At 47.0% G+C, this 281,849-nt stretch overlaps 6 protein-coding genes across 15 annotated transcripts; 4 read left to right on the forward strand and 2 right to left on the reverse strand.

The window, feature by feature from the left end:
* Positions 1-2,771: 2,771 nt before the first annotated feature.
* LOC148506438 (gastrula zinc finger protein XlCGF66.1-like) lies at positions 2,772-107,767 on the reverse strand. 2 transcript variants are annotated; one of them, XM_088446778.1, is made up of 7 exons: positions 107,680-107,767; positions 8,647-8,784; positions 7,689-7,880; positions 7,144-7,267; positions 6,951-7,048; positions 6,711-6,819; positions 2,772-4,124 (listed from the first exon to the last, which is right to left on the reverse strand). In XM_088446778.1, exons 2-7 carry the CDS (start codon positions 8,725-8,727, stop codon positions 3,370-3,372), a joined length of 1,359 nt encoding a protein of 452 aa, XP_088302904.1. In that variant the 5' UTR covers positions 8,728-8,784; positions 107,680-107,767; the 3' UTR covers positions 2,772-3,369. The 2 variants fall into 2 exon arrangements, with proteins under 2 accessions (XP_088302904.1, XP_088302903.1); XM_088446777.1 differs by lacking the exon at positions 107,680-107,767 and adding an exon at positions 10,850-10,948 and having other exon boundaries at positions 2,773-4,124.
* On the forward strand, positions 11,102-138,943 carry LOC148506439 (uncharacterized). Its single transcript, XM_088446744.1, is given in 18 exon segments — positions 11,102-11,344; positions 31,761-31,843; positions 31,960-32,057; positions 33,908-34,004; positions 38,146-39,184; positions 51,560-51,909; positions 54,752-54,904; positions 61,334-61,420; positions 61,537-61,604; positions 72,188-72,290; positions 73,316-73,399; positions 74,425-74,508; positions 101,061-102,077; positions 108,050-108,168; positions 128,085-128,163; positions 128,280-128,377; positions 130,349-130,451; positions 137,412-138,943. Coding segments are annotated over 17 exon segments (4,566 nt in total). The 5' UTR covers positions 11,102-11,344; positions 31,761-31,812; the 3' UTR covers positions 138,368-138,943.
* A 12,950-nt stretch (positions 138,944-151,893) lies between these two features.
* On the forward strand, positions 151,894-162,331 carry LOC148506440 (gastrula zinc finger protein XlCGF66.1-like). 2 transcript variants are annotated; one of them, XM_088446779.1, is made up of 7 exons: positions 151,894-151,946; positions 154,206-154,343; positions 155,784-155,942; positions 156,925-157,003; positions 157,120-157,217; positions 157,377-157,488; positions 161,186-162,331. In XM_088446779.1, the coding sequence occupies exons 2-7, from the start codon at positions 154,263-154,265 to the stop codon at positions 161,941-161,943; spliced, it is 1,287 nt and encodes a 428-aa protein (XP_088302905.1). In that variant the 5' UTR covers positions 151,894-151,946; positions 154,206-154,262; the 3' UTR covers positions 161,944-162,331. The 2 variants fall into 2 exon arrangements, with proteins under 2 accessions (XP_088302905.1, XP_088302907.1); XM_088446781.1 differs by having other exon boundaries at positions 161,189-162,331.
* Positions 162,332-203,580: 41,249 nt separating this feature from the next.
* On the forward strand, positions 203,581-227,608 carry LOC148506441 (uncharacterized). Of its 4 annotated transcripts, none has more exons than XM_088446765.1 (10): positions 203,581-203,616; positions 204,487-204,536; positions 209,387-209,885; positions 209,981-210,034; positions 214,616-214,681; positions 215,089-215,148; positions 215,402-215,440; positions 216,088-216,234; positions 224,713-224,793; positions 225,994-227,608. In XM_088446765.1, the coding sequence occupies exons 3-10, from the start codon at positions 209,390-209,392 to the stop codon at positions 226,668-226,670; spliced, it is 1,620 nt and encodes a 539-aa protein (XP_088302891.1). In that variant the 5' UTR covers positions 203,581-203,616; positions 204,487-204,536; positions 209,387-209,389; the 3' UTR covers positions 226,671-227,608. The 4 variants fall into 4 exon arrangements, with proteins under 4 accessions (XP_088302891.1, XP_088302890.1, XP_088302892.1 ...); XM_088446764.1 differs by lacking the exon at positions 203,581-203,616 and adding an exon at positions 203,841-203,981; XM_088446766.1 differs by lacking the exon at positions 203,581-203,616 and adding an exon at positions 203,841-203,942.
* Positions 227,609-242,323: 14,715 nt separating this feature from the next.
* Positions 242,324-253,925, reverse strand: LOC148506442 (gastrula zinc finger protein XlCGF66.1-like). Of its 3 annotated transcripts, none has more exons than XM_088446776.1 (8): positions 253,813-253,925; positions 253,460-253,503; positions 250,737-250,868; positions 249,106-249,294; positions 247,716-247,839; positions 247,545-247,600; positions 246,623-246,734; positions 242,324-243,276 (listed from the first exon to the last, which is right to left on the reverse strand). In XM_088446776.1, exons 3-8 carry the CDS (start codon positions 250,812-250,814, stop codon positions 242,444-242,446), a joined length of 1,392 nt encoding a protein of 463 aa, XP_088302902.1. In that variant the 5' UTR covers positions 250,815-250,868; positions 253,460-253,503; positions 253,813-253,925; the 3' UTR covers positions 242,324-242,443. The 3 variants fall into 3 exon arrangements, with proteins under 3 accessions (XP_088302902.1, XP_088302900.1, XP_088302901.1); XM_088446774.1 differs by having other exon boundaries at positions 253,784-253,836; XM_088446775.1 differs by lacking the exon at positions 253,813-253,925 and adding an exon at positions 253,646-253,750.
* LOC148506443 (uncharacterized) lies at positions 253,924-276,061 on the forward strand. Of its 3 annotated transcripts, none has more exons than XM_088446767.1 (5): positions 253,924-254,053; positions 255,105-255,242; positions 256,372-256,563; positions 259,282-259,390; positions 274,725-276,061. In XM_088446767.1, the coding sequence occupies exons 2-5, from the start codon at positions 255,162-255,164 to the stop codon at positions 275,867-275,869; spliced, it is 1,527 nt and encodes a 508-aa protein (XP_088302893.1). In that variant the 5' UTR covers positions 253,924-254,053; positions 255,105-255,161; the 3' UTR covers positions 275,870-276,061. The 3 variants fall into 3 exon arrangements, with proteins under 3 accessions (XP_088302893.1, XP_088302895.1, XP_088302894.1); XM_088446769.1 differs by having other exon boundaries at positions 274,728-276,061; XM_088446768.1 differs by lacking the exon at positions 253,924-254,053 and adding an exon at positions 254,383-254,561.
* The last annotated feature ends 5,788 nt before the right edge of the window (positions 276,062-281,849 follow it).

Genomic DNA, 281,849 nt, shown 5'->3' on the forward strand with positions numbered 1-281,849 from the left:
AACACCACCATCTTTCCAGTCCCTCAATTCTGCTGCTTGGGTATCATCCTTGACTCTTCCCTCTCTTTCGCCCACCACATTCTATATCTTGCCAAATCCTGTCACTTTCAGCTCCGCATCATTGCCCGTATAAAACCCTTCCTCTTTCAGGCCACCAAAACAATTGTCCACTCACTCATCATTTCTCGTCTTTACTGCAACCTTCTCCTTACAGGCCTCCCTCGCTCCAATCTATTCTTAATGCTGCAGCGAGACTTCTCTTCCTCTCTCGCCGCTCCACATCTGCCTCACCTCTCTGCCAAGCCTTACACTGGCTCCCCATCCCCTGCAGACTGCTCTTTAAAACTCCTCTCCCTCACGTATAAGGCCCTCTCCAACCTCATCTCCATACATACTCCCTCCCGATTTCTCCAGTCAAACAATGACCGTCGCCTTTCCTCCACTTTGATAACCACATCACACTCCAAAATCCAAGATGTTGCCCCACTTAACCATTTCACCCTGCATATACTGTACCTCGCCTTTCTTCATCCTCCATATCTCACATTCCTTTTTCCTGCCCTCAGATACCCTTATTCATGCTCACCTCCAAGTGTCAACCATCTGTCCGCGCCCTTCTCCTCTAGATTGTAAGCTTTAATGAGCAGGGCCCTCTTCCCTCCTGTTCTCATTACCTATAACTCTTGCACCTCCTCACTGGGCTCCCTGCCCCTTGACTCCACTCACTCTTTGGAACTCTTTCAGTGGCTCTAAACCTGTTCGTTGCACCCACGCTAATAGGCACAGGTCTCAGATTGCACTGAATACTTATCAGTTGCTGTGATGAAAGTATCGTTGTTATTTGTTTACTGTATTGTACTCTTTTACCATGTACTGTCTGGTTGTTTGCCCTATGTACAGCACTGTGGACCACACGTGGCACTATATAAATAAAGGTAAAGTATTAATAATAATAATACTTTTGGGCAACTTGTTCATGTCCTTTGCTGACCATGCAATCATAATACACAGAGAGGTAGTGCCATCTGTTGAACCCAAAGGTTTGGTGCCACTGTTGGCAGTGAAGAGGAGATGATGGTGTAAGCCAGGGAAGGAAAAGCACAGGAGTTCGGAGGGCCCTGCTCACTAGATCTTACGATCTTCTTCATAAGACAGTCATATTTAATGTTAAATTCTAACAAACTTGAAATTCACGTTGTTAATTATACTATCTTGTGGATTGTTATTTATGAATAAAAAATGGCGGCATGTGTGTATTTCTTAAAAAGTATTTTGAGTATTTGGGGTACATTTTAATGTCTCCACCCCTCCAACACATCAACATATTGGGTCACCCATCATTTAAACCCATTTCTCTTGTTTTTAGTTAGAGAAAATGATGTGAAAAATGGTCTTTATTGGCTATATTTCATTATTTAAACACCTTGGAATACATTAGGAAGGGTATACCAGAGGTACTGCACTATTTCCTGATAATACGCTAACGTAACACCATCTTATAATCGAATACCAAACGGTTGTACCAAGGGTTTTTTTGCCGCGGTAAAAAGTTGCGCAACGTAAATTTGCAGCTAATTGAATATGCCCCCCAAAAGACTGCCTTGTAGCATAGATGAGACGTGTATGGGGGCAGACAGCAGGGGGACAACGTGGGACGAATTAGTTTTTAAATACATTTTCCTTAATGACTAAAGGCCCCCTACATATGCGATGGATTAGGGCAATTCACCGATCGCCAGATGTCGGGGTTGGGGCATCTGTGAAATACAACATGTTGGATTTCCCCTATATACCAATCCCAACCAAAATATGATTGTGATCAATAAATCTGTGATTTTTAACAGGCATAATTTCACCGATTCCCCTACGGATCGGCGATCATCAATGGCCACCAATCTGCATTTCTGACTAGCGGTTCGGGGAATTGGCTGGCAGATGTATAGAGCCTTTAGGTGCGGATTCTGATGGAGTGAACCATGCTGCAATGCAAGGGGGGCAAATACATATATCTTTGCATGCAGGGTAAATACTGGCTGCTATTGCATGTAGCCCACAAATGCTGGACAGCTTTATTCTTACACTGCAACTTACTGTAGATCTCAGTTTGGACGGTATGCAGGCGGGAAGCCGGTGGACCTAATCCCGACAGCCGGCTTCCCGACTGCTTAACCCGGCGAGGGTTAAATGACAGGTGTCTAAATCTAGACGCCCGGCATCCCGATCGAAGGGACGCTGGGCGCGGATAGCCGCGTGGAGGGGTTCGATTTAGGGTTCCGGGGGGGGACCACTTAGGGTTAGGCACCCCCCGGGGAGGTTAGGGTTAGGCTAGGGAGAGGGAGAGTTAGGGTTAGGCACCCCCGGGGGGGGGACTTAGGGTTAGGCAGCCCCCCGGGGGACTTAAGTTTAGGTGGCGGGAAGGGGGGGTTAGGTTTAGGCACTTAGAGGGGGGAATTAAGGTTAGGCACTGGGGGGGGAAGGTTAGGGTTAGGCACCCCTAAGGGAGGGTTAAGGGGTAGAATTAGGTTAGACAATACTGACCTTCGGACGATCGGGATTTCCTCCTCTGCCGGGATGCTGCTATCGGGATTCCTACCGATTCCGTTTGGACAACCCCTCCCAAATCTTATTCTATCTGCACATTTTACACCTGCCCCACCTGCAGTGCAGCATGATTTTAACCAAGGTGCAAAGTTTCTTTCTTGCTTTGCTCCCAACTCAGAATCAGGCCCCAGGAAAATGTTTGTCTCCGTAGACGTATTCTCATCCAGCGGTCCCGAGACAACAATGACATCACATCCTGTTCTCGAGCCCCTACTCCTCCAGCCCCTTCAGTGACTGTGGTGATAAGATTTGGGACTAAACAAGACGCCATGATCCATCAGAGGTATGTAAAATCTTTATTCTTTAACGTTCTCGTCTTCAACCCTTTTTACCGGAAACTGAGGGAAAAGTTATTATCGTCAATTACTTAATGTAGGCCGAAAAGGTCATTTTGTGAGCTCATCTATATTTGGCTTTTAATAATGGATTCTCTCCTACTGTAATGTAACATTCAAAAGGCGGCCGTTGTTTCAGTAACACTTATGATAAGCTTAGCCTCAAGGAAGCTGGAGGAAACGTGGACGACCCAAGGAACACTTTCAACAATATAGTAATAACTCAGGGTATAAAGGGGGGTAATCAAGCTGGTGCCCTTTTCTGTAGCCAACTTGGAAAATCCTGAATAGTGGTTAGGACACGTTCCCAATTCCCACACGGAATTTGATGGTACCTCCAGAATATGCAAAGTGCACCTTTATTTAATGTCAGATTTTTGACAGCTTTTTACAGTATTTCAGTAAGTGCCGACGTAACCCGCTTTTGTATCTATCAGTTGATGGAAACTGACTTTTCTTTGACCGCGTGAACCTTTTGGTGCACGGCGAGGTTGGCTCGCTGCGTAAAACCCTTCCCGCACTCCATACAGGAATATGGCCTCTCACCCGTGTGGATTCTCCTGTGTTTATTCAGATCTGACTTGTGAGAAAAACATTTGTTACACTCGTTACACATAAACGGCTTCACGCCCGTGTGGATTCTTTGGTGATCTACCAGATAGGACTTATAGGCGAAAGACTTGCCGCAATCGGGGCACGAGAACGGCTTTTCGCCGGTGTGAACTCTCTGGTGATTAACAAGGATAGATTTGTGGCCGAAGCATTTCCCGCAGTCAAAACAGGGAAATGGCTTCTCTCCGGTGTGAGTTCTCCGATGATAAACAAGCGCTGATTTCTGGGTAAAGGATTTCCCGCACTCGGTGCACAAAAAAGGCTTCTCCCCGGTGTGAACTCTATGGTGCCTTATGAGATCGGCATTCTGGGTGAAATATTTACCACATTCGAAACACTGATATGTTTTATAGCCCCTACGAGCTGTATTGTGGGTAATAATATCCGATTTATCAGGAGGACACTCATCATGGTTATCGATTCCAGATGATGTATCTGCTGTGTGTAGCAATGAATGTCTATTTGGGGTATTGGCGTTTCCTCCTGCAGAATCTCGTGTGATGTCATTATCTTCTATTTTACACTCTGGAGATAAAACGTGATGTCCCTCCGAGATGTTCTTGTCATTGTGTCCATCTGCAGGGAATAATATAAATGTAAGGAAATATGGAAACATTACAAATGTTTTTCTCATAATAAGGAGCAAAGGGCTTTATTCAGAGTTGTATGCTAATGCCGGTCCTGCCGCCTCTGTGTGTGCAGCTAATGCCGGTGCTGCCGCCTCTGTGTGTGCAGCTAATGCCGGTGCTGCCGCCTCTGTGTGTGCAGCTAATGCCGGTGCTGCCGCCTCTGTGTGTGCAGCTAATGCCGGTGCTGCCGCCTCTGTGTGTGCAGCGAATGCCGGTGCTGCCGCCTCTGTGTGTGCAGCCAATGCCGGTGCTGCCGCCTCTGTGTGTGCAGCCAATGCCTGTGCTGCCGCCTCTGTGTATGCAGCCAATGCCGGTGCTGCCGCCTCTGTGTATGCAGCTAATGCCGGTGCTGCTGCCTCTGTGTATGCAGCTAATGCCGGTGCTGCTGCCTCTGTGTATGCAGTGAATGTGCGAATATATGCAAATGTCGCAGGCACCGGGAGATACACTGAGATACAGTATTGGTCGCAGATCCTTCGATCAACTTCACGAATATCGGCATTGCGTACAACCATGAATCAGGCCCAATGACCAAACATTCCCATAGTATGGGCGACTTCATGTTCCTATTCATAACGATTTTATTACAGTTATATTATCATTATTATATTTTATATGTGTGGCGCCACAAGCAATCTGCGGTGCTGTACAATGATTAAACAATACAATTATACGTTAGTACATAGGAAGGCATGAAATAACAATAAACATAAAGAAACAACTAATGGCAGGATGGAGTATGGAAGAAAGTGAAGGGTAGGGTAACTCAATACAGCTAGTAACAGCAAGCAGTAATAACCCACCAGGGGCAAAGGATAAGAAATAAATCAACATTCAGTAATCCTGGACCCAACAGGGAGGGGTATAACCAGGAAGGTAGGGATTAACAAACATCAATGGTCAACCGTCAATGTCCGATGGTTTTACCATCGACGATGGAGGTCAAATGGTTCTCCGCCATCAATGGCGGTTTTTTTTTTTTTTTTCTCCTGGGTGCCAGAACACAGAGCATAGGTTCAACCCACAACGTGACCTGTAAAGCTCCGCCCCCAACTCGGATTGGTCCGGTGAGTAGGGATGAGAGAGAGCAAGGATGAACAATCGATGGTTTCATACCATCATGGTTAATCACCAATGTTATAACCATTGGTGACCATTGATGGTTAACCCACCAATGGCCATCGCTGCAGTAGGGTGAACTGGGGAAGAAAGCATGTAGGTGGTCAGAAGGGCTGAGTCTGTGGCATATCTATCATGAATGGAAGGTCTTCAGTGTCCATGGGTCTAGAGTGGTCACGTGCACACACCCTCCTCCCCCCCGGGATCGATCACTATGGCTGTCCATGCACTGCTCCCCCTTAATGTACTCGTCCGGTGGCGCCCTATTTCAGGTGATATAGTTGCAAAGATGGTTCCACACAGGAGCTTGAAAAGATTCTGTCACTGAGCTTGGGTCCATGTAATCGCCATCGCTCCACATATATCACCAGACAGATGGCACTGCCAGGAGCAGGTACAGGAAGGCACCATGGGCTATTATGGAGAGATGATTCCTAAGGGCCCATTTCAAGGAGTGTGGTTGCTGACAGAGACTCTGAAAGGGCCAGGGAGTGAGTTCCAGACCAGTGGGGCAGCAGGGAAACCTTGAGGTGAGAGGAGGAGATCGAAGCTAAGTTGGATGAGAGGTGAGGGCAGGAGAGCGTGGACATAGATGAAGTTAGAGATGTAGGAGGGAGAGGAGTAATTGAGGGTTTCATATGTGAAGGTGAGAAGTCTAAACTGTATCCTGTGGTGGACGGGGAGCCAGTGAAGCAGTTTGCAGCGGTGTGACACAGCACAGAAGGTCAGGAGATGTAAATAAGTGATAGCATTAAGGATAGATTGTAGTGTTGAAGGTTAGAGGTACTGTAGGCCAGCTAGAAGGAGGCTGCAATAATCCAGGTGGGAAATAATAAGGACTTGGATGAAAGTTCAGGTTGCATCCATGACGAGAAAGGGTCTGATTCTAGAGATACAGCGAAGGTGGAAGTAGTAAGATTTTCTAATAGACTGGATGTGGGAAGTAAAGGAAAGGGAGAAGTAGATGATGGCGCCCAGGCAGGGGGACTTGGGCGACAGAGGAGATAATGGCATTGTCATTAGAGAGGGGGGGGGGGGGGAGAGGAGGGGAGGTGACGGGGGTCCTGGATGGGGGGAAACTATGAGTTCTGTTTTGGAGATATTGAGATTGAGAAGGCGCTGGAACATCCAGGAGACAGACACATGAGAGGACACGGGAAGAGAGTCCAGGGGAGCAGTGAAACATTTGAGTGTCATCAGCCTAGAGGTGGAATTGGAGGCCTTAGCTGGTGAGATCTCCAAGCAAGGAGCTGTAAAGGGAGAAGCGAAGGGGGCCTGTATAACAGAATATTACATGTAATTATGTAGGCAGTATCAGTGTAAGTACTATTTGTAGCTAGGTTTGTATTGACCAAGGAAGGTGTAGAGATCACGATCATCTAAATATTTACTGTACTTAGTGATTATTACTCACCTGTGATGATACCTGTAGGGATTTCCTCCTCCTTACACTGATGATCACCCATCACATACGTCTTCTGTTCCTCTATATCTTCTACTTTAATCTCTATGTGGACTTCACTCTGAATAACCAACAAAACAATACAAGATGTAATAATGCCTAATAGATTACATACTGTAGCTTCCCTACAGATCATATCGTTTATATTCACTTTGGTATTTTGATGTTGGGGTAACCCTCAATCCCATCTACCTGATAATCTTGTGGAATATTATAAATTTCCTCTGCGAAATCCTGGGAATAAAGAGGACGGGGACATCTCTCTGGGGTATTTCTCTTATTAGCTCCATCTGTAGGAGACACACACTGATTAATAGAGGACGAGAGCATTACGGTGTCTTTAGTACCACTCTTCCCATTACAATAAATGACAGTCTCCTCTTACCCAGTGATGTGAGGGGCCGGTGATTCTCCATCATCACGTCCTTGTACAGACCCCTGTGTCCTTCTATATACTCCCACTCCTCCATGGAGAAATAGACAGTGACGTCTTCACACCTTATAGGAACCTGACACACACAATGATACAGTCATCACCCAGACACATCCCCTGGTGTTACTGTATAATGTCCCATTCCCAGCAGTCACCTCTCCAGTCATCACCCAGACACATCCCCTGGTGTTACTGTATAATGTCCCATTCCCAGCAGTCACCTCTCCAGTCATCACCCAGACACATCCCCTGGTGTTACTGTATAATGTCCCATTCCCAGCAGTCACCTCTCCAGTCATCACCCAGACACACCCCCTGGTGTTACTGTATAATGTCCCATTCCCAGCAGTCACCTCTCCAGTCATCACCCAGACACATCCCCTGGTGTTACTGTATAATGTCCCATTCCCAGCAGTCACCTCTCCAGTCACCTCTCCAGTCATCACCCAGACACATCCCCCGATGTTACTGTATAATGTCCCATTCCCAGCAGTCACCTCTCCAGTCAGCAGCTGAATGATCTTGTTGGTGAGTTCTAGGATCTTCTGGTCATTGTCTCTCTCATGTATCAGTGAGTGAGGTGGAGGCACCGTGATGGGGCTCTGGGTCCTGCTCAGTCCTCCAGACACACGGACATGGCTGCTGGGTGTCTCACACTCACCGGATGTCTTCCTCACTACTCTGTAATCCTGTGTATTAGAACATATTTAGGGTCCAGCTGTCCCATCTTCTACACTTTGGCCCTGATTCAGAGCCGGACACTCTTTGTGAGCGCTTGCTCTGAATCTGGGCGGCCTGTTTTTTTTGGCCGGCCTCCAGGCCGCTCGCTAAGCTATGGGTGACCACCCACAGCTTTTGCGAGCGGCCAGGTGATCGGGCTTGCGACAAGACCCTTGTGGTAGAGTCTCGTTCCTGCAAGCCCCAGTGAGTTTTCAGCTATAATAGAGCAGAAAGCTCACTACTGACATCACGAGTGATGTCAGTAGGGCCTCCTTCAAACGGCAGGCGTTCCTTCGGGAACGCCTCCGTTTGGTCAGCCACCCCCCCTCCCCGCCTACAAAACGGGGCGAGCTGTCTATCAACATCGACAGCCGCCCCGTTTTGTTGTGAGTCCCGGAGCGAGTGATTTCTCGCTCGCTGCGGGGCTCGCGTGTGCACTGCCCGGCCATTGACCCGCTTGTGAGCGCATATCGCTTGCGAGCGGGTCTGAGTCAGGCCCTTTGTCCATTATCTGTATTTATGACTGTCACTGAATTGTACTAAATCTATGTGGGACAGTATATGTCACTAATTTTCACATCCCCAGAAACCTTCAATTGTCCAGTCAGGTCCCTTTGTTTTTAATAAAAATATAAATGATGACATGTGACACTCCCAGAATCCTTTGCTTCTCCATTTGCGGCTGCTGCATTACCAGAGATAAGATGTCACTGTAACATTCCCATAATTCCTTACCTCTAAAGTAAGAAGGTAGATGATCTCCAGGGTGAGATTTAATATCTTCTCAGTCACGTGACTCCCACTGTTGTCCATCATGAAGACTCCAGGGAAGATGTCCGGTCTTGGCGGAAACAATTATTCATGTAGTAACCTCTGCAGACAGAGATATAGCATATAAGAGACCCTTTAACAAAGTCATAACCTATTTAAGAATACATTGCTACAAGGCTTAAATAAGCATTAGTGCTCATTCTAGCACACGGTGCCTATCACAACCCGTGCAGTTCCTCTCTCCTGTCTTGGGTGTCGCTCTCTGCTCTGGTGCTTCTAGCACACCCAGCTGGTGCAACAAACGGCTGAGATACAGACCAGAGTGTGCTAGAAGCACCAGAGCAGAGAGTGACACCCCAGGCAGGAAAGAGGAACTGCACGGGCTGTGACATTTGCAGTATGCTAGAATGAAGACTATGACCATGGAGCCAGGATTCCGTGCCCAATGACACCCCGTCACAAAGAGAAGGGAGAATGATGTCCTGGTTTAGAGAAAAAACAAAAAACATTTTGTGAAGGAAGGTGGGAGCTGGGCATACACATTACAAAGTTCCCCAAACTTTGAGATCCTTCGCACTAGTGTAGCTCCAAGATTTCCACCTTCTAACACAGGTGTCCAATGGTTTAATTTAACCAGCAGGAGAACCAGACCTACGTTCCACAAAAAGACATTTTAACGCAAACAGTGGAATGTACATGGCAACTTCCAGCAGTATGACTCTAGTAGATGTTGGACTAAGGCTCAAGCACTTGGACATTCAAATAACGAAGGTCCAAACCTTTCTTTAGACCCTCCGGATGGAACGGGAAGTGGCAGGAGAGGTGACAGCTGTTAGAGGGACAGTCATGGTCCTGGCACCAAGACTTGTAGATCTTCCACACAATACAGTATGTCTCCAAAGAGATCAGCTTCCATTCTCACAGGCACTGATACTGTAAAGTCGATGACTTTACATAGCACACAGTGCTCAAGCCACCTTTCCTATATGGACGGAATCTATCTTTAAATATGGCCTGATGCAGCGACGGCCACACATTTGGTCAAACCTACACTGAAAAAAGCTGAATGTAGAAATAACGTATTGATGCCCACAGGCTGAGCACACATCATCTTCCACTGTATTTAGGAAGCATCTGAATGGAAATTATAGGGTCTTCAGAGGCTCAAACTCTTCCTCATGACAAAGTAGGTCCAGCCTCTCTCCGATGCCCACCAGTGGCATTTCTGGCTCTCATCCCCCAGTATTTTGTACACCGATATCAATGATCATTTCCAGGTAGACTTAGCTGCTGCACGCCCAGGTGAATCTTACCTATATATTCTGTACTCAATAAGCTGACCATCGTGGACTACAATCCTCATCATGCAATAATGAGAAAACCTGGCTATCAAGGACAGGTAACTATGGAAATTGTAACCCTATAACCTCCAGCCACATACACTGATAATGATAACAATGCATTCCCTACTGTACAGTATATGGATATTACAAGTCACGAAGGGAGTTCTATGACCATATAAAAGCACAGGTACCTTCATACAAGCCATATAGAGAGCCATAGTTTACAGCAGAGGGTAAGCTATTACTTTATCCCATAATGCACCAGTGATGACATCAAAAGGCGTCGCCAATGATAATCCATGACGCTAGAAGTCACCATTTACACCGATACTATTTATAGGAGTTTCTACACGCAATAACATCATTTGTGGATAATATTAACTAGTCTACAATGAGATACATGTGGTGAAGCCCGACATACGTGTTCCGGCCGCTAAGCCATGGGAAAGTGTGACAGGTGAGTTATCATAGGCCGATTACAGGTTAGGGGACACGTCTTACTGTATGAGAGAGGCAGTCCCGCAGGGTGAGGGTAGAATGCAGGTAATGATGGGGGCGAGGGGCGCAGAACTTACTAGTACTGGCGCAGAGAGTGGAGATATGGGGGGTGGGAGTTGCTGCAGTATTATTCCTTACTAATATATATATATATATATATACAAATATATGTGTGTGTGTAGACTATATAGATAGATATGTATAGATATATTCATAATAACAAAGGTAATGAAAAAATTATAAGTTATTACCTCTTCCATTGGACACTCAAGTCAGTGATAATATTAATAATAATAATAATAATAATAATACACCAGAGCTATTACCTCTGGCCTGCTCCATCTGTTCCTTCCGACACATAATATGTCATAAGAGAGGAGAGTATAGTGAGCAATAAGGAGGCAGTATGGAATTATGGGAGTTGTAGGCATGAAACACCCTCTAGACTTCGGATAGTTAGGAGGATAATTTCAATATTTACACTCTAAGGCTACGACAACATGGCCGCTACTCTCCCGACCGGCTAGCTATTGCTGAAGTCCCGTGAGTTCTGAACCACGGAAACATGGCGGCCGCCTCTGCACAACCCTTACAAGCTCGTGTGACCGAGACTTTACTGGTGACATCACACGTTCAGTGCCCCCCTCTGCCAAGGGGGCTGAGCACACTGACCAATCAGTGCTGTCTGCCCAGCAGTCAACTTGGAATGTTTCGACCAACACGTACGCTGAAGTGTCTACATTCCCGAAGTGACGTTTATTTCCCTGATGTCAGAGTACGAAAACTGAAGGGGATCTATTCACTACCGAGAGAGGCAGAGAGTGAGTGCGGCTCAGTGCTATGTACTAATGGCTGGTGCGAGAGAGAGAGGAGGGGGCTATCTGTCCCCCAATTATCCCTATATCTCTTATTACTCATCCCAATGTCCTCCACTTATCCCTATCTCTCCCTATTACTCATCCCAATGTCCTCCACTTATCCCTATCTCTTCCTAGTACTCATCCCAATGTCCTCCACTTATCCCTATCTCTTCCTAGTACTCATCCCAATGTCCTCCACTTATCCCTATATCTCCTATTTCTCTTCCCAATGTCCTCCACTTATCCCTATATCTCCTAGTACTCATCCCAATGTCCCACACTTATCCCTATATCTCCTATTACTCATCCCAATGTCCCCCACTTATCCCTATCTCTTCCTATTACTCATCCCAATGTCCTCCACTTATCTCTATCTCTTCCTATTACTCATCCCAATGTCCTCCACTTATCCCTATATCTCCTATTACTCTTCCCAATGTCCTCCACTTATCCCTATATCTCCTATTACTCATCCCAATGTCCTCCACTTATCCCTATATCTCCTATTACTCATCCCAATGTCCTCCACTTATCCCTATATCTCCTATTACTCTTCCCAATGTCCTCCACTTATCCCTATCTCTTCCTATTACTCATCCCAATGTCCCACACTTATCCCTATATCTCCTATTACTCATCCCAATGTCCTCCACTTATCCCTATCTCTTCCTATTACTCTTCCCAATGTCCTCCACTTATCCCTATCTCTCCCTATTACTCATCCCAATGTCCTCCACTTATCCCTATCTCTTCCTATTACTCATCCCAATGTCCTCCACTTATCCCTATATCTCCTATTTCTCTTCCCAATGTCCTCCACTTATCCCTATATCTCCTAGTACTCATCCCAATGTCCCACACTTATCCCTATATCTCCTATTACTTATCCCAATGTCCCACACTTATCCCTATCTCTTCTTATTACTCATCCCAATGTCCTCCACTTATCTCTATCTCTTCCTATTACTCATCCTAATGTCCTCCACTTATCCCTATATCTCCTATTACTCTTCCCAATGTCCTCCACTTATCCCTATCTCTTCCTACTACTCATCCCAATGTCCCACACTTATCCCTATATCTCCTATTACTCATCCCAATGTCCTCCACTTATCCCTATCTCTTCCTATTACTCATCCCAATGTCCTCCACTTATCCCTATATCTCCTATTACTCTTCCCAATGTCCTCCACTTATCCCTATCTCTTCCTATTACTCATCCCAATGTCCCACACTTATCCCTATATCTCCTATTACTCATCCCAATGTCCTCCACTTATCCCTATCTCTTCCTATTACTCATCCCAATGTCCTCCACTTATCCCTATATCTCCTATTATTCTTCCCAATGTCCTCCACTTATCCCTATCTCTTCCTATTACTCATCCCAATGTCCCCACTTATCCCCATCTCTTCCTATTACTCATCCCAATGTCCCCACTTATCTCTATCTCTTCCTATTACTCATCCCAATGTCCTCCACTTATCCCTATGTCTTCCTATTACTCATCCCAATGTCCCCACTTATCCCCATCTCTTCCTATTACTCATCCCAATGTCCTCCACTTATCCCTATCTCTTCCTATTACTCATCCCAATGTCCCCACTTATCCCTATCTCTTCCTATTACTCATCCCAATGTCCTCCACTTATCCCTATCTCTTCCTAGTACTCATCCCAATGTCCTCCACTTATCCCTATCTCTTCCTAGTACTCATCCCAATGTCCTCCACTTATCCCTATATCTCCTATTTCTCTTCCCAATGTCCTCCACTTATCCCTATATCTCCTAGTACTCATCCCAATGTCCCACACTTATCCCTATATCTCCTATTACTCATCCCAATGTCCCCCACTTATCCCTATCTCTTCCTATTACTCATCCCAATGTCCTCCACTTATCTCTATCTCTTCCTATTACTCATCCCAATGTCCTCCACTTATCCCTATATCTCCTATTACTCTTCCCAATGTCCTCCACTTATCCCTATATCTCCTATTACTCATCCCAATGTCCTCCACTTATCCCTATATCTCCTATTACTCATCCCAATGTCCTCCACTTATCCCTATATCTCCTATTACTCTTCCCAATGTCCTCCACTTATCCCTATCTCTTCCTATTACTCATCCCAATGTCCCACACTTATCCCTATATCTCCTATTACTCATCCCAATGTCCTCCACTTATCCCTATCTCTTCCTATTACTCTTCCCAATGTCCTCCACTTATCCCTATCTCTCCCTATTACTCATCCCAATGTCCTCCACTTATCCCTATCTCTTCCTATTACTCATCCCAATGTCCTCCACTTATCCCTATATCTCCTATTTCTCTTCCCAATGTCCTCCACTTATCCCTATATCTCCTAGTACTCATCCCAATGTCCCACACTTATCCCTATATCTCCTATTACTTATCCCAATGTCCCACACTTATCCCTATCTCTTCTTATTACTCATCCCAATGTCCTCCACTTATCTCTATCTCTTCCTATTACTCATCCTAATGTCCTCCACTTATCCCTATATCTCCTATTACTCTTCCCAATGTCCTCCACTTATCCCTATCTCTTCCTATTACTCATCCCAATGTCCCACACTTATCCCTATATCTCCTATTACTCATCCCAATGTCCTCCACTTATCCCTATCTCTTCCTATTACTCATCCCAATGTCCTCCACTTATCCCTATATCTCCTATTACTCTTCCCAATGTCCTCCACTTATCCCTATCTCTTCCTATTACTCATCCCAATGTCCCACACTTATCCCTATATCTCCTATTACTCATCCCAATGTCCTCCACTTATCCCTATCTCTTCCTATTACTCATCCCAATGTCCTCCACTTATCCCTATATCTCCTATTATTCTTCCCAATGTCCTCCACTTATCCCTATCTCTTCCTATTACTCATCCCAATGTCCCCACTTATCCCCATCTCTTCCTATTACTCATCCCAATGTCCCCACTTATCTCTATCTCTTCCTATTACTCATCCCAATGTCCTCCACTTATCCCTATGTCTTCCTATTACTCATCCCAATGTCCCCACTTATCCCCATCTCTTCCTATTACTCATCCCAATGTCCTCCACTTATCCCTATCTCTTCCTATTACTCATCCCAATGTCCCCACTTATCCCTATCTCTTCCTATTACTCATCCCAATGTCCTCCACTTATCCCTATCTCTTCCTAGTACTCATCCCAATGTCCTCCACTTATCCCTATCTCTTCCTATTACTCATCCCAATGTCCCCACTTATCCCCATCTCTTCCTATTACTCATCCCAATGTCCTCCACTTATCCCTATCTCTTCCTATTACTCATCCCAATGTCCCCACTTATCCCTATCTCTTCCTATTACTCATCCCAATGTCCCCACTTATCTCTATCTCTTACTAGTACTCATCCCAATGTCCTCCACTTATCCCTCTCTCTTCCTATTACTCATCCCAATGTCCCCACTTAACTCTATCTCTTCCTAGTACTCATCCCAATGTCCTCCACTTATCCCTCTCTCTTCCTATTACTCATCCCAATGTCCCCCACTTATCCCTATCTCTTCCTATTACTCATCACAATGTCCTCCACTTATCCCTATATCTCCTATTACTCATCCCAATGTCCTCCACTTATCCCTATCTCTTCCTATTACTCATCCCAATGTCCCCACTTATCCCCATCTCTTCCTATTACTCATCCCAATGTCCCCACTTATCCCTCTCTCTTCCTATTACTCATCCCAATGTCCCCACTTATCTCTATCTCTTACTAGTACTCATCCCAATGTCCTCCACTTATCCCTATCTCTTCCTAGTACTCATCCCAATGTCCCCACTTATCTCTATCTCTTCCTAGTACTCATCCCAATGTCCTCCACTTATCCCTCTCTCTTCCTATTACTCATCCCAATGTCCCCCACTTATCCCTATCTCTTCCTATTACTCATCACAATGTCCTCCACTTATCTCTATCTCTTCATATTACTCATCCCAATGTCCTCCACTTATCCCTATATCTCCTATTACTCATCCCAATGTCCTCCACTTATCCCTCACTCTTCCTATTACTCATCCCAATGTCCCCACTTATCCCTATATCTCCTATTACTCATCCCAATGTCCTCCACTTATCCCTATCTCTTCCTATTACTCATCCCAATGTCCTTCACTTATCCCTATCTCTTCCTATTACTCATCCCAATGTCCTCCACTTATCCCTATATCTCCCTATTACTCATCCCAATGTCCTCCACTTATCCCTATATCTCCTAGTACTCATCCCAATGTCCTCCACTTATCCCTATCTCTTCCTATTACTCATCCCAATGTCCTTCACTTATCCCTATCTCTTCCTATTACTCATCCCAATGTCCTCCACTTATCCCTGTATCTCCCTATTACTCATCCCAATGTCCTCCACTTATCCCTATATCTCCTATTACTCATCCCAATGTCCCCACTTATCCCTATATCTCCTATTACTCATCCCAATGTCCTCCACTTATCCCTATCTCTTCTTATTACTCATCCCAATGTCCCCACTTATCCCTATATCTCCTATTACTCATCCCAATGTCCCCACTTTGCCCTATATCTCCTATTACTCATCCCAATGTCCTCCACTTATCCCTATCTCTTCTTATTACTCATCCCAATGTCCCCACTTATCCCTATATCTCTTATTACTCATTCCAATGTCCCCACTTATCCCTATATCTCCTATTACTCATCCCAATGTCCTCCACTTATCCCTCTCTTCTTATTACTCATCCCAATGTCCCCACTTATCCCTATATCTCCTATTACTCATCCCAATGTCCTCCACTTATCCCTATCTCTTCCTATTACTCATCCCAATGTCCCCACTTATCCCTATATCTCCTATTACTCATCCCAATGTCCTCCACTTATCCCTATCTCTTCCTATTACTCATCCCAATGTCCCCCACTTATCCCTATATCTCCTATTACTCATCCCAATGTCCTCCACTTATCCCTATCTCTTCCTATTACTCATCCCAATGTCCTCCACTTATCCCTATCTCTTCCTATTACTCATCCCAATGTCCTCCACTTATCGCTATATCTCCTATTACTCTTCCCAATGTCCTCCACTTATCTCTATCTCTTCCTATTACTCATCCCAATGTCCTCCACTTATCCCTATATCTCCTATTACTCATCCCAATGTCCTCCACTTATCCCTATCTGTTCCTATTACTCATCCCAATGTCCTCCACTTATCCCTCTCTCTTCCTATTACTCATCCCAATGTCCCCACTTATCCCTATATCTCCTATTACTCATCCCAATGTCCTCCACTTATCCCTATCTCTTCCTATTACTCATCCCAATGTCCTTCACTTATCCCTATATCTCCTATTACTCATCCCAATGTCCCCACTTATCCCTATATCTCCTATTACTCATCCCAATGTCCCCCACTTATCCCTATCTCTTCCTATTACTCATCCCAATGTCCTCCACTTATCCCTATCTCTTCCTATTACTCATCCCAATGTCCCCCACTTATCCCTATCTCTTCCTATTACTCATCCCAATGTCCTCCACTTATCCCTATCTCTTCCTATTACTCATCCCAATGTCCCCCACTTATCCCTATCTCTTCCTATTACTCATCCCAATGTCCCCACTTATCCCTATATCTCCTATTACTCATCCCAATGTCCCACACTTATCCCTAGCTCTTCCTATTACTCATCCCAATGTCCTCCACTTATCCCTATCTCTTCCTATTACTCATCCCAATGTCCTCCACTTATCCCTATATCTCCTATTACTCTTCCCAATGTCCTCCAGTTATCCCTATCTCTTCCTATTACTCATCCCAATGTCCTCCACTTATCCCTATCTCTTCCTATTACTCATCCCAATGTCCTCCACTTATCGCTATATCTCCTATTACTCTTCCCAATGTCCTCCACTTATCTCTATCTCTTCCTATTACTCATCCCAATGTCCTCCACTTATCTCTATCTCTTCCTATTACTCATCCCAATGTCCCCCACTTATCCCTATCTCTTCCTATTACTCATCCCAATGTCCTCCACTTATCTCTATCTCTTCCTAGTACTCATCCCAATGTCCTCCACTTATCCCTATCTCTCCCTCTTACTCATCCCAATGTCCCCACGTATCCCTATCTCTTCCTATTACTCATCCCAATGTCCCCACTTATCCCTATATCTCCTATTACTCATCCCAATGTCCTCCATTTATCCCTATCTCTTCCTATTACTCATCCCAATGTCCTCCACTTAACTCTATCTCTTCCTAGTACTCATCCCAATGTCCTCCACTTATCCCTATATCTCCTATTACTTATCCCAATGTCCTCCACTTATCCCTATCTCTTCCTATTACTCATCCCAATGTCCTCCACTTATCCCTATCTATTCCTATTTCTCATCCCAATGTCCTCCACTTATCCCCATCTCTTCCTATTACTCATCCCAATGTCCCCCACTTATCCCTATATCTCCTATTACTCATCCCAATGTCCCCACTTATCCCTATATCTCCTATTACTCATCCCAATGTCCTCCACTTATCCCTATCTCTTCCTATTACTCATCCCAATGTCCTCCACTTATCTCTATCTCTTCCTAGTACTCATCCCAATGTCCCCCACTTATCCCTATATCTCCTATTACTCATCCCAATGTCCTCCACTTATCCCTATCTCTTCCTATTACTCATCCCAATGTCCCCCACTTATCCCTATATCTCCTATTACTCATCCCAATGTCCCCCACTTATATCTATCTCTTCCTAGTACTCATCCCAATGTCCTCCACTTATCCCTATCTCTTCCTATTACTCATCCCAATGTCCCCACTTATCCCTATCTCTTCCTATTACTCATCCCAATGTCCCCACTTATCCCTATATCTCCTATTACTCATCCCAATGTCCCACACTTATCCCTAGCTCTTCCTATTACTCATCCCAATGTCCTCCACTTATCCCTATCTCTTCCTATTACTCATCCCAATGTCCTCCACTTATCCCTATATCTCCTATTACTCTTCCCAATGTCCTCCAGTTATCCCTATCTCTTCCTATTACTCATCCCAATGTCCTCCACTTATCCCTATCTCTTCCTATTACTCATCCCAATGTCCTCCACTTATCGCTATATCTCCTATTACTCTTCCCAATGTCCTCCACTTATCTCTATCTCTTCCTATTACTCATCCCAATGTCCTCCACTTATCTCTATCTCTTCCTATTACTCATCCCAATGTCCCCCACTTATCCCTATCTCTTCCTATTACTCATCCCAATGTCCTCCACTTATCTCTATCTCTTCCTAGTACTCATCCCAATGTCCTCCACTTATCCCTATCTCTCCCTCTTACTCATCCCAATGTCCCCACGTATCCCTATCTCTTCCTATTACTCATCCCAATGTCCCCACTTATCCCTATATCTCCTATTACTCATCCCAATGTCCTCCATTTATCCCTATCTCTTCCTATTACTCATCCCAATGTCCTCCACTTAACTCTATCTCTTCCTAGTACTCATCCCAATGTCCTCCACTTATCCCTATATCTCCTATTACTTATCCCAATGTCCTCCACTTATCCCTATCTCTTCCTATTACTCATCCCAATGTCCTCCACTTATCCCTATCTATTCCTATTTCTCATCCCAATGTCCTCCACTTATCCCCATCTCTTCCTATTACTCATCCCAATGTCCCCCACTTATCCCTATATCTCCTATTACTCATCCCAATGTCCCCACTTATCCCTATATCTCCTATTACTCATCCCAATGTCCTCCACTTATCCCTATCTCTTCCTATTACTCATCCCAATGTCCTCCACTTATCTCTATCTCTTCCTAGTACTCATCCCAATGTCCCCCACTTATCCCTATATCTCCTATTACTCATCCCAATGTCCTCCACTTATCCCTATCTCTTCCTATTACTCATCCCAATGTCCCCCACTTATCCCTATATCTCCTATTACTCATCCCAATGTCCCCCACTTATATCTATCTCTTCCTAGTACTCATCCCAATGTCCTCCACTTATCCCTATCTCTTCCTATTACTCATCCCAATGTCCCCACTTATCCCTATCTCTTCCTATTACTCATCCCAATGTCCCCACTTATCCCTATATCTCCTATTACTCATCCCAATGTCCTCCACTTATCCCTATCTCTTCCTATTACTCATCCCAATGTCCCCCACTTATCCCTATATCTCCTATTACTCATCCCAATGTCCTCCACTTATCCCTATCTCTTCCTATTACTCATCCCAATGTCCTCCACTTATCCCTATCTCTTCCTATTACTCATCCCAATGTCCTCCACTTATCGCTATATCTCCTATCACTCTTCCCAATGTCCTCCACTTATCTCTATCTCTTCCTATTACTCATCCCAATGTCCTCCACTTATCCCTATATCTCCTATTACTCATCCCAATGTCCTCCACTTATCCCTATCTGTTCCTATTACTCATCCCAATGTCCTCCACTTATCCCTCTCTCTTCCTATTACTCATCCCAATGTCCCCACTTATCCCTATATCTCCTATTACTCATCCCAATGTCCTCCACTTATCCCTATCTCTTCCTATTACTCATCCCAATGTCCTTCACTTATCCCTATATCTCCTATTACTCATCCCAATGTCCCCACTTATCCCTATATCTCCTATTACTCATCCCAATGTCCCCCACTTATCCCTATCTCTCCCTATTACTCATCCCAATGTCCTCCACTTATCCCTATCTCTTCCTAGTACTCATCCCAATGTCCTCCACTTATCCCTATCTCTTCCTAGTACTCATCCCAATGTCCTCCACTTATCCCTATATCTCCTATTTCTCTTCCCAATGTCCTCCACTTATCCCTATATCTCCTAGTACTCATCCCAATGTCCCACACTTATCCCTATATCTCCTATTACTCATCCCAATGTCCCCCACTTATCCCTATCTCTTCCTATTACTCATCCCAATGTCCTCCACTTATCTCTATCTCTTCCTATTACTCATCCCAATGTCCTCCACTTATCCCTATATCTCCTATTACTCTTCCCAATGTCCTCCACTTATCCCTATATCTCCTATTACTCATCCCAATGTCCTCCACTTATCCCTATATCTCCTATTACTCATCCCAATGTCCTCCACTTATCCCTATATCTCCTATTACTCTTCCCAATGTCCTCCACTTATCCCTATCTCTTCCTATTACTCATCCCAATGTCCCACACTTATCCCTATATCTCCTATTACTCATCCCAATGTCCTCCACTTATCCCTATCTCTTCCTATTACTCTTCCCAATGTCCTCCACTTATCCCTATCTCTCCCTATTACTCATCCCAATGTCCTCCACTTATCCCTATCTCTTCCTATTACTCATCCCAATGTCCTCCACTTATCCCTATATCTCCTATTTCTCTTCCCAATGTCCTCCACTTATCCCTATATCTCCTAGTACTCATCCCAATGTCCCACACTTATCCCTATATCTCCTATTACTTATCCCAATGTCCCACACTTATCCCTATCTCTTCTTATTACTCATCCCAATGTCCTCCACTTATCTCTATCTCTTCCTATTACTCATCCTAATGTCCTCCACTTATCCCTATATCTCCTATTACTCTTCCCAATGTCCTCCACTTATCCCTATCTCTTCCTATTACTCATCCCAATGTCCCACACTTATCCCTATATCTCCTATTACTCATCCCAATGTCCTCCACTTATCCCTATCTCTTCCTATTACTCATCCCAATGTCCTCCACTTATCCCTATATCTCCTATTACTCTTCCCAATGTCCTCCACTTATCCCTATCTCTTCCTATTACTCATCCCAATGTCCCACACTTATCCCTATATCTCCTATTACTCATCCCAATGTCCTCCACTTATCCCTATCTCTTCCTATTACTCATCCCAATGTCCTCCACTTATCCCTATATCTCCTATTATTCTTCCCAATGTCCTCCACTTATCCCTATCTCTTCCTATTACTCATCCCAATGTCCCCACTTATCCCCATCTCTTCCTATTACTCATCCCAATGTCCCCACTTATCTCTATCTCTTCCTATTACTCATCCCAATGTCCTCCACTTATCCCTATGTCTTCCTATTACTCATCCCAATGTCCCCACTTATCCCCATCTCTTCCTATTACTCATCCCAATGTCCTCCACTTATCCCTATCTCTTCCTATTACTCATCCCAATGTCCCCACTTATCCCTATCTCTTCCTATTACTCATCCCAATGTCCTCCACTTATCCCTATATCTCCTATTACTCATCCCAATGTCCTCCACTTATCCCTATCTGTTCCTATTACTCATCCCAATGTCCTCCACTTATCCCTCTCTCTTCCTATTACTCATCCCAATGTCCCCACTTATCCCTATATCTCCTATTACTCATCCCAATGTCCTCCACTTATCCCTATCTCTTCCTATTACTCATCCCAATGTCCTTCACTTATCCCTATATCTCCTATTACTCATCCCAATGTCCCCACTTATCCCTATATCTCCTATTACTCATCCCAATGTCCCCCACTTATCCCTATCTCTTCCTATTACTCATCCCAATGTCCTCCACTTATCCCTATCTCTTCCTATTACTCATCCCAATGTCCCCCACTTATCCCTATCTCTTCCTATTACTCATCCCAATGTCCTCCACTTATCCCTATCTCTTCCTATTACTCATCCCAATGTCCCCCACTTATCCCTATCTCTTCCTATTACTCATCCCAATGTCCCCACTTATCCCTATATCTCCTATTACTCATCCCAATGTCCCACACTTATCCCTAGCTCTTCCTATTACTCATCCCAATGTCCTCCACTTATCCCTATCTCTTCCTATTACTCATCCCAATGTCCTCCACTTATCCCTATATCTCCTATTACTCTTCCCAATGTCCTCCAGTTATCCCTATCTCTTCCTATTACTCATCCCAATGTCCTCCACTTATCCCTATCTCTTCCTATTACTCATCCCAATGTCCTCCACTTATCGCTATATCTCCTATTACTCTTCCCAATGTCCTCCACTTATCTCTATCTCTTCCTATTACTCATCCCAATGTCCTCCACTTATCTCTATCTCTTCCTATTACTCATCCCAATGTCCCCCACTTATCCCTATCTCTTCCTATTACTCATCCCAATGTCCTCCACTTATCTCTATCTCTTCCTAGTACTCATCCCAATGTCCTCCACTTATCCCTATCTCTCCCTCTTACTCATCCCAATGTCCCCACGTATCCCTATCTCTTCCTATTACTCATCCCAATGTCCCCACTTATCCCTATATCTCCTATTACTCATCCCAATGTCCTCCATTTATCCCTATCTCTTCCTATTACTCATCCCAATGTCCTCCACTTAACTCTATCTCTTCCTAGTACTCATCCCAATGTCCTCCACTTATCCCTATATCTCCTATTACTTATCCCAATGTCCTCCACTTATCCCTATCTCTTCCTATTACTCATCCCAATGTCCTCCACTTATCCCTATCTATTCCTATTTCTCATCCCAATGTCCTCCACTTATCCCCATCTCTTCCTATTACTCATCCCAATGTCCCCCACTTATCCCTATATCTCCTATTACTCATCCCAATGTCCCCACTTATCCCTATATCTCCTATTACTCATCCCAATGTCCTCCACTTATCCCTATCTCTTCCTATTACTCATCCCAATGTCCTCCACTTATCTCTATCTCTTCCTAGTACTCATCCCAATGTCCCCCACTTATCCCTATATCTCCTATTACTCATCCCAATGTCCTCCACTTATCCCTATCTCTTCCTATTACTCATCCCAATGTCCCCCACTTATCCCTATATCTCCTATTACTCATCCCAATGTCCCCCACTTATATCTATCTCTTCCTAGTACTCATCCCAATGTCCTCCACTTATCCCTATCTCTTCCTATTACTCATCCCAATGTCCCCACTTATCCCTATCTCTTCCTATTACTCATCCCAATGTCCCCACTTATCCCTATATCTCCTATTACTCATCCCAATGTCCTCCACTTATCCCTATCTCTTCCTATTACTCATCCCAATGTCCCCCACTTATCCCTATATCTCCTATTACTCATCCCAATGTCCTCCACTTATCCCTATCTCTTCCTATTACTCATCCCAATGTCCTCCACTTATCCCTATCTCTTCCTATTACTCATCCCAATGTCCTCCACTTATCGCTATATCTCCTATTACTCTTCCCAATGTCCTCCACTTATCTCTATCTCTTCCTATTACTCATCCCAATGTCCTCCACTTATCCCTATATCTCCTATTACTCATCCCAATGTCCTCCACTTATCCCTATCTGTTCCTATTACTCATCCCAATGTCCTCCACTTATCCCTCTCTCTTCCTATTACTCATCCCAATGTCCCCACTTATCCCTATATCTCCTATTACTCATCCCAATGTCCTCCACTTATCCCTATCTCTTCCTATTACTCATCCCAATGTCCTTCACTTATCCCTATATCTCCTATTACTCATCCCAATGTCCCCACTTATCCCTATATCTCCTATTACTCATCCCAATGTCCCCCACTTATCCCTATCTCTCCCTATTACTCATCCCAATGTCCTCCACTTATCCCTATCTCTTCCTAGTACTCATCCCAATGTCCTCCACTTATCCCTATCTCTTCCTAGTACTCATCCCAATGTCCTCCACTTATCCCTATATCTCCTATTTCTCTTCCCAATGTCCTCCACTTATCCCTATATCTCCTAGTACTCATCCCAATGTCCCACACTTATCCCTATATCTCCTATTACTCATCCCAATGTCCCCCACTTATCCCTATCTCTTCCTATTACTCATCCCAATGTCCTCCACTTATCTCTATCTCTTCCTATTACTCATCCCAATGTCCTCCACTTATCCCTATATCTCCTATTACTCTTCCCAATGTCCTCCACTTATCCCTATATCTCCTATTACTCATCCCAATGTCCTCCACTTATCCCTATATCTCCTATTACTCATCCCAATGTCCTCCACTTATCCCTATATCTCCTATTACTCTTCCCAATGTCCTCCACTTATCCCTATCTCTTCCTATTACTCATCCCAATGTCCCACACTTATCCCTATATCTCCTATTACTCATCCCAATGTCCTCCACTTATCCCTATCTCTTCCTATTACTCTTCCCAATGTCCTCCACTTATCCCTATCTCTCCCTATTACTCATCCCAATGTCCTCCACTTATCCCTATCTCTTCCTATTACTCATCCCAATGTCCTCCACTTATCCCTATATCTCCTATTTCTCTTCCCAATGTCCTCCACTTATCCCTATATCTCCTAGTACTCATCCCAATGTCCCACACTTATCCCTATATCTCCTATTACTTATCCCAATGTCCCACACTTATCCCTATCTCTTCTTATTACTCATCCCAATGTCCTCCACTTATCTCTATCTCTTCCTATTACTCATCCTAATGTCCTCCACTTATCCCTATATCTCCTATTACTCTTCCCAATGTCCTCCACTTATCCCTATCTCTTCCTATTACTCATCCCAATGTCCCACACTTATCCCTATATCTCCTATTACTCATCCCAATGTCCTCCACTTATCCCTATCTCTTCCTATTACTCATCCCAATGTCCTCCACTTATCCCTATATCTCCTATTACTCTTCCCAATGTCCTCCACTTATCCCTATCTCTTCCTATTACTCATCCCAATGTCCCACACTTATCCCTATATCTCCTATTACTCATCCCAATGTCCTCCACTTATCCCTATCTCTTCCTATTACTCATCCCAATGTCCTCCACTTATCCCTATATCTCCTATTATTCTTCCCAATGTCCTCCACTTATCCCTATCTCTTCCTATTACTCATCCCAATGTCCCCACTTATCCCCATCTCTTCCTATTACTCATCCCAATGTCCCCACTTATCTCTATCTCTTCCTATTACTCATCCCAATGTCCTCCACTTATCCCTATGTCTTCCTATTACTCATCCCAATGTCCCCACTTATCCCCATCTCTTCCTATTACTCATCCCAATGTCCTCCACTTATCCCTATCTCTTCCTATTACTCATCCCAATGTCCCCACTTATCCCTATCTCTTCCTATTACTCATCCCAATGTCCTCCACTTATCCCTATCTCTTCCTAGTACTCATCCCAATGTCCTCCACTTATCCCTATCTCTTCCTATTACTCATCCCAATGTCCCCACTTATCCCCATCTCTTCCTATTACTCATTCCAATGTCCTCCACTTATCCCTATCTCTTCCTATTACTCATCCCAATGTCCCCACTTATCCCTATCTCTTCCTATTACTCATCCCAATGTCCCCACTTATCTCTATCTCTTACTAGTACTCATCCCAATGTCCTCCACTTATCCCTCTCTCTTCCTATTACTCATCCCAATGTCCCCACTTATCTCTATCTCTTCCTAGTACTCATCCCAATGTCCTCCACTTATCCCTCTCTCTTCCTATTACTCATCCCAATGTCCCCCACTTATCCCTATCTCTTCCTATTACTCATCACAATGTCCTCCACTTATCTCTATCTCTTCATATTACTCATCCCAATGTCCTCCACTTATCCCTATATCTCCTATTACTCATCCCAATGTCCTCCACTTATCCCTATCTCTTCCTATTACTCATCCCAATGTCCCCACTTATCCCCATCTCTTCCTATTACTCATCCCAATGTCCCCACTTATCCCTCTCTCTTCCTATTACTCATCCCAATGTCCCCACTTATCTCTATCTCTTACTAGTACTCATCCCAATGTCCTCCACTTATCCCTATCTCTTCCTAGTACTCATCCCAATGTCCCCACTTATCTCTATCTCTTCCTAGTACTCATCCCAATGTCCTCCACTTATCCCTCTCTCTTCCTATTACTCATCCCAATGTCCCCCACTTATCCCTATCTCTTCCTATTACTCATCACAATGTCCTCCACTTATCTCTATCTCTTCATATTACTCATCCCAATGTCCTCCACTTATCCCTATATCTCCTATTACTCATCCCAATGTCCTCCACTTATCCCTCACTCTTCCTATTACTCATCCCAATGTCCCCACTTATCCCTATATCTCCTATTACTCATCCCAATGTCCTCCACTTATCCCTATCTCTTCCTATTACTCATCCCAATGTCCTTCACTTATCCCTATCTCTTCCTATTACTCATCCCAATGTCCTCCACTTATCCCTATATCTCCCTATTACTCATCCCAATGTCCTCCACTTATCCCTATATCTCCTAGTACTCATCCCAATGTCCTCCACTTATCCCTATCTCTTCCTATTACTCATCCCAATGTCCTTCACTTATCCCTATCTCTTCCTATTACTCATCCCAATGTCCTCCACTTATCCCTGTATCTCCCTATTACTCATCCCAATGTCCTCCACTTATCCCTATATCTCCTATTACTCATCCCAATGTCCCCACTTATCCCTATATCTCCTATTACTCATCCCAATGTCCTCCACTTATCCCTATCTCTTCTTATTACTCATCCCAATGTCCCCACTTATCCCTATATCTCCTATTACTCATCCCAATGTCCCCACTTTGCCCTATATCTCCTATTACTCATCCCAATGTCCTCCACTTATCCCTATCTCTTCTTATTACTCATCCCAATGTCCCCACTTATCCCTATATCTCTTATTACTCATTCCAATGTCCCCACTTATCCCTATATCTCCTATTACTCATCCCAATGTCCTCCACTTATCCCTCTCTTCTTATTACTCATCCCAATGTCCCCACTTATCCCTATATCTCCTATTACTCATCCCAATGTCCTCCACTTATCCCTATCTCTTCCTATTACTCATCCCAATGTCCCCACTTATCCCTATATCTCCTATTACTCATCCCAATGTCCTCCACTTATCCCTATCTCTTCCTATTACTCATCCCAATGTCCCCCACTTATCCCTATATCTCCTATTACTCATCCCAATGTCCTCCACTTATCCCTATCTCTTCCTATTACTCATCCCAATGTCCTCCACTTATCCCTATCTCTTCCTATTACTCATCCCAATGTCCTCCACTTATCGCTATATCTCCTATTACTCTTCCCAATGTCCTCCACTTATCTCTATCTCTTCCTATTACTCATCCCAATGTCCTCCACTTATCCCTATATCTCCTATTACTCATCCCAATGTCCTCCACTTATCCCTATCTGTTCCTATTACTCATCCCAATGTCCTCCACTTATCCCTCTCTCTTCCTATTACTCATCCCAATGTCCCCACTTATCCCTATATCTCCTATTACTCATCCCAATGTCCTCCACTTATCCCTATCTCTTCCTATTACTCATCCCAATGTCCTTCACTTATCCCTATATCTCCTATTACTCATCCCAATGTCCCCACTTATCCCTATATCTCCTATTACTCATCCCAATGTCCCCCACTTATCCCTATCTCTTCCTATTACTCATCCCAATGTCCTCCACTTATCCCTATCTCTTCCTATTACTCATCCCAATGTCCCCCACTTATCCCTATCTCTTCCTATTACTCATCCCAATGTCCTCCACTTATCCCTATCTCTTCCTATTACTCATCCCAATGTCCCCCACTTATCCCTATCTCTTCCTATTACTCATCCCAATGTCCCCACTTATCCCTATATCTCCTATTACTCATCCCAATGTCCCACACTTATCCCTAGCTCTTCCTATTACTCATCCCAATGTCCTCCACTTATCCCTATCTCTTCCTATTACTCATCCCAATGTCCTCCACTTATCCCTATATCTCCTATTACTCTTCCCAATGTCCTCCAGTTATCCCTATCTCTTCCTATTACTCATCCCAATGTCCTCCACTTATCCCTATCTCTTCCTATTACTCATCCCAATGTCCTCCACTTATCGCTATATCTCCTATTACTCTTCCCAATGTCCTCCACTTATCTCTATCTCTTCCTATTACTCATCCCAATGTCCTCCACTTATCTCTATCTCTTCCTATTACTCATCCCAATGTCCCCCACTTATCCCTATCTCTTCCTATTACTCATCCCAATGTCCTCCACTTATCTCTATCTCTTCCTAGTACTCATCCCAATGTCCTCCACTTATCCCTATCTCTCCCTCTTACTCATCCCAATGTCCCCACGTATCCCTATCTCTTCCTATTACTCATCCCAATGTCCCCACTTATCCCTATATCTCCTATTACTCATCCCAATGTCCTCCATTTATCCCTATCTCTTCCTATTACTCATCCCAATGTCCTCCACTTAACTCTATCTCTTCCTAGTACTCATCCCAATGTCCTCCACTTATCCCTATATCTCCTATTACTTATCCCAATGTCCTCCACTTATCCCTATCTCTTCCTATTACTCATCCCAATGTCCTCCACTTATCCCTATCTATTCCTATTTCTCATCCCAATGTCCTCCACTTATCCCCATCTCTTCCTATTACTCATCCCAATGTCCCCCACTTATCCCTATATCTCCTATTACTCATCCCAATGTCCCCACTTATCCCTATATCTCCTATTACTCATCCCAATGTCCTCCACTTATCCCTATCTCTTCCTATTACTCATCCCAATGTCCTCCACTTATCTCTATCTCTTCCTAGTACTCATCCCAATGTCCCCCACTTATCCCTATATCTCCTATTACTCATCCCAATGTCCTCCACTTATCCCTATCTCTTCCTATTACTCATCCCAATGTCCCCCACTTATCCCTATATCTCCTATTACTCATCCCAATGTCCCCCACTTATATCTATCTCTTCCTAGTACTCATCCCAATGTCCTCCACTTATCCCTATCTCTTCCTATTACTCATCCCAATGTCCCCACTTATCCCTATCTCTTCCTATTACTCATCCCAATGTCCCCACTTATCCCTATATCTCCTATTACTCATCCCAATGTCCTCCACTTATCCCTATCTCTTCCTATTACTCATCCCAATGTCCCCCACTTATCCCTATATCTCCTATTACTCATCCCAATGTCCTCCACTTATCCCTATCTCTTCCTATTACTCATCCCAATGTCCTCCACTTATCCCTATCTCTTCCTATTACTCATCCCAATGTCCTCCACTTATCGCTATATCTCCTATTACTCTTCCCAATGTCCTCCACTTATCTCTATCTCTTCCTATTACTCATCCCAATGTCCTCCACTTATCCCTATATCTCCTATTACTCATCCCAATGTCCTCCACTTATCCCTATCTGTTCCTATTACTCATCCCAATGTCCTCCACTTATCCCTCTCTCTTCCTATTACTCATCCCAATGTCCCCACTTATCCCTATATCTCCTATTACTCATCCCAATGTCCTCCACTTATCCCTATCTCTTCCTATTACTCATCCCAATGTCCTTCACTTATCCCTATATCTCCTATTACTCATCCCAATGTCCCCACTTATCCCTATATCTCCTATTACTCATCCCAATGTCCCCCACTTATCCCTATCTCTTCCTATTACTCATCCCAATGTCCTCCACTTATCCCTATCTCTTCCTATTACTCATCCCAATGTCCCCCACTTATCCCTATCTCTTCCTATTACTCATCCCAATGTCCTCCACTTATCCCTATCTCTTCCTATTACTCATCCCAATGTCCCCCACTTATCCCTATCTCTTCCTATTACTCATCCCAATGTCCCCACTTATCCCTATATCTCCTATTACTCATCCCAATGTCCCACACTTATCCCTAGCTCTTCCTATTACTCATCCCAATGTCCTCCACTTATCCCTATCTCTTCCTATTACTCATCCCAATGTCCTCCACTTATCCCTATATCTCCTATTACTCTTCCCAATGTCCTCCAGTTATCCCTATCTCTTCCTATTACTCATCCCAATGTCCTCCACTTATCCCTATCTCTTCCTATTACTCATCCCAATGTCCTCCACTTATCGCTATATCTCCTATTACTCTTCCCAATGTCCTCCACTTATCTCTATCTCTTCCTATTACTCATCCCAATGTCCCCCACTTATCCCTATCTTTTCCTATTACTCATCCCAATGTCCTCCACTTATCTCTATCTCTTCCTAGTACTCATCCCAATGTCCTCCACTTATCTCTATCTCTCCCTCTTACTCATCCCAATGTCCCCACGTATCCCTATCTCTTCCTATTACTCATCCCAATGTCCCCACTTATCCCTATATCTCCTATTACTCATCCCAATGTCCTCCATTTATCCCTATCTCTTCCTATTACTCATCCCAATGTCCTCCACTTAACTCTATCTCTTCCTAGTACTCATCCCAATGTCCTCCACTTATCCCTATATCTCCTATTACTTATCCCAATGTCCTCCACTTATCCCTATCTCTTCCTATTACTCATCCCAATGTCCTCCACTTATCCCTATCTATTCCTATTTCTCATCCCAATGTCCTCCACTTATCCCCATCTCTTCCTATTACTCATCCCAATGTCCCCCACTTATCCCTATATCTCCTATTACTCATCCCAATGTCCCCACTTATCCCTATATCTCCTATTACTCTTCCCAATGTCCTCCACTTATCCCTATCTCTTCCTATTACTCATCCCAATGTCCTCCACTTATCTCTATCTCTTCCTAGTACTCATCCCAATGTCCCCCACTTATCCCTATATCTCCTATTACTCATCCCAATGTCCTCCACTTATCCCTATCTCTTCCTATTACTCATCCCAATGTCCCCCACTTATCCCTATATCTCCTATTACTCATCCCAATGTCCCCCACTTATATCTATCTCTTCCTAGTACTCATCCCAATGTCCTCCACTTATCCCTATCTCTTCCTATTACTCATCCCAATGTCCCCACTTATCCCTATCTCTTCCTATTACTCATCCCAATGTCCCCACTTATCCCTATATCTCCTATTACTTATCCCAATCTCTTCCTATTACTTATCCCCATCTCTTCCTATTACTCATCCCAATGTCCCCCACTTATCCCTATATCTCCTATTACTCATCCCAATGTCCTCCACTTATCTCTATCTTTTCCTATTACTCATCCCAATGTCCTCCACTTATCCCTATATCTCCTATTACTCATCCCAATGTCCTCCACTTATCCCTATATCTCCTATTACCCATCCCAATGTCCTCCATTTATCCCTATCTCTTCCTATTACTCATCCCAATGTCCTCCACTTATCCCTATCTCTTCCTATTACTCATCGTCCCAATATCCTCTTATTACTCATCGTCCCAATATCCTCCTAGTACTCATCGTCCCAATATCCTCTTATTACTAATCCCTACAGATAGGAGGACTGAGCAGGACAGTTGAAGGAGGGTCTTTACAAGGACGTGATTATGGAGAATCACCAGCCCCTCACATCACTGGGTAAGAGGAGACTGTCATGTATTGTAATGGAGAGAGCAGCTATGAGGCCAGCTATATACACATCATCTGATAATCACATATATACAGTGTAATCAGTCACCGTGTGTCTCCTACAGATGGGGCTACTAACAGGAATACCCCAGAGAGATGTCCCGGTCCTCTTTATTCCCAGGATGATACAGAGGAGGATGACAACATCCCGCATGATTATCAGGTAGGTGGAATTGGGGATCTCCTAAACCTGCCAACGTAATACTACATGTTTGTAGAAATTCTAAACAGAAGCTGCTATAACTGGTCTTTGAAATGGTGCTAAGTGAATTGCACATAATATGAAATAATACTACTGCAAATAGAAAAACAGCACTTCGAAAAATCAGAGATCTAAGGGCCTTATTCATAGAGGGACGCACTGCTGATGTTTACGCAGTCGAGCGATTATCGGTGATCTGCGCGTCCATTTCCATCACCGTCTCCACTCGTAGTGAGGATTTATTCGCAAAGCAATTGACAGGCAGGGACCTTTTGTGGGCGTCTACGGTGGAAGGGGCGTGGCAACAGAAACTTGGGCTTGTCATGACCGTTTTCGGGGCAGCAGTGCCCTCCTAGGTGAGTAGCGGTTTACTGCTGGCTATCCCCCCCATTCACAGTACACTTGTGGAGTCATGGACACTGACCTTAGCCAGTGCAAGAGAGGAGGCCTGCGTTCCCTATAGTGTTAGCCTGGGGTTAGTTGTGATCTCCTGGAATATTTGAGGCCTTGCCCCTGAAGGGATTTCTGTTGTAGTCACTTCAGGAAAGACTAGCAATGGTGTTTGTATTGTCTCCATGTCTGCCTAATATCGGATTGTGAAGGCCAAAACCTTTAGCACTTGTTACATAAACCTATCGAGCCTGATGAGCATCGAAAACTCTTCCCGGGTTCCTTCGAGACACCCTTTGATCTGTCATTGCAGGCAATGACCAAGTGTATACTCTGGTTTATGTTTCTTATATAGGCAGACCTTTACCTCCCAGCCCCTCTACACCTTCGGAACCTCCCTCAGTGGCACCCCCCCACCCAGCGGCTGCAGAGAAGAAGGACCACCGTTACATCCAGCAGTGCCAGCGGTGTATTCCATGGAGCAGCCATCGGGGAAATGTAAAGACCGCAGCGCCTCTGCCCCTCCCTGTCTCCTGATTATGCATATCGATTGTCTGATATATCTCAATAATAGAGATATTAGTGCAGAAGGTTAATTCGATATATCGTACGAGGCCCGATCAGCTGCCGTGCTATATAGTTCTCAGGCCGATTCTGATGTCATGACAGCAGCCCCCGTCCCCTTACCTCCTGTAGACTACAACTGTGTAGCTGTAAATATCGATATTAATAATTTGTATATGGCGAGCCCGTGTCGAGCAAAAATATCGATACTGTACCGCCGATTCAGGAATGACAATTTATATAAGTCCTAAATCATTTAAAAATGTTTAACATGCATTTGAGAACAAAATTCTAAATTTATCGTATAATTGTGTTTAAATTATATATTTATATTTAATATTATATATATATTTATATTTAAAAATATATATATTTTTTTTAGAATAAAATAGTGTTTAACTTAATTTAAACATTAAAAAAATATTTCTAGGCGGGTTTTGGAAAAATAGCCATTTATAAGTGGCAATGGTGATATAAATTACATAAAAAGAATATATTAAATAGATAATTTTTCTTGCCCCACTGTATGTATAGTAGACGTCATAGCGCAGTTTTAAGCCCGTGTAAAAGCACTGCGCGATAGACCGAATGCTTTCTTATCGGTCACAGAAATCCACAGTGGCTTCTGATATATTATTAATAATTTACAGTAGGTTTTGTATTATTCCATTATAATACACAACTTCTCATTGATTATTCACATTTACAGGAGATCATACATATATTATTGACATCACTTGTGTATTAAATAGATATTATTTACAGTAGAGTCACTCGGGTATATTGTAAAGTTTTGGGTTTTTTTTATTCATGAATTTTAGGTCTGTATTAAGCATAGTATTTTGTGGGTTATTTAGGTTGAAGATTTGATTGATATTAAAGTTATAGAGGAAGAAGAGGAGATAGGTGATCTGCAGTGTAAGGAGGAGGAAATCCCTACAGATATCAGCACAGGTGAGTAATAATCACTAAGTACAGAACAGTCTCATATTCTCCTTGTTCTGTCACTACAGCACTCTCTTATCCTACACCCTCCTCTGTCACTACAGCACTCTCTTATCCTACACCCTCCTCTGTCACTACAGCACTCTCTTATCCAACACCCACCTCTGTCACTACAGCACTCTCTTATCCTACACCCTCCTCTGTCACTACAGCACTCTCTTATCCTACACCCTCCTCTGTCACTACAGCCATCTCTTATCCTACACCCTCCTCTGTCACTACAGCACTCTCTTATCCTACACCCTCCTCTGTCACTACAGCCATCTCTTATCCTACACCCTCCTCTGTCACTACAGCCATCTCTTATCCTACACCCTCCTCTGTCACTACAGCACTCTCTTATCCTACACCCTCCTCTGTCACTACAGCAATCTCTTATCCTACACCCTCCTCTGTCACTACAGCAATCTCTTATCCTACACCCTCCTCTGTCACTACAGCAATCTCTTATCCTACACCCTCCTCTGTCACTACAGCACTCTCTTATCCTACACCCTCCTCTGTCACTACAGCACTCTCTTATCCTACACCCTCCTCTGTCACTACAGCAATCTCTTATCCTACACCCTCCTCTGTCACTACAGCACTCTCTTATCCTACACCCTCCTCTGTCACTACAGCCATCTCTTATCCTACACCCTCCTCTGTCACTACAGCAATCTCTTATCCTACACCCTCCTCTGTCACTACAGCCATCTCTTATCCTACACCCTCCTCTGTCACTACAGCACTCTCTTATCCTACACCCTCCTCTGTCACTACAGCAATCTCTTATCCTACACCCTCCTCTGTCACTACAGCAATCTCTTATCCTACACCCTCCTCTGTCACTACAGCCATCTCTTATCCTACACCCTCCTCTGTCACTACAGCCATCTCTTATCCTACACCCTCCTCTGTCACTACAGCACTCTCTTATCCTACACCCTCCTCTGTCACTACAGCAATCTCTTATCCTACACCCTCCTCTGTCACTACAGCAATCTCTTATCCTACACCCTCCTCTGTCACTACAGCAATCTCTTATCCTACACCCTCCTCTGTCACTACAGCACTCTCTTATCCTACACCCTCCTCTGTCACTACAGCCATCTCTTATCCTACACCCTCCTCTGTCACTACAGCACTCTCTTATCCTACACCCTCCTCTGTCACTACAGCAATCTCTTATCCTACACCCTCCTCTGTCACTACAGCACTCTCTTATCCTACACCCTCCTCTGTCACTACAGCCATCTCTTATCCTACACCCTCCTCTGTCACTACAGCAATCTCTTATCCTACACTCTCCTCTGTCACTACAGCCATCTCTTATCCTACACCCTCCTCTGTCACTACAGCAATCTCTTATCCTACACCCTCCTCTGTCACTACAGCCATCTCTTATCCTACACCCTCCTCTGTCACTACAGCACTCTCTTATCCTACACCCTCCTCTGTCACTACAGCAATCTCTTATCCTACACCCTCCTCTGTCACTACAGCAATCTCTTATCCTACACCCTCCTCTGTCACTACAGCCATCTCTTATCCTACACCCTCCTCTGTCACTACAGCCATCTCTTATCCTACACCCTCCTCTGTCACTACAGCACTCTCTTATCCTACACCCTCCTCTGTCACTACAGCATTCTCTTATCCTACACCCTCCTCTGTCACTACAGCCATCTCTTATCCTACACCCTCCTCTGTTACTACAACCATCTCTTATCCTACACCTTCCTCTATCACTACTACAGCCATCTCTTATCCTACACCCTCCTCTGTCACTACAGCCATCTCTTATCCTACACCCTCCTTTGTCACTACTACAGCAATCTCTTATCCTACACCCCCCTCTGTCACTACAGCACTCTCTTATCCTACATCCTCCTCTGTCACTACAGCAATCTCTTATCCTACACCTTCCTCTGTCACTACAACAATCTCTTATCCTACGCCCTCCTCTGTCACTACAGCACTCTCTTATCCTTCATCCTCCTCTGTCACTACAGCAATCTCTTATCCTACACCCTCCTCTGTCAATACAGACTAAGGAGGGAAAGTTTCTGCCCAGTGGGGGGAATCAGGAGCCATCAGCCCCTATTATACTCCTGATCTCCCCCTCACATCTTGTCACTGTGTGTTACCAGCCCAGAGATCTGACCAGTCTCCTTCCCACACTCTCTGGTGTATCTCATACATCAGGAGCCATCAGCCTTTATTATACTCCTGCTCTCCCCCTCATATCATGTCACTGTGTGTTACAGCCCAGAGATCTGACCAGTCTCCTCCCCACACTGTCTGGTGTATCTCATACATCAGGAACCATCAGCAACAGCCCGTATTATACTCCTGCTCTCCCCCTCACATCATGTCACTGTGTGTTACCAGCCCAGAGATCTGACCAGTCTCCTCCCCACACTCTCTGGTGTATCTCATACATTAGGAGCCATCAGCCCCTATTATACTCCTGCTCTCCCCCTCATATCATGTCACTGTGTGTTACCAGCCCAGAGATCTGACCAGTCTCCTCCCCACACTGTCTGGTGTATCTCATACATCAGGAACCATCAGCATCAGCCCGTATTATACTCCTGCTCTCCCCCTCACATCATGTCACTGTGTGTTACCAGCCCAGAGATCTGACAAGTCTTCTCCCCACACTCTCTGGTGTATCTCATACATCAGGAGCCATCAGCCCCTATTATACTCCTGCTCTCCCCCTCACATCATGTCACTGTGTGTTACCAGCCCAGAGATCTGACCAGTCTCCTCCCCACACTCTCTGGTGTATCTCATACATTAGGAGCCATCAGTCCCTATTATACTCCTGCTCTCCCCCTCATATCATGTCACTGTGTGTTACCAGCCCAGAGATCTGACCAGTCTCCTCCCCACACTGTCTGGTGTATCTCATACATCAGGAACCATCAGCCCGTATTATACTCCTGCTCTCCCCCTCACATCATGTCACTGTGTGTTACCAGCCCAGAGATCTGACCAGTCTTCTCCCCACACTCTCTGGTGTATTTCATACATCAGGAGCCATCAGCCCCTATTATACTCCTGCTCTCCCCCTCACATAATGTCACTGTGTGTTACCAGCCCAGAGATCTGACCAATCTTCTCCCCACACTCTCTGGTGTATCTCATACATCAGGAGCCATCAGCCCCTATTATACTCCTGCTCTCCCCCTCACATCATGTCACTGTGTGTTACCAGCCCAGAGATCTGACCAGTCTTCTCCCCACACTCTCTGGTGTATCTCATACATCAGGAGCCATCGGCCCCTATTATACTCCTGCTCTCCCCCTCACATCATGTCACTGTGAGTTACCAGCCCAGAGATCTGACCAGTCTCCTCCCCACACTGTCTGGTGTATCTCATACATCTGGAACCATCAGCATCAGCCCGTATTATACTCCTGCTCTCCCCCTCACATCATGTCACTGTGTGTTACCAGCCCAGAGATCTGACCAGTCTTCTCCCCACACTCTCTGGTGTATCTCATACATCAGGAGCCATCAGCCCCTATTATACTCCTGCTCTCCCCCTCACATCATGTCACTGTGTGTTACCATCCCAGAGATCTGACCAGTCTCCTCCCCACACTCTCTGGTGTATCTCATACATTAGGAGCCATCAGCCCCTATTATACTCCTGCTCTCCCCCTCACATCATGTCACTGTGTGTTACCAGCCCAGAGATCTGACCAGTCTCCTCCCCACACTCTCTCTAGTTATTTTGCATACATCTCAGCACTGGGGGCTTCAGCCGGATCTTTATTTACTGGGCCAGGAGACTTATTGGGATTCATTTTTTAATCCTGTGATCATCTGTGTGGTTGAGCACAAGTGACATTACCAGCGCTCCTACCTGACTAGTTTTAAATACATGTGATAAACAGTATTTTATATCTCTAGTCACCAAGATGTCTGCACAAATACATTTCCAGTATTCAGTTATCATTACAATGTTCCATGTAAAGATCATATACTGTATGTACATTTAGAATTAGAATAAAGTGATCACAAAATGTAGCACGAAGAATAGTGTGGCCATTACTTCTAATTGGAAAAGCTTCCATAAATCTACTTTATTCCCAGCAGATGGACCCAGCAGCAGGAACCCCTCGGAGGAACATCTCGTTGTATCGCCAGAATGTAAAGTAGAAGATAAGGACATCTCACGAGATTCTCCGGGAGATAATATTATTACCCTAACTATACAGCCGGAACTGCACAGCGCATTTATAATATCCGAGGAATGTTCTTCTGATAAATCAGATATTGCCCCACGTAGGGGTAGGATTTTTCCCTGTTCTGAATGTGGTAAATGTTTTGCCCGTAAGTCGTATCTCATTGCCCACCAGAGAATACACGCAGGTGAGAAGCCATTTCCGTGTTTGGATTGTGGGAAAGGCTTTAAGCAAAAATCCGATCTCGTGAGACATCAGCGCATTCACTCCAGGCAAAAGCCGTTCCCGTGTTCTCACTGCGAGAAGAGCTTCACCCAGAAATCAGATCTTCTAACACATCAGATAATTCATACCGGACAGAAGCCGTTCCCGTGTTCGCACTGCGGGAAGAGCTTCACCCAGCAATCAGATCTTATAACACATCAGATAATCCACACCAGACCGAAGCCGTTTCCATGTACTGAGTGCGGGAAAAGTTTCGCTAGCAAACCGGCACTGCTTAGCCATCAGAAAATTCACATGGTGGAGACGCCGTTCCAGTGCTCGCAATGCGGGAAATACTTTGTAAAGAAGTCCCATCTCGTTTATCACCTGAGGATTCACATGGGCGAAAAGCCATTTTCATGCTATGAGTGCGGGAAGTGTTTCACCCAGAAGTCCGATCTGGTTATACACCAGCGGATCCACACCGGCGAGAAGCCGTTCACCTGTTCCGATTGTGGGAAATGTTTTACACACAAAACAATGCTGATTAACCATCAGCGAATCCACACGGGGGAAAGGCCCTTTCTGTGCACCGAGTGCGACAAATGTTTCTTCCGGAAAGCAAATCTAGTTTATCATCAAAGAATCCACACCGGTGAGAAGCCTTTTCCGTGTTCGGATTGCAACAGATGTTTTAAGCAGAAATCGGACCTGATAAAACATCTGAGCGTTCACAAAGATTAGAGACCGTTTCCACGTTCTGAGTGCGGGAAACGTTTCACAAAGATTTTGAACCCTAATGAACGCTGAAAAATTCTCTAACTACAAAAAGCTAAAACAAATACAAAAGAAGGCTGAATAAAAAGTACCCTAAAACAAGTACATTTCAAAAGGCAAAAAAAAGGTACTGTATAGCTTTACAATGTATTCAAATAAGTGTACATGACATCACTACATAATAAATACATCATGCAGATTTATGGTATAGTGTTGGAGAAATGTTTATAATAACTATTATTTTGTAGCACATTTTAGTTACTTAGTTTGTATATGTGCTATAGATGGTTAGTCCCTTTAGAGGTTAGAAGAATGTACAGTGTGCTTTCTGCCATGTGATGGTCAGTTTGATACGAGAATGTTAGTTAAAAATACACACAGCAGCATTCAAAGGGTTAACACAGATTGCCCTTGACTGAAGTTATCACAGGATTAGTATGGCTAAGCAATAAAAAACATATGGATGTGTTAATGTAACAAGGACAAAATATATTCAATTTTAGATTGAATATCTTTGCTGCTGAGGGTTTTTCTTACCTCTGTACTTTGAACCTACTTTGGCCCTTGTCAGGCTGATCACATTTCATCAATATTGGTAATTTGTTACGGCTTAAGCCTCTGATGAAGCCGTGGGTGGAGCCACGGGGAAACGCGTCAGCCATTGTTACACTCTCACTCATTCTTCATGGAGCGATCCACGAACACGAATTTGGATAAATGGCACTATCACTAAGAGCTGCTATTTGTTGCGAGGTAACAGGACTCTACCTCCTATGCCCGCCTGTCACGCTGGTACATCTGCTCGGCTGCAGTCACGAGTCGGTACACCATACCGGGGCAGTACAGCTGCACGGAGGAAATTACCACTTCTCACTCACAGGCTTCCCTATTAGGGATTCCACTCAGCCTGCTATACACGTCTGCTCCCATAATACCAGATTTACAGCTGAAGCTACGAGCATATTACACTGGAGGTTTACAGTCGCACGGAGGAAATTACCATCCCTCACTTATAGGCTTCCCTGCACGGGATTTAATTCAGCCTGCCACGCACGTTACACCTGCTCCCACACTACCGGATTCACAGCCGATGGTGACCCTATAGCCTGTTATACAAACTTGACTGAATGAAATTCAGAGTTAGCATGACAGCACCTATTACTGTCTATCAGCCACAGGAACTTGGGATATTATTCCCTCATCTATTAAGCATAAATAGGAGACCTTCGTTCCCGGAGGGCACTACTCTGACTCCAGCTTATTAGTGTTTATATATCATATTTTCCTGTGGGCTTGAATATTGATTATTGCCTTGCGTATCATTCTGTGTTCATATTCAGTAAGATATTAACCTATTGCTTCCGCTTTTAAACATAAATGTTTTTATTAGATATTATTAAAATTACCTGACAGTGACTCTGGCGCGGCTGTTCTGTGTTCATGCTGGTCATTGTGAGAACCAACGTCAATACAAAAATAAAAACATGAACAAGTTGACTTCATCTCGGGAGGGCACAGTAAAATGCAGTCGTAGGTAAGAAAGGAAGAGCTAGGGTCAAGAGCTAACAATCGTATTCCTCTGTACCCTCACAGAACCAGAGATATATCCAAAAACATTGAGGGCGAATGGGACGCAGAATGTTTCCAAAATATTTTCTTCTTAATATACCATAACATTGTCCCTTAATTTACAAAAATAGATGAGCTGCAGACTGTCAGACACCTCGGCGCCAGCTGGTTCATTGGCTGGTGTAATAGTCTTTCAGGGGGCTGCAGGCTTTAGCTTTGCCGAATTTTCCGACCAATATTGACAGTGGATGGACTTTTTCAAGCAGACAAACGCCCAACTCTTCTTATTTTTTTTATTTTTTGGACTTTATTGAGTTTTTTGCAAGGTAGGGTGGGGGTATGAGAGGAAATAGGGGACAAGGAGACTAGTGGCCGATAGAACAATGACAAGGGGTACCTGGAACAGCTCCCTCTCCAGTAACAAAAAAATATAAGGGAGCCTCAAGTAGTCTGGTGGGGACAAGATACCATCTCTAGAAACTCTTTATTGGGTATTTAGTAACAAGAAAAGGACAAACGGCTAAGGCCTAGGTAGAGGACAAAGTAAAATTATCTCTGAAAGCCAAAGATTCCTTAAAGTACTGCCAACTAAACAAAGTGTCTCTAAAAAACTCATATTTACCACCCGCAGAGGTCAGTATATACTATCGTCCATGCCCATGACAAATATCTATTTTAGCCAAACCAGTCTGATACAGATAAAAGAAAGGAGGAACGCCAGCCAGCTTTAATGACTGCCTTGGCACAATAGGGATTTCTTATATTTCGAAAGAGACAGTGATGATAAGTGAAAGAGACAAGTTGTTGACTCTCGCAAACTGTAGTGCAGGTATTGGCGTGGCACATGACCTGTAGGGTAAAAGCATGGATATCCTTAAAACATGGACTGTAATGGGGGATTTTGGGAACCTCTGCTATAGTCTATAAACATTTACTAAGAGGGTGGTAAGGCATTACATTGCAACATGTGAAGCCATACTGTAACATCTAATCAGCTGAGTGTCATTATCTTCTATATTAAACTTTGGAGATAATGTGAGATGTTCATCCGTCATTGTCTCCATCTGCTGGGAAATATGGATGTTTCCATTACAAATGTTTTTCTGATGAAAATGAGAAAAGGTCTTGATTCAGAGATGTATGCAGCTAATGCCGGGTGCTGCAGCCTCTGTGTATGCAGCTAATGCCGGTGCAGCTAATGCCGGGTGCTGCTGCCTCTGTGTATGCAGCTATTGCCGGTGCCGCCTCTGTGTATGCAGCTAATGCCGGGTGCTGCCGCCTCTGTGTATGCAGCTAATGCCGGTGCTGCCGCCTCTGTGTATGCAGCTAATGCCGGTGCTGCCGCCTCTGTGTATGCAGCTAATGCCGGTGCTGCCGCCTCTCTGTATGCAGCTAATGCCGGTGCTGCCGCCTCTGTGTATGCAGCTAATGCCGGGTGCTGCCGCCTCTGTGTATGCAGCTAATGCCGGTGCAGCTAATGCCGGTGCTGCCGCCTCTGTGCATGCAGCTAATCCCGGTGCTGCCGCTGCCTCTGTGTATGCAGCCAATGCCGGTGCTGCCGCCTCTGCGTGTGCGGCTAATGCCGGTGCTGCCGCCTCTGCGTATGCGGCTAATGCCGGTGCTGCCGCCTCTGCGTATGCGGCTAATGCCGGTGCTGCTGCCTCTGTGTATGCAGCTAATCTGTGTATGCAGCTAATGCCGGTGCTGCCGCCTCCGTGTATGCAACTAATGCCGGTGCTGCCGCCTCCGTGTATGCGGCTAATGCCGGTGCTGCCGCCTCCGTGTATGCGGCTAATGCCGGTGCTGCCGCCTCCGTGTATGCGGCTAATGCCGGTGCTGCGGCCTCCGTGTATGCGGCTAATGCCGGTGCTGCGGCCTCTGTGTATGCGGCCAATGCCGGTGCAGCTAATCTGTGTATGCGGCCAATGCCGGTGCTGCCGCCTCCGTGTATGCGGCCAATGCCGGTGCTGCGGCCTCCGTGTATGCGGCCAATGCCGGTGCTGCGGCCTCTGTGTATGCGGCCAATGCCGGTGCAGCTAATCTGTGTATGCGGCCAATGCCGGTGCTGCCGCCTCTGTGTATGCGGCCAATGCCGGAGCTGCCGCCTCTGTGTATGCGGCCAATGCAGGTGCTGCCGCCTCTGTGTATGCGGCCAATGCCGGGTGCTGCCGCCTCTGTGTATGCGGCCAATGCCGGTGCTGCCGCCTCTGTGTGTGCGGCTAATGCCGGTGCTGCTACCTCTGTGTGTGCGGCTAATGCCGGTGCTGCCGCCTCTGTGTGTGCGGCTAATGCCGGTGCTGCCGCCTCTGCGTATGCGGCTAATGCCGGTGCTGCCGCCTCTGCGTATGCGGCTAATGCCGGTGCTGCCGCCTCTGCGTATGCGGCTAATACCGGTGCTGCTGCCTCTGTGTATGCAGCTAATCTGTGTATGCAGCTAATGCCGGTGCTGCCGCCTCCGTGTATGCAACTAATGCCGGTGCTGCCGCCTCCGTGTATGCGGCTAATGCCGGTGCTGCCGCCTCCGTGTATGCGGCTAATGCCGGTGCTGCCGCCTCCGTGTATGCGGCTAATGCCGGTGCTGCCGCCTCCGTGTATGCGGCCAATGCCGGTGCTGCGGCCTCCGTGTATGCGGCCAATGCCGGTGCTGCGGCCTCCGTGTATGCGGCCAATGCCGGTGCTGCGGCCTCTGTGTATGCGGCCAATGCCGGTGCAGCTAATCTGTGTATGCGGCCAATGCCGGAGCTGCCGCCTCTGTGTATGCGGCCAATGCCGGAGCTGCCGCCTCTGTGTATGCGGCCAATGCAGGTGCTGCCGCCTCTGTGTATGCGGCCAATGCCGGGTGCTGCCTCCTCTGTGTATGCGGCCAATGCCGGTGCTGCCGCCTCTGTGTGTGTGGCTAATGCCGGTGCTGCTACCTCTGTGTGTGCGGCTAATGCCGGTGCTGCTGCCTCTGTGTGTGCGGCTAATGCCGGTGCTGCTGCCTCTGTGTATGCAGCTAATCTGTGTATGCAGCCAATGCCGGTGCTGCTGCCTCTGTGTATGCAGCCAATGCCGATGCTGCTGCCTCTGTGTATGCAGCCAATGCCGGTGCTGCCGCCTCTGTGTATGCAGCCAATGCCGGTGCTGCCGCCTCTGTGTATGCAGCCAATGCCGGTGCTGCCGCCTCTGTGTATGCAGCCAATGCCGGTGCTGCCGCCTCTGTGTATGCGGCCAATGCCGGAGCTGCCGCCTCTGTGTATGCGGCCAATGCCGGGTGCTGCCGCCTCTGTGTATGCGGCCAATGCCGGGTGCTGCCGCCTCTGTGTATGCGGCCAATGCCGGTGCTGCCGCCTCTGTGTGTGCGGCTAATGCCGGTGCTGCTGCCTCTGTGTGTGCGGCTAATGCCGGTGCTGCTACCTCTGTGTGTGCGGCTAATGCCGGTGCTGCTGCCTCTGTGTGTGCGGCTAATGCCGGTGCTGCTGCCTCTGTGTATGCAGCTAATCTGTGTATGCAGCCAATGCCGGTTCTGCTGCCTCTGTGTATGCAGCCAATGCCGATGCTGCTGCCTCTGTGTATGCAGAAAATGCCGGTGCTGCCACCTTGCAGCCAATGCCGGTGCTGCCGCCTCCGTGAATGCAGCTAATGCCGGTGCTGCGGCCTCCGTGTATGCGGCTAATGCCGGTGCTGCTGCCTCTGTGTATGCGGCTAATGCCGGTGCTGCTGCCTCTGTGTATGCAGCTAATCTGTGTATGCAGCCAATGCCGGTCCTGCCGCCTTGCAGCTAATGCCGGTGCTGCGGCCTCTGTGTATGCAGCTAATGCCGGTGCTGCGGCGTCCGTGTATGCGGCTAATGCCGGTGCTGCGGCCTCCGTGTATGCGGCCAATGCCGGTGCTGCGGCCTCCGTGTATGCGGCCAATGCCGGTGCTGCGGCCTCCGTGTATGCGGCCAATGCCGGTGCTGCGGCCTCTGTGTATGCGGCCAATGCCGGTGAAGCCGCCTCTGTGTATGCGGCCAATGCCGGTGCTGCCGCCTCTGTGTATGCGGCCAATGCCGGAGCTGCCGCCTCTGTGTATGCGGCCAATGCCGGGTGCTGCCGCCTCTGTGTATGCGGCCAATGCCGGTGCTGCCGCCTCTGTGTGTGCGGCTAATGCCGGTGCTGCTGCCTCTGTGTGTGCGGCTAATGCCGGTGCTGCTGCCTCTGTGTGTGCGGCTAATGCCGGTGCTGCTGCCTCTGTGTGTGCGGCTAATGCCGGTGCTGCTGCCTCTGTGTATGCAGCTAATCTGTGTATGCAGCCAATGCCGGTGCTGCTGCCTCTGTGTATGCAGCCAATGCCGATGCTGCTGCCTCTGTGTATGCAGCCAATGCCGGTGCTGCTGCCTCTGTGTATGCAGCCAATGCCGGTGCTGCTGCCTCTGTGTATGCAGCCAATGCCGGTGCTGCTGCCTCTGTGTATGCAGCTAATGCCGGTGCTGCCTCCGTGTATGCAGCTAATGCCGGTGCTGCTGCCTCCGTGTATGCGGCTAATGCCGGTGCTGCTGCCTCCGTGTATGCGGCTAATGCCGGTGCTGCTGCCTCTGTGTATGCAGCTAATCTGTGTATGCAGCCAATGCCGGTGCTGCCGCCTCTGTGTATGCAGCCAATGCCGGTGCTGCCGCCTCAGTGTATGCAGCCAATGCAGGTGCTGCCGCCTCTGTGTATGCAGCCAATGCCGGGTGCTGCCGCCTCTGTGTATGCAGCCAATGCCGGTGCTGCCGCCTCTGTGTATGCAGCCAATGCCGGTGCTGCCGCCTCTGTGTATGGAGCCAATGCCGGGGCTGCCGCCTCTGTGTGTGGAGCCAATGCCGGTGCTGCCGCCTCTGTGTGTGCAGCTAATGCCGGTGCTGCCGCCTCTGTGTGTGCAGCTAATGCCGGGTGCTGCCGCCTCTGTGTGTGCAGCTAATGCCGGTGCTGCTGCATCTGTGTGTGCAGCTAATGCCGGTGCTGCTGCCTTTGTTTGTGCAGCTAATGCCGGTGCTGCTGCCTCTGTGTATGCGGCTAATGCCGGTGCTGCTGCCTCTGTGTATGCGGCTAATGCCGGTGCTGCTGCCTCTGTGTATGCAGCTAATCTGTGTATGCAGCCAATGCCGATGCTGCTGCCTCTGTGTATGCAGCCAATGCCGGTGCTGCTGCCTCTGTGTATGCAGCCAATGCCGGTGCTGCTGCCTCTGTGTATGCAGCCAATGCCGGTGCTGCTGCCTCTGTGTATGCAGCCAATGCCGGTGCTGCTGCCTCTGTGTATGCAGCCAATGCCGGTGCTGCTGTGTATGCAGCTAATTCCGGTGCTGCCGCCTCTCCGCGTCTGCGGCCAATGCCGGTGCTGCCGCCTCTGTGTATGCAGCCAATGCCGGTGCTGCTGCCTCTGTGTATGCAGCCAATGCCGGTGCTGCTGCCTCTGTGTATGCAGCCAATGCCGGTGCTGCTGCCTCTGTGTATGCAGCCAATGCCGGTGCTGCTGCCTCTGTGTATGCAGCCAATGCCGGTGCTGCTGTGTATGCAGCTAATTCCGGTGCTGCCGCCTCTCCGCGTCTGCGGCCAATGCCGGTGCTGCCGCCTCCGTGTATGCGGCCAATGCCGGTGCTGCCGCCTCCGTGTATGCGGCCAATGCCGGTGCTGCTGCCTCCGTGTATGCGGCCAATGCCGGTGCTGCCGCCGCTAATCTGTGTGTGCAGCCAATGCCGGTGCTGCCGCCTCCGCGTATGCGGCTAATGCCGGTGCTGCCGCCTCCGCGTATGCGGCTAATGCCGGTGCTGCCGCCTCCGTGTATGCGGCTAATGCCGGTGCTGCCGCCTCCGTGTATGCGGCTAATGCCGGTGCAGCCGCCTCCGTGTATGCGGCTAATGCCGGTGCTGCCGCCTCCGTGTATGCGGCTAATGCCGGTGCTGCCGCCTCCGTGTATGCGGCTAATGCCGGTGCTGCTGCCTCCGTGTATGCGGCTAATGCCGCTGCTGCTGCCTCTGTGTATGCAGCTAATCTGTGTATGCAGCCAATGCCGGTGCTGCCGCCTCTGTGTATGCAGCCAATGCCGGTGCTGCCGCCTTGCAGCCAATGCCAGTGCTGCCGCCTCTGTGTATGCAGCCAATGCCGGTGCTGCCGCCTTGCAGCCAATGCCGGTGCTGCCGCCTCTGTGTATGCAGCCAATGCCGGTGCTGCCGCCTCCGTGTATGTGGCTAATGCCGGTGCTGCTGCCTCCGTGTATGCGGCTAATGGCGGTGCTGCTGCCTCCGTGTATGCGGCTAATGCCGGTGCTGCTGCCTCTGTGTATGCGGCTAATGCCGGTGCTGCTGCCTCTGTGTATGCAGCTAATCTGTGTATGCAGCCAATGCCGGTCCTGCCGCCTCTGTGTATGCAGAAAATGCCGGTGCTGCCACCTTGCAGCCAATGCCGGTGCTGCCGCCTCCGTGAATGCAGCTAATGCCGGTGCTGCGGCCTCCGTGTATGCGGCTAATGCCGGTGCTGCTGCCTCTGTGTATGCGGCTAATGCCGGTGCTGCTGCCTCTGTGTATGCAGCTAATCTGTGTATGCAGCCAATGCCGGTCCTGCCGCCTTGCAGCTAATGCCGGTGCTGCGGCCTCTGTGTATGCAGCTAATGCCGGTGCTGCGGCGTCCGTGTATGCGGCTAATGCCGGTGCTGCGGCCTCCGTGTATGCGGCCAATGCCGGTGCTGCGGCCTCCGTGTATGCGGCCAATGCCGGTGCTGCGGCCTCCGTGTATGCGGCCAATGCCGGTGCTGCGGCCTCTGTGTATGCGGCCAATGCCGGTGAAGCCGCCTCTGTGTATGCGGCCAATGCCGGTGCTGCCGCCTCTGTGTATGCGGCCAATGCCGGAGCTGCCGCCTCTGTGTATGCGGCCAATGCCGGGTGCTGCCGCCTCTGTGTATGCGGCCAATGCCGGTGCTGCCGCCTCTGTGTGTGCGGCTAATGCCGGTGCTGCTGCCTCTGTGTGTGCGGCTAATGCCGGTGCTGCTGCCTCTGTGTGTGCGGCTAATGCCGGTGCTGCTGCCTCTGTGTGTGCGGCTAATGCCGGTGCTGCTGCCTCTGTGTATGCAGCTAATCTGTGTATGCAGCCAATGCCGGTGCTGCTGCCTCTGTGTATGCAGCCAATGCCGATGCTGCTGCCTCTGTGTATGCAGCCAATGCCGGTGCTGCTGCCTCTGTGTATGCAGCCAATGCCGGTGCTGCTGCCTCTGTGTATGCAGCCAATGCCGGTGCTGCTGCCTCTGTGTATGCAGCTAATGCCGGTGCTGCCTCCGTGTATGCAGCTAATGCCGGTGCTGCTGCCTCCGTGTATGCGGCTAATGCCGGTGCTGCTGCCTCCGTGTATGCGGCTAATGCCGGTGCTGCTGCCTCTGTGTATGCAGCTAATCTGTGTATGCAGCCAATGCCGGTGCTGCCGCCTCTGTGTATGCAGCCAATGCCGGTGCTGCCGCCTCTGTGTATGCAGCCAATGCAGGTGCTGCCGCCTCTGTGTATGCAGCCAATGCCGGGTGCTGCCGCCTCTGTGTATGCAGCCAATGCCGGTGCTGCCGCCTCTGTGTATGCAGCCAATGCCGGTGCTGCCGCCTCTGTGTATGGAGCCAATGCCGGGGCTGCCGCCTCTGTGTGTGGAGCCAATGCCGGTGCTGCCGCCTCTGTGTGTGCAGCTAATGCCGGTGCTGCCGCCTCTGTGTGTGCAGCTAATGCCGGGTGCTGCCGCCTCTGTGTGTGCAGCTAATGCCGGTGCTGCTGCATCTGTGTGTGCAGCTAATGCCGGTGCTGCTGCCTTTGTTTGTGCAGCTAATGCCGGTGCTGCTGCCTCTGTGTATGCGGCTAATGCCGGTGCTGCTGCCTCTGTGTATGCGGCTAATGCCGGTGCTGCTGCCTCTGTGTATGCAGCTAATCTGTGTATGCAGCCAATGCCGATGCTGCTGCCTCTGTGTATGCAGCCAATGCCGGTGCTGCTGCCTCTGTGTATGCAGCCAATGCCGGTGCTGCTGCCTCTGTGTATGCAGCCAATGCCGGTGCTGCTGCCTCTGTGTATGCAGCCAATGCCGGTGCTGCTGCCTCTGTGTATGCAGCCAATGCCGGTGCTGCTGTGTATGCAGCTAATTCCGGTGCTGCCGCCTCTCCGCGTCTGCGGCCAATGCCGGTGCTGCCGCCTCTCCGCGTCTGCGGCCAATGCTGGTGCTGCCGCCTCCGTGTATGCGGCCAATGCCGGTGCTGCTGCCTCCGTGTATGCGGCCAATGCCGGTGCTGCCGCCGCTAATCTGTGTGTGCAGCCAATGCCGGTGCTGCCGCCTCTGTGTATGCAGCCAATGCCGGTGCTACCGCTAATCTGTGTGTGCAGCCAATGCCGGTGCTGCCGCCTCTGTGCAGCTAATGCCGGTGCTCGCTCTTTGCGGTCTGTTGACGCTTCTATGTCTGAACGAGCAAACGAAACATGCGCTCGCTATTTTGTAAAGACGCCCCCTGGCCGTTCACATCATACGTCATCTCCGCTATTAGATTAATCGAGTACATCGAAAGGCGTCTGAACTGCTCGCACTGCTTGTGGTTGCATTTTCCTACCGCAATCATGTGAGCAGTTCTGGCTATAAGACAACCAAGTGACGTGGCCGATGACGCTGCTTTGTTAATTATGCACACCCATTAAACGCCCGTTTTGACCGTGTGGCACGCCTGCGTTCTGATCTCCACTCCCCGTTTTCAAGCACCTTCCCCTGTTACCACCCACAAACGCCTCATCCTGTCACTCAAATTAGCAGGCACTCGCTATTTTGCGAACACACGATTTCCGACCGCAATAACTGGTTGGCGCATGCGCATTACGACCCATACGCATGAGTAGATGTGCGAACATCGCTCGGAGCGAACGAGCGGCCGCTTACGAGCGGCTCTGAATCAGGCCCCTAGTTAAGAATACATTGCTACAAGGCGTGGGATGTCACTCTCTGAAATACAGACCACCGTGTGCTAGAAGCACCAGAGCAGAGTGCAACACCCCAGGCAGGAGAGAGGAACTGCACAGGTTGTGACAGGTGCAGGGTGCTAGAATGAACACTATGACCATGGTGCCAGGATTCCGTGCATCTGAAGGAAATTATAGTCTTCAGAGGCTCACGCTATTCCTCATGATAAGGTAGGTCCAGCCCCTCTCCGATGTCCGACAGCGGCATTTCTGGTTCTCATCCCCCAGTTTTTTGTACACCGATGTCATTAATTGCTGGTAGTGTACGATACATTCCCGGGAGACTTAGCTGCACGCTCAGGTGAATCTTACCTGTATATTCTGTACCCAATAAGCCGACCATCATGGACTACAATCCTCATCATTACACAATGATAAAACCTGGCTATCAAGGACAGGTAACTATGGAAATTGTAACCCTATAACCTCCAGCCACATACACTGATACTGATAACAATGCATTCCCTACTGTACAGTATAAGGATAATACAAGTTACAGAGGGAGTTCTGTGACCATACGGGCAGCACAGACGGTGTAATGGTTAGCATTACTGCCTCACAGAACTGAGGTCATGGGTTCGATCTCCACCACGGCCCTGTGTGGAGTTTGTATATTCTCCCTGTGCTTGAGTGGGTTTCCTCCGGGTACTCAGGTTTCCTCCCACACTCCAAAAATATACTGGTAGGTTAATTGGCTCCCAACAAAAAAAAAAAATAACTCTAGTGTGTATGTGTGTGTACATGTGGTAGGGAACATAGATTGTAAGCTCCAATGGGGCAGGGACTGATGTGAATGGCCAAATATTCTCTGTAAAGCGTTGCGGAATATGTGTGCGCTATATAAATAACTGGTAATAAATCTAAAAACACAGGTGCTTTCATACAAGCCATAGAGATGACTTCTCACAGCCACAGTTTACAGCAGAGGGTGTATATCCCATAGTACGCTTATGACTACATCCAAAAGCACCGCCAATGATAATCCATGGTAGAGCTTATTTCCTCCTTCGCGCTAGTGACATGAGTGATGGAAGTGCAGTTCTATGCCCATAAAAGCCACCTAAAGAAGAAACTTGTCCCCTCGCGGGCTCCAGGCTCTCGCTACCTTCGCCAAAAGATTATATTCCCCCTCTATGCCCATATGGATGGTAGGGAATGATGTTGGACAGTAGCTGATGACGTTAGGGAATTCATCTCCGCGAAGGGAAACTAGACACTACCGATAATCCATGATGCTAGACCCTCACCATTGAGACAGATACTATATATAGGAGTCTCTGTGCGCCATAACATCACTTGTACATAATATTAACAGTATTATTGGTAACATTTATTTATAGAGAGCCAGCGTACGCTTTACTCCTTTACACTGGGAACAAACACCATACTAATACATTGATTAATTATTAACCAGCAACAGGAGGGTAAGGGGGGCATGGCTCGCGTACCCGCAATCTACACGGAGATACATGGGGTGAAACGTGACATACGTGTCCAGCCAATACGCCATGGGAAAGTGTGACAGGGGAGTTACAATAGGCCGAGTACAGGTTAGGGGGCTAGGGGCACGTCCTACTGTATAAGAGAGGCAGTCCCGCAGGATGAGGGCTGAATGCGGGTAATGAGGGGGCGCAGAACTTACTAGTAGTGCAGCAGAGAGTGGAGATATAGGGGGGGGGGGGGGTTGGCAGTAACACACAAGCCCTGGCCTACTCTCATCTGTTCCGACCCATAATAGGTAGGAGAGGAGCCTAAGGAGACAGTAGGGGATTATAGGAGTTGTAGTCATGTAACACCCTCTACCTCTAGTCTTTGGATAGTTAGGAGGATAAGTACATTTACACTCAAGGGCTACGACAACATGGCCGCCACTCAACTACACTCCGCGGGTGACCGGTTAGATATCGTTGAAGTCCCAAAGGGGTCTGATCAACGGAAACATGGCCGCCGCCTCAGCCCCACCACTACTACAGTGTGTAGCTCGTGTGCCCGGTACTGCGCTGATGACATCACACGTTCAGTGTTCCGTCTGCCAATTAGCCGCAAAAGTGGTGAGCTCACTGACCAATCAGCGGTGGCTGCCCGGCAGTCAGCTTGGAATGTTCCGCTCAGCACGGAAGCGACACTGGCAGCAGCAGGTTTGGCAGAGAGGTCTCCAGGTGAGTGAGGCTCAGTGATGTGATGATAACCGTGTACTAATGGCTGGTGATAGAGAGGAGGGGGCTTTCTATCCTCCACTCATCCCTATATAACTATTACTCATCCCTATATCCTCCTATTACTCATCATCCCTATATCCTCCTATTACTCATCCCCATGTTCCTCCTTTTACTCATCCCAATGTCCTCCTATTACTCATCCCAATGCCCTCCTATTACTCATAATTCCTATATCCTCCTATTTCCCATCCATATATCTTATTACTCATCATCCCAAAATCCTCCTATTACTCATCATCCCAATATCCTATTACTCTTCATCTCAGTATCCTCCCTACCCATCATCCCAGTATCCTCTTATTACTCATCCCAAACTCCTCCTGTTACTCATCATCCCCTCCTATTACTCATCATCCCAATAGCCTCCGATTACTCATCATCCCAATGCCCTCCCATTAATCTTCATCCCAGTATCCTCCTTACCCATCATCCCAGTATCCTCTTATTACTCATCGCAATATCCTCCTATTACTCATCCCAAACTCCCCTTATTACTCATCATCCAAAACTACTATTACTCATTATCACAAACTCCTCCTATTACTCATCCCAATGCCCTCCTATTACTCATAATTCCTATATCCTCCTATTTCCCATCCATATATCTTATTACTCATCCTCCCAATATCCTATTACTCATCATCCCAGTATCCTCCCATTACTCTTCATCTCAGTATCCTCCCTACCCATCAGCCCAGTATCCTCTTATTACTCATCATCCCAAAATCCTATTACTCATCATCCCAATATCCTATTACTCATCATCCCAGTATCCTCCCATTACTCTTCATCCCAGTATCCTCCCTACCCATCATCCCATTATCCTCTTATTACTCATCCCAAACTCCTCCTGTTACTCATCATCCCAAATTCCTCCGATTACTCATCATCCCAATGTCCTCCCATTACTCTTCATCCCAGTATCCTCTTATTACTCATCGCAATATCCTCCTTTTACTCATCATCCGAAACTCCTCCTAATACTCATGCTTATATCCTCCTATTACTCATCCCAATATCCTCCTATTACTTATCCTTATATCCTCCTAATACTCATCCCTATGTTCCTCCTATTAGTCATCCCTATGTCCTCCTATAACTCATCCCTATGTCCTCCTACTACACAATACAATATCCTCCTATTACTCATCCCAATGTCTACCTATTACTCATCCCAATGTCTACCTATTACTCATCCCTATGTTCCTCCTATTACTCATCCCAATGTCCTCCTATTACTCATCCCAATGTCCTCCAATTACTCATCCCAATGTCCTCCAATTACTCATCCCTATATCCTCCTATTACTCATCCCAATATCCTCCTATTACTCATCCCTATACTCTCATATTACTCATCATCCTTATATCCTCCTACTAATCATCTTTATTTCTACTGCAGGTTCCATAGGGTATCCACAGGAAACCTTGGGGTATAGGTGGTGACGTCAGTCACAAGCACCACAGAGTTAAGTTTTTCAGCCTCCCAGGATGCACTCTGGTCCCCCTCCTATACCCCGCCCCCGAGCCAAGGCAAATCAGTTTCGTTGGTGCCTGGCTCTGAGTCGGAGCACCTGTTATAGAGGGGGGCTGTTATGGCCCCTGAAGTTTTTTTCTTCGTGCAGCTGTGGCTGCACAGCATGGACAGTCAGTACTGACGTCCATGCTGTCTCTCCTACACCCAGCCAGTACCAGAACGCCGGTACCGATCCAGGGTTGCTGTTGGGTATCTGGGGTCACAGCTAGCGGTGACCCCGGATACCTGAACTGTGGCCGGATCCAAGGGGGCCAGGTAAGCGGCGGGGTCCTGCGGAGGGTCCCCGCCGGTAACACAGTTCCAAGTCCCCAGGCAGGGGTCTCCCTGGGGACTGGCTGCAGCGTGGAGCCAGGTATTAACCTGCGCTTCCACTATGCCCCAGGGACAGTGGACCGAGATGTGCGGGAAACGCGGCGTCCCAGGGGTTAATTGCAAGCCGGGGGAGCGCGCCTTCCCTGTTCACAGCCGGCGCCTCCCCCACTGCGCCACGGCCTCTCCACAGCGGTCTGTGCCTGTGTGTGCAGCGCTCCTCCCCCGGGCCCGCCACCTCTCTGCTCCTCGGCGGCCATCTTTCAGGACTTGGCAAGCGCTGCTGGAAGCTGATCTCCGGTGGCTGTGTGATCCGGGTCCCCCGCATACCTCTCCTCCATTAGTAAGGTCAGTGTATGTAGCGCTGTTTTCCTACCAGACTCTGTCTGTGTAGTTGAGCTCAGCGCTGATAGTGCAGGGGTTGTTCTTCTGCATTGTATGTGACTTCTTGCTAGCACTGCTGCCGGTACTTTCACTTTCTACTGTCAGCCATTTCACTATCCCTGTCTTCCTCTGCTAAGAGCCCCTGCGGTGCGGTGTTGCAGGGTGCTTATTGCCTCACTGTACAAGTATTTACCTGTGAGGTGTGTCACATACAGCTCCGTTCCACTCATCATGTCTGAGAGTGAACGTGACTTTCCTCTCCAGCTTAAGTGTACTGCCTGTAATGTACCGTTAGCGGAGGGTGATGGTAACTCTGATGGGTTATGTAGGGCTTGTTATTTACTTTCACGCCCGATTTCGGTCACTGCGCCGTTGCAAGAGCCGCCATGGGCTTGTTTTGCTAAGGCGCTTACAACTCTAGTGGGTCAGCTAGCGACACCCCCTGCGTTTCCTCAAATGGGGTTTTCACAGCAGTCGTTGGTTTCGTCACCCATGCAGGGGTTCCCCAGACAGTTAGTGGTACCCCAGAGTCTCCCGTTGTTGCCCCCCCCAGGTCTCAAAAAAGCCTGCGGGGTTAATTCCTTGTCCACTTCGGTGCAACACCTGTCGGACGTTTTACAGGGGGAGTCTTCATTGCGGCCGCATAAGCGTCCATTACCGTCTCAGCCTGCTCAATATGATGAAGATGATGTGTCGTCTGATGACGGTGAGATATTTGACCTTTCTGACCAGGAGCCCATCTGTACTAAAGAAAAGGATTCTAAGTCTAAGGTCTATATACCGGGCCTAATACGTGCAGTCCGTACGACTGCGGCCTTAGTTATTGAGGATGACGATCCCCCCGTGGCGCCTTCTTTAAGGATATTTAGGAGTGATGCCACGGTTTTTCCTCTTTCTGGTCAACTAGTGGATCATTTAGAGGAGGCGTGGAAAAATCCGGGTAAACGGTACCAGCCTCAAAAACGTTTGGCTTTTGCATACCCATTTGCGGATAATTATTTCTCTAAGTGGGAATCTCCTCCGCAGGTGGATTCTCATGTGACACGCCTAGTACGAAGTGCTACATTGCCCATGTCCTCCTTAAAGGATGCTACGGATCGCAAGGTTGAAATATGCCTTAAGTCCATTTATTCCCTTGCTGGAGGGGCATCCAGACCGGCTATGGCTGTGTGTTGGGTGGCCAGAGCCATGGAGCGCTGGGCTGACAGTTTGGAGGCGTTTCTGGACTGTGACTCGTCTGCAGAGCAGGGTGAGTTAGTTGGTAATCTCAGGGACTCGGCTACTTACATTAATGAGGCGGCCTTAGATATCAGTCTTCTCACCTCCAGAATCTCCTCTGCAGCTGTGGACGCTCGTCGCACCCTATGGTTGTGTTCTTGGAAGGCAGACGCCGATTCCAAGAAGGGCTTGGAATGTTTGCTGTTTAATGGACAGGTCCTGTTTGGCCCTGATCTGGACAAGATTGTAGCTACTTTGGCCGCAGACAAGTCTGCGTGTCTCCCATCGGCTCCAGTCCAGTCAGGGTCGGGTACTTCGTCCTTTCGGCCCCAGGGTAGGTCCAAAGTACAGTCTTTTCCAAGACAGGCCAGGTCCAAGAAGTCTACCAAGCCCAAGAAACAAGCTTGGAGTACAAGGCGCCCTGCCACCAAGTCGGACGACAAGCCTTCGGCCTGATGGCCTGGGCCTCCCTTTGGGGGATCCCAAAGTGGGAGGCCACCTGCTTTGGTTTGCCCAGTGTTGGTATCTGACTACCAAGGACACTTGGGTACACGAGGTGGTCTCTCGGGGCTATGCCCTATCCTTCCGGTGCAGACCCCCCAGCAGGTTTTTCACAACAGGCCTTCCGTCGGATCAGAAATAGGCCCTGGAATTGCAGAAAGTATTGGTCTCTATGCTCCAGGCTGGAGTTATAGTGCCTGTTCCATTATCCCAGAGGGGCATGGGTTTCTATTCCAATCTCTTTCTGGTGCAGAAACCCAATGGGTCTTACCGTCCTATTTTCAACCTCAAATCCCTCAACAAGTCTTTGAGGGTGCCTCGGTTCAGGATGGAGACCCTGCGTTACATCATACTGGCGATGGAGCCTGGGGATATCATGGTGTCGTTTGACATCCAGGACGCTTACCTGCATGTCCCCAATGTCTTAATGCATCAACAATTCCTCAGGTTTGCAGTACGCGACAAACATTATCAATTTCAGGCTCTGCCTTTTGGTCTAGCAACAGCGCCTCTGGTTTTCACCAAGGTCATGGCAGTCATGGCGGCTCACCTGAGGATGCAGGGAGTCCGCTTATTACCTTATCTGGACGGCCTTCTGTTGTTAGCAATGTCTCCAGAGATCCTCCAGCTTCATCTGCAGCTGACGATCTCAGTATTGCAGAATCACGGCTGGTAGATAAACTGGAAGAAATCCACCCTGGTTCCCTCACAGAGGATTCTCCATCTGAAGGCCTTGTTGGTCTCGCAACAGCAGAGGATCTTTGTGACGGAGGAAAAGATCTCTGCATTGCAGACGAAGGTACGCAGTTGTCTTCAGTGCCGCCAAGTGTCTATTCACTCGGCGATGAGGTTATTGGGCTCCATGGTGTCACTCTTCGACATGGGGGAATATGCCCAGTTTCACTCCAGACCTCTGCAACCATTGATCCTGTCCAAATGGGACGGGTTGCCTCAGCAGATAAAGACGCAGACCATGGTGCTTTCTCCGGAGGTCCGTCTGCCTCTGGCCTGGTGGTTGCAAACAACTCATCTGAACAGAGGATGTCCCTTTTGGGTGGAGAACTGGGTCCTTTTGACACCGAACGCCAGCCTCAGAGGCTGGGGAGCGGTCACGGGTCCACACTTGTTCCAGGGCAGGTGGACTCCGGCAGAAGCGGAACTTCCAATAAACATCTTGGAACTTTGCGCAGTGTTCAATGCTCTCCATCACGCAAGACTGGTCCTACGAGGAAAACCCGTGCAGGTCCAATCGGACAACGCCACTACGGTGGCTTACATAAACCGCCAAGGAGGAACCAGAAGTCGTGCGGGCGGGGGTGTCCCGCATTCTAGTTTGCGCAGAGGGCAATCTCCCTGCCATCTCAGCGGTGTTCATCCCGGGAGTCCTCAACTGGGAAGCGGACTTTCTCAGCCGGCAGGATGTACATCCAGGAGAATTGTCTCTTCACCAGGAGGTATTTCAACTCCTGGTGGACAAGTGGGGCCTTCCGGAAATAGACCTCATGGCCTCCCGACACAACAACAAACTGCCTGTGTACGGGTCAAGAACAAGAGACACAGGGGCGTTTCTAGTAGACGCTCTGTCGGTCCAGTGGACCTTCCAGTTTGCGTATCTCTTCCCTCCATTCTCCCTTCTTCCTCGGGTGATCCGAAAATGCAAACAGGAGGGCAGCAAGCTCTTGTTGATAGCTCCAGAGTGGCCCAGACGTCACTGGTTCTCAGACCTTCGAAGTCTCTCCGTAGACTCTCCTCTGCGGTTGCCTCTACATCCGGACCTGTTGACACAGGGTCCTTGTCTTTACCCGGACCTCAGTCGGCTGTCTTTGACGGCGTGGCTGTTGAGACAGCCCTCTTATCATCCAGGGGTTTTTCCAGCTCTGTAGTTAAGACCATGCTAAGAGCTCGGAAGCCTACATCGGCTAGGATTTACCATCGAGTATGGCATACTTTTTTTGAGTGGTGCCGCCCTAGAGGCTATGATCCTCAGGTGTTCCGGATATTCCGAGTGTTGGCTTCCCTACAGGCAGGCTTGGATCACGGTCTTCGCCTTTCTTCTCTGAAAGTGCAGGTTTCTGCTCTTTCGGTGTGGTTTCAGCGAATGATTGCTAAACTTCCTGATGTCCGCACCTTTATGCAGGGTGTTCTTCGTATACAGCCTCCCTTTGTTCCACCTGTGGCTCCTTGGGATCTGGCTGTGGTCCTAAGGGCTCTCCAAGGACCTCCTTTTGAACCGCTGGGCTCAGTGGATTTAAAATGGCTTACGGCTAAGACTGTATTCCTGCTGGCCATTGCTTCAGTCAGAAGGGTCTCAGAATTAGGGGCTCTTTCATGTCGACCTCCCTTTCTCATTTTTCATAGGGACAGGGCGGTGCTTCGTACTCGCCCTGGTTTCCTCCCAAAGGTGGTATCTAGTTTCCATATCAACCAGGAAATTATTGTACCAGCCTTTAATTCACCGGACCTTTCGGTTGGTGAGGCCACCTTGGATGTGGTGCGGGCCTTAAAAATCTTTGTTGACCGTACCGCTTCTTTTCGGAAGTCGGACTCGTTGTTTGTCCTTTATGGCTTCCGGAAGAAGGGTTGGCCTGCCACTAAACAAACGTTGGCAGGATGGATTCGCCTGGCTATTTCTGAAGCTTATGGTCATGAAGGTCTTCCCGTTCCATCTTCGGTCAGGGCTCATTCCACTAGGTCTGTGGGTCCTTCGTGGGCAGCTCGACGTGGCGCCTCAGCAGTTCAGCTTTGCAAGGCAGCCACGTGGTCATCTGTCCATACGTTCATACGGTATTATGCTTTTGATACCTACGCCTCTCAGGATGCTTCCTTCGGGCGGCGGATTTCTCCTTACAGCACAGGAGCATCCCCACCCATAAAGGATACTGCTTTGGGACATCCCCAAGGTATCCTGTGGGATACCCTATGGAACCTGCAGTAGAAAATAAGAGATATGGTAAGAACCTACCTTTGTTATCTCTATTTCTACGAGGTCCATAGTGTTTCTCAGGTCTCCCGCCCTGTCGCACCTGTACTGCAGATGAGCTTTTATCTGGTTACCGTTTTTTTCCGTCTCCTTCTGGTGAGAATGTGTTTCTTGTGTGTTCCAGATCTTTCTTCTCTCTCTTTCCTCTCCTCCGACGACCTGGGGCTTATTACGTAACTGATTTGCCTTGGCTCGGGGGCGGGGTATAGGAGGGGGACCCCAGTGCATCCTGGGAGGCTGAAAAACTTAACTCTGTGGTACCTGTGACTGACGTCATCACCTATACCCCAAGGTATCCTGTGGAACCCTATGGACCTCATAGAAATAGAGATAACAAAGGTAAGTTCTTACCATATCTCTTATTATCCTCCTATTACTCATCCTTATATCCTCCTATTACTCATCATCCTTATATCCTCCTATTACTCATCATCCTTATATCCTCCTATTACTCATCATCCTTATATACTCCTATTACTCATCCTTCTATCCTCCTATTACTCATCTCTATATCCTCCTATTACTCATCCCTATATCCTCCTATTACTCATCCCTATATCCTCCTATTACTCATCCTTATATCCTCCTATTACTCATCATCCTTATATCCTCCTATTACTCATCATCCTTATATACTCCTATTACTCATCCTTCTATCCTCCTATTACTCATCTCTATATCCTCCTATTACTCATCCCTATATCCTCCTATTACTCATCCCTATATCCTCCTATTACTCATCATCCTTATATCCTCCTATTACTCATCATCCTTATATCCTCCTATTACTCATCATCCTTATATCCTCCTATTACTCATCATCCTTATATCCTCCTATTACTCATCCTTCTATCCTCCTATTACTCATCCTTCTATCCTCCTATTACTCATCCTTCTATCCTCCTATTACTCATCCCTATATCCTATTACTCATCCCTATATCCTCCTATTACTCATCATCCTTATATCCTCCTATTACTCATCATCCTTATATCCTCCTATTACTCATCCTTCTATCCTCCTACTACTCATCCTTCTATCCTCCTATTACTCATCATCCCTATATCCTCCTATTACTCATCATCCCTATATCCTCCTATTACTCATCATCCCAATATTCTTCTATTACGCCTCATCCCTATATCCTCCTATTACTCATCATCCTTATATCCTCCTATTACTCATCATCCTTATATCCTCCTATTACTCATCATCCCTATATCCTCCTATTACTCATCATCCCAATATTCTCTATTACGCCTCATCCCTATATCCTCCTATTACTCATCATCCCAATATTCTTCTATTACGCCTCATCCCTATACCATCCTATTAGTGTTCACTCTAGGTCCGGCAGCAGACACGGCGCCGGACCTAGAGATAGGGCCGAAAAGGGGGCGTGACCAAATAAAAGGGCGTGTCTTTATGACGCGTTCTCTTTTTGTCACTCCTGGGGGCGTACCCGGCACTTACGGACATGTCGGGCAGCCCCCAAATGCTGCGGTCACTGTGAATGGATGCCGGGTGATGCACCCTGCACCCATTCACTGGCGGTGACCGCTGCGCCGCCGTTTTGACCACCCGCGGGACACTGCTACCCGCGGGTGGAGACAGAACACGTAGGCTGTCTCAGCGGGTTGCCGCACTGGAGGACAGGGTGCTTTCTGCCCTTCAGAAATAGGACAGGGCAGGGCGCGGCGCCCCGCTGAAACAACCTAGCGGGAACGCTATCCTATTATTCATCATCCCAATATCATTCTATTACTCATCATTCCTATATCTTCCTTTTATCATCCCCAAATCCTCCTCTTACTCATCATCCCAGTATACTCCTATTACTCATCCCTATATCCTCCTATTACTCATCCCAAACTCCCCCTATTACTCATCATCACAAACTCCCCCTATTACTCATCATCACAAACTCCTCCTATTACTCTATTACTCATCCCAATGCCCTCCTATTACTCATCATCACATACTATTACTCATCATCCCAAACTCCCCCTATTACTCATCATCACAAACTCCTCCTATTACTCTATTACTCATCCCAATGCCCTCCTATTACTCATCATCACAAACTACTATTACTCATCATCACAAACTCCTCCTATTACTCATCATCACAAACTCCTCCTATTACTCTATTACTCATCCCAATGCCCTCCTATTACTCATAATTCCTATATCCTCCTATTTCCCATCCATATTTCTTATTACCCATCATCCCAGTATCCTATTATTACTCATCCCAAACTCCTCCTAATACTAATACTTATATCCTCCTAAAACTCATCCCTATATCCTTCTATTACTTATCCCTATATCCTCCTATTACTCATCCCTATATCCTCCTATTACTCATCCTTATATCCTTCTATTACTCATCCCTATATCCTCCTATTACTCATCCATGTAGACAGGAGAGCTGAGCTGGACCATTGGAGGAGTATATAGAAGGAGAGAGGGGTCTGTACAAGGACGTGATGATGGAGAATCACCGGCCCCTCACATCACTGGGTAAGAGGAGTCTGTCATTTATGGTAATGGGGAGAGCAGCTATGGGGCCACCTATATACACATCATCTGATAATCACATATATACAGTGTAATCAGTCACTGTGTGTCTCCTATAGATGGGGCCAGTAACAGGAATTCCCAGGATGATACAGAGGAGAATGATGACATCCCACAGGAGGATCAGGTAGGTGGAATTGGGGACCTCCTTAAACTACCAGCGTAATACTACATGATTGGGTGAATTCTAAACAGACGTTGCTGTAACTGGTCTTTGAAATGGTGCCAAGTGACATAATATAAAAACATATCACCGTAAATAAAATAAACAGCACTTTGAAAAATCAGAGATCTAAGGGCCTTATTCATAGATGGTTGATGTACCAATGTTAACGCAGTCGTTTGATTTATATTAGTGATCTACGCGTGCCTCTGATTCGCAATGCGCAAGTGTCAATTTCCATTACCGTCACCGCTCGCTGTGAGGGTTTATTCGCAAAGTGATTGACAGGCATGGACCCTTTTTGGGCAGAAACGGAGGGGGGAAGGTGGTGGCGGCGACAGAAACTCGGACACTGTCGTGACCGTATTCGGGGGAACAGCAGTGCCCTCCTAGGTGAGTAGCGACTTCCTGCTGGCTATCCCCCCATTCACCATACACTTGTGGAGTCATGGACACTGACATTGGCCAGTGCAAGAGAGGAGGCCTGCGTTCCCTATGACGTTAGCCTGGGGTTAGTTGTGATCTCCTGGAATATTGCAGGCCTTGCCCATCAAGGGATTTCTGCTGCAGTCACTTCAGGGGAGAGCAGTAATTGTCTCCATATTGTCTCCATGTCTGCCTAATAGTGGATTGTGAAGACCAAAGTCTTTAGGACTTGTTATGTAAACTTATCGGGCCTGATGATTATCGAAAAATCTTCTCGAGATCCTCAGAGACACCCTTTGATCTGTCATTGCATGCAATGACCAATCTGCGTCTTTGGTAGTGTATACTCTGGTTTATGTTTCTTATATAGGCAGGCCTTTATCTCCAGGCCCCTCTACACCTTCGGATTTTCCCCCAGTGGCACCCCCCCCACCCAGCAGCTGCAGAGAAGAGAAGCCACTGGTACGTCCAGCACTGCCAGTGGTGTATACCGTAGAACTGTAGAGGAGCAGCCATTTGGGAAACTTAAAGACAGCTTGCCCCGTCCCCCCACTGTGTCCAGATTATGCATACCGATTTTCTTGTATAGCAATATGCATATGTCAACAATAGTCATATTCGTGCAGAAGGTTAATTCGATATATTGTACAAGGCCCGATCTGCTGCTGCTCTATATCATTCTCTGCCCATACCTCCTGGAGTCTACAACTGTGTATCGGGAATATCGATATTGATCATTTTTATATGGTAAACCCTTGTCGATCAAAAAATCCTATATAGATTAACGTTCAAGTTCATCCATTTGAAAACAAAATGCCATATTTATTGTACAAACAAATGTATAATTTATTTATTTTTATTTTTATTTATTTATTTTTTTTAAATCATGTTAGATAATGATTTCTAAGTGAGTATTGGAAAACATATTAGCCAGTTAAGTGGTAAGGGTGATATAAATGCAAAAATACAAAATATATATATTAAATGACTCACCATTTTTCTTTCTCCTCCCGATGTGTAGTAGACGTCATAGCGCAGTTTTCCGCCCATGTACAAGCACAGCGCGGTAAACCAAATGCTTTCATATAGGTCACAGAGATCCAAAGTGACTTCAGATATCTTTAATAATTTACAGTAGGTTCTACATTATTCCAGTATAATAAGTTCTCATTGCAGACAATATTTGCAGGAGATTATACATACTGTACATGTTTGTGGAAATTCTAAACAGAAGTTGCTATAACTGGTCTTTGAAATGGTGCTAAGTGAATTGCACATAATATGAAATAATACCACTGCAAATGGAAAGACGGGACTTCGAAAAATCAGAGATCCAAGGGCCTTATTCAGAGAGGGACGCACTGCTGATGTTTACGCAGTCTAGCGATTATCGGTGATCTCCATTTGATTTGCAATGCAGATGCGTCCAATTCTATTAACCGTTTCCACTCGCAGTGAGGATTTATTTGCACAGTGATTGACAAGCAGGGACCTTTTGCGGGCGTCAACGGTGGAAGGGGCATGGCAACAGAAACTTGGGCTTGTCGTGACCGTTTTCGGGGCAGCACTGCACTCCTAGAAGAGTAGTGGCTTACTGCTGGCTATTCTCCCATTCACAGTACGCTTGTGGAGTCATGGACACTGACCTTAGCCAGTGCAAGAGAGGAGGCCTGCGTTCCCTATGACGTTAGCCTGGGGTTATTTGTGAGCTCCTGGAATATTGCAGGACTTGCCCCTGAAGGGATTTCTATTGCAGTCACTTCAGGAAAGACTAGCAATGGTGTTTGTCTTGTCTCCATGTCTGCCAAATATCGGATTGTGAAGGCCAAAGTCTTTGTAAACTTATTGAGCTGATGAGCATCGAAACTCTTCCAGGGGTCCTCCGAGACACCCTTTGATCTGTCATTGCATGCATTGACCAACTTGCATCTTTGGTAGTGTATACTCTGGTTTATGTTTCTTATATAGGAAGACCTTTACCTCCCAGCCGCTCTACACCTTCGGAACCTCCCTCAGTGGTACCCCTAACCCAGTGGCTGCAGAGAAGAAGGGCCACCGTTGCATCCAGCAGTGCCAGCGGTGTGTTCCATGGAGCAGCCATCGGGGAAATGTAAAGACCGCAGCGCCTCTGCCCCTCACTGTGTCCTGATTATGCATATCGATTGTCTGATATATCTCAATAATAGAGATAATAGTGCAGAAGGTTAATTTGATATATCGTACGAGGCCTGATCAGCTGCCGTGCTATATAGTTCTCAGGCCGATTCTGATGTCATGACAAGCAGTCCCCGTCCCCTTACCTCCTGTAGACTACAACTGTGTAGCTGTACATATCAATATTAATAATTTGTATATGGCGAGCCCGTGTCAAGCAAAAATATCGATACTGTACCGCTGATTCAGGAATGACAATTTATATAAGTACTAAATCATTTAAAAGTGTTTTACGTTCAACTTCATGCATTTGCTAAATTTATCGTATAATTGCGTTTAAAAAAAAAAAAAACTAATAATTTTTGCAGCAGGCTCCATAGGGTATCCACAGGGATACCTTGGGTTATAGTCATGGCTTGGCCATCGGGCACCACACAGTTAACTTTGTGCTCCCAGGATGCACTGGGCCCCCCTTCCTATAACCCCGCCCCCCAGGCCAAGGCACCTCAGTTTCAGTTGGTGCCCGGCCATAGTCGGATCACTGCATGGGGGCTGCTGGCAAAACAGCCCCGAAGTTAAGAAGACTGCAAGTGCGGCTAGTGGGGACAGTCCAGCGGAAACCCCCACTACCGCACCTACAACCCTGCCGACGCTGAACACCGGTACTGATCCGGGGAACTCAGCGGGCTTTTCTGGGGGTCCCAGCTAGCGGGGCCCCGGGAGCTCAGGACTGTGGTCGGGTGTACAGGGGGCAAGGTAAGCGCAGGGGGCGTCTGCGGACGGCGCCCACTGTGGCACAGTCCAGTGTCCTCAGGGCTGGGGGCTCCCTGAGGGCGGCAGTTAGTGGAGCCAGGTACTGATCCTGCGCTACCACTAGACCACCAGGGATATGGGGCTGGAGCGTTAAGGAAGCGCTCCAGCATCCCAGGGGTTAATGGCCTGCCAAGGAGGGTGCCTTTCCTGTTTTAGACTATGGGAAGGCCCCTCTCTCACTGCACCAGCCGCCTTTCTACTGAGGCTTGGCGCGCTGGTGCTTGGGATCCTCCTCCACGGCTCTGCCTCCATAACGCTCGGCGGCCATCTTGGAAGCGCAGCACCGCTGAGTAGGAGTGTGGAGCCTGGGTCCTCTCTCCTACAGCTAAAGGTTTGGTCAGGTAGCGCTATTCCCACTTCAGACTTAGCATCTGAGTGGTTGATGATAGCGCTGTAAGAACAGGCATTTATTCTGCATAGTATGTGACTTTCTGCTAGCGCTGTCTGTATATTTTCTTCTGTCAGCCATTTTTACTGTCCCTGTTTTTCTGCTCTGTTCTACCCTAATCGGTGCACAGTACTGTCAGGGTGGATATTAAACCTCACAGTGGGTAGTGTTTTACTTACTGTAAGGGGTCACATACTAACCTGTCTGGTAGTGAGGATTCCGCACTCAGTGCTACCCCCGGTTCACTGTTCCAAGTGTAACACGTGTGGGGGAGGGGGGGTTTCCGCAGGATGGGAAATGCAGCACTTGTTTGTCCCTGCCTGTCGCCCCTGTAGTGGCCAGCAGGTTCCAGGAGCCTCCTTGGGCGACGCTTACACTAGCTGTTAAGCCTTGGTAGGGAGATTGTCCGCTCCTCCTGCGTTCCCTCAATTGGGGTTCACGCATTAGGCGGTAGTCCCTTCCCCTGTACTTGGGGCACCGGGGCAGTTGACCTCCTCAGCGGGTATCCCAAAAGGAACCTGCCTGGGTGAGCACTCTGTCCGCTACAGTACAGAACTTAACGGACGTTTTGCAGGTGCCCGCTCCGCGGCCTACTGAGAGACAGTTAGTAGCGCCACTGTTACCACATTGATGATGATGATGTCAGATGAAGGGGAGATCCCGGAATCTGACTCGGAACGACCCACTTAAGAGGTTGAGTATAAGTCCAGGATTTATGTATCCGGCTAATTAAAGCTGTTCGCAGGGTTATGCTCATGGAGGATGACTGTCTCCCTGCGACTGCATCGTCTTACGCATACTTTAAGAACCTTAAAGGTAAGGCGTCAGCTTTTCCCTCTATCTGGTCAGCTGGTGGACCATATGGAAGAAGCATGGAAATTCCCAGGGAGAAGGTTTCAGCCCCAAGGGAGACTGACATGTTCTTATCCCTTTGCAGAGGATTACTTCACTAAGTGGGACACCCGTCCTAAGGTGGATTCCCATGTGACACGCCTGATTAACAGTGCAATCTTACCCATGCCGCCTATGTCCTCATTTAAGGACGTTACGGACCGAAAAGGTAGAGCTTTACTAAAAATCCATGGCTCGGGCCAGGGAAAAATGGGCTGACGCTCTGGAGTCGTCATTCTCCTCTGATGCTTCTGTGGAGCAGACGGTGCTGGCAGGTAATATCCGTGATTCTGCTACTTATATTAACAAAGTAGCGATGGATGTTAGCCTGCTTCCAGGATTTAAGCAGCAGCAGGTTTGGCTCGCCGATCATGGAGGTTACGTTCTTGGAATGCAGACGTGGAATCCAAGAAGGGCCTGGAAGGCTTGCCGTTTAATGGTCAGGTCCTCTTCGGTCCAGACCTGGATAAAAATTGTAAGTACGTTGGCAGCTGCAAAGTCTGCATGTCTGCCATCGCCTCCGGCTCCATCTGGGACTGCTACTTCGTCTTTTCGACCTATCGTCCTCAAGGTAGGCAATAGTGCAGTCTTTTCCCAGGCCATCAGGAGCCACCAGGAAGACACCCAAGTCCAAGAAGCGACCTTGGAGTGCTAGACGCCTTGTCACCAAGCCTGAAGACAAACCCTCAGCATGATGAGTCGGGCCTCCCCTTGGGGGACCCCAGGGTGGGAGGCCGACTTCTTCGGTTTGCCCAGCACTGTTCGATGATTGCCACAGACACCTGGGTCAGAGATGTGGTTTCTCACGGGTACGTCCTCTCCTTCAGCAGAAGGCCTCCCCATCAGTTTTGTTTCCTACACTCCGGAGGTAGGCCTTCATTCCACAAAGGCTCTGGAAATCCAGAAAGTGGTAAGTTCTATGCTCCAAGACGGGGGTCATAGTTCCTGTCCCCCCGTCCCTCAGGGGGACAGGTTCTTATTCGAAACTCTTTTTGGTACCAAAACCGAACGGTTCTTTCCGTCCTATTCTCTACCTCAAAGCTCTCAACAAGTTTCTGAGGGTCCATCGGTTCAAGATGGAGACTACGTTCCTTTATGTTAGCTTTGGAACCTGGGGATTTTATGGTGTCTCTGAATATTCAGGATGCCTACCTGCATATCCCCACTGCTACGGCTCATCAGAGGTTTCTCAGATTTGCTGTATTGGATCACCATTACCAGTTTCAAGCGCTGCCGTTTGGTCTTTCCACGGCTCCGCAGGTGTTCACCAAGGTAATGGCAGTCATGGCGACTCACCTGCGGTTATGGGGGGTTTGCCTGCTACCTTTCGTGGACGACCTGCTTCTCCTAGCAGGGTCTCCGGAGGTACTTCGCAATCATCTGCAACTGACAATATCGGTGTTGCAGACTCACAATTGGAAGTAGTCCTCACTGATGCCATCCCAGAGGATGATCCATCTGGGAGCACTGTTGGACTCTCCGCAGCAGAGAATCTTCTTTACAGAGGAGAAGACCTCAGCCCTACAGACCAGGGTACGTTCCTGTCTCCAGGGTCGCCAGGTGTCCATTCACTTGGCAATGAGATTACTGGGTTCCATGGTGTCGACATTCGGCATGGTGGAATATGTCCAGTTTCGTTCAAGACCTCTACAGAGGCTGATCCTCTTCAGATGGGATGGATCACATGGTCGGATAAAGACCGGCGGTGCGCTTTTCTCTGACTTGGTGGTTACAGATATCTCACCTGAACAAGGGGCGCCCATTTTGGATCCCGTATTGGGTTCTTCTCACGACGGACACCTGTCTCCGGGGCTGATCGCAGGGCGCAGTGGCAGGTCCACACGTTTTTAAGGACGGTGGACGTCAACAGAATCTGCCCTTCCGATTAATATATTGGAACTTCGTGCAGTGTTCAGAGCGCTGCTCCATGCTAGACTGGTTCTGCGAGGGAAACCCATACAAGTTCAGTCAGACAACGCCACCACGGTGGCTCACATAAGTCGTCCAGGTGGAACTCGAAGTCAGGCGGCTCTAAAAGAGTATCCCGCATTCTGACTTGGGTGGAAGACAATCTCCCAGCCATCTCGGTAGTGTTCATTCCAGGAGTACTCAACTGGGAAGCGGACTTCCTCAGTCGACATGATGTACATCCAGGGGAGTGGTCACTTCACCAGGAGGTCTTCCAACTCCTTGTGGACAAATGGGGTCTTCCAGAGATAGACCTCATGGCCTTCAGACACAACCACAAGCTAGGAGTGTACGGGTCCAGAACAAGAGATGCAGAGGTCTCCTGGTAGACGCTGTCGGTTCGGTGGACCTTCCAGTTTGCGTACCTGTTTCCTCCTTTATCCCTTCTTCCTCGGTATTGAGAAAGCAAGAGGGAGGCATGATCCTGCTGGTGGCTCCAGCGTGGCCCGGACGTCACTGGTACTCAGATCTTCGGAGTCTCTCCATAGATGCTCCGTTGCTGTTGCCTCAACGTCCGGACCTGTTGTCTCAGGGTCCTTGTGTTTACACGGATCTGGGTCGTCTGTCTTTTGACGGCGTGGCTATTGAGACATCCATGCTTCGGAAACCTGATTCTGCCAGGATTTACCACAGGGTGTGGCATACCTTCTTTGAATGGTGTCGCTCCAGGGGGTACGATCCCCAGGTATTTCGGATATCCAGGGTTCTGGCTTTTCTCCAGGCAGGCTGAGATAAGGGTCTTCTTCTAGCCTCATTGAAAGTACATGTTTCCGCACTCTGTGTGTTTTCAGTGGAGGATTGCTCCACTCTCGGATGTTCTCATCCTTTATGCAGGGTGCTCTTCACATACAGCCTCCCTTTGTGCTTCCTGTGGCTCCTTGGGAGTTGGCTGTGGTCCTTTGGGCTCTCCAAGGACCTCCATTTGAACCACTGGGCTCAGTGGATCTCAAATGGTTCACAGCTAAGACTGTGTTTCTCCTGGCTATTGCTTCCACCAGGAGGGTGTCAGATTTGGGGGCTCTTTCCTACTGACACCCCCCCTTTCTGTTTTTTCACAGGAACAGGGCAGTGCTTTGGACTTGCCCTGGGTTCCTGCCTAAGGTGGTCTCTAGTTTCCTCATTAGTGGGGAAATTGTACTGCCGTCCTTTAACTCACCAGACCTTTCAGCAAGTGAGGCTTCATTGGATGTGGTACGAGCTCTACGGTTTTACGTGGACCGTACCGGTTCCCTTAGGAAGTCGGACGCTTTGTTCGTCCTCTATGGTTTCCATAAGAAGGGTTGGCCGACCAACAAGCAAACGTTGGCCAGGTGGATTCACATGGCTACTTCTGAGGCTTACAGTCATGAGGGCATTCCTATTCCGCCCTCTGTTACTGCTCATTCTACGAGGTCTGTGGGTCCTTCATGGGCAGCTCGCTGTGGCGCCTCGGCTGTACAGCTTTGTAAGGCGGCCACGTGGTCCTCTGTCCATACCTTTTTGTAAGGTATTATGCATTTGATACCTTTGCCTCTCAGGATGCTTCCTTCGGGTGGCGGGTTCTCCTTTCTGCACAGGAGCGCCCCCACCCTTGAGGATACTGCTTTGGGAACTCCCAAGGTATCCCTGTGGATAGCTTATGGAGCCTGCTGCAGAAAATAAAGAGATATGGTAAAAACTTACCTTTGTTATCTCTATTTCTGCGAGGTCCATAGGGCAAAAGGCGTACTCCCTGCAGCCGCAGATGGGCCGCCATGACCTTGGTGAACACTCAAGGAGCAGTAGAAAGGCCAAACGGGAGAGCCTGGAATTGAAAATGTTGCTGTTTGATAGCAAACCCGAGGAAACGTTGGTGTGACGAAGCAATGGGAATATGCAGGTATGCTACTGAATATCCAGGGACACCATAAAGTCTCCAGGTTCCATAGCCAGGATGATGGACCGTAAAGTCTCCATCCAGAATTTTGGGATCCTGAGAAACTTGTTCAGGGATTTCAGGTTGAGGATGCACTTCATCCTCGCCGCCCAACATCCAGGCAGGCAGAAATGCTGTGCCTGTGAGCCAAAACAGCAGGGATAGCTTAAAACTGTGACAGAAAGAAAGTGAAAGTCATACAGCAGATGCTAGCAATAAGGTCACAGACAATGCAGAGTAAATTCCTGCACAAAGGCACTATAGCACTGTTACACAGACAGAGTCTGGTATTCTAACAGCTAGGTATACACTGACCCGAAGGCGAGGTATGCTGGGGACGGTTCTGCTGAGAAACGCTGCTTCCACTCTCCTAAAATGGCTGCCAAGCTTGTGGAGAGGTGGAGTCACTGCACTGCTCATGTAACTTCCTCAGAGGAAAAAGAGCGGGAGTGCAGAAGGGAGGGGCCAGCCTTAAAGGCTCAGGCCTCCGCCATAGCCAGCATTAACCCCCCCCCCCCCCCCAGTGCCAGCGGCTACCTGGTGGTCCAGTGGGCACAGGCTCAGTGAGTGCCCCACTGCGTTAACAGTGCTCCGGGGGTTCCCAGCCCCGGAGTGCAAGGACCATGGCACCGCTGGCACTGAAGAGCAGTGACCGCCGCGCTTTACTCACCTGCCCCCCCCCCCCCCGTGAGTCTGGCCACGGTCCGGGGGGGTCGCACGGGATCCGCTAGCCGGACCCTGTCGAGGACACCGGATCGGTATTTGGGAGTCAGCGGCGGCAGTGCGGACGTCCATGTGACTGTCCGCGCTGCACACACTGAACTGATACTTCAGGGGCTGTATTGGAGCACAGCCCCCCACTGCTCGTCAGTGCGACCACTCCGGCAGGACACCGAATTGAACTGAGGAGCCTCTGGCCCGGGGGTGGGCTTTAGGGGAGACCGTTGCATCCTGGGAGAAAAGTTTTTAGCTGCTCGGTGCCCGATCTCCTGACGTCACCTGAATCCCTAAGATATATCTGTGGATCCCTAAGGACCCTGAAGTAGCCATGTATTTATGGTATATTGTGTTTAAAAAAACAAAAAACACAGTTGGATAAGTTATAAATAGATGGGGTTTTTTTTTTTTGTAAACATCTGTTTATAGAAATTTTCAATAGTAAATAAACTGTAGAATACATTTCTCACATATTAACCTGAATAGCTAATTACAGAGCAGACCTCACAAAAAATAAATCATTAATACAGAATATTGCTGAAATAGACATCAATTGTAAAGACCATGCCAATCAATCAAGTACAATCGGCAAGCATTTAAGTGTTAATGCTCTAGCGTGATATATATTGTATTTTCTATACTTTCATGCACTGAGTCTATTATTCTCTTTTTCATATATTTATATAGTATGTTTATATTTGCTGTGATTTTTTTTTTATGCTCTGCAGTTTGTGAATGTGTTATTTATATTAGGTGTTCTATATATTTGTGGTGGATATTTTTTACGATTTTGATGTGTGATAATTATTGTGTTTTTTTTTATTTATTTATTGTTATATTGTATTGTTTAAATGGAAAAACATTTTCAATAAAAAATACTCAATTTAAAAAAAAAAGTACAATCGGCAATAAAGAAAGAATATAAACTATATATCAACATAAATATGGCAATTTGTTTTCACATGGATGAAGTTGAATGTTTTTTTAATTTCTGCATTTTATCACCCTTATCACTTAACTGGCTAAAATGTTTCCAATACTAGCTTAGAAACTGTTGTTTTTTTAATGATTAAATTAGGTCAAAAATGTCAACGTATATAATATATATTTAGTTCAATGATTGTACACATTATTTACAGGAGATCATACATATATTATTGACATCACTTGTGTATTATATAGATATTATTTAAAGTAGAGTCACTCGGGTGTACTGTAAAGTGATTTATTTATTTATTTTTACTTCCAGTCATGAAATCTCTCCGTATTAAGCATAGTATTTTGTGTGTTATTTAGGTTGAAGATTTGATTGATAGTAAAGTTGAAGTTAAAGAGAAAGAAGAGGAGATGGGTGATCTGCAATGTAAGGAGGAGGAAATCCCTACAGCTATCAGCACAGGTGAGTAATAATCACTAAGTACAGAACAGTCACATATTCTCCTTGTTCTGTCACTACAGCACTCTCTTATCCTACACCCTCCTCTGTCACTCCAGCACTCTCTTATCCTACACCCTCCTCTGTCACTACAGCCATCTCTTATCCTACACCCTCCTCTGTCACTACAGCACTCTCTTATCCTACACCCTCCTCTGTCACTACAGCAATCTCTTAACCTACACCCTCCACTGTCACTACAGCACTCTCTTATTATACACCCTCCTCTGTCACTACAGCACTCTCTTATCCTACACCCTCCTCTGTCACTACAGCCATCTCTTATCCTACACCCTCCTCTGTCACTACAGCAATCTCTTATCCTACACCCTCCTCTGTCACTACAGCACTCTTATCCTACACTCTCCTCTGTCACTACAGCAATCTCTTAACCTACACCCTCCTCTGTCACTACAGCACTCTTATCCTACACCCTCCTTTGTCACTACAGCCATCTCTTATCCTACACCCTCCTCTGTCACTACAGCACTCTCTTATCCTACACCCTCCTTTGTCACTACAGCAATCTCTTATCCTACACCCTCCTGTCATTACAGCCATCTCTTATCCTACACTCTCCTCTGTCACTACAACAATCACTTATCCTACACCCTCCTCTGTCACTACAGCACTCTCTTATCCTACACCTTCCTCTGTCACTACAGCACTCTCTTATCTTACACCCTCCTCTGTCACTACAACAATCACTTATCCTACACCCTCCTCTGTCACTACAGCACTCTCTTATCCTACACCTTCCTCTGTCACTACAGCCATCTCTTATCTTACACCCTCCTCTGTCACTACAGCAATCTCTTATCCTACACCCTCCTCTGTCACTACAGCAATCTCTTATCCTACACCCTCCTCTGTCACTACAGCACTCTCTTATCCTACACCCTCCTCTGTCACTACAGCACTCTCTTATCCTACACCCTCCTCTGTCACTACAGCACTCTCTTATCCTACACCCTCCTCTGTCACTACAGCAATCTCTTATCCTACACCCTCCTCCGAGAAGATAGGTGATCTGCAATGTAAGGAGGAGGAAATCCCTACAGCTATCAGCACAGGTGAGTAATAATCACTAAGTACAGAACAGTCACATATTCTCCTTGTTCTGTCACTACAGCACTCTCTTATCCTACACCCTCCTCTGTCACTCCAGCACTCTCTTATCCTACACCCTCCTCTGTCACTACAGCCATCTCTTATCCTACACCCTCCTCTGTCACTACAGCACTCTCTTATCCTACACCCTCCTCTGTCACTACAGCAATCTCTTAACCTACACCCTCCACTGTCACTACAGCACTCTATTATTATACACCCTCCTCTGTCACTACAGCACTCTCTTATCCTACACCCTCCTCTGTCACTACAGCCATCTCTTATCCTACACCCTCCTCTGTCACTACAGCAATCTCTTATCCTACACCCTCCTCTGTCACTACAGCACTCTTATCCTACACTCTCCTCTGTCACTACAGCAATCTCTTAACCTACACCCTCCTCTGTCACTACAGCACTCTTATCCTACACCCTCCTTTGTCACTACAGCCATCTCTTATCCTACACCCTCCTCTGTCACTACAGCACTCTCTTATCCTACACCCTCCTTTGTCACTACAGCAATCTCTTATCCTACACCCTCCTGTCATTACAGCCATCTCTTATCCTACACTCTCCTCTGTCACTACAACAATCACTTATCCTACACCCTCCTCTGTCACTACAGCACTCTCTTATCCTACACCTTCCTCTGTCACTACAGCACTCTCTTATCTTACACCCTCCTCTGTCACTACAACAATCACTTATCCTACACCCTCCTCTGTCACTACAGCACTCTCTTATCCTACACCTTCCTCTGTCACTACAGCCATCTCTTATCTTACACCCTCCTCTGTCACTACAGCAATCTCTTATCCTACACCCTCCTCTGTCACTACAGCAATCTCTTATCCTACACCCTCCTCTGTCACTACAGCACTCTCTTATCCTACACCCTCCTCTGTCACTACAGCACTCTCTTATCCTACACCCTCCTCTGTCACTACAGCACTCTCTTATCCTACACCCTCCTCTGTCACTACAGCAATCTCTTATCCTACACCCTCCTCCGAGAAGATAGGTGATCAGCAGTGTAAGGAGGAGGAAATCCCTACAGCTATCAGCACAGGTGAGTAACATTCACTAAGTACAGAACAGTCACATATTCTCCTTGTTCTGTCACTACAGCAATCTCTTATTCTTCACCCTTCTCTGTGACCACAGACTAATGAAGAGGGGAGTCAGCAGTCATCAGCCCCTATTATATACTTCTGCTCTCCCCCTCACATCATGTCACTGTGTGTTACCAGCCCAGAGATCTGACCAGTCTCCTCCCCACACTCTCTGGTGTATCTCCTACATCAGGAGCCATCAGCCCCTATTATACTTCTGCTCTCCCCCTCACATCATATCACTGTGTGTTACCAGTCCAGAGATCTGACCAGTCTCCTCCCCACACTCTCTGGTGTATCTCATACATCAGGAGCCATTTGCCCCTATTATACTCCTGCTCTCCCCCTCACATCATGTCACTGTGTGTTACCAGTCCAGAGATCTGACCAGTCTCCTCCCCACACTCTCTGGTGTATCTCATACATCAGGAGCCATCAGCCCCTATTATACTCCTGCTCTCCCCCTCACATCATGTCACTGTGTGTTACCAGCCCAGAGATCTGACCAGTCTCCTCCCCACACTCTCTGGTGTACCTCATACATCAGGAGCCATCAGCCCCTATTATACTCCTGCTCTCCCCCTCACATCATGTCACTGTGTGTTACCAGCCCAGAGATCTGACCAGTCTCCTCCCCACACTCTCTGGTGTACCTCATACATCAGGAGCCATTTTCCCCTATTATACTCCTGCTCTCCCCCACACATCATGTCACTGTGTGTTACCAGTCCAGAGATCTGACCAGTCTCCTCCCCACACTCTCTGGTGTACCTCATACATCAGGAGCCATCAGCCCCTATTATACTCCTGCTCTCCCCCTCACATCATGTCACTGTGTGTTACCAGCCCAGAGATCTGACCAGTCTCCTCCCCACACTCTCTGGTGTATCTCCTACATCAGGAGCCATCAGCCCCTATTATACTTCCGCTCTCCCCCTCACATCATATCACTGTGTGTTACCAGTCCAGAGATCTGACCAGTCTCCTCCCCACACTCTCTGGTGTATCTCATACATCAGGAGCCATTTGCCCTTATTATACTCCTGCTCTCCCCCTCACATCATGTCACTGTGTGTTACCAGTCCAGAGATCTGACCAGTCTCCTCCCCACACTCTCTGGTGTATCTCATACATCAGGAGCCATCAGCCCCTATTATACTCCTGCTCTCCCCCTCACATCATGTCACTGTGTGTTACCAGCCCAGAGATCTGACCAGTCTCCTCCCCACACTCTCTGGTGTATCTCATACATCAGGAGCCATCAGCCCCTATTATACTCCTGCTCTCCCCCTCACATCATGTCACTGTGTGTTACCAGCCCAGAGATCTGACCAGTCTCCTCCCCACACTCTCTGGTGTACCTCATACATCAGGAGCCATTTGCCCCTATTATACTCCTGCTCTCCCCCACACATCATGTCACTGTGTGTTACCAGTCCAGAGATCTGACCAGTCTCCTCCCCACACTCTCTGGTGTACCTCATACATCAGGAGCCATCAGCCCCTATTATACTCCTGCTCTCCCCCTCACATCATGTCACTGTGTGTTACCAGCCCAGATATCTGACCAGTCTCCTCCCCACACTCTCTGGTGTATCTCATACATCAGGAGCCATCAGCCCCTATTATACTCCTGCTCTCCCCCTCACATCATGTCACTGTGTGTTACCAGCCCAGAGATCTGACCAGTCTCCTCCCCACACTCTCTGGTGTACCTCATACATCAGGAGCCATTTGCCCCTATTATACTCCTGCTCTCCCCCACACATCATGTCACTGTGTGTTACCAGTCCAGAGATCTGACCAGTCTCCTCCCCACACTCTCTGGTGTACCTCATACATCAGGAGCCATCAGCCCCTATTATACTCCTGCTCTCCCCCTCACATCATGTCACTGTGTGTTACCAGCCCAGAGATCTGACCAGTCTCCTCCCCACACTCTCTGGTGTATCTCATACATCAGGAGCCATTTGCCCCTATTATACTCCTGCTCTCCCCCTCACATCATGTCACTGTGTGTTACCAGCCCAGAGATCTGACCAGTCTCCTCCCCACACTCTCTGGTGTATCTCATACATCAGGAGCCATCAGCCCCTATTATACTCCTGCTCTCCCCCTCACATCATGTCACTGTGTGTTACCAGCCCAGAGATCTGACCAGTCTCCTCCCCACACTCTCTGGTGTACCTCATACATCAGGAGCCATTTGCCCCTATTATACTCCTGCTTTCCCCCACACATCATGTCACTGTGTGTTACCAGTCCAGAGATCTGACCAGTCTCCTCCCCACACTCTCTGGTGTACCTCATACATCAGGAGCCATCAGCCCCTATTATACTCCTGCTCTCCCCCTCACATCATGTCACTGTGTGTTACCAGCCCAGAGATCTGACCAGTCTCCTCCCCACACTCTCTGGTGTATCTCATACATCAGGAGCCATCAGCCCCTATTATACTCCTGCTCTCCCCCTCACATCATGTCACTGTGTGTTACCAGCCCAGAGATCTGACCAGTCTCCTCCCCACACTCTCTGGTGTACCTCATACATCAGGAGCCATTTGCCCCTATTATACTCCTGCTCTCCCCCACACATCATGTCACTGTGTGTTACCAGTCCAGAGATCTGACCAGTCTCCTCCCCACACTCTCTGGTGTACCTCATACATCAGGAGCCATCAGCCCCTATTATACTCCTGCTCTCCCCCTCACATCATGTCACTGTGTGTTACCAGTTCAGATATCTGACCAGTCTCCTCACCACACTCTCTGGTGTATCTCATACATCAGGAGCCATCAGCCCCTATTATACTCCTGCTCTCCCCCTCACATCATGTCACTGTGTGTTACCAGCCCAGAGATCTGACCAGTCTCCTCCCCACACTCTCTGGTGTACCTCATACATCAGGAGCCATCAGCCCCTATTATACTCCTGCTCTCCCCCTCACATCATGTCACTGTGTGTTACCAGCCCAGAGATCTGACCAGTCTCCTCCCCACACTCTCTGGTGTATCTCCTACATCAGGAGCCATCAGCCCCTATTATACTTCTGCTCTCCCCCTCACATCATATCACTGTGTGTTACCAGTCCAGAGATCTGACCAGTCTCCTCCCCACACTCTCTGGTGTATCTCATACATCAGGAGCCATTTGCCCTTATTATACTCCTGCTCTCCCCCTCACATCATGTCACTGTGTGTTACCAGTCCAGAGATCTGACCAGTCTCCTCCCCACACTCTCTGGTGTATCTCATACATCAGGAGCCATCAGCCCCTATTATACTCCTGCTCTCCCCCTCACATCATGTCACTGTGTGTTACCAGTCCAGAGATCTGACCAGTCTCCTCCCCACACTCTCTGGTGTACCTCATACATCAGGAGCCATTTGCCCCTATTATACTCCTGCTCTCCCCCACACATCATGTCACTGTGTGTTACCAGTCCAGAGATCTGACCAGTCTCCTCCCCACACTCTCTGGTGTACCTCATACATCAGGAGCCATCAGCCCCTATTATACTCCTGCTCTCCCCCTCACATCATGTCACTGTGTGTTACCAGCCCAGAGATCTGACCAGTCTCCTCCCCACACTCTCTGGTGTATCTCATACATCAGGAGCCATCAGCCCCTATTATACTCCTGCTCTCCCCCTCACATCATGTCACTGTGTGTTACCAGCCCAGAGATCTGACCAGTCTCCTCCCCACACTCTCTGGTGTATCTCATACATCAGGAGCCATTTGCCCCTATTATACTCCTGCTCTCCCCCACACATCATGTCACTGTGTGTTACCAGCCCAGAGATCTGACCAGTCTCCTCCCCACACTCTCTGGTGTATCTCATACATCAGGAGCCATCAGCCCCTATTATACTCCTGCTCTCCCCCTCACATCATGTCACTGTGTGTTACCAGCCCAGAGATCTGACCAGTCTCCTCCCCACACTCTCTGGTGTATCTCATACATCAGGAGCCATCAGCCCCTATTATACTCCTGCTCTCCCCCACACATCATGTCACTGCGTGTTACCAGTCCAGAGATCTGACCAGTCTCCTCCCCACACTCTCTGGTGTATCTCATACATCAGGAGCCATCAGCCCCTATTATACTCCTGCTCTCCCCCACACATCATGTCACTGCGTGTTACCAGTCCAGAGATCTGACCAGTCTCCTCCCCACACTCTCTGGTGTATCTCATACATCTGGAGCCATCAGCCCCTATTATACTCCTGCTCTCCCCCTCACATCATGTCACTGTGTGTTACCAGCCCAGAGATCTGACCAGTCTCCTCCCCACACTCTCTGGTGTACCTCATACATCAGGTGCCATTTGCCCCTATTATACTCCTGCTCTCCCCCACACATCATGTCACTGCGTGTTACCAGTCCAGAGATCTGACCAGTCTCCTCCCCACACTCTCTGGTGTATCTCATACATCAGGAGCCATCAGCCCTTATTATACTCCTGCTCTCCCCCTCACATCATGTCACTGTGTGTTACCAGCCCAGAGATCTGTCCAGTCTCCTCCCCACACTCTCTGGTGTACCTCATACATCAGGAGCCATCTGCCCCTATTATACTCCTGCTCTCCCCCACACATCATGTCACTGTGTGTTACCAGTCCAGAGATCTGACCAGTCTCCTCCCCACACTCTCTGGTGTATCTCATACATCAGGAGCCATCAGCCCCTATTATACTCCTGCTCTCCCCCTCACATCATGTCACTGTGTGTTACCAGCCCAGAGATCTGACCAGTCTCCTCCCCACACTCTCTGGTGTATCTCATACATCAGGAGCCATCAGCCCCTATTATACTCCTGCTCTCCCCCTCACATCATGTCACTGTGTGTTACCAGCCCAGAGATCTGACCAGTCTCCTCCCCACACTCTCTGGTGTATCTCATACATCAGGAGCCATCAGCCCCTATTATACTCCTGCTCTCCCCCTCACATCATGTCACTGTGTGTTACCAGCCCAGAGATCTGACCAGTCTCCTCCCCACACTCTCTGGTGTATCTCATACATCAGGAGCCATCAGCCCCTATTATACTCCTGCTCTCCCCCTCACATCATGTCACTGTGTGTTACCAGCCCAGAGATCTGACCAGTCTCCTCCCCACACTCTCTGGTGTACCTCATACATCAGGAGCCATTTGCCCCTATTATACTCCTGCTCTCCCCCACACATCATGTCACTGCGTGTTACCAGTCCAGAGATCTGACCAGTCTCCTCCCCACACTCTCTGGTGTACCTCATACATCAGGAGCCATTTGCCCCTATTATACTCCTGCTCTCCCCCACACATCATGTCACTGCGTGTTACCAGTCCAGAGATCTGACCAGTCTCCTCCCCACACTCTCTGGTGTACCTCATACATCAGGAGCCATCAGCCCCTATTATACTCCTGCTCTCCCCCTCACATCATGTCACTGTGTGTTACCAGCCCAGAGATCTGACCAGTCTCCTCCCCACACTCTCTGGTGTATCTCCTACATCAGGAGCCATCAGCCCCTATTATACTTCCGCTCTCCCCCTCACATCATATCACTGTGTGTTACCAGTCCAGAGATCTGACCAGTCTCCTCCCCACACTCTCTGGTGTATCTCATACATCAGGAGCCATTTGCCCTTATTATACTCCTGCTCTCCCCCTCACATCATGTCACTGTGTGTTACCAGTCCAGAGATCTGACCAGTCTCCTCCCCACACTCTCTGGTGTATCTCATACATCAGGAGCCATCAGCCCCTATTATACTCCTGCTCTCCCCCTCACATCATGTCACTGTGTGTTACCAGCCCAGAGATCTGACCAGTCTCCTCCCCACACTCTCTGGTGTATCTCATACATCAGGAGCCATCAGCCCCTATTATACTCCTGCTCTCCCCCTCACATCATGTCACTGTGTGTTACCAGCCCAGAGATCTGACCAGTCTCCTCCCCACACTCTCTGGTGTACCTCATACATCAGGAGCCATTTGCCCCTATTATACTCCTGCTCTCCCCCACACATCATGTCACTGTGTGTTACCAGTCCAGAGATCTGACCAGTCTCCTCCCCACACTCTCTGGTGTACCTCATACATCAGGAGCCATCAGCCCCTATTATACTCCTGCTCTCCCCCTCACATCATGTCACTGTGTGTTACCAGCCCAGATATCTGACCAGTCTCCTCCCCACACTCTCTGGTGTATCTCATACATCAGGAGCCATCAGCCCCTATTATACTCCTGCTCTCCCCCTCACATCATGTCACTGTGTGTTACCAGCCCAGAGATCTGACCAGTCTCCTCCCCACACTCTCTGGTGTATCTCATACATCAGGAGCCATTTGCCCCTATTATACTCCTGCTCTCCCCCTCACATCATGTCACTGTGTGTTACCAGCCCAGAGATCTGACCAGTCTCCTCCCCACACTCTCTGGTGTATCTCATACATCAGGAGCCATCAGCCCCTATTATACTCCTGCTCTCCCCCTCACATCATGTCACTGTGTGTTACCAGCCCAGAGATCTGACCAGTCTCCTCCCCACACTCTCTGGTGTACCTCATACATCAGGAGCCATTTGCCCCTATTATACTCCTGCTTTCCCCCACACATCATGTCACTGTGTGTTACCAGTCCAGAGATCTGACCAGTCTCCTCCCCACACTCTCTGGTGTACCTCATACATCAGGAGCCATCAGCCCCTATTATACTCCTGCTCTCCCCCTCACATCATGTCACTGTGTGTTACCAGCCCAGAGATCTGACCAGTCTCCTCCCCACACTCTCTGGTGTATCTCATACATCAGGAGCCATCAGCCCCTATTATACTCCTGCTCTCCCCCTCACATCATGTCACTGTGTGTTACCAGCCCAGAGATCTGACCAGTCTCCTCCCCACACTCTCTGGTGTACCTCATACATCAGGAGCCATTTGCCCCTATTATACTCCTGCTCTCCCCCACACATCATGTCACTGTGTGTTACCAGTCCAGAGATCTGACCAGTCTCCTCCCCACACTCTCTGGTGTACCTCATACATCAGGAGCCATCAGCCCCTATTATACTCCTGCTCTCCCCCTCACATCATGTCACTGTGTGTTACCAGCCCAGATATCTGACCAGTCTCCTCACCACACTCTCTGGTGTATCTCATACATCAGGAGCCATCAGCCCCTATTATACTCCTGCTCTCCCCCTCACATCATGTCACTGTGTGTTACCAGCCCAGAGATCTGACCAGTCTCCTCCCCACACTCTCTGGTGTACCTCATACATCAGGAGCCATCAGCCCCTATTATACTCCTGCTCTCCCCCTCACATCATGTCACTGTGTGTTACCAGCCCAGAGATCTGACCAGTCTCCTCCCCACACTCTCTGGTGTATCTCCTACATCAGGAGCCATCAGCCCCTATTATACTTCTGCTCTCCCCCTCACATCATATCACTGTGTGTTACCAGTCCAGAGATCTGACCAGTCTCCTCCCCACACTCTCTGGTGTATCTCATACATCAGGAGCCATTTGCCCTTATTATACTCCTGCTCTCCCCCTCACATCATGTCACTGTGTGTTACCAGTCCAGAGATCTGACCCGTCTCCTCCCCACACTCTCTGGTGTATCTCATACATCAGGAGCCATCAGCCCCTATTATACTCCTGCTCTCCCCCTCACATCATGTCACTGTGTGTTACCAGTCCAGAGATCTGACCAGTCTCCTCCCCACACTCTCTGGTGTACCTCATACATCAGGAGCCATTTGCCCCTATTATACTCCTGCTCTCCCCCACACATCATGTCACTGTGTGTTACCAGTCCAGAGATCTGACCAGTCTCCTCCCCACACTCTCTGGTGTACCTCATACATCAGGAGCCATCAGCCCCTATTATACTCCTGCTCTCCCCCTCACATCATGTCACTGTGTGTTACCAGCCCAGAGATCTGACCAGTCTCCTCCCCACACTCTCTGGTGTATCTCATACATCAGGAGCCATCAGCCCCTATTATACTCCTGCTCTCCCCCTCACATCATGTCACTGTGTGTTACCAGCCCAGAGATCTGACCAGTCTCCTCCCCACACTCTCTGGTGTATCTCATACATCAGGAGCCATTTGCCCCTATTATACTCCTGCTCTCCCCCTCACATCATGTCACTGTGTGTTACCAGCCCAGAGATCTGACCAGTCTCCTCCCCACACTCTCTGGTGTATCTCATACATCAGGAGCCATCAGCCCCTATTATACTCCTGCTCTCCCCCTCACATCATGTCACTGTGTGTTACCAGCCCAGAGATCTGACCAGTCTCCTCCCCACACTCTCTGGTGTACCTCATACATCAGGAGCCATTTGCCCCTATTATACTCCTGCTCTCCCCCACACATCATGTCACTGTGTGTTACCAGCCCAGAGATCTGTCCAGTCTCCTCCCCACACTCTCTGGTGTACCTCATACATCAGGAGCCATCTGCCCCTATTATACTCCTGCTCTCCCCCACACATCATGTCACTGTGTGTTACCAGTCCAGAGATCTGACCAGTCTCCTCCCCACACTCTCTGGTGTATCTCATACATCAGGAGCCATCAGCCCCTATTATACTCCTGCTCTCCCCCTCACATCATGTCACTGTGTGTTACCAGTCCAGAGATCTGACCAGTCTCCTCCCCACACTCTCTGGTGTATCTCATACATCAGGAGCCATCAGCCCCTATTATACTCCTGCTCTCCCCCACACATCATGTCACTGCGTGTTGCCAGTCCAGAGATCTGACCAGTCTCCTCCCCACACTCTCTGGTGTATCTCATACATCAGGAGCCATCAGCCCCTATTATACTCCTGCTCTCCCCCACACATCATGTCACTGCGTGTTACCAGTCCAGAGATCTGACCAGTCTCCTCCCCACACTCTCTGGTGTATCTCATACATCTGGAGCCATCAGCCCCTATTATACTCCTGCTCTCCCCCTCACATCATGTCACTGTGTGTTACCAGCCCAGAGATCTGACCAGTCTCCTCCCCACACTCTCTGGTGTACCTCATACATCAGGTGCCATTTGCCCCTATTATACTCCTGCTCTCCCCCACACATCATGTCACTGCGTGTTACCAGTCCAGAGATCTGACCAGTCTCCTCCCCACACTCTCTGGTGTATCTCATACATCAGGAGCCATCAGCCCTTATTATACTCCTGCTCTCCCCCTCACATCATGTCACTGTGTGTTACCAGCCCAGAGATCTGTCCAGTCTCCTCCCCACAGTCTCTGGTGTACCTCATACATCAGGAGCCATCTGCCCCTATTATACTCCTGCTCTCCCCCACACATCATGTCACTGTGTGTTACCAGTCCAGAGATCTGACCAGTCTCCTCCCCACACTCTCTGGTGTATCTCATACATCAGGAGCCATCAGCCCCTATTATACTCCTGCTCTCCCCCTCACATCATGTCACTGTGTGTTACCAGCCCAGAGATCTGACCAGTCTCCTCCCCACACTCTCTGGTGTACCTCATACATCAGGAGCCATTTGCCCCTATTATACTCCTGCTCTCCCCCACACATCATGTCACTGTGTGTTACCAGTCCAGAGATCTGACCAGTCTCCTCCCCACACTCTCTGGTGTATCTCATACATCAGGAACCATCAGCCCCTATTATACTCCTGCTCTCCCCCTCACATCATGTCACTGTGTGTTACCAGCCCAGAGATCTGACCAGTCTCCTCCCCATACTCTCTGGTGTATCTCATACATCAGGAGCCATCAGCCCCTATTATACTCCTGCTCTCCCCCACACATCATGTCACTGCGTGTTACCAGTCCAGAGATCTGTCCAGTCTCCTCCCCACACTCTCTGGTGTACCTCATACATCAGGAGCCATCTGCCCCTATTATACTCCTGCTCTCCCCCACACATCATGTCACTGTGTGTTACCAGTCCAGAGATCTGACCAGTCTCCTCCCCACACTCTCTGGTGTATCTCATACATCAGGAGCCATCAGCCCCTATTATACTCCTGCTCTCCCCCTCACATCATGTCACTGTGTGTTACCAGCCCAGAGATCTGACCAGTCTCCTCCCCACACTCTCTGGTGTACCTCATACATCAGGAGCCATTTGCCCCTATTATACTCCTGCTCTCCCCCACACATCATGTCACTGTGTGTTACCAGTCCAGAGATCTGACCAGTCTCCTCCCCACACTCTCTGGTGTATCTCATACATCAGGAGCCATCAGCCCCTATTATACTCCTGCTCTCCCCCACACATCATGTCACTGTGTGTTACCAGTCCAGAGATCTGACCAGTCTCCTCCCCACACTCTCTGGTGTATCTCATACATCAGGAGCCATCAGCCCCTATTATACTCCTGCTCTCCCCCTCACATCATGTCACTGTGTGTTACCAGTCCAGAGATCTGACCAGTCTCCTCCCCACACTCTCTGGTGTATCTCATACATCAGGAGCCATCAGCCCCTATTATACTCCTGCTCTCCCCCACACATCATGTCACTGCGTGTTACCAGTCCAGAGATCTGACCAGTCTCCTCCCCACACTCTCTGGTGTATCTCATACATCAGGAGCCATCAGCCCCTATTATACTCCTGCTCTCCCCCACACATCATGTCACTGCGTGTTACCAGTCCAGAGATCTGACCAGTCTCCTCCCCACACTCTCTGGTGTATCTCATACATCTGGAGCCATCAGCCCCTATTATACTCCTGCTCTCCCCCTCACATCATGTCACTGTGTGTTACCAGCCCAGAGATCTGACCAGTCTCCTCCCCACACTCTCTGGTGTACCTCATACATCAGATGCCATTTGCCCCTATTATACTCCTGCTCTCCCCCACACATCATGTCACTGCGTGTTACCAGTCCAGAGATCTGACCAGTCTCCTCCCCACACTCTCTGGTGTATCTCATACATCAGGAGCCATCAGCCCTTATTATACTCCTGCTCTCCCCCTCACATCATGTCACTGTGTGTTACCAGCCCAGAGATCTGTCCAGTCTCCTCCCCACACTCTCTGGTGTACCTCATACATCAGGAGCCATCTGCCCCTATTATACTCCTGCTCTCCCCCACACATCATGTCACTGTGTGTTACCAGTCCAGAGATCTGACCAGTCTCCTCCCCACACTCTCTGGTGTATCTCATACATCAGGAGCCATCAGCCCCTATTATACTCCTGCTCTCCCCCTCACATCATGTCACTGTGTGTTACCAGCCCAGAGATCTGACCAGTCTCCTCCCCACACTCTCTGGTGTACCTCATACATCAGGAGCCATTTGCCCCTATTATACTCCTGCTCTCCCCCACACATCATGTCACTGTGTGTTACCAGTCCAGAGATCTGACCAGTCTCCTCCCCACACTCTCTGGTGTATCTCATACATCAGGAACCATCAGCCCCTATTATACTCCTGCTCTCCCCCTCACATCATGTCACTGTGTGTTACCAGCCCAGAGATCTGACCAGTCTCCTCCCCATACTCTCTGGTGTATCTCATACATCAGGAGCCATCAGCCCCTATTATACTCCTGCTCTCCCCCACACATCATGTCACTGCGTGTTACCAGTCCAGAGATCTGTCCAGTCTCCTCCCCACACTCTCTGGTGTACCTCATACATCAGGAGCCATCTGCCCCTATTATACTCCTGCTCTCCCCCACACATCATGTCACTGTGTGTTACCAGTCCAGAGATCTGACCAGTCTCCTCCCCACACTCTCTGGTGTATCTCATACATCAGGAGCCATCAGCCCCTATTATACTCCTGCTCTCCCCCTCACATCATGTCACTGTGTGTTACCAGCCCAGAGATCTGACCAGTCTCCTCCCCACACTCTCTGGTGTACCTCATACATCAGGAGCCATTTGCCCCTATTATACTCCTGCTCTCCCCCACACATCATGTCACTGTGTGTTACCAGTCCAGAGATCTGACCAGTCTCCTCCCCACACTCTCTGGTGTATCTCATACATCAGGAGCCATCAGCCCCTATTATACTCCTGCTCTCCCCCTCACATCATGTCACTGTGTGTTACCAGCCCAGAGATCTGACCAGTCTCCTCCCCATACTCTCTGGTGTATCTCATACATCAGGAGCCATTTGCCCCTATTATACTCCTGCTCTCCCCCACACATCATGTCACTGCGTGTTACCAGTCCAGAGATCTGACCAGTCTCCTCCCCACACTCTCTGGTGTACCTCATACATCAGGAGCCATCAGCCCCTATTATACTCCTGCTCTCCCCCTCACATCATGTCACTGTGTGTTACCAGCCCAGAGATCTGACCAGTCTCCTCCCCACACTCTCTGGTGTATCTCATACATCAGGAGCCATCAGCCCCTATTATACTCCTGCTCTCCCCCACACATCATGTCACTGTGTGTTACCAGCCCAGAGATCTGACCAGTCTCCTCCCCACACTCTCTGGTGTATCTCATACATCAGGAGCCATCAGCCCCTATTATACTCCTGCTCTCCCCCTCACATCATGTCACTGTGTGTTACCAGCCCAGAGATCTGACCAGTCTCCTCCCCACACTCTCTGGTGTATCTCATACATCAGGAGCCATCAGCCCCTATTATACTCCTGCTCTCCCCCTCACATCATGTCACTGTGTGTTACCAGCCCAGAGATCTGTCCAGTCTCCTCCCCACACTCTCTGGTGTACCTCATACATCAGGAGCCATCTGCCCCTATTATACTCCTGCTCTCCCCCACACATCATGTCACTGTGTGTTACCAGTCCAGAGATCTGACCAGTCTCCTCCCCACACTCTCTGGTGTATCTCATACATCAGGAGCCATCAGCCCCTATTATACTCCTGCTCTCCCCCTCACATCATGTCACTGTGTGTTACCAGCCCAGAGATCTGTCCAGTCTCCTCCCCACACTCTCTGGTGTACCTCATACATCAGGAGCCATCTGCCCCTATTATACTCCTGCTCTCCCCCACACATCATGTCACTGTGTGTTACCAGTCCAGAGATCTGACCAGTCTCCTCCCCACACTCTCTGGTGTATCTCATACATCAGGAGCCATCAGCCCCTATTATACTCCTGCTCTCCCCCTCACATCATGTCACTGTGTGTTACCAGCCCAGAGATCTGACCAGTCTCCTCCCCACACTCTCTGGTGTACCTCATACATCAGGAGCCATTTGCCCCTATTATACTCCTGCTCTCCCCCACACATCATGTCACTGTGTGTTACCAGTCCAGAGATCTGACCAGTCTCCTCCCCACACTCTCTGGTGTATCTCATACATCAGGAGCCATCAGCCCCTATTATACTCCTGCTCTCCCCCTCACATCATGTCACTGTGTGTTACCAGCCCAGAGATCTGACCAGTCTCCTCCCCATACTCTCTGGTGTATCTCATACATCAGGAGCCATTTGCCCCTATTATACTCCTGCTCTCCCCCACACATCATGTCACTGCGTGTTACCAGTCCAGAGATCTGACCAGTCTCCTCCCCACACTCTCTGGTGTACCTCATACATCAGGAGCCATCAGCCCCTATTATACTCCTGCTCTCCCCCTCACATCATGTCACTGTGTGTTACCAGCCCAGAGATCTGACCAGTCTCCTCCCCACACTCTCTGGTGTATCTCATACATCAGGAGCCATCAGCCCCTATTATACTCCTGCTCTCCCCCTCACATCATGTCACTGTGTGTTACCAGCCCAGAGATCTGACCAGTCTCCTCCCCACACTCTCTGGTGTACCTCATACATCAGGAGCCATTTGCCCCTATTATACTCCTGCTCTCCCCCTCACATCATGTCACTGTGTGTTACCAGCCCAGAGATCTGACCAGTCTCCTCCCCACACTCTCTGGTGTATCTCATACATCAGGAGCCATCAGCCCCTATTATACTCCTGCTCTCCCCCTCACATCATGTCACTGTGTGTTACCAGCCCAGAGATCTGACCAGTCTCCTCCCCACACTCTCTGGTGTACCTCATACATCAGGAGCCATTTGCCCCTATTATACTCCTGCTCTCCCCCACACATCATGTCACTGCGTGTTACCAGTCCAGAGATCTGACCAGTCTCCTCCCCACACTCTCTGGTGTACCTCATACATCAGGAGCCATCAGCCCCTATTATACTCCTGCTCTCCCCCTCACATCATGTCACTGTGTGTTACCAGCCCAGAGATCTGACCAGTCTCCTCCCCACACTCTCTGGTGTACCTCATACATCAGGAGCCATCAGCCCCTATTATACTCCTGCTCTCCCCCTCACATCATGTCACTGTGTGTTACCAGCCCAGAGATCTGACCAGTCTCCTCCCCACACTCTCTGGTGTATCTCATACATCAGGAGCCATCAGCCCCTATTATACTCCTGCTCTCCCCCTCACATCATGTCACTGTGTGTTACCAGCCCAGAGATCTGACCAGTCTCCTCCCCACACTCTCTGGTGTACCTCATACATCAGGTGCCATTTGCCCCTATTATACTCCTGCTCTCCCCCACACATCATGTCACTGCGTGTTACCAGTCCAGAGATCTGACCAGTCTCCTCCCCACACTCTCTGGTGTATCTCATACATCAGGAGCCATCAGCCCCTATTATACTCCTGCTCTCCCCCACACATCATGTCACTGTGTGTTACCAGCCCAGAGATCTGACCAGTCTCCTCCCCACACTCTCTGGTGTATCTCATACATCAGGAGCCATCAGCCCCTATTATACTCCTGCTCTCCCCCTCACATCATGTCACTGTGTGTTACCAGCCCAGAGATCTGACCAGTCTCCTCCCCATACTCTCTGGTGTATCTCATACATCAGGAGCCATTTGCCCCTATTATACTCCTGCTCTCCCCCACACATCATGTCACTGCGTGTTACCAGTCCAGAGATCTGACCAGTCTCCTCCCCACACTCTCTGGTGTACCTCATACATCAGGAGCCATCAGCCCCTATTATACTCCTGCTCTCCCCCTCACATCATGTCACTGTGTGTTACCAGCCCAGAGATCTGACCAGTCTCCTCCCCACACTCTCTGGTGTATCTCATACATCAGGAGCCATCAGCCCCTATTATACTCCTGCTCTCCCCCACACATCATGTCACTGTGTGTTACCAGCCCAGAGATCTGACCAGTCTCCTCCCCACACTCTCTGGTGTATCTCATACATCAGGAGCCATCAGCCCCTATTATACTCCTGCTCTCCCCCTCACATCATGTCACTGTGTGTTACCAGCCCAGAGATCTGACCAGTCTCCTCCCCACACTCTCTGGTGTATCTCATACATCAGGAGCCATCAGCCCCTATTATACTCCTGCTCTCCCCCTCACATCATGTCACTGTGTGTTACCAGCCCAGAGATCTGTCCAGTCTCCTCCCCACACTCTCTGGTGTACCTCATACATCAGGAGCCATCTGCCCCTATTATACTCCTGCTCTCCCCCACACATCATGTCACTGTGTGTTACCAGTCCAGAGATCTGACCAGTCTCCTCCCCACACTCTCTGGTGTATCTCATACATCAGGAGCCATCAGCCCCTATTATACTCCTGCTCTCCCCCTCACATCATGTCACTGTGTGTTACCAGCCCAGAGATCTGACCAGTCTCCTCCCCACACTCTCTGGTGTACCTCATACATCAGGAGCCATTTGCCCCTATTATACTCCTGCTCTCCCCCTCACATCATGTCACTGTGTGTTACCAGCCCAGAGATCTGACCAGTCTCCTCCCCATACTCTCTGGTGTACCTCATACATCAGGAGCCATCAGCCCCTATTATACTCCTGCTCTCCCCCTCACATCATGTCACTGTGTGTTACCAGCCCAGAGATCTGACCAGTCTCCTCCCCACACTCTCTGGTGTACCTCATACATCAGGAGCCATCAGCCCCTATTATACTCCTGCTCTCCCCCTCACATCATGTCACTGTGTGTTACCAGCCCAGAGATCTGACCAGTCTCCTCCCCACACTCTCTGGTGTATCTCATACATCAGGAGCCATCAGCCCCTATTATACTCCTGCTCTCCCCCTCACATCATGTCACTGTGTGTTACCAGCCCAGAGATCTGACCAGTCTCCTCCCCACACTCTCTGGTGTACCTCATACATCAGGAGCCATTTGCCCCTATTATACTCCTGCTCTCCCCCACACATCATGTCACTGTGTGTTACCAGTCCAGAGATCTGACCAGTCTCCTCCCCACACTCTCTGGTGTACCTCATACATCAGGAGCCATCAGCCCCTATTATACTCCTGCTCTCCCCCTCACATCATGTCACTGTGTGTTACCAGCCCAGAGATCTGTCCAGTCTCCTCCCCACACTCTCTGGTGTACCTCATACATCAGGAGCCATCTGCCCCTATTATACTCCTGCTCTCCCCCACACATCATGTCACTGTGTGTTACCAGTCCAGAGATCTGACCAGTCTCCTCCCCACACTCTCTGGTGTATCTCATACATCTGGAGCCATCAGCCCCTATTATACTCCTGCTCTCCCCCTCACATCATGTCACTGTGTGTTACCAGCCCAGAGATCTGACCAGTCTCCTCCCCACACTCTCTGGTGTACCTCATACATCAGGTGCCATTTGCCCCTATTATACTCCTGCTCTCCCCCACACATCATGTCACTGCGTGTTACCAGTCCAGAGATCTGACCAGTCTCCTCCCCACACTCTCTGGTGTATCTCATACATCAGGAGCCATCAGCCCCTATTATACTCCTGCTCTCCCCCACACATCATGTCACTGTGTGTTACCAGCCCAGAGATCTGACCAGTCTCCTCCCCACACTCTCTGGTGTATCTCATACATCAGGAGCCATCAGCCCCTATTATACTCCTGCTCTCCCCCTCACATCATGTCACTGTGTGTTACCAGCCCAGAGATCTGACCAGTCTCCTCCCCATACTCTCTGGTGTATCTCATACATCAGGAGCCATTTGCCCCTATTATACTCCTGCTCTCCCCCACACATCATGTCACTGCGTGTTACCAGTCCAGAGATCTGACCAGTCTCCTCCCCACACTCTCTGGTGTACCTCATACATCAGGAGCCATCAGCCCCTATTATACTCCTGCTCTCCCCCTCACATCATGTCACTGTGTGTTACCAGCCCAGAGATCTGACCAGTCTCCTCCCCACACTCTCTGGTGTATCTCATACATCAGGAGCCATCAGCCCCTATTATACTCCTGCTCTCCCCCACACATCATGTCACTGTGTGTTACCAGCCCAGAGATCTGACCAGTCTCCTCCCCACACTCTCTGGTGTATCTCATACATCAGGAGCCATCAGCCCCTATTATACTCCTGCTCTCCCCCACACATCATGTCACTGTGTGTTACCAGCCCAGAGATCTGACCAGTCTCCTCCCCACACTCTCTGGTGTATCTCATACATCAGGAGCCATCAGCCCCTATTATACTCCTGCTCTCCCCCTCACATCATGTCACTGTGTGTTACCAGCCCAGAGATCTGACCAGTCTCCTCCCCACACTCTCTGGTGTATCTCATACATCAGGAGCCATCAGCCCCTATTATACTCCTGCTCTCCCCCTCACATCATGTCACTGTGTGTTACCAGCCCAGAGATCTGTCCAGTCTCCTCCCCACACTCTCTGGTGTACCTCATACATCAGGAGCCATCTGCCCCTATTATACTCCTGCTCTCCCCCACACATCATGTCACTGTGTGTTACCAGTCCAGAGATCTGACCAGTCTCCTCCCCACACTCTCTGGTGTATCTCATACATCAGGAGCCATCAGCCCCTATTATACTCCTGCTCTCCCCCTCACATCATGTCACTGTGTGTTACCAGCCCAGAGATCTGACCAGTCTCCTCCCCACACTCTCTGGTGTACCTCATACATCAGGAGCCATTTGCCCCTATTATACTCCTGCTCTCCCCCACACATCATGTCACTGTGTGTTACCAGTCCAGAGATCTGACCAGTCTCCTCCCCACACTCTCTGGTGTATCTCATACATCAGGAGCCATCAGCCCCTATTATACTCCTGCTCTCCCCCTCACATCATGTCACTGTGTGTTACCAGCCCAGAGATCTGACCAGTCTCCTCCCCATACTCTCTGGTGTATCTCATACATCAGGAGCCATTTGCCCCTATTATACTCCTGCTCTCCCCCACACATCATGTCACTGCGTGTTACCAGTCCAGAGATCTGACCAGTCTCCTCCCCACACTCTCTGGTGTACCTCATACATCAGGAGCCATCAGCCCCTATTATACTCCTGCTCTCCCCCTCACATCATGTCACTGTGTGTTACCAGCCCAGAGATCTGACCAGTCTCCTCCCCACACTCTCTGGTGTATCTCATACATCAGGAGCCATCAGCCCCTATTATACTCCTGCTCTCCCCCTCACATCATGTCACTGTGTGTTACCAGCCCAGAGATCTGACCAGTCTCCTCCCCACACTCTCTGGTGTACCTCATACATCAGGAGCCATTTGCCCCTATTATACTCCTGCTCTCCCCCTCACATCATGTCACTGTGTGTTACCAGCCCAGAGATCTGACCAGTCTCCTCCCCACACTCTCTGGTGTATCTCATACATCAGGAGCCATCAGCCCCTATTATACTCCTGCTCTCCCCCTCACATCATGTCACTGTGTGTTACCAGCCCAGAGATCTGACCAGTCTCCTCCCCACACTCTCTGGTGTACCTCATACATCAGGAGCCATTTGCCCCTATTATACTCCTGCTCTCCCCCACACATCATGTCACTGCGTGTTACCAGTCCAGAGATCTGACCAGTCTCCTCCCCACACTCTCTGGTGTACCTCATACATCAGGAGCCATCAGCCCCTATTATACTCCTGCTCTCCCCCTCACATCATGTCACTGCGTGTTACCAGCCCAGAGATCTGACCAGTCTCCTCCCCACACTCTCTGGTGTACCTCATACATCAGGAGCCATCAGCCCCTATTATACTCCTGCTCTCCCCCTCACATCATGTCACTGTGTGTTACCAGCCCAGAGATCTGACCAGTCTCCTCCCCACACTCTCTGGTGTATCTCATACATCAGGAGCCATCAGCCCCTATTATACTCCTGCTCTCCCCCTCACATCATGTCACTGTGTGTTACCAGCCCAGAGATCTGACCAGTCTCCTCCCCACACTCTCTGGTGTACCTCATACATCAGGAGCCATTTGCCCCTATTATACTCCTGCTCTCCCCCACACATCATGTCACTGTGTGTTACCAGCCCAGAGATCTGACCAGTCTCCTCCCCACACTCTCTGGTGTATCTCATACATCAGGAGCCATTTGCCCCTATTATACTCCTGCTCTCCCCCTCACATCATGTCACTGTGTGTTACCAGCCCAGAGATCTGACCAGTCTCCTCCCCACACTCTCTGGTGTATCTCATACATCAGGAGCCATCAGCCCCTATTATACTCCTGCTCTCCCCCTCACATCATGTCACTGTGTGTTACCAGCCCAGAGATCTGACCAGTCTCCTCCCCACACTCTCTGGTGTACCTCATACATCAGGAGCCATTTGCCCCTATTATACTCCTGCTCTCCCCCACACATCATGTCACTGTGTGTTACCAGTCCAGAGATCTGACCAGTCTCCTCCCCACACTCTCTGGTGTACCTCATACATCAGGAGCCATCAGCCCCTATTATACTCCTGCTCTCCCCCTCACATCATGTCACTGTGTGTTACCAGCCCAGAGATCTGTCCAGTCTCCTCCCCACACTCTCTGGTGTACCTCATACATCAGGAGCCATCTGCCCCTATTATACTCCTGCTCTCCCCCACACATCATGTCACTGTGTGTTACCAGTCCAGAGATCTGACCAGTCTCCTCCCCACACTCTCTGGTGTATCTCATACATCAGGAGCCATCAGCCCCTATTATACTCCTGCTCTCCCCCTCACATCATGTCACTGTGTGTTACCAGCCCAGAGATCTGACCAGTCTCCTCCCCACACTCTCTGGTGTACCTCATACATCAGGTGCCATTTGCCCCTATTATACTCCTGCTCTCCCCCACACATCATGTCACTGTGTGTTACCAGTCCAGAGATCTGACCAGTCTCCTCCCCACACTCTCTGGTGTATCTCATACATCAGGAGCCATCAGCCCCTATTATACTCCTGCTCTCCCCCTCACATCATGTCACTGTGTGTTACCAGCCCAGAGATCTGACCAGTCTCCTCCCCACACTCTCTGGTGTACCTCATACATCAGGAGCCATCAGCCCCTATTATACTCCTGCTCTCCCCCTCACATCATGTCACTGTGTGTTACCAGCCCAGAGATCTGACCAGTCTCCTCCCCACACTCTCTGGTGTATCTCATACATCAGGAGCCATCAGCCCCTATTATACTCCTGCTCTCCCCCTCACATCATGTCACTGTGTGTTACCAGCCCAGAGATCTGACCAGTCTCCTCCCCATACTCTCTGGTGTATCTCATACATCAGGAGCCATCAGCCCCTATTATACTCCTGCTCTCCCCCACACATCATGTCACTGCGTGTTACCAGTCCAGAGATCTGACCAGTCTCCTCCCCACACTCTCTGGTGTACCTCATACATCAGGAGCCATCAGCCCCTATTATACTCCTGCTCTCCCCCTCACATCATGTCACTGTGTGTTACCAGCCCAGAGATCTGACCAGTCTCCTCCCCACACTCTCTGGTGTATCTCATACATCAGGAGCCATCAGCCCCTATTATACTCCTGCTCTCCCCCACACATCATGTCACTGTGTGTTACCAGCCCAGAGATCTGACCAGTCTCCTCCCCACACTCTCTGGTGTATCTCATACATCAGGAGCCATCAGCCCCTATTATACTCCTGCTCTCCCCCTCACATCATGTCACTGTGTGTTACCAGCCCAGAGATCTGACCAGTCTCCTCCCCACACTCTCTGGTGTATCTCATACATCAGGAGCCATCAGCCCCTATTATACTCCTGCTCTCCCCCTCACATCATGTCACTGTGTGTTACCAGCCCAGAGATCTGTCCAGTCTCCTCCCCACACTCTCTGGTGTACCTCATACATCAGGAGCCATCTGCCCCTATTATACTCCTGCTCTCCCCCACACATCATGTCACTGTGTGTTACCAGTCCAGAGATCTGACCAGTCTCCTCCCCACACTCTCTGGTGTATCTCATACATCAGGAGCCATCAGCCCCTATTATACTCCTGCTCTCCCCCTCACATCATGTCACTGTGTGTTACCAGCCCAGAGATCTGACCAGTCTCCTCCCCACACTCTCTGGTGTACCTCATACATCAGGAGCCATTTGCCCCTATTATACTCCTGCTCTCCCCCACACATCATGTCACTGTGTGTTACCAGTCCAGAGATCTGACCAGTCTCCTCCCCACACTCTCTGGTGTATCTCATACATCAGGAGCCATCAGCCCCTATTATACTCCTGCTCTCCCCCTCACATCATGTCACTGTGTGTTACCAGCCCAGAGATCTGACCAGTCTCCTCCCCATACTCTCTGGTGTATCTCATACATCAGGAGCCATTTGCCCCTATTATACTCCTGCTCTCCCCCACACATCATGTCACTGCGTGTTACCAGTCCAGAGATCTGACCAGTCTCCTCCCCACACTCTCTGGTGTACCTCATACATCAGGAGCCATCAGCCCCTATTATACTCCTGCTCTCCCCCTCACATCATGTCACTGTGTGTTACCAGCCCAGAGATCTGACCAGTCACCTCCCCACACTCTCTGGTGTATCTCATACATCAGGAGCCATCAGCCCCTATTATACTCCTGCTCTCCTCCTCACATCATGTCACTGTGTGTTACCAGCCCAGAGATCTGACCAGTCTCCTCCCCCCACTCTCTGGTGTACCTCATACATCAGGAGCCATCAGCCCCTATTATACTCCTGCTCTCCCCCTCACATCATGTCACTGTGTGTTACCAGCCCAGAGATCTGACCAGTCTCCTCCCCATACTCTCTGGTGTATCTCATACATCAGGAGCCATTTGCCCCTATTATACTCCTGCTCTCCCCCACACATCATGTCACTGCGTGTTACCAGTCCAGAGATCTGACCAGTCTCCTCCCCACACTCTCTGGTGTACCTCATACATCAGGAGCCATCAGCCCCTATTATACTCCTGCTCTCCCCCTCACATCATGTCACTGTTTGTTACCAGCCCAGAGATCTGACCAGTCTCCTCCCCACACTCTCTGGTGTATCTCATACATCAGGAGCCATCAGCCCCTATTATACTCCTGCTCTCCCCCACACATCATGTCACTGTGTGTTACCAGCCCAGAGATCTGACCAGTCTCCTCCCCACACTCTCTGGTGTATCTCATACATCAGGAGCCATCAGCCCCTATTATACTCCTGCTCTCCCCCTCACATCATGTCACTGTGTGTTACCAGCCCAGAGATCTGACCAGTCTCCTCCCCACACTCTCTGGTGTATCTCATACATCAGGAGCCATCAGCCCTTATTATACTCCTGCTCTCCCCCTCACATCATGTCACTGTGTGTTACCAGCCCAGAGATCTGTCCAGTCTCCTCCCCACACTCTCTGGTGTACCTCATACATCAGGAGCCATCTGCCCCTATTATACTCCTGCTCTCCCCCACACATCATGTCACTGTGTGTTACCAGTCCAGAGATCTGACCAGTCTCCTCCCCACACTCTCTGGTGTATCTCATACATCAGGAGCCATCAGCCCCTATTATACTCCTGCTCTCCCCCTCACATCATGTCACTGTGTGTTACCAGCCCAGAGATCTGACCAGTCTCCTCCCCACACTCTCTGGTGTACCTCATACATCAGGAGCCATTTGCCCCTATTATACTCCTGCTCTCCCCCACACATCATGTCACTGTGTGTTACCAGTCCAGAGATCTGACCAGTCTCCTCCCCACACTCTCTGGTGTATCTCATACATCAGGAGCCATCAGCCCCTATTATACTCCTGCTCTCCCCCTCACATCATGTCACTGTGTGTTACCAGCCCAGAGATCTGACCAGTCACCTCCCCACACTCTCTGGTGTATCTCATACATCAGGAGCCATCAGCCCCTATTATACTCCTGCTCTCCTCCTCACATCATGTCACTGTGTGTTACCAGCCCAGAGATCTGACCAGTCTCCTCCCCACACTCTCTGGTGTACCTCATACATCAGTAGCCATCAACCCCTATTATACTCCTGCTCTCCCCCTCACATCATGTCATTGTGTGTTACCAGCCCAGAGATCTGACCAGTCTCCTCCCCTCACTCTCTGGTGTATCTCATACATCAGGAGCCATCAGCCCCTATTATACTCCTGCTTTCCCCCTCACATCATGTCATTGTGTGTTACCAGCCCAGAGATCTGACCAGTCTCCTCCCCACACTCTCTAGTGTATCTCATACATCAGGAGCCATCAGCCCCTATTATACTCCTGCTCTCCCCCTCACATCATGTCACTGTGTGTTACCAGCCCAGAGATCTGACCAGTCTCCTCCCCACACTCTCTGGTGTATCTCATACATCAGGAGCCATCAGCCCCTATTATACTCCTGCTCTCCCCCTCACATCATGTCACTGTGTGTTACCAGCCCAGAGATCTGACCAGTCTCCTCCCCTCACTCTCTGGTGTATCTCATACATCAGGAGCCATCAGCCCTTATTATACTCCTGCTCTCCCCCTCACATCATGTCACTGTGTGTTACCAGCCCAGAGATCTGTCCAGTCTCCTCCCCACACTCTCTGGTGTACCTCATACATCAGGAGCCATCTGCCCCTATTATACTCCTGCTCTCCCCCACACATCATGTCACTGTGTGTTACCAGTCCAGAGATCTGACCAGTCTCCTCCCCACACTCTCTGGTGTATCTCATACATCAGGAGCCATCAGCCCCTATTATACTCCTGCTCTCCCCCTCACATCATGTCACTGTGTGTTACCAGCCCAGAGATCTGACCAGTCTCCTCCCCACACTCTCTGGTGTACCTCATACATCAGGAGCCATTTGCCCCTATTATACTCCTGCTCTCCCCCACACATCATGTCACTGTGTGTTACCAGTCCAGAGATCTGACCAGTCTCCTCCCCACACTCTCTGGTGTATCTCATACATCAGGAGCCATCAGCCCCTATTATACTCCTGCTCTCCCCCTCACATCATGTCACTGTGTGTTACCAGCCCAGAGATCTGACCAGTCTCCTCCCCATACTCTCTGGTGTATCTCATACATCAGGAGCCATTTGCCCCTATTATACTCCTGCTCTCCCCCACACATCATGTCACTGCGTGTTACCAGTCCAGAGATCTGACCAGTCTCCTCCCCACACTCTCTGGTGTACCTCATACATCAGGAGCCATCAGCCCCTATTATACTCCTGCTCTCCCCCTCACATCATGTCACTGTGTGTTACCAGCCCAGAGATCTGACCAGTCACCTCCCCACACTCTCTGGTGTATCTCATACATCAGGAGCCATCAGCCCCTATTATACTCCTGCTCTCCTCCTCACATCATGTCACTGTGTGTTACCAGCCCAGAGATCTGACCAGTCTCCTCCCCACACTCTCTGGTGTACCTCATACATCAGGAGCCATCAGCCCCTATTATACTCCTGCTCTCCCCCTCACATCATGTCATTGTGTGTTACCAGCCCAGAGATCTGACCAGTCTCCTCCCCTCACTCTCTGGTGTATCTCATACATCAGGAGCCATCAGCCCCTATTATACTCCTGCTTTCCCCCTCACATCATGTCATTGTGTGTTACCAGCCCAGAGAACTGACCAGTCTCCTCCCCACACTCTCTAGTGTATCTCATACATCAGGAGCCATCAGCCCCTATTATACTCCTGCTCTCCCCCTCACATCATGTCACTGTGTGTTACCAGCCCAGAGATCTGACCAGTCTCCTCCCCACACTCTCTGGTGTATCTCATACATCAGGAGCCATCAGCCCCTATTATACTCCTGCTCTCCCCCTCACATCATGTCACTGTGTGTTACCAGCCCAGAGATCTGACCAGTCTCCTCCCCACACTCTCTGGTGTATCTCATACATCAGGAGCCATCAGCCCCTATTATACTCCTGCTCTCCCCCTCACATCATGTCATTGTGTGTTACCAGCCGAGAGATCTGACCAGTCTCCTCCCCACACTCTCTAGTGTATCTCATACATCAGGAGCCATCAGCCCCTATTATACTCCTGCTCTCCCCCTCACATCATGTCACTGTGTGTTACCAGCCGGGAGATCTGACCAGTCTCCTCCCCACACTCTCTGGTGTATCTCATACATCAGGAGCCATCAGCCCCTATTATACTCCTGCTCTCCCCCTCACATCATGTCATTGTGTGTTACCAGCCCAGAGATCTGACCAGTCTCCTCCCCACACTCTCTGGTGTATCTCATACATCAGGAGCCATCAGCCCCTATTATACTCCTGCTCTCCCCCTCACATCATGTCACTGTGTGTTACCAGCCCAGAGATCTGACCAGTCTCCTCCCCACACTCTCTGGTGTATCTCATACATCAGGAGCCATCAGCCCCTATTATACTCCTGCTCTCCCCCTCACATCATGTCACTGTGTGTTACCAGCCCAGAGATCTGACCAGTCTCCTCCCCACACTCTCTGGTGTATCTCATACATCAGGAGCCATCAGCCCCTATTATACTCCTGCTCTCCCCCTCACATCATGTCACTGTGTGTTACCAGCCCAGAGATCTGACCAGTCTCCTCCCCACACTCTCTGGTGTATCTCATACATCAGGAGCCATCAGCCCCTATTATACTCCTGCTCTCCCCCTCACATCATGTCACTGTGTGTTACCAGCCCAGAGATCTGACCAGTCTCCTCCCCACACTCTCTGGTGTATCTCATACATCAGGAGCCATCAGCCCCTATTATACTCCTGCTCTCCCCCTCACATCATGTCACTGTGTGTTACCAGCCCAGAGATCTGACCAGTCTCCTCCCCACACTCTCTGGTGTATCTCATACATCAGGAGCCATCAGCCCCTATTATACTCCTGCTCTCCTCCTCACATCATGTCACTGTGTGTTACCAGTCCAGAGATCTGACCAGTCTCCTCCCCATACTCTCTGGTGTATCTCATACATCTCATTACTGGGTACTTCTGTCTGATCTTTATTTACTGGGCCAGGAGACACATCGGCATTAAATTTTTTAGTCCTGTGATCATTTGTGTGGACAAGCACAAGCGACATTACCAGCGCTCAATCTGACTAGTTATAAATACATTTACTAAGCAGCATATTTGTCTCTATTCACCAAGATTCATGCTATCCCTGCATCTGTCTGCACAACTTAATTTCCAGTATTCAGTTATCATTACAATGTTCCATGTAAAGATCATATATGTACATTTAGAATTAGAATAAAGTGATCAGAAAATGTAACATGAAGAATAGTTTGGCCGTTACTTCTAATTGGAAAAGCTTCCATACTTAATTCCCAGCAGATGGACCCAGCAGCAGGAACCCCTTGGAGGAACATCTGGTTGTATCGCCAGAATGTAAAGTAGAAGATAAGGACATCTCAAGAGATTCTCCGGGAGATAACATCATTACCCTAACTATACATCCGGTACTACATAGCGCATTTATAATATCCGAGGAATGTTCTTCTGATAAATCAGATATTGTCCCACGTAGGGGTAGGGTTTTTCCCTGTTCTGAATGTGGAAAATGTTTTGCCCATAAGTCCTATCTCATTACCCACCAGAGAATACACACAGGTGAGAAGCCATTTCCGTGTTTGGATTGTGGGAAAGGCTTTAAGCAGAAATCCGATCTCGTGAGACATCAGCGCATTCACTCCAGGCAAAAGCCGTTCCCGTGTTCTCACTGCGAGAAGAGCTTCACCCAGAAATCAGATCTTATAACACATCAGATAATACACACAGGACAGAAGCCGTTTCCGTGTACTGAGTGCAGGAAAAGTTTCACTCGCAAACCGGCGCTGCTTAGGCATCAGAGAATTCACATGGTGGAGACGCCGTTCCTGTGCTCTGAATGCGGGAAATACTTTGTACAGAAGTCCGATCTCGTTTATCACCAGAGGATTCACACGGGCGAAAAGCCATTTTTATGCTATGAGTGCGGGAAGTGTTTCACCCAGAAGTCCGATCTGGTTATACACCAGCGGATCCACACCGGCGAGAAGCCGTTCACCTGTTCCGATTGTGGGAAATGTTTTACACACAAAACAATGCTGATTAACCATCAGAGAATCCACACGGGGGAAAGGACATTTTTGTGCACAGAGTGCGACAAATGTTTCTTCCGGAAATCAAATCTAGTTTATCATCAAAGAATCCACACCGGTGAGAAGCCTTTTCCGTGTTCGGATTGCGGGAGATGTTTTAAGCAGAAATCCGACCTGGTAAGACATCTGAGAGTTCACAAAGATTAGAGACCGTTTCCACGTTCTGAGTGCGGGAAACGTTTCACAAAGATTTTGAACCCTAATGAACGCTGAAAAATTCTCTAACTACAAAAAGCTAAAACAAATACAAAAGAAGGCTGAATAAAACGTACCCTAAAACAAGTACATTTGTAAAGGGGAAAAAAAAAAGGTACTGTGTAGCTTTACAATGTATGCAAATAAGTGTACATGACATTACTCTACATAATAAATACATAATGCAGATTTATGGTATAGTGTTGGAGAAATGTTTATAATAACTATTATTTTGTAGCACATTTTAGTTACTTAGTTTGTATATGTGCTATAGATGGTTAGTCTCTTTATAGGTTAGTAGAATGTACAGTGTGCTTTCTGCCATGTGATGGTCAGTTTGATACGAGAATGTTAGTTAAAAATACACACAGCAGCATTCAAAGGGTTAACACAGACTACCGTTGCCCGATAAGAGCTAATACAGATAAGCTATCACAGGATTAGTATGGCTAAGCAATAAAAAACATATGGCTGTGTTAATGTAACAAGGACAAAACTTATTACATTTCAGATTGAACATCTTTGCTGCTGAGGGTTTTTCTTACCTCTGTACTTTGAACCTACTTTGGCCCTTGTCAGGCTGATCACATTCCATCAATATTAGTAATTGGTTTATGCAGTGACCACACGCTTTTTCTTTTCAAAATGCTTTGAACTTTCAGAAACAAAAAGTTATTAGTTTGCTTATTCCTCTAAGCCCTCCAGATTCATCTACAGAAATATGGGTAAAAATAAAAAAAAACTGTTTTGTTTTGTGTATTGAAATTGCAAGAATGTGAATTAAATGCAAATGTGTGGGGGGGGGTTTTTTGTTTTAAATTTCACATATCTCACCAAGAAATTCTGTTTATGTCTTTGGCATTAGTCCAATTTACCATGTCAGCAAAAAGCTGAGGACCTGATTCAGAGCTGCTCGTAAGCAGCCGCTCGTTCGCTCCGAGCGATGTTCGCACATCTGCGCATGCGTATGGGTTGTAATACGCATGCGCCAACCAGTCAGTGCGGTCGGAAATCGTGTGCTCGCAAAACAGCGAATGCCTGCTAATTTGAGTGACCGGATGAGGCGTTTGTGGGTGGCAACAGGGGAAGGTGCTTGAAAACGGGGAGTGGAGATCCGAACGCAGGCGTGCCAAACGGTCAAAGCGGGCGTTTTAAGGGTGTGCGTAATTAACAAAGCAGCGTCATCGACCACGTCACTTGGTTGTCTTTTAGTCTGAACTGCTCGCAGTGATAGCGGTAGGAAAATGCTACCACAAGCACTGCGAGCAGTTCATACGCCGTTCGATGTACTCGATTAATCTAATAAATAGCGGAGATGACTTATAATGCGAGTGGCCAGGGGGCGTTTTTTACAAAATAACGACCGCATGTTTTGTTCGCTCGTTCAGACATAGAGGCGTCAAACGACCGCAAAGAGCGAACGGTCAATTTAAATAGCCAGCCCCGTTTTCTGAACGAGCGAGCGCAAATAGCGTCCGGCTCTGAATCAGACCCACAGTCTCTGGTGGGCAGCGATCAATGACCTGGTCCTGGTGGGAAAGGTGGAGTCTCCGTCCCAGCGGCCATGTGACCAGCACTTCCGACGGTAAGGGAAGGATCAGGAAATCTCCCAGTATCTGGTGCCAAAAACATAATCTTTTTCCAGATGTTCACAGCCAATCAAAATGCATTTGACAGCAGCTGTATTTAAAGATCAAAAAAGGTGTCAACAGGGGTTATTTGGGGGAAGGACCATAAGTAGAGGTGAGTGGGAGGGGCTTAGTAGGCAGCATTGTCACTGCCGCCCTGGCACTGTTATTTGGAATGGTGCACTACAGCTCGGAATGCCGTCTCAGCCACCCGGGACATCGTCCGGACTCTCCAGTCACTCAACTTCTCCCTGGTCCTGGCAGACCCACCCCATCAATGTCATGATGTCACATGTGCTGGGCGCACAGGCCCAGATTAGGTGCAATGACCTACTTGACTGTGCGTACAGGCAAATCAGTCAGCACCCTGGATAAAGGCTCCGCTGAGTACAGTGACGCCAAGTGTAAAGAATCCCCCATATCAGCAGCAGATCGGAGCTCTGTATGTGCTGCTATAGATCCACCTAACACTCGCAGCAGAGCGCATACAGAGTGATAGAAGCACTGGAGTATAAGCAGGGAGAACTAAGGGGAATCAGAATGATAATTGATGTTCATAGATCAGAACAGAACAAATAGATCCATGTATGGTACAAGCAATAGAGCAGTAGGAAGCGGACCGGCTGCGTATCACTGGCCAGGGGCTATCCCATAAGAGGAAGCGGAGCGTTGATCAGTACAGCTGGCCGGGGTGCTGCAGCTCTGTCACTGACCCCCTGCTGGAGTGACAGGACACATGGACCAATCGCGACAAAAGAAAAGACTAACAAATATAGTACATAAGTAATTGCACTAAGGGCACCTGTATCACATGCAGTAATGATGACGTGATACACCCCTCAGTGGTGATGCAGGTAAATCGGTAATGAGTTCATAAACCTGCAAAGTACCTATATTTATGAAAACGTGAATGAATACATGTAAGATGAATGAAGCCTAGGGACTAGCAAATAAATGATAAATAACCATTACACCCCCCCTCCCCCTCTCCCCGCTACAAGCAGCAACACCTGCAGTGGAGTTAATGGAAGGCTAGTCCATACCACCATAGAGACATTCCCCTGGCAGTGAAGTCAATGCAACAGACTGAGAAATTTGTAGGGGAACTTCAAGTACCAGCAGGCACTGAAGGAGCCCCAGGACAGGATTGCAGACTTATCTACCTCACACTGTGGTAGCTGGGAGGTGTATCAGCCACTTACTTTCAAAGCCGGAGTCCTCCTCCTCCCCTTTGGACTCTGCATTTGCTCCCTGTAAAGTTGATCCCGCAGGTGTGAGTCCGAGGAGACGCGTCAGCCCCAGCACCACCCTGCACCTAGCCAAGTCCTTCAGGTCCTGAGGCCTCTGGCAGAAGACCTCTATCAAGTAGTCCTGTCAGGCCGGGCAGGCTCAGTAGCAGCCGACGGGCAGTGACAGCGCGGGGGCTTGGCCCGTGAGTCAGTCAGTCTGTCCGCGCCCCCCCCCCCCTTTACACGCTGTCGACTCTGCTGGGAGGTTGGGGCAGCTTCTCCTTTACTCCACACACTTGCAGGAGGGACCAGGTGGAGCCACGCTGATTGCACGTGGCGGGTACACACTCCTCATCCTGTGACATGCATGCCCGGTCTCCTCCTGCAAGCACCTTCGGAGGAGCGTTTTTTTTTTCTCTTACAGTTAGCTTTATTAGTTTATTTGTAGTGTTTATTTATAAAATCTAGGGGCCAGGACTTAAATCTTGGTCGCCATGGCGACCGGGATTTGTCGAGCCCTGGGGTAGAGGCAATACGGTAGGGGTAGACATAATACAACTGTCCTAAATCTGGTAAAAGCTAAAGATCAAATAGGATCAGAGGTCTATAAGAATAAAAATGGTTCTTATCTGCCACCATGTTCCATTGGTCTGGAAGGGGCGTACAAAGCTAAGTGCAGCATCCCCGCGCTGTCTTCCATATTTGTACCGTCAGTCGGGGCAGAACAAGGGAGCACACACCTGGTAATAAGATGAAGCATTCCCTGCTCATTCTATTCCTCCACAATCCAAAAATATTTTTTAGTTGTCTTGTATGTAGTAACTAAACATTACATACGGTGCCGCTCAGATGCAAGGACAGTGCTCTGGGGCTCTAACACACAACAATACACAGAGCCCTAGGGTGCTTAAGTATCGCCTGACATTTCTTGAGCAAGTCCCCATTTCTGATAGTGACTCTGTTCCGGCTGTTCTGTGTTCATGCTGGTTATTGTGAGAACCAACTTCAATACAAAAATAAAAACATGAACAAGTTGACTTCATCACGGGAGGGCACAGTAAAGTGCAGTCGTGGGTAAGAAAGGAAGAGCTAGGGCCAAGAGCTAACAATCAGCGCGCTGTATTCCTCTGTACCCTCACAGAACCAGAGATATATCCAAAAACATTGAGGGTGAATGGGACCCAGAATTTTTCAAAAATATTTTCTTCTTAATATACCATAACATTGTCCCTTAATTTACAAAAATAGATGAGCTGCAGACTGTCAGACACCTCGGCGCCAGCTGGTTCATTTGCTGGTGTAATAGTCGGTCAGGGGGCTGCAGGCTTTAGCTTTGCCGAATTCTGACCGACATTGACAGTGGATGGACTTTTTCAAGCAAACACCCAACTCTTCTTATTTTTTAGACTTTATTGAGTTTTTTGCAAGGTAGGGTGGGGGTATGAGAGGAAATAGAATACAAGGAGCCTTGGGGGTACCTGGAACAGCTCCCTCTCCAGTAACAATAAAAGACTAGGGGAGCCTCATGTAGTCTCGTGGGGACAAGACACCATCTTTAGATATTCTTTATTGGGTATTTAGTAATAAGAAAAGGATAAACGACTAAGGCCTAGGTAGAGGACAAAGTAAAAGTATCTCTGAAAGCCAAAGAGTCTTTAAAGTACTGCCAACTAAACAAAGTGTCTCTAAAAAAACTCAAATTTACCACCCGCAGAAGTCAGTATATACTATTGTCCATGCCCATGACAAATACAGTGCATCCGGAAAGTATTCACAGCGCTTCACTTTTTCCACATTTTGTTATGTTACAGCCTTATTCCAAAATGGAATAAATTCATTTTTGTCCTCAAAATTCTACACACAATATCCCATAATGACGTGTAAAAAGTTTTTTGAGTTTTTGCTAATTTAATTACAAAAACAAACTAAGAAATCACATGTACATAAGTATTCACAGCCTTTGCCACAAAGCTCAAAATTGAGTTCAGGTGCATCCTGTTTCCACTGATCATCCTTGAGATATTCCTACAGCTTAATTGGAGTCCACCTGTGGTAAATTCTGGGAATGATATTGGACAGTAGCTGATTACGTTAGGGTCGTCTCCGCAAAGGGAATCTAGACACTACCGATAATCCATGACGCTAGACCCTCACCATTGAGACAGATGCTATATACAGGAGTCTCTGTGCGCCATAACATCACTTGTACATAATATTAACAGTATTATTGGTAACATTTATTTATAGAGAGCCAGCGTACGCTTTACTCCTTTACACTGGGAACAAACACCGTACTCATACATTGATTCATTATTAACCAGCAACAGGAGGGTAAGGGGGGCATGGCTCACGTACCCGCAATCTACACGGAGATACATGGGGTGAAGCATGACATACGTGTCCAGCCGCTATGCCATGGGAAAGTGTGACAGGGGAGTTACAATAGGCCGATTACAGATTAGGAGGCATGGGGCACGTCCTACTGTATGAGAGAGGCAGTCCCGCAGGGTGAGGGCAGAATGCGAGTAATGAGGGGGGAGAGGGGCGCAGAACTTACTAGTAGTGGCACAGAGAGTAGAGATATGAGGGGAGGTTACTATATATATATATACACACACACATATATATGTTTATAAACATATATATATGTATATATATATATATACAAAAGTAAGGAATATTAATAACTTATTACCTCTTCCATTGGAGAGTCAAGTCAGTGATAATAATAATAATACTACAACATCATAGCTATTACCTGTTCCAAGAAACACATAGACCCTTGTCTGTTCTTGTCTGTTCCGACCCATAGTAGGTAATAAGAGAGAAGAGGAGCCTAAGGAGACAGTAGGGGATTATAGGAGTTGTAGTCATGTAACACCCTCTACCTCTAGTCTTTGGATAGTTAGGAGGATAAGTACAACATTTACACTCATGGGCTACGACAACATGGCCGCTACTCAACTACACTCCGCGGGTGACCGGTTAGATATCGTTGAAGTCCCAAAGGGGTCTGAACAACGGAAACATGGCCGCCGCCTCAGCCCCACCACTAGTACAGTATGTAGCTCGTGTGCCCGGTACTGCGCTGATGACATCACACGTTCAGTGTTCCGTCTGCCAATTAGCCGCAAAAGTGGTGAGCTCACTGACCAATCAGCGGTGGCTGCCCGGCAGTCAGCTTGGAATGTTCCGCTCAGCACGGAAGCGACACTGGCAGCAGCAGGTTTGGCAGAGAGGTCTCCAGGTGAGTGAGGCTCAGTGATGTGATGATAACCGTGTACTAATGGCTGGTGATAGAGAGGAGGGGGCTTTCTATCCTCCACTCATCCCTATATAACTATTACTCATCCCTATATCCTCCTATTACTCATCATCCCTATATCCTCCTATTACTCATCCCAATGTCCTCCTATTACTCATCATCCCTATATCCTCCTATTACTCATCCCAATGTCCACCTATTACTCATCCCTATGTTCCTCCTATTACTCATCCCAATCTCCTCCTATTACTCATCCCAATGTCCACCTATTACTCATCCCTATATCCTCCTATTACTCATCCCAATGTCCACCTATTACTCATCCCTATATCCTCCTATTACTCATCATCCCTATATCCTCCTATTACTCATCCCAATCTCCTCCTATTACTCATCCCAATGTCCTCCTATTACTCATCATCCCTATATCCTCCTATTACTCATCCCAATGTCCACCTATTACTCATCCCTATGTTCCTCCTATTACTCATCCCAATCTCCTCCTATTACTCATCCCAATGTCCTCCTATTACTCATCCCTATATCCTCCTATTACTCATCATCCCAATATCCTCCTATTACTCATCATCCCTATATCCTCCTATTACTCATCCCAATGTCCACCTATTACTCATCCCTATGTTCCTCCTATTACTCATCCCAATCTCCTCCTATTACTCATCCCAATCTCCTCCTATTACTCATCCCTATATCCTCCTATTACTCATCATCCCTATATCCTCCTATTACTCATCATCCCTATATCCTCCTATTACCCATCCCAATGTCCACCTATTACCCATCCCTATGTTCCTCCTATTACTCATCCCAATGTCCTCCTATTACTCATCCCTATATCCTCCTATTACACATCATCCCAATATCCTCCTATTACTCATCATCCCTATATCCTCCTATTACTCATCCCTATATCCTCCTATTACTCATCCCAATGTCCTCCTATTACTCATCATCCCAATATCCTCCTATTACTCATCATCCCAATATCCTCCTATTACTCATCATCCCTATATCCTCCTATTACTCATCCCTATATCCTCCTATTACTCATCCCTATATCCTCCTATTACTCATCATCCCAATGTCCTCCTATTACTCATCATCCCTATATCCTCCTATTACTCATCCCTATATCCTCCTATTACTCATCCCAATGTCCTCCTATTACTCATCATCCCTATATCCTCCTATTACTCATCCCTATATCCTCCTATTACTCATCCCTATATCCTCCTATTACTCATCCCAATATCCTCCTATTACTCATCATCCCAATGTCCTCCTATTACTCATCATCCCTATATCCTCCTATTACTCATCCCTATATCCTCCTATTACTCATCCCAATGTCCTCCTATTACTCATCATCCCTATATCCTCCTATTACTCATCCCTATATCCTCCTATTACTCATCCCAATGTCCTCCTATTACTCATCATCCCTATATCCTCCTATTACTCATCCCTATATCCTCCTATTACTCATCCCTATATCCTCCTATTACTCATCCCAATGTCCTCCTATTACTCATCATCCCAATGTCCTACTATTACTCATCCCTATATCCTCCTATTACTCATCATCCCAATATCCTCCTATTACTCATCATCCCTATATCCTCCTATTACTCATCATCCCTATATCCTCCTATTACTCATCATCCCAATATCCTCCTATTACTCATCATCCCTATATCCTCCTATTACTCATCATCCCTATGTCCTTCTATTACTCATCATCCCTATATCCTCCTATTACTCATCATCCCAATATCCTCCTATTACTCATCATCCCTATATCCTCCTATTACTCATCATCCCTATATCCTCCTATTACTCATCATCCCTATATCCTTCTATTACTCATCATCCCTATGTCCACCTATTACTCATCCCTATGTCCTCCTATTACTCATCATCCCTATGTCCTCCTATTACTCATCATCCCTATATCCTCCTATTACTCATCCCTATATCCTCCTATTACTCATCCCTATATCCTCCTATTACTCATCCCTATATCCTCCTATTACTCATCATCCCTATATCCTCCTATTACTCATCATCCCTATATCCTCCTATTACTCATCATCCCTATATCCTCCTATTACTCATCATCCCAATATCCTCCTATTACTCATCATCCCTATATCCTCCTATTACTCATCCCTATATCCTCCTATTACTCATCCCTATATCCTCCTATAACTCATCTCTATATCCTCCTATTACTCATCCCTATATCCTCCTATTACTCATCCCTATATCCTCCTATTACTCATCATCCCTATATCCTCCTATTACTCATCATCCCTATATCCTCCTATTACTCATCATCCCTATATCCTCCTATTACTCATCATCCCTATATCCTCCTATTACTCATCATCCCTATATCCTCCTATTACTCATCATCCCTATATCCTCCTATTACTCATCATCCCTATATCCTCCTATTACTCATCATCCCTATATCCTCCTATTACTCATCATCCCTATATCCTCCTATTACTCATCATCCCTATATCCTCCTATTACTCATCATCCCTATATCCTCCTATTACTCATCATCCCTATATCCTCCTATTACTCATCATCCCTATATCCTCCTATTACTCATCCCAATGTCCTACTATTACTCATCCCAATGTCCTCCTATTACTCATCCCTATATCCTCCTATTACTCATAATCCTCCTATTACTCATCCCTATTTCTACTTCAGGGTCCATAGGGGGTCCACAGGGTTGACCTTGGGGTATAGGTTGGGAACCAAATCCGGGCACCACGCAGTTAAAGCTTTTAGCTTCCAGGATGCACTTGGGTCCACTCTCCCTATAACCCCGCCCCCCAGCCAGAGGCACCTCAGTTTAAGTTGGTGCCCGGCCGGAGTCGGGTCACCGTTACTGCAGGGGGGCTGCTTAGCAGCCCCTAAGCTTAAAATTTATTTTAAAAGAGTTTTATTTTATTATTTTTTACTACTCTTCAGAGCGGCAGCATCAGACTGTCCAATGGACGTCTAAGCTGCCGCTCCTACACCCCGCCGGCGCTGCGACGCCAGTACAGATCTGGGGATCGCAGGGGGACCCCAGAGTCTGTACTAGCCGGGCTCTGGAGGAATCCCTGGGCTGCTGCCGAATCGACGGGGACAGGTAAGTCGCATGGTCACAGCAGCCTTATGCCTCCGGTCTCTGGGGACAGACCGGAGGCGCTAGTGGTGGCGGCGGGCTCCCCCTCCATGGAGGCATACCCCGCGTGTCCAAAGCCCACCAGGGATTATAGCGGCAGCGGGAGCCGGCATCCCGGGGGGTTAATTGCTAGCCAGGGGAGGAAGCCTTCCCTGTCTAGCGGCTCCTCCCCTCAGCTCAGCGCGCCTTTCATTACTATAGTCTGGCGTCGCTGAGCTGCTGCCTCCGCGGGCCACGCTTCTTCTGAGGTCTCCAGTGGCCATTTTCTCTCTGTGGTGCTGCAGAACTCCTAGGATGACAGTGAGCCCAGTCCCCCTGCGTACCTGGCCATTTTGGGTGAGTGTACACAGCGCTATAGCCTTCCCAGACACTGAATCTGGGCAGTTGAATGTAGCGACATTGTGCAGTATATTATATGTCATGCAAATGTATGTACAGTATATATGTCTGCATTGTATGTGACTTATGCTAGTGCTGACTGTCTGCTTTTTCTCTCACCTGTCAGTGTATATCTATCCCTTTTCTTTATCTGCCCTAATACAGGTGTACCTGGGGTGGTTCTGAGACCTCACATATATATACTTGTTAATATCTGTGAGGTTTGTCACATACTGTTGCGTGCTGCACGTTGCCATATTTTAGATGGAACTGTGAGTTGCATACGCTGATAATGGGTCCCTGCAGCTAATCTTAGCGTCAGTCAGGACCGGTATGGCGCTGCTTAATATTTCTGTCAAGATAGTCAGATATATCTGACCAGGAGATTGCACACGATACTGCACCCATTATTGCTATCCTGCAAGTCATAGCCTGCAGGTAGTAGTGCGGAGGATTTTAACTCAGAAAGGTTTATGTATGCGGCGCCATCTGGTGCCGGGCCCCTTGCACGACCCCCTTAAAGGGCGGTTTATTTCTCAGGATCTTCTCCTTTGAGGATCGCCAGGCGGGCCCCATTGTCGTCACTCGCTTGGAGTTACTTCACCATACTGCCCTTTTGAACTCAGGGTATCTCGCAATTTCTTGCAATTTACCCCTGTGCAACAGACTATCGCTCCCCGCCGGGGTTTTTCACAGTACATGAATTACCTCCGATACCACATCGGTCTGTCATTCCCCTTGCAGGGATTACCACAACGGCCACCCTGGTGGATGTCGTTTTATACGAAATACTAATTGGCGTGATATACGCCCTGTGGTTACTTCCCAGTGGCTCTGCCGTGAACTGGATGGTGTATTCGGCTCTTTCCCTCTCACATGGGGGGAGCCGATTTCAAGTATTATTATCCCTGCTTTGGGGCTGGTAGCCAGGTTCATTCTGGATATAGAGAATGTCGATCCTGCACCTGTATCATACATCTCCCGTTTTCTGCCCAGCGGGTGGATCTCATAGCGGGAGTCTGGCTGTCGCCAGATACGAGGAGTCACAAAGGCCTCCTGTTTCCCATTCCCTGAGGGTCCTCACAAGTAATGGAAATCCCCTTCTGGGATGGATTTGTATGTTAATCGTCGGGTTACAGGCATTAATACGCCTCCCATCCTGGCCTGGACGGATTTTACGGATCCGTAGGTGGTAACTTTGCCTGAAATCAATGTACTCGTTTTCAGGGCCTGTTGCCCGTCCTACCATGGCCATCGCATGGTGATGCTTTTGTGACGTTTTTCCCCTCCAACACGTCTGGGGTTCAAATATCTTTTGCCGCTCACATAAAATTTGCAGTGGTCATATGTGGGATTACCTACATTGGATGCCGGTCTTCTAACTTTCAGGGTTTCGGCTGCGACTGTATCCGCCGCAATACCCTATGGCTGCGTTATGGGAAAGCAGAGGTGCAGACTCCTTCCATGGGGAAGATCTTGTTTGGTCCTGACCTTGACAAGATCGTTGCATCATTGGCAGTATCACTAATGGGGAGATACCGTCTTTAGCTACTCCCACTACATTCGGACTAACTCTGTTAAGTCTTTTTGTCCTCAGGGTCAGCCTAAAGGCCTGTTTTTTCCTAGGCTGTCGGCCTCCATGGGGGCCACCATATCCAGTACCGAGCAGTCCTGGACTTCCGGACGACCCTGTTTCTACACCTGAGGATATACCCTCAGCCTGACGGGACAGGTCTACATCTGGGGAATTCCAGAGTGAGGTACTGATTCTCAACGGTCTCTTATTGCTCTTGCGGCCTCCTCACAGGCATTGTTACACGGGCCCTTCTTCAGACCTGATCAGGGCCTTACAATCCCAGAAAGCTATACAGTCTTTGTGGTAAGCAGAGCTATTTCGGCCAACCTCACTATCTCAGTGAGGGACTGGTTGTTCTACTTTCTTTCTGGGACAGTGACCGACTGGTCCTCATCTGCCTATACTCTGTCTCAAATCCCTGAATCAGATTCCAACGGTGCCTGGACTCAGGTGGAATCGTCCATGCTCCATCATCCGATGTTTGGAACCTGGGGATTTTATGGTATATCTGAGTATTCAGGATACGTACCTACGGGTACATACAGAGCCCTCTCATCAGCATGGGTTCAGGTTTGCTGTGCCACAGCAACACTTGTAAGTTTCGGGCTCTGCCTTTTGGGATTGTCCTCAACTCCACCGGGGTTTACCAGCCTTATGGATTTTCTGACAGTTCACCTGTTCAGTGTATCCGAATGCTCCTTTCTCTGGACGGTCTCCTGCTTTTAGCAGGATCACCAAGGTACTTTACCGCCAGGTCAGGATAACCGTGTCTTCTTCTCGGCACAGATAATTAGTCAACGGAGAAAAAGTCCTCCCTGCATCCCTCACAGGGTTTTCTTCATCTGGGAGCACTGCTGGATTCTCAGAATCTGAGAATTTCTACTTCAGGGTCCATAGGGGGTCCACAGGGTTGACCTTGGGGTATAAGCTGGATCTGGATCCATAGGCACCACGCAGTTAAAGCTTTAGCTGCTCCCAGGATGCACTTGGGTCCGTCCTCCTCTATACCCCGCCCCCGGCCACAGCACCTCAGTTTGAGTTGGTGCCCGGCCGGAGTCGGGTCACCTGCGCAGGGGGGCTGCAGGAGCAGCCCCCAAAAGCTTTCTATTTTTATTTAAAAAAAAAAAAAAAGAGCCTGTTAGATTTTTATTTTAAAACAGAGGCTCTAGTGTGGCAGCGACGGGCTGTCTATGCAGACGCCCACGCTGCCGCTCTCCTTCCCCGCTGGCGCCGCGACGCCAGTACTGCACTGGGGATCGCGGCGGGAGGCCAGAGTCCGTACTAGCCGGACTCTGGGTCCCTCCCTGGACTGCTGCCGGAGTCGCCGGGGACAAGGTAAGCCGCGAGTCGCCGATTAGCGGCGGCTCGCGGGTATTGCCTGCACATGCAGTCCTTTGCCCCCGATCCTGGGGGACAGACCGGGGGCCGCTAGCGGTGGCGGCGGGCTCCCCCTCTGAGGAGGAATAACCCGTGGGACCACTAGACCACCAGGGATATATGGCAAGCGGGATGCCGGCAAGCCCTGGGGTTAATATGCTAGCCAGGGGAGGAAGCCTTCCCTGTCAGCGGCTCCTCCCCTCAGCTCAGCGCGCCTTTCAGCGCGGAGTCTGGCGTCGCTGAGCTGCAGATACTCGGCCACTCCTCCTCTGAGGTCTCTGGGGGCCATTTTCTACAAGTGACTGCGCAGATCTTCAGGGAGCACGCGGACCGGTCCCCCTGTGTACCTCTCCCCCGATATAAGGACAGTGTAACAGCACTATAGCCCTCCCAGACACTGAATCTGGGAGGTTGATTGTAGTGGAAAGGTGCAGTGAGTATATCTTCCTGCATGGTATGTGACTTTTGCTAGTGCTACCTGTCTGTGCTTATTTTCCGCTTACTGTCAGCTTATACCTATCCCTTTACTTCTCCTACAAGCCCTACAGGTGTGTGGGGGAGGGGCGTTTCTGCAGACCTCACCTATATAAATCACGTATTTGTGAGGTCCGTCACATACAGTTGTGTGCTACACAGTGCCGTATTGTGGGCTGTTGTTTAGCACACCGGTGAGTGCGTTTTCTTCTGCCCTGTTGCCAGATATATTTTTTGACTATATAATATATTCTGTCATGTCAGACGAGGAGGTTGAGCGCTCAGTGGCTCCGGTGTTGGCCTCCTGCGGACGCTGTTCTGCAGGAGTAGATAGGGAGGATTTGTCACAGGATGGCCTGTGTAGTCGATGCCAGGTGGCTCCTGGCCCATCCAGACCTTCTCTGGCGCAGGAACCACCGTGGGCAATGTTTTCTCAAGTGCTGGTGTCTATTGCGGACCGTCTGTCGGTCCCGACTGCTCTCCCTACTAGGGCGTTGCCCCAGCCGACCATCCCCCATTCCCCGGGTGTCCCACAGTTATTGCGGAGTTCTCCTGGGTCTCAATCAGTAGATCCCTATGCGGGGTTGCCTATGTATATACAGGCTTCCCCTGTGCCGCAGCAGCCTGTGGTACCTTTTCAGGCCCCTATGGCGACTCCTCCACCATGGGTGGATGTGCTCTCCAACTCCGTGCAAAATTTGGCGGCCGCTTCCTCGGCTTTTCAGTCAATGTTGCAGACTGACATACCTTCTAGGATTTCAAAACGCCCACTCATGACACGGGCTGCTCAGGTATCGGACTCAGAGGGTTCCTCAGATGATGGGGAGGTCCCTGATGACACTGACTCGGACGCCTCGGTCCAGGAAATGGATACCAAGTCGTCCATTAATGTGCGAGCACTAGTTAGGGCGGTGCGAGCTATTCTTCTTATAGAGGATGAGGCACCGGTTCCTAAGTCGAAGTTTCCTAGTTTCAAAAAAACTAAGGTGGCTTCTGCGGTGTTTCCCCTGTCGGATCAGTTGACGGATCATATGGCGGTAGCTTGGCAGGCGCCCAGTAAGAGATTCCTTCCTCAGAAGCGGTTGGCTTCTAATTACCCCTTCCCTGAGGCACATTGTAAAAAATGGGAAACTCCACCGGCGGTGGATTCCCATGTCACCCGTTTAACTCGGGGCGCCACCTTAGCATTACCGTCGATATCCTCGCTGAAGGATCCCACGGACAGGAAAGTTGAGACTTGCTTAAAGTCTATTTACTCCCTCTCCGGGGCGGTGGCCTGACCGTCCATGGCCATCTCCTGGGTGGCCAAGGCCATTGAGGGGTGGGCCAGTGCATTGGAAGATACCTTCCCGGACGACGCTCCGGATGTCCAGCGGGCGTTGTTGGGACAAATGAGGGACGCTGCTTCTTACATTGGAGAAGCTTCTTTAGATGCTAGTCTGCTGACCTCGCGGGTATCGGCTGCAGCGGTGTCTGCCCGCCGATCCTTATGGTTGCGGTCCTGGAGAGCGGACTCTGATTCAAAGAAAGGTCTGGAGGCCTTACCTTTCAATGGGGAATTACTATTTGGTCCGGACTTGGACAAAATAGTGGACACCCTGGCTAAATCCAAGTCGGCCTTCCTCCCTTCGGCGGCACTGCATGCTAAGGTTCGGAGTTCGGCTTTTCGTTCCTTTCGGGTTCAGGGTAAGGCGAAAGGTCAGTCCTTCCCGAGACAGTCTGCGAGTAAGACTGCCTCTAAACCCAAGAAGCAAGCCTGGAGTGCTCGGCGCCCTTCTTCCAAGCAGGAAGATAAACCTGCGGCCTGATGGGACGGGCCTCCCTCTGGGGGACCTCAGAGTGGGAGGCCGACTTCTTCTATTTGCCCAGTGCTGGCACAATACCACCACGGATGCCTGGGTTCGAGAAGTGGTCTCCCAGGGGTACGCCCTGTCTTTTCGGCACAGACCACCCCACCAGTTTTTCTGCACAAGTCCTTCTCAGGACAAGACCAAGGCGTTACAGGTTCAGGAGGCTATAGAGTCCTTGCTGAAAGCAGGGGTCATTGTTCCCGTTCCTCTATCACAACGAGGGACGGGGTATTATTCGTCTCTGTTTCTGGTGCAGAAACCCAATGGTTCTCATCGCCCTATCCTCAACTTGAAGTCTCTGAACAAATTCCTCAGAGTTCCCAAGTTCAGGATGGAAACGTTATGTTCCATCATTCTGGCGATGGAACCGGGGGATTACATGGTGTCCCTGGACATCCTGGACGCCTACCTCCATGTTCCGATAGCATCTTCACACCAGCGGTATCTGAGGTTCGCTATCCTTCAACACCACTATCAGTTCCGGGCGCTACCCTTTGGTCTCTCCACGGCACCGAGGGTGTTCACGAAGATTATGGCGGTCATGGCCGCACATCTTCGGAACCAGAATGTACGGCTGCTGTCGTATCTGGACGACCTCCTGTTGCTAGCTAGCTCCCCGGAGGTACTGCTTCAACATCTCCACCTGACGATCGCTTGCCTGCAAGCACACGGGTGGTTGATAAATTGGAAAAAGTCCTCCCTGATTCCATCACAGCGGATGGTTCATTTGGGAGCCCTGCTGGATTCGCGTCAGCAAAGGATCTTCCTGACTCCGGAGAAGGTCGCCTCCCTACAGCTGCGGATACGCAGTTGCCTGAGCCGTTGCCGCCTGTCGGTCCATTCGGCTATGAGAGTTCTGGGGTCCATGGTGTCGACATTCAACATGGTGGAATTTGCCCAGTTCCATTCCCGGCCCCTGCAGGGGCTGATTCTATCAGAGTGGAACGGGTTACCTCACCGGATCCGCTATCAGGTGCTGGTGGTGTCTCCGGACGTTCGGCAATCTTTGGCTTGGTGGCTTCAGACAGCTCATCTGGTCGCGGGGCGCCCATTTTGGATCCCGGAATGGGTCCTGCTCACGACGGATGCCAGTCTCCGGGGTTGGGGGGCAGTGACCTGCTCTTTGTCGCTTCAGGGTCGTTGGTCAGCGGAAGAAGCACTTCTCCCCATCAACATCCTGGAACTGCGGGCAGTATACAGGGCCCTGCAGACTTCCGGCCCCGCTCTTCACGGAAGGGCGGTACAGGTGCAGTCCGACAACGCCACCACGGTGGCGTATATCAACCACCAAGGCGGAACTCGCAGTCAGGCAGCGATGTCGGAGGTGTCTCGTATCCTGACTTGGGCGGAGGGTCACATTCCAGCGATCTCGGCGGTCTTCATCCCCGGAGTCCTCAATTGGGAGGCGGACTTCCTCAGCCGTCACGACGTGCATCCCGGGGAATGGTCGCTTCACCCAGAGGTGTTTCAGCTACTCGTGGACAGGTGGGGACTGCCGGAGCTGGACTTGATGGCCTCCCGTCACAATCACAAGTTGCCCGTTTACGGGTCAAGGACAAGAGACGCAGGCGCAAGTCTGGTGGACGCGCTGTCGGTGAAATGGACGTTTCACCTGGCGTATCTGTTTCCTCCGATATCCCTGCTTCCTCGGGTTCTGCAGAAATTCAAGCAGGACGGCGGCATGCTCGTGCTGGTAGCTCCGGCGTGGCCCAGACGTCCTTGGTACTCCGATCTCAGGAGCCTCTCCATCGACGCTCCGTACCTTCTTCCTCAGCGTCGGGACCTGTTGTCTCAGGGGCCCTGCCTTTACCCGGATCTGGGTCGGCTGTCTTTGACGGCGTGGCTCTTGAGACAGCCGTCTTGAGGTCTCGGGGCTTCTCCAGTTCGGTTATTGGTACCATGCTCAGGGCACGCAAGCCTGCTTCAGCACGGATTTATCACAGAGTGTGGCACACTTACTTTCAGTGGTGTGAGTCCAGACATTATGATCCTCAGGTGTTCCGAGTTTCTAGGATCTTGGAATTTCTTCAGTCAGGATTGGATCTCGGCTTACGCCTTGCATCTCTGAAGGTTCATGTGTCCGCCTTGTCCGTGTGGTTTCAACGGCGGATTGCAATACTACCAGACGTTCACACCTTTTTCCAAGGTGTTCTCAGGATCCAGCCTCCCTTTGTGCCTCCTGTGGCTCCTTGGGACTTGATGGTGGTGCTACGGGTCCTGCAGGGTCCTCCGTTTGAGCCTCTTGAGGCGGTGGAGCTCAAGTGGCTGACATTTAAGACGGTTTTTCTCCTGGCAATTGCTTCGGCCAGGAGGGTGTCTGAATTGGGGGCGCTTTCCTGTCGCCCTCCTTTCCTGATTTTTCACCAGGACAGACCGGTGCTCCGCACTCGTCCTGAGTTTTTGCCCAAAGTGGTCTCGAAGTTCCACATTAATCAGGAACTTGTTGTGCCAGCTTTTCAATCCCCTGATCTTTCAGCTGGTGAGACTTCCTTAGATGTGGTCCGGGCGCTTAGAATTTATGTAGACCGGACGGCTTCGGTTAGGAAGTCTGATTCCTTGTTTATCCTCTTTGGTTTTCACAAGAGGGGTTGGCCTGCCAACAAACAAACGTTAGCCCATTGGCTTCGTTCCGTTATTTGTGAGGCTTATGCACAGGAGGGCTTACCTGTGCCAGCCTCTGTTAAGGCTCATTCCACTCGTTCTGTGGGTCCCTCTTGGGCTGCTAGACGTGGCGCTTCTGCTGTTCAGCTGTGTAAGGCGGCCACTTGGTCTTCAATTCAAACGTTTTTGAGGTTCTATGCGTTTGACACCTTCGCCTCTCAGGATGCATCCTTTGGGCGCCGGGTACTCCTTTCAGCACAGGAGCGTCCCCGCCCTTAGTTGTACTGCTTTGGGACATCCCCAAGGTCAACCCTGTGGACCCCCTATGGACCCTGAAGTAGAAAACAAGAGATATGGTAAGAACTTACCTTTGTTATCTCTGTTTCTACGAAGTCCATAGGGTCCACAGGGCGCCTGCCCTGACGCACCTGGCTTCAAATGGGCTGTGTGGCTGGTCACCGGTTTTCCGTCTCCCATTTCTGTGAGTATGGTTTCTTGTGTGTTCCAGTCTTCCTTCTCTCTGTTTAGTCTCCTCCTCCGGCCTTGGCTGCTTACCAACTGAGGTGCTGTGGCCGGGGGCGGGGTATAGAGGAGGACGGACCCAAGTGCATCCTGGGAGCAGCTAAAGCTTTAACTGCGTGGTGCCCATGGATCCAGATCCAGCTTATACCCCAAGGTCAACCCTGTGGACCCTATGGACTTCGTAGAAACAGAGATAACAAAGGTAAGTTCTTACCATATCTCTTGTTTTTTCTGGCGTAAGACAAGATCTCCACTCTTCAACTTGGAGTGTGCGGATATCTACGCAGTCGACATATGTCATTACTCTTTGTGATGCGCGGTCTACCAGAGTGTCTACCTTTTGGTAGGGTGGAATGTGCTCAGTTCCATTCCAGGCCTTGCCATAATTGACTCCCCTACAGATGGATCGAGTTTTTTCCATCGGATCGCTGTTCGAACGATGATACTTTCTCCGGAGGCGAGTTGGTCTCTGTCTGGGTGGCTATGGCCATCTCGTCCAGGGTGTTCTTTGCTACAGACAGTGTCTGGTCCGCATTCGTTTCGGGGCAGTTGGACGTCTGTCGCTTCTGCCCTGCCACTTAACTTGTTGATACTTTAGGCTGTCTTGGACCTTCACTCTGGCCTAACCCATATGTCACGGTAAACCTGAATAGGTTCAGTCCGACAGTGTCACAACAGTGGCTTCCATCAAGGCAACACTGGTAGTTGGGTGGCAATGTCAGGAATGTCATCCATTCTGACATAGTCCAAGGGTCTTCTCCTGGCCAACTCTGCAGTGTTTATTCCCGGAGCTCTCCATTGGGAAGCGGGCTTCCTCAGCCGTCACGACGTGCATCCCGGGGACTAGTCTCTTCTCCAAGAGAGGTTTCAACTCCTGGTGAGCAGAAGGGGCCTCCCTGAGGGGATTGATCCTCATGGCCTTCTGACTCGATCACACATTACCGGTGTTACAGTCCAGCTCTAGGAGTACTGAAGCTACCTTCAGTGACTCTTTGTCAGTGAAGTGGTCCTTCCACTTTGTGTACCTGTGTCCTCCGGTCTCCCTTCTTCCTCGAGGTCTTCGGAAGTTTAATTCGAGACGGAGGTGCTTTCCTTCTGGGGGCTCCAGTTCGTCCCAGACATCACTGGTACTAAGATTTTCGGAGTCTCCTCATCGATGCTCCATTCCTACTGCTTCACTATCTGGACCTGTTGTCTCAGGGTCCTTGTTTTTCCCTGGACCTGGATCGTTTGTCTTTGACTGCGCCCCTACTGTGGTCCTAGGGCTTCCCTGGCTCTGTCTTCATTGAGATGTTTAGAGCAGATAGGCCAGACTTTGCTGGGATCTGCCACGGACTGTGGCATACATAATTCTTATGGTATCGTACCTGTCGATACGATCCTCCGGTGTCCAGGATTTCCAGATATTCTGGCATTCCTTCCGGCTGGCTTGGGTTTCACCCTTGGCCTGGCCTTCCTGACAGTGTGGATCTCTACACTGTCGGTATGGTTAAGATATGGAATTGCTCCGCTCTGGTATCCAGTTCATCCTTTGGAGTGTTTTCTGGATTATGCCTCCACTTGTCCTCCCTAGGGACTCCTGGGGAGTTAGTAGTGGTTTTTTGTTCCCTCCGGGGACAGTCAATGGAACCGCTCGTTGTGATAGCCATTACATGGTCTATTGTTTAAGCTCTCTCTCTCTCTCAGGGTGTTTAAATCAACCAGGAGAGTGTCTGAATTGGGAGCGTTCTCATGTGGCTCCCTCTTCTGGAGGGCATCATGTCAGGGTGTGAGTTGCTCTCGCCCTGTGTTTCTTCTTAGAGTGGTTTTTAGGTTCCATATTATTCTGGAACTTATGGTACGGCCATTCAGTCCCCAGTCCTCTCGGCTGGTGTGGCCTCATTGACTGTGGTCCGGCCTCTTTGGCTTTATGTGATCCGTTCAAGTTCCTTATGGTAATCGGACTCCTTGTTGGTGGTCTGCGGTTTCTGGTTTTCACAGAAAACGATGGCCGGCCTATAATGAAATGTTGGCTGGATGGCCTCGTATGTCTTCCTCAGGGGCCTACCCATGGGTGGGCATTTCTGTCGTTGAGGCTTATTTTTTCTCGGGCCATGTAACCCTCGTGGGCTGCTCGTTGTGGCGCCTCGGCTCTTTTGCCTTACTAGGTGTCCTCGTGGTCTTTTGTCCATACCTTTTTAAGGTTCTAGGCATTGGTTTCCTTTGCCTCTCAGGATGCTTCCTTTTTGGCGACGGATTCTCCTCTCAGCACATGAGCGTCCCCACCCTTGGTTGAACTACTTTGGGACATCCCCAAGGTCAACCCTGTGGACCCCCTATGGACCCTGAAGTAGAAAACAAGAGATATGGTAAGAACTTACCTTTGTTATCTCTGTTTCTACGAAGTCCATAGGGTCCACAGGGCGCCCGCCCTGACGCACCTGGCTTCATATGGGCTGTGTTACTGGTCACCGGTTTCCCGTCTCCTTTTCTGTGAGTATGGTTCTAGAGTGTTCCAGTTTTCTCTCTTTTTCTCTCCTCCTCCGGCCTTTGGCTACTTACAAACTGAGGTGCCTCTGGCTGGGGGGCGGGGTTATATGGAGAGTGGACCCAAGTGCATCCTGGGAGCTAAAAGCTTTAACTGCGTGGTGCCCGGATTTGGTTCCCAACCTATACCCCAAGGTCAACCCTGTGGACCCTATGGACTTCGTAGAAACAGAGATAACAAAGGTAAGTTCTTACCATATCTCTTGTTATTCTCCTATTACTCATCCCTATATCCTCCTATTACTCATCCCAATGTCCACCTATTACTCATCATCCCAATATCCTCCTATTACTCATCCCAATGTAATGAGATCCCTACTCATCCCTATATCCTCCTATTACTCATCCGTATATCCTCCTATTACTCATCCGTATATCCTCCTGTTACTCATCCCTATATCCTCCTATTACTCATCCCTATATCCTCCTATTACTCATCATCCCAATGTCCACCTATTACTCATCCCTATATCCTCCTATTACTTATCCCTATATCCTCCTATTAGTCATCCCAATATCCTACTATTACTCATCCCTATATCTTACTATTACTCATCCCTATATCTTACTATTACTCATTCCTATGTCCTCCTATTACTTATCCCTATATCCTCCTATTACTTATCCCTATATCCTCCTATTACTTATCCCTATGTCCTCCTATTACTCATCCCTATGTCCTCCTATTACTCATCCCTATATCCTCCTATTACTCATCCCTATATTCTCCTATTACTCATCCCTATGTCCTCCTATTACTCATCCCAATGTCCACCTATTACTCATCCCAATGTCCTCCTATTACTCATCCCTATGTACTCATATTACGTATCCCTATGTCCTTCTATTACTCATTCCAATATCCTTCTGTTACTCATCCCTATATTCTCCTATTACTCACCCCTATATCCTCCTATTACTCACCCCTATATCCTCCTATTACTCATCCCTATATCCTCCTATTACTCATCATCCCAATGTCCACCTATTACTCATCCCTATATCCTCCTATTACTTATCCCTATATCCTACTATTACTCATCCCTATATCCTCCTATTACTCATCATCCCAATGTCCACCTATTACTCATCATCCCAATTGCCACCTATTACTCATCCCTATATCCTCCTATTACTCATCATCCCTATATCCTCCTATTACTCATCATCCCTATATCCTTCTATTACTCATCATCCCAATGTCCACCTATTACTCATCCCTATATCCTCCTATTACTCATCATCCCAATATCCTCCTATTACTCATCCCTATATCCTCCTATTACTCATCCCTATATCCTCCTATTACTCATCCCAATGTCCACCTATTACTCATCCCTATATCCTCCTATTACTCATCCGTATATCCTCCTGTTACTCATCCCTATATCCTCCTATTACTCATCCCAATATTCTCCTATTACTCAATACAATATCCTCCTATTAGTCATCCCAATATCCTCCTATTACTCATCCCAATATCCTCCTATTACTCATCCCTATATCTTACTATTACTCATCCCTATATCTTACTATTACTCATCCCTATGTCCTCCTATTACTCATCCCTATGTCCTCCTATTACTCATCCCTATGTCCTCCTATTACTCATCCCTATGTCCTCCTATTACTCATCCCTATGTCCTCCTATTACTCATCCCTATGTCCTCCTATTACTCATCCCTATGTCCTCCTATTACTCATCCCTATGTCCTCCTATTACTCATCCCTATGTCCTCCTATTACTCATCCCTATATCCTACTATTACTCATCCCTATATCCTCCTATTAGTCATAATCCCAATGTCCACCTATTACTCATCCCTATATTCTCCTATTACTCATCCCTATATCCTCCTATTACTCATCCCTATATCCTCCTATTACTCATCATCCCAATGTCCACCTGTTACTCATCCCTATATCCTCCTATTACTCATCATCCCTATATCCTCCTATTACTCATCCGTATATCCTCCTGTTACTAATCCCTATATCCTCCTATTAGTCATCCCAATATTCTCCTATTAGTCATCCCTATATCCTACTATTACTCATCCCTATATCTTACTATTACTCATCCCTATATCTTACTATTACTAATCCCTATATCTTACTATTACTAATCCCTATATCCTCCTATTACTCATCCCAATATTCTCCTATTACTCAATACAATATCCTCCTATTACTCATCCCTATATCTTACTATTACTCATTCCTATGTCCTCCTATTACTTATCCCTATGTCCTCCTATTACTTATCCCTATGTCCTCCTATTACTCATCCCTATGTCCTCCTATTACTCATCCCTATGTCCTCCTATTACTCATCCCTATGTCCTCCTATTACTCATCCCTATGTCCTCCTATTACTCATCCCTATGTCCTCCTATTACTCATCCCTATGTCCTCCTATTACTCATCCCTATGTCCTCCTATTACTCATCCCTATGTCCTCCTATTACTCATCCCAATGTCCACCTATTACTCATCCCAATGTCCACCTATTACTCATCCCAATGTCCACCTATTACTCATCCCAATGTCCACCTATTACTCATCCTAATGTCCACCTATTACTCATCCCAATGTCCACCTATTACTCATCCCTATGTCCTCCTATTACTCATCCCTATGTCCTCCTATTACTCATCCCTATGTACTCATATTACGTATCCCTATGTCCTTCTATTACTCGTTCCAATATCCTTCTGTTACTCATCCCTATATTCTCCTATTACTCACCCCTATATCCTCCTATTACTCATCCCTGATACCTTCAAAAGTGTTCACGAACCGCTGAGCGACAGTGGAGAAGATCACGCTCTCAGGCAGATTTTCTCCATTTAAAATGTATGCTGATCCTACAGTGCTGCTCTTTCCCTCTCTAAACAGTCATATTTCAAGAACCTCATCTCCTCTCAGTCCTCAAATCTACAGCGTCTCTTCTCCACCTTCAACTCCCTCCTCTGCCCACCCCCTCCCCGTCTCCCCTCCTCGCTCTCTGCCCTTGACTTTGCTACCTACTGCACATCTAAAATTTATTCCATACGTCACAACATCATATCCAACCAGTCCCCCAGCTCTCAACTTCCTCCTTTCCCGGATCACTCCTCCCCATCCATTTTACAGACTGTGACATCCTTCTCCCATTTATCTGGAGAGGAAGTCATGGCCCTCATCCGGACACTGTGGACCACCCTCTCCTGCTGCAAATCCTTCACTCCCTTGGTCTATGCGATACTGCCCTCCCCTGGCTATCCTCCTACCTCTCTGACCGATCCTTCTCTGTTTCCTCTCATGACTCCCCTCCCCCCCCCCCAACCTTTTTCAGTCGGTGTCCCCCAGGGTTCTGTCCTTCGACCTCCCCTATTCTCCCTCTATACGTCCTCTCTAGGTGAACTCATCAGCTCTTTTGACCTCCATTATCATCTCTATGCTGATGATACTCAGATCTACCTTTCCTCACCTGAACTCTCCCCTTCTCTTCTGACTCGTATCTCCAGCTGTCTCCCTGCCATCTCTTCCTGGATGTCCCAGCGATTTCTTAAATATGTCTAAGACAGAGCTGATCGTCTTCCCACCCTCCACCATAACCTCACTTCCCACTATTTCTTTATCTATTGATGGCACAACTATCTCATCTAGCCCCAAATTGCGCTGTCATGGAGTTATCCTGGACTCATCCCTCTCCTTCAAACCACATATGCAGAACCTCCTGTCGTTTTCATCTCAAAAATATTTCCAAGATCAGACCCTATCTCACCCAGGATGCTACTAAAACCCTCATATACTCACTGGTCATCTCAAGATTGGACTACTGTAACCTTCTCCTATCTGGCCTCCCAAAATCCCATCTCTCTCCTCTCCAGTCTGTACTCAATGCTCGGCTCATCTTCCTCTCCTAACGCTCAACATCTACCTCCCCTCTCCTACAAGCCCTCCACTGGCTCCCCTTAATTTTTCAGAACCCAGTTCAAAGTTCTCACCCTCACTTACAAAGCCCTATCCCAATCTTCTCCCACTTATATATCTGATCTAATCTCCCTTCACTCTCCTGTCCTCCCTCTTCGTTCCACTAATGCATGCCGCCTTTCATGCCAACTGGATACTTCCTCTCACTGTCGCCTCCAAGATTTTGCCCGTGCTGCTCCGCACCTTTGGAACTTTCTCCCTCTCCCCATCAGACTCTCCACCTCTCTACAATCATTCAAACGGGTTCTCAAGACTTCTTTAAAGCCTTCCAGCTCTCATCCTAACTTGCTGCTATATGTTCCTTCCTCCCCATCTACCCCATCTGTGTCTCACCTGTTTGTCTGCCCTTACCCTTTAGAATGTAAGCTCTTATGAGCAGGGCCCTCTATCCTCTTGTGCTTCTCCCTACTTTACTTTCATCTTCTTCTTACTCCCCACTAGGGCACCTGACACTTGGTTGCCTATGCTCTGCTGCTTATGTGGGTGTTATGGTTGCTAATGTAGCAATGTATATTATCCATGTCCTTGTCCTGCATTATATTGTATTGTACTGTAAGTCTTTGGTCACGTAATTGTTTATATATTTTGTAAGGCGCTGCGGAACAGTTGTGCCGCCATATAAATAAATAATGATGATAATTATAATCCCTATATCCTCCTATTACTCATCCTTATATTCTGTTATTACTCATCCCTATATCCTCCTATTACTCATCTCTATATCCTCCTATTACTCATCCTTATATTCTGTTATTACTCATCCCTATGTCCTCCTATTACTCATCCCTATATCCTCCACTTGTCCCTATATCCTCCTACTACTCATCATCCCAATATCCTCCCATTACTCATCATCCCAATATCCTCCCATTACTCATCATCCCAATATCCTCCTATTACTCATCATCCCTATATCCTCCCATTACTCATCATCCCAATATCCTCCTATTACTCATCATCCCAGGATCCTCTTATTACTCATCATCCCAATATCCTCCTATTACTCATCATCCCAGGATCCTCTTATTACTCATCCCAAACTCCTCCTGTTACTCATCATCCCAATATCCTCCCATTACTCATCATCCCAATATCCTCCCATTACTCATCATCCCAATATCCTCCCATTACTCATCATCCCAATATCCTCCTATTACTCATCATCCCAGGATCCTCTTATTACTCATCATCCCAATATCCTCCTATTACTCATCATCCCAGGATCCTCTTATTACTCATCCCAAACTCCTCCTGTTACTCATCATCCCAATATCCTCCTGTTACTCATCTATATATCCTATTACTCATTATACCAATACCCTCCTGATACTCATCCCAATATTACTCATCCTTATATCTTCCTAATACTCATCCATACAGACAGGAGAGCTGAGCTGGACCATTGGAGGAGTGGGAGTATATTGAGGAACACAGGGGTCTGTACAAGGACGTGATGATGGAGAATCACCGGCCCCTCACATCACTGGGTAAGAGGAGACTGTCATTTATTGTAATGGGGAGAGCAGCTATGGGGCCACCTATATACACATCATCTGATAATCACATATATACAGTGTAATCAGTCACTGTGTGTCTCCTACAGATGGGGCCAGTAACAGGAATACCCCAGAGAGATGTCCCCATCCTCTTTATTCCCAGGATGATACAGAGGAGGATGATGACATCCCACAGGATTATCAGGTAGGTGGAATTGGGGACCTCCTGCCACCGTAACGCTACATGATTGGGTAAATTCTAAACAGACGTTGCTGTAACCGGTCTTTGAAATGGTGCTTAGTGACATAATATAAAAAGATACCACAGCAAATAAAAAAAGAGCACTTCGAAAAATCAGGGATCTAAGGGCCTAAGTCATAGATGGACTATGTACCAATGTTAACGCAGTCGAGTGTTTATTGGTGATCTATGCGTGCCTCTGATTCTCAACGCGCAAGTGTCAATTTCCAATACTGTCGTCGCTCACAGTGAGGGTTTATTCGCAAAATGTTTGACAGGCATGGATCCTTTTTGGGCAGAAACGGAGGAGGGGGGGTGTCGACAGAATCTCAGACATTGTTGCGACCATTTTCGGGGGAACAGCAGTGCCCTCCTTGGTGAGTAGCGGCTTACTGCTGGCTATCCCTCCCCCCCCCATTCTCTGTACACTTGTGGAGTCATGGACACTGACCTTAGCCAGGGCAAGAGAGGAGGCCTGCGTTCCCTATGACGTTAGCCTGGGGTTATTTGTGATCTGGAATATTGCAGGCCTTGGCCATCAAGGGATTTCTGTGGCAGTCACTTCAGAGAAGAGTAGCAATGGTGTTTGTATTGTCTCCATGTCTGCCTAATAGTGGATTGTGAAGACCAATGTCTTTAGGACTTGTTATGTAAACTTATCGGGCCTGATGATTATCGAAAAATCTTCTCGAGATCCTCAGAGACACCCTTTGATCTGTCATTGCATGCAATGACCAACCTGCGTTTTTGGTAGTGTATACTTTGATTTATGTTTCTTATATAGGCAGGGCCTTTACCTCACAGCCCCTCTACACCTTCGGATCCTCCCCCAGTGGCACCCCCCCACCCAGCAGCTGCAGAGAAGAGAAGCCAATGGTACATCAAGCACTGCCAGTGGTGTATACCGTAGAACTGTAGAGGAGCAGCCATTTGGGAAACGTAAAGACAGCAGGGCCCCGTTCCCCCACTGTGTCCAGATTATGCATACTGATTTTCTGGTATAGCAATATGCATATGTCAATAATGGTCATATTCGTGCAGAAGGTTAATTCGATATATTGTACAAGGCCCAATCTGCTCTATTTCTTTCTCGGGCTGGCTCTCATGTCAGAGCAGCAGCCCCCATCCCCATACCTCCGGGAGTCTACAAGTGTGTAGCAGTAATATCGATGTTAATAATTTGTATATGATAAATCCTTGTCGATCAAAAAATCCTATATAGTTTAAAGTGTTTAACGTTCAACTTCATCCATTTGAAAACAAAATGCCATATTTATGGAAAAAAAAAAGTATATATATATATCATATATAAATAAAAATAAACAAATTAAATGATAATAATAAAAAAAAAATGTATATATACATTTTTTTTTATTATTATTATTTAATTTATTTATTTTTATTTTTATATATATATATATATATATATATATATAATTTTATTTTTTTTATAAAATTCATGTTGGATAAAGATTTTGCTCTACTTAAATCCTAATAAAAATAAATAAAAAAAACCTGACAATTTCTAAGTGAGTATTGGAAAAAATATTAGCCATTTAAGTGGTAAGGATGATATAAATGCAGAAATTAAAAAAATATATATATTAAATGACTCACAATTTTTCTTGCCCCACCTTGTATTGTAGACGTCATAGCGCAGTTTTACGCCCATGTAAAAAAACAGCGCGGGAAACCAAATGCTTTCATATAGGTCACAAAAATCCAAAGTGACTTCTGATATATTTAATAATTTACAGTAGGTTCTGCATTATTATAAGTTCTCATTGATTGCACACATGTTTTGCAGGAGATTATACATACATTATTGACATCACTATGTATTATATAGATATTATTTACAGCAGAGTCACAGAAAAAAAATGTAATTCATGAAAATGGGTCCGTATTAAGCATAGTATTTTGTGGGTTATTTAGGTTGAAGATTTGATTGATATTAAGGTTGAAGTTATAGAGGAAGAAGAGGAGATAGGTGATCTGCAGTGTAAGGAGGAGGAAATCCCTACAGATATCAGCACAGGTGAGTAATAATCACTAAGTACAGAACAGTCACATATTCTCCTTGTTCTGTCACTACAGCACTCTCTTATCCTACACCTTCCTCTGTCACTACAGCACTCTCTTATCCTACACCCTCCTCTGTCACTACAGCACTCTCTTATCCTACACCCTCCTCTGTCACTACAGCACTCTCTTATCCTACACCCTCCTCTGTCACTGCAGCCATCTCTTATCCTACACCCTCCTCTGTCACTACAGCCATCTCTTATCCTACACCCTCCTCTGTCACTACAGCAATCTCTTATCTTACACCCTCCTCTGTCACTACAGCCATCTCTTATCCTATACCCTCCTCTGTCACTACAGCACTCTCTTATCCTACACCCTCCTCTGTCACTACAGCACTCTCTTATCCTATACCCCCTTCTGTCACTACAGCCATCTCTTATCCTACACCCTCCTCTGTCACTACAGCCATCTCTTATCCTACACCTTCCTCTGTCACTACAGCCATCTCTTATCCTACACCCTCCTCTGTCACTACAGCAATCTCTTATCCTACACCCTCCTCTGTCACTACAGCACTCTCTTATCCTACACCCTCCTCTGTCACTACAGCCATCTCTTATCCTACACCCTCCTCTGTCACTACAGCCATCTCTTATCCTATACCCTCCTCTGTCACTACAGCACTCTCTTATCCTACACCCTCCTCTGTCACTACAGCACTCTCTTATCCTATACCCCCTTCTGTCACTACAGCCATCTCTTATCCTACACCCTCCTCTGTCACTACAGCCATCTCTTATCCTACACCTTCCTCTGTCACTACAGCCATCTCTTATCCTACACCCTCCTCTGTCACTACAGCCATCTCTTATCCTACACCCTCCTCTGTCACTACAGCCATCTCTTATCCTACACCCTCCTCTGTCACTACAGCACTCTCTTATCCTACACCCTCCTCTGTCACTACAGCAATCTCTTTTCTACTTCAGGGTCCATAGGGTATCCACAGGATACCTTGGGGTATAGGTGTGACGTCAGTCATCGGGCACCATAGAGTTAAGCTTTCAGCCTCCCAGGATGCACTAGGGTCCCCCTCCTATACCCCGCCCCCGAGCCAAGGCACCTCTGTTTAGTTTGGTGCCCGGCCAGAGTCGGGTGCACCTGTTGGAGTGGGGGCTAAGAAGAGCCCCTGAAGTTTTCCTGCATGCAGCTGTGGCTGCACATCTGGATGTACAGCATGGACAGTCAGTCCTGACGTCCATGCTGTCTTCCCTACACTCCCGCCGGTACCAGAACGCCGGTACCGATCCAGGGATACTGGTGAGCATCTGGGGTCACAGCTAGCGGTGACCCCAGATGTTCCGGACCATGGCGACAGCAAGGTAAGCAGCGGGGTCCCGCGGTGGGTCCCCGCTGTTACATGGTCCAAAGTCCCCAGGCAGGGGGCTCCCTGGGGACTGGCTGCAGCGTGGAGCCAGGTATATAACCTGCGCTTCCACTACCCCCCTGGGACAGCGGACCGCAGCAGAGCGGTAGCGATGCGGCGTCCCGGGGGTTAAATGCATGCCAGGGGAGCGCGCCTTCCCTGTCTCACAGCCGGCGCCTCCCCCGCTGCACACAGCCCTCTCTGCACTGTGCTGACTGGCCCTGTGTCAGCGCTCCTCCCCCAGGCCGGCCTTCTCTCTGCTCCTCGGCGGCCATCTTCCTGAACGCATGGTGAACGCTGCTGGAAGCCTGGACGGAGGCATCGTGGTCTGGGTCCCCCCGCATACCTCTCCTCCACTGTGGTCAGGTCTGTGTATGCAGCGCTGTGTCCTACCAGACTCTGTGTCTGCGTAGTTGATTGATCAGCGCTGGTTAGTGCAGGAATTGATTTTCTTTGCATTGTATGTGACTGTGCTAGCGCTGCTGCCTGTATCTTCTATTCTGACTGTCAGCTTTATTACTGTCCCTGTTCTTTCTGCTAAGCCCTTGCGGTGCGGTGCTGCAGGGTGGTCTCTCGCCTCTTTAAAAAACAATTGGTGAGAGGGGTCACATACTTTGTACCATCATGTCTGAAAGTGATTTTCCTCTCCGGCTACAGTGTACTACGTGTAAAGTACCTTTAGCGGAGGGGGAGGGTAGCGCGGAGGGCCTCTGCCGGCAGTGTTTGTCAATGGCGCTGCCTATTACGGTTACAGGAGCCGCCCTGGGCTTGTTTCGCTCAGGCGCTTACAACCTTAGTGGGCCAGTTAGCTCCGCAGCCCGCGTTTACGCAGATGGGTTTGTCCCAGCAGTCAGTGGTGTCGTCACCCATGCAGGGTTTCCCAAGACAATTGGTGGTACCCCGCAGTCTCCCTATTTCCCCTCTCCCGGTTTCTCAGGAGCGGGCGTGGGTTAACTCCCTGACGAGTTCTGTACAGCACTTGTCGGATGTGTTGCAGGGGGAGGCTGTGATGCGGCCACATAAACGGCCGTTGGCGTCTCTGTCGGCTCCTTATGAGGATGACAAAGGGACGTCTGATGATGGGGAGATTCTGGATCCTTACGATCAGGAACCTCTCCATACTAAGGACGCTGACGCTAGGTCCAAGGTGTATATTCCTGGACTTATTCGGGCAGTCCGCACAGCCTTGGTGATTGAGGACGAAGTTCCCCCAGCGGCTAAATCCAAGTATGCCTTTTTTAAGGATGTGAAGGGTGACGCCACAGTCTTTCCTCTTTCGGGTCAGTTGGTGGACCATTTAGAGGAGGCGTGGAAACAGCCTGGCAAGCGATACCAGCCGCAGAGGCGCCTGGCGGTGGCTTATCTGTTCGCCAATAATTATTTTGCTAAGTGGGAATCCCCTCCACAGGTGGATTCTCATGTGACACGTCTTGTCCGTAGTGCCACATTGCCGATGCCATCCATGTCCTCCCTTAAGGATGCTACGGACCGCAAGGTGGAGATCTGCCTGAAGTCCGCTTATTCCCTTGCGGGGGGGGCAGTGCGGCCGGCTATGGCCATTTGCTGGGTTGCCAGAGCGATGGAGCGCTAGGCGGATTCATTGGAGGCGTCCTTTGATTACGACTGTCCGGCCGATCAGGTGGAGTTGATTGGTAATCTCCGTGATTCGGCCACTTATATCAACGAGGCGGCCTTAGACATTAGTACCCTGGTGTCTCTAATTTCTTCAGCAGCGGTGGCTGCTCGTCGCACCTTGTGGTTGCGATCCTGGAAGGCGGACGCTGATTCCAAAAAGGGTTTGGAGGCGTTGCCCTTTAACGGAAAAGTTCTCTTCGGTCCAGATCTGGACAAGATTGTGGCCACGCTGGCGGCAGCCAAATCGGCATGTCTCCCGTCGGCCGCTGCTCCTTCTGGTTCAGGACCATCGTCCTTTCGGTCTTATAGGGCCCAGGGCAGGACCAAACCACAGTCTTTTCCCCGACAGGCTGGTCCCAAGAAATCGGCCAAGCCCCGGAAGCAGGCATGGAGTACCAGACGTCCAGCCCCCTAAGCCAGATGACAAGCCTGCGGCCTGACGGTCCGGGCCTCCCTTTGGGGGATCCCAAAGTGGGAGGCCGCCTGCTGCAGTTCGCCCAGTGTTGGTCGGTCACCACGACAGACACTTGGGTTCTTGAGGTGGTCTCCCACGGGTACGCCCTCTCTTTCCGGCACAGACCCCCGGCTCGCTTCTTCACCACGGGTCTCCCATCAGACCGGAACAAGGCCACGGAGCTGCGGAAGGTCTTGCACACTATGCTCCAGGCTGGAGTTATAGTGCCTGTTCCATTCTCCCAGAGGGGCCAGGGTTTCTATTCCAATCTCTTTTTGGTGCAGAAACCCAATGGGTCGTATCGTCCGATTCTCAACCTCAAAGCTCTCAACAAGTCTTTGCGGTTGCCGAAGTTTCGGATGGAGACCCTACGGTCCATCATTCTGGCGCTGGAACCTGGGGACTACATGGTGTCATTGGACATACAGGACGCTTACCTGCATGTCCCTATTCTTTTGCGCCATCAACAGTTCCTCAGGTTTGCAATCCGCAGCGACCACTTTGTTTCGGGCGTTACCTTTTGGCCTGGCGACATCATCGCGTGTGTACACCAAGGTGATGGCGGCTTCTCTGCGGCTGCAGGGAGTCCGCATGTTGCCGTACTTGGACGACCTTTTATTAGTGGCAGGATCTCTGGAGCTCCTTCTGCGCCACTTGGACCTGACCATTGTGCTACTGCAACGGCACGGCTGGTTAATAAACTGGCAGAAGTCCACTCTGATCCCGTCTCGGCGGATTCTGCACCTCGGAGCCTTATTGGACTCTGGACAGCAAAGGATCTTTGTGACGGGGGAAAAGATCTCTGCTTTACAGTCGAGGGTGCGCAGTTGTCTGCACAGCCGCCGGGTGTCTCTACACTCAGCGATGAGGTTACTGGGCTCCATGGTGTCGGTGTTCGACATGGTGGAATATGCCCAGTTTCACTCAAGACCTCTGCAGCACCTGATCCTGTCCAAGTGGAACGGGCTTCCTCAGTCTCTAAAGTCCCAGACGATGGTGCTCACCCCGGAGGTTCGCCTGTCCCTTGCCTGGTGGTTACAGACGACCCATCTCAGCAAGGGACGTCCGTTCTGGGTACCAAATTGGGTCCTGTTGACAACGGACGCCAGTCTTTGGGGCTGGGGAGCAGTTTCGGGTCCACACTTGTTCCAGGGCAGGTGGACTCCGACAGAAGCGGAGCTTCCAATAAATATCTTGGAACTCCGTGCGGTCTTCAATGCCCTCCAGCAGGCACATCGGGCTCTGCAGGGTCGCCCAGTACAGGTCCAGTCGAACAACGCTACCACCGTGGCCTACTTAAACCGGCAAGGAGGAACCCGAAGTCGGGCGGCTCTCGTAGAGGTGTCTCGGATCCTGGTATGGGCGGAGCGCAATCTTCCGGCCATATCAGCTGTCTTCATCCCGGGAGTGCTAAATTGGGAGGCGGACTTTCTAAGTCGCCAGGACGTTCATCCGGGGGAATGGTCCCTGCACCCGGACGTTTTCAACTACTGGTGGACAAGTGGGGTCTTCCAGAGATCGACCTCATGGCGTCCCGACACAACAACAAGTTGCCGGTGTACGGGTCTCGCACAAGAGACGAAGAGGCGTCTCTGATGGATGCTCTGTCCTTCCGGTGGACGTTCCGGTTCGCTTACCTGCTTCCTCCGGTTTCCCTTCTTCCGCGGGTAATCCGGAAATTCAAACAGGAAGGAGGGACGCTCCTGTTGATAGCTCCCGCGTGGCCCAGACGGCACTGGTTCTCAGACCTTCAGGGTCTGTCCGTGGACAGTCCTCTGCGGTTGCCGCTATGACCGGACCTTCTGTCGCAGGGTCCTTGTCTTCACCCGGACCTGACTCTGCTGTCTTTGACGGCGTGGCTGTTGAGACAGCCATGTTGAGGTCCAGGGGGTTTTCCAGCTCTGTAGTGCGTACCATGTTACGAGCTCGGAAACCGTCTTCCGCGAGAATATACCATCGCGTGTGGCATACGTTCTTCCAGTGGTGTCGACCGAGAGGTTATGCACCGCGGGAGTTTCGTCTGTCTCGGATACTCGCCTTCCTACAAGCGGGACTAGACCATGGGCTTCGCCTTGCTTCTTTGAAGGTACAGGTTTCGGCCCTGTCTGTCTGGTTTCACCGTAGGATTGCTGCAATCCCCGATGTGCGCACCTTTATGCAAGGTGTTCTACGCATTCAGCCGTCCTTTGTTCCACCTGTGGCGCCTTGGGATTTGGCTGTGGTCCTGAGGGCTCTCCAGGGACCGCCGTTTGAACCACTGGGCTCAGTGGATCTTAAATGGCTAACAGCTAAGACTGTTTTCCTTCTGGCCATCACTTCGGCCAGACGTGTTTCTGATTTAGGGGCTCTTTCTTGTAGACCCCCTTTCTTGATGTTTCCCAGTTTCATGTTAACGAGGAAATAGTTGTTCCGGCCTTTAACTCACCTGGCCTTTCAGTGAGTGAGGCCACTTTGGATGTTGTGCGGGCCTTAAGGACTTATGTTGACCGCACTTCTTCGTTTAGGAAGTCGGAAGCCTTGTTTGTCCCCTATGGCTTCCGTAAAAAAGGTTGGCCTGCTTCAAAGCAAACTTTGGCAGCCTGGATCCGTATGGCTATTTCTGAAGCTTATCTTCATGAAGGTCTGCCGGTTCCTCCTTCTTTGAAGGCTCATTCCACTAGGTCTGTGGGTCCTTCGTGGGCAGCTCGACGTGGTGCCTCTGCAGTCCAGATCTGCAAGGCTGCTACGTGGTCCTCTGTCCATACCTTCGTGAGGTATTACAGGTTTGACACCTTCGCCTCTCAGGATGCTTCCTTCGGGCGGCGGATTCTCCTTTCAGCACAGGAGCGTCCCCACCCTTAAAGGATACTGCTTTGGGACATCCCCAAGGTATCCTGTGGATACCCTATGGACCCTGAAGTAGGAAATATGAGATATGGTAAGAACTTACCTTTGTTATCTGTATTTCTACGAAGTCCATAGGGTTCCACAGGACTCCCGCCCTGTCGCACCTGTGCTGCAGATGGGCTTTGTCCTGGTCACCGTTTTTTCCGTCTCCCTCTGGTGAGAGTGTGATTCTTGTGTGTATCCAGATCTTCTTCTTTCTCTCTCTTCCTTCTCCTCCTCCGGCCTATGGCTTGGTAACTAACTGAGGTGCCTTGGCTCGGGGGCGGGGCATAGGAGAGGGACCCTAGTGCATCCTGGGAGGCTGAAAGCTTAACTCTATGGTGCCCGATGACTGACGTCACACCTATACCCCAAGGTATCCTGTGGAACCCTATGGACTTCGTAGAAATAGAGATAACAAAGGTAAGTTCTTACCATATCTCATATTATCCTACACCGTCCTCACTGCCCCTCACATCATGTCACTGTGTATTACCAGCCCAGAGATCTGACCAGTCTCCTCCCCACACTCTCTGGTGTATCTGGTGTATCAAGTGAAATAGATTACATAAATGTACTTTTATTCCCAGCAGATGGACCCAGCAGCAGGAACTCCTCAGAAGAACATCTCGTTGTTTCGCCAGAATGTAAAGTAGAAGATAAAGACATCTCACAAGATTCTCCAGGAGATAATATCATTACCCTAACTATACATCCAGTACTTCACAGCGCATTTATAATATCCGAGGAATGTTCTTCTGATAAATCAGATATTGCCCCACGTAGGGGTAAAGTTTTTCCCTGTTCTGAATGTGGTAAATGTTTTGCCCATAATTCGAATCTCGTTACTCACCAGAGAATACACACAGGTGAGAAGCCATTTCCATGTTCCGATTGTGGCAAAGGCTTTAAACAGAAATCTGATCTCGTGAGACATCAGCGCATTCACTCCGGCCAAAAGCCGTTCCCGTGTTCGCACTGCGGGAAGAGCTTCACCCAGAAATCAGATCTTATAAAACATCAGATAATCCACACCGGACAGAAGCCGTTTCCGTGTACTGAGTGCGGGAAAAGTTTCACTCGCAAATCGGTGCTGCTTAGGCATCAGAGAATTCACACGGTGGAGACGCCGTTCCTTTGCTCGGAATGCGGGAAATACTTTGTACAGAAGTCCGATCTAGTTTATCACCTGAGGATTCACATGGGTGAAAAGCCATTTTCATGCTATGAGTGTGGGAAGTGTTTCACCCAGAAGTCCGATCTGGTTATACACCAGCGGATCCACACCGGCGAGAAGCCGTTCACCTGTTCCGATTGTGGGAAATGTTTTACACACAAAACAATGCTGATTAACCATCAGAAAATCCACACGGGGGAAAGGCCCTTTCTGTGTACCGAATGCGACAAATGTTTTGTCCAAAAATCAAATCTAGTTTATCATCAAAGAATCCACACCGGTGAGAAGCCTTTTCCGTGTTCGGATTGCGGGAGATGTTTCACGCAGAAATCCGACCTGGTAAGACATCTGAGGGTTCACAAAGATTAGAGACCGTTTCCACGTTCTGATTTCGGGAAAGATTTCGAACTCTATTGAACACTGAAATATTCTCTCACTACAAAAAAACTATAATAAATACAAAAGAAGACTGTATAAAAATGTAACCTAAAACAAATACATTTGTAAAGGCAAAATAAAATATAAAAAAAACAGAAAGGTACTGTATATCTTTACAATGTATGCAAATAAGTGTACAATTACATCACTCTGCATAATAAATACATCATGCAGATTTATGGTAGTGTAGAAATATTTATAATAATAATTATTTTGTAGCACATTTTAGTTACTTAGTTTGTATATGTGCTATAGATGGTTAGTACCTTTAGAGGTTAGTAGAATGTACAGTGTGTTATTTTCCATGTTTGATCGATTTGTTCACACTTATGCGAGGATGTTAGTTAAAAATACAAACACCAGCATTCAAAGGGTTAACACATAGTGCCCTAGCCTGAAAAGGGCTAATACAGACCAGCTATGACAGGGTTAGTATGGTTAAGCAATAAAAAAAAATACGGATGTGTTAATGTAACGAGGACAAAATGTATTAAATTTTAGATTTAACCTCTTAGTTTGCTTATTCCTCTACAGAAGATTCATCTACAGAAACATGGGTAAAAAATTGTTGTTTTTTTGTGTATTGAAAGTGCAAAAATGTGAAGTAAATGCAAATGTGTGTTTTGTTTTTTTCACAAATCTCACCAAGAAATACTCTGGGGTCAATCCAATCAGGTGCGAATTGCAAGTAGCGAGTCTGTTTCTTGAAACTCGTGGACTTTGCATCAAAGTGCGCTCCTGAGAAGTGTATGAAAAAGTGGGAAGATCATCCTGGAACCCCCAAAATGGATAATTTTGTTAGCCGGACCCTACAGAAAGTTGTGGGCATTAGGAAGGTACTATAGATTTTTAAATGGTGTCAAATGGTTGATTGATTTTATTTTATTTTTTTATTTTTTTTTAGATGCAAGAAAATTCTAAAAAAAAAATTTAACTTTTTTCGTTTACTCAAACTAATTAAATGGAAAAAAAAAAATCTTAAAAAAATTAAAACAATTATTTTTCAAATAAAAATTATTGTAGTGAAATGCTTTGATCAAATCATGACAAAATCCCCTTTGTTTTATTTGCTGCACACACATAAATTTGCAGTATATTATTGTTAGCGCCGATAGCAAAAGTTTTTCTGTTTTGTATACATTTTATGGCATTAATATTGCCATGCTGCTGGTACCATGTATGATATGGGTAAAACCGAGCGCTGGCATATTTCTTTTCAGTTAAATTTGGGGTGCCTAAACTAACAAAGTTTATTTTGGGGTAATTTGAGGGCTTTTTTTATTTTATTTTTTTTACCACAAATCAGTACATGTAATTATTGGACTAAGGGCCGTATTCAATTAGCGGCGATAAGCGCTTTTCGGCAAAAAAAAAAGTTTTCACCGAAGACTTCTTTTCGCCAGGTGAAAACTTCTCCTCGTATTCAATTCCAAAGACTTTTCGCCGGTGCGAAAAGTCTGCGCATAAGAACCAGTGAAAAAGATTTGCCTATGAAAGCAGGCGAAAAAAAGCGCAGAATTGGGGTTTTGGGGTGGAAAGTTGCAGGAACCCCCCTGCAGCCCTGGAACACTCCCCCAAAGGTAAACTGCTTAAAAAAAAAAGACTTTAGATCACCCCAAAAAAAGTGCTTTAGTTTTGGGGGTGAAAAAGTCCAAAGTTGGGGGACAAATTTAAAAACTAGCGACATAGACTACAGGGGGTCCCCCAAGTATGCCCCAGGTGTTTTTTGATTGCAGGTGGATTTTTAAAGATTTTTAAAAGTTCACTTTAGCAACTTTAGAATATGCTAGCACCCATTTTCAGGTACCCCAAATTTGCAGGGGGTACTTATTTTCTCTAATAAGAACCTTCTAAATGCTATTTTGCACCACTTATGCAAAGACGCAAAATAGCAGCTATTGAAACCATTTAAGTACCCCAAATACCATTAGCAGGGCTATTTGGGGGTATCCATAGTGATTCCCCATGTCAGTGCACCTTTTGCGGGGTGTCAGGCTGATTTCCCCAAATCTGACAGCACTTTTCGCTCATTTGCTTTTCACCGGGTCCCGTTTTCGCATTGAATACGGGGATAACCAGCGACGAGCGTGATACTTTTCCGCAATGAAATCCAGCATTGACGTCGAAAACCTCGGCAGAGGGACTTTTCGCATCTAATTGAATATGCCCCTAAGTAAGCTCATTGGAAACTTCCAATTGCCTAATTAGTCATTGGGGGGTGTCCAAGGGGTTCAGCACAGTGTCCCGACAATTTAACCTTAAAATAAAGATTTTGCTTCCCATCTCTCACCCTCAGGGACGTGTGAATTGAAAGTAGCAAATTCAGGCTGACTGATCAGTGCGAGTTGCCAATTGGTTTGCAAAATGAATTCGCTATGAAAATAGCACCTCGGAATTCGCACCTATTTGGATTGACCCCTCTGTGTTTATGGCTACGGCTTTAGTTCAATTTACCAAATAAGCAAAAAACTGAGTTCTGGTTTTCACAATAATGTCTACTTATGACAATGGATGTGGTATGTTAGGTCGGCAGTTCTTATGTCATTAAGCATCAGGTCGGTATGCGGCATCTCTACACTGATGACATGTTGACATGATCAAATGCCTACCTAATATCTCTGATGGCCCAGTAGTCACTTACCTGGTTTTGGCAGCAGTTTCATCCCAGCGCCCATGTGACCGGTACCGCTGTGTAGTGCCTAGGAGGCAGCAACGTCACTGCCTTTCTAGCACCAGTGTTTGTCTGGAATAGCACCCTCCAGCGTGGACAGTCACCTCAGCCACCTGGAGCGTTTTCGGGACTCTCCAGACCCACCCCTTTGTAGTGATGTCACATGTGCAGGGCCCAGCCAGGGCGCATTATGGCCCTGTTTAGGTGCGATGACCTACTTAATCAGTCTGCTGAATCCAGTGATGCCAAATGTAAACCAATCCAGATCTCAACAGCAAATTGGAGTTCTGCAGAGTGATAGTAGGCACAGTGCAATATAAGCTGGGAGAACTAAGGGCTCCATCCAATTAGGTGCGAATTGCGAGTAGCGAGTTTGTTTCTTTAACCTCGCACACTTCACCACGAAGCGCGCTCCCGAGAATTCTCCAATCCAATTAAAAGTGCCTATTCGCACTACTCGCAGCGGAGGGGTGCGAATTGACTGCCAAATGAGATTTGCGAGAAATGCATGAAAATGTGGGGAGACCATGTCGGACCACCCAAAATGGATAATTTCGTTAGCAAGACTGTATAGACGGCGGTTTGTGGCCATTAGGAAGTTACTGTAGGTTTTGAAATGGTGTCAAATGGCTGATTTGTGCTTTTTTTTTTTTTCTTTTAATGTAGAAAATTATAAAAAACAAACTCTTTTCGTTTAATCTCAAACTAATTAAACGAAAAATGCAAAAAAATACTAGGAAAAAGGGTGATTTTGGGGTACTTTGAGGGCACCTTGAAAAAAAAAAATTATACAATTTTTTTAGTTGAAAATTAATTGTTTTTAATTAAATTTGGGGTGCCTAAACTAACGAAAAAAGTTGATTTTGAGGTATTTTTTTTTTAACCTCAAAAAATTACATGTAATTATTAGACTAAATAAGCTAATTAGAAACTTCCAGTTGCCTAATTGGTCATTAGGGGGGTGTCCAAGGGGTTCAGCACAGTGTCCCCCACATTTTAACCTTAAAATAAAATAAAGATTTTCCTTTCCACCTCTCGCCCTCCGGGACGTGCGAGTGGAAACTTGTGAATTCAGTCTGACTGATCAGTGTGAGTTGCTAATTGGATTGCAAAGTGAATTCGCAATGAGAATTCAAAGTGAAAATCGCAACTCGCACCTAATAGGATTGACCCCTTAGAGGGGAAACAGAATGATAATCAATAGATGGTCTTAGAGCATAACAGAACAAATAGATCCATGTAAGGAAACACAATAAGAAACCAGTACAAGCAATAGAGCGCTAGGAAGCGGACCGGCCGTGTATCACTGGCCAGGGGCTATCCCATAACAGGAAGCGGAGCGCTGATCAGTACAGCTGGTCCATGTGCTGCAGCTCTGTCACTGACCCCGCCGGAGTGACAGGACACATGGACCAATCGTGACACAAGAAGGCTAACAACTAAATATAGTACATAAATCATGGCACTAAGGACGCCTCTATCACATGCAGTAATGATGTGATACCTGCATTTAGTGCATCACCACTGAGGGTGTAAGTCGGTAATGAGTTCATGTTACAAGTGGGTTCAATCTAAAAGATCCCAGATGGGTGGATTCCCAGAAATGATACTTAAACAAACAAAATGAATATAAAAGTGTCAATTTAATATACTTAGCTACAATTGTCGATTCATTCAGTAGATACAGCGATCACATCAGCAAATCCAGGAGCCCTTCTCTCAGCATCTAGAGACTGGATTATTTTCAAACGGGATCTCCTGGCACTTCTGCAGTCAGTCTGGTTCCAGGAATAAGGCTACTTCCACACTGACACAGTACAGCTAATATAGGCATTTTAAAAGGTATAAAGGTCATCTTTCGCAATACACACAAATATCAACAGACAGTAGAGGGCACTGTTGCCTCAATTATGAATATAGGAATTGAGTACATTTATGGTGTGTAGTTGAAGGTAAAACTATGTTGACACAGGCTTAAGTATATATTGTCTCATAACAATACATTTGTAAATGCTAACTAGTTAGCATTCTAAAACATACTGACATATATTGGACTATGGGCCTGATTCAGAGACGGACGCTCTGACCAGAGCGCTCGCTCTGAATCAGGGCCCTCCTCCATTAAAATGGAGCGTCCTCCTGGACGCTCGTATAGCTGTGGGTCACCACCCACAGCATATACGAGCGTCCAAAAAGATGGTCGCGATGGTCAAGACCATCGGACTTGCGACGGAGACCCTGCGGTAGGGTCTCCCTGCCACAAGCCCTGGAGTGATTTGGGCTCTATCAGGGCCAAAATCACTCCCACTGACATCACTAGTGATGTCAGTGGGGCCGGCTTCAGACGGTAGGCGTTCCCATGGGAACACCTCCGTCTGGCAGGCACGCCCACCAAAGGGGGCGTGCTGTCAGTCACCATCGACAGCACGCCCCCTTTGGTGCGAGACCCGGAGCGACAGCTTGGCTGTCGCAGTCCGGGTCTCACGCATGCGCACGACGGAGCTCCCTCCGTCGTGCGCATGCGCAGTGGGGAACATCGACCCACTTGCGAGCGTACTGCCGCTTGCGAGTGGGTCTGAATGACCCCCTATGTCACAATCTGTATATGTTGCAAAACCAACTGAGAGCACTGAACATCAAAATGGCTTGAAAACTCCATTTTGGTTACTTCTGATACAGTTCATAAACCTGCAAATTTAAACACAAAAATAGATACATGGAAAGATGAATAAAGCATAGGGACTATTTTACTGTATATAAATGATGAATAGCCAATACACAAAGCAATTTTAAAAATCTACATTTGTTTTTACCTTTAAATACTTCTACTGTGAACTACAAGTCGGCCTTTTCACTGTGGTTGGCAACCGAAGGCCCAAACTACTTTCTTTTACTTCCCTTTATTCTAGATCTGCAGGATTAGGAGAAATCTGATGAAAAACTACCAGAAGCATCCATATAATACTCTCCTAAGGTCTGTCCCATCTCCAACATGCAGAGGCCTTAGCCGGAGGACCACTCTGTGTCGGGAAGGGCTAAGTATATACAGCGGGGAGAGAGTGGACTAAAGCTGGCCACACACTAGACCAACTTTCATCCAATCATCCAACTAGTTGATTGGTTGGAATGAAAATCTGGTAATGTATGGGAGTAAATGATAATCAGCAATTTGCTCCTAAATGCCAGAAAACATGAAAATTGTCGTTCAGACAATTTTGTTAAATGTTTGACCTAAACAATTTGTCCATACAACACTTTTTGTTCATTTTACAGCATTTGGGAGCAAATTGCTGATTGTCAGTTACTCCCATACATTACCAGATTTTCATTCCAACCAATCAACTAGTTGGCTGGTTGGATGTAAGTTGGTCTAGTGTGTGGCCAGCTTTAGGCAACCCTGCTTATACCAGGCCTGATACACTAGTAATACATTAGTGGGATAGCCTTTCGGTAGAGGCCAACATGGTAGGGGTAGACATAATACAACTGTCCTAAATCTGGAAAAAGCTAAGGAGCAAATAGGATCAGAGGTCTTTAGGAATATAAATGGTTCTTATCTGCCACCATGTTCCATTGGTCTGTAAGGAACATACAAAGCTAAGAGCAGCACATCCCCTCGCTGTCTTCCATAATTGTCCCCTGTCAGTCTCTGCATGGCTGGTCACCAGTGTGGTGCCATAGTGGCGGGGTCAGGGCAGAACAAGGGTGGCGTGCACCTGGTAATAAAATAAAGCATTCCCTGCTCATCCAAAAATATGCCAGAGACCATTTTAAAGTTGTGTTGTACGTAGTAACTAAACATGACACACGGTGCTGCTCCGATGCAAGGACAGTGCACTGGGGCCCTAACACATAGTAATACACCGAGCCCTATATTCTAGGGGCCTAACTATCGCCTGACATTTCTTGAGCGAGTCGCTATGTCTGATAGTGACTCTGGTGCGGCTGTTCTGTGTCCATGCTGGTCATTGGGAGAACCAACTTCAATACAAGAATAAAAACAGAAACATGGCGACTTCATCCCGGGAGAACACCGTAAAGTGCAGTCCTAGGTAAGAAGGGAAGAGGTAGGACCAAGAGCTAACAATCAGCCCGCTGTATATACTCACAGAACCAGAGATTCATCCAAACACACTGAGGGTGACTGGGACCCAGAGTTTTTCTACAAATATTATCTTCTTAATATAGCATAATCATTGTCCCTTGATTTTCAAAAATGTATGAGTAGCAGACTGTCGATACCACAGCGCCAGCTGGTCCATTTGCTGGTGTAACAGTCGATCAGGGAAACACTCCAGGGTGGCTGCAGGGTTTAGCGTTGCCGAACCCTGACCAACATTGATAGTGGATGGTCTATTTCGAGCAGACCAACACCCAACCCTTATTTTTCTTTTTACATTTTAGACTTTATTTTTTTGCAAAGTAGGGAGGGGGTTGCGAGAAAAAAAATAGGGAATAGGGAGCCTAGTGGCAGATAGAACAATGGGAGAGGATACTTGGAAGAAGAGCTCCCTCTCCAGTAACAATCGGAGAATAGGGGAGCCTCAAGTAGTATGGTGGGGACAAGACACCATCTATAGAAAGTTTTCAAAAACGCTTATTTCTTCTTCAGGGTTCATAGGGCTCCACAGGGAGACCTTGGGGTGTGGGTGGTGGTTGAGAACCGGGTACCACGCAGTTAAAGCTTTCAGCTCCCAGGATGCATCGATCCATCCCCCTATAACCCGCCCCCTAGCCAGAGGCACCTCAGTTTCGTCGGTGCCCGGCCGGAGTCGGGTTACCATTACGCAGTGGGCTGCTTAGGCAGCCCAAGTAGCTTATATTTTATGATTTGTTTATTTTATATTTTCCTGCTGAGCGCGCAGCAGCAGACCGTCCACAGGACATCTGCGCTGCCGCTCCATCACCCCTCCGGACAACGCCAGCTTCGGCTGGGGATTTCGGCGGGCATCCCAGGGTCCACGCTAGCCAGCCCTGCGGACGGACCCAGACTGCAGCCCGGACGCAAGGGGACAGGTAATGCGGGTCATCGTTCGCGGTGACCCACAATTTGGCAGTCATACCTCCGGTCTCAGGGGACAGACCGGAGGCGATGAGAGTGAACACAGGCTTTGACCAAAGTGATCCACTAGACCACCAGGGTACATATGGGCCTGGAATCTAGCATGCCGGTGGGTAAACAATCAGCATGGGGAGGTCAGCTTCCCATTAAAGTGGCCCCTCCCCTCAGCTGAGGGCGCCATTCCACTGAGGTCTCGCTTGCCTGAACTGCTCTCCTCCTCAAACCACGCCCCCTTAGAGGTCTCCGGCGGCCATTTTCTTCAGGCTCAGCCACAACTCTCGCAGGGATACACAGGGTCCGGTCCCCCTACATATCTCTCCCTGGAGTCAGGTTATATAGCTCTATAGCCTACCATATGTTGAGTCTCTGACCATGGAATCTGTGTAGTTGATTGTAGTGCCCTTCTGCAGTTATATGGTATTTCTGCATTGTATGTGACTTATGCTAGCGCTGCTTGTGTGTTTATTTCTCTATACTGTCAGCAGGGGTTAAAGTGGGCCGGAACGGGCGGAACTGTGTTCCGTCACTTCTGTTTCAAGACGGAACAAGTTCCGCCTCCTCCAACCCACCTTAGCCCGGCGCCGCTGGAGGGCTCCATTTGCCGGGTGCCCGCTGAGATTTTGTCACCAGCGGGCGCCCGGCTCCCTCCCCGCTGCGCCAGCGGCAGCCGAAGGCTGGAGCTCACTCATGAGCTCTGGCTTCCAGCTCCATTCCCCCCACGGGCACTATGGGAGAGATGTCATGACGTCTCTCTCATAGTTCAGAGGACTCGGAGCAGCCAGGCGGACCGGAGGCACGCAGGAGCGGAGCTTACGGTAAGTATTGTTTTGGGGTTTTTTTTGTGTAAGCGACACTATAGGGGCATTACTACTGGGGGTATTACACAGGGGGCACTACTACTACTGAGGGCATTACACAGGGGGTATTACATGGGACATGGGGTATTACTACTGAGGGCATTACACTGGGGGCACTACTATGGGGGCATTACTATAATGGGCACCACTCCTGGGGGCACTGCATCAGGGGCACCACTACAATGTGCATTGCATTTGCATAAAGGGCACTACTTCTGTGGGCAATATGTGTAAGAGGAACTACTGCTGTGGGCATTATGTGTAAGGGGCACTACTGTTGTGGCTGTTGTATGAGGGGCACTACTACTGTGGGAATTGTGTATAAGGGGCACAAATGTGGGCATTGTGTAAAAGGGGCACTGCTGGGTGTCATACATGAATAAGGGACACTACTATGTGGTGTAATGTGAATCGGGTGAATCAAGGTTGTGCTACTGTGTGGTGTAATTTGAATTGGGAATACTATTGTGTGACCACGCCCTTCTTTTGAGACCATGCCCCCTTTAAAAAAAAAAAAAAAGAGTGCAAAGGGGGAGTGGGAGTTCCACCACTACTCTAGGACCACTTAAAGCACTGACTGTCAGTATATATCTTTCCCTTTTTTTCCTGACTTTGCCCTAACATACAGGTGTATTCAGGGTTTTTCCAGTGCCTCACATCTCTACAATAAATGTAGAGCTGGGCTGAAGACTCTTTTCCCTCAGATGTTTCTAGGGATCAGATGTCTTTCGTTGCTCAAATACAAGATCCAGTTTCTTATATTGGAGAAGCGACATTGGATGCCAGTCTCCTAACCTCCAGAGTCTCAGCCACGGCAGTGTCTGCCCGCCGTACCCTGTGGCTACGCTCATGGAAGGCGGATTCGGACTCCAAGAAAGGCCTAGAAGTGTTACCCTACAATGGGGAGATCTTGTTTGGCCCAGACCTTGACAACATTGTAACCACGTTGGCGGCATCAAAACCTGCATTACTGCCTTCAGCAGCTACTACTGCACAGCCTCGGACTGCATCTTTTAGGTCCTTTTCGTCCTCAAGGAAAACCTAAAGCTCAGTCCTTTCCTAGGCAGTCGGCTTCCACTGGGGCCGCCAAGCCCAGGACCAAGCAGGCCTGGACCACCAGATGCCCTGCTTCAATATCTGAGGATAAGCCCTCAGCCTGACTGGACAGGCCTCCCTCTGGGGGATCCCAGAGTGGGAGGCTGACTTCTTCAGTTTGTCCAGTGCTGGTGTCAAACCACCACGACTGCTTGGGTAAGAGAAGTGGCTTGGGGGTGGGGTATAGAGGGATGGACCGATGTATCCTGGGAGCTGAAAGCTTTAGCTGCATGGTGCCCGGTCCTCAACCACCTACACTTTAAGGTCTACCTGTGGACCCTATGGACTTCAAAGAAAGAGAGTTAACAAAGGTAAGTTTTACCATAACTATCATTTTTAGTTCAAAATATGTTTATTGGGTTTTAGTAACAGGGAAAGGACAAACAGCTAAGGCCTAGGTCGAAGACAAAGTAAAAGTATCCTTGAAATCCGAAGAGTCCTTAAAGTAGAGCCAACTAAACGTAGTGTCTCTAAAAACCTCATATTTACCACCAGATGTAAATATATCATCCATGTCCATGAAAAAATATCTATTTTAGCCAACCAGTCTGATACAGAAAGAGACGAGGAAGGCCAGTCAGCTGGAATAACTGCCTTGGCTGCATTATTCAAATAGTGCAATAGGGAATTCTTATATATATATATATATATATATATATATATATATGTATATATATACAGTATGTGTCCACCACGTTCGCCCAACATGAACCCAAATGAGCATTTACGGGACATGGTGGAGAGCTCCATTTGCACCCAAGATCCTGCACCTATAAATTTCAGGGAGCTGTGGGAAGCTATCCAGATGGCAGGAGCCAGCATCTCTCCGGAGGTCTTCCATCCACTTATGTAATCAATGCACATCCAGTTGCACTTCGCCGGGCTATAGGGGGTCCTAGGTGATACTAGGCATCTATCCCATGACTTTTGGCACTTCAGTGTAATGCTGGGTACACACGGGACGATCTGTTCAGCGAACGATAACGCTGAACGATCTCCCTTAAAATTCCTGGTGTGCTGGATGAACGATATTGTTCATCCACACACCACAAAATATCATCAACAACCAATGATCGTCTTCCCATAAGGAAAATTAACAATATCCCCACTGCTTCCACATTTCATTGCTTAAACCTCTAATAATTAATCATTTCCATTCGGCATTCCCAAGTCACCTCAGGTACAAACCAAAAGAGGAGTTGACTATGAGGTTAAGAAAATTGTGGATTCCCATTGTCCTCAAGGTCAACTTCAGTGTTTAATTGACTGGAGGAGCTATGGTCCTGAGGAAAGAGTTTAAATTAAATCCACTGATATTCATGTCCCTGCAATCATCTATAAATACCATCAAAACTTTCCTTTAAAACCATAGAGGTGTCCAGGGGCCACCCATAGGTGTGGGGGTACTGTACTGCAGTAAGAGATTCTAGACCATCTTACTGCACCCTGCACAGCCAGTTCATTGGCTGACGTGTCTCCACTGGCCAGTCTTCTCAAGGGGCATCTGTGGTGTCAATCCAGTATCTGTGTGATAGCGTTTCCCCTGTAGCCGGCAAGGCATGTGCGCTACCATCTTGCTTTGGTCAGTTGACTCAATATTCATTCAATCCCTGAGGAACTAGTTTCCTCATGACCTGTGCAATAAATGGCTGTCCAGAGCGCCCTATGTAATCCCGTTACTTGCACTTGCTCATTGCCAGGACAACTTGTATCTTACTCTTTCCTGGTTCCATCATCAGTGTCCCTGTAGTCTTTGGCTCCCAGCTGAGAGTACAGCACATGGGGTAAATTTACTAAAGTGAGAGTTTTTAGAAGCGGAGATGTTGCCCATAGCAACAAATCAGAATCTAGCTACAATATTCTAGAAGGTGAAAGATAAATGTTAAGTAGTGAGAAATCTGATGTTAAACTATCCACATGTAGACTCCACTTTGCAATAAGATGGTCTGTAACTATAAAGTATTCATAACTTCAAAATATTGAATATTGTAGAGAAAGGTTTCTGCAGACCTTCAAGTCAGGCTTGCCTACCTCCCGATTTGGTCGGGAGCCTCCCGAATATAAGGTGGAGCTCCCGACCTCCCGGAAAGGCAGGCAAGCCTCCTAGTTGCCACCTGCCCCCCCCCCTGTCTACCTACTAGAAACCCCCGCAGCGGGGAGCCCGATGACGTGATTCGCCATGAATCGCATCATCGTGGCTCTGCCCCCTGCTTCACAATGCCTTTATTTTCGGCATTGTGAGGAGGGAACAGGGCCAAGATGACGCGGTCATGTGGCCCTGCCTCCAAATCGGACCCATTGCCCGGCCACGCCCCCCGCTCTATACAGGCATTCAGCTCCCTCCCGGAAGGAGGGAGCTGAATGTCGGAAAGTATGCTTCAAGTTTCAGAGCCTTGGAATGTGCAGATGGTCAAAATGTTCAGACAGATAGTGTTTTATGAATAGACTATGTATTCTCACCTCCAATGTAAGCTAAACTCCTTTCCTGAGATAGATAAGGAATAATAAGGAATAAGGGGTGATTTATGTGTTCTCAGTAATAACGTTTCAGGGACAAGTAAATGTATGTACCTTCTGATACTTGTACATGTCACACTTTGAGACCATCCTTTGCACACCTACAGTATAAAATCTTCTTTCTAACACAACATAGACATATCGGGTGTGCACACCAGACTTGCCGACAATGTGGCTGCCTCGATACACGAATCGCGTCATTAGCTCCCCCCCGAATTGACCAATGCTACAAGGTGGGGGGTTGAAGCCAAGGGGGGGGGGGGGAGAGGGGGTTAATTACCAGAAAAGATGTGTTGACCATTTGAGCCTGTCAGTCAATCTTTTTGTGCCTGTCAACCTATTGCCTGTTGGCCATCTTGTGTCGACCTATTGACTGTCGACCTCTTCATTGTCGATCTTTTATATCAGACCCTATACCCATGTGCACCAGTCACAGACTTTTTTTGTTATCAATGAAGATTAGATATTATTAATAATACACCATCTTATATTTTGAGGGGGTTAGTATACTTCAAACTATATTTAATACATTTTCCAGTGCGGTGGGCTCACTTTCTATACCCAATTCGACCATAGGGTGCTCAGATGGCCGATTATTGGCTGATCTGCAACCAATGGGAGCTGAGGCTGCTGTCGGAAATGAAGGGACCGACATTAAAGATATCTGCATGCTGTCCCTCCTTCATACATTGGGACGATACTTAATATTTGCGAGTACCCCCTGAAAAAGCAAATATTTAATGATATATTGGCTCCTAAATAACTATACTGTTTACATAAAGATGGCCAGAGTGTCACTGCTCTAGTAATAATGACGGTTACAGGATTATAAAAAAATATATATATTTATCCCTTTAAATACTATGGTAAAGCTGAAGGCTGGAGGATGAGAGAATTTTTTTGTCTTCATGTTCTACATGTAGAATAGTTCTGAATATGGTCGCCTCTCCCCTGTATAAGGACAAGTGCTTCAGTACATGCAGAGTCAATCTCTTATCCTAGTGTTCCATTGAAAATTAAGGTGTTGCATTTGTGATAATTCAGGTGGAACGCACAGCCAGGAAGTCAGGTGGACCGCACAAACAGGAAGTCAGGTGGTACGTACAACAGGAAGTCAGGTGGAACGCACAACCAGAAGGTCGGGTGGACCGCACAACCAGGAAGTCAGGTGGAACGCACATCCAGGAAGTCAGGTGGCCCGCACAACCAGGAAGTCAGGTGGAACGCACAAACAGGAAATAGCTAGTAAGATCTTCCGGGACAGAGGTGAGAAGCAGAGAGGGAGCACTTTAATGTGACTGGCAGCAGGTAATAACATTTACAAGGGCATAGTACATGTCTGTGACTTAGCATGGGTATATATGGTGAAGCCTAATGATATAAATAGTGACCAGTCAAAGTGAATCATTGCAACTGGCTATTGTTCATTGGCTGTGATTATTAATTTTCCCATAAAGTCCCATTCAGCAGCTTATGTGCATCTATGCATTATATATATATATATATATATATATATATATATGTGTGTGTAAAATGGCACAGATTTATCATGCAGATTAGTGTATCCACATAACATCTTGTCAGTTACTCGGGTGAGTATAGGAGGTGCAGGTGCTCACATGCTTCTACCTGTGGCGCAAAAGGAAAGTTCCACGCACCAGGTACCGGCTGCCTGTCCCCATGCATAAGGCAGCGGCTGAATTTTACAGGACCTCTAGTACTGCCAGCGGGCGCCGCCAAATCAGAGAAACTGGGAAGGAAGTTGCTGCATGTGATTTCCTCTGCGGCATGCAGAAAGACCCAGGATTTAGGGCTGCAATGGTCCAAATATGAAGATTCAGGCTTAGCAAAAGCTGTATGAACCTGAGCTATATATAGCCATTCAAGATGTTGTCCTTCTATTTGATCCCCGCTGCCATTTGGCCTGGTGTCTGACAATGTAGTGCAGTAAATATATATATATATATATATATACTTTTTTTAATATCATAAACCAGCCCCCCATAAATATATGTTCTATTTTTGCTAACCGTTTAGATATTGTTGGATTAGTTGGCTTTCTTGAAGTTTGACACCTTAAGATGGTCTCAGAATGTTCCCCTCCCCGATTCCCTGGAGGGTTGTTCTGAAATGCCTTAAACCCGTTCTACGTTGTCCGCCTCAGCTGCTATCTTCAGTTCTCACAGTGAGCTGTATAAATGCAGAGAGCTGTGGCAATGCATAGTGATGTAAGGTGTGCAGTCGGGAAGCTGGCGGACCTAATCCTGACCGCCAGATTCCCGACTGTCTAATCCCGGCAAGGGTCTAAAGATAGGCATCGAAATCCCAACACCTGTCATTAGACATATGCTGGGAGACCGACGCCCGGCATCCCGATCGAAGGGACGCCGAGCACGGATAGCCTTTTAGGTTAGGTTTAGGGATCCCAGGGGGGTGCCTAACCCTAAGTCCCCCCCGGGATCCCTAAACCTAACCTATGTTAGGTTTATGCTAGGGGAAGGGGGGGGTTAGCATTAGGCACCCCTTCGGGGGACTTAGGTTTATGCACTTAGAGGGGGGATTAGGGTTAGGCACTGGAGAGGTAGGTTAGGGAGTAGAATAGGTTAGCAAATACTTACCTTAGGACGATCGGGATTTTCACTGCTGCCGGGATGCTGGTGTCGGGATTCGAACCGCCAGCCATGCGTCAGGCGGTGAATCATACTGATTTCGTGATGTAACTGTTTGGAAGAAGGGGTTAGGTTTAGGCACTTAGAGGAGGGATTAGGGTTAGGCACTGGGGGGCTAGGTTAGGGTTAGGCACTCCTAAGGGAGGGTTAGGGAATAGAATAGGTTAGCAAATACTTACCTTAAGACGTTCAGGATTTTCACTGCTGCCGGGATGCTGGTGTCGGGATTCGAACCGCCGGCCATGCTTCCGGCGGTAAATCATACCGATTCCGTGATGTAACTGTTTGGAAGAATTGGCGAGAGGGACAAGGAGCATCAGACAAGCTAGGTGTCCATAATATTCCCTTCACCAAAGTCCCCAGCCCACCTCTGGTAGTCTACACGCCAACAAGGGTAAGCCTTGTCCGGGTGTGCAGGAATTTCCCGGGGAATATTGTAAAAGACAACGTTCGGTCATGGGCTCAAGCGAGTTTGGGAAAGCCGATGCTAGGAATCTAGTTGATTCCTCTTTGTACTCCAGTCCTTATTATATGTGGTATAGGTTTGGCCACGTTATCATTTAGACAAAACTTAGGGGAGAAGAGTCATGGCAGCCACAGGTAGAGGGCACATAACGTAGTGAGCAGGGTGCTTTTGTAATGTCCCTCCTGAGCTCTATCCACACTTTGATGTGTTCCTCCTCTTCCCCCCTGCCATAACATGCCATGCTAAGAGCTATGTAGGTGTGTGTGTGTCTGGCAGCCATATCTGTTTACCCGTCAGAGTCTCTTTAAAAGAGATAATGATTTGTAGGAAATAGCTTAAAAGGTGCTCGACTGTTTATTTAAATAAACACACAATTAAAATGTGTGATGGCTGCTGTAATGTTACATATATTCACTTTATCTCCGTCTACAGATGTCATATCACACAGATTAATTTCCACGAAGACCAGGCCCCAGTGTTACATACCATATGATGGACAAGAAGAGGAATCACATGATGGAGAAGATACTACATCACACCCTGGAGATTGTCTCCATCCTGACGGGGGAGGTGAGGGAGTCTGGGAGTGTCACAGTGACATCACTATTATCTCTATTACTAGCACAGGGACCTGACTGGGGAGGTGAGGGAGTCTGGGAGTATCACAGTGACATCACTCTTATCTCTATTACTAACAGAAGGACCTGACTGGGGAGGTGAGGGAGTCTGAGAGTGTCACAGTGACATCACTATTATCTCTATTACTAACAGAAGGACCTGACTGGGGAGGTGAGGGAGTCTGGGAGTGTCACAGTGACATCATCTATTACTAACACAGGGACATGACTGGGGAGGTGAGGGAGTCTGGGAGTGTCACAGTGACATCACCTTTATCTCTATTACTAACACAGGGACATGACTGGGGAGGTGAGGGAGTCTGGGAGTATCACAGTGACATCACTCTTATCTCTATTACAAACACAGGGACCTGACTGGGGAGGTGAGGGAGTCTGAGAGTGTCACAGTGACATCAATATTATCTCTATTACTAACACAGGGACCTGACTGGGGAGGTGAGGGAGTCTGGGAGTGTCACAGTGACATCACTATTATCTCTATTACTAACACAGGGACCTGACTGGGGAGGTGAGGGAGTCTGGGAGTGTCACAGTGACATCACTATTATCTCTATTACTAACACAGGGACCTGACTGGGGAGGTGAGGGAGTCTGGGAGTGTCACAGTGACATCACTCTTATCTCTATTACTAACACAGGGACCTGACTGGGGAGGTGAGGGAGTCTAGGGGTGTCACAGTGACATCACTCTTATCTCTATTACTAACAGAAGGACCTGACTGGGGAGGTGAGGGAGTCTGAGAGTGTCACAGTGACATCACTATTATCTCTATTACTAACACAGGGACCTGACTGGGGAGGTGAGGGAGTCTGGGAGTGTCACAGTGACATCACTATTATCTCTATTACTAACACAGGGACCTGACTGGGGAGGTGAGGGAGTCTGCGAGTGTCACAGTTGCATCACTATTATCTCTATTACTAACACAGGGACATGACTGGGGAGGTGAGGGAGTCTGGGAGTGTCACAGTGACATCACTCTTATCTCTATTACTAACACAGGAACCTGACTGGAGAATCTCATATTGAGGAATTTACATTTTAACCAAAACAGATGGACTGAAGAAAAAAACTGTTTGAGTGTGACATTGGAATGAATATGGGTTGGAAATATTTAAAGGCTAAGATATTTTGGGTTCTGTAATGACACATAGGTATGAAGCAGATTTGATAGCACAATGGTAAAATAATTCATACCAAATATTTTTATATTTCCGCACATTTACAGAGCCGACCTTACCTCGAGATTTGTATTCCTCTAATCGACAGCATATGTGCCTAGTTTCTGACAAGTTGTATATTCACCTGCCATGTACACTGCCTAACAAGATGTTATATTAGGTCTGTTTACAATTGTGTCTTAATATACAGGATTACACAGTAGTGAAGAAGACATTCAGAAAAAGAGGGCTGATCAGAAACCAGAGCCTCATCACGGTGCCTCCACCTCACTCAGTGATACATGAGAGACACAATGACCAGAAGATCCTGGAACTTACCAACAAGATCATTCAGCTACTGACTGGAGAGGTGACTGCTGGGAATGGGACATTATACGGTAACACCAGGGGATGTGTCTGGGTGATGACTGGGGAGGTGACTGCTGGGAATGGGACATTATACGGTAACACCAGGGGATGTGTCTGGGTGATGACTGAAGAGGTGACTGCTGGGAATGGGACATTATACGGTAACACCAGGGGATGTGTCTGGGTGATGACTGGGGAGGTGACTGCTGGGAATGGGACATTATACGGTAACACCAGGGGATGTGTCTGGGTGATGACTGGAGAGGTGACTGCTGGGAATGGGACATTATACGGTAACACCAAGGGATGTGTCTGGGTGATGACTGGAGAGGTGACTGCTGGGAATGGGACATTATACGGTAACACCAAGGGATGTGTCTGGGTGATGACTGGAGAGGTGACTGCTGGGAATGGGACATTATACGGTAACACCAGGGGATGTGTCTGGGTGATGACTGGAGAGGTGACTGCTGGGAATGGGACATTATACGGTAACACCAGGGGATGTGTCTGGGTGATGACTGGAGAGGTGACTGCTGGGAATGGGACATTATACGGTAACACCAAGGGATGTGTCTGGGTGATGACTGGAGAGGTGACTGCTGGGAATGGGACATTATACGGTAACACCAGGGGATGTGTGTGGGTGATGACTGGAGAGGTGACTGCTGGGAATGGGACATTATACGGTAACACCAGGGGATGTGTCTGGGTGATGACTGGAGAGGTGACTGCTGGGAATGGGACATTATACGGTAACACCAAGGGATGTGTCTGGGTGATGACTGGAGAGGGGACTGCTGGGAATGGGACATTATACAGTAACACCAGGGGATGTGTCTGGGTGATGACTGGAGAGGTGACTGCTGGGAATGGGACATTATACAGTAACACCATGGGATGTGTCTGGGTGATGACTGTATCATTGTGTGCGTCAGGCTCCTATAAGGTGTGAGGACGTCACTGTCTATTTCTCCATATAGGAGTTGGAGTATATAGAGGAACACAGGGGTCTGTACAAGGACGTGATGATGGAGAATCACCGGCCCCTCACATCACTGGGTAAGAGGAGACTGTCATTTATTGTAATGGGGAGAGCAGCTATGGGGCCACCTATATACACATCATCTGATAATCACATATATACAGTGTAATCAGTCACTGTGTGTCTCCTACAGATGGGGCCAGTAACAGGAATACCCCAGAGAGATGTCCCCGTCCTCTTTATTCCCAGGATCATATAGGGGAGAATCACAGTGTCCCACAGGAGGATCAGGTAGGTGGAATTCAAGGTCTTGCCAAATACAAATGTCTCTACACTTTATAAATTGTATTGATACCTTATGACTTTTATACCCTGATCTTCTGCTTAATCCAAATTCATGAAATCAACTGTTAATAAATGTGATATTTTTTTTATTTGTGGGCTATGTAGTGTGAAGACCTCATTGATTTTAAAGTTGAAGTTATAGAGGAAGAAGAAAACATTTATAATGGATGTGAAAAGCAGTGTAAGGAGGAGGAAACCCCGATAGATATCTGCTCAGGTGAGTGTTAAACATTAAATACCGAAAAAGTCACATATTCTCTTTGTTCAGTCACTACAGCACTCTCTTATCCTACACCCTCCTCTGTCACTACAGCCATCTCTTATCCTACACCCTCCTCTGTCACTACAGCACTCTCTTATCCTACACCCTCCTCTGTCACTACAGCAATCTCTTATCCTACACCCTCCTCTGTCACTACAGCCATCTCTTATCCTACACCCTCCTCTGTCACTACAGCCATCTCTTATCCTACACCCTCCTCTGTCACTACAGCACTCTCTTATCCTACACCCTCCTCTGTCACTACAGCCATCTCTTATCCTACACCCTCCTCTGTCACTACAGCACTCTCTTATCCTACACCCTCCTCTGTCACTACAGCAATCTCTTATCCTACACCCTCCTCTGTCACTACAGCACTCTCTTATCCTACACCCTCCTCTGTCACTACAGCCATCTCTTATCCTACACCCTCCTCTGTCACTACAGCACTCTCTTATCCTACACCCTCCTCTGTCACTACAGCCATCTCTTATCCTACACCCTCCTCTGTCACTACAGCACTCTCTTATCCTACACCCTCCTCTGTCACTACAGCCATCTCTTATCCTACACCCTCCTCTGTCACTACAGCACTCTCTTATCCTACACCCTCCTCTGTCACTACAGCCATCTCTTATCCTACACCCTCCTCTGTCACTACAGCACTCTCTTATCCTACACCCTCCTCTGTCACTACAGCCATCTCTTATCCTACACCTTCCTCTGCCACTACAGCACTCTCTTATCCTACACCCTCCTCTGTCACTACAGCAATCTCTTATCCTACACCCTCCTCTGTCACTACAGCAATCTCTTATCCTACACCCCCCTCTGTCACTACAGCAATCTCTTATCCTACACCTTCCTCTGTCACTACAGCAATCTCTTATCCTACACCCTCCTCTGTCACTACTGCAATCTCTTATCCTACACCCTCCTCTGTCACTACAGCAATCTCTTATCCTACACCCTCCTCTGTCACTACAGCACTCTCTTATCCTACACCTCTGTCACTGTCCTACACCCCCCTCTGTCACTACAGCACTCTCTTATCCTACACCCCCCTCTGTAACTACAGCAATCTCTTATCCTACACCCCCCTCTGTCACTACAGCAATCTCTTATCCTACACCCCCCTCTGTCAGTACAGCACTCTCTTTTCCTACACCCTCCTCTGTCACTACAGCACTCTCTTATCCTACACCCTCCTCTGTCACTACAGCACTCTCTTATCCTACACCTTCCTCTGTCACTACAGCAATCTCTTATCCTACACCCTCCTCTGTCACTACAGCAATCTCTTATCTTACACCCTCCTCTGTCACTACAGCAATCTCTTATCCTACACCCTCCTCTGTCACTACAGCACTCTCTTATCCTACACCCTCCTCTGTCACTACAGCACTCTCTTATCCTACACTCTCCTCTGTCACTACAGCCATCTCTTATCTTACACCCTCCTCTGTCACTACAGCCATCTCTTATCTTACACCCTCCTCTGTCACTACAGCCATCTCTTATCCTACACCCTCCTCTGTCATTACAGACTAATGAGGACAAAGTATCAGCCCTGTGGGGGGAGTCAGGAGCCATCAGCCCCTATTATACTCCTGCTCTCCCCCTCACATCATGTCACTGTGTGTTACCAGCCCAGAGATCTGACCAGTCTCCTCCCCACACTCTCTGGTGTAACTCATACATCAGGAGCCATCAGCCCCTATTATACTCCTGCTCTCCCCCTCACATCATGTCACTGTGTGTTACCAGCCCAGGTATCTGACCAGTCTCCTCCCCACACTCTGGTGTATCTCATACATCAGGAGCCATCAGTCCCTATTATACTCCTGCTCTCCTCCTCACATCCTGTCACTGTGTGTTACCAGCCCAGATATCTGATTAGTCTCCTCCCTCACTCTCTGGTGTATCTCATACATCAGGAGCCATCAGTCCCTATTATACTCCTGCTCTCCCCCTCATATCATGTCACTGTGTGTTACCAGCCCAGAGATGTGACCAGTCTCCTCTCCACACACTCTGGTGTATCTCATACATCAGGAGCCATCAGCCCCTATTACACTCCTGCTCTCCTCCTCACATCCTGTCACTGTGTGTTACCAGCCCAGAGATCTGACCAGTCTCCTCCCCACACTCTCTGGTGTATCTCATACATCAGGATCCATCAGCCCCTATTATACTCCTGCTCTCCTCCTCACATCCTGTCACTGTGTGTTACCAGCCCAGATATCTGATCAGTCTCCTCCCTCACTCTCTGGTGTATCTCATACATCAGGAGCCATCAGTCCCTATTATACTCCTGCTCTCCCCCTCACATCATGTCACTGTGTGTTACCAGCCCAGAGATCTGACCAGTCTCCTCCCCACACTCTCTGGTGTATCTCATACATCAGGAGCCATCAGCCCCTATTATACTCCTGCTCTCCTCCTCACATCATGTCACTGTGTGTTACCAGCCCAGAGATCTGACCAGTCTCCTCCCCACACTCTCTGGTGTATCTCATACATCAGGAGCCATCAGCCCCTATTATACTCCTGCTCTCCCCCTCACATCATGTCACTGTGTGTTACCAGCCCAGAGATCTGATCAGTCTCCTCCCTCACTCTCTGGTGTATCTCATACATCAGGAGCCATCAGTCCCTATTATACTCCTGCTCTCCCCCTCACATCATGTCACTGTGTGTTACCAGCCCAGAGATCTGACCAGTCTCCTCCCCACACTCTCTGGTGTATCTCATACATCAGGAGCCATCAGTCCCTATTATACTCCTGCTCTCCTCCTCACATCCTGTCACTGTGTGTTACCAGCCCAGATATCTGATCAGTCTCCTCCCTCACTCTCTGGTGTATCTCATACATCAGGAGCCATCAGTCCCTATTATACTCCTGCTCTCCCCCTCATATCATGTCACTGTGTGTTACCAGCCCAGAGATGTGACCAGTCTCCTCTCCACACACTCTGGTGTATCTCATACATCAGGAGCCATCAGCCCCTATTACACTCCTGCTCTCCTCCTCACATCCTGTCACTGTGTGTTACCAGCCCAGAGATCTGACCAGTCTCCTCCCCACACTCTCTGGTGTATCTCATACATCAGGATCCATCAGCCCCTATTATACTCCTGCTCTCCTCCTCACATCCTGTCACTGTGTGTTACCAGCCCAGATATCTGATCAGTCTCCTCCCTCACTCTCTGGTGTATCTCATACATCAGGAGCCATCAGTCCCTATTATACTCCTGCTCTCCCCCTCACATCATGTCACTGTGTGTTACCAGCCCAGAGATCTGACCAGTCTCCTCCCCACACTCTCTGGTGTATCTCATACATCAGGAGCCATCAGCCCCTATTATACTCCTGCTCTCCTCCTCACATCATGTCACTGTGTGTTACCAGCCCAGAGATCTGACCAGTCTCCTCCCCACACTCTCTGGTGGTTTCCAATCTATATTTGATTCGTTACATAATTACGGTTTATGCTCAGCTGTCATTAAAATGTGATATTATTTGTACATTTGTAATTGTAATTAAGTGATGATAAATAATAACATGAAGTCAGTATTAGTATGGAAATGCTGAATAATTTCACCCCATTGTAAGAAAACAATGTAATTGAAACATTTATTTGATTCCCAGCAGACGGACCCAGCAGCAGGAAAATCTCGGAGGGACATATAATTTTATATTCAGGCTGTAAAATAGAAGATAATGTCATCACATGGGATTCTGTAGTGAACAACACAACAAACATCCATCCAGTTAGTCTCAGTGCAGTTGTATCATCCTACCCCTCTAGCCATAAGGAACGTTCCACTGATAAACCGGATCCCGTCGGACTTAATACAGCTCAAAAAGTAAATAAAATATTCCCCTGTTCTGAATGCGGGAAATGTTTTACCCAGAAGGCAAATCTCCTCACACACCAGCGAACTCACACCGACGAGCGGCCATTTTTATGTGACGACTGCGGGAAATGTTTTACCCAGAAATCCTACCTCATCAAGCATCAGCGGATCCACACCGGCGAGAAGCCCTTTTCCTGCTCGGAATGCGGAAAGGATTTCACCCGCAAAGGAGACCTGGTGAAGCATCACAGAACGCACACGGGCGAGAAGCCGTTTCCGTGCACCGAGTGCGGGAAATGTTTTACGCAGGTGTCGGCTCTCATTAGACACAGGAGGTTTCACACGGGAGAGAAGCCCTTTCCGTGCCCCGAGTGCGGGAAGTATTTTAAGCACAAGTCGGCTGTGGTGAAACATCAGAAGATCCACGTGCGGGAGAAATGCGGGAAGTCCGTCCAGTGCTCGGATTGCGGGAAATGTTTCACAGAGCAAGTAAACGACGCTGAGGCCCCAAACAATTTCTGTTCTGCAATAGGAGGTTCCGTGAGGTAGCCGTGACAAAGCTAGGGGTAGAGCATCACATTTTATTAGTGACAGCTTAGACGTATACACATACAGTTGTGTCTTTACACATCTTTGCTGCAGTTGAGCCAAAAAGCCCCTCTCGGCGCCCCAGGTCATGTGAGACTCTGCTTGCGACTGAGTTCCGTAGTACTTCATATACATTTCAAATTAGCACAGTCTGCTTGTGCGTCCTAGTCACATCGCATTGCGACTTAGGGCTGTATTCCATTAAAGGCAAAAATGTACTTTTTGGGGGGGGGGCATCGTCGAAAACTGACATTTTTCAGGGGGGAAAACGGCAAAATTTTTGGAAGAGAAAAAAATAACGTCAGACGAAAGTGGAGAAAAAAAAAATGGAGAAAAGTTTTCTCCATCCCAGACCAGGAGGTAAAAAAAAAATTAAAAGATGCAAAATCCCTATTTTTGGCAAAAAAAGTGGGGATTTCTTTAAGAACCCTTTGGACACCCCCTTCCCCCTAATGATAAATTACCCCCAAAAAACATTCATAAGTTGTGTATTTTGGTGAAAAACGACAGCGCAAATTTTGCTTGTAGAAAGAAAACAAATAGTTGAAAATGGTTTTAACGTATTGGGTCTGATTTTTTGATGCGATATTGATGCGTCAAGTGTTTTAAAACATCACACGCTGTCGCAGCAGGCGTTTTTTTTTTTAAGTTTTTTAAAATTGCATATTTACGACACAAAAATATACTTGCACCCATTTTAGCGTACCCCCAATTTTAGTGGATCAGTAATTTCCTGGGGAAACAAAAATACCTTTCTATTGCCAACAATTTTTGTTATTTATTTATTTTCACCCAAAATTTCCGCGGTCGTACTTTTGCCACAGTACGCAACTTACTATCATTTTTTGGGGTAATTTATAATTGGGTAGGGGTGTCCAAAGGGTTCTGAAAGAAATCCCCCAATTTTTTGACAAAAATAGGGATTTTGCAATTTTTTTTCTTCCTCTCGGTCTGGGGATGGTGAAAACTTTTCTCCAGTTTTTTTTTTTTCTCCATTTTCGCCTGTTTGCCATTGTTTTGGCAAAAATTTCATCCATTTTTTATGAAAAATGGGCGTTTTCGCCAATGGCGAAAAAACGGACGTTTTCACCGCTAATTGAATACGGCCCTTAGACATATTTTCGGCAAACAGACGTACGGGACCTGGCGGCTCACTCACGCCAAGCAAGTCAGGCTACGTGGCGTATTGAGGCTAGATGTATAAGGACACATCTGTATTTCCAAAATGTATACTCAGAAAGTATTATTCGTTTCTGTCGCCACATCAGCCGTAGACGAATGGATTAGCTACTTAGTCATCTGAATAGTGACGGGAGAATACCCCTCTGGGTGGAATATAGGGGGAGATGTACAGTATCAAGCCTTGGCGAGCGATAAAGTGGATTAGTTGCCCATAAGCTTTCTATCTGTCATTTATCTAGCACAGTCTGCTTTTGGGTGACTTCTCCATCGCCCCCTATAGCGTGACTCTTTGGTACCTTGGTGTCCTTGTTCCCGTCTCCCAGCAGCGTAAGCATTGTTTTTGTAGTGCACCGAGTTGTTCCGGGGGGGACACAGGCCTCATTGTTACTTTCCTACCTCAGGTCGTTTCCATTTCCTTCTATCAGTGAGGAGATTCTATTTCCATCTCTCTGTCACAGCCAACATACGTTGGGTGTACCCTGTCCAGCCAGCTGATGGGGCCGATAATTGCACCATGTATTGCCCCGACCGATCAGTAATTATCAGTCTGTTGGACATGCTGAAATCAAGATCCGATATTTCGTCAGCCGCATCTGGCGGTGTATGCGCTGTTGTGACCGAACGCCACAACATTTCTTCTGTTGCTCCCCAGGGAAGAGTTTGTAGCGGCATTTGCATAAAGTCGCAGACGGTCGCCCGCCAATAGACGCTGCGGCGCTCTTATCTGCCCCCACCTCTGAATCCGCGCCTTTATCATCTGTATGGGGCGTCTTCTGCGGGGGGGCTCAGTTTGGATGGAAAACCCTTGAAGTAGTTCTTCAGTACAATGATCCCTTTGCGCTGTCTGTGTCAGACAGGGGTGAACCTGCCCTCTCTTGTGTTGTGCTTGGGAACGTCCCGTTAGTGTAGTAGGACTCACATAGCAGTCACAGTATATACCTTATGGGGCTGTTTAGTTCTGTCTCTACCCCTCTGACTTGGGGGTTTATCCCGCACACGTAGGGCTGCCGTGGAGTTTGTCCAGGAAATTAAACTGATGGTAAATCTCATTTTGTTTTCCCAAAGAGTCCGGTTACTTATATGATCCAGACAATTGTAGAAAGCAGCAGTTCCCGAACTGGGTGCCACGGGGCACATGCAGGGGGGGCCATGGGTTGGTGGTCCAGGATCAAATCAAATTATTTATGGTCCATGTGATAGACTAAACCAGAGCTAGTGGCTGCCAATCATAAACTATGTGGACAAACAGGAGCGCGACCTTGTCCACCAGCACATAACTGACCCTAAGGATGACATATTAGCACATTTTACTTACTGTAATCATATTCCTATGAATTTCTCAATAAGAAACTTCTGGCCTAGGGGTGCCGTGAAAAAATAATACTGATACTCTCTGGGGCGCCGTGGTTCATGAAGGTTTGGGAAACACTGATGTAAAGGATAAATACAGCACCCGGACACTATTGTATCCTATTAGGTCTTGCTTCGTATTAGAAAGTGTCATGTGTTGGAAGTAGTTGAATATTTTTTTTTTATTGAAATATATGGCATAGTGTGATAGAAATGTTTATTAACCAGTATTTCTACTTCAGGGTCCATAGGGTATCCACAGGATACCTTGGGGTATAGGCGATGGTGGCAGACATCCAGGCACCACAGAGTTAAATTTTCAGCCTCCCAGGATGCACTGGGGTCCCTCTCCTATACCCTGCCCCCGAGCCTCAGGCCACTCAGCTTTCGTAGGTGCCTGGCCGGACCAGTCGCACCGTACAGAGGGGGGTCTTTTTAAGGCCCCTGAATATTTCTTCGCAGCTGTGGCTGCACAACTAGAGTGCTCCAGCATAGGACAGTCAGTATTGACGTCCATGCTGTCACTCCTACACCCCGCCGGTACCAGAACGCCGGTACCGATCCGGGGATGCTGGTAGGTAGCTGGGGTCACAGCTAGCGGTGATCCCCGGCTACCTGGACTGTGGCCGGATGCACGGGGAACAAGGTAAGCGGCGGGGTCCCGCGGTGGGCACCCGCCGGTAACACAGTCCTGTTTGGTCCCCAGGCAGGGGGCTCCCTGGGGACCGGCTGCGCGTGGGGCCAGGTACTGATCCTGCGCCTTCCACTAGACCACCAGGGACAGCGGACCGCAGCATGTGCGGTACAGCGCGGCGTCCCAGGGGTTGATAGCACGCCAGGGGAGAATGCCTTCCCTGTCTCACAGCCGGCGTCTCCCCCGCTGCACAGTGCCATTCCACAGCGGTCTGAGCGGGCTGTGTCAGCGCTCCTCCCCCGTGCCCTGCCTTCTCTCTGCTCCTCGGTGGCCATTTTCTCACTACATGTGCTGGGGATGGCAAACGCTGCTGGAAGCTGATACAGATGCCATTGCGGTCCGGGTCCCCCGCATACCTCTCCTTCAATTAAGGTCAGTGTATGCAGCACTGTTTCCTACCAGGCTCTGGTCTGTGTAGTTGATCGCAGTGCTTGTAATGCAGGATGTTATCTGTGCATTGTATGTGACTTAAATGCTAGTGCTGTTTGCCTGTACTTTCATTTCTGACTGTCAGCCTTTTCCTATCCCTGTTCTTCTGCTACAGCCCTTGCGGTGCGGTGTCGCAGGGTGTTTATTACTTCACAGTAAACGTGGTTTTTCTGTGTGAGAGGTCACATACGCTCCGTTCACACTCCTCATGTCGGAAAGTGAATGAGGATATCCTCTTCCAGCTATAATGTACTGATATCATGTGCAGTTAGCGGAGGGATATGTAGACGCTGAGGGTTTATGGAGGGCATGTTGTATTATATATCACGCCCCATTTCTGTCACTGTGCCTGCACAAAAAAGGGGACCGCCCTCGGCTGGCTAAGATGCTTACAGCCTTTGTGGGCAACGCCCCCTGCGTTTCCCCAAGGGGTTATCGCAGCCTGTGGTGGTCTCATCACATGCAGGGGTCCCTGGACAGTTGATGGTACCCCAGTGTATCCTGTTTTTCGCCCCCCCAGGTCTCGCAGGAGCCTGTGTGGGTGAATTTATTGTCCAAATGGTATAGCACCTGAAGGACGTTTTACAGGGGGAGTCACCATTTCGGCCTTCTAAACGGCCTTTCGGGTCTCAGACGGGTAAAGACATGACGTCTGATGACGGTGACATTATTGACTTTTTCAGACACGAGCCCCTTAGTGCAAAGGAGGCGTAGTCTGGGTCTAAAGTCTATATACCTGGCCTTCTACGGGCAGTCCGTGCGGCTTTGGTTATTACATATCCCCCGTGGCTAAATCCAAATATGCCTTCTTTAAGGATAAGGGTGTTGCCACTGTAATTCCTCTATTTGGTCAGGTGGATCATTTAGAGGAGGCGTGGAAAATTCGGGTAAGCGGTTCCAGCCTCAAAAACGGTTGACCTTTTGCATACCCCTTTTTGCGGATAATTACATTTCCGAATGGGAGTTACCTTTACGGGTAGATTCTCATGTTACACGCCTAGTGAGGAGTGCTACGTTGCCCATGCCCTCCAGGTCCTCTTTGAAGGAGGTTCCAGATTGCAAGGTGCAAATATATCTAAAATCAATATTCCCTTGCTGGAGGGGCTTCCAGGCCGGCTATGGCCGTGTGCTGGGGGGCCAGAGCCATGGAACTCTGAGTAGGTAACTGGATCTCTGCACACTGACTCTCCAGCAGAGCAGGTGGATAGTGGCAAATTCTCAGAGACTTTGCCACGTTCATAATGAGACGGTCTTACATATAGTCTACTCCTTTCCAGAATCTCCTCGGCAGCAGTAGCGGCTTGCCGCTCCCTGTGGTTGCGCTCTTGGAAAGCGGACGCAGATTCCATTTGGAATGCTTTGCCTTTTACGGGACAAGTCCTGTTTGGCCCTCGTCTGGACGCAATTGTGGCCCTGCAGGCAGCAGCTACGTCTGCGTGTCTGCCATCGGCTACAGTCCCATCAGGGTCTGGGACTTTGTCTTTTCGGCCCTGTGAGGCCAGGGTAAGTCTAAAATACAGCTTTCCAAGACAGTCAGTAGCCAGGAAATCTGCTCAGCCATAAGAACAGGCTTGGAGTACAAGACGTCCTACTCCCAAGTTGGACTATAAGCCTTCAGCCTCACGGGACGGGCCTCCTCTCGGGAGCCCCCAGAGTTGGAGGCCGGCTTCTCGAGTTCGCCCAGTGCTGGTGTCTGACCACCACGGACACTGGGGTAAGAGAAGTATTTTCTTGAAGGTATGTCCTTTCCTCCCGGTAAAAGCCTCCCAGAAGGTTTTTCGTTACAGGTCTTCTGTCAATTCAGGACAAGGCCCTGTAATTTTTTAGGGTGTTACACTCTATGCTCCAGGCAGGAGTTATAGTACCTATTCCGTTGCCCCAAAGGGGAACGAGGTATTACTCCATCCTCTTTCTGGTACAGACACCCAATGGGTCTTACCAGGACATTCTCAACCTCGAATCCTTCAACAAATTCTTAAGGGTTCCTCGGTTCGGGAGGGGGACCCTGCATTCCATCATTCAATGGAGCCTGGGAATTTTGTGGTGTCGTTGGATATATTCAGGGTGACTACCTGAATATCCCTCTTTTCTTAGCACACCAGTGTTTTCCTCAGGTTTGCAGTGGTCGATAAGCATTTCCAGTTTCTGGCATTGCCCCTTGGTCTGGCCTCCGCGCCTCACGGTTTACCAGGGTCATGGTAGTTATGGCAGCCCACCTGCGGATGCAGGGGGTCCGCTTGTTACCCTATCCGAGTGACCTCCTGTTGTTACCACGGTCTCCAGAGATACTTCAGTGCCATATGCAACGGACAATATCTGTGTTGCTACGTTAGGACTGACTGATAAACTGGAAATGGTCCTCTCTGATTCTTCACAGAGGATGCTCCATATCCCAACATCTGAGGATCTTTGTGATTGAGGAAAAGATCTCTGCATTACAGGCAAAGGTACGCAGTTGCCTGCAGAGTCGCCGAGTGTCTATTCACTTGGCAATGTGGTTCCTGGGTTCCAGGATGCCGCTGTTCGACATGGTGGAGAGTACCCAGCTTCACTCTAAAGAACTTGATCCTCTCCAGATGGGATGGGTTGCCCCATAGGATAAAGTCAATAGGCTTTCCCCGGAGGTTTGTCTCTCTCTGGCCTGGTGGCTGCAGAAAGCTCACCTAAACAAGGGGCACCCCCTTGGGGATTGCGGACAGGGTCCTTCTGACGACGGACGCCAGTATCCGTGGCTGGGAAGCATGACGGGTCCACACTTGTTCCAGGGCAGGTGGACACCAGTAGTTTTTGCGCTTCCCATAAACATCTGAAAACTCTGAGCAGTATTCAGGGTTCTCCAGCATGCAGGACAAGTCCTCCACGGAAATACCGTGCAGGTACAGTCTGACAACGCCATCATGATGGCTTATGTAAACCACCTAGGAGGTTCCCGAAGTCAGGCGACACTAACAGTGGTGTCCCGAATTCTGGCTTGGGTGGAAGGCTATATCCCTGCCGTCATCGGCAGTGTTCATTCAGGAATCCTCAGATGGAAAGCAGGCTTTCTCAGCCGTCAAGACGTGCATTCAGGGAAATGTCCTCTTTATCAGGAGGTGTTCAATCTTCTGGTGAACAAGTGGAGCCTTTCAGAGATGAGACTCTTCTGATAGACGTAGGTAGGTCCAGTGGACCTTCCAAGTTGTGTACCCCGTCCCTCCATTATCCCTTCTTCCTCCAGTAATAGCAAGAAGGAGGCACGCTCCTGCTGATAGCTCCAGCGTAGGCCAGATGGCACTATTACTCAGATCTTCGGAGCCTCTCAGTTAACACTCCGAAGCTGTTGCCTCTACGCCCGGACCTGTTGTCTCAGGATCCTGGCTGATACCCAGACCTGGGTTGTCTGTAGTGGAGACTGCCCTCGTAAGGTCTAGGAGTTTTTTCCAGCACTATAGTTAACAGGGGCTCTGTCCATGCTAAGAGCTCGGAAGTTTTTATCTGCAAGAATTTACTATTAGGTATGGTATACTTTCTTTCAGGTGTCGCCCTAGAGGCTAGGCTCCTCGGGTATTCCGGATATCCAGAGGTTGGCTTTCCTACAGGTGGGCTTAGATAACGGTCTTCGCCTTGCTTACCTCAAGGTGCAGGTTTCTGCCCTTTTAGTATGGTTTCAGTGTAGGATTGCTACTCTTCCTGATGTCCGCACCTTTGTGCAGGGTGTACGTTATATTCAGCATCCCTTTGTTCCACCTGTGGCTCCTTGGGATTTGGCTGTGGTCCTTAGGGCTCTCTGAGGACCGCCATTTGATTCACTGGGCTCAGTGGATTTCAAATGGCTTACAGCTAGGACTGTATTCCTTCTGGCTCTTAATTTGGCCAGTAGGATCTCAGAATGGGAGGCTCTGTCATGTAGACCTCCCTTTTTTCTCATATTTCCTAGGAACAGGGCAGTGCTTGCCTTTACTTCCCCAGTCCTGTCTGCTGGTGAGGCCTATTTGGCTGTGGTACGGTCGCTAAGAATTTAAGTTGACCGTACCAGTCCATTTAGGAAATCAGACTCTCGGTTTTGTCTTTTCTGGTTTCCATAAAAAGGGTTGGCCTGCCACTACGCTAACTTTGGCAGGATGGATTCACAGGTCTTCCTGTTCCATCCTCTATTAAAGCTCTTCCACTAGGTCTGTGGGTCCTTCGTGGACAGCTCGACGTGGCGCTTCAGCGGTGATTGGCAGCCACGTGGTCATCTGTCCATATTTTTGGTAAGGTATTATGCTTTTGATACCTTTGCCTCTCAGGATGCTTCCTTTCGGCGGCGGATTCTCCTTACAGCACAGGAGCGTCCCCACCCTTAAAGGATACTGCTTTGGGACATCCCCAAGGTATCCTGTGGATACCCTATGGACCCTGAAGTAGAAAATATGAGATATGGTAAGAACTTACCCTTGTTATCTCTATTTCTACGAAGTCCATAGGGTTCCACAGGACTCCCGCCCTGTCGCACCTCTACTGCAGATGGGCTTTGATCTGGTCACCGGTTTCTCCGTCTCCTTCTGGTGAGAATGTGATTCTTGTGTGTTCCAGACTGTCTTCTCTCTCTTTTTTGCTCCTGCTCCGGCCTATGGCTTGTTACGAAACTGAGTGGCCTGAGGCTCGGGGGCGGGGTATAGGAGAGGGACCCCAGTGCATCCTGGGAGGCTGAAAATTTAACTCTGTGGTGCCTGGATGTCTGCCGCCATCGCCTATACCCCAAGGTATCCTGTGGAACCCTATGGACTTCGTAGAAATAGAGATAACAAGGGTAAGTTCTTACCATATCTCATATTTTTGTAGCACCTTTTAGTTATTTATGTTGTATATAAATGGTAAAATTGTTTTAATGTGTACAGTTTAAGGACGTTTATTAGCAATTAAAAAAATTAAATAAAAAATACATCAACATTTTCCTGTTTGGCTTATTATTATTAATAATATATATATATATATATATATATATTTATATTATTTTTTATTTTTTTTACACCCCCCAAACTGCTGCAATTATTTGCTCAGGCACTTACAGAGAGTCGGATGCCTACAACTGTTGAAATGTGTAGTAGCCTGCGCATTGTGGTATTGTGGTTGTGAGAACCTCATATACCGTACTAAAATATACTGGTAGTATGTACTAGTCATTCACCGGATCATGAGCATGAAAAGTGACCCGCATGGGCACCTGTAGCTGTTATGCTCAGTGTTGCCAGATTTTATTTTTTTCCTGTCTTCCCATCTCTCTCCCCCTTTTACCCTCATCTTTTTCTCTGTCCCCCTCTATTCAGTCTCACTCCCCCATCTCTATCTCTCCCCCATTGTGTCTCTCTCTACTTTTACCCTAATGTTTCTGTGTCCCTGTCTCTCTCTCCTCCCCTCTTCCCAACTCTGTGTCTTGCCCCATTGTCTCTTTCCCTCTCTCTCTCTCCCCCTTTTACCCTCATCTTTCTCTCTGTCCCCCTCTATTCTTTTCCATCTGTCTCTTTCCCTGGTGCTCTCGCTCCGCCCCTGTTCCCATCTCTCCTCCGTCTCTGTCTCTCTCCCCCTTTGCCTCTCTTTCCCTGTCTCTCTCCTTTTACCCTCATCTTTCTCTCAGAGCCCCTCTATTCAGTCTTACTCTCCCATCTCTCTCTCCCCCCATTGTCTCGGTTCCTGTCTCTCGCACTCCTCCCATCTTCGCATCCCCCCTCTCTCATCCATTGTGTGTCTCTCTTTTCCCTTTTACCCTAATCTTTCTCTCTGTCCCCCTCTATTCAGTGTCACACCCCCTTTTCTCCCCCATTGTCTCTTTCCCTGTCTCTCTCTCTCCTCCCCTCTTCCCAACTCTGTGTCTTTCCCCATTGTCTATTTCCCTCTCTCTCTCTCCCCCTTTTACCCTCATCTTTCTCTCTGTCCCCCTCTATTCTTTTCCATCTGTCTCTTTCCCTGGCGCTCTCGCTCCGCCCCTGTTCCCATCTCTCCTCCGTCTCTGTCTCTCTCCCCCTTTGCCTCTCTTTCCCTGTCTCTCTCCTTTTACCCTCATCTTTCTCTCAGAGCCCCTCTATTCAGTCTTACTCTCCCATCTCTCTCTCCCCCCATTGTCTCGGTTAATGTCTCTCGCACTCCTCCCATCTTCGCATCCCCCCTCTCTCATCCATTGTGTGTCTCTCTTTTCCCTTTTACCCTAATCTTTCTCTCTGTCCCCCTCTATTCAGTGTCACACCCCCTTTTCTCCCCCATTGTCTCTTTCCCTGTCTCTCTCTCTCCTCCCCTCTTCCCAACTCTGTGTCTTTCCCCATTGTCTATTTCCCTCTCTCTCTCTCCCCCTTTTACCCTCATCTTTCTCTCTGTCCCCCTCTATTCTTTTCCATCTGTCTCTTTCCCTGGCGCTCTCGCTCCGCCCCTGTTCCCATCTCTCCTCCGTCTCTGTCTCTCTCCCCCTTTGCCTCTCTTTCCCTGTCTCTCTCCTTTTACCCTCATCTTTCTCTCTGTCCCCCTCTATTCTTTTCCATCTGTCTCTTTCCCTGGCGCTCTCGCTCCGCCCCTGTTCCCATCTCTCCTCCGTCTCTGTCTCTCTCCCCCTTTGCCTCTCTTTCCCTGTCTCTCTCCTTTTACCCTCATCTTTCTCTCTGTCCCCCTCTATTCTTTTCCATCTGTCTCTTTCCCTGGCGCTCTCGCTCCGCCCCTGTTCCCATCTCTCCTCCGTCTCTGTCTCTCTCCCCCTTTGCCTCTCTTTCCCTGTCTCTCTCCTTTTACCCTCATCTTTCTCTCAGAGCCCCTCTATTCAGTCTTACTCTCCCATCTCTCTCTCCCCCCATTGTCTCGGTTCCTGTCTCTCGCACTCCTCCCATCTTCGCATCCCCCTCTCTCCTCTATTGTGTGTCTCTCTCTCTTTTCCCTTTTACCCTAATCTTTCTCTCTGTCCCCCTCTATTCAGTGTCACTCCCCCTTTTCTCCCCCATTGTCTCTTTCCCTGTCTCTCTCTCCTCCCCTCTTCCCAACTCTGTCTCTCTCCCCTTTGTCTCTTTCCCTCTCTCTCTCCCCCTTTTACCTTCAACTTTCTCTCGGTCCCCCTCTATTCAGTCTCATTCCCTCTTTTCTTTCCCATCTGGCTCTCTCCGCCCATCTGTCTCTTTCCCCCATTGTCTCTCTTTCCCTATCTCACTCTCCTCCCCCCTTTATATTTATACCTTCCATCCGATGATCCCTCTACAAGAAAATAAAGAACCTTGAAGCTACTGAGATACCTGGCATCACAAATGATACAACACTTGTTAGCACAAGCTCCATAATGGACACAACGTATGCTGACCAATTTGATAATCGAGAGAGAACATCTAATTCTTTGTCCTATCCAATCCGAGTCACACGTTAATACTTCCGGAGCTAGAGGTCATTTCTACAAAGTGTCTGTCAAATCTAAACCGATATGATCATGAAGCCCGATTCTGAAGTGGACGGAGATGGCATCGCTGCCGGCAATTTACGGCTGCTGCCCGCATTGGGAAATGGATGCGGGTTTCCACCTGTATTCATAATCGTCCACATCTGTGTGACCGCACCACCCCCCCGTCCATCCGCTGGTGAACATAGCGTCGTCATTATCAGCACACTTGGCACTTGCCCTGCCCTAGGCGCAGGAGTGACATCTGTACTCGTCTGAGTCTCCGCATACGCCCACAATTCCGCCAACACGCCCACGGCAAGCACACCCTACGTGCGAATGTTCCCTTGCTGCCCAGTTACAGTCACAAGTGGAGATATGACCTCTGTATGACTCCTAATAGTCCCTAGTCGCTCCGAGTCGTGTATGCAGCCGCCGACACATTCGGGATGGCAGGCAGCGCAGAATGGGGCCTATTGCCAGGGCTGTAAAGAGACCAATGTGGCCACGCCCACTTTAAAAAAATTAAGATGACTATACACGCCGCCGTGTGCTGCATAGGGGGGAATTGATATGATTTCTTTTCAAGGTGAAATATCTTCTAGCGTACGTATCCTTTCCATGTTTCATTCCAACTACTGATGCTAGCGCTCCACCTAATGTATTAGCAGTTATTCATATAGCGCCTTCATGAGCTGATGCGCTTTACAGCTATGAGCAAAGCAGTGATAGACCGAGACTGTGTATTAACAGACAGACAAAGAGGTGAGAGGGCCCTGCTCTACAGCTCACAATCGGGATCGGTATGAAATACCACCGGCAATGAAGATCCCGACAGGTAAGTATTTAAACTATTACTAATCTAATCCCCCCCCAACCCTAACTTAGGGGTGCCTAACCCTAACCTCCTCCCCAAGTGCCTAAACCTAACCCCCCCTTCCCCGCAGCCTGAACCTAAGTCCCCCGGGGACTTGTCAACTGTCTAATCCCGGCAAGGGTCTAATGACAGGCGTCGAAATCCTGACGCCTGTCATTTTACCTACACCAGGAGCCCGAAGCTCGGCATCCCGATTGAAGGTAAGCCGGGCGCGGACAGCCGCACAGGGGGGGAGGGTTAGGGACTCCCGGGGGGATTTAGAGTTAGGCAATCCCCCGGAAGGGTTAGGCTAGGGTAAAGGGGTGGTTTAGGATTAGGCTGCGGGAAAGGGGGGGTTAGGGTTAGGCACCCCTAAGGGAGGGTTGGGGGGGGTAGGTTAGTTAGTACTTACCTTAGCTGCTGTCGGGATCTTCACTGGTGCCGGTCTTCCGGGGTCGGGATTTGAACCGCCGGACGCCGATCCCTTTGCAATGCACGGGGTAAAAATGCAATTGCATGCAGGGTAAATACCGGCTGCTTTTGCATGTAGCCCACGAATGCTGGACAGTGTATGTGCATCTGGAGTGTCCTCTGCTGTTGTGGTTCTCTTTCTTTCTTAGGCTGCAGAGTATCTAGAGCAGGGGTGTCAAACTCGTGGCCATCCAGCTGCTGTGGACTACATATCCTAGCATGCTTGAAAGAGCAAAACTGTGGCAGTGCATGCTGGGATGTGTAGTTCCACTGCAGCTGGATGGGCCCGAGTTTGACACCACTGATCTAGAGCTGGAGGTACAAGAGAAGTACAATGACTCGGAGAGCTAGGCATCAGGGGCAAGGAGATGCACACTATGACCGTTGTGTGTGGGCAGCAAATGCTGGGCACATGTGAGCTGGCTGCCAAATCTCTGGCCATTGTCGGTAGGATAGTGCCCATGCATCAGCCAGTCAGCTTTGAGTTCGGCATAAAATAAAGGCCAGCTAACCAACGTCACCATCCGTCTACCTACAGTCGTGGAAAGGACAGTGCAAACTCTAATCAATAACCTGTAACCCTCCTGGCACCAATACAAAGCGTGTGACGCGTGTGGGGCTAGGCGGTAACTGTCACCGTATTGCAGGGGGCTCTTTCTACCAATAGCCAGGTTGTACTTGGATTACCATTTCCACTGAGCTGTTGTCGGCAAAGTGTTTGTCCAGCTAAGTGCAGCTATTCTGGCCTATGTGTCCCGAGCGGTGGGGATGGTTTATGCCATTATACCATCCAGGGCCTGGAACCTCCACCAGTGCCCTATATGACCTGGATTAGCTGCCCCTTTCCCATCTCTCTGTACCTACCCTAACCGATCCACAGTCACCCACATCGGCCGGCCACACACCTCGTATTGTTGTACGTTTACTTCTATCTTTCATCAGACGCCCATTTCTCCCTCCTGCCATCAGTACCCTCCCCCTTCTTGTGTCTGCACCCATGAGCCTTTCTTCTTCCTGTGCCCACCTCACTCGCCAATCTACACCAGCAAATCCATCCAGTAGCTCACCCCCACCAGTCATCCTCCCATATTGTGTCTTATCCAGTTCCCTGTGTCTGCTGGCAGAATCTCGCCTCGTCCTGGGCCCCCGTGCGCACCTCACATTATCTCATGGCGCTGCTCTGCCCACCTCACATCTTCCCTTTCACTTTGTACTTAAAATGTCTCCAACCGTGTGTATGTCTCTCTCCGCTGTCCTCCCTTCCCCTGTCTGGTGCACCCCTGGGTCTGTCTGTAACAAACAGACAGACCCAGCCTGTTAACTATTCCTCCTCATTGCAGAATCCTGGCTTAGCCCTTATGACACTTCAGGGTATATGTAATAGGCCGCAATTTGCGGGAGTAGGCGCAACTCCCGCGAGATAGCCTCTAGATTTAAAGCAGCAATTAATTGAAGGACAAAAACCAGCCTGTTTCTTCCCTTTACAGGAATTGCCGCTTTAAATGCAATGACTATCCCACCAGAATTGCACAAATTGTGGGATATTATATTTGGCACCTCATCTATTGCAGCTTTCTCCTATGGAGGCTAACCCTTAGCCGCAATGCGTGATCCGGAGAGCGACAAGGTGGCAGAGAGTACGCATCCTACTTTCCCTTCCTCACACGTCCTGAACCGTACACCAGGAACCCTCTATCACAAAGACTCCAAGGTCCAGTATCCCTATTCCAGAGACAACCGGACTCTGAAACTGGTGGCAGTGGCCTTCTAGGCTGCAAGGTGCTGTTCCAAGCACCCTGAATGCCTAATACAGGTGCCACAGTGCTGCCCCCTGCGTCCTGGGCATCGGCACTGCTTTTACAGCCCTGCTTCCAGGTATGGTGAAAAATGTTGAGGAAAATTTGGGCATGGGTCTATCAGAGGTGGGAGCCCATTATCGGTATCTTTCCAAGGGCCCCCGTGAGGTTTTATTCATGTTCTGGGAAAGACACCATTGAAGTAATAGTCTATGAGAGTCTATAGTCTGTAATGGTACAACCTCAATCCATGAGGAAATCACGTTGGTAACGGGACTTCCCATACAGCCTGTGGCTAGGACAGGTAAAAACTGCAACATTATATAGGATCTTTTTATATCCTGTTTGTACTGCATTTAATTCAGGGCAGTACACTCATTCTATGGGCAGAGACTTATCACCATCTACCTCACAATGGGATGTAGTCAGCATCCTGGCAGATGGGATGCCGACGGTCTAAATACTGGCACCGGAATCCCGTCAGCAGTCGGGATCCTGGCTCCAGAATACTAACCGCCGGCAAGTATTGGGGTTAGGGGAGACTAATGGTGTATACACACGGTCAGATTTTCCTTCAGATTTGTACAATAACGATTTTAAAAATCGTTCAATCATTCATATCAGAAAGAAAATCTGACATATCTGACATGTTTGTCAGATGAACGATGAAAGATGCTCGTTCCCACTTGTCAGATAACCATATCTGACATCTGATGTGTTTGCAGTCAGATTTGGTCGATTTTCATTCATTTTAATACTGTCAGAAATTGTTCGTAGTTCATGATATTGTTGGTAAAATCGTTCAAATCGTTCATAGTTCATCGTTCGTCTGACAGATCTGACCGTGTGTATGCACCATAAAGCTGGGTACACACGTAAAGAATTTCTGTCCAACCATCCAACTAGTTCATTGGTTGGAATGAAAATCTGGTAACGTATGGCAGTAACTGACAATCAGCAATTTGCTCCTAAATGCCAGAAAACAGATGAAAATGGTCGTCAGACAAGTTTGTTAAATGTTTGATCTAAACCAAGAGGTTCTCAAACTCGGTCCTCAGGACCCCACACAGGTCACATTTTCCAGGTCACCGAGCAGGTGCACAGGTGTATTCATTACTCACTGACACATTTTGAAAGATCCACAGGTGGAGGTAATTATTTCACTTGCAATTCTGTGAGGAGAACTGGAAAACATGCACTGTTTGGGGTCCTAAGGACCGAGTTTGACAACCTGTGATCTAAACAATTTGTTCAAACAACAGTTTTTGTCCATTTTTTCGGCGTTTGGGAGCAAATTGCTGATTGTCATTTACCAGATTTTCATTCCAACCAATCAACTAGTTGGATGGTTGCACAGGAATCCTTAAATGTGTATGCAACTTTAGGTTTAGGGTTAAGCACTATGGGGAGGCTTAAACTGCATACACACACACACACATAACGATTTTTTTAATGATTATCGTTAAATGAGATCGTTTAACGATAATTGTTTGAAAAAATCATTCACTTTCTGAGTCAAACGGTGAACGATAATCGTTTATGCGCGTTCACATTTGTAGTTCAGTCAGACTTGTCAACTCAACGATTTTCATTAAGGGAACATGCAAAAATCGTTTGTAGTTAAAAAAAAATCGTTCATTACACTTTAAAAAATCTGACAGATAATCGTTCAGAAAATCGTTGGTAACAAAATCGTTGTGTGTGTATGCACCTTTAGGGTTAGGCACTAAGCAGGGAGGTTAGGTTTAGGCACTAGTGGAGGGAGGGTTAGGGGTAAGGTTTAGCATTAGGGAACTTACCGGTTAGTGTCGGTATGTCGCTGCCCTCCCCCTAACCCACCTTTCCCGCAACCTAAGCCAGTTATTAAATGTTTTGTAAACTTCTCGTGTGTCCTGATTGATGCGTCCCACCCATGACAGATTCATATTTTACATTAAAGCAGTGCCATTTATTATTATGTGCTTGGAATGCAATTAAACCTGTTCTGATCGTTCTCAAGACTGTCCCGTTTCTGCGCTCGTAAGACAAGAGAAGCTTTTCATGTCCTAAATATAAGGTCTGGTTCCCAGAGTCCGGACTTGTAGGCAGACCCTGACTGTGAGGCCATCTGGAACCCCTGACCTGGGATTGTTTCTGGACACATGACCACTTACTGAGAATCATTCTCCTATTTACAGTGCCTGTAAGAAGATCCAGCATGTTTAGTCCTGTTACCCGCACGGCCTATTAGTGTTTTGGTTAAAAAACAAACATTATCTTCAAAAAATGAATTATTTATAGTACAATCAATGAATAGAGGCACGTACAAGTGCAGATAGACAGGCTGGTATATGAATGATAGTCATCTGATTAAATGTTACAATATGGCTTCACAGTTAACAATGTAAAATCTTACTTAAATGCTTATTTATTTATTTACCAGTAATTTATATAGCGCACACATTTTCCGCAGCGCTTTACAGAGAGAATATTTGACCATTCACATTGTGTAAGGAGCCAATTAACCTACCAGTATATTTTTGGAGTGTGGGAGGAAACCGGAGTACCCGGAGGAAACCCACGCACAGGGAGAATATACAAACTCCGCACAGGTAGGGCCACGGTGGGAATTGAACCCCTGACCTCAGTGCTGTGAGGCAGTAACGCTAACCATTACACCGTCTGTGCTTATAGACTATAATAATTACAGTCTATAATAATTATTTCTAGATAATCCGTTTCACACATAAGTTACCTTGTAGTAAACATTGCTTTCTGATGTAATATTAAACACACATATAACCACACAATGCCATCTAGAGGTATCAAATTATATTGTAACTTTAAACAGGATACATTGATTTTTGGCAACAACTATCGTCAGAAGGTCCTACCTCAGCCCTGTTACCTGCAGAACCTACTCAGCTACCTCAGTCCTGTTACCCGCAGAGCCTACTCCGCTACCTCAGCCCTGTTACCTGCAGAACCTACTCCGCTACCTCAGCCCTGTTACCTGCAGAACCTACTCCGCTACCTGAGCCCTGTTACCTGCAGAACCTACTCCGCTACCTCAGCCCTGTTACCTGCAGAGCCTACTCAGCTACCTCAGCCCTGTTACCTGCAGAACCTACTCCGCTACCTCAGCCCTGTTACCTGCAGAACCTACTCCGCTACCTCAGCCCTGTTACCTGCAGAGCCTACTTAGCTACCTCAGCCCTGTTACCTGCAGAACCTACTCCGCTACCTCAGCCCTGTTACCTGCAGAACCTACTCCGCTACCTCAGCCCTGTTACCTGCAGAACCTACTCCGCTACCTCAGCCCTGTTACCTGCAGAGCCTACTCAGCTACCTCAGCCCTGTTACCTGCAGAACCTACTCCGCTACCTCAGCCCTGTTACCTGCAGAACCTACTCAGCTACCTCAGCCCTGTTACCTGCAGAACCTACTCCGCTACCTCAGCCCTGTTACCTGCAGAACCTACTCCGCTACCTCAGCCCTGTTACCTGCAGAGCCTACTCAGCTACCTCAGCCCTGTTACCTGCAGAACCTACTCCGCTACCTCAGCCCTGTTACCTGCAGAACCTACTCCGCTACCTCAGCCCTGTTACCTGCAGAACCTACTCCGCTACCTCAGCCCTGTTACCTGCAGAACCTACTCCGCTACCTCAGCCCTGTTACCTGCAGAACCTACTCCGCTACCTCAGCCCTGTTACCTGCAGAACCTACTCCGCTACCTCAGCCCTGTTACCTGCAGAACCTACTCCGCTACCTCAGCCCTGTTACCTGCAGAACCTACTCCGCTACCTCAGCCCTGTTACCTGCAGAGCCTACTCAGCTACCTCAGCCCTGTTACCTGCAGAACCTACTCAGCTACCTCAGCCCTGTTACCTGCAAAGCCTACTCAGCTACCTCAGCACTGTTACCTGCAGAGGCTACTCAGCTACCTCAGCCCTGTTACCTGCAGAACCTACTCCGCTACCTCAGCCCTGTTACCTGCAGAACCTACTCCGCTACCTCAGCCCTGTTACCTGCAGAACCTACTCAGCTACCTCAGCCCTGTTACCTGCAGAACCTACTCCGCTACCTCAGCCCTGTTACCTGCAGAACCTACTCCGCTACCTCAGCCCTGTTACCTGCAGAGCCTACTCAGATACCTCAGCCCTGTTACCTGCAGTGGCAAACACAGGATTTCTAGAGGGGGTTTCTAAATTCTTGACTTTAGCAGGAGTGTGACCAGTCCATGAGGAGGGCATAATTAGCACTTAAAGCTATAGTCTGCCTCATACAAAGTGTATTTCATACTTCAGACATATACAGGACCAGCGATCACAGTAAGCCATCAGATGCGGCAGTAGGGCCATCCTGCCTGAGCTGAATGTTTTTATCTCAGATGTGGGCTCCATTCCAGAGCATTAGAACAAGTCTGTGAATCTTGGTTAGGGGCAAAAGAACCTAGCACCGCCATGGACATATATGTACACAAAGGTCTCCTTCAGCGGCTCCTACCCTCTTAGAGGCGGGGGTCTGGCCGGATCCCGGCGCCTGCAAAATCGATGTGACGGGCTCCGGGACCTGCGCACAAGCGGTGGGGATCCGCGCATGCGCATTTTCACCGACTTCCGAAGGGCTGCATTGTCTGCCGCCCCTAGGAGCTGGGTAGGGCTGGCTAAAAGACAGAGTAGCAGCTTCCTCCTGGCAGCAGCCCGGACTGGCCAGTCTCAGGGGGAGGAGACACCTCCCCTGTTGTGTATCTGACTGGCAGGTAGCGCTTCCAATAGGAAGCCACTGCCAGTCACAGTGTAGAGAGTGCAATCACGGACTGCACTGACTATACTAAGGTGGCAGATTTTACTAGGGGGGCTGCAGCCTCGCAGACCCCAGGCAAAATCCGCCACTGGTCTCTTTATACACTGGATGTTTGTTTATCAGTTTCAATAATTAAACCCTATAGATGGCCAATAGCAATGCACTCCTAACAGTGCATGTCATCCAGATGATCTAGTTCAGGGGTTCCCAACCATGGTCATCAAGGCACACTAAAGCTGGCCACACACTAGACCAAAGCTGGCCACACATCTAAAGATTATCTGTCCAACCATCCAACTAGTTTATTGGTTGGAATGAAAATCTGGTAACGTATGGGAGTAACTGATGATCAGCAATTTGCTCCTAAATGCCAGAAAACAGATGAAAATGGACGTCAGACAAGTTTGTTAAATGTTTGATATAAACAATTTGTTCAAACAACAGTTTTGGTCCATTTTTCGGCGTTTGGGAGCAAATTGCTGATTGTCATTTGCTTTCATCCCTGACCAGATTTTCATTCCAACCAATCAACTAGTTGGCTGGTTGGACAGATGATCTTTAGATGTGTGGCCAGCTCAACTTTCATCCAATCAGCCAACTAGTTGATTGGTTGGAATGAAACCTGGTAACGTATGGGAGTAAATGATGATAGAGCAATTTGCTCCTAAATGCTAGAAAACAGATGAAAATGGCGTCAGACAAGTTTGTTAAATGTTTGATCTAAATAATTTGTTCAAACAAGTTTTTTTTCCATTTTCCGGTGTTTGGGAGCAAATTGCTGATTGTCATTTGCTTTCATTCCAACCAATCAACTAGTTCACAGGTTCTCAAACTCGGTCCTCAGGACCCTAAACAGTGCATGTTTTCCAGGTCTCCTCACTGAATCACAAGTGAAATAATTAGCGCCACCTGTGGATTTTTCAAAATGTATCAGTGAGTAACGAAAACACCTGTGCACCTGCTGGGTGACCTGGAAAACGTGACCTGTGTGGGTCCTAAGGACCGAGTTTGAGAACCACTGAACTAGTTGGATGGTTGGATGTAAGTTGGTCTAGTGTGTGGCTAGCTTAACAGTCCAGGTTTTAGGGATAGCCATACTTGAGCACAGGTGACTTAATTAGTTCCTCAGTTATTTTGATTAAACCATCTGTGCACAATCATGGACATCACTAAAACCAGGACTGTAAAGCTGGCCACACACTAGAACAACTTACATCCAACCAGCCAACTTGTTGATTGGTTGGAATAAAAATCTGGTAAGGAATGGGAGTAAATGATGATCAGCAATTTACTCCTAAATGCCAGAAAACAGATGAAAATGGTCGTTCAGACAAGTTTGTTAAATGTTTGATCTAAACTATTTGTTCATACAACAGTTTTGGTCCATTTTTCAGCATCTGGGAGCAAGTTGCTGATTGTATTCCTTACCAGATTTTCATTCCAACCAATCTACTAGTTGGCTGGTTGGACAGATAATCTTTAGATGTGTGGCCAGCTTAAGTGTGCCTCGAGGACCGGAGGACCGAGGTTGGGAATCACTGATCTAGTTGGTGCACAGGTGTATTCAAGACTGGCTGACACATTTTTAAAGATCCACAGGTGGTGCTAATTATTAAATTTGTTATACTGAGGAGATCTTTAAATCATGCAGCTCTAGTATAATTGTATTATATACTATTGCTCTCGTGGTCATGGTGTGAGCTGGAGAGGGGGGTTTCCAGGCAACCGGACCCCCCCCTGCATTTGCCTATTACTGATCCTGCTGGGTGTATTACTGGTCCTAGTACTACTGCTGGGAATAGGAATAGCCCTATTACTTGGCTACCATACTATCCCTTTAAACCGGGACACTCATGAATTACACAGGTATGTGGCTGATTAAACAAGGGGAAATGCAGGCTTGAAGTCAGCCAACCTCAGAACCTGTGTAATTCATGAGTGTCCTGGTTTAAAGGGATAGTATGTTACACCATACATTTGCTTGAGAGACTCTCAAGATGATTGGCATTACCTGGATTCCAATGGATCCATCAGGAGCTTCTCTGGCTCTACTCTCTGGGGGTGGAGTGTGGCTGCTATCCATATTCACTGTTCTCATGGGCCGCACGGTCAAAGGGTCGACAATCAACATGTCAACATGTATTTAGGTCGACCCGGTTAAAATGTCAACACATTCAGAATGTCAGCATTTAACATGTCGACACCAAGATGTCGACATATGGGTTTTTGTTGATTTTTTTTTTAGCTAAAGTAGCAAAAACAAAACCATATGACGTCATGTTAACCGTGTTGACCTAAATATGTGTATACATATTGATTGTCAACCCATTGGCCATGTCGACATTCTAAGACTAAACATTCAGAACCTGTCGACATACTGATGTCGACACTCTACCTATTTTATTTTTTCATAATTGCATAGCGCCTGACTCTGGTGGAGGCAGAAGCGCCAGCAGATGCGTTTATTGGCGGACGCCCGTCTACATTTTTTTATGCAAATGCTGCTACAACTCACCTTCCCTGATGCACATCCGTACGTCTGAATGTGTGAGGACCGCCAGGGGTGTCCTTAGACGCCGCCATCGCTCGCACTATAGAAACTTGCACCAGCGGTTGAGCGTCTGTGTTCACAACCGCTTTCCCCCGACACTCACGTAATGCGCCCATAAGATGGACCAAATCCGTGCGTGCGCTAACTCAAGCCACCTCCCTGTCTCCGCCCAGGAACACTAAGCTACCTCCCTGTCTCCGCCCAGGAACACTAAGCTACCTCCCTGTCTCCACCCAGGAATGCTAAGCCACCTCCCTGTCTCCGCCCAGGAATGCTAAGCCACCTCCCTGTCTCCGCACAGGAACGCTAAGCTACCTCCCTGTCTCCACACAGGAACGCTAAGCTACCTCCCTGTCTCCACCCAGGAATGCTAAGCCACCTCCCTGTCTCCACCCCGGAATGCTAAGCAACCTCCCTGTCTCCGCCCAGGAACGCTAAGCCACCTCCCTGTCTCTGCCCAGGAACACTAAGCCACCTCCCTGTCTCCGCCCAGGAACACTAAGCCACCTCCCTGTCTCCGCACAGGAACGCTAAGCAACCTCCCTGTCTCCGCCCAGGAACACTAAGCCACCTCCCTGTCTCCGCCCAGGAACACTAAGCTACCTTCCTGTCTCCGCACAGGAACACTAAGCTACCTTCCTGTCTCCGCCCAGGAACACTAAGCTACCTTCCTGTCTCCGCACAGGAATGCTAAACCACCTCCCTGTCTCCGCCCAGGAACACTAAGCCACCTCCCTGTCTTCACCCAGGAACACTAAGCCACCTCCCTGTCTCCGTCTCCGCCCAGGAACACTAAGCCACCTCCCTGTCTCCGCCCAGGAACACCAAGCCACCTCCCTGTCTCCGCCCAGGAACACTAAGCCACCTCCCTGTCTCCGCCCAGGAACACTAAGCCACCTCCCTGTCTCCACCCAGGAACACTAAGCCACCTCCCTGTCTCCGCCCAGGAACACTAAGCTACCTTCCTGTCTCCGCACAGGAACGCTAAGCTACCTCCCTCTCTCCACCCAGGAACACTAAGCTACCTTCCTGTCTCCGCCCAGGAACACTAAGCTACCTTCCTGTCTCCGCCCAGGAACGCTAAGCTACCTTCCTGTCTCCGCCCAGGAACGCTAAGCTACCTCCCTCTCTCCACCCAGGAACACTAAGCTACCTCCCTGTCTCCGCCCAGGAACACTAAGCTACCTTCCTGTCTCCATCTCCGCCCAGGAACACTAAGCTACCTCCCTCTCTCCACCCAGGAACACTAAGCTACCTCCCTGTCTCCGCCCAGGAACACTAAGCTACCTTCCTGTCTCCGCCCAGGAACGCTAAGCTACCTTCCTGTCTCCGCCCAGGAACACTAAACCACCTCCCTGTCTCCGCCCAGGAACGCTAAGCCACCTCCCTGTCTTCACCCAGGAACACTAAGCCACCTTCCTGCCTCCGCCCAGGAACACTAAGCCACCTCCCTGTCTCCGCCCAGGAACACTAAGCTACCTCCCTGTCTCCGCCCAGGAACACTAAGCCACCTCCCTGTCTCCGAACAGGAATGCTAAGCCACCTCCCTGTCTCCGCCCAGGAATGCTAAGCCACCTCCCTGTCTCCACCCCGGAATGCTAAGCCACCTCCCTGTCTCCGCCCAGGAACGCTAAGCCACCTCCCTGTCTCCGCCCAGGAACACTAAGCTACCTCCCTGTCTCTGCACAGGAACGCTAAACCACCTCCCTGTCTCCGCCCAGTAACACTAAGCCACCCAGGAACACTAAGCCACCTCCCTGTCTCCGCCCAGGAACACTAAGCCACCTCCCTGTCTCCGCCCAGGAACACTAAGCCACCTCCCTGTCTCCGCCCAGGAACGCTAAGCCACCTCCCTGTCTCCGCCCAGGAACGCTAAGCCACCTCCCTGTCTCCGCCCAGGAACGCTAAGCCACCTCCCTGTCTCCGCACAGGAACGATAAGCCACCTCACTGTCTCCGCACAGGAACGCTAAGCACCCTCCCTGTCTCCGCCCAGGAACGCTAAGCCACCTCCCTGTCTCCGCCCAGGAACGCTAAGCCACCTCCCTGTCTCCGCCCAGGAACGCTAAGCCACCTCCCTGTCTCCGCCCAGGAACGCTAAGACACCTCCCTGTCTCCGCCCAGGAACGCTAAGCCACCTCCCTGTCTTCGCCCAGGAACGCTAAGCTACCTCCCTGTCTCTGGCCAGGAACGCTAAGCCACCTCCCTGTCTCCGCACAGGAACGCTAAGCCACCTCCCTGTGTCCGCACAGGAACGCTAAGCCACCTCCCTGTCTCCGCACAGGAACGCTAAGCCACCTCCCTGTCTCCGCCCAGGAACGCTAAGCCACCTGCCTGTCTCCGCCCAGGAACGCTAAGCCACCTCCCTGTCTCCGCCCAGGAACGCTAAGCCACCTCCGTCTCCGCCCAGGAGCGCTAAACCACCTCCCTGTCTCCGCCCAGGAACACTAAGCCACCTCCCTGTCTCTGCCCAGGAACCCTAAGCCACCTCCCTGTCTCCGCCCAGGAACACTAAGCCACCTCCCTGTCTCCGCCCAGGAACACTAAGCCACCTCCCTGACTCCACCCAGGAACACTAAGCCACCTCCCTGTCTCCGCCCAGGAGCACTAAGCCACCTCCCTGTCTCCACCCAGGAACACTAAGCCACCTCCCTGTCTCCGCCCAGGAACACTAAGCTACCTCCCTGTCTCCACCCAGGAACGCCCACTACTACTACTCTTCCTGCATGCGCCTGACATCACAGATGTGATTCTGTACGGACGCAGGGACTGAGCCAGCCCCGGACGACAGGACCAATTCAGCCGCTATTGACCGATGTTTTTAGTACTGTGCATGTTGATAGACTGCGGCCATTTGGGGCTGCAATGGGGAGGAGCGTCTAAAATGCAGGTGTTTTAAGGGCACGCCGAAACCATTGACCAACTTCGCTGGCCTCGGCAGCTGGTTATCCTGAGCAAGCTTAGGGTTACACAGATATCCGATGGTCCGGGCCATGGCCACACAGTTGATCCGATGCTGCGTCTTCGGGCGCAGGAAGCGGATCTTAGAAGCCAGCAGTGGGCGTCTTTTTATAAGGTCAGGCTTTAATATAACTCTTGCAAGACATTAATAATTAATGACATGCAAACAGGACACGCATAGGGCCCGATTTTGAGTCGATGTTCTCGCACTTTGTCGATGTTTTTAAACAGTGCAGGCGTCTAGATCCTTAACAAACAGCACAGCAAAGCGCCCCACAGTGTGAGCGTACAGAGCCGTAGGACCGGCTGCGACGACGAACAATAAAACAGTCCCTTACATAGTGCATATAGTATATGTTACCACCTAGGACCACAGGTACATGCTCGGGCTTATAAAATCCTAATCAACATGACAGGTGATGAGGAATCAGACAGGGAGAGCAGGATATGGACACGGGAGTCGGTTACTGTAGCCAGTCCAAATATACTGAAAATGTCCACACCCAGGGCCTGATTCCTAGAATTACGCAATGCCGATATTTTTGCAAATCGAGCGATTGTAAGCGAATGCCACTTGGAGCACGTGCAGCGATCGTATTGCGATTACGCTCGTACAGGGGATTTACTCACAAAGTGAGTGACAGGTAGTCAGCGTTTGGGGGCGGTAACTAGGGGGGGTTAGAATAACGCAGGCGTGTCTGACCGTTTGGACGCAGTTTCATGGGCGTGCATAAATTAGCCATGGCGATCACCTTTGCAGCATGGATGTTAGACGGATATGAGAAGGCAGCAGTAGGTGTGCCTATGCTCGGGGAAGCTTTGGAAGGCTTTAGCATATTTTAGCAACTGCGATCCGTGAAAGATAGCTGTTGCGATTGCTTTAGTGTAAATCTCGATATCAGGCCTACAGAGGCCATGCCACTGGTATGCGAGCGGCCAGCGGGTTTCTCTACATCCTTTTATACTAAAATGACTATCATTTTTAATTTGCTCCTCTATTCCCGTTCAGCGTCCGATAACGTGTTCAAATTACTGTTTAACTGTGTGAATTTCGTGGTGTTTAAAATCTGACTTCCAGGTAACACAATTCCTCTAGTCAGGACATGGAAACGGCTTCTCACCGGTGCGAGTTCTCCGATGTGTAAGAAGCCCTGGGGCCTGATTCAAAAATGGACGCTATTGCCAACGCAGTTGCAACACCTTACGCAGTTACTGTGCGAGAATCTGCAAATGATTCGTTTATAATCGATGTTCTGAGTAGCTCTAGGATCATGCAGAATGGGCGCGAGAAAAATTTACCTTGACGCATGCGCCGTTCGACGCATGAGCAGATTGTCGATTATCGCTCAGCTGCGTAAATATCAGCATAGCGTACATCACCAGGTAAAATGTCTTCTGCACTCAGGACAAGGAAATGGTTTCTGACCTGTGAGCTCTCGTATGTGTAATAAATGAGGGTTTCTGGGTAAAACATTTCCCACACTCAAAGCACAAAAATGGCCGCTCAACGATGTGAGTCCTCTGGTGTACAACCAGATCTGATTTCAGCATAAAACATTTCCCACACTCAGGGCCTGATTCAGACCCGGTCACAAGCGCTGAGCACTCGCAATCGGGTTGATGGTGGCCCACAGCGCATGTGCATGACAGAGCTCGCACCAAAGAGGGCGAGCTGTCGATGTTGAGTGACAGCTCGCCCTTTTTGGTGGGCGGGCCCGGGGGGTGGCTGCCCAAACGGAGGCGTTCCCATGAGAACGCCTACCGTTTGGGGGGGGGCCCCACTGACATCACCAGTGATGTCAGTGGGAGAGCTTCCGGCTCAATTTGAGCCGAAAGCTCTCTGGGGCTTGCGGCCACGAGACCCTGCCACAAGGGTCTCATCTCAAGCTTGATGGTCGCGATGGTCTTGACCATCGCGACCATCATCATGGCCGCTCGCTAAAGCTGTGGGTGGTCACCCACAGCTATGCGAGCGGCCAGGAGGCCGCTCCAAAAATAAATAAAAAACGCCCTGATTCAGAGCGAGCGCTCTTTCAGAGCGTCCGGCTCTGAATCAGGCCCTCAGAGCACAAAAATGGCTGCTTACCGGTGTGAGTCCTCTGGTGTACAACCAGATCTGATTTCAGTGTAAAACATTTCCCCACTAAGGACACGAAAATGGGCGCTCACTCGTGTGAGTTCTCTTATGCCTAATAAGGTCTGACTTCTGGCGAAATTTTTTTTTGCACCCAGCACATAAAAATGGCTTCTGCCCGGTGTGATATGTTTGATGCCGTAGAAGGCCCGTTTTACTAGAAAACGGTTTGTCACACTCTGTCTGTACATGAAAAGGGTTTCTCGGCCAATGTGAGTGCTCTGGTGTGTACGAAGCTGTGATTTCTGTGTGTTACATTTCCCACACTCAGGGCACGAAAATGGCCTTTTGTGTAGTGAAGTTTCAAATGTTTAATAAGGTTAACATTTCGGGGGCAAGAAAATGTTCCCCCCCTCTATGAGCTGTGCTATGTGTAACAGTGTCTGAGGTATCAGGAGAACACTCCTCGTGCATAGAGGGACCAGATGATGTATCTGCACTGTGCAGTACTGGATGTATGAGGTAATGGAGTTTTTGCCTGGAGAATCTCGTGTGATGTCATTAATGTAAATATCACAATATTCCGAAGAAACAAGATGGCCGCCTGAGGTGTTGCTGCTGCCGTCTCCACCTGCAAGACATATAATAAACGTATTGCTATAGAAATAAACGCATTAGAGGAGCACAGGTAACATAAATAGCACATTTAACCACCTGGGCCCAATCATAGATATCCTGAAACCCTGGACTGTAATGGCGGAGTTTGGAACCTCTGAGGTAGACCGTTGTAACATAAACAAAATCTGTTTGAGTCTGTCTCTCCTGTGCGGACATCTGTAAGGGTCTCCTCTCCCTTTTCCAGCTGATCGTCCACCACAAATGTCTCTTCTCCCTACATAATCTCATGTTTCAGATCCTTCGGGTCTTCACCCTAGATGACCACACCGAACAAAAAAAACATGTTTAATTACATCTGGGTGAACTAAATGTGATAAGACAGAATAATATTAGGGTTAACACAATTTATCTGCAGATCATATATTGTAGTCACTTTGGTGTTTGGTATTCTGTGAAGCCGCTAATCCCACCTACCTGACCCTCCTGTGGGACACTGTGATTCTCCTCTGTATCATCCTGGGAATAAAGAGGATGGGGACATCTCTCTGGGGTATACCTGTTACTGGTTCCATTTGTAGGAGACACACAGTGACTGATTACATTGTATATATGTGATTATCAGATTATGTGTATTTAGGTGACCCCCATAGCTTACCCAATAATGTGAGGGGACGGTAATTCTCCATCATCACGTCCTTGTACTGACCCCTGTGTCCTTCTATATACTCCCACTCCTCCATGGAAAAACAGACAGCGACGTCCTCCCACCTTATAGGAACCTGGCACATACAATGATACAGTCATCACCCAGACACATACCCTGGTGTTACTGTATAATGTCCCACTCCCAGCAGTCACCTCTCCAGTCAGCAGCTGAATGATCTTGTTGGTGTATTAAGAGACATTAATGTATAATTATAAATAGAGTGACTTTCCCAGAATTAAACATCTTTCCAGCCAAGTCCCTACATTTGTAAAAGAAATAAGAGTTATGTCACTATGACACTCCAAGACACCCTCACCTCCCCAGTCAGGTCCCTGTGTTAGTAACAGAGATAAGACTGATGTCACTCTGACACTCCCAGAATCTCTCACCTCCCCAGTCAGGTCCCTGTGTTAGTAATAGAGATAATAGTGATGTCACTGTGACACTCCCAGACTCCCGCACCTTCCCAGTCAGGTCCCTGTTTAAGTAGTAGAGATAATAGTGATGTCACTGTGACACTCCCAGAATCTCTCACCTCCCCAGTCAGATCCCTGTGTTAGTAATAGAGATAATAGTGATGTCACTGTGACAATCCCAGACTCCCGCACCTTCCCAGTCAGGTCCCTGTGTTAGTAATGGAGATAATAGTGATGTCACTGTGACACTCCCAGACTCCTTCACCCCCCCAGTCAGATCCCTGTGTTAGTAGTAGAGATAATAGTGATGTCACTGTGACACTCCCAGAATAGATAATAGTGATGTCACTGTGACACTCCCAGAATCCCTCACCTCCCCGTCAGATCCCTGCTAGTAATAGAGATAATAGTGATGTCACTGTGACACTCCCAGAGTCCCTCACCCCCCCCCAGTCAGGTCCCTGTGTTAGTAATAATGAGTGATGTCACTGTGACACTCCCAGACTCCATCACCCCCCCAGTCAGGTCCCTGTGTAAGTAGTAGAGATAATAGTGATGTCACTGTGACACTTCCAGACTCCTTCACCCCCCCAGTCAGGTCCCTGTCTTAGTAGTAGAGATAATAGTGATGTCACTGTGAGACTCCCAGAATCGATAATAGTTATGTCACTGTGACACTCCCAGACTCCCTCACCTCCCCAGTCAGGTCCCTGTGTTAGTAATAGAGATAATAGTGATGTCACTGTGACACTCCCAGGCTCCCTCACCTCCCCAGTCAGGTACCTGTGTTAGTAATAGAGATAATAGTGATGTCATTATGACACTCCCAGACTCCCTCAACCCCCCAGTCAGGTCCCTGTGTTAGTAATAGGGATAACAGTGATGTCACTGTGACACTCCAAGACTCCCTCACCCCCCAGTCAGGTCCCTGTGTTAGTAATAGAGATGAGTGATGTCACTGTGACATTCCCAGACTCCCTCACCTCCCCAGTCTGGTCCCTGTTAGTAATAGAGATAATAGTGATGTCACTGTGATACTCCCAGACTCCCTCGCCTCCCCAGTCAGGTCCCTGTGTTAGTAATAAAGATAATAGTGATGTCACTGTGATACTCCCAGACTCCCTCACTTCCCCAGTCAAGTCCCTATGTTAGTAATAGTGATGTCACTGTGACACTCCCAGACTCCCTCACCTCCCCAGTCAGGTCCCTGTGTTAGTAATAGAGATAATAGTGATGTCACTGTGATACTCCCAGACTCCCTCACCTCCCCAGTCAGGTCCCTGTGTTAGTAATAGAGATAATAGTGATGTCACTGTGACACTCCCAGACTCCCTCACCTCCCCAGTCAGGTCCCTGTGTTAGTAATAGAGATAATAGTGATGTCACTGTGACACTCCCAGACTCCCTCACCTCCCCAGTCAGGTCCCTGTGTTAGTAATAGAGATAATAGTGATGTCACTGTGACACTCCCAGACTCCCTCACCTCCCCAGTCAGGTCCCTGTGTTAGTAATAGAGATAATAGTGATGTCACTGTGACACTCCCAGACTCCCTCACCTCCCCAGTCAGGTCCCTGTGTTAGTAATAGAGGTAATAGTGATGTCACTGTGACACTCCCAGACTCCCTCACCTCCCCAGTCAGGTCCCTGTGTTAGTAATAGAGATAATAGTGATGTCACTGTGGCACTCCCAGACTCCCTCACCTCCCCAGTCAGGTCCCTGTGTTAGTAATAGAGATAATAGTGATGTCACTGTGACACTCCCAGACTCCCTCACCTCCCCAGTCAGGTCCCTGTGTTAGTAATAGAGATAATAGTGATGTCACTGTGACACTCCCAGACTCCCTCACCTCCCCAGTCAGGTCCCTGTGTTAGTAATAGAGATAATAGTGATGTCACTGTGATACTCCCAGACTCCCTCACCTCCCAGTCAGCAGGTAGATAATCTCCAGGGTGAGGTGTTATATCCTCTCTTTGTGCATCATGAAGACTCTAAAAAGGTGCTTTGGACTTGCTTGGATCAGTTAACCGAAAAGTGGCCTCTACAGACTGCAAAAACTAAAATAATTGAGTATTATAAATAACATGATACTCTATTTAATTCTTATTAAGCTAAAAAAAAAAAATTAATGAGAATACATATAATATAAAATCTGTGAGTATGGTTAAAACCTTTAAATAAATTAAAAGTTCCGAGACTGTTAGTAATGACATCATAACTTCAATGTTCAGAAGCAGGTAAGTAAGTTAAGAATAGAAGAAGGTACCCTTGGGCTTTCTAAGTAGTGGGAAGAATTAAACCAGCTTAACCGTTATCTGATTCTTTGAGCAAAGAGGGATCAGGAACTTTGAGCCCCCACTTTTTATCCCAGTAATTTAGCCGCTCTTCTCCTATGATTTAAATCCCACTTTTGGTGGATTTATATTTGGCTTATTGTTTTTACAGATATGTTGGAATAAATACGCTTTTTTTTACAGTGTTTCACTATATGAGTAGTATATATATTATAGTTTATATTTCTATTATATATTATTATATTTTAATTGTGTTGAAAAAGTAAGCTTATTATGGCGGGGGGGGCGCTCCGTGACTTACATTACAACTAACTCTGGACTTCATTTTATTTACAAAAAAGGCCTAAACATTCCACTGAAACATGTTTTTATATACAGCCATGGCCAAAAGATTTGAGAATGACACAAGTATTGTTTTTTACAAAGTCGTCTGCTTCAGTGTTTTTAGACCTTTATGTCAGATGTTACTATGGTATACTGAAGTAACAATACAAGCATTGCATAAGTAACAAAGGCTTTTATTGACAATGACATTAAGGGGTATATTTACTAAAGTGCGGGTTTTTAGAAGTGGTTTTGTTGCCCATAGCAACCAATCAGATTCTAGCTATTACCTTCTAGAAGGTGCTAGATAAATGTTAAGTAGAATCTGATTGGTTGCTATGGGCAACAAAACCACTTCTAAAAACCCGCACCTTAGTAAATATACCCCTAAGTTTATGCAGAGAGTCAATATTTGCAGTGTTGACCCTTGTTTTTCAAGACCACTGCAAATCGCCATGGCATGCTGTCACTCATCTTCTGGGCCACATACTGACTGATGGCCGCCCATTCTAGCCTAATCAGTGCTTGGAGTTTGTCATATATTGTGGTTTTTGTTTGTCCACCCGCCTCTTGAGGATTGACCACAAGTTCTCAATGGGATTTTCCTGGCCATGGACTAAAAATTTCGATGTTTTGTTCCCCGAGTCACTTAGTTATCACTTTTGCCTTATGGCAAGGTGCTCCATCATGCTGGAGAAGGCATTGTTCATCACCAACCTGTTCTTGGATGGTTGGGAGAAGTTGCTCTTGGAAGATGTTTTGGTACCATTCTGTATTCATGGCTGTGTTCTTAGGCAAAATTGTGAGTGAGCCCACTCCCTTGGCTGAGAAGCAACCCCACACATGAATGTCTCAGGATGCTTTACTGTTGGCATGATACAGAATTGATGGTAGCTGTGGCCGGAGGCTGACCACACACATGTGTAATGGCTACCCGGCAATGAAGGAGTTAACTCCCGTGCTTTGGCACCATTTTTAAATGAACAAAGGGCGCTAGGCACCATGTTTTACTTGTTTAACGGCGCTAGGTGCCGGGTGTGCATGTTATTTTGCTGTACCGCAGCCCCGGGGTGGCAATGATGGCTGTCAACCCCCGGCACGCTGCACCAGGGGTGGGGGCTGTATGTTGGCACTGCAGCCCCGGATCAACCCCGGCGGCTGTGGCGGGATGGCAGTAAGGGCTCCTCGCTGGGGACCGGGAGTGTGACTTCCGGCGCCCCAGATCCACAGGGACGCCACTGGTCCCTTCGTGCCGGCTGCTTACTGCAGCCAGGCAGCGGAGGGCAGAGCAGTATGCCGATTGCTGGGAGCTCAGCTCCCGGCTACACAGCAAAGTGCTCTGCGTTGGAGGGCCGGGGGCCTGTGTTGAGCTACAGCCCTCGGGCCGACTCCGGAAATGAGCTGGCTCCTGGGGACCGGGAGCAGCACTCCCGGCGCCCCAGGACAGCAGGAAGCCGCTGCAGCCGGGACCATATTGTCCCGGACTGCAGGGCTAAGTGGCACACAGGAGGACCGGGCTAGCCGGCTCCCCAGGTGGTGCTGTGTGCTGACCACTTGGTACCGGGAACATCGCTCCCGGCGCCCCAGCTCCAGAACGCAGCGTGGCTGGCAGTTAACCCTCAGTGCGTGGCACCGAGGGGAGAACTGCCATAGCTGCACGCTGGGGGTCAGGAGCGCTAGCTCCCGATGCCCCAGTACAGGAGGAGAGGCCACACACTGGGAGGCCAGAGACGCCGGCTCCCAGTGCATCATGACTGGCCAGGATAGGGTGCACAGGGGGACCAGGCTCGCCAGGTCCCTGTGCAGCAGTAGATGGTGCGCTGACACTAGGGACCGGGAGCTAGGTCCCAGGCACCAGGAGAGAGCGCCAGCAGTCACAGACTGCAGGGCTAGTGAGGCCTAGCGCTCAGTAAACACACACCTGGGTTAATAAATAAATGTATATCTTTGATGTATGATTTTAAATGTATAACTTAAAAGAAAATGCACTTATCTGTGGTCTGTGGAGGTCCAGGGGGATCCGGAGCTCTCTGTGAGCTCTCTGTGGGCTGCTGGGTCCCCCAGTCTCTTCACTAGAGGAATAAAATGTTCTCCTATGCAGCCTCATGCCTGGAACTGGTATGAGGAGGTGCATAGAACGCTGGCTAATGCAACCAGCTAACTGTTTCAGGGAGCCCAAAAGGGTTTCCCTTCCGTGGCCAGGAGACCATGCCCGGGGATCCTGCTTGCGCACCTCTGGAGCTCAGATTCAGGCAGAGGTGGCAGGCTTGGTCCCTTCCTGGAAGTACGTTTTGGAGGGAAAACTTTTCCCTTGCAGACGGGACGGAGCCGAGGGTGGGCCGTGCCCTGTGGGCGGGCTCGGACACCGAGGAGTGACCACTCCCCACTGTCCATAGGGGACAATGTTAAACGTGCATGTAGCCAGCACATGCCCAGGTCATGCACTTAAGGTAATTGGCTGGAAACCATAGGGCAGGCTTACCCCCTGTGGTAATGTGTATTGGAGTAGCATAAAAGAAGGCTTCGTTGTTGGTAAAAATTGTACAACCCTGTAAATCCTTTGTGGGGAAGAACTGCTGATTGAAGATTTCTGTATGCTGATGTACCCCTTCATCCGGAAGGACAGGTCTTTTTAAAGACCATTGAGCAATAAACACCTTTACTACGATTGTATCTCAATCCTGCGACCAACAGAATTGCGCCAAATGCTATTCCATTCTCCGGCTGTTCTGGGTGGAGCTCCGCGTCTCCAAGTTCAAGCCCTCTGAGAAGCTACCGTGCAAACGGTTCCAGGTGCCGAGGCTGGAGACTGGGTGTTCGTAAGCGGTTCTGAGTTCCGATAGGCGGAGCTCGGTGGAGGCAGCATCGTTACGCCCACGGCGCAGTGGGTGGAATCAGTGACAGGCGGTCACTGACGGTAAGCGGGAATCCCTGATACCCCAAGTTCCAGTGGGAATCGAAACCCCAATCTGTGATCGGAAGTCGGCAAGAGGCCATCCGGTCACAGTAGCGCACACCTTTCCTTCTCCAGACAAGCATTTTCCAGGATGCCCCAAACAATCTGAAAGGGGATTTATCAGAGAAAATAACTTTACCCCAGTCCTCAGCAGTCTGTCCCTGATGTTCTTCCTGGAGAGAAGTGTCTTGTTTGCTGCCCTTATTGACACCACGCCATCCTCCAAAAGTCTTTGCCTCACTGTGCGTGAAGATACTCTCACACCTGCCTGCTGCCATTCCTGAGCAAGCTCTGCACTGGTGGTGCCCCTCTCCTTGAAGTTCTTGATGATCCAATAACTGGTTGATTTAGGTGCAATCTTCCTTGCAGCAATATCCTTGCCTGTGAAGCCCTTTTTGTGCAAAGCAATTATGACTGCACGTGTTTCCTTGCAGGTAACCATGGTTAACAGAGGAAGAACAATGATTTCAAGCTCCACCTGCCTTTTAAAACTTCCAGTCTGTTATTCTAACTCAATCAGCATGACAGAGTGATCTCCAGCATTGTCATCAACACTCTCACCTGTGTTAACGAGAGAATCACTGACATGATGTCAGCCAGTCCTTTTGTGGCAGGGCTGAAATGCAGTGGAAATTTTGTCTTTTGGGATTACGTTAATTGTCATGGCAAAGAGGGATTTTGCTATTAATTGCAATTCATCTGATCACTCTTCATGACATTCTGGAGTATATGCAAATTGCCATCATAAAAACTGAAGCAGCAGACTTTGTGAAAACCAATACTTGTGTCATTCTCAAAACTTTTGGCTATGGCTGTAGTAATATTTATATTTGACTTTATTATACTATCATGATTTATTTTGTCCATTTGGGTGTGATACAAAAGGTTGACATTAAAAAGATCGACACCAAAATGTCAACATGGAAAAAGGTTGACAGGTACATAGGGTCTACACAGAAATGGTCAGAACTTTTTTTTTTAACCCTAATCTTCACCCTAACCCTATCCCTCCCCTTTGCTGTCTAAACCAAACCGTCCCTTCCACAGCCTAATTCACTCTCTGATAAGTAATCACAACCCTAAAAGACATGTTGACCTTTCGTACTTGTTGACCTTCTTCAATGTTGACCTTCTGGTGTCGACCAAATCATTGTTGACCTTTTGTATGGAACCCATCCATTTATGTATCGGTCATTGCAAGGGAAACATTGTATTTGCTTTACTATATTTTTATGTGATTTTACATATGTGTATTGCACCTAATAACTCACATACTTTTTTATTACTTTGCCTTTGGTTATTGGGTGGAACAGGTTATTTATCACATGCTGATACATGAATGCAATTTCTATTCCCGAAATTTACTCAGATTGACCCTCGCAGCTCCGGTGCTGTGGCCTCAGACACTCCTAGAAAACGGGGATGACACCCTCCCGCTTCTGGTAAAGGATTCTGGCCCCACCCATTCTCCGCCTCCATGGCCGCAGCCTATCATGATGCAGCTTAGGTAGACCTCCACATGTGCACTACTGGTTAAAGATGTGAGATGAAGAATTCTGAGAGGATTCTTAGCCTGTTGGAGCTTTCGCCTTCAATTAATTCAGATGAACCCTTGTTACCCTCTCATGTCTGCCATCTTTGAGATGGGAATTCAGTGAATGACTGTTATTCCCAAGATCACTATTATTATTATTATCCTTTATTTATATGGTGCCACAAGTGTCTTACAGAGAATATAAACTAATAAGTGAACAAAAAACGAGTAACTTACAGTACACTACAGTGCAGAACAAGGACATAATTTATATACATTGCTGCAATAGCGATTAAAACACTCACGATATAAGCAGCAGGGAGTTGGGCAGTCACGTGTTAGGTGCCCTTATGAGGAGTAAGGAGTAGAAGAAAGTGTAAGGAGAAGCACATGGGGGAAGAGGTCCCTGCTCGTGAGAGTTTACATTCTAAAGGGGAGGAGCAGACAGACAGGCGTGACACAGAAGGGGAAGATAAGGAGGAAAGAGTGTGGGAAAGTGGGTTAGGATGAGAGCTTGAAGGCCTTGATGAAGTAGTGGGTTTTGAGAGCCCGTTTGAAGATTTGTAGAGAGGTGGAGAGTCTGATAGGGAGAGGGAAAGAGTTCCAAAGGTAGGGAGCAGTACGGTTAAAATCTTGGAGGCGGGAGTGGGAGGAAGTAATCAGCTGGCAAGAGAGGCGGCATGCATTTGTTGAGTGCAGTGGATGGGTGGGAGTGTGAATGGAGATGAGGTAAGAAATGTAAATGGGAGAGGATTTGGTGAGGGCTTTGTAGGTGAGTATAAGAACCTTGAATTGGCACCTGAAGGGGAAGGGGAGCCAGTGTAGGGCTTGAAGGAGTGGGGAAGCAGATGTAGAAAGTCTGGAGAGGAAGATGAGCTGAGCAGCAGCATTGAGGACCGATTGTAGTGGAGAGAGGTGGGAGACTGGGAGGCCAGCTAGGAGAAGGTTCGAGTAGTCCAATCTGGAGATGACCAGCGAGTGGATGAGGGTTTTAGTAGCATCCTGGGTGAGGAAGGGTCTAATCCTGGAAATATTTTTTAGGTGGAAACGGCAGGACTGCGAGAGGTGCTGAATGTGTGGTTTAAAGGAGAGGGAGGAGTCTAGGATAACTCCAAGACAGCACACTTTGGGGCTAGAGGTGATAGTTATGCCATCAATAGATAATTAAATACTTTTGTGAGGGCAGTTTCAGTGGAGTGGAGAGAACGGAAGCCAGATTGAAATGAGTCAAGGAGGGAGTGGGAGGAAAGAAAGGTGGTAAGGTGGTTGTAAACAATATGCTCAAGGAATTTGGAAGCAAAAGGAAGGAGAGAGATGGGTCGGTAGTTGGAGAGTATGTTAGGATCAAGGGTAGTTTTTTTACGAATGGGGGAGACCAGGGCATGTTTAAATGCACAATTAACAAAGCCAGATGATAGGGAGAGATTGAGGAGGTGGGCAAGATGGGAACAGGCAGGAGACAGGTAATAGAGGAGACGGAAAAGGATAGGGTCAAGGGGGGAGGTGGAAGGAGGGGAGGACCGGATGAGGGCCATGACTTCCTCTCCAGAAACAGGGGAGAAGGATGTCAGAGTTGGTGAGAGATGGGGAGGGGTGGTCAGGGAAAGGAGGGGCAGGAGTGTTGATGGTCCGATGGGATATTATGTCCTCACGTATGGAGTCAATTTTAGATGTAAAATAGGTGGCAAAGTCAAGGGTAGAGAGCAAGGAGGGGAGGCGAGGAGGGGAAGGGCAGAGGAGGGATTTGAAAGTGGCAAAGAGACGCCGGGGGTTTGAACACTGGGAGGAGATGAGGTTCTTGAAATATGTTTGTTTGGAGAGTGACAGAGCAGCACTGTAGGAAGAGAGAATAAATTTGAAATGGGGGAAGTCGGCCCTAGAGCGTGATTTCCTCCACTGACAATCGGCAATTTGTGAACACTTTGGCAGGTATCTATAGCTGTAGTGAAAAACCACTTCCTGGCGCTGTTGTGAGATATTTAATATAATTAAATATCACCAGCTGCAAGTAAGAGGTCTAGTTAGGACCTGAGGGTGTGCATAAAAACTAAGAAGAGACTTTAAATACTGCTCATAGTGATATAAGTAATCACAATCAAATTTATAACATATATCGGTGTTTGCTTTCTGTTGATACAGGAGGCTTGTATATAATAAATAAAAAATGGTTTTATTCACATAAATACCTAAACAATATAAAGTCAATAAATAAATTCACAATTGAGAAAATAGCATATATTCTAAAAGGACAATATTGATCTTAATATGCCAATGGCCATATGGAATTGAGAGTAGATAAATAATTTAAAGTGCATGCAGAGCTGTTAAATCACCACGCCTGTGTGGAAATAATCAGTGTTCCCAGCTCATTAAATGTTAAAAGTAGCAAGAGAATTTGTAGCTTATAATTGAAAGCACTGTTGCAATAATAAATAGTCTCAAAGAACAAGCATGAAACATACACTCGCAGCGATGGGTGATATACTGGCGTCCCAGTTAAGAGTATAAGTACTGTTACCTCAGTCCGAATGGGCCACCTTTGAATGTCCCCAGCTCACTGATATATGCCGTCTTATGGAGATGTCCAGAGCTGAATGTCCTCCTCCGTACCGAGCAGTGAGGGCCTCATTCAGAGGCGGTCGTAGGATGCAAGCGGTCGTTCTGAAACAGGGCGGCCGCTTGCATCCTGAATGGCCGCCTCCATGTCGGTCGTTAGGCTGTGGGTTAACACCCACAGCTCTAATGACCGCTAAGGGTGATGGTCACGATGGTCAAGACCATCGCGACCATCGGGGCTTACGACGAGACCCTAAGGTAGGGTCTCGTCAACCTTAAGCCCCAGGGAACAAACAGAGCAGGAAGCTCCCCACTGACATCACTGATGATGTCAGTGGGGCTGCCCCTAAACGGCAAGCGTTCCGATAGGAACGCCTCCGTTTGGCCGGGCACGCCCCCGGCCCAGCAAAACGGAGTGAGCTGTCACTCAACATCGACAGCTCGCCCCGTCTGCTACGAGACCCCTAACGACGGATCACCCGTCGTTAGCCGAGTCTCGCACATGCGCACGACGGAGCCGGCTCCGTCGTGCGCATGCGCACTGGAGCAACATCAACCCAGTTGCGAGCTCGTAGAGCTAATGACCGGGTCTGAATAAGCTCCTGAGTCTCTGTTAGGGAGCAGCGGTGGATGCTGTGTGCGGGGATAGACAGCCGCCGCTGTCTGTGTTCCTGCGGACCAGATGATGGCGTCCGCACAGAGACAAGTGTCCGGCCACAGCAGTGGGAAAACGATGGATGCGGCAATGGTGTCCGCTGCAGCGGCGATTCCTGGAAGTAAATAGCTGGTTATGCTTGTAAGGTTTGTCTGGAGCAACAGGCGTGGTGATTTAACAGCTCTGCATGCACTTTAAATTATTTATCTACTCTCACTTCCATATGGCCATTGGCATATTAAGATCAATATTGTCCTTTTAGAATATATGTTATTTTAGCAATTGTGATTTTATGTATTGACTTTATATTGTTTAGGTATTTATGTGAATAAAACCATTTTTTGTTTATTATATACAAGCCTCCTGTATTTCAACAGAAAGCAAACACCGATATACGTTATAAATTTGATTGTGATTACTTATATCACTATGCGCAGTATTTAAAGTTTCTACTTTGGCAGGTATCTGGTGCATTTGGAATGACAGGGTTATGGTGTGGATCTGTGAGGGTGAGTAGTTATTGCCGGAGCAACAGAGTCAAGAGCAGAAGTAAGGGAGGCATTGTACAAGGAAGTGGCTTGTTCAGGACAAGAGAGAGAAAGGATAGGGGAGAGAAGAGAGTCCAGCAGGGAGGAAAAAGCAACAGTGCCAATAGCCTCCATGTTAAAAGAGAGAAGGTGATGGTCAGAGAGGGGGAATGGGAGTAATCATAAATATCACAACGGTGAGTAAAGACCAGGTCAAGTGAGTGTCCACTCACATGGGAGGGTAAGCAGGTCCATTGGGCGAGACCAAGTGAAGAGGTGAGGGTAAGGAGTTTAGCGGCAGAGGATTCTGTGGGAATGTCAATAGGAATGTCAATAGGAATATTAAAATCACCTAGGATAATGGAGGGAAGATCTGAGGAGAGAAAGTGAGGGAGCCAGGAAGAAAAGTTGTCCAGGAATTTGGAAGGAGGGCCAGGGGTACAGTAAATGACAGCTACACGGAGATGTACTGGTTGGAAGAGGTGTATAGCACGAACCTCAAATGTGGAGAATGTAAGGTATGGTTCAGAGGGTATTAGCTGGTAGGAATAACCGGCATATAGAAACCAAAACATCACCACAATGGCGACCCCCAGGCCGGGGGGTGTGGGAGAAGGTGAGGCCCCCAGAGGAGAGAGCAGCAGGAGAAGTGGTGTCGGAGGATGAAATCCAGGTCTCAGTAATGGCTAGGAGATGTAGGGAGTTGGAGATGAAAAGATCAAGGGTGGGAACCAGTTTATTACAGACTGACCTGGCATTCCAGAGGGCACAGGATAGAGAGATAGCATTTGTGGGGGAGATGTGAATAAGATTATCAGGGTTGCTGCGGCGTGGAGGTGAGATTAATTTGGGGGACTGATATGAATAGAGTTTAGTGATGGTGCGGGAACCTGAGCTAGAAAGAGAACCTGTAGGAGGTGGGCAGGGAGGGAGGTGTGGATGGCAGTGGGGTGAAGTGACAGGGAGAGGATTGTAGGAGGGATTAGCGGTGGGGTAGTAGGACAAAGGGGGCTATAACAGGTTGAAAGTGGAGTAATGGGAGAGGAGGGAAGAGTAGGCAGACAGAAGAGGGGGGAGAAGGGGAGGAGGAGGTGGAAGAGACAAGGGGAAAGGATAAAGGTGGAAGCAGAGGGCAGAACAGAGGATTAGGTAGAGACTGAGTGAAGGAGGGAGTTCAAGAAAAGAAAACCTTGTCATGGTGTTGATAAGTAAACTAGAGTTATTACTCTGTAACATGTGAATCTTCGGTACTTCTTTGGGCATCTTTCCATCAGGAGGGTGGCCTGAGTTTGATTATATGACTTGTTCCTAGGGGGTTATTAGTGATCTGAGGTGCTCGCTCCATGCTGCCTGTTCCACTGCAAACTGGTTGTAGGGGGTGTGTACCGTGCCCAAGACATGGAACAGCTACTTTGTTCTCCTGAATGTCCTCCTCACCTCCTCAAACTGTCACCTAAACAAGAGAAATAATAACTCTCCAGCCCCTGAGAGGCAACGTCTGGGGACATGTGTGAATGCTGGTGATGGGTAGGCACAGGCACATGTCCGTCCTGTTAACATGATCGAGTCCGGTCATTTATCCCCTTGTGTCCGGAATCTCTTACTTGATGCTTTGCAGCTCCAATAGTATTATTATGTGTATAGCACTACCATATTACGCAGCGCTTTATATAGAGAATAGTTCCCATTAATCTATATACTATGACCAGTTATTGAAAATCGTCTCATGCTTCCGGATAGATTCAAACATGGCAATTTCTTCCCGAATTTTCCACTGGGAACATGTTGTCTGGCGCTGGATCTCCTGTATTAACCAACATCTGCAATATGAGTGGGTAAGGATAGTAAGTGCCCATTATATCACTAAGGGCCAATGTTATTACTCTTACCTACCTTACTCACTTATATTACTGTCTGGATGTTATGGTATTATTGCATTTATCTACATGATACATCTGCGGGGTGTGATACATGCTTTTATGGTGTTGAAGAATCCCAACATGCATCACATTGCCAAGCATTACATTACACACATATGCCTCCAGACACAATGTATACAGATATAACCAGAGGGGGAGCAGCAGTTAATATCAAGCCATTTACCATAAGTCACAATTACAGGTCATTAATAATATAATAAATATATATATATATCCCATTATGTTGCAAATAATAAGACACATACACATTTGATTGCTATTATTAGCTGCTGCCAGTACTATCAATGTCTCTTCTCTGCTTCCGGCTCATACGTCACTTCCCGTCTGTGCGTTCCAAAAGACTTCTTCCCATGCTTGCGCTGGCTTGTTAGAGGTTGAACGGAAGCAGAGGCCACGCCCCCTGATTGTGTCCCCGCCCCCTCAGCTCTGCGCTCTCCCCGTCCACTTTTCACCCAATAACGAATGAGTGACGTCACTCACTGCTAGAGCGACAACTGCCAGCGAGCGGAGAAAACTCCGGGGCCGCCATTTTCTCGTGGTTTCACCCGCTTCCCCCAGAAACCGGGAGGCGAGGATGGAACGACTTATATTGCACCGGGTACATGAAGCAGCGGCCGTAGCATGTACGCCGGCTGCATCGCCCGGTGGCGATCTGATCGCCACCGGGCGATGAACGCTTTGGGGTCACACATGGCTCGGCGGCCATTTTGTCTTGGATTATCGCGGCGATAATCAATGAGGTATCGCCGCAATTTAACATGTTTGTACTGATCCGGTGCAAAGGTCGCGCATGCGCGGTCAGCCTCTGTGGGCACCCCCTCCCCCCCCGACTGCCCTGGCCTGCGCTCAGGGTCCGGTCACCGGTGTGGTGGGGTCTCAGGGGGTCTGGGGACAGCCTCCTTCATTGTGGTGGGGTGAGAGAGGGTCTGTGCTACCTACAGCCTAATGAGTGACTTTACTGAGGTGGGGGGTCTGCTACAGCCCCTGTACAATATATGAAGGGGTATATCTATAATTAAACACCCCATTTCAGAGGCAAAGTTTTGCTATTTTTCATTAACACTGATTACTTCATAATTATTCTGTTATCACTATGGATATATAGCGTGGAAAATTTTTGGATTAAAAAAAGTAATAATAATCTGTATTTAAGCTCTCCATTAACACTCTCCTGCTGACCCCTCGTGTAAATTATATATACCGTTATTTATTTTCGCCATCAAAGTGCCATATTACCATAGCGGGAATGGACAGCATTGTGTTTTTTTTTATGTTTTTTTTTTTTTTTTTCAATTGCAGCGCAACTTGTCTATAAATAATTCCAAATAGTCTTCGCAAATCCATTCATTTTCCCCGTGGTTGGATTGCTATATGTTTATTTATTTTTTTAATTTTTTTTTTTTATGAATTTAGCATATATATATTTTTTTATTTTTTTTTTATTTTTAATTTTTATTTCTTTTTATAGGACCATCGTATTCTGTATCCATGTCCAAATGTTAATACATTTCAGAAAAGGTAAGATTTTCTAGTGTAGTAGCTTTGAATTTATTTATTTTTTTGTTATTGTAATTGTATAACAGTTAAAAATATTACATGATCTAAATTTCTAACACATTAAATATTGTTAATAATTTTAGTACGCCTAATTGTGATATAGGTTTTATATACATAAGTTATTGCTATATTAACATGCATTTTTATTTTGAATGGATGACTTAGTTTGTACAATGGAATATATATATATATATATATATATATATATATTTATATTACAGGTTGAGCCTCCCATATCCAAATATTCCGAAATACGGAATATTTTTAGTATGACTGAGAGAGTGATATTTTTGATGGTTCAGTGTACACAAACTTTGTTTAAGGCACAAAATTATTAAAAATAAAGTATAAAATGACTTATAGGCTGTGTGTATAAGGTGTATATGAAACATAAATGAATTTCATGTATGTACACAAACATTGTTTGAGCCACAAATTTATTGAAAGTATTGTATAAAATTACCTTCAGGCTGTGTGTATAAGGTGTATATAAATCATAAATGCCTTCTGTGTTTAGATTTGGGCCCTGTTGCTAAGACATAGCAATATGGTATGCAAATATTCCAAAATACGGAATATTTCCGATATCCAAAATAGCCTTGGTCCCAAGCACTGTGGATATGGGAGACTCAACCTGTATATATGTATGTATGTGTCTCGAACTGTGCATTGCAAAATTAATTATTTTGATATAGTCAAGCTGTAGGGGTTTAATTTTGTTGAACAATGCCGGAAAACCCTGTTTTTGAAAAATAAGATTCACCTGACTATAATTTTTTAATCAATAATGAATTTATTTTTTTTTTGCATGATGTATCGCTACAAATACTGTAGCTGTAGTGATACATCACATATAAAATTTTGCCCTTAAATAGGTGATTAGGTGCAGGGTGCTAGAATTAACACTACAAATGTCTGTGCTTATGTATGTAATATATTTATTTTATATATTTCTCTCTAATATTTATTTAAAATTATCTAGTTTTTTTTTTTTTTTTTTACGTCAAAATCTTGTACTTGAAAAGGGGGTATTTTAATTCTGCACTGAAGTAGAAAATACCATGTAAATATGTTACTCATATATAAGGAAGGAGAAAATGAATGCATTTACCCAGACAAGTTTTGGGCATAAATTTAGTAAAGATAGATTTGTTCAATTTTAACCAGTTTAAAATCGACAACGTGTTTCTGGGGCTAAATCACACATTTGCTAACACTAAAAAAATATAAAAAAATAGACAATTGTCTGTTAGTAAATGTGTGATTTAGCCCCAGAAACACAACATCGATTTAGATCAATTTGAAATCGATCTAAATCGACCTTTAGCAAATTGCAGTCAAAAAAAAAATAACATTAGTATTTAAAAAAAAAATAAAAAAAAATAAATGCTAATTTTGTATATATTCTTCTCTCTTTTGGTGTTTGTGAAGGACATTTGTGTCCAATAAGTATTGCAAGAGGTATTTCTCTCTCCCTCCCTCCTATTTGCATAGATTTAAGTCTCTACTTCTTTATATTTTACTTTATATCCAATAAAAGTTAAATCACTTTTTTTATATTAACTATAATAAAAAGCACTTGTTTAACAAAGTTTTTCTCCTCTCCGAATTTGAACTACGTCCATATACTGTATTGCTGTACTTCTTCATATACATTTTGGTAATTGAAATTTAAAAAACGTATCTTATCCACACAGAAAGATGGCGGACAGTTCACTATAAAACCAGCACATTCACATATCCTTACACTTGATCTTTCTGTTTCACTCTCGCATAGGAAGATTACATGTCCGTGGCTTGATGACTACAGCCTGTGGCTTGGTACAGGTTGAGTCTCCCATATCCAAAATGCTTGGGACCAGGGGTATTTTGGATATCGGAATATTCCGTATTTTGGAATATTTGCACATTATAATAAAATATCTTAGGAATAGGACCCCAATATACACATAGAATGCATTTATCGGTTATATACACCTTATACACACAGCCAGCAGGTAATTTTATACATTATTTTCAATAATTTGTGCTTTAGATAAAGTTTGTGTACATTGAACCATCAAAAATCAAAGGTTTAATTTTCTCAGTCATGCCAAAATAATTCCATATTTCGGAATATTTGGATATGGGAGACTCAACCTGTACCACCTAGAAGTGGAGACATAAGTTCCATCACACTAGCACACCTCATTCTTTTACCTCTGGAAATAGGGATGGCCATCAAAACCATTGATGACAATCACTACTGTGATCTGGTGAATGTGGGGGGCCAATCAGGGAAGGGGGCCGGGTTAAGTGGAAAGTTGGGGGTGGGTCTAAGCATTGTGTGCCCCCCCCCCCAATATTTTATACCACATCTTTGCCCTCGATAGCAGAAAAACATCGGATCTCAGTCATCTGTGGCAAACCATCAATGGTCGGTGACCAGCATCACCTAGAAACTGAAGATGCAACACACCTCTCTTCACTACTCCAGATACATTACATGGGGTTTAAGGGGATATTTATCAAACCTTTTAAAGAGGGACAAGTGGTGGTGTTGCCCCTAGCAACTATTCATCTTGTACACGCTAAAAAATGATAGCTAGAAGCTGATTGGTTGAGATGGGCAAATGGCTCCACTGTCCTCTTTTGAAGCTTTGATAAAACTCCCCCTTATTGTGCTTTTGGTGCAAGTTTGTATCTCTTTTAATGATTAGGTTGTGTTTACGTGTTTTATGTGATTTGATTGTATGTTTTGTGTGTACTAGCTGATAATGTTGTAATCCGCCTGGATCATGTTGTTGATACATAATGAATTAGACTAACATAAGCATTATCAATGATTTGTGTTTCTTAATGGAGTCTATACCTTGTGTTCGTTATGGATTATAGCCTGTTTGTGTGCTGATTATGGGAGGTGTATTGCACAAAGGTATAGCATGTGCGTTCTGTGATCTGGTGCATAATATGTATGGATTGTATACATTTATACGGTATGTGGTCGATATCCTGACAAAGGGGATTCCAGAGTTCAAAATGAAGGCGCCGGAATCCTGATACCTGTCAGAATCCCGGTGTCGGCATTCCGACTGCCGGAATCTCGAAGGTAAGTAGCGGGGTTCGGCACTAGGGGGAGGGTTAGGCACTAAGGGGGGATGGTTAGGTTTAGGGTGCGGGGAGGTTAGGTTTAGGCACTAGAGGGGGAGGTTAGGTTCAGGCATCGGAGAGGGAGGGATCGGGTTAAGGTAGGAGTCTTGTAGCTTATTGTCTACAACGGTTAAACTATGGCTGTGATTAGCTTAATGTATACATCTGGAACAAGTTATATATTGAGTGCACTTCCTATAGACCATTGTAATTGTATATATTGTATACATAGGATGCGCAGTGTGCAATGGTTATTAGTAATTATTGTACTATACAGATATGATGTGTAGTTGGGATATGAGTTATAATTGTTAGACTATAGGATCGATGATGTCTGGGGCTCACATACAGCCCACATATCTGTAGACATAGGTAAGCCACCTCCTCTATACTTATTTGCTGGGGCACATCGGTACACGGAACAATAGGCAGAAATGTGAACAAAGAGCCCACGTTCTGGGTTACACACACATTTTACAGCAAGGTTAGACACACACCACAATACCGTAGGCCTAGTATGAGAAATGGCTCTCGCACAAAGAAGAAACCATATATATTATCATACGCATTCTTACTCCAGTGTAATGTTCATTCTAGCACCCCGCACCTGTCACTACCCATTCAGTTCCTCTTTCCTGCCTGGGGTGTCGCTCTCTGCTCCTTCCAGCACATTCAGCTGGTGCAACGAACTTCTGAGATACAGACCACAGTGTGCTAGAAGCACCAGAGCAGAGAGCGACACCCCAGGCTGGAAAGAGGAACTGCACGGGTTTTGACAGGTGCAGGGTGCTAGAATAAAGACTACTCTAGTGTAAACTACCGGACAAAAGTTTTAGAATTTTGCAATTTTTCCAGAACTTACAGCTGTTCTGCAACAATGGTAATAAATTAACCCTTGAAAGTTGATGCAAACAATTCCTACTGGTGTCCCCAACTTCTGCTGATTACTTGAAAGCAGTGTTGTAACAAACATTATTATTACACCCTCCAAAGCATTATATTGCACGGCAAGTAGTATATTGCTACCATAATGATGAGAAAAAGGCAATTAACAACAAACCATGATAACATTTGAAACTGTAGGTCTTTCCTTTAGATACTGTACATTTTGATTTATGCTTCATCATTGGAGGCTGTTCTTTTGCTCTTTTATTGTATGAAACTGAGTCATTGTAATTGTTGGTACTGAGTAATTAGTACCTTGGGAGTATTTGGGACATCTCTGTATAGTAGCACATTTGAAGTGTAACCTTTGTCACCACTATTTTTTTTTTTAATGGTTTACATTACCACATTTTATTATCACTTCCTCTTTCATCATTGCATGATAGCACATATTTATATTTTATCGGTATCACACTATGTATAATTTTTTTTTTTTTTTTAAATATGAGCAACGTATTTATGTTACACACTTTGGAACAAGGGCTAAACCCTGATATAAAGCTATCTATGTCACAACATTTAACCTCTGAAGGCGCTGATTCTTAACCATCCTTTGGTGTATAATTATTTATATATATATATAATTTTTTATTTTTTTTATTTTAGTTTTTTATTTAAATATGTATATAATATAAAATTTCTATCTCAAGGTCTACTTGTACTAGCGTATAATTGTATTTTTCTTATTTTCCCTTTAAAAAAAAAAAAATTAACATTTTTTCTTTCTTTTAATGTAGAAAATGTATTCCTACAGTAGCAGCGGGGAGGAGGGCACCTTGTCCACACTGGAACTTTATCCTCCTAAGAAAGGTGGGATATCTGGAGGCAAAACCGGCGTGAAGACTTCCAATGATAAACGGAAGAGGTCAAAGCGCTTCAACACTGCTGAAAATGCAGCTCTAGTTGACGGTGTGATACAACACTATAACCAGCTGTTTGGTAGATGTACCGTCAGCACCCGGGGCAAGGAGGCTATCTGGCAGAAGATAGCGAATTCTGTAAATGCAATTGGTGTCTGTCGACGACGAGGTGAAGTGTGCAAGAAAAGATTTAATGATTGCAAAGGCACGGTGAAGAAGAAACTGTCCCTTATCCAACATCCAGGCAAGGGAACCCCAGTGCACATTGAGCTATTGGAATGGGAGAAGAAACTACGGGATCATTTTTCTCCTGAGGCTGTAACCGGAGTTTCTTCAGGCCTTGACACAGGCGCTGAGTCAACGTTGCGTAGATTTGGTAGGATCTTGCTATATCCATCATTTTATAGCCTTCACCGTTTCCTGTTTTTACAAAAAGAGTATATTATGGGTTTTTTTGGTTTTTTTTAACAGGTGCTGAAGATATCAATGAATCAAGACACGAATTTCAACTTTTCATGCCATCACGTATGTATTTAATTTTAAATCCACCTAATATTATCTATTAACAATTAAAAAATATTTTTCATCAAATTATCATTTGTTACAACTGGATTGAATTTTATAACCAGTACATATATGCATTTATTAGCATTATCCTTGGATAAACAAGCCGTACATAAAGCAAATGAATCAAAGCTCCCACAAGGTTCTGCCACACCAGGTATATTTTTATTAAAGTTCCTTAATAATAATATACCCATAATATTTATTAATTTACTCCTTTGAAGCATCGATTTAGAATCGTTATAGTTTAAAAAAAATATATAAGATTTTACCTGCCCAAATAGTTTTACATTTGATAATCTAAAACAAATCAGGAAATTATTTAAAATTCATAAATATTGTTAAATAGTCATAATTTTATTAGCTACTAGTTTATAAGTATCCTTTTAATCAGGGATCAGTGTTTAATCGGTGTGACCTATGTATAGTGATCAGTTTGTCTCAGGTGTGTGAGATTGGTGTTATCTCTGTATGGGGATCAGTGTGTCATAACAGTGTGACCTGAATATAGTGATCAGTGTGTATCAGGTGTGTGATCAGTGTATCTCAGGTGTGTTATATCAGTGTGACCTACTGTATGTATAGTGATCAGTGTGTGATATCTGTGTGCCCTATGTATAGTGATCAGTGTATCTCAGGTGTGTGATATCAGTGTGACCTGTGTATAGTGATCACTGTGTATTAGGTATGTGTGATATCAGTGTGACCTTTGTATAGTGATCAGTGGGTGTTAGGTGTGTGATACCAGTGTGGTCTGTATAGGGTTCAATGTGTATCGGGTGTGATATCAGTGTGACCTGTGTATAGTGATCACTGTGTATTAGGTATGTGTGATATCAGTGTGACCTTTGTATAGTGATCAGTGGGTGTTAGGTGTGTGATACCAGTGTGGTCTGTATAGGGTTCAATGTGTATCGGGTGTGATATCAGTGTGACCTGTGTATAGTGATCAGTGTGTACTAGGTATGTGTGATATCAGTGTGGTCTGTATAGGGTTCAATGTGTATCGGGTGTGATATCAGTGTGACCTGTGTATAGTGATCAGTGTGTACTAGGTATGTGTGATATCAGTGTGACCTATGTGTAGTGATCAGTGTGTATCAGGTGTGTGATATCAGTGTGACCTACAGTATGTATAGTGATCAATGTGACCTATGTATAGTGATCAGTGTGTATCAGGTGTGTGATATCAGTGTGACCTGTGTATAGTGATCAGTGTGTATCAGGTGTGTGATATCGGTGTGATCTGTGTATAGTAATCAGTGTGTATCAGGTGTGTAATATCAGTGTGACCTGTGTATAGTGTTCAGTGTGTATCAGGTGTGTGATCTGTGTATAGTGATCAGTGTGTATCAGGTGTGTGATATATAATAGTGTTCCTGTTAGAGTGCGGGCATGGCAGGACGCTGGGGGTGCTGGCAGGGAGTCTCTTTGAGGAGACCAGTTTACAGGCACTGACAATGGTCTGAATGACCTTCACAGATAGCCCATTATCCCGCAGAATCATAACTGTGCCATAAAAAAAAACTGAGCTAAGTTTGGATGGTAAAACAGCCTGGATTAGTGTCTTGAAGGCAACCTCCAAGGCAGCTCCACTAACATGCTTAGAATGTTGGTGTACCGTTTCCTCTTTACCAGTTTGACTTGCTAGGACATCTTCTCTCCTTACCTTCTTGAGAACCCGAGGCACCATGGGGATCAGAGGGCAGAGATACACTAGTTCAGTGTTGTCAAACATGTGGCCCTCCAGCTGCTGTGGAACTACATAACCCAGCATGCCCTGCTACAGTTTTAGCATGCCCTAATAGCAAAACCGTGGCAGTGCATGCTGGGATGTGTAGTTCCTCTGCATCTGGAGGGCCGCATGCTTGAGACCCCTGCACTAGTTGGTACTTCCATGGATCTGTCATGGCATCCACTAGGAATGCCTTTGGATCCTTGTTTCTCGGCCAGCTTCATGTAAACTTCTGGTTCATTCGGGCGGCCATCATGGCACTCTTCAGCTAAGCGCTCCTTTCCACAATCAGGTTGAAAAGACCAGTCCCTGGGATGAATGTCATTCTGGCTCAGAAAGCCAGCTTCCCAGCCGTCTACCCCTGGGATGAATACCATCAATGTTGCCAGGACGTAGGTTTCCATCCAGTGAAATATATTGGCTGTTTTCAAGTTTACCAAATGGCTCTGGGTTCCTGCTTGGTGGTTTAAATATGTCATGACCATAGCATGGTCCAGCTGGTTATCAAGGGTTCTGTCCCAACGGGGGGACTGAACTTGTAGCTGAGTGCTTAGCACTGCTCAGAATTTGAGAATATTTATCTGTAGTTTTGCCTCATGCAGGTACAAAACACCCTGCAGGCAAAGGATCAGATTACCAATCACTGGTACTGTAAATGCCCTTCGAACTATGGCCAACCTGAAGGGCAGATCTTGGAACTGTTTATGGTACATCCCCACTGTGAACCTGAAAAGGCTGTGATGTTTCTTCTAGATTGGGATGTATGGTCGAGCATCATTTATCCATGGGGAAAGGAAGTTTTGTCTTGCTCTATGGCATTGATGACTAAATGTAGAGATGTCATCTTGAATATGTTGATGTGCAGACACAAGTGCAAGGATTTTATTTTTCAAAATAGTCAGGTCAAGTCTTGTCTTTGGACTTAAACAATTTTGGATTAAAACTTCCAGCTCTTCTCCCCTTTTAGGACTACGACTATACTTTGGAAAAAAGTAGGGACTGGATGGATCCATGAAGGACCTTTTCTCATCTGTTAGATGGGACATGAAAAGAATTGTTGGGTGGAGACCCTAAGAGGTCCAGGGAGTAGCCACCTCTGATCTGTCTGGGTATTGAAGAGTGACGTCATGCTAAAAGTTGAGATCTGGACTTTGGTTTGGCACAGGGCCAAAGGATTAGCCTCTCAAAAAATACATCTCCTTTCCCCAAATATTGAAAGGACTAGCCCTGGTCTTGAGGTTTTGGTACATTGATCCGGAGGAAATAACTCTGTCCAACTTTAGGCTGAAGAAGAGAAAACCATCAAAGGGCAATGCTTCCAAGGCTAGCTTGGATTCCGTATCCACCTTCCAGGACTTGAGCCAGAGAGTGTGTCTGGCTGCTATCACAAATGCTGACAGATTGAGAGCAGCACTTATGACATCTTCTACCAAATACTCCAACACTTTCTTTGCAAGACCCACCAAAGATAACAATTCTGATGTGGGTGATCCAGAATAGAATCCTCTCCAAGTTGCTCTGTCCAGTGTAGCTGCTAAAACGGATGTTAGAGATGTTACTGCAGAGACCAAGGCTGATTAAACAACCTCTTTATATTTTCTATCCTGGACTGTCCTTCAAGAACACCTCATTTGGAATAGGAACAGTGGTGGGTTTAGCAAGACTGTCAATATGAGCATCCACTCAAGGGGGGTTCCCTCGTTTTTTTCCAATCATATTCTGAGAAGGGATATTTGAAACTAAACCTTCTCAGAACCTGCATATCCGGTTTGTGCCAGGCTTCATACAAACTTTCTGTCAATTGTAAAGTGGACAAGAAGATGAGTGTTTCTTTTCTATCTATACCAAGGAAGCACCCTTAATCTCAGGTTCCACCGGACACTGAAAAGTAAGGGTTTGTTATGATGTGAAGACTAACTCCTCAACACACTGTCTGCTGTAGGAGTCGTCCTCTTCTCTTGTAAATTCCTCACAGTTTGGGTCCCTACAAATCTCATATTCCTCCTCTGAGGATGGTTCTGAATTGGGGACCTCTAGGAATTGGATCCACAAATATCCCCAATGCTATATGACAAAGTCTCCAAGAGCCTTCCCAGTGAGCCAGTGAGAAAGACACTCTGGTGAAGTCTTTTTCCAGAGAACAGACCATTGAAGACTCCTTATTACTTCCACACGGTTCAGGGCCTACTAAGGCAAAGGTTCTGGACAATAAGGGACCACAGCTGACATCCCTAGGGAAAAGGAAGAAGGAATGTGGTCTCTTAGCACAGTAGGAGGCAAAGGCCACCTTGTCAGTTTCACATTGGAGTGCACCAACGCCTTGAGCCATACTAACTCCACCACCTTGGACACAACCCCCTAGACCATTAGTGTTCAGTGTCACATCTGGTTTGAAAATCCTTGAGGTATTTTGTACCATGTAAAAGCATGAACAACCTTGGATCTTGAAGTAGTCCATTTCTCTGACACAATCAGGACGGAAAACACAATGTATGATTACATGAATATTTGTTATAAGTTTATGTTCCTCTATGGTTCAGCTTGACCTAAATGAACTTAAAATGTATGTATGTTCATTATATAATACATTCAAGCACTCTATCCCATGATGATTTCTTGTTCTTGATGACATGGCATAATTTTTCATACTGTTATCTCAATGAAATTAATGTAAATCTTTAGGTTTCGGGTTTCAAGATCTAATGTCCTTTTCTGTTTTTAATCATCTTTTTAAAAAAAAATTTAATTGACCCATTTAAATTTTTTTATAAAACTTTTTATTTTATACATGTATCTTTACATTACAGTTGTAACAGATGTTATCCAGTCCAAAGAAATGTATGTTGAAGATCTACCAAAAATCTCAAAATCTGGTAAATTCTCAATTATTATTTTTTTTTTTATAGCAATTTTCTTGTATATTTTTTTTCTAATTAAAAATGTGGTGTTTGTAGATTTTTATTCTTCTGTTAGGGTACGTTATGCTCCCTTCATGTATAATATTTGACATAACATTCTAAAGGGAAAAAATTCCTTTATTTTTATTGGAAATATTTCCAATAAGTATACACCGCTAATATTCAGTCTGTTACAAATAATATTTATTTATATACGTTTATTTATTGAAGTCACCTTCAGTTATGCATTGTGTTGTTTTTGTGGGGCCAAAATCATAAACCTAGAGCATCAAACAGCATTTAAATAAATGATCACCACTAAATAAGACTTTATACTATATGTATGTGCTATATAGACTTATTTCATCTTTTTTTTTTTCTAGTGCAATTTTTAGAACCTGCACAAGAGAACAAACAACAGTCTCAGCAGACAGTGTCATTAGGTAATTTCTTTATATTTCCATTTTAAAATGTCTTAAATTAAAGCATTGCTCTCAAACAACCCAAAGTGGCACTTTGAACCTTACACGGGGCAGACGTTAAAAGGTTTGTTGGGTTGTGAGAGCCTTTACTATTACGTTTTTTTGTTAAAAATGTTTGACCAATGGAGTTACCTTCATATATATTCAATTTAAAAACGATATTATCTTATGTGTTAGTTTGTTTCATTACTTTCTCGATCCTCTTCTTTATTAGGGGGAAAACGAAAAAGAAAAGAGAAGCATCTTTTATCTGGTGGGTACCGACATTCATTTAATAGTTCAATCTCACACAATTTTATAACTGTGGTCATTAAAGTTTTATTTATATTTTGTAGTTCAAAATGAATTGTAATCAAATAGAAAATAGGTACAGGTTGAGTCTCCCATATCCAAATATTCCGAAATACGGAATATTTTCAGCATGACTGAGATAATGAAACCTTTGCTTTTTGATGGTTCAGTGTACACAAACTTTGTTTAAGGTACAATATTTATTACAAATAAAGTATAAAATTACCTATAGGCTGTGTGTATAAGGTGTATATGAAACGTAAGAGAATTTCATGTATGTACACAAACTTTGTTTGAACCACAAAATTATTGAAAATATTGTATGAAATTACTTTCAGGCTGTGTGTATAAGGTGTATATAACATATAAATGCATTCTGTGTTTAGATTTGGGGCCTATTCTAAAGACCTTTCAATATGGTATGCAATTATTCCAAAATACGGAATATTCCGATATCCAGAATACCTCTGGTCCCAAGCATTTTGGATATGGGAGACTCAACCTGTATATCCATATAACTGGCTGCTATTTTTGGAAATTATTCTAATATGCCAATTCAACAAGTTTATCATTTTGATTTTATTCAATTGTCAATTTTCCATTTGAAAGGGACCTTAGCGGCTATGCAAGAATGCAAAGTTCTGAACTCCACAGGGCATGCATACCATGCAGATGGATCCATTAGGCACTGTCACAAGCAACCGCGCTCTGAAACGCAGGCCGAGGACAAAATACAACCAGTGTTCCAAGTCAAAGGTAGCGGCTTTCATTTACATATTAACTTTAAATGGTAATAACTGAATAATTACATCTAAGTTCCATCCATCACTCTTTATTTACAGTATGTTTATATGTCTATATATTATATTTAGAGAATTATTGTATATAGTGGTAAATAACTACCACTGTGTATGTGTATATATATTATATATATATGTATATATATCAGCAAATATAATTAATGTGTTTTTATTGCTTGTTTTTTTTTTGTTTACATTTAGATCTTATTTTAATCCATTAAGAATCAGCATGTATTAATAAGTGAATGTTCTATCAATAGCTATATACTTTATTTTCTTCTTCAGGGTCCATAGGGCTCCACAGGGGAGACAGTGGGGTGTAGGTGGGACCTGGAAGACCGCACACCAACAGCAAAGCTTTTCAATCCCTGGATGCTCCGGTCTTTCCACCTATACCCCACCCACAGCCTGAGGTCAACCCAGTTTCGTTGGTGTCCGGCAGGAGCTGGGTCACCAGTTTTAACAGTGGGGCAGCTTTACGCAGCCCAAGCTTATTTTTATGATTTTATTTTTTTTATTTCTAGTATTTTTTACTACTAAGCAGCAGCACGAGACAGTCCCTTGTACGTCTGCACTGCTGCTTCATCACCCCTCCGTGGCGCCGTGACACCAGCCCTCTGGGGGGTCTAGCTAGCAGGCTCCCCGGACCCCAGACTGCGGCCCGAAATCCAGGGGACAGGTAAGGCGGATCTCCGCTTGCAGGAACCCGCGTCTATGCGCAGTCTTATCTCCGGTCTCAGGAGACAGACTGGAGGTGCTGATGTGGACACTGGTTTGCCCACGACTTCACTAGACCACCGGGGCATATATAATACTGGAGCAGAGGTATATTTTACAGGCCAGGGACCTGGTGGTTAACGTCAGCAAGGGGAAAAGGCGCTCTCCCTGCAGCCCCTCCCCCAGCACAGGGCGCCATTCCACAGCAATCTTGTTGTGCCCTGAGCTACTTCTCTCTCACCCTCCGCCCCTCAGACGCGCGGCAGCCATTTTTGGCAAGCAGATCTCCGGGAACGCTGGGTCCAGTCTCCCTGTATACCTCTCCCAAGGGCCAGGTTATACAGCGCTATACCCTACCAGCCACTGCGGTCTGTGTAGTTGATTTTTGTTTTTCTCATTTGTATGTGAGTTGTGGTTGCGCTGATCTTTACTTTCTATACTGTCATACTTATACCTTTCCCTTTATTCTACTATAACCCTGGTATACTAAGGTACAAGGGGGTTCATTGTCCCTCACATCCCCTATAGATTTCGGAGGGCTATCGCATACTATATAATGCGGTTGCACACTTCACTGTGCCATATTTCACATACATCTGGGTTGCTCACTGCACTGTATCAGATTGTATAATTTATAGGAAAGAATAATAAGCAGCTTGATGCTGCTGCTTCTACTCTGGTGTCTTGTTAGTCCTTCTCAGCAGGTTTAGCTCCAGATGACCTCATTCAGGATGGTCCTTGTACAAATTGCTATACCGCTCCGGGCCCGTCAGCCCCAGTGTCTCCTCCTCAGGACCCACCCAGGGCTACCTTTTCACAGGTGCTGGCAAAAGTTGCGGACCACCTAGCGGTCCCTGTGGTAGCTCCCCCTATGGGATGGCCACAGCGCAGGTGCTCCCTGCAAATCATTTGCCTCCCCCATGGGTAGATTTACTTTCCACATCAGTACAGAGTTTGGCCAATATCTCTACAGTTTTTCAGCAAATGCTGCAAAAGGAGAAGCCTTTCCCTAGTAAACCTAGTGTGCTGTGTTATCTTCCCGGTACACCCAGCTATCAGAGTCGGACATATCATCTGGGGAGGCAGAAGACGCAGACCTCTCTCACTCTGACTTCTTATCAGGAGACAAAGAGCCACCCTCTAAACGAAATATGGTGAGAGCTGTAAAGTCTATTCTACAAATAGAAGAGGATGAACCCGCTCCTAAGACAAAACAGCCACTGTTTAAATGACAAAAGGTAGTTTTACCAGCGTTTCCTCACTCTGACCAGCTATCTGATCACATGAGCGAGGCATGGAATATGCCCAGTAAAAAAATTCAGGTATCAAAACATTTAAGTTCCTTTTACCCCCCTCCCCGCTGCTGATTGCACTAAATGGGAAGTTCCCCCTGCAGTGGATTCTCATGTAACTCGTCTGGTCAAGAATGCTACCTTACCTATCCATAATGCAACCTCCTTATAGGAGACTACAGATCGAAGGATAGATGCTTGTCATAACTCTATATACTCTCTTACAGGAGCTATTAATCTTCCTGCTAGGTCTACGGCTTGGGTGGCAAAAGCCGTTGAGAGTTGGGCAGAGGCCCTAGAAGAGACATTTCCCCCTGATGCTTTGAAGGAACAGCTGTCCTACATATCTCACATTAGAGATGCAGCCTTATATTTAGTTGAAGCAGCTATGGATACACTGTCCTAGCCTCCAAGGCACCTGCCACTTCTGTAGTGGCCAGCCGTATTGTTTGGCTCCGCTCATGGGAGGCAGATTTGGACTCTAAAAGGGCTCTGGAGTCTCTGCCTTATTCTGGGGATATCCTGTTTGGACCAGAAGTGAACAAAATTGTGACTACCTTGGTGACGGCGTTCCTGCTCTGCATATACTGCAAAACCTCTGATGTCATCCTTTTAGTCCTTTCATCCTCAAGGAAAAGTTAAAGGTTAGTCCTTTCCCAGGCATCGACTAAGGCCTCCAAGCCTAGGACCAAACAGACCTGGGCTACTAGACGTCCACCTAGGAAATCTGAGGACAAGCCTTCAGCCTGACTGGATGAGCCTCTCCCTGGGGGCTCCCAGGGTGGGAGGCCGAATTCTTCACTTTGTCCAGTTTTGGCATTGGCCCACATCAGACGCCTGGGTAAGAGAAGTGGTCTCCCACAGATATGCCCTATCCTTCTTGAGGCGGCCACCCCAGCAGTTCGTTTGTACAGGACCTTATATCGGACCCAAGCAAGGCCCTGCTGCTCCAAAAAGCCATTCAGTCTTTTCCTGATTTCAGGAGGAATAATTCCGGTCCCCTCCTCACAACGAGGCAAGGGCTATTATTCTACCCTTTTCTTAGTTCAGAAGCCCAAAGCCCAATCTTTGAACAAGTTTATCAGGATGCCCAGGTTTTGTATGGAAACCCTCTGCTCTATCTTCCTAGCTATGGGGCCTAGGGATTTTATGGTGACTCTGGACATTCAAGACACTTACCTACATGTACCTATAGCGCCTTCTCATAAACAATATCTCCGGTTTGCTATACTACAGCAGCATTACCAATTTCAGGCTCTACCGTTTGGCCCCTCAGGTCTTTACCAAGATCATGGCAGTTAGGATGGCCTATCTTTGTTGTCAAGGGATCAGACTACTACCATACTTGGCCGATCTCTTGCTGTTGGCCAGCTCCCCAGAAATTCTTCACCGCCATCTGCAGGTAACCATTTCCTTTCTACAAATTTACGGTTGGCTAATCAACTGGAAAAAGTCTTCCCTGACACCTTCTCAAAGAATGGTACATTTGGGAGCCATCCTGGACTTTCAGAGTCAGAGAATCTTCCTAACAGCAGACAAGATCTCAAACTACGGGACCGAGTTCTCAGACTGCTCCACAGTCCCCGAGTGTCAATTCACTCTGCAATGCAGACCTTGGGATCCATGGTGTCCACCTTCAACATGGTGGAGTTCGCTCAGTTTCACTCCAGGTCCCTACAACACCCGATCCTCTCCAGGTGGAACGGGCTAACCCATCTGCTCAGATCCCAGACAATGGGCCTGCCCCCGGAGGTTCGCTTGGCCCCAGCCTGGTGGCTACAGAGATCCCATTTAGACAAGGGTTGCCCCTTTTGGATCCCGTACTGGGCTCTCCTCACCACAGACGCAAGCCTCCGACAAGTGGTGCACAGTGACCGGTCATCACTCCTTCCAGGGCCGCTGGACCCCAGCCAAGGCAGTTTTACCAATCAACGTCCTGGAACTTCGAGCTGTCTACAGAGCTCTCACTCTGGTTCAGAATATTCTTTATTCTTCAGGGCAGGCCAGTACAAGTACAGTCCGACAACGCCATGGCAGTGGCCTACCTCCCTCGAGGGCAGCCTGACTTGGCACCTTTGCTGAATAGCTATGCAAGGCGGCCACGTGGTCTTCTGTCCACACCTTTCTTAGGTTTTATGCCTTTGATACATTTGCCTTTCAGGATGCTTCCTTCGCGTGTGGGGTTCTCCTCTCAGCTCAGGAGCGTTCCCACCCTTGAACAACTGCTTTTGGACATCTCTATTGTCTCCCCTGTGGAGCTGTATGGACCCTGAAGAAAAAAAGGAGAGTTATGGTAAAACTTACCCTTGTTAACTCTTTCTTCGAAGTTCATAGGGTCCACAGGGTACCCGCCCTGACGCACCTGGCTTCTATGGGTTTCTTCTCTTGGTCACTTGTTTCCTTCTCTGTGTGCGAGTGTAATTTTTGAGTGTACCAGTCTTCCTTCTCTCCTATCCTGCTCCTGCCTTGGGCTTGTTATCAAAACAGAGTTGCCCTCAGGCTGTGGGCGGGGTATAAGGGGAAGGACCGGAGCATCCTGGGATTGAAAAGCTTTGCTGTAGGTGTCCGGTCCTCCAGGTCCCACCTACACCCCATTGTCTCCCCTGTGGACCTTATGGACTTCAAAGAAAGAGAGTTAACAAGGGTAAGTTTTTCCATAACTCTCCTTTTTTAAAATATTTATACCTACTACAACTGAAAGCAGAATATATATTCAGGGCTGTGTTACTGGAGTGGGGAGATATGAATTGAAATAGTAAATATCTAAAGTTTACCCGGTTGAAACCAGGTACATCATCTATATAGATAGTATAGATATCGATAGTGTATGTATATATATATATGTGTGTGTGTGTGTGTGTGTGTGTGTGTGTGTATATATATATATATATATATATATATATATATATATACACACACACACACACACTGGGGCAAAAAAGTATTTGGACAGCCACCGATTGTGCAAGTTGTTGCACTTTAAAAGATGAGAGAGGTCTGTAATTTCCATCATAGGTACACTTTAACTGTGAGAAACGGAATCGGAAAAAAAAATTCCGGAAATCACATTGTATGTTTTTAAACTATTTATTTGTATATTCTTGCGGAAAATAAATATTTGGACAATCAAAAAGTTTAACTCAATACTTTGTAAAGTAACCTCGGTTGGCAATTACAGAGGTCAAATGTTTCCTGTAGTTCTTGACCAGGTTTGCACACACTGCAGCAGGTATTTTGACCCACTCTTCAATGCAGATCTTCTCTAGATGTGTCATGTTTTGGGGCTGTCGCCGGGCAACACGGACTTTCAACTCCTTCCACAGATTTTCTATTGGGTTGAGGTCTGGAGACTCGCTAGGCCAATCCAGTACCTTGAAATGCTTCTTACAGAGCCACTCCTAAGTTGCCCGGGCAGTGTGTTTGGGGTCATTGTCATGCTGGAAGACCCAGCCACGTTGCATCTTCAATGCTCTTACTGAGTTAAGGAGGTTTTTGCCCAAAATGTCACGATACATGGCCCCATTCCAGATCCTGTCCCCTTTGCAGAAAAGTATCCCTAAAGCATGACTTTTCCACCCCCATGCTTCACAGTGGGTATGGTGTTTTTGGGATGCCACTCATTCTTCTCCCTCCAAACACGGCGTTCTATTTTGGTCTCCTCTGACCACATGACATTCTCCCAATCCTCCTCTGGATTATCCAGATGGTCACGGGCAAACTTTAGACGGGCCTGGACATGTGCTGGCTTAAGCAAGGGGACTTTTCGGGCGCTACAGGATTTGAATCCATGACGACGTAGTGTGTTACTAATGGTAACCTTTGTGAGTGACCGTGGTCCCAGCTCTCTTGAGGTCATTGACTAGGGCCCCCCGTGTAGTTCTGGGCTGATACCTTACCGTTCTCAAGATCATTGATACCCCACGAGGTGAGATCTTGCATGGAGCCCCAGGGCGAGAGAGATTGTCAGTGATCTTGTATTTCTTACATTTTTTAATAATTGCGCAAACAGTTGATCTCTTGTCACCAAGCTGCTTGCCTATTGTCGAGTAGCTCATCCCAGCCTTGTGCAGGTCTACAATTTTGTCCCTGGTGTCCTTAGACAGCTCTCTGGTCTTGGTCATGGTGGAGAGGTTACAGTCTGACTGTTTGAGAGTGTGGACAGGTGTCTTTTATACAGTTAACCAGTTCAAACAGGTGCCATTAATACAGGCAACGAGTGGAGGATAGATGAGCTTCCTAAAGAAGAAGTAACAGGTCTGTGAAAGCCAGATTTCTTGCTGGTTGATAGGTGTCCAAAGATTTATTTTCCGCAAGAATATACAAATAAATTGTTTCAAAATCATACAATGTGATTTCTGGAATTTTTTGTTATGATCCTGTCTCTCACAGTTAAATTGTACCTATTATGGAAATTACAGACCTCTCTCATCTTTTAAAGTGCAACAACTTGCACAATCGGTGGCTGTCCAAATACTTTTTTGCCCCACTGTATGTATATATATGTGTGTGTGTGTATATATATATATATATATATATATATATGTATATATATATGGGGTGAGCGGGTTCGGTTGTACACGGTTCCGTTCGGATTTAAAAACCTAATCTTATTGGCTATCAGCTCACAAGTTTTGGATAGCCAATAAGATTCTGTTTTTAAATCCGAACGGAACCGAGCCCGCTCACCCCTAATAAAAAATAAATAAAAAATAAAATATATAAATATATATATGTATGTGTGTGTGTGTGTGTGTGTGTGTGTGTGTGTGTGTGTGTGTGTGTGTGTGTGTGTGTCAGGTGCATAAATATTGGGACATTGACAGAATTTTCATATTTTGGCCTCTATTCACCACCACAATGGCTTTGAAATGAAACAAACAAGATGTGCTTTGAACAGCAGACTTTCAGATTTAATTTGAGGGTAATTACATACAAATCAGGTGAACGGTGTAGGAATTACAACGGTTTCTATATGTGCCTCACACTTTTTAAGGGGCCAAAAGTAATGGGACTATCAACTCAAAATCTATTTCATGGACAGAGTCAACAATCAAGAGAAGACTTCACAAGAGTGAATATAGAGGGTTCACCACAAGATGTAAACCATTGGTGAGCCTCAAAAACAGGAAGACCAGATTAGAGTTTGCCAAACAACATCTAAAAAAGCCATTACAGTTCTGGAACAACATCCTATGGACAGATGAGACAAAGATCAACTTGTACCAGAGTGATGGGAAGAGAAGAGTATGGAGAAGGAAAGGAACTGCTCATGATCCAAAACATACCACCTCATCAGTGAAGCATGGTGGTGGTAGTGTCATGGCGTGGGCATGTATGGCTGCCAATGGAACTGGTTCCCTTGTATTTATTGATGATGTGACTGCTGACAAAAGCAGCAGAATGAATTCTGAAGTGTTTCGGGCAATATTATATGCTCATATTCAGTCAAATGCTTCAGAACTCATTGGACGGCGCTTCACAGTGCAGATGGACAATGACCCGAAGCATACTGCAAAAGCAACCAAAGAGTTTTTTAAGGCTAAAAAGTGGAATGTTATGCAATGGCCAAGTCAATCCCCTGACCTGAATCCAATTGAGCATGCATTTCACTTGATGAAGACAAAACTGAAGGGCAAATGCCCCAAGAACAAGCAGGAACTGAAGACAATTGCAGTAGAGGCCTGGCAGAGCATCACCAGGGATGAAACCCAGCGTCTGGTGATGTCTATGCGTTCCAGACTTCAGGCTGTAATTGCCTGCAAAGGATTTGCAACAAAGTATTAAAAAGTGAAAGTTAGATTTAGGATTGTTTAGTTTGTCCCATTACTTTTGGCCCCTTAAAAAGTGTGAGGCACATATAGAAACCGTTGTAATTCCTACACCGTTCACCTGATTTGGATGTAATTACCCTCAAATTAAATCTGAAAGTCTGCAGGTAAATCACATCTTGTTTGTTTCATTTCAAAGCCATTGTGGTGGGGAATAGAGGCTAAAATATGTGTGTGTATGTATATATATATATATATATATATATATGTGTGTGTGTGTGTTTTAATATCCTGTTCTATCGCTATACAATAGATTGTGCTTATTATTAGTGTTTAGCATATGTGAAATTGACAGCACCTTTAGCTAAAATATGTATTGAATAGCGTATTAAAATATAATACTGTATGTGCTTTACTTTTTGTTTTATAGATTTGGGTACTTCCTTTTTTTTGGCGGCATTATTAAAGTGTTTGGAAATGGCAAATTTTTGCTTTTTTATTGCTGTTCTACTTGGCACCTGTTTTTCCTCACTCATTTCTCTGTGAATTATGTATTTGTCTGCATAAAACCAATGACAGAACTAACGTGTATATTTAGAAAAAGCCAGAAAAGAATAATGTGCATAATTACAGGATTGTATCTCATTTATCTTTCAGGTATTCCAGAAACCGTAGAAACACCAATAGCAAACCATGTAGCACATGATTATTCAGTTTCAGTGGCAACAACTCCTGAAGGTAATAGCCTGTTTTTGTAAAAGAAAAAAGTCTATTATAAAAATATTTAACCTCTTCACTACAGACTTTGAGTGGGGCTCATCATCCGTGTACACATTAAATCTGATAATCAGAACAGTTGAGCTGTGGAGGAGGCCTCAGTATACTGATGATGTTGTGCCGGTGTGCAATGACATCACTGAACACCAAACAATGACCCCCTACACTGCAGAAAAGTAAGGAAGTCCAGAGAATTGGGAGAAGGATGTCCCCCTATCCTGCCTTTGATTAATTCAAGGGCACGTACATTTGGATTAGGAGAGTTTCCTTTTATGGTTTGCCGATCACCCGTGTTCATCTGACAGTATGACTTTCCCCTATTGAAAAATGACTTTCCATAGATGAGAGGAGGGCATTAAATGTGCCTGATCTCGCACATATTGGCACAAACACATGTGGAGTCCCCTCTTACAAACCCTGTGCCCACTTAGTAGCTATTATCTGATGACCGCATGGTCATAGTAACACAGAGGTCCCCTCATTTAATGCAATTTAGTTTTTTTTTGTTTTAAAATGGAATGCTTTATTGGGTTACGACATTATTCCTACATTTTCTTTTAATTTATTTTAAGACAGCGAAAACTAGCAAATAAAATAAAAATGCCTTGTACTTTTCATGTGCAGATTTTATTATTAAAATCTAGGTGTAGAATCAAATTTATTTTTTATTTTTTCTGTTTTTGGAAAAATGGATTAATGCCGAAGCAAGAACCACAAAGTAGATTTTGTGGGGTTTTTTATACAACAAAAAAATACTTATTTTTGCTTTTACATAATTTTTTTGCAATTTTATTAGCTTTTTTTTTTTCCATTCTGGTAAATTTTATTTGTTGTACGAAAAGGTAAAAAAATAATAATTTGAGTGTATATAATGACAATTCAAGGTCTTTTTTTTTTATTTATTTTTTTAACGTTTTTTTATGTACACTACATAAAAATGACTTGATATTGATGTTGGAATGTGACCAATGCAAAAATAAAGGTCAGCACAGGGGTAAGAAGCCTTGACAGCGAACGGATCAAATTGTATGGCTTTTATTTTAATTTTAAAAATGTTTACTAAAGTATGAAAAAAAAAAATGTGGGAAATTAAATCTGTAATGTTTGCTTTGTGTGGTTTTGGTAAATTTGTAATACTTGCAATTTATTTATTAATGGCAGAAAGAGAAGTTCACAGAGACAACGAGGAGGACAATGAGGTATTATCCGAATGTCATTATACATCTGATGAGCTATCTGAACATTCTGAAGATCGCACTATTTTGGAAGAATACACTTCTCGCCCGAGCCAGGTTCTACACCAGGAACAAGAAGACACAATTAGTTTTTTCTCATCTATCCAAGCGAATATGATGCCGCAAGAACCTGAGCAGAGAGAAACCATTACACACGGAGATCCCAATACTGTTCCTACTATGGAACAAGTAGACAATCTTTTCAATTCTACATTACACCAATTTCGCAACCTTATAAAAGAGGAGGTAGGAGGTATCCGAAAGGAATTGAGAGACTTTCGACTATCTGTGGAAGATCTGTCACAAGCTCATGAACAAAATCAGAAAAACATAGCAACTTCTTTTCTGGTTATAGCAGAATCTTTCAAGGAAATGTCCCAAAGTCATAAGAAAATGTTATTGGTCCAAAAGGAAATGTTAAGTGTCTTCCATTGCACAGAGCAACCGCAGATGTCAGAACCACCAACAGAAAACGAAGAGAACGAAGTTTCAAGTGTGGCTGCAGGTTCGACGTCCACACTAGATAGCCCAACAATGACCCCAGAAAGGTCATCTAGAACGAAACGGAGCATCAAGCTGCCGCAACGCTTCATGGAAGATTGAAGCGAGACAACAGAAGCTGATGCCTAAAATGTTAATATTTCAATTAAAGATTTTTATTAGGTATCTCTAAGTTAATGATAATGTATTATTTACATTTCTTTTAAATTATAAAAAAAAAATATACAAAAAATCTATTCTATGTGGTCAAAACCAAAGCATGAGCTCAAAATTATCAGATGCAAAGATAAATATACGAAGGAGACTTTTATATGGATCTTTTATATGTAAAGTCCTCTTTACATATAATGTTCAAAATCATCTATACGGTCTTCTCGGCTTTTCTTTTGTAGAACTATATAGGCTTTTAAAAGCCAAAACATCTCATGAAAAGTTAGTTGACAGACACTGTGAATCCCAATGATCCTGATGTTGACCTTATTAAATATAAGTTTTAGGAATGCTTGAGTGAAGGAGAACAGACCTCTGCTATGATTAATACCTGCAATATATTAGGGGAGGAACAATCTGTGACCTTCACCCTAGTGGAGATTCTTCATATCTATGGCAACTGTCTCTGACACATCATTAAAAACAAAACACAGGAACAAGCCATCTTGTGATCGATTAGCTATAGTAAGAAGGACAAAGCAAAATTAGAAAAACACGGCATGAAAATACTAGTAGAGCAGCATCTCTCCTGAGCAAGATTCCTGAAAATCTCGAAAGGATTGCAAAAAAAAAAGGGGAAAAATCTGGAATTGATATGCGAAATAAAAAAATAGGGGCTGATGTTTCTTTGAGAATGACATGAAAACAGGTTCATAGAAGCATTAATTCTACATAATCTTCCAATTATTCCTTACCGGGATCTACTGAAATCCTAAAAATACCCGACCATTCATTCGAGTTTATAGATACTTTATAATTGTAATAAATAGTTTCAATTGTGTTGTATCATTTTGCAATGATAACATTTGACGTTTATATTTAATTATAGTGTGAACTGCGTTCCTTGTTTAGTTTTATACAATTTTCCTATTGTTATATTATACAGTACGGTTTAGGCTGTAATATATTTTTAATAATGAAAAAAAGATCTTTATACATTAGGTAGTTCATATTTATTTATTTTTTATATTTCTAATAAAAATGCAAAATAAAAAAAAGTTTCTTGTTTTGTTTTATAGATGTCTTCTAGTCCTGTGCTTTGTTGGTTGCCTTTTACCGTTCAGGTAGTTTAAAACATTTTTCAACTTAAGTAAACAAGTAACAACAACACTACTAATATCTTCACATTACACCTTAAATTGTATTATGGGAAAATTAAAATTCAATGACCACTTTGCCAGAATGTTCATTTTCTTGAAACAGTCGTCATCCAAATTTTTTTATTTGAAAAGTTACAAATTTAATAGTAATGTTCTATTCAGATTATTGTAATGAAAAAAGAGGATTTTCTTAAATCAATTCCTCGATTCCATCTGGGGAACACTGATGCTGGGATATGAGGAAGAGGCCGAGGAATAGGCACTAAAAAGGGTTAACCAGCTGACACCCCTCCCTTATATTCTCTCCCCTTCCCATAGCTCCCCAGTTATCTTACTAACAAGGGCAAAGGAGAAAACAGGAAGAAAAAATACATATAAATCAACAACACACCAGGGATGAAACTCTGTGTTCCTCAGAAGAATTGTTTTTATGGTAAGAAAATCCTCTTATCTTATCTTATCTGAGGAACACTTGGGACTTCCCAAAGCAAGCCTCAAGAGGGAAGGGAATTACGCACAGGCCAAGCCGTATGCACAAACTTGCGAGTAAAACTCCCATATTTGGCTACAAACGTGTGAAAATTATAACATTTGGTAAATGTGTGTACCAAGGACCAGATGGCCGCCCCGCACAATTGTTCAACTGAGACACCCTGCCGAACTTCCCAAGAAGCACTCACAGCCCATGTTAAGTGTGCCCAAATGGGATCCGGAATAGACTCGCCCACAGCTACATAAGCCTGCTTGATGGTTGAAGTAATCCAACGAGCAACAGAATTCTTTGACGCTGGCCATCATCATAAAGCACTAAGAGACCGTCCGTTTTACAAAAAGTAGCAGTTCTATCCACATATATTTGAGCGCTCGTACCACATCCAGAAATCGAAGGGAACTCCCTGGATCTGAAACAGGGACAACAATTTCCTGAATCTGGTGAAAAATGTGAAACCAGCTTAGGGATATAGGATGGCTGAGTGCAGATAACAGCCCGGTCCATATTAAAATCAAAAGGGGGCAGCTGGCTGACAACTCCAAAACCCTGCGAGCTGATGAAATGACCAAGAGAAACGCTACCTTCCAAGTTAGCCTTCGTAATGCCACTGACTCTAGTGGCTCAAAAGGAGCCCATTGAAGAGTAGTCAACACTAAATAAAGGTCCCACGGTGGAACAGGCAGAACATAATGTGGCTGGACATGCAATACTCCCTGCATGAAAGTTCAAATGTCCGGAAGAGATGCTATAGCCACATCTGAAAGAGTATGAATAAGACCAAAGCCTGCCCTGCAGGGAAGAGAGACTGAGCCTTTTGGACAATCCATCCTGTAGGAAAGAAAGCATATTTGGCAAGTGGAACAGAGAGGCCGAAACCCCACGACTCTCACACCATCAAATGTAAGATCGCCACACCCTATGGTAAATAAATGAAGTAGATGACTTACACACCTGTAGCATAGTTTGGATAATGGCAGCAGAAAACCCCATGGACGTCAAGAGACTGGTCTCAAGTGTTAAAACCAAACAAGGTAAATCTGGATGGGTGGATAGTAGAGCGTTCCATAGCGGCAGCCGCCATGGCTGTTCAACCACCAGAGACAGTTTTGTCAAATTCCACAACCTCTGGTGCCAATCTGGTGCTATTAGAAGAACATTAGCTTTTTCTTGCTTGATCCACCTGATTACATGCAGGGGCATGGGGATGGATGGAATGGTACCCGAAGTGGAAGGACCATTTGGCTGTCAGAATATTCACCAGGGTAGCCTATGGATCCCTTGCCCCATACTGCGGAAGCTTCTTGTTTATTCTGGATACCATGAGATCTATGGCAGACCCCTTCTCTCCACTACCCTGGGTGAACCTTGTGTCAACTGAGAAAGTTAGCTGCCCAGTTGTCCACCCCTGGGATAACTATGGGCAGTACAAATCTTTCTGCCCATCTCATGATTTGAGGACTCTTGGTTCCTCCCTCGATTGATGTATGTCACCGCTGTGACATTGCTTGGATCTGTAGGGGACTTCCCTGAGGAATTGCTGGTTCTGAAACAGAACACACCAGACTGCCCATATTTCTAGCACACTGATTGGAAATGTCCTCTCTTCCAGTGACCAAACCCCCTGGAACTGGAACCCTAGAGTCCACTGCACCCCAATCCCTGGAGACTGGCATTTGTTTTGACTGGTGTCCATTTCCAAGGGGAAAACTGACCTCTGGACAGGTTGGGAGTGAACAGCCACCAAACCAGGGATTGGCACGCCTGTATGGACAGAGGAAACAACTGCTGCTCCAGGCAAGGATCCCACTTCCTCCAACATTTGAAGGATAAATGCTAAAGGGGCCTGGAGTGGAAGCCTGCGAAAGGAACCGCCTCAAATGTGGCTACCATCTCTTCAAGTAGCTGCATGCAGTGCAGTATGGACACCTGGTAAAGACATATAAGAACCCATACCAGAGACTGCAATTACCTGATCTTGTCTCCTGGCAGAGACACCCATCAACATGAAGTGTCAAAGAGAAGGCCCAGGAAAATCATCCTCTGAGCGAGACCAGATTGGATTTGGGCAGGCTGAGGATCCAGCCATGTAATTCCAGTGATGACATAACCTGCAAGAGAGCAGAGAGTAGATCTGATGATGGTGCTTTGATCAACAGGTCGTCTAAGTAAGAAATTACCATAATTCCCTGCCAATGCAGTGTAACTACCATAGTTGCCATCATTTTGGTAAATACTCTTGGCACAATAAAAAACCTGAAGGACAAGGCCTAGAGCTGCAGGGAACCTATTGCAAAATGGAAAAGTTTGTGGTCTCGTTCCCAAATTGCTGATAGGCATCCTTGATATTAAGGGATACTGTATAAGGAATTCACCGCTTTCATGGAAGCAATTATGGAGTGTAAAGATAAGGACTCTGTTGTGAATTTCCACACTCTGAAGTGTATGTTGAGCCCTTTTAAGTTTTTAAGATGGGGTGAAAAAAAAAGTTTGTTTTTTGTATTAGAGATATGAATAGAACCTCAATCCGCAATGATGTTAGGGACTGGGATCATGACTCCTGAAATATTGATGGGGATGATGGCCTTCTAGGTCCAAGATTTAACCTCTAGAAATAACCCTCTAAATCAAAGGTCCTTAGTCGACCTGAACCAGACATCCTGGAATAAAAGACTGGACCCTATACAGGTGGAACTGGGACTGAGTCATATGGTGGACCTGTCACCTCTACAGAAACCTAGATGGCAAAATGCCATGCGCCATCTAAATTCACCCACTCTGTAGCCTCTCATCGCACCTCTGATGGGCGGAGGCGAAAACCTACCAGAGAAATGAAAACGCCAAAATGTAGGAGTTCTAGGGTGGGATGGAAGGACTGGGAGATACAGACTTTTTTGACCAGTTGCCTGCGCAATAATGTTCTCCAGCTCTGGCCCAAATAAGGATTATCCCACAAAAGGAACTGCCCCTAAAGTATTTTTAGACTCATAGTGTCCTAATTCTGATCTGCACGCAAATGCATATTCTCTGCTTTAATTTTACGCAGAACAAATTGCAAAAATCTGCTAATGACCCACTCGCTGTCCAGGGCTAACGCACAAAACCGGAAACATCGGATGCAGATCAGACGGCCATCAGCCGAATGAGTAAGTCCAACATCTGTAATGTCTGCGGGATGTTAAAGTTGTGTACTTAAGTTGTAAATGATGTGGTTCCAATTCGATAGTGTGGTTCCAAAGCACAAAAAAAAACAATTTATTCCAATAAGTTAAAACAATAGATACAAATATCACCAAAAACATTCGCATGCGCGCGGACAGCACTGCCCCAAGCTTCTGTACAGAACGCTCTGTCCTTGTAAAGTCACAGTTTACACTTTTATATACATTTCTAAATGGACAAGGCTATGACATCACAGCTATAAACAAGTTATACAATAGGAGTCATCATAGGTTGAAGGGTCTAGACATCTTAAGTACTCTATGTGCTATAGGTAACTTCTTCTGGCCTTTGTCCTGAAGTGAGTAAAGGTCTGGCACCTGGATGCCCTCTGGGTCTGTCTTGAATAGTCACCTATTGAAAGTCCTTTTGTCTTCAAGTATCCAGGGGGCAGGGAAGGGGTGAGTATCAGGGACACAGTAAATATTACAATTAACTAATTTATGTATGCCCAGAAAATAGGCAAATTATCCGCTGCCAAGAGTGCAACCAAAAGCGTCTTTCTGGCTGAGATAGATAGGGCTGACATACCTGAAAGAGAAATAGCATCCAAGTATGCATGACTTGCATAAATTGATGTCTGCTTCAGGTTGTTTAGCACGGGTAGGAGATTCGAACGGTATGCTCATGTTTGTTTTGGTCTGACCAAGTCTCTATGGCTTTGGTAGGCAAGGCCCCCGCCAACACTGGACACAAAGTAGTACCTGTCAATGAAAATAAGGATTTAAGTAACACTTACGATCCGATCTTTCAGAACGGCCGCAGTAGTTGTTGGAAGAACAGTGGCCTTGGATAAGCGGGTAATCTGTATTTCCACTACTGGAGGTACTTCCCACAGTGCCGCATCCTTATCAGCAAAGGGATAAGTAAACTTAAAACCTGCAGGAAGTTTAAATTGTTTATTTGGTTTAAGCCAAGCATCGGCCAAAACGTCCAAATAATGCGTCAATAAAGGAAAGGTCAAAACCTGCTTATTCTTTCTCTTAAGTAATCCTCAAAGAGCTGCCCGAGGCATAAGGCTTCTCATTTTCTAGGATCTGGTGGATGGCCAGTATAACTCCCAGACTATCCAGAGAACTGTCTTCCCATCCAGAATGGTCTAGCCAGTCCTGATCAACCACCTCCTCTTTCTCCACGGAGGATCCCTCTGAATCCTTTTGCCCGAGGAAATGAACAGTCTGTGGAGGTTGACGTCTACGGGTAACTGTCCCTGCTGACCGCTTCTAATATGAACAGTCTTTAGAAAGTCTATACATTTGTACAGTCAACCCTGTATCTACAGGATTACCAACTACCTTAGAAGAAGGGGTCTGAGACGGTGGAGCCTGCTGTAGAGCCAAGGGAAATGAAGCCCTACCCTCAGCCTGGCTACGGCCATCATGGTCATTTGCTAAGTCTGCAATGGACTGAGCCATTTCCTTCGCCCATGCTGGACCTACTCTGGTGGAATGTTCCTGGACAAGTGCTGATCAGGCGCCTTACAATATGAACAAGGGGCCATCTGCTCCTTACTACCTTTAAGGAGTTTGGCAGAACATTTAAAACATGTATAATGTACCAGATGTGCAGCCTCCTGCTGAGCTTTGGGGGGTCTGTCACCACTAGTTGTAACACTCTCAAAGACAAGAATACGACCTGCGAATGTAACCTTATCCGTTTTTTTTTTCTAAAAAGAAAATGCAAAAATCATAATTTAATCCTAACTGTCCGATTACAGGCTAACTCTGAAATATGCAATCCAAGTGCAATGATTTTCAGAGTACAATACCACACTCCTCTGGACACAGCAGCAATAGCTTGGAGCAGACATCAGCTGGGCTTCCTTTCTGAAGTAGCCCGGGAAGCAGCCAGGAGGGGACGGGCCTGGAAGGACATCCCACTGGCTTCTGGGATTGTGTGCAAGATGGCGTCAACCATTACCAGACTGCGCCTCCAGCATTAAGGTAAGCACCTTAATGCAGTGCCTCCTTGCACCACCTTAGAGTGAACCAGAGCTCACTTAGAGCACACCAGACCCCACGCTATATCTGTTTTGCTGCTCGGCCGCCCAGCATTACCTCAGTAAGCTGTGTTAGCTGTGTAATGTAAGCCGCAGCATCTGGAAAACAGCACCATGCGGGGGCACTTAAATAGGTAACATAGGGTCCCAGCACACCCGCAGATGTCTGGTGACCCTTTTCCAGTTCTTGGAGCAGTATGCGGCAAGGGGGAGACAGATGTTGGCTACCAGCGCTGTCCTAATACCCCGCTCCTCCATAGCCTGATCCCATAAGGCAGAGGTTCCCAAACACGGTCCTCAAGGCACCCCAACAGTTCAGGTTTTAGAGATATCCATGGTTGAGCACAGGTGGTTAAATCAAATTAATGTACTAATTAAGTCACCTGTGGTCAAGCATGGATATCCTTAAAACCTTGACCGTTAGGGTGCCTTGAGGACCGAGTTTTGGAACCCTCGCCATAAGGGGATTAAGGTACCTAAGGTAGGAAAAAAGGCTAGAATTTTTTGTTTGCAGTCCTAACATTATCTTCGTGCCTTTCCTGCAGGCACTAAAAAAATAACAATAGAGCTATAGGAAGGGGAGGGTATATGAGGGAGGGGGGAGTGTCAACTTTTTTAGTGCCTACTCCTTGGCCTCTCCCTCATATCCAAGGGTCAGTTTTCCCCAGATAAGGAAACATTTTTTTTTTTTTACTATTTGCTGTCAATCAACAAAGTCAAAAAGGACTTCCTCAAAAACATATATTCCTCTTTCAACCATGAGGTACACTGGGTATAGGAGGTGCTGGAGAAGTCTGGGCACTAAATAGTTACAGCTGACAGCACAGGCTCCTCCCCCAATACCTCACCCTGTGCCCATAACCAAAGTTTTTGTTTTGATTTGATTTTTCAAAATCAAGCATCTGGATCAGCTTCTCTCTAATGTAGCTTTGTGATGGGTATACGGTAATTGGGCAAAAATGTTCACTCAGATCTACAACTTGGGTTTCACATCTTAGTTGTATGTTGCATATACTGGCGTCTGCGAGTATGTTTACATTTTGGTAACCCATAATGGGTACCTAGAGCTTTGTAAACTGTTTCTAGGACAAATCCATGTCGCAACCTGGTATCTGTTTCAACTATCATTGGCAAGGTATTTTTATATAGGCACAGGCAAGGATGATGGGGCATCCCGGATAGAAGATTGACAATATAAAGGTTGACACCAGATGGTCAACAGTGCAGAAGGTCGACAGGGTTAAAAGGTCAACAGGTTCAAATGGTCTACACTTTTTAATAGTTTATCAACATTTATAAGGTTAGGGGTTAGGCACTTGGGGGTGCATTACTTGTTAGGCTGCCGGAGTGGAAAGAGAGTTTGGCACTTGGAGGAGGGTTAGGCTGCCGGAGGGGACGGTGAGGGTTTGGCACTTGGGGGTGCGTTACTGTTAGGCTGCTGGAGTGGACGGTGAGGTTTAGGCACTAGACGGAGGGTATGGCACTTGGAGGAGGGTTAGAGTTAGGCTGCCGGAGGGTGCGGTGAGGGTTAGGCACTTGATGGAGGGTTTGGCACTTGGGGGTGCGTTACTGTTAGGCTGCCGGAGTGGACGGTGAGGTTTAGGCATTAGACGGAGGGTTTGGCACTTGGAGGAGGGTTTGGCACTAGGAGGAGGGTTTGGCACTTGGGGGAGGGTTAAGGCTGCCGGAGGGGACGGTGAGAGTTAGGCACTAGGAGGGGGGTTTGGCACTTGGGGGAGGGTTAGGCTGCCGGAGGGGGCGGTGAGAGTTAGGCACTAGGAGGAGGGTTAGATTTAGGCACTAGGAAGGTTCTGGTAAGGCACTTGGGAGACGGGATGATGAGGGTTAGGCACTTGGGGAAGATTTAGGCAGAGGGTTAGGCACCAGGAGGAGGGTTTGACACTTGGGGGAAGGTTAGACTTAGGCTGCCAGAGGGGACAGTGAGGGTTAGGCCCCAGGGGGAGGGTTAGGTTTAAGCACTAGGAAGGTTAGGGTAAGGCACTTGGGGAACAGGCTGGTGATGGTTAGACACTAGGGGGAGGGTTAGAGTTAGGCACCAGGATGGAAGGGATGCCAATACAGTCGAGTGGTAATATAAATGTGTTTTTGTGGCTTACATAAACTTGTTGACAGTTTGAAAGCTCACAGATAAGAATTGAGACGGGCGGGTCGTAGATGACTAAACAGACCACCTTGCTGCACAAGATCGCGAGCTTGAGATATCAACAAGCCATCTGTCACCAAGCAATCTCAAGTCCTGATATTATGGAGAGAAGCCAAACTGAGTTGGCACAGACACTATTTTCTGAAGGTCAAAGGAACTATTCCTGGAAGTCTGAGGACTCATGACCTCTTGACCAGATATTAAGTTGCAGCCCAGGACATTTGCATACAGTCAAAATAAATTGTTGTGGTACTTTAAAACATTAAATGCGAAGATTACAGATACAGATTAAATGTTGACATCATGTACTCATGAAAGTTGTAATAAGCTATGGTATATAAGAAACTGTAGTAATAAGCTATGGTATATAAGAAACTGTAGTAATAAGCTATGGTATATAAGAAACTGTCGTAATAAGCTATGGTATATAAGGAACTGTCGTAATAAGCTATGGTATATAAGAAACGGTTGTAATAAGCTATGGTATATAAGAAACTGTAGTAATAAGCTATGGTATATAAGAAACTGTAGTAATAAGCTATGGTATATAAGAAACGGTTGTAATAAGCTATGGTATATAAGAAACTGTAGTAATAAGCTATGGTATATAAGAAACTGTAGTAATAAGCTATGGTATATAAGAAACTGTAGTAATAAGCTATGGTCTATAAGAAACTGTAGTAATAAGCTATGGTATATAAGAAACTGTCGTAATAAGCTATGGTATATAAGAAACTGTAGTAATAAGCTGTGGTATATAAGAAACTGTAGTAATAAGCTATGGTATATAAGAAACTGTAGTAATAAGCTATGGTATATAAGAAACTGTAGTAATAAGCTATGGTATATAAGAAACTGTAGTAATAAGCTATGGTCTATAAGAAACTGTCGTAATAAGCTATGGTATATAAGAAACTGTAGTAATAAGCTGTGGTATATAAGAAACTGTCGTAATAAGCTATGGTATATAAGAAACTGTAGTAATAAGCTATGGTCTATAAGAAACTGTAGTAATAAGCTATGGTATATAAGAAACGGTTGTAATAAGCTATGGTATATAAGAAACTGTAGTAATAAGCTGTGGTATATAAGAAACTGTAGTAATAAGCTATGGTATATAAGAAACTGTAGTAATAAGCTATGGTATATAAGAAACTGTAGTAATAAGCTATGGTATATAAGAAACTGTAGTAATAAGCTATGGTCTATAAGAAACTGTCGTAATAAGCTATGGTATATAAGAAACTGTAGTAATAAGCTGTGGTATATAAGAAACTGTCGTAATAAGCTATGGTATATAAGAAACTGTAGTAATAAGCTGTGGTATATAAGAAACTGTAGTAATAAGCTGTGGTATATAAGAAACTGTCGGAATAAGCTATGGTATATAAGAAACTTTTAATAAGCTATGGTATATAAGAAACGGTTGTAATAAGCTATGGTCTATAAGAAACTGTCGTAATAAGCTATGGTATATAAGAAACTGTAGTAATAAGCTATGGTATATAAGAAACTGTAGTAATAAGCTATGGTATATAAGAAACTGTCGTAATAAGCTATGGTATATAAGAAACTGTCGTAATAAGCTATGGTATATAAGAAACTGTAGTAATAAGCTATGGTCTATAAGAAACTGTCGTAATAAGCTATGGTATATAAGAAACTGTAGTAATAAGCTGTGGTATATAAGAAACTGTCGTAATAAGCTATGGTATATAAGAAACTGTAGTAATAAGCTGTGGTATATAAGAAACTGTAGTAATAAGCTGTGGTATATAAGAAACTGTCGGAATAAGCTATGGTATATAAGAAACTTTTAATAAGCTATGGTATATAAGAAACGGTTGTAATAAGCTATGGTCTATAAGAAACTGTCGTAATAAGCTATGGTATATAAGAAACTGTAGTAATAAGCTATGGTATATAAGAAACTGTAGTAATAAGCTATGGTATATAAGAAACTGTCGTAATAAGCTATGGTATATAAGAAACTGTCGTAATAAGCTATGGTATATAAGAAACTGTAGTAATAAGCTATGGTATATAAGAAACTGTAGTAATAAGCTATGGTATATAAGAAACTGTCGTAATAAGCTATGGTATATAAGAAACTGTAGTAATAAGCTATGGTATATAAGAAACTGTAGTAATAAGCTATGGTATATAAGAAACTGTCGTAATAAGCTATGGTATATAAGAAACTGTAGTAATAAGCTATGGTATATAAGGAACTGTCGTAATAAGCTATGGTATATAAGAAACGGTTGTAATAAGCTATGGTATATAAGAAACTGTAGTAATAAGCTATGGTATATAAGAAACTGTAGTAATAAGCTATGGTATATAAGAAACTGTCGTAATAAGCTATGGTATATAAGAAACTGTCGTAATAAGCTATGGTATATAAGAAACTGTAGTAATAAGCTATGGTATATAAGAAACTGTAGTAATAAGCTATGGTATATAAGAAACTGTAGTAATAAGCTATGGTATATAAGAAACGGTTGTAATAAGCTATGGTATATAAGAAACTGTAGTAATAAGCTATGGTATATAAGAAACTGTAGTAATAAGCTATGGTATATAAGAAACTGTAGTAATAAGCTATGGTCTATAAGAAACTGTAGTAATAAGCTATGGTATATAAGAAACTGTCGTAATAAGCTATGGTATATAAGAAACTGTCGTAATAAGCTATGGTATATAAGAAACTGTAGTAATAAGCTAGGGTATATAAGAAACTGTAGTAATAAGCTGTGGTATATAAGAAACTGTCGGAATAAGCTATGGTATATAAGAAACGGTTGTAATAAGCTATGGTATATAAGAAACTGTCGGAATAAGCTATGGTATATAAGGAACTGTCGTAATAAGCTGTGGTATATAAGAAACGGTTGTAATAAGCTATGGTCTATAAGAAACTGTCGTAATAAGCTATGGTATATAAGAAACTGTCGGAATAAGCTATGGTATATAAGAAACTGTAGTAATAAGCTATGGTATATAAGAAACTGTAGTAATAAGCTATGGTATATAAGAAACTGTAGTAATAAGCTATGGTATATAAGAAACTGTAGTAATAAGCTATGGTATATAAGAAACTGTCGTAATAAGCTATGGTATATAAGAAACTGTCGTAATAAGCTATGGTATATAAGAAACTGTAGTAATAAGCTATGGTCTATAAGAAACTGTCGTAATAAGCTATGGTATATAAGAAACTGTAGTAATAAGCTGTGGTATATAAGAAACTGTCGTAATAAGCTATGGTATATAAGAAACTGTAGTAATAAGCTGTGGTATATAAGAAACTGTAGTAATAAGCTGTGGTATATAAGAAACTGTCGGAATAAGCTATGGTATATAAGAAACTTTTAATAAGCTATGGTATATAAGAAACGGTTGTAATAAGCTATGGTCTATAAGAAACTGTCGTAATAAGCTATGGTATATAAGAAACTGTAGTAATAAGCTATGGTATATAAGAAACTGTAGTAATAAGCTATGGTATATAAGAAACTGTCGTAATAAGCTATGGTATATAAGAAACTGTCGTAATAAGCTATGGTATATAAGAAACTGTAGTAATAAGCTATGGTATATAAGAAACTGTAGTAATAAGCTATGGTATATAAGAAACTGTCGTAATAAGCTATGGTATATAAGAAACTGTAGTAATAAGCTATGGTATATAAGAAACTGTAGTAATAAGCTATGGTATATAAGAAACTGTCGTAATAAGCTATGGTATATAAGAAACTGTAGTAATAAGCTATGGTATATAAGAAACTGTAGTAATAAGCTGTGGTATATAAGAAACTGTCGGAATAAGCTATGGTATATAAGAAACTTTTAATAAGCTATGGTATATAAGAAACGGTTGTAATAAGCTATGGTCTATAAGAAACTGTCGTAATAAGCTATGGTATATAAGAAACTGTCGTAATAAGCTATGATCTATAAGAAACTGTAGTAATAAGCTATGGTATATAAGAAACTGTAGTAATAAGCTATGGTATATAAGAAACTGTCGTAATAAGCTATGGTATATAAGAAACTGTAGTAATAAGCTATGGTATATAAGAAACTGTAGTAATAAGCTATGGTATATAAGGAACTGTCGTAATAAGCTATGGTATATAAGAAACGGTTGTAATAAGCTATGGTATATAAGAAACTGTAGTAATAAGCTATGGTATATAAGAAACTGTAGTAATAAGCTATGGTATATAAGAAACTGTCGTAATAAGCTATGGTATATAAGAAACTGTCGTAATAAGCTATGGTATATAAGAAACTGTAGTAATAAGCTATGGTATATAAGAAACTGTAGTAATAAGCTATGGTATATAAGAAACTGTAGTAATAAGCTATGGTATATAAGAAACGGTTGTAATAAGCTATGGTATATAAGAAACTGTAGTAATAAGCTATGGTATATAAGAAACTGTAGTAATAAGCTATGGTATATAAGAAACTGTAGTAATAAGCTATGGTCTATAAGAAACTGTAGTAATAAGCTATGGTATATAAGAAACTGTCGTAATAAGCTATGGTATATAAGAAACTGTAGTAATAAGCTATGGTATATAAGGAACTGTCGTAATAAGCTATGGTATATAAGAAACGGTTGTAATAAGCTATGGTATATAAGAAACTGTAGTAATAAGCTATGGTATATAAGAAACTGTAGTAATAAGCTATGGTATATAAGAAACTGTCGTAATAAGCTATGGTATATAAGAAACTGTCGTAATAAGCTATGGTATATAAGAAACTGTAGTAATAAGCTATGGTATATAAGAAACTGTAGTAATAAGCTATGGTATATAAGAAACTGTAGTAATAAGCTATGGTATATAAGAAACGGTTGTAATAAGCTATGGTATATAAGAAACTGTAGTAATAAGCTATGGTATATAAGAAACTGTAGTAATAAGCTATGGTATATAAGAAACTGTAGTAATAAGCTATGGTCTATAAGAAACTGTAGTAATAAGCTATGGTATATAAGAAACTGTCGTAATAAGCTATGGTATATAAGAAACTGTCGTAATAAGCTATGGTCTATAAGAAACTGTAGTAATAAGCTAGGGTATATAAGAAACTGTAGTAATAAGCTGTGGTATATAAGAAACTGTCGGAATAAGCTATGGTATATAAGAAACGGTTGTAATAAGCTATGGTATATAAGAAACTGTCGGAATAAGCTATGGTATATAAGGAACTGTCGTAATAAGCTGTGGTATATAAGAAACGGTTGTAATAAGCTATGGTCTATAAGAAACTGTCGTAATAAGCTATGGTATATAAGAAACTGTCGGAATAAGCTATGGTATATAAGAAACTGTAGTAATAAGCTATGGTATATAAGAAACTGTAGTAATAAGCTATGGTATATAAGGAACTGTCGTAATAAGCTATGGTATATAAGAAACTGTAGTAATAAGCTATGGTATATAAGAAACTGTAGTAATAAGCTATGGTCTATAAGAAACTGTAGTAATAAGCTATGGTATATAAGAAACTGTAGTAATAAGCTGTGGTATATAAGAAACTGTCGGAATAAGCTATGATCTATAAGAAACTTTTAATAAGCTATGGTATATAAGAAACGGTTGTAATAAGCTATGGTATATAAGGAACTGTCGTAATAAGCTGTGGTATATAAGAAACGGTTGTAATAAGCTATGGTCTATAAGAAACTGTCGTAATAAGCTATGGTATATAAGAAACTGTAGTAATAAGCTATGGTCTATAAGAAACTGTAGTAATAAGCTATGATCTATAAGAAACTTTTAATAAGCTATGGTATATAAGAAACGGTTGTAATAAGCTATGGTATATAAGAAACTGTCGTAATAAGCTATGGTATATAAGGAACTGTCGTAATAAGCTGTGGTATATAAGAAACGGTTGTAATAAGCTATGGTCTATAAGAAACTGTCGTAATAAGCTATGGTATATAAGAAACGGTTGTAATAAGCTATGGTATATAAGAAACTGTCGTAATAAGCTATGGTATATAAGAAACGGTTGTAATAAGCTATGGTATATAAGAAACTGTAGTAATAAGCTATGGTATATAAGAAACTGTAGTAATAAGCTATGGTATATAAGAAACTGTAGTAATAAGCTGTGGTATATAAGAAACTGTAGTAATAAGCTGTGGTATATAAGAAACTGTAGTAATAAGCTATGGTATATAAGAAACTGTAGTAATAAGCTGTGGTATATAAGAAACTGTAGTAATAAGCTATGGTATATAAGAAACTGTAGTAATAAGCTATGGTATATAAGAAACTGTAGTAATAAGCTGTGGTATATAAGAAACTGTCGGAATAAGCTATGGTCTATAAGAAACTGTCGTAATAAGCTATGGTATATAAGGAACTGTCGTAATAAGCTGTGGTATATAAGAAACGGTTGTAATAAGCTATGGTATATAAGAAACTGTCGTAATAAGCTATGGTATATAAGGAACTGTCGTAATAAGCTATGGTATATAAGAAACGGTTGTAATAAGCTATGGTATATAAGAAACTGTTGATATGTAAGCGCTCATAGCTTTTGAATTGAAGTTGTGTACAGATTTCTTAGGAACTCTTTATTATTGCAGACAGTGATCACAATGTACACATGAAATAATTATTACAGAATTTGCACAGATCTTGCTTACTTGTTATATATTTATTATCTCACCACAATTACCGTTTTGCTGTGAGTTTTTTGATGTTTAAAAAGATTTGACTTCTGCGTAAAGCGCCTCCCGCAATCCGCGCAGGGAAACGGCTTCTCGCCCGTGTGAATCCTCTTGTGCTTCACAAGGTCAGACTTGTACGTAAAACGTTTGGCGCATTCCGCGCACGCAAACGGCTTCTCCCCTCTGTGGATCCTCTGATGCTCCACAAGGACGTATTTACGGGTAAAGCACTTCCCGCACTCCGAGCAGGGGAACGGCTTCTCGCCCGTGTGTATTGTCCGATGACTGTCGAGAACTGATTTATACGCAAAACATTTTTCGCACTCTGAACAAGAAAATGGCTTCTCGCCCGTGTGAGTACCCTGGTGTTTGGTGAGGTCTGATTTGTGTGTGTACCACTTCCCGCACTCAGAGCAGGGGAAAGGTTTATCACCGGTGTGGAATAGCTGGTGCTTCACCAGACCTGATCTCTGGGTGAAACGTTTCCCGCACTGGGAACATGGAAATGGCTTCTGGCCGCTGTGACATCTCTGGTGCTTAATGAGCTTTGCACCCTGGGTAAAACATTTGTCACATTCAGAACATGAAACTAATTGATCTCCACCATGAGTCATATTAAGTGTAACGCGATCGGATTTCTCAGGAGGACCTTCCTGATGATTAGAGGGACCAGATGATGTATCGGCACTGTACAGGACTGGATGTATACTTTGGGTAATAGGGTTTCCTCCTGGAGAATCTCGTGTGATGTCATTATCTTCTATTTCCCAGGCTGGAGATGAAATAAGATGTCCTTTCGAGGTATTCCCGCGGCTCTGTCCGTCTGTTGAGAATAAAATAAATGTATGGAAATGTGACGGTTGCACTACAGTACTTTTATATACAATAAGGTTCAATAACTATACTATGGGGTAACTTTAGGTGTGGTATGAAACATCAACATTGAATGTCAACAAGCTCTGAACGTCGACAACCAATATATCACCATTAACTAATGTCAACACGGTTAAAATGTCGACAGGTTTTTTTGTTATTTTAGCCTAACCTTAAACCTAACCCTAAACATAAGTAAAAAATAACCCCTGTATGTCGATATTCTAGTGTTGACCTAATTAAATGTCGATATTAAGAGCATAACAACATTTTTAACGATGGCTCCTATGACACTCCTGGGAGGTGGAACAGTTCCGTATGCGATGCCACCATTCGTTTCTCCTAAAGTGTGGTCAACTCAATCCCTCCGCAGCAGCGAGCTCCAGCAAGCGTACAGCCGCTCATGCGCTTGCGACTTGGTTCTTTGGCGCACACGTAGCTGCGGATATGTCCGGTCAGAGTCAGGCCCCGTATGTTGCCTGGTCCTATGAGTAATCAGACTGGAACACCAGTAAGTATGTGTAGGGAGACCAGTGCGATGAAAGTAGAGCGCCAAGTACCGTTACATAAAGCTTAACACTGCCAATGACACCATCTCATTACCGGGACTGTTGGTGGCGCACCCACCATGAATTCTTAAATATTGCTACGTGGCAGTTACGTCTGTCTGTACTCGGAAACTATACATCGTACAGACTTTTACAGGCATCCTTTATGTGGAAGCTGGGCAGACACGGACCGCTATCGTAATGGGACTCGCTGCCGTGCTTAAGCAGTTAGTCATCACAAAGCAGGATTTCCAATTAGGCCAGGGCTCCAAAGACCCCACAGGATCCATAGTTGTAGTAGGCCAACAATCATTCCAATCTAGCGTGATTATGCTCCTTTTTGGAACAAGGTTGGTGTCCTACTGTCTAAATCTCCAGGTCCCCAGGGAGCAGTCACCAGCTGTGGGTCCTCGAGGAAAAAAGAGGCCCGAAAACCACCCTCAGGTGATCCGGTAAACCAATCGGGGCAGCCAATCGGACAGCGGGCCTAATTCCGGGATGTAGCAAATAAGTGCTGGGCGTTCCTGGTCGGCGGCTAGTAGTACACATACGGAGATGGTCCGTTCAGTGGGCGTGTCTATGTGTGAAACCCTGCAGGGGCGTGGTATTACTTAAAGACCCATCCCAGCCACAGATAATACCCAGCCATTGCAGACTATTATTTTACAGGTGTACACGGCCATCTCATAAGAGATGAGATCTCATTGGCCATTTTGGAAAAGGGAGTAGAGGTCAGTGACATTTTTTAATAAAGTTGATTTAAAAAGAAAAAAAAAAACGACAGGAGGAGGAGCTGGGAGAGGGCGTGGCCATTACACATGAGGGGGCGTGTGCTGAGAGTGGGGCTCCTGCACAGAAGCAGTGGAAACAAGCTGTAGCAAAAGAGTGGCTGGGACTTGCAGTGCCACAGTCAGTTTCAGTGTTATTGGCACTCAAACATGTTCCAGTAAGCTGTGCCGAACTTCCGGAGGGGAGGCTGCATCCTAAGGTCCTGCCTCAGATTTGGTGAGGGAAAGACAATTGGTTACACACACAAGCGGGATGGAGTCAGGAAGCTGATGGTCTAAATACCGACTGCCGGCTTCCTGACTGTCTAATACCGGCAAAGTACTAATGACAGGCGTCGAAATCCCGACGCCTGTCATTAGACCTACGCCGGGCGCGGACAGCCGTGGGGAGGGGGGGGCAGGGTTAGATTAGGGGCTCCCGGGGGGGGACTTAGGGTTAGGCACCCCCCGGGAGGGTTAGGTTTAGGCTAGGGGAAGAAGCGGTTAGGGTTAGGCACCCCCAGGGGAGGTTAGGGTTAGGCACCCCCAGGGGAGGTTAGGGTTAGGCACTCCACGGGAGACTTGGGTTTAGGCTGCGGGGAAGGGGGGTTAGGTTTAGCCACTTAGAGGGGGGTTAGGATTAGGCACTTGGGGGGAGGTTAGGGTTTGGGTTAGGCACCCCTAAGGGAGGGTTAGGGGGGGAATTAGGTTAGCGATACTTACCTTAATTAGCGATCAGGATCTTCACCACTGCTGGGCTTCCGCTGTCGGCCATTCGGCCAGCGGTAATACCTACTACACCCACACAAGCAGTTGCTTTGTGGCATGGATATAACCGCTATTATCTCAACAACAGCGCTGCAACAATACTGTTTAAGCAATAAACTAATTTTGTGCATGCATGCAAATGAAGGGCCCCAACGTGTACACACAGGAACTCAAATGTGACCTAGAACTGGCGGTATTATAGTCCGTGTTAGGTAAGTCTGTAGTAATATTGTTATTTTATAATTAAAGTGAGGTTTTGCATATTGTATGGCGGTCACATACTGAATGTTAGGTGTGAACTACTTCACTGATTCATATAAGTCAAACTGACCCCTTCCAGTCACCGTTTGGTGTCGTTATTGTCATTAATGCAAAAATGATTAGCTGACATTTTGGCTGCAATTCTCTTTGTGTCCGTGGTCTGAGTTGAGAGTTGCACCAAAGGAAGAACGAAGAAGACTGATCCACCACAGAGGTAACGCCGGCTTTCTCCCGCACCTTAACATTTCTATTCTTACCTTTTTGTAGTGGCATTTGCATAAATCTGCAGACGGGCGATGGCCAATACGATGCTGCTGCGAGCCCATGGTCCTCTTCTGGTCCACAACCCAACACTATGGGAGCTGGAGGGGACATCGGGAGAACTGGCAGGATTGGCTGGGGATCAGGGTTACAGTTGGACGGTCCATAAACATACAACAGAGGAGGGTCCTTGCTGAACTTTCCCAATCACCGCTGGTTTAGTGTCTGACCGACAAAAGCGGGCTGGGCATTTGGCCTTGGTCACGGCTTTGCTGGCAGAAGATGTGCCCGAAACTATTGCTGGGTAGCCAGTTCCTATCAACGGGCATCCAGAGTACCCTGTGGGGCATGGCTGGGTGTACTGCACGTTCCCTGCATTATATTGTGCAGTGTATTGTAATATATCCTAAAGGGAGCTAGAGCCATGCTGGTGGGTTCTGTCCATATAACACTTTATTTGTGTTCAAGATATTTCCCTAGTGGTGCATTGAGTCCCCTCATCATCTGTAGTACCCAAGTCAGCAGCACGGGCTACAGGGCAGGTGGGGAGTTTGACTGGGGCGGTACAACTGTCAAACCGTAACGCAGGTGTCCTAAGGCGAGCTCAGGGACGCCAGAAACCTCCCGTTGAGCAGAATGGCATGAATAGCCGGGTGGTGCTGATCGGCTGTAATTGGTGCAGGTTACTCACCTGTGCTGATAGCTGTAGGGATCTCCTCCTCTTTACACTGCTGATCACCCATCACATACGTCTCTTCTTCTACCTCTATTTCTTCAACTTTAATAACAATCAGGTCTTCATCCTAAATAATAACCCATAAATAACAAAATATAACAGATTTAATGATGTCTAATTTAATGAATGGAGATCTAGCAGAAGAATACCAGTGTACAGGGGCAGATTGGTCATAGGGCTCGCCGGTCGCTGCAATGAAGGAGCCACTTAATTTAGTTTTTTTTCCCTTAGCTGGCGGCGGAGGAGGGGCATGTCGGTGGCATGGGGGAGGGGTGCTGTGCAAAGATGGAGCTACCTTTACTCTCCAGACCTAGTGGGAACCGGCCCGGCCTAGAGGGAGAGTTCCAGGCAATGACATGATGACATGACCACGCAAGGCTAAAAAGTCATTGCTACGGTAATCACAATACCATTTGGCATTATCCATTATGTTGCTGTGCTCACTGGGAAGCTCAATGTACTGTATAGTTGGCAGTCACTGGGATGCCTAGTGTATTTTATGGCAGTCACTATGACACTCAATGTACTGCATGGCGGTCCCAGAGATGCTTAGCAATCTGTGTGGTGGTCACATAGATAATATTTGTATTGTATGCATGTCTGTCATATGGGTGTGCTCTGTATTTTATGGCAGTCAGTGTGATGCTTTTGTTATCATATTATAGTTAGAAAAAGCAGTTTGCTAGTTCCGCCTATGTTTGCGATGGGCCCTGCTTACAGTTGACTTGAACCCGCTTACATGAGACTTTAGCTTCCCAATCCGCCCCGTCACTGTATAATTATTACACAGCTTCTCTACGGATCATAAAGAAATTCATTTTTATATTTCAGTCACTTTGCAAATTCACGATTTGGTGAGACCCTCAAATCTAACTACCTGATAATCCTCTGGATGGGTACATCTCTCTGGGGTACTTCTGGTAGTGGATCCACCTGTAGCAGACACACAGCGATTTAATATATTGTTTATATATGTTTTTGTGAATTGATATCTAAATGGCTTTCAATACCGCTCTCTCCATTACAATAAACTATATTCTCCTCTTACCCAGTGATGTGAGGGGCCGGTGATTCTCCATCATCACGTCCTTGTACAGACCCCTGTGTCCCTCTATATACTCCCACTCCTCCATGGAGAAATAGACAGTGACGTCCTCACACCTTATAGGAACCTGACACACACAATGATACAGTCATCACCCAGACACATCCCCTGGTGTTACTGTATAATGTCCCATTCCCAGCAGTTACCTCTCCAGTCATCACCCAAACACATCCCCTGGTGTTACTGTATAATGTCCCATTCCCAGCAGTCACCTCTCCAGTCATCACCCAGACACATCCCCTGGTGTTACTGTATAATGTCCCATTCCCAGCAGTCACCTCTCCAGTCATCACCCAGACACATCCCCTGGTGTTTCTGTATAATGTCCCATTCCCAGCAGTCACCTCTCCAGTCATCACCCAGACACATCCCCTGGTGTTTCTGTATAATGTCCCATTCCCAGCAGTCACCTCTCCAGTCATCACCCAGACACATCCCCTGGTGTTACTGTATAATGTCCCATTCCCAGCAGTCACCTCTCCAGTCATCACCCAGACACATCCCCTGGTGTTACTGTATAATGTCCCATTCCCAGCAGTCACCTCTCCAGTCATCACCCAGACACATCCCCTGGTGTTACTGTATAATGTCCCATTCCCAGCAGTCACCTCTCCAGTCATCACCCAGACACATCCCCTGGTGTTACTGTATAATGTCCCATTCCCAGCAGTCACCTCTCCAGTCATCACCCAGACACATCCCCTGGTGTTACTGTATAATGTCCCATTCCCAGCAGTCACCTCTCCAGTCATCACCCAGACACATCCCCTGGTGTTACTGTATAATGTCCCATTCCCAGCAGTCACCTCTCCAGTCATCACCCAGACACATCCCCTGGTGTTACTGTATAATGTCCCATTCCCAGCAGTCACCTCTCCAGTCATCACCCAGACACATCCCCTGGTGTTACTGTATAATGTCCCATTCCCAGCAGTCACCTCTCCAGTCATCACCCAGACACATCCCCTGGTGTTACTGTATAATGTCCCATTCCCAGCAGTCACCTCTCCAGTCATCACCCAGACACATCCCCTGGTGTTACTGTATAATGTCCCATTCCCAGCAGTCACCTCTCCAGTCATCACCCAGACACATCCCCTGGTGTTACTGTATAATGTCCCATTCCCAGCAGTCACCTCTCCAGTCATCACCCAGACACATCCCCTGGTGTTACTGTATAATGTCCCATACCCAGCAGTCACCTCTCCAGTCATCACCCAGACACATCCCCTGGTGTTACTGTATAATGTCCCATTCCCAGCAGTCACCTCTCCAGTCATCACCCAGACACATCCCTGGTGTTACTGTATAATGTCCCATTCCCAGCAGTCACCTCTCCAGTCAGCAGCTGAATTATCTTGTTGGTGAGTTCCAGGATCTTCTGGTCATTGTGTCCCTCAGGTATCAGTTTGTGAGGTGGAGGCACCGTGATGAGATTCTGGGTCCTGTTCAGGGCTCCTGTCAAAGGTGGATGGCTGCTGGGTATCTCAAATTTACCAGACTTCTGCACTAATGTGTAATCCTGTGTGTCAAAACACAATAATGAAATATACAAAAAAAAATATTTAGTACTCAATTCTTCAATCCATTTTCTTCAATGCAATAAGAGTGATGCGACACTCCCAGACTCCCTCACCTCCCCAGTCAGGTCCCTGTGTTAGTAATAGAGATAATAGTGATGTCACTGTGACACTCCCAGACTCCCTCACCTCCCCAGTCAGGTCCCTGTGTTAGTAATAGAGATAATAGTGATGTCACTGTGACACTCCCAGACTCCCTCACCTCCCCAGTCAGGTCCCTGTGTTAGTAATAGAGAGATAATAGTGATGTCACTGTGACACTCCCAGACTCCCTCACCTCCCCAGTCAGGTCCCTGTGTTAGTAATAGAGATAAGAGTGATGTCACTGTGACACTCCCAGACCCCCTCACCTCCCCAGTCAGGTCCCTGTGTTAGTAATAGAGATAATAGTGATGTCACTGTGACACTCCCAGACTCCCTCACCTCACCAGTCAGATCCCTGTGTTAGTAATAGAGAGATAATAGTGATGTCACTGTGACACTCCCAGACTCCCTCACCTCCCCAGTCAGGTCCCTGTGTTAGTAATAGAGAGATAATAGTGATGTCACTGTGACACTCCCAGACTCCCTCACCTCCCCAGTCAGGTCCCTGTGTTAGTAATAGAGATAATAGTGATGTCACTGTGACACTCCCAGACTCCCTCACCTCCCCAGTCAGGTCCCTGTGTTAGTAATAGAGAGATAATAGTGATGTCACTGTGACACTCCCAGACTCCCTCACCTCCCCAGTCAGGTCCCTGTGTTAGTAATAGAGATAAGAGTGATGTCACTGTGACACTCCCAGACCCCCTCACCTCCCCAGTCAGGTCCCTGTGTTAGTAATAGAGATAAGAGTGATGTCACTGTGACACTCCCAGACTCCCTCACCTCCCCAGTCAGGTCCCTGTGTTAGTAATAGAGATAATAGTGATGTCACTGTGACACTCCCAGACTCCCTCACCTCCCCAGTCAGGTCCCTGTGTTAGTAATAGAGAGATAATACTGATGTCACTGTGACACTCCCAGACTCCCTCACCTCCCCAGTCAGGTCCCTGTGTTAGTAATAGAGATAATAGTGATGTCACTGTGACACTCCCAGACTCCCTCACCTCCCCAGTCAGGTCCCTGTGTTAGTAATAGAGAGATAATAGTGATGTCACTGTGACACTCCCAGACTCCCTCACCTCCCCAGTCAGGTCCCTGTGTTAGTAATAGAGATAAGAGTGATGTCACTGTGACACTCCCAGACCCCCTCACCTCCCCAGTCAGGTCCCTGTGTTAGTAATAGAGATAAGAGTGATGTCACTGTGACACTCCCAGACTCCCTCACCTCCCCAGTCAGGTCCCTGTGTTAGTAATAGAGAGATAATAGTGATGTCACTGTGACACTCCCAGACTCCCTCACCTCCCCAGTCAGCAGGTAGATGATCTCCAGGTTGAGATTTAATATTCTCTCAGTCATGTGACTCCTGTCCTTGTCCATTATGAAGACTTTAGGATCTGGTCTTGATGGGAATGGCTAAGCTTTAGGAGAACTCTATATAGAGCACATGATTAATATTAACAGTATGATTATCTATGTAAGATAACAGTGTTAAAAATTGGTATTAGGCATGTAAAATGTTTTGATAAATGACTATTGAATTAACAGCTAATCAATTAAAAGCATTGATATTCTAAAGACAACATAACTTCTATGTTCTGTATTAGCTTTTGTGATGATAGTGTTTCTATCTCTGTACTATGGGCCTGATTCAGACCCACTCGCGAGCGGCTGTCTGCTCGCAAGTGGGTCGATGGTGTGCACTGAGCATGCGCACGACGGAGGGAGCTCCGTCGTGCGCATGCGCCAGACGCGACGAGCGAAGGACTTTCCTTCGCTCGTTGTGTCTGATCAAAGGGGGCGTGCTGTCGATGTTGATTGACAGCACGCCCCCTTTGGTGGGCGTGCCGGGGGCGTGCTTCCCAGACGGGGGCGTTCCCAAGGGAACGCCTACCGTCAGAAGCCGGCCCACTGACATCACTAGTGATGTCAGTGGGAGTGATTTTGGCTCTGATAGAGCCAAAATCACTCCAGGGCTTGTGGTCGAAAACCCCGACCACAGGCTTCTGGTCGCACTGGCGATGGTCGCGATGGTCAAGACCATCGCGACCATCATCCTGCACGCTCGTATGTGCTGTGGGTGGTGACCCACAGCTATACGAGCGTCCAGGAGGACGCTCCATTTTTATGGAGGACGGCTCTCATTCAGAGCGAGCGCTCTGCTCAGAGCGTCCGGCTCTGAATGAGGGCCTATGCACTTTGAGGGGTATATTTACTAAAGTGAGAGTTTTTAGAAGTGGAAATGTTGCCCATAGCAACCAATCAGATTCTAACTATTATCTTCTAGAATCTAGAAGGTGCTAGGTAAATGTTAAGTAGAAACTGATTGGTTGCTATGGGCAACATCTGCACTTCTAAAACTCTCACTTTAGTCAATGTACCCCTTAAAGTCAAATAAGCACTTTAGAACATCTAAAGAAGGACACAATAGTCAGAGACATGGCTTATAAGCTCAACTTACCAAATAACCAGAGAAACACCAAGCAGGATATATTTGTATACTGATCCACTTAAGAGAAAAAAATAAATGTAATTGATAAATAAAAACATCTGAGCAACCCAGGCCACTGGGGACCCTGCTGACCATCCTTCATACTACATCTCTCCCAGATGCCTCATCAACAGGGACAAATCCTGGTTTATGACAGAATGACGTGTTACTGCGTATGCCATATTCCCAGGCTCAGAGCGGCCCACCTCCTTGGATGGTGAAGCAGTGAGCTTAGGAGAAGATGGAGACCGCGTGTCTGGCTCCATGGTCACCAACCTCATCCAGTACAGGACTGCAGTACACCTCATTGAAATTGGGGAAGTATACCTCAGCAACAACTGCCAGGCTCAGTAAGCGCATTAGAGACAGAAGGGTGAATATTATATGGTTTGGGCTCCAGGGCTCCACAAGAGTCCAAAATAAAGTAAGGGATGGCCCCCCCACAAGAAAGAAAGGAGTCCCATCAGTATCTTTTTTAGGCTTCAAAAATTGTCTTCTCCCTCTCGCATGTTAGAAGGTAACTAAAGAACCTGTAAAGCACTGTCACATAAGAGACGATTCTGGAAAGAAGTACACTTGAAGGGCTCTGTATAATAAGATGTCTCTAGAAATGACAGTCCCGCGGAAAGAAGTGACCACCTTCTAAAGTCATATGCTGTAAGACATCCGAAGGTGGGAACAGAAACCCCAAGGGACCACACATGAACACAAATCTCTCTCCTCGGGGGACATTAAAAAAAAATGGCTATACGTTTTGGAAATCCACAGCAAATGCCACAACAGAATGTCAGCACTTGAGGGAGAGGTCCGTGTGGTCAAACAGGGTAGCAGCTGCAATAAACACAATTGTCATAAGTCAGATTCAGGATATACCTTCTCTAGGCTCATTTCTGCCACAACATCACAACTACTTTGTACCTGGGCAACAGCGGTTTTTGTGATGTAAGTGCGCTGATGGAAGAAGAACTGGCCTGTACGAAGAACATACCAAAGTTCCTTTAGTGAGCGCTGACTAATATACATAGTCATCCCAATGATACTAGCATGAGAAGAGCGGGAACCACAGGAGGTGGAGACGAGAGGGCAACCTCTGGTGGTGGTCTAGAACAAACCCCACCGCCCTGGCTTTCAAACCTCCCAACCACACTCTCCCAGCAACCTACAGATCCGAAGACTGCATATTACCCACTAAGCCTACCCAACGTCTAAATCTCAGCCCTCAAGGTACCCTAATGGTCCAGGGTTTTCAGGATAGCCAGGCTTGGGCACATGTGACTTAATTAGTACCTTAATCTTTTGATTTAACCTTCTGTGCTCAACAATGGATATCCTTAAAACCAGGACCGTTCGGGTGCATTGAGGCTTGAGTTTGGGAACCTCTGGTCTAAGGTAAACCCAAAGCAAATTGTAATAAAAAAAAGGAAGAGATGATCCATCATTGGGTGTTCTTGTCCTCATCCTGTGAAGACAAACTCTGTAACAAATCTATACAAACCCCAATACTATAAAATGATAAATACATCAGAGTTATTACCTATTCCAGGAGACATTCAGTTCAGTAGCACAGGCCCAGAACAGCTGCAATATAACAGAAAGAGAGGAGAGAACAGAAGATTATGTTGTAGCAATACAATATGATTAACTGTACAGAACCACAACAAAATGGCCACCTCTCCACTACAGAGCACATTTTAGATCTTTACATCACCCTAATGTTTACATCAAGCTGTGATGGTGTATATGAGACTTCTTCTTAATTAGTCCCTGATATAAAGGCGTTAAAGTTGGGGACTGGAAAGTGAGCGCTCGTGTGTTTTTATCTTCTGGCCAGTATCTGGACCACAACAAGATGGCTGACCTGGCTAACACTGAATGGAGTGGATTTACCGAGCCGTGCCTAGTTGTTGTATGGCCGGTCACGGGACCTTCTGGCTCTAGTGACGTTGCACCTTCTCCGTGTGGCTGGAAGCTCTGAGTAATCAGCGATGGGCGTGATGAAGGAGCGGGCGTGGTCTGAAGCTGGGGAGGAGTTCGGTGGAACGCACAGGCAGGAGGTCCGATGACGTCTTCCGGGTGAGAATTGAGTAGGCGGAAGCAGTGAGGGAGACATTGATAGTACTGGCAGCAGGTAATAACAGCTCTTATTTGATGCCCGTGTTCTGTGATTAGCAATAGGACTGTATGAATGTGTATATAGGGGGTTAAAATGCAATATATAGTAATAGTGAGTAATTGTAACTGGCTTTCTGTTAGTACTTCTTATGTGATTATTATTGACTTTTTTGGAGGCTCATGATAGTTCTATATGTATATATTGTATTCCATCTGTATACATTGTATCACATCAACCCATTTGTGGGGGCTCTCTAGCACTGCAGGGTTTTATTATTTAATAATTTGGGTCATGCCTCAAACCAGTGGATTGGCAAACTTCACTAGAGAGGACATAATCTCCAAGCGTCCACAGTAAAGCTGGAAGACCAGGGACCGGTGTGAATGGCTGGACCCAGGAAATAACCCATGTCTAGCCGCCGGTGTAAAAGCCGACTCTGACCCGTGCTCACTCTGTGCTCAGTGTCCGAGGTTGGAGCCGGGTTTTTGGAAGAAAAAGGGTATAAATTCTCCGAAAACGCCAGGTTAATGTCTTCCAGAAGATGCCAGCTCCAACGTTAGCCACTTATATCCCCTTTCCTTGTTTCTACCAGGGCCCCAGTCTGGTATACTCTTGTAGACTGTTTGGGCATGTGATTCAGGTAGACTTGGTCTTAGCCTTGCTTGGATGTTTGCTGGCAATCACTTTTGAGTGAAGGGCTTGTGAGTTTGGTCACTGACGTTACATGAGGACCAGGCCAAGCTCACCTGTTTCTTCACACAACAATACCTGCTTCTCTCATCTACCAGGAGATTGTCCTCCCTTCCCTTTGGCAAGGCTCCTCCTGTCTCTGAGACATACATAAATAACACATAGATGGGAGTAAGCTATTTCTCTTAGTACATATCTACTATTCTTGTTACTTAACATTGAGGTGTCATTACTTAATATCTTATCATTAGCAGTAACAGCTCTTACTCCTCCATTGTAACATTTTAACTCATTCATCTCAGACTGTAACAATGTCATCTTCAATAGGCTACCTCACAACTAGTATTACTCTTGTACTCTATATCTCTATTCACAGATGACACCTCACATTTACTAATTTCCACCAAGACCAGACCCCATTCCTACAGTTTTCATGATGGAGAAGGACGAGAGTCACATGACTGAGAGGATATTACATCTCGCCCTGGAGATCATCTACCTGCTGACTGGGGAGGTGAGAGGATCTGGGAGTGTCACAGTGACATCACTCTTATCTCTATTACTAACACAGGGACCTGACTGGGAAGGTGAGGGAGTCTGGGAGTGTCACAGTGACTTCACTATTATCTCTATTACTAACACAGGGACCTGACTGGGGAGGTGAGGAAGTCTGGGAGTGTCACAGTGACATCACTATTATCTCTATTACTAACACAGGGACCTGACTGGGGAGGTGAGGGAGTCTGGGAGTGTCACAGTGACATCACTCTTATCTCTATTACTAACACAGGGACCTGACTGGGGAGGTGAGGGAGTCTGGGAGTGTCACAGTGACATCACTCTTATCTCTATTACTAACACATGGACCTGACTGGGGAGGTGAGGGAGTCTGGGAGTGTCCCAGTGACATCACTATTATCTCTATTACTAACACAGGGACCTGACTGGGGAGGTGAGGGAGTCTGGGAGTGTCACAGTGACATCACTATTATCTCTATTACTAACACAGGGACCTGACTGGGGAGGTGAGGGAGTCTGGGAGTGTCACAGTGACATCACTATTATCTCTATTACTAACACAGGGACCTGACTGGGGAGGTGAGGGAGTCTGGGAGTGTCACAGTGACATCACTATTATCTCTATTACTAACACAGGGACATGACTGGGAAGGTGAGGGAGTCTGGGAGTGTCACAGTGACTTCACTATTATCTCTATTACTAACACAGGGACCTGACTGGGGAGGTGAGGGAGTCTGGGAGTGTCACAGTGACATCACTATTATCTCTATTACTAACACAGGGACCTGACTGGGGAGGTGAGGGAGTCTGGGAGTGTCACAGTGACATCACTCTTATCTCTATTACTAACACAGGGACCTGACTGGGGAGGTGAGGGAGTCTGGGAGTGTCACAGTGACATCACTCTTATCTCTATTACTAACACAGGGACCTAACTGAGGAAGTGAGGGGGTCTGGGCGTATCATATTTTGGGATATCAGGTGATCTAGAATGTCATGATTGGACAAGGGTAGAGGGAAATAAATATAGATAATAGGAAACAAATATAGATAATAGGAGTTAATAATTCTGACAGTAGAAAGGTGATTACTGGACTCTTTATAATGGTCTCTCAATACACAGGATTACACAGTAGTGAAGAAGACCTCTGGAGAGTGTATTACACCCAGCAGCCGTCCCCGTGTGTCAGGAGGACGGAGCAGGACCCAGAGCCTCATCACGGTGCCTCCACCTGACTCACTGATACATGAGAGACACAATGACCAGAAGATCCTGGAACTCACCAACAAGATCATTCAGCTGCTGACTGGAGAGGTGACTGCTGGGAATGGGACATTATACAGTAACACCAGGGGATGTGTCTGGGTGATGACTGGAGAGGTGACTGCTGGGAATGGGGCATTATACAGTAACACCAGGGTATGTGTCTGGGTGATGACTGGAGAGGTGACTGCTGGGAATGGGACATTATACAGTAACACCAGGTGATGTGTCTGGGTGATGACTGGAGAGGTGACTGCTGGGAATGGGACATTATACAGTAACACCAGGGGATGTGTCTGGGTAATGACTGGAGAGGTGACTGCTGGGAATGGGACATTATACAGTAACACCAGGGGATGTGTCTGGGTGATGACTGGGGAGGTGACTGCTGGGAATGGGACATTATACAGTAACACCAGGGGATGTGTCTGGGTGATGACTGGAGAGGTGACTGCTGGGAATGGGACATTATACAGTAACACCAGGGGATGTGTCTGGGTGATGACTGGAGAGGTGACTGCTGGGAATGGGACATTATACAGTAACACCAGGGGATGTGTCTGGGTGATGACTGGAGAGGTGACTGCTGGGAATGGGACATTATACAGTAACACCAGGGGATGTGTCTGGGTGATGACTGGGTGATGACTGGAGAGGTGACTGCCGGGAATGGGACATTATACAGTAACACCAGGGGATGTGTCTGGGTGATGACTGGGTGATGACTGGAGAGGTGACTGCCGGGAATGGGACATTATACAGTAACACCAGGGGATGTGTCTGGGTGATGACTGGAGAGGTGACTGCCGGGAATGGGACATTATACAGTAACACCAGGGGATGTGTCTGGGTGATGACTGAAGAGGTGACTGCCGGGAATGGGACATTATACAGTAACACCAGGGGATGTGTCTGGGTGATGACTGGAGAGGAGACTGCCGGGAATGGGACATTATACAGTAACACCAGGGGATGTGTCTGGGTGATGACTGGAGAGGTGACTGCCGGGAATGGGACATTATACAGTAACACCAGGGGATGTGTCTGGGTGATGACTGGAGAGGTGACTGCCGGGAATGGGACATTATACAGTAACACCAGGGGATGTGTCTGGGTGATGACTGTATCATTGTGTGTGTCAGGTTCCTATAAGGTGTGAGAACGTCACTGTCTATTTCTCCATGGAGGAGTGGGAGTATATAGAAGGACACAGGGGTCTGTACAAGGACGTGATGATGGAGAATCACCGGCCCCTCACATCAGAGAGGAGTCTAATTTACAGAAAGGAGACAAGTTCTATAGGACCATCTTGGTACATGCATTATGTGATAAACACATATAAGCAATGTATTTAGACACTGTGGCCCTGATTCAGAGCTGGGCGCTCTGACAGAGCGCTCGCTCTGAATCAGGGCCGTCCCTCTGTTTTTTTTGAGCGGCCTCTTGGCCGCTCGCATAGCTGTGTGTGACCACGCACAGCTATAGCGAGCGGCCAAAAAGATGGTCGCGATGGTCAAGACCATCGCGACCATCGGGCTTGCGACGAGACCCTTGTGGTAGGGTCTCGTTGCCGCAAGCCCTGGAGTGCTTTCGGCTCTATCAGAGCCGAGAGCACTCCCACTGACATCACTTGTGATGTCAGTGGGGCCGCCCCCAGACGGCAGGCATTCCCATGGGAACGCCTCAGTCTGGGCAGCCGCGCCCCTGGCACGCCCACCAAAGGGGGCGTGCTGTCACTCACCATCGACAGCACGCCCCCTTTGTAGCGAGACCCGGAGCGACGGCTTGGCCGTCGCTATCCGGGTCTCGCGCATGCGCACGACGGAGCCGGCTCCCTCGTGCGCATGCGCACTGGGCCAACATCGACCCGCTTGCGAGCGCTCAGCCCTCGCGAGCGGGTCTGAATCAGGCCCTGTGTTTCCTACAGAGAGATGTCTTTGTCACAGGATTGTACATTGGAAAATGTCAGCATCCTGCAGCATTATCAGGTCGATGGAATTGAGCGTCGCCAAATACTGGACACTAAAATTTACCCTGCACTAGATCATCTATAGATTGGTCTTATAACTAGGGATGTGCAGGCTCTGATTAGTTTGGATTTTCCCGCCAAATTCGGATTTTTACCTCCAAAAATCGTGTCTCAGAAAGAGGCAAAACATCATCTTTCATGGACTTTTGTCCAGGAATGATGATGTTTGTCCATGAAAGATGACATTTTGCCTCTTTCTGAGAACCAGCCGAACAGTTGTGGTTGACCTGACCCTACCTCACATACTGCTAAACTTCCTGTCACCATCTAGACTTCTGCCAGCGCATACAATCGCAAGGGCTTAATTATGCACGCCCCTGTAACGGCGTTCAAACGCACTGGCACACCTGCGTTCCGCCGACCAGCCCCCTCTCCACCCCCAAATGGTCCCTTCACGTCAACCACTAAGCAGCCGGTTTGCATACGCGAACTGCGATGCATGAGCAGAATGCAAACATCGACCGGCTGCGTGTGAACGCAGCCGTGCGATACAACCTGAATAAGGCCCTTAGCGCATCCGTCCATTGCGCTGCTATAGAACTCTGCGAACAAGTGGTCATTGCCGAGACTCGATTAGTGAGCAGGCTGTAGGGTCAGGTCCCAGAGGGGTTCTAGTCAGGGGTCTTCCTACTCTTGTTACTACACTTAGGGCACAGTTCTCATTACAGAGGGATTTTTTCTCAAGTGTTTGATTTCTTTAACGCTGTCATTATTATTTTAATGTTTTGTGTGTTATCTAGAGTGATGACCTGCATAATATTAAAGTAGAGGAAATAGATGAAGAAGAGACGTATGTGATGGATGATCAGCAGTGTAAGGAGGAGGAAATCCCTACAGCTATCAGCACAGGTGAGTAATAATCACTAAGTACAGAACAGTCACATATTCTCCTTGTTCTGTCACTACAGCACTCTCTTATCCTACACCCTCCTCTGTCACTACAGCACTCTCTTATCCTACACCCTCCTCTGTCACTACAGCACTCTCTTATCCTACACCCTCCTCTGTCACTACAGCACTCTCTTATCCTACACCCTCCTCTGTCACTACAGCACTCTCTTATCCTACACCCTCCTCTGTCACTACAGCACTCTCTTATCCTACACCCTCCTCTGTCACTACAGCCATCTCTTATCCTACACCTTCCTCTGTCACTACAGCAATCTCTTATCCTACACCCTCCTCTGTCACTACAGCACTCTCTTATCCTACACCCTCCTCTGTCACTACAGCAATCTCTTATCCTACACCCTCCTCTGTCACTACAGCCATCTCTTATCCTACACTTTCCTCTGTCACTACAGCAATCTCTTATCCTACACCCTCCTCTGTCACTACAGCCATCTCTTATCCTACACCCTCCTCTGTCACTACAGCACTCTCTTATCCTACACCCTCCTCTGTCACTACAGCACTCTCTTATCCTACACCCTCCTCTGTCACTACATCCATCTCTTATCCTACACCCTCCTCTATCACTACAGCCATCTCTTATCCTACACCCTCCTCTGTCACTACAGCACTCTCTTATCCTACACCCTCCTCTGTCACTACATCCATCTCTTATCCTACACCCTCCTCTGTCACTACAGCCATCTCTTATCCTACACCCTCCTCTGTCACTACAGTAATCTCTTATCCTACACCCTCCTCTGTCACTACAGCAATCTCTTATCCTACACCCTCCTCTGTCACTACAGCACTCTCTTATCCTACACCCTCCTCTGTCACTACAGCACTCTCTTATCCTACGCCTTCCTCTGTCACTACAGCAATCTCTTATCCTACACCTTCCTCTGTCACTACAGCCATCTCTTATCCTACACCCTCCTCTGTCACTACAGCACTCTTATCCTACACCCTCCTGCTGCCGGAAGACGCCGGGGAGATCAGGTAAGCCGCGCACCGCTGATTAGCGGCGGTGCGCGGGTTCCTTTTAAATGCAGTCCCATTCCCCCGGTCTAGGGGACAGACCGGGGGCGCTAGCAGTGGCGACGGGCCCCCCCTCCAGCGGAGGCATACCCCGCCAGACCACTAGACCACCAGGGTTAATATCGCGGCAAGCGGGATGCCGGCAACCCGGGGGTTAATATGCTAGCCAGGGGAGGAAGCCTTCCCTGTCTAGCGGCTCCTCCCCTCAGCTCAGCGCACCTTTCAGCTAGTAGTCTGGCGTCGCTGAGCTGCAGATACTCGGCCACTCCTCCTCTGAGGTCTCCAGCAGCCATTTTCTCTGTGGCAGCGCAGATACTCTCAGGGAGCACGCGGACCGGTCCCCCTGTGTACCTCTCCCCTGCAAAAGGACAGTGTACACAGCACTATAGCCCTCCCAGACACTGAATCTGGGAGGTTGATTGTAGTGGAAAGGTGCAGTGAGTATATCTTCCTGCATGGTATGTGACTTTTTTGCTAGTGCTGCCTGTCTGTGTCTTTTTTCTACTTACTGTCAGCCTATACCTATCCCTTTCCTTCTCCTACAAGCCCTACAGGTGTGCGGGGGAAGTGTGTTTCTACTGACCTCACCTATATAGATCACGTATTTGTGAGGTCCGTCACATACAGTTGTGTGCTACACGGTGCCATATTGTGGGCTGTTGTCCAGCACACGGGTGAGTGCGCACGTTTTCTTCCAACGTCATGTCCGAGGAGGAGATTGAGCACTCCGGGGCTCCGGTATTGTTCTCCTGCAGGCGCTGTTCTGCAGGAGTGGATAGGGAGGATTTGTCACAGGACGGCCTGTGCGGACGGTGCCAGGCGCTCCCTGGTATGTCTTAACCTCCCATGTCGCAGGAGCCACCATGGGCAATGTTTTCCCAGGTGCTGGTGTCCATCGCGGACCGTCTGTCGGTCCCGACTGCCGCCCCTACTAGGGCGTTGCCCCAGCCTGCCATCCCCCATTCCCCGGGTGTCCCACAATTATTGCAGACTCCCCCGGGGTCTCAGCCTGTTGGTCGCTATGCAGGGTTGCCAATGTATATTCAGTCCACCCCTGTGGCACAGCAGGCTGTGGTGCCGTTTCAGGCTCCTGTGGCAACTCCTCCACCCTGGGTGGATGCGCTTTCCCACACTGTCCAAGATTTGGCGACAACATCTTCGGCTTTTCAGTCGATGTTGCGCAGTGACGTGCCTTCCAGGGCATCTAAACGCTCAGTCATGGCGCAGGCTGCGCATCTTCCGGATTCTGAGGGGTCCTCGGATGATGGTGAGGTGCAGGATGACTCAGCCTCAGATGCCTCAGTCCAGGAGGTAGACACTAAGTCTTCCATCAATGTGCGGGCTCTGGTTAAGGCGGTGCGGGCCATTCTTCTGATTGAGGATGAGGCACCCGCTCCCAAGTCGAGGTATCCTAGTTTTAAAAGAGCTAAGGTTACTTCTGCAGCGTTCCCCTTGTCTGATCAGTTGACTGATCACATGGAGGTGGCCTGGCAGACACCCAGTAAGCGTTTCCTGCCACAGAAACGCTTGGCGTCCAATTATCCATTCCCGGAGGCGCATTGTAAGAAATGGGAAACTCCGCCTGCAGTCGATTCCCATGTAACACGCCTCATCAGGAGTGCTACTTTGCCATTGCCGTCTATATCCTCGCTGAAGGATCCTACGGACAGGAAGGTGGAGACTTGTTTAAAGTCTATTTATTCTCTCTCAGGGGCGGTAGCCCGGCCGTCCATGGCCATCTCCTGGGTGGCCAAGGCCATTGAGGGGTGGGCCAACGCCTTGGAGGACGCGTTTACGGATGAAGCTCCGGACGTCCAGAGGGCGTTGTTAGGACAGATGAGAGATGCCGCCTCCTACATTGGAGAAGCATCTTTGGATGCTAGCCTGTTGACCTCTAGGGTTTTGGCGGCAGCAGTGTCTGCTCGTAGATCCTTGTGGTTGCGGTCTTGGAGAGCAGACGCGGATTCAAAGAAAGGCTTGGAGGCCTTACCTTTTAATGGAGAATTACTATTTGGTCCGGACAGGGGCGGATTGAGTCAAAAAACCAGCCCGGGAAATTTCTGGAAGCAGCCCTAATGGGGGTGGAGTCTGGTGATGGGGCAGGATGCTGTACCCTCAGAATCAAGAGCTTTGCCAGAAAAGTAACTGCCATTTCCTTGTTATATGTATATGTATATGAACGGCTGGCTGGGTGGCCGACCACTAAAGGGACTGGCCCATACTATATATACAGGCTAACTGACGCAAGCAGATTGGCAGGAATCAGGTCAGCGCTGGGTCCTGTGTGTGCAGGGCAGGAGTCGGAGAGGGGGCGGGCCACTGACGAGCTGTAGGCGGAGACATCTGGTAACTGACGGCAGGGCCAGTGCTAGGGTGTTCGGCGCCCCCCTGCAAACTATAAATTTGCGCCCTCCCACCCATATTCTATAAAGGTACAGCGCGCCCCGAAGAGCTGTGGTCTCACAAGTAAGGAGCTTAACAAAGCATTCGGACCCCCAATTTAAAGTACGCCACACAGCAGTAAAATCTTATTCACGTTACGCCACACAGCAGCACAATTTTATTCACATTACACCACATAGTAGAGTCCCTTATTCACTTTACGCTACACAGTAGTGCCCCTTATACACAAATTCCATAGTACAGTAAATCACCGACGGACATTTCCCCTGTTCCTTCACAGGGAATGAATGGGCTAGTGTATTCTCCCTAGGGGAGGAAACCAGATATCATGGCCAATACACTGTGACAATGTATAGCCCATGATATCTGCTGGTTTAAAGACTGTCCAGTAAAATGTCTGTCTGCCTGACAGCCATTTTATCTGACCGTGTATGCTCAGTTTTAGCATGAGTGCCAAGTATGTGATACTTAGCGTGAGTGATAGTTTGATTGACAGGAATACTGTAAATGATGAGTGTAGGGAAATTCAAGATCAATGTGAATGAGTGTCATGGCGTAAGTGACTGGCATAGTGGTGGCAGGAATATTGAGATGGAGAGTTGGAACACAGTGGAAGTTACAGGGAGGGTGAGGGCAGGGGTACTCAGGGACAGTTACAGAAAGGGTAAGGACTGGGACACAGAGAAGTTACAGGGACACTGAGGGGAAGTTACAGGGAGGGTGAGGGCAGGGATACTCAAGGACAGTTACAGAAAGGGTAAGGACTGGGACACAGAGAAGTTACAGGGACACTGAGGGGAAGTTACTGGGAGGGTGTGGGTTGGGACACTGAGGGGAAGTTACAGGGAGGGTGAGGGCAGGGATACTCAAGGACAGTTACAGAAAGGGTAAGGACTGGGACATGGAGAAGTTACAGGGACACTGAGGGAAGTTACAGGGAGGGTGAGGGCAGGGACACTGAGGGGAAGTTACAGGGAGGGTGAGGGCAGGGACACTGAGGGGAAGTTACAGGGAGGGTGAGGGCAGGGACACTGAGGGGAAGTTACAGGGAGGGTGAGGGCAGGGACACTGAGGGGAAGTTACAGGGAGGGTGAGGGCAGGGACACTGAGGGGAAGTTACAGGGAGGGTGTGGGTTGGGACACCGAGGGGAAGTTACAGGGAGGGTGTGGGTTGGGACACCGAGGGGAAGTTACAGGGAGGGTGTGGGTTGGGACACTGAGGGGAAGTTACAGGGAGGGTGTGGGTTGGGACACCGAGGGGAAGTTACAGGGAGGGTGTGGGTTGGGACACCGAGGGGAAGTTACAGGGAGGGTGAGGGCAGGGACACTGAGGGGAAGTTACAGGGAGGGTGTGGGTTGGGACACCGAGGGGAAGTTACAGGGAGGGTGTGGGTTTGGGACACTGAGGGGAAGTTACAGGGAGGGTGTGGGTTGGGACACCGAGGGGAAGTTACAGGGAGGGTGTGGGTTGGGACACCGAGGGGAAGTTACAGGGAGGGTGAGGGCAGGGACACTGAGGGGAAGTTACAGGGAGGGTGTGGGTTGGGACACCGAGGGGAAGTTACAGGGAGGGTGTGGGTTGGGACACTGAGGGGAAGTTACAGGGAGGGTGAGGGCAGGAACACTGAGAGGAAGTTACAGGGAGGTGAGGGCTGGGACACTGACGGGGGAGAAACAGGGAAGTTAAGGGCAAAGACACTCAAGTGAATTTACAGGAAGGGTAAGGCCAAGGATTCTGAGGTAACCAAATGTGACCATGTGATAAAAAATAAAAAATATATATGGAATTGCTGGAGACCAGCACTTCCTGTACATATAATGATATCCTCCAGTAGGGCAAATAATACTTTTTGTTGTCCGGCACTCTAGTGAAATAGAACAACTTGCCCGGTGTGCCTCTCCTATACAGGCATATACAATACAAACATGGATGGCACTCTGGGTCTGTCATGCGAAAAATAAAGAATCTCCAAGTCTCAGGGAGTCAGTCGAAGTTTCAGGGCACAAACCCTTTGATCAAGGTCTTGATAAAAGGTTTGCATCGTGAAACATTGACTGACTCCTTGAGACCCGATGATTCTTTATTTTTTGCATGACGGACCAAGAGTGCCATCCATGTTTACACCATTATATATATATCTGGTCTCATAACAGTGAAAAATAACTCACGTTTCGGCTTTCTTTTAACCTATCTTCAAGGAAACACAATACAGTGTCTTACCTTAAATAAACATTAATTGTCACCGACGCTGGTCACCCGCAGGCTCTGTGGGCGGCTAACACAGGAGTTCCGGTTTAGGCTCTTCTGGTTCAAGCATGCACACCCCTCCATTGCCCTGGCAACCAGACGCTGACGACAAGGATACTAACCCTACACCATAGATAATGCGAAAAGCACCATTAAAATATATTGTAAGTGGACATGGTTATATACATTTAGATATATGCAGTGAGTGCCAGAAAAACCTTATTTGTATATATGTATATAATCAATAGAAACGCCACTCAGGATCCAAATAAAAAGAATCAATACCAGGTAAATGTTTCCGACGTTTCAATGCTTTACTGATTTTACTCAGGGATATGAACAAACAATAAACACTACTCACCTTATATCTCCAAACACCTCGTGCAAACAGCCCAGCTTCCGGTTTCCTGCAGCTGAAAACGTAATTTTGTTCCCAGCTGCAGGAAACCGGAAGCTGGGCTGTTTGCACGAGGTGTTTGGAGATATAAGGTGAGTAGTGTTTATTGTTTGTTCATATCCCTGAGTAAAATGCAGTAAAGCATTGAAACATCGGAAACATTTACCTGGTGTTGTTTTTTTATCTGGATCCTGAGTGCCGCTTCTGTGGATTATGGGGCATATGTATCAAGCCGATTTTTACATACAATTATGCAGAAACTGCAGTTTCTGCGTAATTTTATGTATCGATCCTATGAACTAAAGCACAATGCAGGAGATTTCACAGAAATCTCTGGCAAAGTGCTAATTAGCACTTCAGATCGCAGTCCCCATTATTATCAATAGGGACTACGATCTGACCCCTATGTACTAAACTCCAAAAAGCTAAGCTATTCGGAGTTTAGCACCAGTAGTTTACACTATCTTCAGATGGCGTGAAATACTGTAAGTCTCTCTCCCTCAAAGCCCCCGGTCGACTCCAGAAGCTGCCGAAAGAGTGTGAAAGACTTCTAATGCTGGGGATATAACTCGCAGGGCAGCGGTTGCCGCAACCGCTGTCCCTGTGAGCTCCTGGTAGCACATAGCCGGGATAGTTTTTATTAAAAATGAAAATATTCCTGGCGAGTTAGACCGTTAATAAATGTGGCAGTACCGTGATTATTAATACATAGACCCCTATATGTGCACCTTATTTGAGGATGGCTGTCGGGATACCACTGGTCAGAATACAGACAGCGGCATCCCGACAGCCAGAATCCCGACACCCATAGGAACTAATAGTAAGTATTTTCCTAATCCCTACCCTAACCCTCCCCGGTACCTAACCCTTACCTTAACCCACTAGTGCCTAAACCTAACCTCCCCCTCCTCACATCCTAATCCTCCCTCCCCGGTGCCTAACCCTAACCCTCCCCCTGACACCCCGATACTTACCTTCGGGATGCCGCCGTTCGGGATACTGGTGCTGGTATTTCCGCACTGGTATTCAGAACATCGGCATCCTGCACGCCGGGATGCCGACTGCATACCGCTGAAGGCACCAGGCAAAGCAAACTGGAGTGCATACACCACTGTGGAACTTGAGTACATACACCACTATATGCATTATATATATATATAATATATATATATATAATATATATATGTGTATATATAAAAATGTGTGTGTGTGTGTAATATATATATATACACACGTACACTTACCTGATAGCTTTTCATAATGCCTCCTCTTCTTCAGGATCCAGGACATGCAGCTTTCACATTGGGTCTCAGTCAGGGGGGTGCACCACATGGTATCCTCCTGCTTCCGTTCAATGCTAGCGTGCTGCTCCTCCTCGGCTGCTCGGCACTAACAAGGTCTTCTTCACCAGGAGGCAGGCAGACGCACACACTGAGCACACGCGCGCCGCGCGCATCGTGACGTCATCACGTCACACTCGATATTTATCCAGTCACAGGCCAGTTGTATAGAGCCAAGGGAGGAGGCGGAGCTTTAAGTTGTCCTCTCTACTTACAGATTACTAGGCAGACAGCAGGGCGCGGGCAGCACTAGTTCACCCGCACAGCAGCAGCAACAACAATTGTCTCAGCAGCCACTGCAGGGAGAGCGCCTCCCTGCAGTGCAGGAACTGATGTGCGGGTTGCGCCGGCCCTGGCTACCCGATCGGAGCTGAGCTCCTATCACTGCAGCCCGGCCAGCTGTAGTGAAGTAGGGGTGAATTAAGGGTGGCAGCCTCTAAAGGTAACAATGTGGCCTGCCCAGCGGGAAACGGCCCGGCGGCCCAATCCGCCCCTGGGTCCGGACCTGGACAAAATAGTAGATACCCTGGCGAAATCCAAGTCAGCCTTCCTCCCTTCAGCTACTACACCTGCTAAGGTTCGGAGCTCGGCCTTTCGTTCCTTTCGGGTTCAGGGCAAGGCAAAGGGTCAGTCCTTCCCGAGGCAGTCCGCACCCAAGACCGCCTCAAAGCCAAAGAAGCAAGCCTGGAGTGCTAGGCGCCCTTCTTCCAAGCCAGAAGATAAGCCTTCTGCGTGATGGGACGGGCCTCCCTCTGGGGGACCCCAGAGTGGGAGGCCGACTTCTTCAATTCGCCCAGTGCTGGCACAATACCACCACGGATGCCTGGGTGCGAGAAGTGGTCTCCCAGGGGTACGCCCTGTCTTTTCGGCACAGGCCGCCTTGCCAGTTTTTTTGCACAAGTCCTTCTCAGGACAAAACCAAGGCCTTGCAGGTTCAGGAAGCCATAGAGGCCTTGCTGACGGCGGGGGTCATTATACCCGTACCACAGTCTCACCGTGGGATGGGGTATTACTCTACACTGTTTCTGGTGCAGAAACCCAATGGCTCTCATCGCCCCATCCTCAATTTGAAGTCCCTAAACAGGTTTCTCAGGGTTCCCAAATTCAGGATGGAAACTTTGCATTCCATCATTCTGGCGATGGAACCGGGGGATTATATGGTCTCCCTGGATATCCAGGACGCCTACCTCCATGTGCCTATAGCAACATCGCACCAACAGTTTCTGCGGTTTGCTATTCTCCACAACCACTACCATTTCAGGGCTCTACCCTTTGGTCTCTCCACGGCACCAAGGGTATTTACCAAGGTGATGGCGGTCATGGCGGCTCACCTTCGGAGCCAGGGGATATGGTTGCTACCGTATCTAGACGACCTCCTCTTGCTGGCAAGCTCCCCGGAGGTACTGATCCAGCATCTCCACCTGACGGTCGCTTGTCTACAGGCGCACGGCTGGTTGATCAACTGGAAGAAGTCCTCCCTCATCCCATCACAGCGGATGGTTCATTTGGGGGCCCTGCTGGACTTTCGTCAGCAACGGATTTTTCTGACTCCAGAGAAGGTCTCCTCCTTACAGCTGCGGATTCACGGCTGTCTGAGCAGTGGCAGAGTGTCGGTGCACTCAGCGATGAGAGTTTCGGGGTCCATGGTGTCGGCATTCGACATGGTGGAGTTTGCCCAGTTCCATTCCAGGCCCCTGCAGGGGCTGATTCTTTCGGAATGGAACGGATTGCCACACAGGATCCGCTCTCAGATGCTGGTGTTGTCCTCGGAGGTGCGTCTGTCCCTAGCCTGGTGGCTGCAGACAGCTCATCTCCTAGAGGGGCGCGCCTTTTGGATCCCGGAATGGGTTCTGCTCACGACAGATGCCAGTCTCCGGGGTTGGGGGGCGGTGACAGGCTCCATGTCACTTCAGGGTCGTTGGTCGGCGGAGGAAGCGATTCTTCCCATCAACATCCTGGAACTGAGGGCAGTATACAGAGCCCTGCAGTCGTCCGGCACCGCTCTTCACGGAAGGGCCGTTCAGGTGCAGTCAGACAACGCCACCACGGTGGCGTACATCAATCACCAGGGAGGGACTCGCAGTCGAGCTGCGATGTCGGAGGTGTCCCGCGTCCTGGCTTGGGCGGAGCGCTATCTTCCAGCTCTCTCGGCAGTTTTCATCCCAGGAGTCCTCAATTGGGAGGCAGACTTCCTCAGCCGTTACGACGTGCATCCCGGGGAATGGTCGCTTCATCCAGAGGTATTCCAACTACTCATGGACAAGTGGGGGCTGCCAGAGCTGGACCTGATGGCGTCCCGTCACAATCACAAGCTGCCCGTGTACGGGTCAAGGACAAGGGACGCAGGCGCAAGTCTGATAGACGCGCTGTCAGTGAGATGGCTGTTTCAACTGGCTTACTTGTTCCCTCCGATATCTCTGCTGCCTCGGGTCCTGCGCAAGTTCAAACAGGACGGAGGCACACTGATCCTGGTGGCCCCAGCGTGGCCCAGAAGGCCATGGTACTCCGACCCGCGGAGCTTGTCCATCGACGCTCCGTTCCTCCTACCTCAACGGCGGGACCTGTTGTCTCAGGGGCCCTGTCTTCACCCGGATCTGGGTCGACTATCTTTGACGGCGTGGCTCTTGAGACAGCCGTCCTGAGGTCTCGGGGCTTTTCTAGCTCCGTTATTACCACCATGCTGAGGGCGCGCAAGCCTGCTTCCGCGAGGATCTATCACAGAGTGTGGCACACTTACTTTCAGTGGTGCGAGGCCAGAAAATATGATCCCCAGGTGTTCCGGGTTTCGCGTATTTTGGCTTTCCTTCAGTCGGGTTTGGATTTAGGATTACGTCTTTCCTCACTGAAGGTGCACGTGTCTGCTTTGTCGGTGTGGTTCCAGCGCAGGATCGCTGCTATGCCGGACGTACACACCTTTTTCCAGGGAGTTTTAAGAATCCAGCCTCCCTTTGTGCCACCTGTGGCCCCGTGGGATTTGGCGGTGGTTCTTCGGGCCTTACAGGGTCCGCCTTTTGAGCCCTTGGAGTCAGTGGAGCTCAAGTGGCTAACTTTTAAAACTGTTTTCCTCTTGGCAATTGCTTCTGCCAGGAGGGTTTCAGATTTGGGGGCGCTTTCTTGTCGTCCCCCTTTTCTGATTTTTCATCAGGACAGAGCGGTGCTTCGCACTCGTCCTGATTTCCTGCCTAAGGTGGTTTCCAGGTTCCACATTAATCAGGAAACTGTTGTACCAGCCTTTCAGTCGCCTGATCTTTCGGCTGGGGAGACTTTCTTAGACGTTGTCCGTGCACTCCAGGTTTATGTGGACCGGACTAGTTCTGTGAGGAAGTCGGATTCTTTGTTTATCCTCTTTTGGTTTTTACAAGAGGGGTTGGCCTGCCAACAAACAGACTCTAGCCCGTTGGCTTCGTTCTATTATTATTGAGGCTTATATGCAGGAGGGTTTACCTGTTCCAGCCTCTGTTAAGGCTCATTCCACTCGGTCTGTGGGTCCCTCTTGGGCTGCTAGACGTGGCGCCTCTGCTGTTCAGCTCTGTAAGGCGGCCACCTGGTCTTCCATTCAGACCTTTTTGAGGTTCTATACGTTTGACACCTTTGCCTCTCAGGATGCATCCTTTGGGCGCCGGGTTCTCCTATCAGCACAGGAGCGTCCCCGCCCTTAGTTGGACTGCTTTGGGACATCCCCAAGGTCACCCTGTGGACCCCTATGGACCCTGAAGTAGAAAACAAGAGATATGGTAAGAACTTACCTTTGTTATCTCTGTTTCTACGAAGTCCATAGGGTCCACAGGGCACCCGCCCTGACGCGCCTGGCTTCATATGGGCTGTGTGACTGGTCACCGGTTTTCCGTCTCCCATTTCTGTGAGTATGGTTCTTGTGTGTTCCAGTCTTCCTTCTCTCTGTTTCGTCTCCTCCTCCGGCCTGGGCTGCTTACCAACTGAGGTGCCTGTGGCTCGGGGGCGGGGTATAGGGGAGGTTGGACCCAAGTGCATCCTGGGAGCAGCTGAAAGCTTTAACTCCGTGGTGCCCGAGGATCCAGGATCCAGCTATACCCCCAAGATCACCCTGTGGACCCTATGGACTTCATGGAAACAGAGATAACAAAGGTAAGTTCTTACCATATCTCTTGTTATCCTACACCCTCCTCTGTCACTACAGCACTCTCTTATCCTACGCCCTCCTCTGTCACTACAGCAATCTCTTATCCTACACCCTCCTCTGTCACTACAGCAATCTCTTATCCTACACCCTCCTCTGTCACTACAGCACTCTCTTATCCTACACCCTCCTCTGTCACTACAGCCATCTCTTATCCTACACCCTCCTCTGTCACTACAGCACTCTCTTATCCTACACCCTCCTCTGTCACTACAGCACTCTCTTATCCTACACCCTCCTCTGTCACTACAGCACTCTCTTATCCTACACCCTCCTCTGTCACTACAGCACTCTCTTATCCTACACTCCCCTCTGTCACTACAGCAATCTCTTATCCTACACCCTCCTCTGTCACTACAGCAATCTCTTATCCTACACCCTCCTCTGTCACTACAGCACTCTCTTATCCTACACTCTCCTCTGTCACTACAGCAATCTCTTATCCTACACCTTCCTCTGTCACTACAGCCATCTCTTATCCTACACCCTCCTCTGTCACTACAGCAATCTCTTATCCTACACCCTCCTCTGTCACTACAGCCATCTCTTATCCTACACCCTCCTCTGTCACTACAGCCATCTCTTATCCTACACCCTCCACTGTCACTACAGCCATCTCTTATCCTACACCTTCCTCTGTCACTACAGCCATCTCTTATCCTACACCTTCCTCTGTCACTACAGCCATCTCTTATCCTACACCTTCCTCTGTCACTACAGCCATCTCTTATCCTACATCCTCCTCTGTCACTACAGCCATCTCTTATCCTACACCCTCCTCTGTCACTACAGCCATCTCTTATCCTACATCCTCCTCTGTCACTACAGCCATCTTTTATCCTACACCCTCCTCTGTCACTACAGCCATCTCTTATCCTACACCCTCCTCTGTCACTACAGCCATCTCTTATCCTACACTCTCCTCTGTCACTACAGCCATCTCTTATCCTACACCCTCCTCTGTCACTACAGCCATCTCTTATCTTACACTCTCCTCTGTCACTATAGCCCTCTCTTATCCTACACCCTCCTCTGTCACTACAGCCCTCTCTTATCCTACACTCTCCTCTGTCACTACAGCACTCTCTTATCCTACACCCTCCTCTGTCACTACAGCACTCTCTTATCCTACACCCTCCTCTGTCACTACAGCCATCTCTTATCCTACACCCTCCTCTGTCACTACAGCAATCTCTTATCCTACACCCTCCTCTGTCACTACAGCAATCTCTTATCCTACACCTTCCTCTGTCACTACAGCAATCTCTTATCCTACACCCTCCTCTGTCACTACAGCAATCTCTTATCCTACACTCTCCTCTGTCACTACAGCCATCTCTTATCCTACACCCTCCTCTGTCACTACAGCCATCTCTTATCCTACACCCTCCTCTGTCACTACAGCCATCTCTTATCCTACACCCTCCTCTGTCACTACAGCCATCTCTTATCCTACACCCTCCTCTGTCACTACAGCCATCTCTTATCCTACACCCTCCTCTCACTACAGCCTTCTCTTATCCTACACCCTCCTCTGTCACTACAGCAATCTCTTATCCTACACCCTCCTCTGTCACTACAGCATCTCTCTTATCCTACACCCTCCTCTTTCACTACAGCCATCTCTTATCCTACACCCTCCTATGTCACTACAGCAATCTCTTATCCTACACCCTCCTCTGTCACTACAGCACTCTCTTATCCTACACCCTCCTCTGTCACTACAGCACTCTCTTATCCTACACCCTCCTCTGTCACTACAGCAATCTCTTATCCTACACCCTCCTCTGTCACTACAGCAATCTCTTATTCTACACCCTCCTCTGTCACTACAGCACTCTCTTATCCTACACCCTCCTCTGTCACTACAGCACTCTCTTATCCTACACCCTCCTCTGTCACTACAGCCATCTCTTATCCTATATCTTCCTCTGTCACTACAGCCATCTCTTATCCTACACCCTCCTCTGTCACTACAGCCATCTCTTATCCTACACCCTCCTCTCACTACAGCCATCTCTTATCCTACACCCTCCTCTGTCACTACAGCAATCTCTTATCCTACACCCTCCTCTGTCACTACAGCCATCTGTTATCCTACACCTTCCTCTGTCACTACAGCCATCTCTTATCCTACACTCTCCTCTGTCACTACAGCCATCTCTTATCCTACACTCTCCTCTATCACTACAGCAATCTCTTATCCTACACCTTCCTCTGTCACTACAGCAATCTCTTATCCTACACCTTCCTCTGTCACTACAGCCATCTCTTATCCTACAAACTCCTCTGTCACTACAGACTAATGAGGATATTGTATCTGCCCAGTGAGGGAGTCAGCCCCTATTATACTCCTGCTCTCCTCCTCACATCATGTCACTGTGTGTTACCAGCCCAGAGATCTGACTAGTCTCTTCCCCACACTCTCTGGTGTATCTCATACATCAGGAATCATCAGCCCCTATTATACTCCTGCTCTCCTCCTCACATCATGTCACTGTGTGTTACCAGCCCAGAGATCTGATCAGTCTCTTCCCCACACTCTCTGGTGTATCTCATACATCAGGGGCCTCACAACTAAGGCCCCGATTTCCCAATCTGCAGATCAACGATCTGTTGGCAGATTGGTGAAATTCACAATGTTAAATATCCTCGACTTGCCGATTATGACCATTTTTGGGTCGTGATCGGGGAATCAAGATTGTTGAACATTGTTGAATATGCCGGATTCCACCGACTCTGCCGTCGGCAGCGGGGATTTCCTTTAATAGCGGCTAGATGTATGGGCCCCTTAAAACACTTATAGCTCTCTGTACAATATTTACTGTATGAAAACTTTCAGTATCGATGGCTTTTATATTTACAAATCTTTGTATTTAACGCATCGCATGATGTTCCCGTGTGAATTATTCTGTATTTACATACTGAAATTAATATCTATAAATGTGACTATATGCTGTGCTGTGGGGCTGATTTATACATGGATACGCTGGTACAGTGTCTGTGGTTTGGGACGCAGGTGCTGTGCTAAAATATGGTAATGCTGCTGGAGGCTTTTAGTGTAATAAACTTTGCCTGCCAGCTTCGGTGATCTGGTGCTGCGTCCGAAGATGCGGTCTTCATTCTAGCACCCTGCACCTGTGAAACCCCGTGCAGTTCCTCTTTCCTGCCTGGGGTGTCGCTCTCCACTCTGGTGCTTCTAGAACACTCTGGTCTGTTTTATCAGCAGTTTGCGGCATCAGCTGAGGGTGCTAGAAGCACCAAAGCAGAGAGTGACACCCCAGGCAGGAAAGAGGAACTGCACGGGCCTGTGACAGGTGCTAGGTGTTAGAATAAACACTGTAATAGTGATAATATTGTAGGTTTGTAAGGTATAGACAGTAGTAGCTGCCGATAAGAAAGTTAGGTATTTTCAAACAGCAGTAACAGTAAAATATACTTGTGATCTGTGTTCGTTTAGTTAAGGCTTAGACAAAATGGCTGCTTCACTTCCAGGGAGTCCTAAGTGTTGCTTCATCTGACGGTAAATACAAGTGTGTGTAACCGTTTTCTTTGTCCAGCATGTACAAGCGTGCTGGCTGGCTTGAATTGAGCTTCAGATTACAGGATGGATGCCTGTTTTCAATATATGAAATGGATTTAAGATCCTACACGCAGAATCTATATTCTTTTAAGCTTCTGTAATCTTTTTTCATTTGCACTCTCAGCAGACGGGCTCAGCAGCAGGAATCCCTCAGAGGAACATCTCATTTTACTTCCAGATTGTGTAACAGAAGACAATGACATCACACAAGAATCTCCTGGAGAAAACATAATTACTCCAAATATACATCCTGTATTTCCAAGTGCAGATCTTTCAGCTAATTACGAGGAACGTTGTCCTGATCACTTAGAGATTCTTACACAGACTTCCGGTCACAGAGGTGTTAAGATTCTCCCCTGTCCTGAATGTGGCAAATGTTTTGGCCAGACTTCAAAACTCATTTTACATCATAGAACTCACACAGGGGAGAAGCCATTTCCATGCTCTGAGTGTGGAAAATGTTTTACCCAGAAGTCAGATCTTGGTAAACACCAGAGAATACACACGGGTGAGAAGCCGTTTTCATGTTCTGAGTGTGGAAAGTGTTTTACACGCAAAGCGGAGCTTGTCAAGCATCAGAGAACTCACACAGGTGAGAAACCATTCCCGTGTTGTGAGTGTGGGAAATGTTTTGCACAGAAAGCCGATCTTATAAAACATGGAAGAACTCACACCGGCGAGAAGCCGTTTACATGCTCAGAGTGCGGGAAATGTTTTCTACAGAAATCCCATCTTGTCATGCATCTAAGAAGTCACATGGGAGAGAAGCCCTTCTCGTGTTCTGAGTGTGGGAAATGTTACACGAAGAAAACGCTGCTTGTTGAGCATCGGAGATCACACACAGATGAGAATCCATTTTTATGCCCTGACTGCGGGAAATCTTTTCCGCGTAAAACATTTCTCCTTAACCATCAAAGAACTCACACCGGGGCGCATCCCTTTGCATGTTCTCAGTGTGGAAAACATTTCACATATAAGTCAGATCTGGTTAGACATACGAAAAGTCACACGGGTGAGAAGCCGTTTCCGTGTTCTGAGTGTGGGAAATGTTTTACCAAGAAATCTGATTTTGTCAGACATCAGGTGATTCACACCGGTGAGAGACATTTCCCGTGTTCTGAATGTGGAAAATGTTTTGCTTATAAATCGGTTCTCGTTAAGCATCAGAGAACTCACACGGGTGAGAAACCCTTTCCATGTTCTGAGTGTGGGAAACGTTATACGAAGAAATCAGATCTTGGTATACATCAGAGAATCCACATAGGTTAAAGGTCAATTAAATTTTCCACTTGCATACATTTAAATGCTGTTATGAAATGAAGTGTAAAGTGTTTTGTCCAATGAACAAGTCTTATCGAGTATTTTATATTCTCCCTAATCATCAGTCTCTCATGTCAATTCATTTCCCTAACGGAAGATATGGTTGGACCTTAATTGCTATTTTTATAGTATGGTTTTCTGTCCGTGTAAAAATGTTCACTTGTAAGATTTATTTTGACCTGACTGTCCATTTATCCATACATTATTCAGCAGTAAATGAGTACAGGGAAGGTTTTACATTAATACAGATATATTTGTATTTTTGTAAGTTTTTGATGTCAGAGAGAGGACATGAAAATAATCTAACATTTCATAATACTAGATGACGGGCCAAATGCAGTAGCCCACGATTTGCGGGAGCCGGCACGATTCCGGTGTGATAGTCGTTAGATTTAAAACGGCAGTTCGTTTAAAGGCAAACCCAACATTTGGTCCGATGTTGTGCGCAAATGTAAGACAACGCTTTCTTGTAAGTTAGGTTGCACAGATACCTAATTTGCATTTTTGTAAGATTGGTGCAGTAAAGCCGGTTATACACTAGACGGATCGGAGCGACATATCGGCACATCGTCTAGTGTGTACCCTCTATGCCACTGACGATGCGTGCTCCCGCATGGTGTCAGCAACATCCTTTGTCGGCCCTGCATGCAAGTCCCACGGGGGATATCGTTAGTGAGGGCCATGCTCCTTCGCTCCTGGCATCGGCAAGTGTGTATGCACTTGCCGATGTTGGCTCCCCCGTTGGGACTCGTTGGCGGCGATGTCGGGCACACAGGACACCGGTAGTGTGTATCCGGCATAAGATTGGTAACAAACATCATGTAGTGGTATCAGAAACAGCTGCCAGAATGGGCACGCTTATGGTTTTGGTGTTGCCAGTGCAAAGCTGCAGTGTGTTACAACTGCAAGGGACGCTGACTGGAGAGTAGCCGGTGCTGCGGTGATGGATAAGAATACTGCATCCCTCTGTCTCCTCTCATGAGTCTCATCATCCATTTAGCTGGTCACGACATTGCGTGTTCAGGACATTAGACAGTGGGGGCTGTATCAGCATAGAAGCAGCAGCATGGTCGGTAAAGCTGGTTAGGGGTTGTATCGTATTGGTCCAATGGGTGCTCCATAACAGCGACGGCAGCCTAACCATAACCTTTGTGTCCCCCATTACTTTTGGCCCCTTAAAAAGTGGGAGGCACATATAGAAACCGTTGTAATTCCTACACCGTTCACCTGATTTGGATGTAGTTACCCTCAAATTAAATCTGAAAGTCTGCAGGTAAAGCACATCTTCTTTGTTTCATTTCAAAGCCATTGTGGTGGTGAATAGAGGCCAAAATATGAAAATTCTGTCAATGTCCCAATATTTATGCACCTGACTGTATATTTTTGACCTCGGGCAGACTTTAGAGGTCTAACCAAATTCATAGTTATTCTCTCAAACAGGATCTCAATAAAGGGTAGTACTTCAGTAGGGGGGGGGTACATCACTCTGCGCTCCACTGCTGCTCTTGTCACCATCTGACCCCCCAATCACGCTTGGAAAGAGAACACTCCAACTGCCGCTGTATCAGCAACACTATCAAATGGGTCTAGGTCAGGGGTAGCCAACCTCGGTCCTCGAGAGCTACTAACCGTTCACATTTTCCAGACCACCTAGCTGGTGCACAGGTGTAGTCATAACTCACTGACACATTTGAAAAGATCCACAGGTGGAGCTATTTGTGATTCTGTAAGGAGACCTAGATAACATGCACTGTTGGTAGCTCTTGAGGACCAGGGTTGGCTACCCCTGGTCTAGGTTGTTTATTTCTGTAACCATTTGGGTTTCCCACAGCTTCCAGAAGTGGAAAAAATCTCTCCCCAATATAGCAGCAAAAATCAAATAAGGAACTAATCCTACAGTGACTACCGTGGGTCCACACTGTGGTTCTATGTTCACTTTAGCAGTATCACAATCCGCATATGGCCACGTATACAGGTTACACTAACAGTTTTCCCCTGACATTTTGAGGGTTTCACCAACTCGGTTTTTATAAGAATAAACAGGCTACCAGAATCTAACAGAGCCTCTACACGTTGGCCTTACTCAGTGATTATACACATTTGTTTATCTGGCTCAACCTGTCGGTCTGCAGTGCAGGCTAGCTGAGCAAAGTAAAATACTTTTTGATTCATATAAGCAGTATCGCATTGCATAGGTTCAGAGGTAAGTGGACAATTAGCAGCAACGTGGCCCAAGTCTTATGCGAGGCAGGAACTTTCCTGGCACAGCTGGCCAATCTCAAGGTTCCAAGCCTACAGTCTCTGAATATTTAAGTTCATTCCACTGCCCAGCACCCTTTCCCCCTGGGACAGTCTTACCAGAAGTCACTGGAAATTTCCGTTGCAGGACTATGGGCCATTGGGGAACACTCAACAGTTTTTCAGCCACCACATACCTCTAACAAGCTGATCTGCTGTTTTAGGGTCCCCGTGGCTGACCCACTTGCACAGAACTGCAGACAGAGACCATAGATGTTGTTCCATAATGACCCTTTCCACGATCTGTTGCCCTGTTACAGTCTCTGGTTGTAGCCACTTCTTGGTGAATTGTAGGAGGTCATGCATATCAGAGCGGGGAGGTTTATACACTTGGTATTCCCAGTGATTAACTTGTTGTGCTTGAACAGGCATTGTGACACCCAAAGAATTTGAATTAGTTTTTTATGGTCCTTGACATCGTTAAGGCACAAGTCAAAATACGCGTTTTGCGGTTTCCCCTGACAGGAAGGGTGCCGAAAGACCTGCCCGCTGATTTTTAGGCCAACCTGCCCTCTCAGCTGTTCTTTCCAGAGTTACGTAGGCTTCAACATCATTACTATTTGACATCTTGTGCAGAAAGTGACTGGCCCGTATGGAGCTGGAGCTATTTGTGTCATCTGTAGAAGCATTACCAGACAGAGCTGCTAGATGCTGCACCACCTCTTTAAGGCCTTGCGGTCTTGGTGCTGTTGCCATCGAATCTCCTCAATATCCAATTACTGTTGTCTCCAGACCTCTTCTGTGGCCATTTGCTGCACCCTGATGGCTTCCTGCTGATCCCTGATGGCTTCCTGCTGCACCAATGTAGCCTTAACTACATCCTTCATGTTGGAGGTGAGAAGCAGAATCTGACTTCCCTAAGCTGATGACATCACCAAAAAGTTCACAATATAACAATATTTTTTTAAAAAAAAAGGTCTGTCGCTTTAAATTGTCCACATACATTTTTGTGGCTGCAATTTAAGTGAAGTGCTCTCATTGTGTACCACGTGTGGCAAGATCTGGGTAAGGATGCCATCTACTGGGGTCAATGGTTCCACTTGTCATGCAGCAGCCAAACTGCTAATGCGAGAAGAAGCCCATATGTTTGTATTACTCAACTCCATCTATAGATGGCGTTACCTATCTGGTCCAAGCTCCGCGGTGCCAAAATGACACGATTCCGTGGCCACGCCCCCACTCCGCCCAAATTACCAGATAGTATCCCCGGCCATGCCCCGCTCTATCGCGTCATGCCCCCACTGCTTGTCCGACCTGGCCGCCCCCTCCTGGAGGGCAGCCAGAATGTCGGCAAGCATGGCTTGGTGTATATGGGAAATGTGATCAAACCTCTGAAAAAGACAATTTTGGGTGTTTTGATCGCATTTTGAGCTCGATGCATACCACCCTATGTCAGCACTGTAAAAGTAGCACAGGGTAGTCTATAAAGTGGAAGAGGAGCCGTAGAAAGGCTATAGTTAGGCTTACCATACTATCTCTTTAAAACGGGACACATGAATTACACAGGTTCTATGGCTGACTGACTTCAAGCCTGGATTTCACCTGGTTTTAATGAGCCACAGAATCTGTGTAATCCGTGTCGTGGTTTAAAGGGAAAGTATGGTAAGCCTAGCTATAGGGGCAGCCTGTAAAGTGTTGGTAAGGGGATCTTTCTCACATTGGGTTCTATTTACTACAATCTGCATAAAAAATGCGGTTGTAGTGTGATATTTCCGACTAATGACCTCATTCAGAGTCTCTCGCAAGCGGCCGCTCGCTCGAATCAAGCGTATGCAAATTTGTCAAAGTGACACCACGGGAAGCGATCGCTCGCCAAGGCATAAGCACGCCCACCATGTCTTAGCGAGAGGCCAGCGTACGCCCTATCGCACAGGCAGAGCCGCCCACCAGCACACCTCATCTCCAGGAAGTGTATTAAAACATTGGTACATCGAGCACCATCGGTAGCGATCGCAGCGCTTGTGGTTGCCTCTATCCTACCGCAAGCACGCGAGGACTTCAGTGTAAAAAACAGGCATGTGACGTGTTCTGTGACGCTGCCTGTTAATTATGCACGCCTTAAAAATGGCGTTGAAACACCTAGGCACGCATGCCTTCGGAACTCCACTCCCCGGTTATTAGTGTCCTGCCCGTTACCACCCACAAACAGTCTCTCCTGTCACTCATTTCAGTGGGCTGTCTTTGCTGGGCGAGCGAGTGGCCTGCGATCGCACAGAGTAGTTCACACACGTGCAGAATGAGGTGTGCGCATGCGCGTACGCAAAACATCGGTCCGCTTGCGAGCGCACAGTGCTAGCGAGAGACTCTGAATGAGGTCCTAAATTTGCATTGCGCTGTGACCCCGGTCAGCTGATCTATGCAGCAGCTGACCAGGTTCACAGTGTAGGAGCTGAGAGATCAGTTGACCGGAGCCCCAGAGGCCATCACCGGAGCACTGATCTCCGTTCCCTGGAATCAGGTAGTAGTTTTTTTGCAGTAGTTTTTTTGCAAGTAGTTTTATTGCAGTGATCAGCTTGTGGTCTATTTAGACCACACAGCTGATCACATGGGGCCGGGTCCAAGCTCTGCTCTGCCTATCAGAGCAGAGCAGGAGTTGGGGAACCGAGGGAAAGCCTGGATAACGCCATCTCCAGGTGGCGTTATTATCATAGGGCTTCCCCCAGTATTTTTTCACATTTTATTTTGACTAAGGGGCCTATTCATCAACACTAAAATAACGTTTTTAAGGACATTTTCCTTAAATAACGTTATTTTGGTATTCATGAACAGACTTAGCACAGGAGATATCACAGATATCTCCTTGCTAAGTTCCCCTGCGTTAATTTCCACACTCCCCATACATTAGTACATTAGTATGGGGATGTGGAAATTGTAGTATTCATCAAATTACGAAAATTATGAATTTTCGGAATTTGATGCAGTTACTATTCGCCACTGTGAGGTGGCGAATAGCAGAATCGACTTACCTGTATCCGCGTGTGCAGGTCCCCCGACGAGTCCCTCCGGCGCTCTGCTCCGTCCTGAGGCGCTGGAGGCTGGTCGGACATGTGTGCTCCCCAGCAGAGCACAAGAAAGTTTAGAAAAAAAAAAAAAAAGTTTTTTTTCTCTAATCTGTCATGTGGTCTGCTGGGGAGCACACATGTCCGACCAGCAGGACGGAGCCGGAGGCTGGTCGGACATGTGTGCTCCCCAGCAGACCACAAGAAAGTTTAGAAAAAAAAAAGTTTTTTTTCTCTAATCTGTCATGTGGTCTGCTGGGAAACCACATGACAGACCAGCAGGACGGAGCCGGAGGCTGCTGCGCGGACAGGTAAGTCGGGGGGGGGGGGGGGGGTCGGGGGGGTACACTAACTTAACACATCTGTAGGCAGTGCTGCGTATGCGCTGGTTTTACAGATGTAACAGCGCATGCGCAGCACTGTTTCCAGACGCGATAAGGTAGTGTAGGCAGGGAAAAGTATCTATTTCCCGAAAAGCTGTCATCGCAAAAATGACAGCTTTTCGGAATAGATACTTATGGAGAGGTGGAATGATGAATTCCACCTATAATTAGGTAGAACTCCATGCGAGTTCTAAACCTAATTATCTCTAGAGAATTTTTAGGTTTAATGAATAGGCCCCTAAATCTGGC

This window comes from Taudactylus pleione, unplaced genomic scaffold, assembly GCF_031769625.1.
Source record: "Taudactylus pleione unplaced genomic scaffold, aTauple2 ptg000404l, whole genome shotgun sequence".
NCBI lineage: Eukaryota > Metazoa > Chordata > Amphibia > Anura > Myobatrachidae > Taudactylus > Taudactylus pleione.

Bases quoted from the DNA above. Each gene is read 5' to 3' on its own strand.
- LOC148506441 (XM_088446765.1), top strand. From the start codon at position 209,390: ATGTATTCCTACAGTAGCAGCGGGGAGGAGGGCACCTTGTCCACACTG. The intron at 209,886-209,980 runs GTAGGATCTTGC...TTTTTTTAACAG, and splicing joins GTCAACGTTGCGTAGATTTG to GTGCTGAAGATATCAATGAA. The intron at 215,441-216,087 runs GTGGGTACCGAC...TCCATTTGAAAG, and splicing joins AGAGAAGCATCTTTTATCTG to GGACCTTAGCGGCTATGCAA.
- LOC148506442 (XM_088446776.1), bottom strand. From the start codon at position 250,814: ATGGACAAGGACAGGAGTCACATGACTGAGAGAATATTAAATCTCAAC. The intron at 247,601-247,715 runs GTAAGAGGAGAA...TGTCTGCTACAG, and splicing joins CCGGCCCCTCACATCACTGG to GTGGATCCACTACCAGAAGT. The intron at 243,277-246,622 runs GTGAGTAACCTG...TATTCTCAACAG, and splicing joins CCCTACAGCTATCAGCACAG to ACGGACAGAGCCGCGGGAAT.
- LOC148506443 (XM_088446767.1), top strand. From the start codon at position 255,162: ATGATGGAGAAGGACGAGAGTCACATGACTGAGAGGATATTACATCTC. The intron at 256,564-259,281 runs GTGACTGCTGGG...TGTGTTATCTAG, and splicing joins TTCAGCTGCTGACTGGAGAG to AGTGATGACCTGCATAATAT. The intron at 259,391-274,724 runs GTGAGTAATAAT...TTGCACTCTCAG, and splicing joins CCCTACAGCTATCAGCACAG to CAGACGGGCTCAGCAGCAGG.
- LOC148506440 (XM_088446779.1), top strand. From the start codon at position 154,263: ATGATGGACAAGAAGAGGAATCACATGATGGAGAAGATACTACATCAC. The intron at 155,943-156,924 runs GTGACTGCTGGG...TTCTCCATATAG, and splicing joins TTCAGCTACTGACTGGAGAG to GAGTTGGAGTATATAGAGGA. The intron at 157,218-157,376 runs GTAGGTGGAATT...TGGGCTATGTAG, and splicing joins GTGTCCCACAGGAGGATCAG to TGTGAAGACCTCATTGATTT.
- LOC148506438 (XM_088446778.1), bottom strand. From the start codon at position 8,727: ATGATGGACAACAGTGGGAGTCACGTGACTGAGAAGATATTAAATCTC. The intron at 7,049-7,143 runs GTAAGAGGAGAC...TGTCTCCTACAG, and splicing joins CCGGCCCCTCACATCACTGG to ATGGAGCTAATAAGAGAAAT. The intron at 4,125-6,710 runs GTGAGTAATAAT...TATTCCCTGCAG, and splicing joins CCCTACAGGTATCATCACAG to ATGGACACAATGACAAGAAC.